We start from the raw sequence: 288,358 nt of genomic DNA, 5'->3' as shown, positions 1-288,358 counted from the left end.
TAATACAATGTCCTCTCAACCCAGTCTCCTTTAGTAACACAGTGTCCACTTAACGCAGTCTCCTATAGTAACACAGTGTCCACTCAACCCAGTCTCCTATAGTAACACAGTGTCCACTCAACCCAGTCTCCGATAGTAACACAGTGTCCACTCTACCCAGTCTCCTTAAGTAACACAGTATCCACTCAACCCAGTCTCCTTTAGTAACACAGTGTCCACTCAACCCAGTCTCCTATAGTAACACAGTGTCCACTCAACCCAGTCTCTTCTAGTAACAGTGTCATCTCAACCCAGTCTCTTCTAGTAACACAGTGTCCACTCTACTCATTCTCCAATAGTAACACAATGTCCACTCAACCCAGTCTCCTTTAGTAACACAGTGCCCACTCAACCCAGTCTCCTATAGTAACACAGTGTCCACTCAACCCAGTCTCCTTTAGTAACACAGTGCCCACCCAACCCAGTCTCCTATAGTAACACAGTGTCCACTCAACCCAGTCTCCTTTAGTAACACAGTGCCCACTCAACCCAGTCTCCTATAGTAACACAGTGACCACTCAACCCAGTCTCCGATAGTAACACAGTGACCACTCAACCCAGTCTCCTTTAGTAACACAGTGCCCACTCAACCCAGTCTCCGATAGTTACACAATGTCCTCTCAACCCATTCTCCTATAGTAACACAGTGACCACTCAACCCAGTCTCCGATAGTAACACAGTGACCACTCAAACCAGTCTCCTTTAGTAACACAGTGCCCACTCAACCCAGTCTCCTATAGTAACACAGTGCCCACTCAACCCAGTCTCCGATAGTAACACAGTGTCCACTCAACCCAGTCTCCGATAGTAACACAGTGTCCACTCAACCTAGTCTCCTATAGTAACACAGTGTCCACTCAACCCAGTCTCCGATAGTAACACAGTGTCCACTCAACCCAGTCTCCGATAGTAACACAGTGTCCACTCAACCCAGTCTCCTAGATTAACACAGTGTCCACTCAACCCAGTCTCCTCGAGTAACACAGTGTCCACTCAACCCAGTCTCCTATAGTAACACAGTGTCCACTCAACCCAGTCTCCTAGAGTAACACAGTGTCCACTCTACCCAGTCTCCTATAGTAACACAGTGTCCACTCAACCCAGTCTCCTATAGTAACACAGTGTCCACTCAACCCAGTCTCCTATAGTAACACAGTGTCCACTCAACCCAGGCTCCGATAGTAACACAGTGTCCACTCTACCCAGTCTCCTATAGTAACACAGTGCCCACTCAACCCAGTCTCCTATAGTAACACAGTGTCCACTCAACCCAGTCTCCTATAGTAACACAGTGTCCACTCAACCCAGTCTCCTATAGTAACACAGTGTCCACTCAACCCAGTCTCCGATAGTAACACAGTGTCCACTCAACCCAGTCTCCTCGAGTAACACAGTGTCCACTCAACCCAGTCTCCTATAGTAACACAGTGTCCACTCAACCCAGTCTCCTAGAGTAACACAGTGTCCACTCTACCCAGTCTCCTATAGTAACACAGTGTCCACTCAACCCAGTCTCCTATAGTAACACAGTGTCCACTCAACCCAGTCTCCTATAGTAACACAGTGTCCACTCAACCCAGTCTCCGATAGTAACACAGTGTCCACTCTACCCAGTCTCCTATAGTAACACAGTGTCCACTCAACCCAGTCTCCTATAGTAACACAGTGTCCACTCAACCCAGTCTCCGATAGTAACACCGTGTCCACTCAACCCAGTCTCCTAGAGTAACACAGTGTCCACTCTACCCAGTCTCCTATAGTAACACAGTGTCCACTCAACCCAGTCTCCTAGAGTAACACAGTGTCCACTCTACCCAGTCTCCTATAGTAACACAGTGTCCACTCAACCCAGTCTCCTAGAGTAACACAGTGTCCACTCAACCCAGTCTCCTAGAGTAACACAGTGTCCACTCAACCCAGTCTCCTATAGTAACACAGTGTCCACTCAACCCAGTCTCCTATAGTAACACAGTGTCCACTCAACCCAGTCTCCGATAGTAACACAGTGTCCACTCTACCCAGTCTCCTATAGTAACACAGTGCCCACTCAACCCAGTCTCCTATAGTAACACAGTGTCCACTCTACCCAGTCTCCTATAGTAACACAGTGCCCACTCAACCCAGTCTCCTATAGTAACACAGTGTCCACTCAACCCAGTCTCCGATAGTAACACAGTGTCCACTCTACCCAGTCTCCTATAGTAACACAGTGCCCACTCAACCCAGTCTCCTATAGTAACACAGTGTCCACTCAACCTAGTCTCCTATAGTAACACAGTGTCCACTCAACCCAGTCTCCGATAGTAACACAGTGTCCACTCAACCCAGTCTCCGATAGTAACACAGTGTCCACTCAACCCAGTCTCCTAGATTAACACAGTGTCCACTCAACCCAGTCTCCTCGAGTAACACAGTGTCCACTCAACCCAGTCTCCTATAGTAACACAGTGTCCACTCAACCCAGTCTCCTAGAGTAACACAGTGTCCACTCTACCCAGTCTCCTATAGTAACACAGTGTCCACTCAACCCAGTCTCCTATAGTAACACAGTGTCCACTCAACCCAGTCTCCGATAGTAACACAGTGTCCACTCAACCCAGTCTCCGATAGTAACACAATGTCCTCTCAACCCAGTCTCCTTAAGTAACACAGTGACCACTCAACCCAGTCTCCTATAGTAACACAGTGACCACTCAACCCAGTCTCTTCTAGTAACACAGTGTCCACTCAACCCAGTCTCCGATAGTAACACAATGTCCTCTCAACCCAGTCTCCTTAAGTAACACAGTGACCACTCAACCTAGTCTCCTATAGTAACACAGTGTCCACTCAACCCAGTCTCCGATAGTAACACAGTGTCCACTCAACCCAGTCTCCGATAGTAACACAGTGTCCACTCAACCCAGTCTCCGATAGTAACACACTGTCCACTCAACCCAGTCTCCGATAGTAACACAATGTCCTCTCAACCCAGTCTCCTTTAGTAACACAGTGTCCACTTAACGCAGTCTCCTATAGTAACACAGTGTCCACTCAACCCAGTCTCCTATAGTAACACAGTGTCCACTCAACCCAGTCTCCGATAGTAACACACTGTCCACTCAACCCAGTCTCCGATAGTAACACAATGTCCTCTCAACCCAGTCTCCTTTAGTAACACAGTGTCCACTTAACACAGTCTCCTAAGTAACACAGTGTCCACTCAACCCAGTCTCCTATAGTAACACAGTGTCCACTCAACCCAGTCTCCTTTAGTAACACAGTGTCCACTTAACGCAGTCTCCTATAGTAACACAGTGTCCACTCAACCCAGTCTCCGATAGTAACACACTGTCCTCTCAACCCAGTCTCCTTTAGTAACACAATGTCCACTCTACCCAGTCTCCTATAGTAACACAGTGTCCACTCAACCCAGTCTCCTATAGTAACACAGTGTCCACTCAACCCAGTCTCCGATAGTAACACAATGTCCACTCTACCCAGTCTCCTTTAGTAACACAATGTCCACTTAACGCAGTCTCCTATAGTAACACAGTGTCCACTCTACCCAGTCTCCTATAGTAACACAGTGTCCACGCAACCCAGTCTCCGATAGTAACACAGTGTCCACTCAACCCTGTCTCCTATAGTAACACAGTGACCGCAAATCCCTATCTACTGTAGTAACACAGTGTCCTCTCAACCCAGTCTCCTTAAGTAACACAGTATCCACTCAACCCAGTCTCCTATAGTAACACAGTGTCATCTCAACCCAGTCTCTTCTAGTAACACAGTGTCCACTCAACCCAGTCTCCGATAGTAACACAGTGTCCACTCAACCCAGTCTCTTCTAGTAACACAGTGTCCACTCTACTCGTTCTCCAATAGTAACACAGTGCCCACTCAACCCAGTCTCCGATAGTAACACAGTGTCCACTCAACCCAGTCTCTTCTAGTAACACAGTGTCCACTCTACTCGTTCTCCAATAGTAACACAGTGCCCACTCAACCCAGTCTCCGATAGTAACACAGTGTCCACTCAACCCAGTCTCTTCTAGTAACACAGTGTCCACTCTACTCGTTCTCCAATAGTAACACAGTGCCCACTCAACCCAGTCTCCGATAGTAACACAGTGTCCACTCAACCCAGTCTCCGATAGTAACACAATGTCCTCTCAACCCAGTCTCCTTAAGTAACACAGTGACCACTCAACCCAGTCTCCTATAGTAACACAGTGACCACTCAACCCAGTCTCTTCTAGTAACACAGTGTCATCTCAACCCAGTCTCTTCTAGTAACACAGTGTCCACTCTACTCATTCTCCAATAGTAACACAGTGCCCACTCAACCCAGTCTCCTATAGTAACACAGTGTCCACTCAACCCAGTCTCTTCTAGTAACACAGTGTCCACTCAACCCAGTCTCTTCTAGTAACACAGTGTCATCTCAACCCAGTCTCCTATAGTAACACAGTGTCCACTCTACTCATTCTCCAATAGTAACACAATGTCCACTCAACCCAGTCTCCGATAGTAACTCAATGTCCTCTCAACCCAGTCTCCTTAAGTAACACAGTGCCCACTCAACCCAGTCTCCTTAAGTAACACAGTGTCCTCTCAACCCAATCACCTATAGTAACACAGTGTCCACTCAACCCAGTCTCCTATAGTAACACAGTGCCCACTCAACCCAGTCTCCGATAGTAACACAGTGTCCACTCTCCCCAGTCTCCTATAGTAACACAGTGTCCACTCTACCCAGTCTCCTATAGTAACACAATGTCCTCTCAACCCAGTCTCCTTAAGTAACACAGTGTCCTCTCAACCCAGTCTCCTATAGTAACACAGTGTCCACTCAACCCAGTCTCCGATAGTAACACAGTGTCCACACTACCAAGTCTCCTGGTGACACAGTGTCCACTCAACCCAGTGTCCTGGTAACGCAGTGTCCACTCAACCAAGTCTCCCCTTGTGACAGCGTGCCCACTCAGTGCACCCTCTATTACCGATATGGGCCGCTCATATCGGGAATGCTTCACTCTCTCATTATGCTCCAAGTCTTCGCTATGTCGCGGTATCTCTGCTATGTTGTCTGATAAAGTGGATTGCATGAGGGCCCCAAACACTCCTGTGGAGCTTGGTCTGAATTCTTCATTCCTCTTTGAGAGAATCCTGGTTCGCAATCAATTCCCTAATAAACATTTGTTAATAGCTCTGAAGCTGCGATTCCATTCTGTCTAATCCAAGCCTGGTGTCCAAGCAAGCAACGTTAGTCGTCACAGTTGCCTGGCTGTGCTCAGTTATGCCTTCTGATGAGATCGTGGGAGTTGCAGGGGACGGAGGGGATTTCAGTGAGGGGTGGGGTCGGGCAACACCAGGTCAAGAGAGTCTTTCAGTGGTCCCATGCTCAGAGGTGTGACCGTCTAGTGTGCCAGTCTCCTGACTGTCAATCCATAAGCCCTGTATTTGGGCTCGGGGGCGGATGTGGCGATGGAGGCATCTCTCTGGCGACGCAATACACAGTCAAACAGCCAGTCATAATGTAGTTTTCAAGGGAATGAACTGCACCTCCCCACCACCACTCCCCTTACCCCCCCCCCGGCTAAGGCAGGGTGATACAATTGTCAGTCAGTGGGGGGCAGGGAAGGAGTTTGGGGGAGGCGGTTAATGTGGCCTTGTGCAGGAAAAGGACGAAAATTGAACTGTGAAACTCTCATATCAACATCAAGTTTTGCTTTTTTAAAAAAAAGAGAGAGAGAGAACTAGTTTCAGAATTTGTATCGAAAAAGAAAAAAGTTGATCTTTTCCCAGGACATTCTTATACAACTTTGTTTTTTGTAATTTTTTTTTTCTTCATGCAAATATCATGGGGCCAATTTGTTGATGTAAGTTGACTAATTCTGCGATATGCTATTTTCTTTTTAAAAGAACACATTTTAGGATTCTTTACTTTAAAGAGCGGGAAAAAAAATTACACCTTTAAGCCTAAGAAAACGAGATTAGCAACGAACAAATGTCTTGGTATTTTTTTTGGTAGCGGAAGTTTGATGTGTATTTTTAAACGTCTTTTTCTTAAATAAAAAAAGGAACGGCTCAGAGATTGTTGTATGCTTTAAGAATCCAACAGCGAGTAGTGTTAAAATGCGACAGAGTAATTTGAGTCTTTCTTGCTGAGCCGCTTTGATAGATGTCTTTTTTTTTCTCTCTGCTGATGTAAAATGTTTTCCACCTCTTGACACTGACTGGCTGTCCCCCTTTCTTTTTCTATCCTAGGAGGTGAACTCATATTGCCAATTATAACAGAGGATGCGTTAGAAATCCCTGCGATTGTCACTCGCTCACCTTTCATCCCCCCTCCCCCGACCTACCGTCCTTTCCTTAACGTCATTGAGACCACCGAGGAGTCACTGACCTTGACCTCTAAGGTGCGGTCGCCTTGCCTCTTAGAGCAGGACGACAACTGTGATGATGTGATGGTGGTGTCCGGGTTTGGCTCCGGCGAGGTGTTTGACTCCAGTTTCCCGCCGACGGACGACGAGGATTTTTACGTGACTTTCCCCCTGGTCACCGATAGGACCCTGTTGGGCGGGGCCGACCCCAAGATCTCAAAGTCCAGGGGATTCCGGCCGAACAGAGGGCCGGGGGGCTCGTCCGGGACGACCCCGCTCCCCGATGTCCTGATCTCTACCTCCTCCGCCTCCCCGGATATGATCCGCAAACTCCCGGCCGGCAAGCTCAACACCCGGGAGAGCCCCAGGCCCAACCCGGACCTCATCCTGCCCCCGCTGCCCACTGCCTCCGACCGCGAGCAGAAGAAGCAGGCCCGGTATCCCGCGGTAACCTCCCCCCCTGATTTCCACCATGTGCCCACAGCCAACCCGACCGGTCCTGCGGCAGGCGGCCCCCCGGGGGCGGTGGAGGTCATCCGCGAGTCCAGCAGCACGACGGGCATGGTGGTGGGCATCGTGGCGGCAGCGGCCCTTTGCATACTGATCCTCCTCTACGCCATGTACAAGTACCGCAACCGGGACGAGGGCTCGTATCAGGTGGACCAAAGCCGGAACTATATCAGCAACTCGGCGCAAACCAATGGTGCCATTGTCAAGGAGAAGCAGTCCCCGGCCGCTAAGAGTATGACCAAGAGCAAAAAGAACAAGGATAAGGAGTATTACGTCTGAAGAGGCGGTAGGGAGGGTTGGGGGGAGGGGTGGGGGTGTTTGTGAGGGGAGGGAGGGGCGAGGAGCCAAACTAACCGGAGGAGGAGCAAAAAAAAAAACCGTGCGTGTGTTTTGTTTTCGGACAAGAAAAGAGACTATTTCAAAGTCTTGGCTGGCATTTGCCAAGAAGTGATGGCGAAGGGGAATATGACCGTCCGGACTGATCCAAGTTGCCAATTTATGTCTCCTTTTACCTGACTATCTTGCCCAGGAGTTCGTGGGGAGAGGGCCTGAGTCTATTGTCTGTGCGTGTGTGTGTGCGTGTGTGCGCGCACGCATGTGCGTGCGTGTGTGTGTGTGCGTGTGTGTGCGCGCGTGCGTTTTTTCTTCATTGTTACAACCTGGTTTCCATCTCGCTTCGAGAACTCCGACGAAGAGCTAAGTGTCACGTGACAGCTTTTCCCGACTAGAGTTTCGGACTGTTCTAACTATTGATCACCCCATCCCCCTCCTCCTCCTCACTCTCTCTCTCTCTCTCTCTCTCTCTCTCTCACGCGCGGGAATCCTTACGCAATGCCGAGATGCCAAGTTGCTCGGCCTGTGGAGGCGAGGAAGCCCCAGGCGCCAAAGGGACGTCGGAATTACGTCTGAGCAAAGAGGAACAAGTGATGGCTGTTACCGATTTCGTCCCCCTCATCCGCCGCTCCTCTTGTGCCAAGGTGCTATCGTGGATTCTTTTCCGTGTGACATATGTGCTGATGTTTTTCCTTTGTTCCCCCATCCCCCCACCCCACCCCCCCCCTCCCCCCCCCTCGGGATTACAAAGAGAGATTCCAGAAACGTTCCCGGTTTGGCAAATGTAACCGGGAGGGAGGGCCGACCCCACAACCCCCATTCCCGCAACCCCCGCCCACCAAAACACACCCCACCTCTTCATCGCCATTTTTGGACCAGTCGCCGTGCCAACGCAAACTACGCACCAGCTTTCTGGGAAGCGCGGAGAAGTTTTGAGTTCGGAAAAGAGGATAAAAGGATGGGGGCTGGGTAACAGATTGAAAATAAACGAGCGTCAAAGCTTTTTGTTTCTTTGAACCTTCGGCTCAGAAGATGATTTTTTAAATTAAAAAAAAGACAACGGGTTTTCTTTGAGAGGACATCGCCCGTGTTTAACGGACATCGCAGGAAGGCAACAAAAGAGGGACAAAAAAAAATGGCGCCTTTTCAAGATGGCCGCCTTGTTGACCTCCTAGAGACAATGGCAAGAGGTCAGCACTGTGGGGGGATGAAGTGACCCATCATTGAGGATCGGTGCTGAGCGATGCTGAAAGCAGTCATTCAGAGACACTGTTAATCCCCCCACCCACCCTCCAAGCTCTCCCAATCATGTCAAGGGAGGCCCTGGGGCCCAGCGTCAACACATCCTGTGGTTTTCAGGAGCGGGAAGGAATTCTAACATTTACCGAGCGACAAATCTTGCAATTTTCCTTAAATTCTTTCCACCGAGTGTGCTGATTTGAGATAACTGTCTGGCGGGCCGAAGGGATTCAGCACTGTGTTTGACTCAGTGTATGTAACATTGTCTCACTGTATAGTTATGTTCACTTGATTCCTTTCGAGCTCTTAACCTGTTTGAATATCTATCTGCAAAGTTCAAATTCCACCCCCCCCACCCCACTCCATACCTTCCTCCCCACACCCTCTCCTGCCTCCCCATCTCCCTCCCCACTGACCCCGTGGATGGAATGTTAGGCCGGTGAGTTCCGCATTTGACCGCGATTGCTGATCCTGAATCTTTAAGTCCCGTTTTGGGATTGGGTGAGAGCAGTAGCGGAGGTGGGCGGCTGAGGTATGCAGCTTGCTCCTGACACCCGCCCCCCCCCCACCGCCTACGAGGTGTGTGGGGTGGGTGGCGAGGTGGGGGTGGGGGGGTTGGGGAAAATGGGAGGGGAGTGGGGGGGTTTGCAAAAAGCACAGAGATACCGAGACCCTCCCACCTCACTTCACAGCAGCATCGATGTGACAACCGAATAGCCAAAAATAATGAGGGGGAGGGTGGTGGGGGGGGAAATAATTCTTGTGTGTCATCGCCCTCCCGCACCTTGTGCATAGTACAGTTTGGTCGTTGGGTATTGAGCCCGTTGCCATGTTGGCTGCAGGCCAGAAGTTTGCGTCTTTTCGCCCACTTGGGCCGCAGGATTTAAAGGAGTTTCTTTTCTATCGTACACTGCCTCCCAGGTTATGAAACGATTGGTTGAGTTGTTGATAATGTGTGATACTATATATCTTCATGTACTACTCAATGTTATTGTAAAGTGTTACTAGTGACTGCCTCACAATAAGTGTAAATCTACCAGAGAGAAATACAATTGATTATATACTTGGTACAGGCTGGGACTGCTTATTTATCATCTGTTAGACTCACTATTAATTGTTTTATTTTTAATTCATTCATGGGATGTGGACGTCACTGGCTAGGCCAACATTTATTGCCCATCAATTGAATGGTTTACTTGGCCATTTTAAGAGTCAACCACATTGCTGTGCGTCTGGAGTCACATGTAGGCCAGACCAGGTAAGGACGGCAGATTTCCTTCACTACAGGACATGAGTGAATTAGATGGGGTTTTGTTTTTTTTTTACAACAATCGACAATCGTTTCCCGGCCATCATTAGGCGAGCTTTTCAATTCCAGACCCACCTGGCACTTCCCACCCGTTGGCGGTTTTGGGGCCTAGTTGTGCCTCCGAGCCCGGGGCGCGTTGCGGTGAACGTCCTGAGGCTTTGAGCTCAATCGGAGGCCGTACCCCGTGGAAAGGATGATGGGGGTGGGGGGGGGGGGGGGGAGCATGTTCAGTGATCCGGGCCTACATTCACGTGGGATGCGGCTCACCGCCTCATGTGCTTTGTTCTGAAGCCTGACTGAGGCCCGGATGGAAAAGGCTGCTGTAGATAGCAGGCAGAGCAAGACTGAAATCCCTGGTGTCAGATTTCTCCCGGGTTCGGGGAAACGAAAGGCCGTGCACCTGGCACTCAAAGACTCCGTTTCACCAGAAAGAAAGTAATAATCTTGTCGTGCAACCTTACCTTGGCAGATACCACCGAAGAAATAAAGAAAGACATTCCACTTCCGTAGGGCCTTTCACGACCTCAGGATATTCCAACGCGCTTGACAGCCAATGAAATACTTTGTTGAAGCGTAGTCACTGCTGCAATGCAGGAAGTGCGGCAGCCAGTTTGCGCACAGCAAGATCCCACATGCAGCAAAGTGATGATGACCCAGATCACTGGTTTTTCGACACTGGTCAAGGGATAAATATTAGCCTGATCACCTGGAAGAACTCTCCTGCCCTTCTTCCAGTCGCATCAGTCGTAGTTACGTCCACCAAGGAGGGCGAACAGGGCCGCTAAGCTGGCACCATCAACAATGCAGCACTCTCTCAATACTGGCACTGAGAGCGTCAGCCTGGATTATCGGCTCAGATTCCACAAACTCCTGACTCAGGAGTAATTAGGAGAGCGAAGTCGGGACACGAGAAAACACTGGCGGGCAAGATAAAGGAAAATCCCAAGGTGTTTTATAAGTCCATTAAGGGCAGGAGGATAACCAGGGAAAGAGTAGGGCCCATTAGGGACCAAAGTGGCAATCTGTGTGTGGAGCCGGAGGACAAAGGTGAGGTTTTAAATGATTACTTTTCTTCGGTGTTCACTATGGAGGTGTAAGGATCAGGGAGGGCGATTGTGATATACTTGAACATATTAGCATTGAAAGGGAGGAAGTATTAGCTGTTTTAGCGGGCTTAAAAGTGGATAAATCCCAGGCTCAGATGAGATGTATCCCAGGCTGTTATGTGAGGCAAGGGAGGAGATAGCAGGGGCTCTGACACAAATTTTCAAATCCTCTCTGGCCACAGGAGAGGTTCCAGAGGACTGGAGGACAGCGAATGTGGTACCATTATTCAAGAAGGGTAGCAGGGATAAACCAGGTAATTACAGGCCGGTGAGTCTAACAGCAGTGGTAGGGAAACTATTGGAAAAGATTCTGAGGGACAGGATTAATCTCCACTTGGAGAGGCAGGGATTAATCAGGGATAGTCAGCATGGTTTTGTCAGGGGGAGATCGTGTCTAACAAACTTCATTGAATATTTCGAGGAGGTGACTAGATGTGTAGATGAGGGTAAAGCAGTTGATGTAGTCTACATGGACTTCAGTAAGGCTTTTGATAAGGTCCCGCATGGGAGATTGGTTAAGAAGGTAAAAGCCCATGGGATCCAGGGCAATTTGGATCCAAAATTGGCTCAGTAGCAGGAGGCAGAGGGTGATGGTTGAGGGTTGTTTTTGCGAGTGGAAGCCTGTAACCAGTGGTGTACCGCAGGGATCAGTAAGTTCGCAGATGGCACGAATATTGGTAGTGTTGTAAATAGCAAGGAGGAAAGCCTCAGATTACAGGACGATATAGATGGGCTGGTAAGATGGGCAGAGCAGTGGCAAATGGAATTTAATCCTGAGAAGTGTGAGGTGATGCATTTTGGGAGGAATAACAAGGCAAGGGAATATACAATGGATGATAGGACCCGAGGAAGTACAGAAGGTCAGAGGGACCTTGATGTACTTGTCCATAGATCACTGAAGGCAGCAGCACAGGTAGATAAGGTGGTTAGGAAGGCAGATGGGATACTTGTCTTTTATTAGCCGAGGCATAGAATATAAGAGCAGGGAGGTTATGATGGAGCTGTATAAAACACTAGTTAGGCCACAGCTGGAGTATTGTGTACAGTTCTGGTCACCACACTATAGGAAGGATGTGATTGCACTGGAGAGGGTGCAGAGGAGATTCACCAGGATGTTGCCTGGGCTGGAGCATTTCAGCTATGAAGAGAGACTGGATAGGCTGGGGTTGTTTTCCTTAGAGCAGAGAAGGCTGAGGGGAGACCTGATTGAGGCATACAAAATTATGAGGGGGTATTGATAGGGTAGATAGGAAGAAACTTTTTCCCTTAGCGGAGGGGTCAATAACCAGGGGGCATAGATTTAAGGTAAGGGGGCAGGAGATTTAGAGGGGATTTGAGGAAAAATGTTTTCTCCCAGAGGGTGGTTGGAATCTGGAACGCACTGCCTGAAGGGGTGGTAGAGGCAGGAACCCTCACAACATTTAAGAAGTATTTAGATGAACACTTGAAACGCCATAGCATACAAGGCTACGGGCCGAGTGGTGGAAAATGGGATTGGAATAGATCGGTGCTTGATGGCCGGCACGGACACGATGGGCCGAAGGGCCTGTTTCTGTGCTGTATAACTCTATGAGCGTGCTACCCACTGAGCAACCGCCAACAGTGAAAAGAAAGGAGTGATTGGGGCTTTTGCCCTGGCAGATGAGAATATTCCTCGCCTACACTGTCTTCTTCCAACGTTGCATGTGGTTCCCTGGGGAAGTCACTGTGAGCCTCAGTTTTCTTTCTAACTGATAGCAAGGATGTGAGGACCCTTGAGAGGGTGCAGAGGAGATTTACCAGAATGGTTCCAGGGATGGGGGGTTTTAGTTACAAGGTTAGTTTGGAGAAGCTGGGGTTGTTCTCCCTGGAGCAAAGGAGGTTGAGGGGAGATTTGATAGAGGTGGCCAAGATTATGACAGGTTTAGATAAGGTCGACAAAGAAAAGCTGTTGATGGTACAGGGACTAGGGGACAATGAAGGTTTGGGGCCAAGAGATACTGGGGGGATGTGAGGAAGAAATCTTTTACACAGCGGGTGGAACTCGCTGCCCATGAAGGTGGTGGAAGCGGAGACGATGAATGATTTCAGAAGGAAATTGGACGGGAACTTGAGGGAAATAAACCTGCAAGGGAAGTGGGACTGACTGGATTGCTCCCTGGAGAGCTGGCAAGGACTCGATGGGCCGAATGGGCTCCTTCTGTGTCGTAAGTGACTCCAGAAACAATGTTAAAGGTAAGACATCGGTCTGATGGAACTTGGGAACTGAGAGAAGGATATCAAGTCTGTTTTTTTGGCCTTGTCAATACTGAGTCAGAATCTAGACCAACACTCCCACCAACGGAGTGCTGCACTGTCAGAGGTGCCGATCCAGACCAACACTCCCACCAACGGACTGCTGCACTGTCAGAGGTGCCGATCCAGACCAACACTCCCACCAACGGAGTGCTGCACTGTCAGAGGTGCCTTCTTTTGGATGAACTGTTAAACTGAGTCTCCGCCTGTCCCCAAGGTGCGATTGGAAGGAGGGCGGGGGAATGTTCTCCCCCGGTATTCTAACCCGTAAGCAGATTATCCTGTCCACCGCGGCCTGTGAGATCCTGGTGCGCGCAAATTGCCTGCCATGTTTCCTACCTTACAACAGTGACTGCAGTTCAAATGAAGTACTTCACTGGCTGCAAAGCACTTTGGGATGGCCTGCGCTGGCGACGGGCGCTATACAAATGCAAGTCTTTTCCCTTTCGGTTTGTTCCTGGGCGGAATGACCCTAAATGGACTCGTTGCTCTCCTCTCAGTTCCCGTGGCCCGTCAGACAGATGTCTTACCCTTCGCCTTGTTCCTGTTGCTCACCATTGGCTGTCCGTGTACCTTCGAAAGGTACACGATCTGGCTCAAGGCGGACTGGCGCAAAAGGATCCACAATGCCTTTCAGTCTTGGTCAGGTTTACAGTTATCCAGCATGCTCTCTGATTTTGGTCACGTTCCCATAGTCCTTTGCTCCATTGGTGTTACGACACAAGCAGCCCATTTCTCGGAAGGCTATCGATCCCAAATTGGTCAGGGGTACGATTAAATTGACGCCACCCTACTCCACAAATCTGCCGGCAGGGAGCAGCAAAGAGTCAGCCAAGTTGCTGTGGGACTCGAGCCACATGTGGACCCAGAGCAGGTAAGAGCAACACATTCCCGCGTTCACGTAAAACCACAGCTAGGGGTTGTCACTCTTCCACCTGTGAAAGACGATGGACCCGCAGCAAACAATCCATTTCGGTGGGGTGCCGTCTCTTGGCGCGGGGTGGGGGCGGAGGGGGTGCCGTGACGGCAAATCCTTGAGGGGCAGGTTCTGCCACAAGTGCCGCCCCGTGAAGCTGCCAAGTGACGCCGCGAGTTGTTGTTTTAGACGTTGGCGCCCGTTGCCAAGCTGCTGTAGCAACTGGTCTCCGTGGTAATGCGCACCAGTCCGCACGATGTGTCGCCATTTTCTTCTTTCGCCAGCCGGCGACTCCCAGGTGCGACAGTCAACATTTGGGGCCTTCATGTCTCGCTGGCCAAGCATCCTTGAAGTAGAGTTTTGGGTGCCCCACTGGTCATCTGGCTTTGGCTACCTCACCATACCCGTGGGTGTGCCACCGTCTTCCATCCTGAGGGCATGTCCAATCTACCGAAGTCGCCTCTATTTGATCAGTACCAATGCACCTAAGACCAGAACTCTGTTTAATGGTCTGTCCATACACAAAAAAGCCAATTATTGTCCTTGATTGTGCCCATGACACATCTCTAGCCTCCGCTTAACTCAGTGGGAGTAACAGATTTACTTCACTCTTGAATTCTGCCATGGAAGATGGAGGGCTTTCAAGTCCCATTCCAGAGACTTGGGCCGACACCCTCACTGCCAGTACCGAGGGGGTGCTGCCCTGTCACCTGGCGCCACCTTTCGGCCCCCTGTCTGTCCTCTCGCGGATTTGATAAAAGAGCAGTGGGATTCTCTCCAGTATCCTGGGAAATATTTATCCCACTACCGTCAGCACTACGGAGGGAAAAAAAAGCAAAATTTTATCCGGGTCATTATCGCGCTGCTGTCAGTGGGAGCTTGCTGTGCGCAAATTGGTTGCTGCGTTTCCTGCACGACAACAAGGATTTCATTGGCTGCAAAGCGCTTTGGGATGTCCTGAGGGGAGGTGACGGGCGCGACAGAAATGCAAGCCCCTTCCTGCTGACTTGATTGCCCACATTGTGCAGGGCCCCCTTCTCCAACTCATTGCCGGGATGTCGGACAGTCGTTTTGTTCCCGCCCCTTCGGAAGGGGTCGTCCCCCTGCTGGGGGGAGGGTGGGGGGGTGGGGGGCATCTCCAGCCTGATCGAAAGGGCCCAGACCTCGAGTGTGAACCCAATTAGCGAGCAGGTTCAGATGCCCCCCCACAAAACCCCCTCCCCACATCCCCGCAGTCAAGCCCCAACCTTGACCTCAGCCCCTCTTACTCACTCGCACACAACGCCCCTCCAGCTGGAATCAGCAGGTCGCGGGGAAGCAAACAGAAAGGTATGTTTATAATTTTCCTTTCGCAAGCCGATGATTTCTATACTTCGGGGCTCAAATCACTCTGCTCCTCCACAGTTCCCAGTTTCTTGGGGCCAAAGTGGACGGCCTCATGTTGGCACACACTGAACTGCAGCTGCCGCCAGCTTTGCCCACTCACGTAATCTATCAATGTCTCTTAGCGACGTGCAGCCCCCGTCTGCACTGTTTACTGACACATGGGGGAAGAGAGAGAGAAACACACACACACAGGCCCATGGGGGAAGAGAGAGAGAGACACACACAGGCACAGAGGGGGAAGAGAGAGAGAGACACACACACACAGGCCCATGGGGGAAGAGAGAGAGAGAGAGAGACACACACACAGACCCCAAGGGGGAAGAGAGAGAGAGGGACACACACACAGGCCCATTGGGGGAAGAGAGAGAGAGATACACACAGGCCTCAAGGGGGAGGTGTGTGTGAGAGAGACACACACACACACACACAGGCCCAAAAGGGAAAGAGAGAGAGTGACACTCACACAGAGGCCCCAAGGGGGAAGAGACAGAGAGACACACACACACAGGCCCCAAGGGGAAAGAGAGAGAGAGAGAGAGACACACACACACACACACAGGCCCCAAGGGGAAAGAGAGAGAGACACACACACACACAGGCCCAAAGGGGAACGAGAGAGAGACACACACACACAGGCCCCAAGGGGAAAGAGAGAGAGAGAGACACACACACACAGGCCCCAAGGGGAAAGACAGAGAGAGACACACACACAGGCCCCAAGGGGGAAGAGAGAGAGACACACACACAGGCCTCAAGGGGAAAGAGAGAGAGACACACACACACACACAGGCCCCAAGGGGAAAGAGAGAGAGAGAGACACACACAGACAGGCCCCAAGGGGAAAGAGAGAGAGACACACACACACACACAGGCCCCAAGGGGAAAGAGAGAGAGAGAGACACACACACACACAGGCCCCAAGGGGAAAGAGACAGAGAGACACAAACACGCAGGCCCCAAGGGGAAAGAGAGAGAGAGAGACACACACACACAGGCCCCAAGGGGAAAGAGACAGAGAGACACAAACACACAGGCCCCAAGGGGAAAGAGAGAGAGAGAGAGACACACACACACAGGCCCCAAGGGGAAAGAGACAGAGAGACACAAACACACAGGCCCCAAGGGGAAAGAGAGAGAGAGAGACACACACACACAGGCCCCAAGGGGGAAGAGCGAGAGACACACACACACACAGACCCCAAGGGGGAAGAGAAAGAGACACAAACACACACAGGCCCCAAGGGGGAAGAGAGAGAGACAGACACACACAGGCCCCAAGGGGAAAGAGAGAGAGACACACACACACACACAGGCCCCAAGGGGGAAGAGCGAGAGACACACACACACAGGCCCCAAGAGGGAAGAGAGAGAGACACACACACACAGGCCCCAAGGGGAAAGAGACAGGGAGACACACACACAGGCCCCAAGGGGAAAGAGAGTGAGAGAGAGAGAGAGACACACACACAGGGCCCAAGGGGAAAGAGAGAGAGAGACACACACAGGCGCCAAGGGGGAAGAGACAGAGACACACACACAGGCCCCAAGGGGAAAGAGAGAGAGAGACAGACAGACAAACACACAGGCCACAAGGGGAAAGAGACAGAGACACACACAGGCCCCAAGGGGAAAGAGAGAGAGAGACACACACACACAGGCCCCAAAGGGAAAGAGAGAGAGAGAGACACACACACACACACAGGCCCCAAGGGGGAAGAGAGAGACACGCACACACACAGGCCCCAAGGGGAAAGAGAGAGAGACACACACACACACAGGCCCCAAGGGGGAAGAGAGAGAGAGAGACACACACACACACAGGCCCCAAGGGGGAAGAGAGAGAGACACAAACACACAGGCCCCAAGGGGAAAGAGACAGAGAGACACAAACACACAGGCCCCAAGGGGAAAGAGAGAGAGAGACACACACACACACAGGCCCCAAGGGGAAAGAGAGAGAGACACACACACAGGCCCCAAGGGGGAAGAGAGAGAGAGACACACACACAGGCCCCAAGAGGGAAGAGAGAGAGACACACACACACAGGCCCCAAGGGGAAAGAGACAGGGAGACACACACACAGGCCCCAAGCGGAAAGAGAGTGAGAGAGAGAGAGACACACACACACAGGCCCCAAGGGGAAAGAGAGAGAGAGACACACACAGGCGCCAAGGGGGAAGAGACAGAGACACACACACAGGCCCCAAGGGGAAAGAGAGAGAGAGACAGACAGACAAACACACAGGCCCCAAGGGGAAAGAGACAGAGACACACACACAGGCCCCAAGGGGAAAGAGAGAGAGAGACACACACACACAGGCCCCAAAGGGAAAGAGAGAGACACACACACACAGGCCCCAAGGGGGAAGAGAGAGAGACACACACACACACAGGCCCCAAAGGGAAAGAGAGACACGCACACACACAGGCCCCAAGGGGAAAGAGAGAGAGACACACACACACTCACAGGCCCCAAGGGGGAAGAGAGAGAGAGACACACACACACAGGCCCCAAGGGGGGAGAGAGAGAGACACACACACAGGCCCCAAGGGGGAAGAGAGAGAGACACACACACACCGGACCATAAGGGAAAGAGAGTGAGACATACACACAGGCCCCAAGGGAAAAGAGAGAGAGACACACACATAGCTCCAAGGGGAAAGAGACAGAGACACACACACAGGCCCCAAGGGGAAAGAGAGAGAGAGACACACACACACAGGCCCCAAGGGGGAAGAGAGAGAGAGACACACACACACAGGCCCCAAAGGGAAAGAGACACACACACACACACAGGCCCCAAGGGGAAAGAGAGAGAGACACACACACAGGCCCCAAGGGGGAAGAGAGAGAGACACAAACACACAGGCCCCAAGGGGAAAGAGACAGAGAGACACACACACAGGCCCCAAGGGGAAAGAGAGAGAGAGAGACACACACACAGGCCCCAAGGGGGAAGAGACAGAGAGACACAAACACACAGGCCCCAATGGGGAAGAGAGAGAGACACACACACACAGGCCCCAAGGGGAAAGAGAGAGAGACACACACACAAACACAGGCCCCAAGGGGGAAGAGAGAGAGACACACACACACAAGCCCCAAGGGGAAAGAGACAGAGAGACACAAACACACAGGTCCCAAGGGGAAAGAGACAGAGAGACACAGACACAGGCCCCAAAGGGGAAAGAGAGAGAGACACACACACAGGCCCCAAGGGGAAAGAGAGTGAGAGAGAGAGACACACACACAGGCCCCAAGGGGAAAGAGAGAGAGAGAGAGACACACACACAGGCCCCAAGGGGGAAGAGAGAGAGACACACACACAGGCCGCAAGGGGAAAGAGACAGAGAGACACAAACACACAGGCCCCAAGGGGAAAGAGAGAGAGAGACACACACACACACAGGCCCCAAGGGGGAAGAGAGAGAGACACACACACAGGCCCCAAGGGGAAAGAGACAGAGTGACACAAACACACAGGCCCCAAGGGGAAAGAGACAGAGAGACACACACACAGGCCCCAAGGGGAAAGAGAGTGAGAGAGAGAGAGACACACACACAGGCCCCAAGGGGAAAGAGAGAGAGAGACACACACACACAGGCCCCAAGGGGGTAGAGAGAGAGACACACACACAGGCCCCAAGGGGAAAGAGAGAGAGAGAGAGAGACACAAACACACAGGCCCCAAAGGGAAAGAGAGAGAGAGACACACACACACACACAGACCCCAAGAGGGAAGAGAGAGAGAGAGACACACACACACAGGCCCCAAGGGGGAAGAGAGAGAGACACACACACAGGCCCCAAGGGGGATGAGAGAGAGACACACACCCAGGCCCCAAGGGGAAAGAGAGAGAGAGAGAGAGACACAAACACACAGGCCCCAAGGGGAAAGAGACAGAGAGACACACACACAGGCCCCAAGGGGAAAGAGAGAGAGAGAGAGACACACACACAGGCCCCAAAGGGAAAGAGAGAGAGAGAGACACACACACACAGGCCCCAAAGGGAAAGAGAGAGAGACACACAGACACACATAGCTCCAAGGGGGAAGAGAGAGAGACACACACACACACAGACCCCAAAGGGAAAGAGAGAGAGAGACACACACACACACACACAGGCCCCAAGGGGAAAGAGAGAGAGACACACACACACACAGGCCCCAAGGGGGAAGAGAGAGAGACACAAACACACAGGCCCCAAGGGGAAAGAGACAGAGAGACACACACACAGGCCCCAAGGGGAAAGAGAGAGACACACACACACACAGGCCCCAAGGGGGAAGAGAGAGAGACACAAACACACAGGCCCCAAGGGGAAAGAGACAGAGAGACACACACACACAGGCCCCAAGGGGAAAGAGAGAGAGAGAAAGACACACACACACAGGCCCCAAGGGGAAAGAGAGAGACACACACACACACACACAGGCCCCAAGGGGGAAGAGACAGAGAGACACAAACACACAGGCCCCAAGGGGAAAGAGACAGCGAGACACAAACACACAGGCCCCAAGGGGAAAGAGAGAGAGACACACACACACACACAGGCCCCAAGGGGGAAGAGCGAGAGACACACACACACACACAGGCCCCTAAGGGGGAAGAGAGAGAGACACACACAGGCCCCAAGGGGAAAGAGAGAGAGAGAGACACACACACACAGGCCCCAAGGGGGAAGAGAGAGAGAGACACACACACAGGCCCCAAGAGGAAAGAGACAGAGAGACACAAACACACAGGCCCCAAGGGGAAAGAGACAGAGAGACACACACACAGGCCCCAAGGGGAAAGAGAGTGAGAGAGAGAGACACACACACAGGCCCCAAGGGGAAGAGAGAGAGAGACACACACACAGGCCGCAAGGGGAAAGAGAGAGAGAGAGAGAGACACACACACAGGCCCCAAGGGGAAGAGAGAGAGAGAGAGAGACACACACACAGGCCCCAAGGGGAAGAGAGAGAGAGACACACACACAGGCCGCAAGGGGAAAGAGACAGAGAGACACAAACACACAGGCCCCAAGGGGAAAGAGACAGAGAGACACACACACAGGCCCCAAGGGGAAAGAGAGTGAGAGAGAGAGAGAGACACACACAGGCCCAAGGGGAAAGAGAGAGAGAGAGAGAGACACACACACAGGCCCAAGGGGAAAGAGAGAGAGAGAGAGAGACACACACACAGGCCCCAAGGGGGAAGAGAGAGAGACACACACACAGGCCCCAAGGGGGAAGAGAGAGAGACACACACACAGGCCCCAAAGGGGAAGAGAGAGAGAGAGAGACACACAAACACACAGGCCCCAAGGGGAAAGAGACAGAGAGATACACACACAGGCCCCAAGGGGAAAGAGAGAGAGAGAGAGACACACACACAGGCCCCAAAGGGAAAGAGAGAGAGAGAGACACACACACAGGCCCCAAGGGGAAAGAGCGAGAGACACACACAAACACAGGCCACAAGAGGGAAGAGAGAGAGAGAGAGACACACACACACAGGCCCCAAGGGGGAAGAGAGAGAGACACACACACAGGCCCCAAGGGGGAAGAGAGAGAGACACACACACAGGCCCCAAGGGGAAAGAGACAGAGAGACACAAACACACAGGCCGCAAGGGGAAAGAGACAGAGAGAGACACACACAGGCCCAAAGGGGAAAGAGACAGAGAGACACACACACAGGCCCCAAGGGGAAAGAGAGAGAGAGAGAGAGACACACACACACACAGGCCTCAAGGGGAAAGAGAGAGAGACACACGCACACACACAGGCCCCAAGGGGAAAGAGAGAGATACACTCACACACAGAGGCCCCAAGGGGGAAGTGAGAGAGACACAAACACACAGGCCCCAAGGGGAAAGAGACAGAGAGACACACACACACAGGCCCCAAGGGGAAAGAGAGAGAGAGAGACACACACACACAGGCCCCAAGGGGGAAGAGAGAGACACACACACACACAGGCCCCAAGGGGAAAGAGACAGAGAGACACAAACACACAGGCCCCAAGGGGAAAGAGACAGAGAGACACACACACAGGCCCCAAGGGGAAAGAGAGTGAGAGAGAGAGAGACACACACACAGGCCCCAAGGGGAAAGAGAGAGAGACACACACACACACAGGCCCCAAGGGGGAAGAGAGAGAGACACACACACAGGCCCCAAGGGAGAAGAGAGAGAGACACACACACAGGCCCCAAGGGGAAAGAGAGAGAGAGAGAGAGAGAGAGACACAAACACACAGGCCCCAAAGGGAAAGAGAGAGAGACACACACACAGGCACCAAGGGGAAAGAGCGAGAGACACACACACACACACAGGCCCCAAGGGGAAAGAGCGAGAGACACACACACACACAGGCCCCAAGAGGGAAGAGAGAGAGAGAGAGAGAGACACACACACACAGGCCCCAAGGGGAAAGAGAGAGAGACACACGCACACACACAGGCCCTAAGGGGAAAGAGAGAGATACACACACACACACAGAGGCCCCAAGGGGGAAGATAGAGAGAGAGACACACACACACAGGCCCCAAGGGAATAGAGAGAGAGACACACACATAGCTCCAAGGGGGAAGAGAGAGAGAGACACACACACACAGGCCCCAAAGGGAAAGAGAGAGAGAGACACACACACACAGGCCCCAAGAGGGAAGAGAGAGACACAGAGGCTGCAAGGGGAAAGAGAGAGAGAGAGACACACACACACACACACAGGCCCCAAGGGGAAAGAGAGAGAGACACACACACACACAGGCCCCAAGGGGGAAGAGAGAGAGAGACACAAACACACAGGCCCCAAGGGGAAAGAGACAGAGAGACACACACACAGGCCCCAAGGGGAAAGAGAGAGAGACACACACACACACAGGCCCCAAGGGGGAAGAGAGAGAGAGACACAAACACACAGGCCCCAAGGGGAAAGAGAGAGAGAGACACACACACACAGGCCCCAAGGGTAAAGAGAGAGAGAGAGACACACACACACACAGGCCCCAAGGGGGAAGAGACCGAGAGACACAAACACACAGGCCCCAAGGGGAAAGAGACAGCGTGACACAAACACACAGGCCCCAAGGGGGAAGAGAGAGAGACACACACACACAGACCCCAAGGGGAAAGAGAGAGAGAGACACACACACACAGGCCCCAAGGGGGAAGAGCGAGAGACACACACACACACACAGGCCACAAGGGGAAAGAGAGAGAGACACACACAGGCCCCAAGGGGAAAGAGAGAGAGAGAGACACACACACACAGGCCCCAAGGGGGAAGAGAGAGATACACACACACACAGGCCCATAGGGGGAAGAGAGAGAGACACACACACACACAGGCCCCAAGGGGGAAGAGAGAGAGAGACACACACACCGGACCATAAGGGAAAGAGAGTGAGACAGACACACAGGCCCCAAGGGAAAAGAGAGAGAGACACACACATAGCTCCAAGGGGGAAGAGAGAGAGACACACACACACACAGGCTCCAAAGGGAAAGAGAGAGAGAGAGAGACACACACACACAGGCCCCAAGGGGGAAGAGAGAGAGACACACAGAGGCCCCAAGGGGAAAGAGAGAGAGAGAGACACACACACAGGCCCCAAGGGGAAAGAGAGAGAGACACACACACTCACAGGCCCCAAGGGGGAAGAGAGAGAGACACAAACACACAGGCCCCAAGGGGAAAGAGACAGAGAGACACACACACAGGCCCCAAGGGGAAAGAGAGAGAGACACACACACACACAGGCCCCAAGGGGGAAGAGAGAGAGACACAAACACACAGGCACCAAGGGGAAAGAGACAGAGAGACACACACACACAGGCCCCAAGGGGAAAGAGAGAGAGACACACACACACACAGGCCCCAAGGGGAAAGAGAGAGAGACACACACACACACAGGCCCCAAGGGGAAAGAGACAGAGAGACACAAACACACAGGCCCCAAGGGGAAAGAGACAGAGAGACACAAACACACAGGCCCCAAGGGGGAAGAGAGAGAGACACACACACACAGACCCCAAGGGGAAAGAGAGAGAGAGACACACACACACACAGGCCCCAAGGGGGAAGAGCGAGAGGCACTCACACAGGCCCCAAGAGGAAAGAGACAGAGAGACACAAACACACAGGCCCCAAGGGTAAAGAGACAGAGAGACACACACACAGGCCCCAAGGGGAAAGAGAGAGAGAGAGAGAGACACACACACAGGCCCCAAGGGGAAAGAGAGAGAGAGAGAGACACACACACAGGCCCCAAGGGGGAAGAGAGAGAGACACACACACAGGCCGCAAGGGGAAAGAGACAGAGAGACACAAACACACAGGCCCCAAGGGGAAAGAGAGAGAGAGACACACACACACACAGGCCCCAAGGGGAAAGAGAGAGAGAGTGACACACACAGACACACAGGCCCCAAGGGGAAAGAGAGAGACACACACACACACAGGCCCCAAGGGGAAAGAGACAGAGAGACACAAACACACACATGCCCCAAGGGGGAAGAGAGAGAGAGAGAGACACACACACACAGGCCCCAAGGGGGAAGAGAGAGAGAGAGACACACACACAGGCCCATAGGGGGAAGAGAGAGAGAGACACACACACACAGGCCCCAAGGGGGAAGAGAGAGAGACACACAGAGGCCCCAAGGGGAAAGAGAGAGAGAGACACACACACACACACACAGGCCCCAAGGGGAAAGAGAGAGAGAGAGACACACACACACAGGCCCCAAGGGGGAAGAGAGAGAGACACACAGGCCCCAAGGGGAAAGAGACAGAGACACACACACAGGCCCCAAGGGGAAAGAGAGAGAGACACACACACACACAGGCCCCAAGGGGGAAGAGAGAGAGACACAAACACACAGGCCCCAAGGGGAAAGAGACAGAGAGACACACACACACAGGCCCCAAGGGGAAAGAGAGAGAGAGACACACACACACACACAGGCCCCAAGGGGAAAGAGAGAGAGACACACACACACACACAGGCCCCAAGGGGGAAGAGACAGAGAGACACAAACACACAGGCCCCAAGGGGAAAGAGACAGAGAGACACAAACACACAGGCCCCAAGGGGGAAGAGAGAGAGACACACACACACAGACCCCAAGGGGAAAGAGAGAGAGAGACACACACACACACACAGGCCCCAAGGGGGAAGAGCGAGAGGCACACACACACACACAGGCCCCAAGGGGGAAGAGAGAGAGACACACACAGGCCCCAAGGGGAAAGAGAGAGAGAGAGAGACACACACACAGGCCCCAAGGGGGAAGAGAGAGAGACACACACACACAGGCCCCAAGAGGAAAGAGACAGAGAGACACAAACACACAGGCCCCAAGGGGAAAGAAACAGAGAGACACACACACAGGCCCCAAGGGGAAAGAGAGTGAGAGAGAGAGACACACACAGAGGCCCCAAGGGGAAAGAGAGAGAGAGACACACACACACACAGGCCCCAAGGGGAAGAGAGAGAGAGACACACACACAGGCCCCAAGGGGGAAGAGAGAGAGACACACACACAGGCCGCAAGGGGAAAGAGACAGAGAGACACAAACACACAGGCCCCAAGGGGAAAGAGAGAGAGAGAGAGAGACACACACACAGGCCCCAAGGGGGAAGAGAGAGAGACACACACACACAGGCCCCAAGGGGAAAGAGACAGAGAGACACGAACACACAGGCCCCAAGGGGAAAGAGACAGAGAGACACACACACAGGCCCCAAGGGGAAAGAGAGAGAGAGAGAGAGAGACACACACACAGGCCCAAGGGGAAAGAGAGAGAGAGAGAGACACACACACACAGGCCCCAAGGGGGAAGAGAGAGAGACACACACACAGGCCCCAAGGGGGAAGAGAGAGTGACACACACACAGGCCCCAAAGGGAAAGAGAGAGAGAGAGACACACACAAACACACAGGCCCCAAGGGGAAAGAGACAGAGAGATACACACAGGCCCCAAGGGGAAAGAGAGAGAGAGAGACACACACACACAGGCCCCAAAGGGAAAGAGAGAGAGACACACACACACACACAGGCCCCAAGGGGAAAGAGCGAGAGACAACACACACACACAGGCCCCAAGATGGAAGAGAGAGAGAGACACACACACACACACACAGGCCCCAAGGGGGAAGAGAGAGAGACACACACACAGGCCCCAAGGGGAAAGAGACAGAGAGACACACACACAGGCCCCAAGGGGAAAGAGACAGAGAGACACACACACAGGCCCCAAGGGGAAAGAGAGAGAGAGAGAGAGACACACCCAGGCCCCAAAGGGAAAGAAAGAGAGAGAGACACACACACACAGGCCCCAAGGGGAAAGAGCGAGAGACACACACACACACAGGCCCCAAGGGGGAAGAGAGAGAGAGATACACACACCGGACCAAAAGGGAAAGAGAGTGAGACATACACACAGGCCCCAAGGGAAAAGAGAGAGAGACACACACATAGCTCCAAGGGGGAAGAGAGAGAGAGACACACACACACAGGCCCCAAAGGGAAAGAGAGAGAGAGAGAGAGAGACACACACAGGCCCCAAGGGGGAAGAGAGAGAGACACACAGAGGCCCCAAGGGGAAAGAGAGAGAGACACACACACACACACACACAGGCCCCAAGGGGAAAGAGAGAGAGAGAGACACACACACACAGGCCCCAAGGGGGAAGAGAGAGAGACACACAGGCCCCAAGGGGAAAGAGACAGAGAGACACTCACACAGGCCCCAAGGGGAAAGAGAGAGAGACACACACACACACAGGCCCCAAGGGGGAAGAGAGAGAGACACAAACACACAGGCCCCAAGGGGAAAGAGACAGAGAGACACACACACACAGGCCCCAAGGGGAAAGAGAGAGAGAGACACACACACACACACAGGCCCCAAGGGGAAAGAGAGAGAGACACACACACACACACAGGCCCCAAGGGGGAAGAGACAGAGAGACACAAACACACAGGCCCCAAGGGGAAAGAGACAGAGAGACACAAACACACAGGCCCCAAGGGGGAAGAGAGAGACACACACACACACAGACCCCAAGGGGAAAGAGAGAGAGAGACACACACACACACACAGGCCCCAAGGGGGAAGAGCGAGAGGCACACACACACACACAGGCCCCAAGGGGGAAGAGAGAGAGACACACACAGGCCCCAAGGGGAAAGAGAGAGAGAGAGAGACACACACACAGGCCCCAAGGGGGAAGAGAGAGAGACACACACACACAGGCCCCAAGAGGAAAGAGACAGAGAGACACAAACACACAGGCCCCAAGGGGAAAGAAACAGAGAGACACACACACAGGCCCCAAGGGGAAAGAGAGTGAGAGAGAGAGACACACACACAGGCCCCAAGGGGAAAGAGAGAGAGAGAGACACACACACACAGGCCCCAAGGGGAAGAGAGAGAGAGACACACACACAGGCCCCAAGGGGGAAGAGAGAGAGACACACACACAGGCCGCAAGGGGAAAGAGACAGAGAGACACAAACACACAGGCCCCAAGGGGAAAGGGAGAGAGAGAGAGACACACACACACAGGCCCCAAGGGGGAAGAGAGAGAGACACACACACACAGGCCCCAAGGGGAAAGAGACAGAGAGACACGAACACACAGGCCCCAAGGGGAAAGAGACAGAGAGACACACACACAGGCCCCAAGGGGAAAGAGAGAGAGAGAGAGAGAGACACACACACAGGCCCAAGGGGAAAGAGAGAGAGAGAGAGACACACACACACAGGCCCCAAGGGGGAAGAGAGAGAGACACACACACAGGCCCCAAGGGGGAAGAGAGAGTGACACACACACAGGCCCCAAAGGGAAAGAGAGAGAGAGAGACACACACAAACACACAGGCCCCAAGGGGAAAGAGACAGAGAGATACACACACAGGCCCCAAGGGGAAAGAGAGAGAGAGAGACACACACACACAGGCCCCAAAGGGAAAGAGAGAGAGACACACACACACACACAGGCCCCAAGGGGAAAGAGCGAGAGACAACACACACACACAGGCCCCAAGATGGAAGAGAGAGAGAGAGACACACACACACACACAGGCCCCAAGGGGGAAGAGAGAGAGACACACACACAGGCCCCAAGGGGAAAGAGACAGAGAGACACACACACAGGCCCCAAGGGGAAAGAGAGAGAGAGAGAGAGAGACACCCAGGCCCCAAAGGGAAAGAAAGAGAGAGAGACACACACACACAGGCCCCAAGGGGAAAGAGCGAGAGACACACACACACACAGGCCCCAAGAGGGAAGAGAGAGAGAGAGAGAGACACACACACACAGGCCCCAAGGGGAAAGAGAGAGAGACACACGCACACATACAGGCCCCAAGGGGAAAGAGACAGATACACTCACACACAGAGGCCCCAAGGGGGAAGTGAGAGAGACACAAACACACAGGCCCCAAGGGGAAAGAGACAGAGAGACACACACACAGGCCCCAAGGGGAAAGAGAGAGAGAGAGACACACACACACAGGCCCCAAGGGGAAAGAGAGAGACACACACACACACAGGCCCCAAGGGGAAAGAGACAGAGAGACACACACACACAGGCCCCAAGGGGAAAGAGACAGAGAGACACAAACATACAGGCCCCAAGGGGGAAGAGAGAGAGACACACACACAGGCCCCAAGGGGAAAGAGGGTGAGAGAGAGAGACACACACACAGGCCCCAAGGGGAAAGAGACAGAGAGACACACACACACACAGGCCCCAAGGGGGAAGAGAGAGAGAGAGACACACACAGGCCCCAAGGGAAAAGAGAGAGACACACACACATAGACCCCAAGGGGGAAGAGAGAGAGAGACACACACACAAACAGGCCCATGGCGCGGGGGGGGGGGGGGTGCGGTGGTGGGTGGGAGAGAGAGACACACACACACATAGGCTCATAAGGGGAAGAGAGAGAGACACACACAGGCCTCAAGGGGGAAGAGAGAGAGAGAAACACACACAGGCCCCAAGGGGGAAGAGAGAGAGGGAGGGACACACGCACACACAGGCCTAAAGGGGGAAGAGAGAGAGAGACACACACACACAGGCCTCAAGGGGGAAGAGAGAGAGTGACACACACACAGAGGCCCCAAGGGAAAAGAGCGAGAGATACACACACAGGCCCCAAGGGGGGAGAGAGAGGGAGGGACACACGCACACACAGGCCTCAAGGGGGAAGAGAGAGAGACACACACACACACAGGCCTCAAGGGGGAAGAGAGAGAGACACACACACAGACCCCAAGGGGGAAGAGAGAGAGAGACACACACACGGGCCCTAAGGGGGAAGAGAGAGAGACACACGCACATGTCCCAAGGGGAAAGAGAGAGAGACACACACACAGGCCCCCAAGGGGGAAGAGAGAGAGCGAGATACACACACAGGCCCATAAGGGAACGAGAGCGACACACACACACACACACCGGCCCAAAGGGGGAAGAGTGAGAGACACACACACACAGGCCGATAGAGGGAAGAGAGAGAGACACACATGCACACATGCCTATAGGGGGAAGAGAGAGAGACACTCACACACACAGACCCCCAAGGGGGAAGAGAGAGAGAGCGACACACACAGACCCTAAGGAGGAAGAGAGAGTGAGAGACACACACCGGCCCCAAGGGGGAAGAGGGTGAGACACACACACACACAGGCCCAAAGGGGGAAGAGAGAAAGAGAGACCCTAAGGAGGAAGCGAGAGCTAGAGACACACACAGGCCTCAAGGGGGAAGAGAGAGAGACACACACACACTCACAGGCCCCAAGGGGAAAGAGAGAGGGCGACACACACACAGGCCGATCGAGGGAAAAGAGAGAGAGACATACACACACAATCCCAGAGGGCGGAGGACGGGTGAAAGAGAGAGAGGGGCCCACCGAAATGAACAGGCAAGGGATAGAATAAAAATGGAGAAAAATGCCCTGGGAGAGAATTGGAGACCCAGGGTGTCCAGGCAGACGAGGGGGAGTTTCTGTGCGAATGATTCTTTGGAACTTCACTGAGATTGAGCAAAGGCCCTGCTGTGTCAGGGTAATAGAATATCCGGTACCACACACCATAATGTGGGTGACTGGAGTTTAATTGAATTACAATCAGCCTTTGAATTCATGTTGATATTAATGAATGCTATTCAATATTGCTATGATTGTTTGAAGGAATAACGCTGTTAATTTAAATTTAACTGGGAGTTGAATTATTAAAATAGCACATTCCTTTGAGAGCTTGTGTCATATTTTTGAGAGGCAATGCAGCACGTTACACAACAACTCATAATAGAGAGCAGAGAACGGTACAGGAAGTCCTTGGCTAAGTGGGGATCTCCCTCTCTCCCTCTTTCCCTCTCTCCGTCAGAAGGTTGTGGGTCCGTGCCCCACTCCAGAGGCTAGACCTTACAATCCCAGTGCCAGCACTGTCGGGGGGTGGGGGGGGGGGGCGCCTCTACCGGACGAGAGGCCCTCTCGGGTGGGTGTCAAAGATCCCACGGCCGCTATTGGGACAGGAGCAGGGGGGTTGGGGGAGGGGAGCAGGGAAGTTCTCCCCGGTGTCCTGGGGCCAATATTTATCCCTCAACCAACTTCACTAAAAAAAAACAGATGATCTGGTCAATTGCTATTTGTGGGATCTTGCTGTGCACCAACCAGCGGGAGGCATTCAAAAGCGAGATACTACAGGCACAGTGTAGGCATGTCCCCACAAAGACAAAGGGTGGTGCTGCCAAATCTAGAGCCCCCTGGTTATCTAGAAGCATACAGGGTAAGTTGAAACCGATAAAGAAAGCTTTTGATGATCATAAATATCTTAATACTTTAGAAAGACTAGAGGAGTATAGAAAATGCAGGGGTGAAGTAAAAAAGAAAAATTAGAAAAGCAAAGGGAGGACATGAAAAATTATTGGCAGGTAAAATCAAGGAAAACCCAAAGATGTTTTATCAGTACATTAAGAGCAAGAGGATAACTAAGGAAAGGGTAGGACCGATCAGAGATGTACAAGGGAACTTGTGCGTAGATGCAGAAGATGTAGACAGGGCTCTGAATGAGTTTTTTGTCTCTGTCTTCACAAAGGAGAGAGTTGATGTAGACATTGTAGTTAAAGAGGAGGAGTGTGAAATATCAGATAAGTATAATGAAACAGGAAGTAATAGAGTGTCTGACATCCTTGAAAGTGGATAAATCGCCAGGGCTGGATGGATTGCATCCCAGGTCATTAAAGGAAGCCAGGGAGGAAAAAGCGGATGCACTGAGGATCATCTTCAAATCCTCACTAGATACTGGAGAGGTACCAGACGATTGGAGGTCTGCGAGCGTTGTACCATTGTTTAAAAAGGGTGCGAGGGATAAACCAAATAATTATAGGCTGGTCAGTCTGACCTCAGTGGTGGATAACTTGTTAGAATCTATTCTGAGGGACAGAATAAACTGCCACTTAGAAAGGCACAGATTAATCAGGGATAGTCAGCATGGATTTGTTAAGGGAAGGTCATATCTAAGTAACTTAATTGAGTTTTTTCAGTGATACGACCCAGTGAGAAAGGGGTCTAGGGTTCCCTCTCAGCCTTCACCTGGTCTTACAGTAACAGGGTTTAATTTTAAACACACCCTGTTCTTAGCTCCCCCTTGTTCACCGCTTTCCAATTAAAAGGCAAAGAAACCAGCACAAACAGGCTTTCTTAGGTTTAAAAAAGAAAAGGTGAAGTTTATTGAACTTTAATTCAGTTAACGCCTACGGATACATGACGTGCCCATGCTAGCATGCATATGTGATACACACATGCAAATAGAGACAGAAAAGAGCAGAAGAAAAATAAAGTGGAAAGGTTTGAGGCAATATCTGGAGAGTTGTTACAGTTCTTCGAGCTCACTGTACTGTCCTTGATTTACAGTAGATCTTGCTTTTCATTGGGGCCCAGTATTCTTCTTAAACCTTGTTCGCTGTTGGAGACTTTTCTCTCTTGGGGTTCATGTGTCTTCAATGAATTCAGAGGCTTGTGAGAAAGAGATGGGAGCAGACAGAAGAGGTCTTCTCAGTCCAGGAGCAAACACACTTTCTGAGTTCAAACTGTTTGTACAATTCAAGAAAAACCCAGGTTGCCAAGCAGGTTAGTCATGTGACTAACTGGTCTGACCACATCTTGGATTGTATCCCCTTAGCAGTCTCTTACACACAATCCCTGGTGATCAAGGTCCATTGTGGGTTGAATGTGTCAGGGAATGGTCCTTTGTCCTTCCAATCATCATCTAATATGCAAATGTCTTTTCCAGCCATGGCTGATCTGTTTAACAAGTCCTTTCTTCACTCCAGTGACAGTTTGAAATCAATGTTCATGACAAAATTAATGTGCCTCATTCTTGGCAATGGGGACGTGAGGAAGTGACGGGGAGGATTGATGAGGGTAGTGCAGTGGATGTGGTCTACGTGGATTTTAGTAAGGCATTTGACAAGGTCCTACATGGCAGACTGGTCAGTAAAATGAAAGCCCATGGGATACAGGGGAATGTGACAGGTTGGATCCAGAATTGGCTCAGTGACAAGAAGGTAGTAGTCAACGGATGTTTTTGTGAATGGAAAGCTGTTTCCAGTGGCATTCTGCAGGGCTCAGTGTTGGGTCCCTTGCTGTTTGTGGTATATATTAATGATTTGGACTTAAATGTGATAGTGAAGAGGATAGCTGTAGAGTCTGGAATGATATCAATGGTTTGGTTGAGTGGGCGGGAAAGCGGCAAATGGAATTCAATCCAGAAAAGTGTGAGGTAATGCACTTGGGGAGGGCAATCAAAGTGAGGGAATACACAATAAACAGAAGGATATTGAGAGGGGTAGAAGAAGTGAGAGATCTTGGAGTGCATGTCCACAGGTCCCTGAAGGTGGCAGGACAGGTAGATAGAGTGGTGAAGAAGGCATATGGAATGCTTTCCTTTATTGGCCGAGGTATAGAATTCATAAGCAGGGATGTAAGGCTGGAACTGTATAAAATGCTGGTTCGGCCACAGTTGGAGTATTGCGTACAGTTCCGGTCACCACATTACAGGAAGGACATAATCGCTCTGGAGAGAGTGTAGAGGAGATTTACAAGAATGTCGCAGGATTCGAAAGTTGCAGCTATGAGGAAAGATTGGATAGGCGAGGGTTGTTTTCCTTAGAAGAGAGGGGGCTGAGGGGTGACTTAATAGAGGTTTACAAAATTATGAGGGGCCTAGATAGAGCAGACAGGAAGGACCTGTTTCCCCTAGCGGAGAGGTCAATTACCAGGGGGCACAGATTTAAGGTGATTGGTCGAAGGATTCAAGGGTTCCAAGGCTGACGTTGGGGGATGCGGGGAGGGTAGAGGATGAGGGGTTAACCTATCCGGTGATGATTCTCGTGATGGGTCAGGGTTTACTGTATGTCACACTGTTGCATTGACCAAGTGCAGAATAAGTTGTGATCCAAATCTCAGTTCCCCTGGGTTTGTGTCAGCCAACACGTGGTGGGAAATCACAGTCCATGGTCCAGCTCCGTATGGTCCCGGGGAATGGCGGGGGGGGGGGTCTTCCTGAACTGCCCAGCCAACACGAATTAGATGATAAACCTCGACTATCGTTCACCAGGGACTTTCACCCTCTTCGGTCTCATCTCCACCTCCTTGTTCCCAGAACGTTACTTCAGTCACCCACACCCCCACCTCCCCCCCGCTCCCCGTTCCCCAGACCAGGGATGAGAATCTGTGAAGAGATGAGCGGGAGTTGTCACAGTGGGAGAGAATCCCACTGAGAACGGAATAACCAGTCGAATGAGATACCAAAATGGCAGCAGAACACACAGTGGATTTCACCACCGGTTGCTCAGCGCTGGTCGGAGAGAGAAAGAGGCGGAGAGGTTCAGGGAGGGAATTCCAGAGCTCGGGGCCCCCCAGGCAGCTGAAGGCACGGCCGCCAATGGTGGAGCGATGGGAATCGGGGGGATGCGCAAGAGGCCGGAACTGGAGGAGCGCAGAGATCCTCGGAGGGTTGTGGGGGGGACTGGAGGAGGTGACACAGATAGGGAGGGGGCCGTGAAGGGATTTGAAAAGTGTAGGTCAACGAGCACAGTGGGTGGGGGGGCTGGGGGTGGTGATGGGTGAACGGGACTTGGTGCGAGTTAGGACACGGGGGCAGCGGAGTTTTGGATGATCTCAAGTCTGCGGGGGGGGGGTGGTGAAAGATGAGGTGGAGGCGTCCAACCCTATGTTGGAATAGTCCAGTGTGGAGTGACGAAGGCACACATAGAGGTACAGTTGCAGACACAGTTCAGTGCTCTTTGATGTAACAGCATGGTGTTGCTGCACTAGTCAGTGTGCCCTTCTAGAAACACTGGCGATACTTTGAGAGAGACGTCAAACCTTTCACTATGGAAACTAGCAGCCAAACCGAGGAGGGGACTATCAAAATATGCCTCACTATTTGCGGCTGTTGTGACAACCGAGGCAGGAGGAGTGCACTGTTAATTCAGTCCCACATCTCCACAGGTCACAACCTATCAATAAATATTCCCACTTTTTACCGAAACAGCCAATTAGATACTCCATTTTCCCCCAGAATAAAACACGCCAACCAAGTCTCTTTAATAAACGACAAAAATTATCCGTTTATTATAAACCAGGTTTCAACCAATAATGAAGTGAAACATACGCACAAATTGAAACATTAAAGCTCATTATTTATCCTAGCCCTCACACACACACACACACATACACACAACTAATGGATGATGAGCCTAGGGAAGGGAGTGTAGATAGTCTCAATCATCTCATTATCAAAAAGGAGGAGGTGTTGGGTGTCTTGCACAGCATCAAGGTAGATAAGTCCCCAGGGCCTGATGGGATCTACCCCAGAATACTGAGGGAGGAAAGGGAAGAAATTGCTGGGGCCTTGACAGAAATCTTTGCATCCTCATTGGCTACAGGTGAGGTCCCAGATGACTGGAGAATAGCCAATGTTGTACCCTTGTTTAAGAAGGGTAGCAAGGATAATCCAGGAAATTATAGGCCGGTGAGCCTTACGTCAGTGGTAGGGAAACTATTAGAGAGGATTCTTCGGGACAGGATTTACTCCCATTTGGAAACAAACAAACTTATTAGCGAGAGGCAGCTTGGTTTTGTGAAGGGGAGGTCGTGTCTCACTCATTTGATTGAGTTTTTTGAGGAAGTGACGAAGATGATTGATGAAGGAAGGGCAGTGGATGTTATCTATATGGACTTCAGTAAAGCCTTTGACAAGGTCCCTCATGGCAGACTGGTACAAAAGGTGAAGTCACACGGGATCAGAGGGGAGCTGGCAAGATGGATACAGAACTGGCTCGGTCATAGAAGACAGAGGGTAGCAGTGGAAGGGTGCTTTTCTGAATGGAGGGATGTGACTAGTGGTGTTCCGCAGGGATCAGTGCTGGGCCCTTTGCTGTTTGTAGTATATATAAATGATTTGGAGGAAAATGTAGCTGGTCTGATTAGTAAGTTTGCGGACGACACAAAGGTTGGTGGAGTTGCGGATAATGATGAGGATTGTCAGAGGATACAGCAGGATATAGATCGGTTGGAGACTTGGGTGGAGAAATGGCAGATGGAGTTTAATCCGGACAAATGTGAGGTAATGCATTTTGGAAGGTCTAATGCAGGTGGGAAGTATACAGTAAATGGCAGAACCTTTAGCAGTATTGACAGGCATGGCGAGATCTGGGCGTACAGGTCCACAGGTCACTGAAAGTGGCAACGCAGGTGGATAAGGTAGTCAAGAAGGCATACGGCATGCTTGCCTTCATCGGTCGGGGCATAGAGTATAAAAATTGGCAAGTCATGCTGCAGCTGTACAGAACTTTAGTTAGGCCACAATTAGAATATTGCGTGCAATTCTGGTCGCCACACTACCAGAAGGACGTGGAGGCTTTGGAGAGGGTACAGAAGAGGTTTACCAGGATGTTGCCTGGTCTGGAGGGCATTAGCTATGAGGAGAGGCTGGAAAAACTCGGATTGTTTTCACTGGAACGACGGAGGTGGAGGGGCGACATGATAGAGGTTTACAAAGTTATAAGCGGCATGGACAGAGTGGATAGTCAGAAGCTTTTTCCCAGGGTGGAAGAGTCAGTTACTAGGGGACATAGGTTTAAGGTGAGAGGGGCAAAATTTAGAAGGGATGTGCGAGGCAAGTTCTTTACACAGAGGGTGGTGAGTGCCTGGAACTTGTTGCCGGGGTAGGTGGTGGAAGCAGGTACGATAGCGACGTTTAAGAGGCATTTTGACAAATACATAAATAGGATGGGAATAGAGGGATACGGACCCCGGAAGTGCAGAAGGTTTTAGTTTAGGCAGACATCAAGATCGGCGCAGGCTTGGAGGGCCGAATGGCCTGTTCCTGTGCTGTACTGTTCTTTGTTTGTTCTGGTTAACCAGAAAGAAATTAAAGGGATTTTTGTTTACAGCTGTTACAAAGAAATAAAGGAATAAGAAAAACAATGGGATCTTGCGAGAACAATTCTTTCCAGGCGAGGTTGATGATCAGTTTGGGTAGGCTTTCCAAGAGATGCAACTACAGAAGGCTCCACATGGGTCTTTCAGCAGCAGTGCAGCAACAAAGGTTTCAGTTCCACACATTCAATATACAAGTTCTTCAAATGTGCAGGCTTTCTTCGAATGCAGGATTTCTTTTCAAGAGAAAGGCGAGCAGTTTTTTCTTCTGTCCAGGCCGCAACACTAACCGTCCTTTCTTTAACAGTTCAAATTGAAACCAAAACCTTTCAGAAGTGCAGTCTTATGACGTCCATAAATCTTGGCTTGTCACTTCTCTGCAAACCTCTCTCCAAAGCCCAATCAACCCCCTGCTGGGTGGGTTTTTATTTGAAACCCGATGCCTTCCAGTAACTGTTTACACTTCCAGCATCGATGAAATCCCTTTTCAGTTTTAAAATATAAGTTCTCAAACTTTAACAGAAAAAAAATGGAAACCCTGGTAACACTGTAATGGCTACAGTCAATCAGAAACCGGAGCTACGCCCTAAAATGATCAAAGGATGAAGACACGAAGCCCCAATTTATGAGCACCATTGTTCTTAATGAGTTGTAGTTGATTTTATCAAACTGGTTTCTGTCTATTCTCCTGAATTCCCTATTGGCTGGTAGCTCTATCGCTGGGGTGTTTGATCCAATGGAAGTCCCGCCATTATCCACTCAAGTGCTGAATTGGCACTAGATTCAGCGAGACTCCCACGGGAGAGGAGATGCAGGGATTCTCGGCGTTACTTTCTCCAGACGTCGAGACCCCCATCACCAGGATAAAATCCTGGCCGACGTCTCTGCTTTTCAACTCTACCCCTCGAGAAATGAGCCCCCTGCTCCTTTGTGGGAATCGGACGAGGCCATTCAGCGCCCGTCCCCCCCCCCCCCCTCCCTGGGCCTGTTCCTCCGTTCTGTGAGATAGTGGCTGATTTGTACCTCAACCCACCATCTACCCACCTTTGCTTCATCTCTCTTAATCCCCGCACCCAACAAAACATCTATCGATCTCGGGTTTGACATTTTCAATTGATCCTCCAGTCTCGACAGCCTCTGAGGGGGAGAGTTCCAGATTTCCACCACCCCCCCCCACTTTGTGTGAAGAAGTGCTTCCTGACATCACCCCTGAACGGCCCGGGCTCTACGTTTAAGGTTCTGCCCCCTTGTTCTGGAATCTCCCCACCCACCAGAGGAAATAGTTTTTCTCTATCGACCCGATCGAATCCTTTAATCATCTTAAACCCCTCGATTAGAATCACCCCCTTAATCTTCTACACTCGAGGGAATACAAGCCCAGTCTGTACAAACCTGTCCTCGTAATTTAACTCTTTCAGCCCCGGTATCATTCTGGTGAATCTGCACTGCACCCCCTCCAAGGCCCAATATCTCCTTCCTGAGGTGCGGGGCCCCTGAATGGAGTCTCTGTTTCCTGTCTCTCGTGGGATCCTCCTCTACCCAGTCTCCACCTCTCCTCAATGAAAGACCAACATATCCGATTCTTCCAACCCAATGTGAGGTCCTGATGTCATTGCGAGGTCATGTGACACCTGCCCGCCTCGTGTGATCTCAGCTTCTGTGATTCGTGGAGACCCGAGAGTGCAAGGTCATGACCCCCGCACCCCCCACCCCCCCCCGCCCGCCACATAGGCAGGTCATGTGATAATGGACGTCCCTCCATATTGATTGAGGAAGGGAGAGAGTAGAGGGAAAGGGTTTTGACCTGCCGAAAGCACTAACCAGTCTTCTCACAGCCAGTTGAATTTTCTACACTTCCACATGGGGTAACGGGAAGGGGTATAAGGAACTCACCATTTAAACAAACCCCAGCAAGGGGAAAAAGGAAGGTGAATTAAACTATCGCATGACCAACTTCCCAATACCAGCACATTCCAGAGGAGACATCCAATGCACTGAGCACATCCCAGCAGGGACCATCGGACAGACTGAGCACATCCCAGCAGGGACCACCCAACACACTGAGCACATCCCAGCAGGGACCATCAAACATACTGAGCACATCCCAGCAGGAGCCGTCAAACACACTGAGCACATCCCAGCAGAGACATCCAACACACTGAGCACATCCCAATAGGAGCCATCAAACACAGAGCACATCCCAGCAGAGACATCAAACATACTGAGCAGATCCCAGCAGGGACCACCTGACACACTGAGCACATCCCAGCAGGGACCATCAAACACACTGAGCACATCCCAGCAGAGACATCCAACACACTGAGCACATCCCAGCAGGGACCACCCGACACACTGAGCACATCCCAGCAGGAACCACCCAACACACTGAGCACATCCCAGCAGAGACATCCAACACACTGAGCACATCCCAGCAGAGTCATCAAACATACTGAGCACATCCCAGCAGGGACCACCCGACACACTGAGCACATCCCAGCAGGGACCATCTGAAAGAGGCACACCTATCCCCTCATTAGTGTTACAGCCCTATCTCTGACGCAGCCACGGCCTACCAGAGATGGCCTTTGCACCCAGCAGAGACCTCCTTCCTCATCGGAGGGCCTGAGATCCCCCCCCTCTCCCTCACCCCAGCACTGGCGTGGTCAGCTGTGTATTCTGACGTGTGTGTAACTGTTTTGCTGAGTGTCACACTGCTGAACACAGTAGCCACTACCTCCCTACCAGTTCCTCCCTCCATACTCCCCCATCCAGCTTCCTCTTCACTCTACTCATGGCTCCCCCACTCTCCAGTCTTCTCTCACTCCGTCCCTCTCCTTCCTCCTCCTCTCCTCTCAGTCGTTGTCTCCATCTCTTTCTCTTTGCTTTAAAGGCCAGCAGCAGCTCCTGCAGATGCCAGCCACTGCCAGCAGATGGTGGTGTCGCCCTTAAATTTCTGACCAACTCTCAGACTCTCTCCGGGGCAGCACAACAGTTTGAAAAGTTTCGGAAAATGTTTGCCAATTCGGGCCGATAAAATTCCACCGGCAGATTAATCCTGTGGGGAGGAGGAGGAGGAGGGAGGGGAGGGGTGGGGGGGAGTTGGGGGGGGGCGTTCGCTCTGTAAGTGCTTTCCTGGGTACGTGAAGTTCTCAAACAAGGATGCTGATTGGAACTGTGACCTTTGTGGGCATCTTGACCAGCTTCACACGATTGAGTCACAGTCACAGTCGGAGGCAAAAGCAGGCGATGGGATCAATGAGGCTGTTTCTTTCTTGAGTGATGTTGGTTGCCGCAGAAGCGCCCCTGTCGTGGCGCTGGGGAGAACTGACGTCTCTGCTGACTGTCTTCTTCCCCCTCCTGTAAATATCCCGTGTCCTAACTCACACCGACTTCATCCCCCCATCCCGCGGCCAAATCACTAAAAGCAGAGGATCTGGGCCATTATCACCTTGCTGCCTGTGGGATCTTACCTGGTGCCCTTAGCAGCAGAATAATAGGGCCCGGGCCCCGGGGGGGGGGGGCGGTCCCCGAAACAGCTGGAGATCCCCCTCTCCGCAGCCCCCCCCCTCCACCCAAACAGCTAGATCTGCACACCCCGCCCTTCACCGCCCCCCCCCCCCCCCCGCCCCCCGCAACAATAGGGACCCTGACCTCACAATGGACCTGACACTGAACACACAGTCAGGGGCGGGGTCTGACAGTGACTTGGCATGACAGAACGCCCCGTGGCACTGCTCAGAGTAGCCCGGGCCGCGCACCGAGTTTCGACCGAACCAGCATTATTCCGCCGCTTCGGGACGCAGGTGACGATGGCTCTCAGGCCCATCTCGAGGTCAGTTTCAGGGCCGGCCGTGCCTGCACGATGGAAGGGTTGTTGCATCTCTGGGGCGCCCCCTCCGCACCCAGGACGTCCCATGGCTCTCTCCAGCGGCAGAGGTTCTTTTTCTGAAGTGCCAACCACTGTCGGAATGTAGGAGACGGACCATTGGCACACAGCAAGATCCCACAAACCGCCGCGTGACAGTGACCAGACAAGCTGATTTTAGTGACGTGGATTGAGGAGAAGGACGTTCGGCCCCTTCCGTCTCCGCCGTCCAATGGGGGGATCACGGCGGAGAGTGTCTTATTGACCTGTGACCCTACCGCCCAGAGCCCCTTCGGCCCAGCAACGCTGGAGCAAGCCCCTCTCCCCCGCACCGCCACCCCCCGCAACCAACTAGCTGAGCGTTCCCATCACTCCAGAGGTGGCCTGGCCATTGTTCCAGTGAGGCTGATGGTGTACCAGTGGCCTTGCTCCCTGTGAGGCCGATGGTACACCCGTGGCATTGCTCCTGTGAAGCGGATGGTGTAACCGTGGCATTGCTCCCAGTTATTCCAATGGTACACCTGTGGCATTTCTCCCAGTGAGGCTTTATTCCGGTGGCATTGCTCCCAGTGAGGTTGATGGTGTGCCTGTGGCATTGCTCCCTGTGATTCTGATGGTAACCTGTGGCGTTGCTCCCAGTGAGGCTAATGGTGCACCTGTGGCATTGCTCCCTCTGATCCTGATGGTAGACCCATGGCATTGCTCCAAGTGAGGGTGATGGTACTCCATTGTCATTGCTCCCTGTGAGTCCGATTTTGCACCCTTGTCATTGTTCTCAATGAGGCTGATGGTGCACCCAATGCACTGCTTCCAGTGAGGTTGGTGTTGCTCCCTTGTCATTGCTCCCAGTGAGGCTGGTGGTGTACCCATGGCATTGCTCCCAATGAGGCTGATGGTGCACCCATGACATTGGTCCCTGTGATCCTGATAGCAATACCATGTGTGCACTCTCAGTGAGTCTGTTGGTGCTCCCTTGTCATTGCTCCCACTGAGTTTGATGGTTCACCCCGGCATTGCTCCCAGTGCATTTGATGGTGCACCCTTGGCGTTGCTCCGAGTTAGATGGATTGTGTTGGGCTCAGGTCTTCGGTATCTACTCATGCCCTGTAGTAACTGTAAATTCCTGTATTCCAGACGGTGGTGACAGAATCGAATGGATGATAATTGTGTTGAACTCTACCTGACGGCCCTGATCACCGCGGCCTTCGACAGCGATGAGGCCGTCCGCCAACAGATCGCGGAGTCGCTGCGCGAGCTGGTGCGGCAGCGCCCGGAGCTGGTGCTGACCTCCTGCCACACTTTCCTGAGCAGCGCCGGTGCCAGTTTGCCGGAAGGGCACCGCCTGGCCCTCCTGCGGAGCATGGCGCTGATCGTCGGCGAGACGGTGGAGGGGATCGAGCGGCCGCTGGCGCGAGAGGTCATCGCGGCGACGGCAGAGGCCATGACCACTTCGGAGGAGGCCACTTGCCCATGTCAAGAGGCAGGGAGCGAGCTGCTGGTGGCCCTGGGACGGGGTTTTGCCAATGAGGTTCTGGAGGAGATGCTGCAGAAGGTCACACTCGGCATCCCTCCTCATCCCATGGTCATCAAGACCCTAGCCGACCTCTCCATAACCAACGTGCACGGTATGGTGCCTCATCTCCCACGTGTCCTAACAGCATTGCTCCCTGCTTTTAGTCTGGTGAAGGAGAACCATAATGCTCAGGCCCTCATTTCAGCCTTTGGTCTTTTCAGTAAGAGCATCCTTGAGTACTTTGCGCCTTCGGACAAGGCCCCGGACCCGACACTAAGCAAGGAGACCTTCTCCCAGCCGATCTACACAGCCTACAAGAAGCACCACCGCCAGTGGCTGCAGGAGAAAGACGCCAAGCTCAGGGCGGCCATTTTGGAGGCGCTGGGTCACATGGTGCCGCTGCTGCCCAATGACAGGCTGGAGGAGGAGCTTCCCTCGCTGGTGCCCCAGATCCTCTCCCTGTACAGGAGGAAGCCCGACCGTCTGCCCGTCACCCAGTGCCTGCGCTCCGTGCTGGGGGCCTCCGTGGGGATGAACTCGCACAGCTTGAAGGGGCAGATGGACAAGTTGCTGGGCACCCTGCACGGCCAGCTGTGCCCGCTGGTGGCTTCGGATGACCAGCCGGCCCTGGAGAGCCGCGGGCAGGTCCTGGGCTGCTTCGGCCTGCTGGCCCAGGCTTGGCCGGAGCCGGCCGCCCAGTTCCTCCTCCGCAAGTTGGCCGGCACCAACGGGCGCGAGCGGGCAGCGGGCCTCCTGGCCCTGAGGACGCTCCTGGACACCGTTCCGTCACGGCTGGAGGGCCTGAAACACCAGATCATGGCCGCCGTGAAGGTGGCTCTTCCGGGTGACTGCAGCACGGTCAAGCAGGCCGTCCTCCAGATCGTCAGCAGCCTGGCCAACCACGGTTACCTGGAGTTGGTCGGGGGGAAGGCCCTGGTGGAGTACGTCATCCGTCTCTGCGCCATCCCGCGGGAGGAGGGGCCGGCGAGGGGGCCAGGCTCCGTCGCCAACGAGCTCCCGGCCAACGAGCTGAGGACGATGGCGGAGACCCTGGTGGAGGAGCTGGCCGCCACAGAGCGCACGGCCGACGTTCTGTGGCCCACCCTGCTGCAGCTGGTGACCCCCGGGCCTTACGACGAGGCTTTGCCGGTCGTGTGCCGGATCCTGGAGCAACTGGCCAGCAACCGGCGGCAACGCGGGACGCTCCGCCCCTTCGACGGCAGGCCCGGCCTCCCGCCGGCCCAGGCCCTCTTGGCACGCCTGCTGGCCGTGGCGTCGGCGCCCGACCGGGGGCGGGGCGGGGGCCTCCCCGCCCTGCGGCTCCTCCTGGCCCTGGGCCCCGCCATCCACCCCTCCCTCCAGAGGCCATGGGAGGAGCAGCTGCCCGGGCTGATCCGGCAGCTGCAAGCTCCCCCGGAGAGCGGGATCATTCGGGAGCGCTGGGAGGAGAGTCTGCTGCTCCTCCTGTCCGGGAGCTTGGAGGTGATCGCCGAGGAGCAATGGGCCAGGGGCCTGGCTGAGCAGCTGATGCAGCAAGTGAGCCAGTTGCCCAGCTACCCCCAGGAGAGGGGCTTCCTGTTCCAGTGCATGGGACTCGTGCTGAAGCTGGCCAAAAGGGAGGCGCAGGTGGGGCCCCAACTCCAGGAGATGCTGCAGTGCGCCCAACACCACCAGGAGCCGGAGCGGGAGGGGTTGGCCCTCGGGATCGGCCTCTGCGCCGCCACACATTTGGACGATGCCCTCTCCCAGCTGGGGGACTTTACCCGGCGCCACCTGAGCCTGGCCAGCCTCTTCGGCGCCCTGAAGGAGAGGCTGTCCAGCGAGCCGGAGAAGGTCAGGAGCGGGCTCCTCCTGTGCTACGGGCAGGTGGCACGGCAGGCACCGGCAGCGCGGGTGCTGCCCAGGGTCGACGCCGACATCCTGGGCCCGCTCCTCCTCCTCTACCGGGCCAGGCTGCCGGGGTTAAAGGGCGAAGCCAAGGGCTCGGCCGTCAAGCTGAGCCTCGCCAAGGCCGTGGCGCTGGCAGCTCAAGCCATCTTGGCCAACGCGCCAGGGCAACCCTGTGCCAGGAAGGGGGAGCTGTTGACCTGCCTGCAGGGGATCATCGGGGCCGAGCCGGCCGGCCAGCTGGTGACCCCCGTCCGACACTCCGCCATCGTGGCCTGCACTGGCCTCATTCAGCTGGCCCCGCCGTCGAGCGGAGCCCAGACTTTTCAACTACTGAGGGCCTGCGTGGACAGTGTGTTGGGCCTGCCGCCCTTGGAGGGGCAAGCGGGCACGGGAGCGCTCTGGGCGGAGCAGAGGAACCTCGGGAGGGAGACCTCGGCTGCCCTGGAGAGCCTCCTGAGGCAGGTCTTGCTGCGGGACCTCTCCCCGAGCGGGCTTCACGGGGTCTTCAAACACTTGGAATGCTGGGTCGTGTCGGGAAAGGACTACGAGCGTGAGAGAGCCCTGGAGTTGACGTTGAAGATGCTCGTCCTCTTTCTGGAGAACCTCAAGGTGCAGGCAGTGGTGACCCATTACAACCTGGAGGCTATAGTCGGCCGCCTCATCCCGCGCTGCGCCGACCCCTCGTTGGCCATCCGACAGCTGGCAGTCGAATGCTTGTACGTCCTGTTTTACGTCCAGTTGCGTTACGAGGGCTTCGCAGCGGAGGAGCGGGATGGATCGGTGGAGCATCTGAAGGTGATCAGGGAGCATCTGGATCAATCCGACGGTGACAGCCAGCTCCGCCGGTGCTGGGACATTGCCAGGGTCGTCTCGGAGCACATGTCCTGCCACCAGCTGAGGAGCCTCCTCCCCGCCCTGTGCGAGGGGCTGAGGGACGCCCAGCCCGACTGCGCCCTCGCCTCCTCGGCCGTCATCCACGCCCTCATCAGGAGCCGGGGGGAGGGGCTCGGGGACCACGTCTCGGAGCTGCTCCGGGCGCTCGGGGGCGCGCTGCGGCCGATGGGCCGCGAGCAGGTCGGGCTGGCGGTGAGGCGCAGCGTCGCCGCCCTGGCCGCGCAGAACACGGCCGCGGTGGTCACCTTCCTGCTCTCGAGCCCGGACCCTTTCGAGCAGGCCACCCGGGACGTGTGGAGGTCGCTGGCCGCGGTGGGCCCGCGGGTCTCGGAGCGCCTCTTGGCCGAGCTGAACGCCGCGACCGAGCGCTTGGAGAGGGGCGAGGCGCCCGCCGGCCCGGAGGAGACGGGACCCCGGGCTCAGAGGCCAATGGCGGCCGCCTGGGCCCTGAGCGCGATCCTGTCCGCCCCTGAGCCCGCCGCGGCCATTGGCTGTCTGTACCCGCGGCTGGTTGGCACTCTACTCGTTCTGTGCTCCTGCGCCCGCGAGCTTCCCAAGCACCGTCTTGGCAAAAGTCCATCGAAGCGGCCGAGCGTTGGCACCACTTCCCCTGAAAACTTTGACTTCCGCGACTACAGCGTGGCAACACTGAAAGTGCTGCTGACCCAGGGCGAGGGTAAAGAGATGGTGGGCTTCATGGAGGAGGCAGGAGGCTGGGAGATGATGAAGAACCCAAATACGTACCATGACGGCGTTGCTCTGCTGGCCAAAGCAATGGCAACAAATGCCAGTACTCACCTGGGCAGCGTCATTGAGTATCTTGCCGCCACGCTCAACCTCTATAAGAACCAAAGAATCGCAGTGGCCGCCTTCTTGGGCGAAATGGTAAACCATCACGTGGGCCTTGACCTGAGACGCATGAACACCCTGGTGAGCAGCTTGCTCCGATGCCTGCTCGACAGCTGCCCCACCACCCGCTTCCTCGCCATTCAGGGTTTGGGGAACGTGGCACTCGGAGATCCCGCAAAGACCCGTAGATACTCCACCAAGCTCCTGGCTGCCATTATGGCCGTGATACAGGCAGGGGGCGAGCCCCAAGACTGCATCACGCTGGAGGGCCTATCAGGCCTGTCCAAGATCTTGACCCAGTTGGAAGAGAATGACGTCAGGGACATCCTTGTCAACCTGGGTCTGGGTATCCGCCCGTTCTTTGAAAGCAGAAGCGACAGGGTGCGGGCAGCCGCCTTTGTTGTCTTCGGGGCTCTGTCCAGATTGGCGGTCGGGGAGTCGAAACCTGTCTTTGTGGAACAGGTCCACTCGGCCCTGGTCAGCTTGGTGCTGCACCTCAATGACAGCAGCACGGAGGTTGCCGAGGCCTGCAGACGTGTGTTGGCGTCGGTTGGACCATTCCTGGGTTTGGCCAAGCTGTGCGCGACATTTCAAATGGAGTTCCCGCAGGCGACCGACCAAAGCTACTTGGCCTTTCTGAGCAAGCTCACGAGAACCATTGCCTCCGATCTGCCTGACTACATCCAAACCTACCTCAGCGTCAGTGTCCAGTTCTGCAGCCACTGGTCTCCTGACATCCGGGCAAGTGCGGTCATCTTCACAGGACGTCTGCTGAAGGACGTGCCCCTGGACAATAACCAGCTTTGGCCTGATGACCACATCCACGACATCATCAGGTTCATGATACGCGACCCAGCAGCAAGTGTCCGAATGACAACGGCCAAAACTCTCAGTCTCTTCTGTTAGTTGTACTGTCAGCCCAGCAAAGATGGGGTTGGTCTCCTGCAATAAGGCCACCGTCAAACATTTCAACTCCTTGGAGAGAAGCCATTCAGTCGACCTGAAATGAACTGACGAAATAGATCATCTCTCCATTGATTAAACCATCGTTCCATTGAATTGACCAGCTCTCTATTATATAGACCATCCCTCCATTGAATTGACCATCTCTCTATTGTATAGACCATCCCTCCATTGAATTGACCATCTCTCTATTGTATAGACCATCCCTCCATTGAATTGACCAGCTCTCCATTGAATTGACCATCTCTCCATTGAATTGACCATCTCTCTATTGTATAGACCATCCCTCCATTGAATTGACCATCTCTCTATTGTATAGACCATCCCTCCATTGAATTGACCATCTCTCCATTGAATTGACCATCTCTCCATTGAATTGACCATCTCTCCATTGTATTGACCATCTCTCTATTGTATAGACCATCTCTCCATTGAATTGACCATCCCTCCATTGAATTGACCATCTCTCCATTGTATTGACCATCTCTCCATTGTATTGACCATCTCTCCATTGAATTGACCATCCCTCCATTGAATTGACCATCTCTCTATTGTATAGACCATCTCTCTATTGTATAGACCATCTCTCCATTGAATTGACCATCTCTCTATTGTATAGACCATCCCTCCATTGAATTGACCATCTCTCTATTGTATAGACCATCCCCCCTTTGAATTGACCATCTCTCCATTGAATTGACCAGCTCTCCATTGTATTGACCATCTCTCTATTGTATAGACCATCCCTCCATTGAATTGACCATCTCTCTATTGTATAGACCATCCCTCCATTGAATTGGCCATCTCTCTATTGTATAGACCATCCCTCCATTGAATTGACCATCTCTCCATTGAATTGACCATCTCTCCATTGAATTGACCATCTCTCCATTGAATTGACCATCTCTCTATTGTATAGACCATCCCTCCATTGAATTGACCATCTCTCTATTGTATAGACCATCCCTCCATTGAATTGACCATCTCTCCATTGAATTGACCATCTCTCCATTGAATTGACCAGCTCTCCATTGTATTGACCATCTCTCTATTGTATAGACCATCTCTCTATTGTATAGACCATCTCTCCATTGAATTGACCATCCCTCCATTGAATTGACCATCTCTCCATTGTATTGACCATCTCTCCATTGTATTGACCATCTCTCCATTGAATTGACCATCCCTCCATTGAATTGACCATCTCTCTATTGTATAGACCATCTCTCTATTGTATAGACCATCTCTCCATTGAATTGACCATCTCTCTATTGTATAGACCATCCCTCCATTGAATTGACCATCTCTCTATTGTATAGACCATCCCCCCTTTGAATTGACCAGCTCTCCATTGTATTGACCATCTCTCTATTGTATAGACCATCCCTCCATTGAATTGACCATCTCTCTATTGTATAGACCATCCCTCCATTGAATTGACCATCTCTCTATTGTATAGACCATCCCTCCATTGAATTGACCATCTCTCCATTGAATTGACCAGCTCTCCATTGTATTGACCATCTCTCTATTGTATAGACCATCCCTCCATTGAATTGACCATCCCTCCATTGAATTGACCATCTCTCCATTGTATTGACCATCTCTCCATTGAATTGACCATCCCTCCATTGAATTGACCATCTCTCTATTGTATAGACCATCTCTCCATTGAATTGACCATCTCTCTATTGTATAGACCATCCCTCCATTGAATTGACCATCTCTCTATTGTATAGACCATCCCCCCATTGAATTGACCATCTCTCCATTGAATTGACCAGCTCTCCATTGTATTGACCATCCCTCCATTGAATTGACCATCTCTCCATTGAATTGACCATCTCTCCATTGAATTGACCAGCTCTCCATTGTATTGACCATCTCTCTATTGTATAGACCATCTCTCTATTGTATAGACCATCTCTCCATTGAATTGACCATCCCTCCATTGAATTGACCATCTCTCCATTGTATTGACCATCTCTCCATTGTATTGACCATCTCTCCATTGAATTGACCATCCCTCCATTGAATTGACCATCTCTCTATTGTATAGACCATCTCTCCATTGAATTGACCATCTCTCTATTGTATAGACCATCCCTCCATTGAATTGACCATCTCTCTATTGTATAGACCATCCCCCCTTTGAATTGACCATCTCTCCATTGAATTGACCAGCTCTCCATTGTATTGACCATCTCTCTATTGTATAGACCATCCCTCCATTGAATTGACCATCTCTCTATTGTATAGACCATCCCTCCATTGAATTGACCATCTCTCTATTGTATAGACCATCCCTCCATTGAATTGACCATCTCTCCATTGAATTGACCAGCTCTCCATTGTATTGACCATCTCTCTATTGTATAGACCATCCCTCCATTGAATTGACCATCCCTCCATTGAATTGACCATCTCTCCATTGTATTGACCATCTCTCCATTGAATTGACCATCCCTCCATTGAATTGACCATCTCTCTATTGTATAGACCATCTCTCCATTGAATTGACCATCTCTCTATTGTATAGACCATCCCTCCATTGAATTGACCATCTCTCTATTGTATAGACCATCCCCCCATTGAATTGACCATCTCTCCATTGAATTGACCAGCTCTCCATTGTATTGACCATCTCTCTATTGTATAGACCATCTCTCCATTGATTAAACCATCGTTCCATTGAATTGACCATCTCTCTATTGTATAGACCATCCCTCCATTGAATTGACCATCTCTCTATTGTATAGACCATCCCTCCATTGAATTGACCATCTCTCTATTGTATAGACCATCCCTCCATTGAATTGACCATCTCTCCATTGAATTGACCAGCTCTCCATTGTATTGACCATCTCTCTATTGTATAGACCATCTCTCTATTGTATAGACCATCTCTCTATTGTATAGACCATCTCTCCATTGAATTGACCATCTCTCTATTGTATAGACCATCCCCCCATTGAATTGACCATCTCTCCATTGAATTGACCATCTCTCTATTGTATAGACCATCCCCCCATTGAATTGACCATCCCTCCATTGAATTGACCATCTCTCCATTGTATTGACCATCTCTCCATTGAATTGACCATCCCTCCATTGAATTGACCATCTCTCTATTGTATAGACCATCTCTCCATTGTATAGACCATCTCTCCATTGAATTGACCATCTCTCTATTGTATAGACCATCCCCCCATTGAATTGACCATCTCTCCATTGAATTGACCATCTCTCTATTGTATAGACCATCCCTCCATTGAATTGACCATCTCTCTATTGTATAGACCATCCCCCCATTGAATTGACCATCTCTCCATTGAATTGACCAGCTCTCCATTGTATTGACCATCTCTCCATTGTATTGACCATCTCTCCATTGTATAGACCATCTCTCCATTGAATTGACCATCCCTCCATTGAATTGACCATCTCTCCATTGAATTGACCATCTCTCCATTGAATTGACCATCTCTCCATTGAATTGACCATCTCTCCATTGTATCGACCAATGCTCCGCTGATGACTCTCCTGCCAGTAAAGTCTGTACCAGACCATTTTCATTTTAAAATTTGAATTTACCCCAACCTCTGAAAACCTGATAATCAGCCTCGTAGAAAACCATTGCTTTACAGTCTCCTCGTCCGAATTCAGCACAGAATGGAAAGACTTGCTAGCGTTGCACTCAGAATGTTTATGTCCTGCGTGCACATGCACACACGCTATGAACATTATGGATACTGTGGCACAGCGTGCAGTGAGAGGAGAATAAATTCTACCTTTGCCCAACTTGCCTTTGCTTCCCTTTGCTTCCAGACCATCAGGGACGAGTTCCCACGTTAATAGCTCGGGGCTCGAGATTGCAAATGGCCTCCTGCTCAGGATTCAGAGGTAAATGAAAATGCGTGAGTTTTCTCGTACTTTGCGAGGATTGGTTCCGTGAGCTCAAAACTATCAGTTTGTGGCCTGAAATTGCCATTCTTCAATTTCACATGTCCATTCAATTAATTGGCATTTGAAAGCTACTCAGTGAATGTACTGAATGTAGGGAATAGGACTGGACGGTGCCCTTAAGTAACATTGGTGTCAGGCAATGACCATTTCCGACAAACAGAGCGTCTGTTGGCATTCATTGACATTACCGTCGCTGAATCCCCCACTACCAACATCCTGAGGGGGAGTCGCCATTGACCAGAAACGGAACTGTACCAGCCACATAAATACTGAGGCTACAAGAGCAGGTTCATTTGGGAATTTGCCCTTGCTGATCTAATGAGTGGGGGGGGTCTCAGCCACTCGCAACTGATTTAGTCGTAGATTTCCAGATATTGAGGGGAACTGGTCGGGCAGATAGGGGGAAACGATTTCCGCTGGTTGGGGAGTCCGGGACGAGGGGGCAGAGTCTAAAAATGAGAGCCAGACCTTTCAGGAGTGAAATGGGGAAACGCTTCCACACACAAAGGGTGGTAGAAGTTTGGAACTCTCTTCCACAAACGGCAATCGATGCTGGATCAATTGTTAATGTTAAATCTGAGATTGGTAGATTGCTGTTAACCAGAGGCATTAAGGGATATGGGGTAAAGGTGAGTATATGGAGTTACGTCACAGATCAGCCATTTAATGGTAGGACAGGCTCAAGGGGCTGAATGGCCTCCTCCTGTTACTGTTTTGCTGTGTGACAGGGATGAAAGATAGTGGATCAGATCAGGATATATGCAAGTCCAACTCAGGTCCTCTGACAGGTCAGTCTAACCTCAAACAAGTAGATTCGCTAGACAGTGTCAGGTTAGATCTCAAACTGGTGGTGACATTTTATTGAGACATGTAAAGGAAGAAGCAAGCCCCAAGGTGCAGGATGACTAATAGGAAAGAGATTGAGGTCGATGAGGACTGAGAGAGAACGAGGCTGAACCAGGAAGGAGAGAGAGAGAGAGAGAGAGAGAGAGAGAGAGAGAGAGGCGGAGAGGTTTGGGGGAGGGAATTCCAGAGCTTAGGGCCCCAAGGGAACTTAGGGGGCGATCAGGATCAGTGGTGATGCATCACTCGGTGGAATAGCTGACGTTACTTCCAGACTTCCTGAATGATGGGCGAGGTCCTGAGCGGGCGCAGAGAATTATACCACAGCTGGGGGCATCAGCTTGAGGCGAGGGTTGGGGGATGGGGGAGGGGGGGGGGGGGGGGGAGTGGGGATGGAGAGAGCAGATCTGGATTGTTCAGTTGTTAAAAAACATTCATTTCTTAATCAGTAGACATAACATCCCAGAATCTGCTCTCATTCCGCAGAAAGAATTTATGGGCAAAGACACAAAATATACGATAAGCTTTGTTACTGTTACAAGAGATATTTGGTAAAAGGGAACGATTCAGTGCTGTTTGGTATTGTATGTTTGGTACTGGATGGCCCGAGGATATCTCATTGTCAGATATAGAGCAAGTCTCCGTCCACCGACAATGGAAGGATTCATAGGTTGGGTACAGCACGGGGTTAGACACAGAGTAAAGCTCCGTCTGTGTAGAGGGAGCTTTACTCTGTATCTAACCCCCGTACTGTACCTGCTCCGGGAGTGTTTGATGGGGGACAGTGTAGAGGGAGCTTTGCTCTGTATCTAACCCCCGTACTGTACCTGCTCCGGGAGTGTTTGATGGGGGACAGTGTAGAGGGAGCTTTGCTCTGTATCTAACCCCCGTGCTGTACCTGCCCTGGGAGTGTTTGATGGGGGACAGTGCAGAGGGAGCTTTACTCTGTATCTAACCCCCGTACTGTACCTGCTCCGGGAGTGTTTGATGGGGGACAGTGTAGAGGGAGCTTTACTCTGTATCTAACCCCAGTGCTGTACCTGTCCTGGGAGTGTTTGATGGGGGACAGTGTAGAGGGAGCTTTACTCTGTATCTAACCCCAGTGCTGTACCTGTCCTGGGAGTGTTTGATGGGGGACAGTGTAGAGGGAGCTTTACTCTGTATCTAACCCCCGTACTGTACCTGCTCCGGGAGTGTTTGACAGATGCTGACACTTGGGACACTACAAGGACAGAATTTACATGAGGAAGACTGTGAATTATAAGCAGAGCCCCTTGACGCAGGGGCTGCAGGGCGTGTCACCTGACTTGGGGGGAGGATAAAGGTTAAACATTCCGACAGTGACTTTTCTCAGAGTCTGAACAGTTTCTACAAGACGTTGAGCTGACTGATTACATTGGTGTTCAGTTCAAGGCCACCATAGTCATACAAATGAAACAATGTTTTTTAAGAACACCAAGGCCAACCAGTGTGAGGTTGCTGTTCGATGGAGCAATCTCCTGTTTCGTTCACCCGCTCGCTCTGTTCTGTGCTGATTGTCGCCTGTTCCATCAATTAGATCCTGGCTGATCTGTTTCTTCACCCCCATCTCCCCACCTTGGATCCGTAACCCTAAATCCCCTTACCCAACAAAAATCTATCCACCTCAGCCACCTTACAATTGACACCCGCCCCCCAGCCTCGACAGTAGTTGGCGGAGAGAAATGCAGATTTCCGCTCCCCTGAAAGGTTCTGCCCCCTTATTCTGGACTCACCCCCCACCAGAGGAAATAGTTTCTCTCTATCGACCCGATCGAATCCTTTAATTATCTTAAACCCCTCGATTAGAATCACCCCCTTAATCTGCTACACTCGAGGGAATACAAGCCCAGTCTGTGCAACCTGTCCTCGTAATTTAACCCTTTCAGTCCCGGGATCATTCTGGTGACTCTGCACTGCACCCCCCACCAAGGCCAATATATCCTTCCTGAGGTTCGGGGCCTAGAACTGAACACAGTTACTCCGGATGGGGTCTGACCAGAGCTTTGTATAAACTGTAACATCACTTCTACCCCTTTATATTCCAGTCCTCTTGAGATAAAGGCCAACATTCCATTAGACTTTGATATTATTTTAAGTACCCGTCCACTAGCTGTTAGTCATTTCTGGACAGAGACTCCGAAATCTCTCCGTTCCTCCGCAGTTCCTAGCTCCTCGTCATTTAGAGAATATCCTGATCAATCTTTCTCGGGACCAAAGTGGGTGGCCTTTGCTTTCCTCACATTAAACAGCATCTGCCACAGACTTGCCCACTCAGTCAAAATGTTAATGTACTTTTGCAACATTCTACTCCCAGCAACACTATGTACTGTGTGTTTTTTGGGAACAATAGCTATTATTCTGTATGTAAACCACCCCGAATCCCTCGATTAGATTCCAGTCTGTAACTCACTCCCGGGTATCTGTTATTCTGTATGTAAACCACCCCGAATCCCTCGATTAGATTCCAGTCTGTAACTCACTCCCCGGTATCTGTTATTCTATATGTAAACCACCCGAACCCCTCGATTAGATTCCAGTCTGTAACTCACTCCCCGGTATCTGTTATTCTATATGTAAACCACCAGAACCCCTCGATTAGATTCCAGTCTGTAACTCACTCCCCGGTATCTGTTATTCTATATGTAAACCACCCGAATCCCTCGATTAGATTCCAGTCTGTAACTCACTCCCGGGTATCTGTTATTCTATATATAAACCACCCGAACCCCTCGATTAGATTCCAGTCTGTAACTCACTCCCGGGTATCTGTTATTCTATATATAAACCACCCGAATCCCTCGATTAGATTCCAGTCAGTAACTCACTCCCGGGTATCTGTTATTCTATATATAAACCACCCGAACCCCTCGAATAGATTCCAGTCGGTAACTCACTCCCAGGTATCTGTTATTCTATACATAAACCACCCGAACCCCTCGATTAGATTCCAGTCGGTAACTCACTCCCAGGTATCTGTTATTCTATACATAAACCACGCTGAACCCCTCGATTAGATTCCAGCCTGTAACACACTCCCGGGTATCTGTTATTCTATATATAAACCACCCGAACCCCTCGATTAGATTCCAGCCTGTAACACACTCCCCGGTATCTGTTATTCTATATATAAAACACCCGAACCCCTCGAATAGATTCCAGCCTGTAACACAGTCCCCGGTATCTGTTATTCTATATAGAAACCCCCCGAACCCCTCGATTAGATTCCAGTCTGTAACTCACTCCCGGGTATCTGTTATTCTATATATAAACCACCCGAAACCCTCGATTAGATTCCAGTCGGTAACTCACTCCCAGGTATCTGTTATTCTATACATAAACCACACCGAACCCCTCGATTAGATTCCAGCTTGTAACTCACTCCCGGGTATCTGTTATTCTATATATAAACCACCCCGAACCCCTCGATTAAATTCCAGTCTGTAACACACTCCCCGGTATCTGTTACTCTATATATAAACCACCCGAACCCCTCGATTAGATTCCAGTCTGTAACTCACTCCCGGGTATCTGTTACTCTATATATAAACCACACTGAACCCCTCGATTAGATTCCAGCCTGTAACTCACTCCCGGGTATCTGTTACTCTATATATAAACCACCCGAACCCCTCGATTAGATTCCAGTCTGTAACTCACTCCCGGGTATCTGTTATTCTATATATAAACCACCCCGAACCCCTCGATTAGATTCCAGCCTGTAACTCACTCCCGGGTATCTGTTATTCTGAATACAAAACACTCCGAACCCCTCTATTAGATTCCAGCCTGTAACTCACTCCCGGGTATCTGTTATTCTGTATATAAACCACCCGAACCCCTCGAATAGATTCCAGTCTGTAACTCACTCCCGGGTATCTGTTATTCTATATATAAACCACCCGAACCCCTCGATTAGATTCCAGTCTGTAACTCACTCCCGGGTATCTGTTATTCTATATATAAACCCCCCGAACCCTTCGATTAGATTCCAGTCTGTAACTCACTCCCGGGTATCTGTTATTCTATATATAAACCACCCAAACCCCTCGATTAGATTCCAGTCTGTAACTCACTCCCGGGTATCTGTTATTCTATATATAAATCCCCCGAACCCCTTGATTAGATTCCAGTCTGTAACTCACTCCCGGGTTTCTGTTATTCTGTATATAAACCCCCAAACTCCTCGATTAGATTCCAGCCTGTAACTCACTCCCAGGTAACTGCTATTCTATATATAAACCACCCGAACCCCTCGATTAGATTCCAGTCTGTAACTCACTCCCGGGTATCTGTTATTCTAGAAAAACCACACCGAACCCCTCGATTAGATTCCAGCCTGTAACTCACTCCCGGGTATCTGTTATTCTATATATAAACCAACCGAACCCCTCGAATAGATTCAAGTCTGTAACTCACTCCCGGGTATCTGTTATTCTATATATAAACCACCCCGAGCCCCTCAATTAGATTCCAGTCTGTAACTCACTCCCGGGTATCTGTTATTCTATATATAACCCACCCGAAACCCTCGATTAGATTCCAGTCTGAAACTCACTCCCGGGTATCTGTTATTCTGTATATAAACCACCCGAACCCCTCGATTAGATTCCAGTCTGTAACTCACTCCCGGGTATCTGTTATTCTATATATAAACCACACCGAACCCCTCGATTAGATTCCAGTCGGTAACTCACTCCCAGGTATCTGTTATTCTATACATAAACCACACCGAACCCCTCGATTAGATTCCGGCCTGTAACTCACTCCCGGGTATCTGTTATTCTATTTATAAACCACCCCGAACCCCTCGATTAGATTCCAGTCTGTAACTCACTCCCGGGGATCTGTTATTCTATATATAAACCACCCCGAACCCCTCGATTAGATTCCAGTCTGTAACTCACTCCCAGGTATCTGTTATTCTATATATAAACACCCCGAAACCCTCGATTAGATTCCAGTCTGTAACACACTCCCCGGTATCTGTTATTCTATATATAAACCACCCGAACGCCTCGATTAGATTCCAGTCTGTAACTCACTCCCGGGTATCTATTATTCTATATATAAACCACCCAAACCCCTCGATTAGATTCCAGTCTGTAACTCACTCCCGGGGATCTGTTATTCTATATATAAACCACCCCGAACCCCTCGATTAGATTCCAGTCTGTAACACACTCCCCGGTATCTGTTATTCTATATATAAACCACACTGAACCTCTCGATTAGATTCCAGCCTGTAACTCACTCCCGGATATCTGTTACTCTATATATAAACCACCCGAACCCCTCGATTAGATTCCAGTCTGTAACTCACTCCCGGGGATCTGTTATTCTATATATAAACCACCCGAAACCCTCGATTAGATTCCAGCCTGTAACTCACTCCCGGGTATCTGTTATTCTGTATATAAACCACTCCGAACCCCTCGATTAGATTCCAGCCTGTAACTCACTCCCGGGTATCTGTTATTCTATATATAAACCACCCGAAACCCTCGATTAGATTCCAGCCTGTAACTCACTCCCGGGTATCTGTTATTCTATATATAAACCACACTGAACCCCTCGATTAGATTCCAGCCTGTAACTCACTCCCGGATATCTGTTACTCTATATATAAACCACCCGAACCCCTCGATTAGATTCCAGTCTGTAACTCACTCCCGGGGATCTGTTATTCTATATATAAACCACTCCGAACCCCTCGATTAGATTCCAGTCTGTAACTCACTCCCGGGTATCTGTTATTCTGTATATAAACCACCCGAAACCCTCGATTAGATTCCAGCCTGTAACTCACTCCCGGGTATCTGTTATTCTGTATATAAACCACTCCGAACCCCTCGATTAGATTCCAGCCTGTAACTCACTCCCGGGTATCTGTTATTCTATATATAAACCACCCGAAACCCTCGATTAGATTCCAGCCTGTAACTCACTCCCGGGTATCTGTTATTCTGTATAGAAACCACCCGAACCCCTCGAATAGATTCCAGCCTGTAACTCACTCCCGGGTATCTGTTATTCTATATATAAACCACCCGAACCCCTCGATTAGATTCCAGTCTGTAACTCACTCCCGGGTATCTGTTATTCTATATATAAAACACCCGAACCCCTCGATTAGATTCCAGTCTGTAACTCACTCCCGGGTATCTGTTATTCTATATATAAACCACCCGAACCCCTCGAATAGATTCCAGTCTGTAACTCACTCCCGGGTATCTGTTATTCTATATATAAACCACCCGAACCCCTCGAATAGATTCCAGCCTGTAACACACTCCCCGGTATCTGTTATTCTATATATAAAACACCCGAACCCCTCGAATAGATTCCAGTCTGTAACACACTCCCGGGTATCTGTTATTCTATATATAAACCACCCGAACCCCTCGATTAGATTCCAGCCTGTAACTCACTCCCGGGTATCTGTTATTCTATATATAAACCACCCGAACCCCTCGATTAGATTCCAGTCGGTAACTCACTCCCAGCTATCTGTTATTCTATACATAAACCACACCGAACCCCTCGATTAGATTCCAGCTTGTAACTCACTCCCGGGTATCTGTTATTCTATATATAAACCACCCCGAGCCCCTCGATTAGATTCCAGTCTGTAACTCACTCCCGGGGATCTGTTATTCTATATATAAACCACCCGAACCCCTCGATTAGATTCCAGTCTGTAACACACTCCCCGGTATCTGTTATTCTGTATATAAACCACCCGAACCCCTCGATTAGATTCCAGCCTGTAACTCACTCCCGGGTATCTGTTATTCTATATATAAACCACACCGAACCCCTCGATTAGATTCCAGTCTGTAACTCACTCCCAGGTATCTGTTATTCTATATATAAACCACACCGAACCCCTCGATTAGATTCCAGTCTGTAACTCACTCCCGGGTATCTGTTATTCTATATATAAACCACCCGAACCCCTCAATTAGATTCCAGTCTATAACTCACTCCCGGGTATCTGTTATTCTATATATAAACCACCCGAACCCCTCGATTAGATTCCAGTCTGTAACTCACTCCCGGGTATCTGTTATTCTATATATAAACCACCCGAACCCCTCGATTAGATTCCAGTCTGTAACTCACTCCCGGGTATCTGTTGTTCTATATATAAACCACACCAAACCACTCAATTAGATTCCAGTCTGTAACTCACTCCCGGTTATCTGTTGTTCTATACATAAACCCCCCGAACCCCTCGATTAGATTCCAGTCTGTAACTCACTCCCGGGTATCTGTTATTCTATATATAACCCACCCGAAACCCTCGATTAGATTCCAGTCCGCAACACACTCCCCGGTATCTGTTATTCTGTATAGAAACCACCCGAACCTCTCGATTAGATGCCAGTCTGTAACTCACTCCCGGGGATCTGTTATTCGAAAAATAAACCACCCCGAGCCCCTCAATTAGATTCCAGCCTGTAACACACTCCCGGGTATCCGTTATTCTATATATAAACCCCCCCGAACCCCTCGATTAGATTCCAGTCTGGAACACACTCCCGGGTATCTGTTATTCTATATATAAACCATCCCGAACCCCTCGATTAGATTCCAGTCTGTAACTCACTCCCGGGTATCTGTTATTCTATATATCAACCACCCGAACCCCTCGATTAGTTTCCAGACTGTAACTCACTCCCGGGTATCTGTTATTCTATATATAAACCATCCCGAACCCCTCGATTAGATTCCAGTCTGTAACTCACTCCCGGGTATCTGTTATTCCATATATAAACCACCCCGAACCCCTCCATTAGATTCCAGTCAGTAACTCACTCCCGGGTATCTGTTATTCCATATATAAACCACCCAAACCCCTCGATTAGATTCCAGTCTGTAACTCACTCCCGGGTATCTGTTATTCTATATATAAAACACCCCGAACCCCTTGATTAGATTCCAGTCTGTACCTCACTCCCAGGTATCTGTTATTCTATATATAAACCCACAAACCCCTCGATTAGATTCCAGCCTGTAACTCACTCCCAGGTAACTGCTATTCTATATATAAACCACCCGAACCCCTCGATTAGATTCCAGTCTGTAACTCACTCCCGGGTATCTGTTATTCTGTATATAAACCACCTGAACCCCTCGATTAGATTCCAGCCTGTAACTCACTCCCGGGTATCTGTTATTCTGTATATAAACCACCCCGAACCCCTCGATTAGATTCCAGCCTGTAACTCACTCCCGGGTATCTGTTATTCTGTATATAAACCACCCCGAACCCCTCGATTAGATTCCAGTCTGTAACTCACTCCCGGGTATCTGTTATTCTATATATAAACCCCCCGAACCCCTCGATTAGATTCCAGTCTGTAACACACTCCCCGGTATCTGTTATTCTATATATAAACCACCCGAACGCCTCGATTAGATTCCAGTCTGTAACTCACTCCCGGGTATCTATTATTCTATATATAAACCACCCAAACCCCTCGATTAGATTCCAGTCTGTAACTCACTCCCGGGGATCTGTTATTCTATATATAAACCACCCCGAACCCCTCGATTAGATTCCAGTCTGTAACACACTCCCCGGTATCTGTTATTCTATATATAAACCACACTGAACCTCTCGATTAGATTCCAGCCTGTAACTCACTCCCGGATATCTGTTACTCTATATATAAACCACCCGAACCCCTCGATTAGATTCCAGTCTGTAACTCACTCCCGGGGATCTGTTATTCTATATATAAACCACCCGAAACCCTCGATTAGATTCCAGCCTGTAACTCACTCCCGGGTATCTGTTATTCTGTATATAAACCACTCCGAACCCCTCGATTAGATTCCAGCCTGTAACTCACTCCCGGGTATCTGTTATTCTATATATAAACCACCCGAAACCCTCGATTAGATTCCAGCCTGTAACTCACTCCCGGGTATCTGTTATTCTATATATAAACCACACTGAACCCCTCGATTAGATTCCAGCCTGTAACTCACTCCCGGATATCTGTTACTCTATATATAAACCACCCGAACCCCTCGATTAGATTCCAGTCTGTAACTCACTCCCGGGGATCTGTTATTCTATATATAAACCACTCCGAACCCCTCGATTAGATTCCAGTCTGTAACTCACTCCCGGGTATCTGTTATTCTGTATATAAACCACCCGAAACCCTCGATTAGATTCCAGCCTGTAACTCACTCCCGGGTATCTGTTATTCTGTATATAAACCACTCCGAACCCCTCGATTAGATTCCAGCCTGTAACTCACTCCCGGGTATCTGTTATTCTATATATAAACCACCCGAAACCCTCGATTAGATTCCAGCCTGTAACTCACTCCCGGGTATCTGTTATTCTGTATAGAAACCACCCGAACCCCTCGAATAGATTCCAGCCTGTAACTCACTCCCGGGTATCTGTTATTCTATATATAAACCACCCGAACCCCTCGATTAGATTCCAGTCTGTAACTCACTCCCGGGTATCTGTTATTCTATATATAAAACACCCGAACCCCTCGATTAGATTCCAGTCTGTAACTCACTCCCGGGTATCTGTTATTCTATATATAAACCACCCGAACCCCTCGAATAGATTCCAGTCTGTAACTCACTCCCGGGTATCTGTTATTCTATATATAAACCACCCGAACCCCTCGAATAGATTCCAGCCTGTAACACACTCCCCGGTATCTGTTATTCTATATATAAAACACCCGAACCCCTCGAATAGATTCCAGTCTGTAACACACTCCCGGGTATCTGTTATTCTATATATAAACCACCCGAACCCCTCGATTAGATTCCAGCCTGTAACTCACTCCCGGGTATCTGTTATTCTATATATAAACCACCCGAACCCCTCGATTAGATTCCAGTCGGTAACTCACTCCCAGCTATCTGTTATTCTATACATAAACCACACCGAACCCCTCGATTAGATTCCAGCTTGTAACTCACTCCCGGGTATCTGTTATTCTATATATAAACCACCCCGAGCCCCTCGATTAGATTCCAGTCTGTAACTCACTCCCGGGGATCTGTTATTCTATATATAAACCACCCGAACCCCTCGATTAGATTCCAGTCTGTAACACACTCCCCGGTATCTGTTATTCTGTATATAAACCACCCGAACCCCTCGATTAGATTCCAGCCTGTAACTCACTCCCGGGTATCTGTTATTCTATATATAAACCACACCGAACCCCTCGATTAGATTCCAGTCTGTAACTCACTCCCAGGTATCTGTTATTCTATATATAAACCACACCGAACCCCTCGATTAGATTCCAGTCTGTAACTCACTCCCGGGTATCTGTTATTCTATATATAAACCACCCGAACCCCTCAATTAGATTCCAGTCTATAACTCACTCCCGGGTATCTGTTATTCTATATATAAACCACCCGAACCCCTCGATTAGATTCCAGTCTGTAACTCACTCCCGGGTATCTGTTATTCTATATATAAACCACCCGAACCCCTCGATTAGATTCCAGTCTGTAACTCACTCCCGGGTATCTGTTGTTCTATATATAAACCACACCAAACCACTCAATTAGATTCCAGTCTGTAACTCACTCCCGGTTATCTGTTGTTCTATACATAAACCCCCCGAACCCCTCGATTAGATTCCAGTCTGTAACTCACTCCCGGGTATCTGTTATTCTATATATAACCCACCCGAAACCCTCGATTAGATTCCAGTCCGCAACACACTCCCCGGTATCTGTTATTCTGTATAGAAACCACCCGAACCTCTCGATTAGATGCCAGTCTGTAACTCACTCCCGGGGATCTGTTATTCGAAAAATAAACCACCCCGAGCCCCTCAATTAGATTCCAGCCTGTAACACACTCCCGGGTATCCGTTATTCTATATATAAACCCCCCCGAACCCCTCGATTAGATTCCAGTCTGGAACACACTCCCGGGTATCTGTTATTCTATATATAAACCATCCCGAACCCCTCGATTAGATTCCAGTCTGTAACTCACTCCCGGGTATCTGTTATTCTATATATCAACCACCCGAACCCCTCGATTAGTTTCCAGACTGTAACTCACTCCCGGGTATCTGTTATTCTATATATAAACGATCCCGAACCCCTCGATTAGATTCCAGTCTGTAACTCACTCCCGGGTATCTGTTATTCCATATATAAACCACCCCGAACCCCTCCATTAGATTCCAGTCAGTAACTCACTCCCGGGTATCTGTTATTCCATATATAAACCACCCAAACCCCTCGATTAGATTCCAGTCTGTAACTCACTCCCGGGTATCTGTTATTCTATATATAAAACACCCCGAACCCCTTGATTAGATTCCAGTCTGTACCTCACTCCCAGGTATCTGTTATTCTATATATAAACCCACAAACCCCTCGATTAGATTCCAGCCTGTAACTCACTCCCAGGTAACTGCTATTCTATATATAAACCACCCGAACCCCTCGATTAGATTCCAGTCTGTAACTCACTCCCGGGTATCTGTTATTCTGTATATAAACCACCTGAACCCCTCGATTAGATTCCAGCCTGTAACTCACTCCCGGGTATCTGTTATTCTGTATATAAACCACCCCGAACCCCTCGATTAGATTCCAGCCTGTAACTCACTCCCGGGTATCTGTTATTCTGTATATAAACCACCCCGAACCCCTCGATTAGATTCCAGTCTGTAACTCACTCCCGGGTATCTGTTATTCTATATATAAACCCCCCGAACCCCTCGATTAGATTCCAGTCTGTAACTCACTCCCGGGTATCTGTTATTCCATATATAAACCACCCCGAACCCCTCGATTAGATTCCAGTCTGTAACTCACTCCCGGGTATCTGTTATTCTATATATAAACCACCCGAACCCCTCCATTAGATTCCAGTCAGTAACTCACTCCCGGGTATCTGTTATTCTATATATAAACCCCCCGAACCCCTCGATTAGATTCCAGTCTGTAACTCACTCCCGGGTATCTGTCATTCTATATATAAAACACCCCAATCCCTCGATTAGATTCCAGTCTGTAACACACTCCCCAGTATCTGTTATTCTGTATATAAACCACCCGAACACCTCGATTAGATTCCAGTCGGCAACTCACTCCCAAGTATCTGTTATTCTATATATAAACCACCCCGAGCCTCTCAATTAGATTCCAGCCTGTAACACACACCCGGGTATCTGTTATTCTATATATAAACCACCCGAACCCCTCGATTAGATTCCAGTCTGTAACACACTCCCCAGTATCTGTTATTCTGTATATAAACCACCCGAACACCTCGATTAGATTCCAGCCTGTAACTCACTCCAGGGTATCTGTTATTCTATATATAAACCACACCGAACCCCTCGATTAGATTCCAGCCTGTAACTCACTCCCGGGTATCTGTTATTCTATATATAAACCATCCCGAACCCCTCGATTAGATTCCAGTCTGGAACACACTCCCCGTTATCTCTTATTCTATATATAAACCCCCCGAACCCCTCGATTAGATTCCAGTCTGTAACTCACTCCCGGGTATCTGTTATTCTATATATAAACCACCCGAAACCCTCGATTAGATTCCAGTCTGTAACTCACTCCTGGGTATCTGTTATTCTATGTATAAACCACCCCGAACCCCTCGATTAGATTCCAGCCTGTAACTCACTCCCGGGTATCTGTTATTCTGTATATAAACCACCCCGAACCCCTCGATTAGATTCCAGCCTGTAACTCACTCCCGGGTATCTGTTATTCTGTATATAAACCACCTGAACCCCTCGATTAGATTCCAGCCTGTAACTCACTCCCGGGTATCTGTTATTCTGTATATAAACCACCCCGAACCCCTCGATTAGATTCCAGCCTGTAACTCACTCCCGGGTATCTGTTATTCTGTATATAAACCACCCCGAACCCCTCGATTAGATTCCAGTCTGTAACTCACTCCCGGGTATCTGTTATTCTATATATAAACCCCCCGAACCCCTCGATTAGATTCCAGTCTGTAACTCACTCCCGGGTATCTGTTATTCCATATATCAACCACCCCGAACCCCTCGATTAGATTCCAGTCTGTAACTCACTCCCGGGTATTTGTTATTCTATATATAAACCACCCGAACCCCTCCATTAGATTCCAGTCAGTAACTCACTCCCGGGTATCTGTTATTCCATATATAAACCACCCCGAACCCCTCGATTAGATTCCAGTCTGTAACTCACTCCCGGGTTTCTGTTATTCTATATATAAACCCCCATACCCCTCGATTAGATTCCAGCCTGTAACTCACTCCCAGGTAACTGCTATTCTATATATAAACCACCCGAACCCCTCGATTAGATTCCAGTCTGTAACTCACTCCCGGGTATCTGTTATTCTAGAAAAACCACCCGAAGCCCTCGATTAGATTCCAGTCTGTAACTCACTCCCGGACATCTGTTATTCTAGAAAAACCACCCGAACCCCTCGATTAGATTCCATTCTGTAACTCACTCCCGGGGATCTGTTATTCTATATATAAACCACCCGAACCCCTTGATTAGATTCCAGTCTGTACCTCACTCCCGGGTATCTGTTATTCTATATATAAAACACCCGAACCTCTCGATTAGATTCCAGTCTGTAAGTCACTCCCGGGTATCTGTTATTCTACGTATAAACCACCCGAACCCCTCGATTAGATTCCAGTCTGTAACTCACTCCCGGGAATCTGTTATTCTATATATAAACCACCCAAACCCCTCGAATAGATTCCAGTCTGTAACTCACTCTCGGTTATCAATTATTCTATATATAAACCACCCCAAACCCCGCGATTAGATTCCAGTCTGTACCTCACTCCCATGTATCTGTTATTCTATATATAAACCACCCGAAGCCCTCGATTAGATTCCAGTCTGTAACTCACTCCTGGGTATCTGTTATTTTATATATAAACCACCCCGAACCCCTCGATTAGATTCCAGTCTGTAACTCACTCCTGGGTATCTGTTATTTTATATATAAACCACCCCGAACCCCTCGATTAGATTCCAGTCTGTAACTCACTCCCGGGTATCTGTTATTCTGTATATAAACCACCCCGAACCCCTCGATTCGATTCCAGCCTGTAACTCACTCCCGGGTATCTGTTATTCTGTACATAAACCACCCGAACCCCTCGATTAGATTCCAGTCTGTAACTCACTCCCGGGTATCTGTTATTCTATATATAAACCACCCGAACCCCTCGATTCGATTCCAGTCTGTAACTCACTCCCGGGTATCTGTTATTCTATATATAAACCACTCGAACCCCTCGAATAGATTCCAGTCTGTAACTCACTCCCGGGTATCTGTTATTCTATATATAAACCACCCGAACCCCTCGATTCGATTCCAGTCTGTAACTCACTCCTGGGTATCTGTTATTCTATATATAAACCACCCGAACCCCTCGATTAGATTCCAGTCTGTAACTCACTCCCGGGTATCTGTTATTCTATATATAAATCCCCAAAACCCTTCGATTAGATTCCAGTCTGTAATTCACTCCCGGGTATCTGTTATTCTATATATAAACCACCTAAACCCCTCGATTAGATTCCAGTGTGTAACTCACTCCCGGGTATCTGTTATTCTATATATAAACCACCTAAACCCCTCGATTAGATTCCAGTGTGTAACTCACTCCCGGGTATCTGTTATTCTATATGTAAACCCCCCAAACCCCTCGATTAGATTCCAGTCTGTAACTCACTCCCGGGTATCTGTTATTCTATATATAAACCACCTAAACCCCTCGATTAGATTCCAGTGTGTAACTCACTCCCGGGTATCTGTTATTCTATATATAAATCCCCCGAACCCCTTGATTAGATTCCAGTCTGTAACTCACTCCCGGGTTTCTGTTATTCTATATATAAACCCCCAAACCCCTCGATTAGATTCCAGCCTGTAACTCACTCCCAGGTAACTGCTATTCTATATATAAACCACCCGAACCCCTCGATTAGATTCCAGTCTGGAACTCACTCCCGGGTATCTGTTATTCTAGAAAAACCACCCGAAGCCCTCGATTAGATTCCATTCTGTAACTCACTCCCGGGTATCTGTTATTCTAGAAAAACCACCCGAAGCCCTCGATTAGATTCCAGTCTGTAACACACTCCCCGTTATCTGTTATTCTATATATAAACCTCCCGAACCCCTCGATTAGATTCCAGTCTGTAACACACTCCCCGTTATCTGTTATTCTATATATAAACCACCCCGAGCCCCTCGATTAGATTCCAGCCTGTAACTCACTCCCGGGGATCTGTTATTCTATATATAAACCACCCGAAACCCTCGATTAGATTCCAGTCTGTAACTCACTCCTGGGTATCTGTTATTCTATATATAAACCACACCGAACCCCTCGATTAGATTCCAGCCTGTAACTCACTCCCGGGGATCTGTTATTCTATATATAAACCACCCGAAACCCTCGATTAGATTCCAGCCTGTAACTCACTCCCGGGGATCTGTTATTCTATATATAAACCACACCGAACCCCTCGATTAGATTCCAGCCTGTAACTCACTCCCGGGTATCTGTTATTCTGTATATAAACCACCCCGAACCCCTCGATTAGATTCCAGCCTGTAACTCACTCCCGGGTGTCTGTTATTCTGTATATAAACCACCTGAACCCCTCGATTAGATTCCAGCCTGTAACTCACTCCCGGGTATCTGTTATTCTGTATATAAACCACCCCGAACCCCTCGATTAGATTCCAGCCTGTAACTCACTCCCGGGTATCTGTTATTCTGTATATAAACCACCCCGAACCCCTCGATTAGATTCCAGTCTGTAACTCACTCCCGGGTATCTGTTATTCTATATATAAACCCCCCGAACCCCTCGATTAGATTCCAGTCTGTAACTCACTCCCGGGGATCTGTTATTCTATATATAAACCACCCGAAACCCTCGATTAGATTCCAGCCTGTAACTCACTCCCGGGGATCTGTTATTCTATATATAAACCACACCGAACCCCTCGATTAGATTCCAGCCTGTAACTCACTCCCGGGTATCTGTTATTCTGTATATAAACCACCCCGAACCCCTCGATTAGATTCCAGCCTGTAACTCACTCCCGGGTATCTGTTATTCTGTATATAAACCACCTGAACCCCTCGATTAGATTCCAGCCTGTAACTCACTCCCGGGTATCTGTTATTCTGTATATAAACCACCCCGAACCCCTCGATTAGATTCCAGCCTGTAACTCACTCCCGGGTATCTGTTATTCTGTATATAAACCACCCCGAACCCCTCGATTAGATTCCAGTCTGTAACTCACTCCCGGGTATCTGTTATTCTATATATAAACCCCCCGAACCCCTCGATTAGATTCCAGTCTGTAACTCACTCCCGGGTATCTGTTATTCCATATATAAACCACCCCGAACCCCTCGATTAGATTCCAGTCTGTAACTCACTCCCGGGTATCTGTTATTCTATATATAAACCACCCGAACCCCTCCATTAGATTCCAGTCAGTAACTCACTCCCGGGTATCTGTTATTCTATATATAAACCCCCCGAACCCCTCGATTAGATTCCAGTCTGTAACTCACTCCCGGGTATCTGTCATTCTATATATAAAACACCCCAATCCCTCGATTAGATTCCAGTCTGTAACACACTCCCCAGTATCTGTTATTCTGTATATAAACCACCCGAACACCTCGATTAGATTCCAGTCGGCAACTCACTCCCAAGTATCTGTTATTCTATATATAAACCACCCCGAGCCTCTCAATTAGATTCCAGCCTGTAACACACACCCGAGTATCTGTTATTCTATATATAAACCACCCGAACCCCTCGATTAGATTCCAGTCTGTAACACACTCCCCAGTATCTGTTATTCTGTATATAAACCACCCGAACACCTCGATTAGATTCCAGCCTGTAACTCACTCCAGGGTATCTGTTATTCTATATATAAACCACACCGAACCCCTCGATTAGATTCCAGCCTGTAACTCACTCCCGGGTATCTGTTATTCTATATATAAACCATCCCGAACCCCTCGATTAGATTCCAGTCTGGAACACACTCCCCGTTATCTCTTATTCTATATATAAACCCCCCGAACCCCTCGATTAGATTCCAGTCTGTAACTCACTCCCGGGTATCTGTTATTCTATATATAAACCACCCGAAACCCTCGATTAGATTCCAGTCTGTAACTCACTCCTGGGTATCTGTTATTCTATGTATAAACCACCCCGAACCCCTCGATTAGATTCCAGCCAGTAACTCACTCCCGGGTATCTGTTATTCTGTATATAAACCACCCCGAACCCCTCGATTAGATTCCAGCCTGTAACTCACTCCCGGGTATCTGTTATTCTGTATATAAACCACCTGAACCCCTCGATTAGATTCCAGCCTGTAACTCTCTCCCGGGTATCTGTTATTCTGTATATAAACCACCCCGAACCCCTCGATTAGATTCCAGCCTGTAACTCACTCCCGGTTATCTGTTATTCTATATATAAACCATCCCGAACCCCTCGATTAGATTCCAGTCTGCAACACACTCCCCGTTATCTGTTATTCTATATATAAACCCCCCGAACCCCTCGATTAGATTCCAGTCTGTAACTCACTCCCGGGTATCTGTTATTCTATATATAAACCATCCCGAACCCCTCGATTAGATTCCAGCCTGTAACTCACTCCCGGGTATCTGTTATTCGATATATAAACCACCCGAACCCCTCGATTAGATTCCAGTCTGTAACACACTCCCCGTTATCTGTTATTCTATATATAAACCTCCCGAACCCCTCGATTAGATTCCAGTCTGTAACACACTCCCCGTTATCTGTTATTCTATATATAAACCACCCCGAGCCCTTCGATTAGATTCCAGCCTGTAACTCACTCCCGGGGATCTGTTATTCTATATATAAACCACCCGAAACCCTCGATTAGATTCCAGTCTGTAACTCACTCCTGGGTATCTGTTATTCTATATATAAACCACACCGAACCCCTCGATTAGATTCCAGCCTGTAACTCACTCCCGGGGATCTGTTATTCTATATATAAACCACCCGAAACCCTCGATTAGATTCCAGCCTGTAACTCACTCCCGGGGATCTGTTATTCTATATATAAACCACACCGAACCCCTCGATTAGATTCCAGCCTGTAACTCACTCCCGGGTATCTGTTATTCTGTATATAAACCACCTCGAACCCCTCGAATAGATTCCAGCCTGTAACTCACTCCCGGGTATCTGTTATTCTGTATATAAACCACCTGAACCCCTCGATTAGATTCCAGCCTGTAACTCACTCCCGGGTATCTGTTATTCTGTATATAAACCACCCCGAACCCCTCGATTAGATTCCAGCCTGTAACTCACTCCCGGGTATCTGTTATTCTGTATATAAACCACCCCGAACCCCTCGATTAGATTCCAGTCTGTAACTCACTCCCGGGTATCTGTTATTCTATATATAAACCCCCCGAACCCCTCGATTAGATTCCAGTCTGTAACTCACTCCCGGGGATCTGTTATTCTATATATAAACCACCCGAAACCCTCGATTAGATTCCAGCCTGTAACTCACTCCCGGGGATCTGTTATTCTATATATAAACCACACCGAACCCCTCGATTAGATTCCAGCCTGTAACTCACTCCCGGGTATCTGTTATTCTGTATATAAACCACCCCGAACCCCTCGATTAGATTCCAGCCTGTAACTCACTCCCGGGTATCTGTTATTCTGTATATAAACCACCTGAACCCCTCGATTAGATTCCAGCCTGTAACTCACTCCCGGGTATCTGTTATTCTGTATATAAACCACCCCGAACCCCTCGATTAGATTCCAGCCTGTAACTCACTCCCGGGTATCTGTTATTCTGTATATAAACCACCCCGAACCCCTCGATTAGATTCCAGTCTGTAACTCACTCCCGGGTATCTGTTATTCTATATATAATCCCCCCGAACCTCTCGATTAGATTCCAGTCTGTAACTCACTCCCGGGTATCTGTTATTCCATATATAAACCACCCCGAACCCCTCGATTAGATTCCAGTCTGTAACTCACTCCCGGGTATCTGTTATTCTATATATAAACCACCCGAACCCCTCCATTAGATTCCAGTCAGTAACTCACTCCCGGGTATCTGTTATTCTATATATAAACCCCCCGAACCCCTCGATTAGATTCCAGTCTGTAACTCACTCCCGGGTATCTGTCATTCTATATATAAAACACCCCAATCCCTCGATTAGATTCCAGTCTGTAACACACTCCCCAGTATCTGTTATTCTGTATATAAACCACCTGAACACCTCGATTAGATTCCAGTCGGCAACTCACTCCCAAGTATCTGTTATTCTATATATAAACCACCCCGAGCCTCTCAATTAGATTCCAGCCTGTAACACACACCCGGGTATCTGTTATTCTATATATAAACCACCCGAACCCCTCGATTAGATTCCAGTCTGTAACACACTCCCCAGTATCTGTTATTCTGTATATAAACCACCCGAACACCTCGATTAGATTCCAGCCTGTAACTCACTCCAGGGTATCTGTTATTCTATATATAAACCACACCGAACCCCTCGATTAGATTCCAGCCTGTAACTCACTCCCGGGTATCTGTTATTCTATATATAAACCATCCCGAACCCCTCGATTAGATTCCAGTCTGGAACACACTCCCCGTTATCTCTTATTCTATATATAAACCCCCCGAACCCCTCGATTAGATTCCAGTCTGTAACTCACTCCCGGGTATCTGTTATTCTATATATAAACCACCCGAAACCCTCGATTAGATTCCAGTCTGTAACTCACTCCTGGGTATCTGTTATTCTATGTATAAACCACCCCGAACCCCTCGATTAGATTCCAGCCTGTAACTCACTCCCGGGTATCTGTTATTCTGTATATAAACCACCCCGAACCCCTCGATTAGATTCCAGCCTGTAACTCACTCCCGGGTATCTGTTATTCTGTATATAAACCACCTGAACCCCTCGATTAGATTCCAGCCTGTAACTCACTCCCGGGTATCTGTTATTCTGTATATAAAACACCCCGAACCCCTCGATTAGATTCCAGCCTGTAACTCACTCCCGGGTATCTGTTATTCTGTATATAAACCACCCCGAACCCCTCGATTAGATTCCAGTCTGTAACTCACTCCCGGGTATCTGTTATTCTATATATAAACCCCCCGAACCCCTCGATTAGATTCCAGTCTGTAACTCACTCCCGGGTATCTGTTATTCCATATATCAACCACCCCGAACCCCTCGATTAGATTCCAGTCTGTAACTCACTCCCGGGTATTTGTTATTCTATATATAAACCACCCGAACCCCTCCATTAGATTCCAGTCAGTAACTCACTCCCGGGTATCTGTTATTCCATATATAAACCACCCCGAACCCCTCGATTAGATTCCAGTCTGTAACTCACTCCCGGGTTTCTGTTATTCTATATATAAACCCCCATACCCCTCGATTAGATTCCAGCCTGTAACTCACTCCCAGGTAACTGCTATTCTATATATAAACCACCCGAACCCCTCGATTAGATTCCAGTCTGTAACTCACTCCCGGGTATCTGTTATTCTAGAAAAACCACCCGAAGCCCTCGATTAGATTCCAGTCTGTAACTCACTCCCGGACATCTGTTATTCTATACATAAATCACCCGAACCCCTCGATTAGATTCCATTCTGTAACTCACTCCCGGGGATCTGTTATTCTATATATAAACCACCCGAACCCCTTGATTAGATTCCAGTCTGTACCTCACTCCCGGGTATCTGTTATTCTATATATAAAACACCCGAACCTCTCGATTAGATTCCAGTCTGTAAGTCACTCCCGGGTATCTGTTATTCTACGTATAAACCACCCGAACCCCTCGATTAGATTCCAGTCTGTAACTCACTCCCGGGAATCTGTTATTCTATATATAAACCACCCAAACCCCTCGAATAGATTCCAGTCTGTAACTCACTCTCGGTTATCAATTATTCTATATATAAACCACCCCAAACCCCGCGATTAGATTCCAGTCTGTACCTCACTCCCATGTATCTGTTATTCTATATATAAACCACCCGAAGCCCTCGATTAGATTCCAGTCTGTAACTCACTCCTGGGTATCTGTTATTTTATATATAAACCACCCCGAACCCCTCGATTAGATTCCAGTCTGTAACTCACTCCTGGGTATCTGTTATTTTATATATAAACCACCCCGAACCCCTCGATTAGATTCCAGTCTGTAACTCACTCCCGGGTATCTGTTATTCTGTATATAAACCACCCCGAACCCCTCGATTAGATTCCAGCCTGTAACTCACTCCCGGGTATCTGTTATTCTGTACAAAAACCACCCGAACCCCTCGATTAGATTCCAGCCTGTAACTCACTCCCGGGTATCTGTTATTCTATATATAAACCACCCGAACCCCTCGATTCGATTCCAGTCTGTAACTCACTCCCGGGTATCTGTTATTCTATATATAAACCACTCGAACCCCTCGAATAGATTCCAGTCTGTAACTCACTCCCGGGTATCTGTTATTCTATATATAAACCACCCGAACCCCTCGATTCGATTCCAGTCTGTAACTCACTCCTGGGTATCTGTTATTCTATATATAAACCACCCGAACCCCTCGATTAGATTCCAGTCTGTAACTCACTCCCGGGTATCTGTTATTCTATATATAAATCCCCAAAACCCTTCGATTAGATTCCAGTCTGTAATTCACTCCCGGGTATCTGTTATTCTATATATAAACCACCTAAACCCCTCGATTAGATTCCAGTGTGTAACTCACTCCCGGGTATCTGTTATTCTATATATAAACCACCTAAACCCCTCGATTAGATTCCAGTGTGTAACTCACTCCCGGGTATCTGTTATTCTATATGTAAACCCCCCAAACCCCTCGATTAGATTCCAGTCTGTAACTCACTCCTGGGTATCTGTTATTCTATATATAAACCACCTAAACCCCTCGATTAGATTCCAGTGTGTAACTCACTCCCGGGTATCTGTTATTCTATATATAAATCCCCCGAACCCCTTGATTAGATTCCAGTCTGTAACTCACTCCCGGGTTTCTGTTATTCTATATATAAACCCCCAAACCCCTCGATTAGATTCCAGCCTGTAACTCACTCCCAGGTAACTGCTATTCTATATATAAACCACCCGAAGCCCTCGATTAGATTCCAGTCTGTAACTCACTCCCGGGTATCTGTTATTCTAGAAAAACCACCCGAAGCCCTCGATTAGATTCCAGTCTGTAACACACTCCCCGTTATCTGTTATTCTATATATAAACCTCCCGAACCCCTCGATTAGATTCCAGTCTGTAACACACTCCCCGTTATCTGTTATTCTATATATAAACCACCCCGAGCCCCTCGATTAGATTCCAGCCTGTAACTCACTCCCGGGGATCTGTTATTCTATATATAAACCACCCGAAACCCTCGATTAGATTCCAGTCTGTAACTCACTCCTGGGTATCTGTTATTCTATATATAAACCACACCGAACCCCTCGATTAGATTCCAGCCTGTAACTCACTCCCGGGGATCTGTTATTCTATATATAAACCACCCGAAACCCTCGATTAGATTCCAGCCTGTAACTCACTCCCGGGGATCTGTTATTCTATATATAAACCACACCGAACCCCTCGATTAGATTCCAGCCTGTAACTCACTCCCGGGTATCTGTTATTCTGTATATAAACCACCCCGAACCCCTCGATTAGATTCCAGCCTGTAACTCACTCCCGGGTATCTGTTATTCTGTATATAAACCACCTGAACCCCTCGATTAGATTCCAGCCTGTAACTCAGTCCCGGGTATCTGTTATTCTGTATATAAACCACCCCGAACCCCTCGATTAGATTCCAGCCTGTAACTCACTCCCGGGTATCTGTTATTCTGTACATAAACCACCCCGAACCCCTCGATTAGATTCCAGTCTGTAACTCACTCCCGGGTATCTGTTATTCTATATATAAACCCCCCGAACCCCTCGATTAGATTCCAGTCTGTAACTCACTCCCGGGGATCTGTTATTCTATATATAAACCACCCAAAACCCTCGATTAGATTCCAGCCTGTAACTCACTCCCGGGGATCTGTTATTCTATATATAAACCACACCGAACCCCTCGATTAGATTCCAGCCTGTAACTCACTCCCGGGTATCTGTTATTCTGTATATAAACCACCCCGAACCCCTCGATTAGATTCCAGCCTGTAACTCACTCCCGGGTATCTGTTATTCTGTATATAAACCACCCCGAACCCCTCGATTAGATTCCAGTCTGTAACTCACTCCCGGGTATCTGTTATTCTATATATAAACCCCCCGAACCCCTCGATTAGATTCCAGTCTGTAACTCACTCCCGGGTATCTGTTATTCCATATATAAACCACCCCGAACCCCTCGATTAGATTCCAGTCTGTAACTCACTCCCGGGTATCGGTTATTCTATATATAAACCACCCGAACCCCTCCATTAGATTCCAGTCAGTAACTCACTCCCGGGTATCTGTTATTCTATATATAAACCCCCCGAACCCCTCGATTAGATTCCAGTCTGTAACTCACTCCCGGGTATCTGTCATTCTATATATAAAACACCCCAATCCCTCGATTAGATTCCAGTCTGTAACACACTCCCCAGTATCTGTTATTCTGTATATAAACCACCCGAACACCTCGATTAGATTCCAGTCGGCAACTCACTCCCAAGTATCTGTTATTCTATATATAAACCACCCCGAGCCTCTCAATTAGATTCCAGCCTGTAACACACACCCGAGTATCTGTTATTCTATATATAAACCACCCGAACCCCTCGATTAGATTCCAGTCTGTAACACACTCCCCAGTATCTGTTATTCTGTATATAAACCACCCGAACACCTCGATTAGATTCCAGCCTGTAACTCACTCCAGGGTATCTGTTATTCTATATATAAACCACATCGAACCCCTCGATTAGATTCCAGCCTGTAACTCACTCCCGGGTATCTGTTATTCTATATATAAACCATCCCGAACCCCTCGATTAGATTCCAGTCTGGAACACACTCCCCGTTATCTCTTATTCTATATATAAACCCCCCGAACCCCTCGATTAGATTCCAGTCTGTAACTCACTCCCGGGTATCTGTTATTCTATATATAAACCACCCGAAACCCTCGATTAGATTCCAGTCTGTAACTCACTCCTGGGTATCTGTTATTCTATGTATAAACCACCCCGAACCCCTCGATTAGATTCCAGCCTGTAACTCACTCCCGGGTATCTGTTATTCTGTATATAAACCACCCCGAACCCCTCGATTAGATTCCAGCCTGTAACTCACTCCCGGGTATCTGTTATTCTGTATATAAACCACCTGAACCCCTCGATTAGATTCCAGCCTGTAACTCTCTCCCGGGTATCTGTTATTCTGTATATAAACCACCCCGAACCCCTCGATTAGATTCCAGCCTGTAACTCACTCCCGGGTATCTGTTATTCTGTATATAAACCACCCCGAACCCCTCGATTAGATTCCAGTCTGTAACTCACTCCCGGGTATCTGTTATTCTATATATAAACCCCCCGAACCCCTCGATTAGATTCCAGTCTGTAACTCACTCCCGGGTATCTGTTATTCCATATATCAACCACCCCGAACCCCTCGATTAGATTCCAGTCTGTAACTCACTCCCGGGTATCTGTTATTCTATATATAAACCACCCGAACCCCTCCATTAGATTCCAGTCAGTAACTCACTCCCGGGTATCTGTTATTCCATATATAAACCACCCCGAACCCCTCGATTAGATTCCAGTCTGTAACTCACTCCCGGGTTTCTGTTATTCTATATATAAACCCCCATACCCCTCGATTAGATTCCAGCCTGTAACTCACTCCCAGGTAACTGCTATTCTATATATAAACCACCCGAACCCCTCGATTAGATTCCAGTCTGTAACTCACTCCCGGGTATCTGTTATTCTAGAAAAACCACCCGAAGCCCTCGATTAGATTCCAGTCTGTAACTCACTCCCGGACATCTGTTATTCTATACATAAATCACCCGAACCCCTCGATTAGATTCCAGTCTGTAACTCACTCCCGGGGATCTGTTATTCTATATATAAACCACCCGAACCCCTTGATTAGATTCCAGTCTGTACCTCACTCCCGGGGATCTGTTATTCTATATATAAAACACCCGAACCTCTCGATTAGATTCCAGTCTGTAAGTCACTCCCGGGTATCTGTTATTCTACGTATAAACCACCCGAACCCCTCGATTAGATTCCAGTCTGTAACTCACTCCCGGGAATCTGTTATTCTATATATAAACCACCCAAACCCCTCGAATAGATTCCAGTCTGTAACTCACTCTCGGTTATCAATTATTCTATATATAAACCACCCCAAACCCCGCGATTAGATTCCAGTCTGTACCTCACTCCCATGTATCTGTTATTCTATATATAAACCACCCGAAGCCCTCGATTAGATTCCAGTCTGTAACTCACTCCTGGGTATCTGTTATTTTATATATAAACCACCCCGAACCCCTCGATTAGATTCCAGTCTGTAACTCACTCCTGGGTATCTGTTATTTTATATATAAACCACCCCGAACCCCTCGATTAGATTCCAGTCTGTAACTCACTCCCGGGTATCTGTTATTCTGTATATAAACCACCCCGAACCCCTCGATTAGATTCCAGCCTGTAACTCACTCCCGGGTATCTGTTATTCTGTACATAAACCACCCGAACCCCTCGATTCGATTCCAGTCTGTAACTCACTCCCGGGTATCTGTTATTCTATATATAAACCACCCGAACCCCTCGATTCGATTCCAGTCTGTAACTCACTCCCGGGTATCTGTTATTCTATATATAAACCACTCGAACCCCTCGAATAGATTCCAGTCTGTAACTCACTCCCGGGTATCTGTTATTCTATATATAAACCACCCGAACCCCTCGATTCGATTCCAGTCTGTAACTCACTCCTGGGTATCTGTTATTCTATATATAAACCACCCGAACCCCTCGATTAGATTCCAGTCTGTAACTCACTCCCGGGTATCTGTTATTCTATATATAAATCCCCAAAACCCTTCGATTAGATTCCAGTCTGTAATTCACTCCCGGGTATCTGTTATTCTATATATAAACCACCTAAACCCCTCGATTAGATTCCAGTGTGTAACTCACTCCCGGGTATCTGTTATTCTATATATAAACCACCTAAACCCCTCGATTAGATTCCAGTGTGTAACTCACTCCCGGGTATCTGTTATTCTATATGTAAACCCCCCAAACCCCTCGATTAGATTCCAGTCTGTAACTCACTCCCGGGTATCTGTTATTCTATATATAAACCACCTAAACCCCTCGATTAGATTCCAGTGTGTAACTCACTCCCGGGTATCTGTTATTCTATATATAAATCCCCCGAACCCCTTGATTAGATTCCAGTCTGTAACTCACTCCCGGGTTTCTGTTATTCTATATATAAACCCCCAAACCCCTCGATTAGATTCCAGCCTGTAACTCACTCCCAGGTAACTGCTATTCTATATATAAACCACCCGAACCCCTCGATTAGATTCCAGTCTGGAACTCACTCCCGGGTATCTGTTATTCTAGAAAAACCACCCAAAGCCCTCGATTAGATTCCAGTCTGTAACTCACTCCCGGGTATCTGTTATTCTAGAAAAACCACCCGAACCCCTCGATTAGATTCCAGTCTGGAACTCACTCCCGGGTGTCTGTTATTCTAGAAAAACCACCCGAAGCCCTCGATTAGATTCCAGTCTGTAACTCACTCCCGGGTATCTGTTATTCTATATATAAACCCCCAAACCCCTCGATTAGATTCCAGTCTGTAACTCACTCCCGGGTATCTGTTATTCTATATATAAACCCCCCGAACCCCTCGATTAGATTCCAGTCTGTAACTCACTCCCGGGTATCTGTTATTCCATATATAAACCACCCCGAACCCCTCGATTAGATTCCAGTCTGTAACTCACTCCCGGGTATCTGTTATTCTATATATAAACCACCCGAACCCCTCCATTAGATTCCAGTCAGTAACTCACTCCCGGGTATCTGTTATTCCATATATAAACCACCCCGAACCCCTTGATTAGATTCCAGTCTGTAACTCACTCCCGGGTTTCTGTTATTCTATATATAAACCCCCAAACCCCTCGATTAGATTCCAGCCTGTAACTCACTCCCAGGTAACTGCTATTCTATATATAAACCACCCCGAACCCCTCGATTAGATTCCAGTCTGTAACTCACTCCCGGGTATCTGTTATTCTAGAAAAACCACCCGAAGCCCTCGATTAGATTCCAGTCTGTAACTCACTCCCGGGGATCTGTTATTCTATATATAAACCACCCGAACCCCTTGATGAGATTCCAGTCTGTACCTCACTCCCGGGTATCTGTTATTCTATATATAAAACACCCGAACCTCTCGATGAGATTCCAGTCTGTAAGACACTCCCGGGTATCTGTTATTCTACATATAAACCACCCGAACCCCTCGATTAGATTCCAGTCTGTAACTCACTCCCGGGAATCTGTTATTCTATATGTAAACCACCCAAACCCCTCGAATAGATTCCAGTCTGTAACACACTCCCGGGTATCTGTTATTCTATATATAAACCACCCGAACCCCTCGATTAGATTCCAGTCTGTAACACACTCCCGGGTATCTGTTATTCTATATATAAACCACCCGAACCCGTCGATTAGATTCCAGTCAGTAACTCACTCCTGGGTATCTGTTATTTTTTATATAAACCACCCCGAACCCCTCGATTAGATTCCAGTCTGTAACTCACTCCCGGGTATCTGTTATTCTAGAAAAACCACCCGAAGCCCTCGATTAGATTCCAGTCTGTAACTCACTCCCGGGTATCTGTTATTCTAGAAAAACCACCCGAAGCCCTCGATTAGATTCCAGTCTGGAACTCACTCCCGGGTATCTGTTATTCTAGAAAAACCACCCGAAGCCCTCGATTAGATTCCAGTCTGTAACTCACTCCCGGGTATCTGTTATTCTATATATAAACCCCCAAACCCCTCGATTAGATTCCAGTCTGTAACTCACTCCCGGGTTTCTGTTATTCTATATATAAACCCCCAAACCCCTCGATTAGATTCCAGTCTGGAACTCACTCCCGGGTATCTGTTATTCTAGAAAAACCACCCGAAGCCCTCGATTAGATTCCAGTCTGTAACTCACTCCCGGGTATCTGTTATTCTATATATAAACCCCCAAACCCCTCGATTAGATTCCAGTCTGTAACTCACTCCCGGGTTTCTGTTATTCTATATATAAACCCCCAAACCCCTCGATTAGATTCCAGTCTGGAACTCACTCCCGGGTATCTGTTATTCTTTTCATAAATCCCCCGAACCCCTCGATTAGATTCCAGTCTGTAACTCACTCCCGGGTATCTGTTATTCTTTTCATAAATCCCCCGAACCCCTCGATTAGAATCCAGTCTGTAACTCACTCCCGGGTATCTTTTATTCTATATATAAAGCAACCAAACCTCTCGATTAGATTCCAGTCTGTAACGGAGTCTAATAGACTAACTGGGTTGGTTTCTGAGAGACAGCACCTCCGACAGTGCAGCACTCTCTCAGTACTGACCCTCCGACAGTGCAGCTCTCCCTTAGGACTGACCCTTTGACAGTGCAGCACTCCCTCAGTCCTGACCTTGCGACAGTGCGGCACTCCCTCAGTACTGACCCTTTGACAGTGCGGCACTCCCTAAGTACTGACCCTCCAACAGTGCAGCACTCCCTCAGTACTGACCCTCCAATAGTGCAGCACTCCCACAGAACTGACCCTCCAACTGCGCAGCACTCCCTCAGTACTGACTCTCCAACTGTGCAGCACTCCCTCAGTACTGACCCTCCGACAGTGTCACACTCCCTCAATAATGGCACTGGGAGCGTCAGCCATATTTTTTTCCTCAACTCCTTGAGAGGGATTCAAATCCAGGACCTGCAGTCCACTGAGTCATGGCGAAATCGAAAAGGGGCAGGGGACAGATCCCAGGACACATTTCCAAACCTCGGAGGGTAAGAGGAATGATTTCAGGCATCAGACTAACATTCTGCCAACATTGTCAAGACACGTCGTTTTTTTGTCAATGGTGCTGAAGAAGATATAATTGGAAATGTCTGACAAACCGCTCCGGTGTCCAAGCTAGCTGGTCTCAGACAATGCAGAGAAATGACAATCAACCTCAGTTATTTCCTGCCAACACCCCAGCAAGTGGGCCGATACACGCTCATGTCAAATAGTTGGCTGTTGCTCATTGTCAAGTCTAACGACGAAAACTGGATTCCAATTCCAGGGGAGGACGAGACTGCCGAGATCAGAGACACTGTCCAAACCGAAACTGAGAGATATCAGACACACACCCCTCACTGTAACACACTGATATACACCACACCCCTCACTGTCACACTCTGATATACACCACACTCCTCACTGTCACACTCTGATATACAACACACCCCTCACTGTTACACTCTGAGAGATCCCACACCCCTCACAGTAACACTCTGATATACCCCACGCCCCTCACAGTAACACTCTGATATACCCCACACCCCTCACTGTAACACTCTGATATACCCCACGCCCCTCACTGTTACACTCTGATATATCCCACACCCCTCAGTGTTACACTCTGATATACCCCACACCCCTCACTGTAACACTCTGATATACCCCACACCCCTCACTGTAACAGTCTGATATATCCCACACCCCTCACTGTAACACTCTGATATACCCCACACCCCTCAGTGTTACACTCTGATATACCCCACACCCCTCACTGTAACACTCTGATATATCCCACACCCCTCACTGTAACAGTCTGATATACCCCACACCCCTCAGTGTTACACTCTGATATACCCCACACCCCTCACTGTAACACTCTGATATATCCCACACCCCTCACTGTAACAGTCTGATATACCCCACACCCCTCAGTGTTACACTCTGATATACCCCACACCCCTCACTGTAACACTCTGATATATCCCACACCCCTCACTGTAACAGTCTGATATACCCCACACCCCTCAGTGTTACACTCTGATATATCCCACACCCCTCACTGTAACACTCTGATATACCCCACACCCCTCAGTGTTACACTCTGATATACCCCACACCCCTCACTGTAACACTCTGATATATCCCACACCCCTCACTGTAACAGTCTGATATACCCCACACCCCTCAGTGTTACACTCTGATATATCCCACACCCCTCACTGTAGCACTCTGATATATCCCACACGCCTCACTGTAACACTCTGATATACCCCACACCCCTCAGTGTTACACTCTGATATATCCCACAACCCTCACTGTAACACTCTGATATACCCCACACCCTTCACTGTTACACTCTGATATATCCCACACGCCTCACTGTAACACTCTGATATACCCCACACCCCTCAGTGTTACACTCTGATATATCCCACACCCCTCACTGTAACACACTGATATACCCCACACCCCTCACTGTAACACTCTGATATACCCCACACCCCTCACTGTAACACTCTGATATATCCCACACCCCTCACTGTAACACTCTGATATACACCAAACCCCTCACTGTAACACTCTGATATATCCCACACCCCTCACTGTAACACACTGATATACCCCACACCCCTCACTGTAACACTCTGATATACCCCACACCCCTCACTGTAAAACTCTGATATATCCCACACCCCTCACTGTAACACACTGATATACCCCACACCCCTCACTGTAACACTCTGATATACCCCACACCCCTCACTGTAACACTCTGATATACAACACACCCCTCACTGTTACACTCTGATATAACCCACACATCTCACTGTCACACTCTGATATACCCCACACCCCTCACTGTTACACTCTGATATACTACACACCCCTCACTGCTACACTCTGATATAACCCACACATCTCACTGTCACACTCAGATATACCCCACACCCCTCACTGTTACACTCTGATATACAACACACCCCTCACTGTTACACTCTGATATAACCCACACATCTCACTGTCACACTCTGATATACCCCACACCCCTCACTGTTACACTCTGATATACAACACACCCCTCACTGTTACACTCTGATATAACCCACACATCTCACTGTCACACTCTGATATACCCCACACCCCTCACTGTTACACTCTGATATACAACACACCCCTCACTGTTACACTCTGATATCCCCCACACCCCTCACTGTAACACTCTGATATAACCCACACCCCTCACTGAAACACTCTTATATATCCCACACCCCTCACTGTAACACACTGATATACCCCACACCCCTCACTGCATCACACTGATATACAACACACCCCTCACTGTAACACTCTGATATAACGCACACCCCTCACTGTAACACTCTGATATACCCCACAACCCTCACTGTAACACTCTGATATATCCGACACCCCTCACTGGAACACTCTGATATATCCCACACCCCTCTCTGTAACACTCTAATACATCCCAGACCCCTCACTTTAACCCTCTGAAATACCCCAGATCCCTCACTTAAACACTCTAATATATCCCACACCCCTCACTGTAACACTCTGATATATCCCACACCCTTGACTGTAAGAGTCTGATATATCCCAAACCCCTCACTGTAACACTCTGATATCTTCCAAACCCCTCACTGTAACACACTGATATATCCCACACCCCTCACTGTAACACTCTGATATATCCCACACCCCTCACTGTAACACTCTGATATCCCCCACACCCCTCACTGCAACAATCTGATATACCCCACACGCCTCACTGTAACACTCTAATATATCCCACACCCCTCACTGTAACACTCTGATATACCCCACACCCCTCACTGTAACACTCTGATATATCCCACACCCCTCACTGTAACACTCTGATATACCCCACACCCCTCAGTGTTACAGTCTGATATATCCCACACCCCTCACTGTAACACTCTGATATATCCCACACCCCTCACTGTAACACTCTGATATACCCCACACCCCTCAGTGTTACACTCTGATATATCCCACACCCCTCACTGTAACACTCTGATATACACCAAACCCCTCACTCTAACACTCTGATATACCCCACACCCCTCACTGTAACACACTGATATACACCAAACCCCTAACTGTAACACTCTGATATACCCCACACCCTTCACTGTTACACTCTGATATATCCCACACCCCTCACTGTAACACACTGATATACCCCACACCCCTCACTGTAACACTCTGATATATTCCACACCCCTCACTGTAACACACTGATATACACCAAACCCCTCACTGTAACACTCTGATATATCCCACACCCCTCACTGTAACACTCTGATATACCCCACACCCCTCACTGTAACACACTGAGAGACATCAAACCCCTCACTGTAACACACTGATATACCCCACACCCCTCACTGTAACACTCTGATATATCCCACACCCCTCACTGTAACACACTGATAAACCCCACACCCCTCACTGTAACACTTTGATATATCCCACACCCCTCACTGTAACACACTGATATACAACACACCCCTCACTGTAACACTCTGATATTCAACACACCCCTCACTGTTACACTCTGATATAACCCACACAGCTCACTGAAACACACTGATATACAACACACCCCTCACTGTTACACTCTGATATAACCCACACCCCTCACTGTAACACTCTGATATACCCCACACCCCTCACTGTATCACACTGATATACAACACACCCCTCACTGTATCACACTGATATACAACACACCCCTCACTGTAACACTCTGATATACCCCACAACCCTCACTGTAACACTCTGATAGATCCGACACCCCTCACTGGAACACTCTGATATATCCCACACCCCTCTCTGTAACACTCTAATACATCCCTGACCCCTCACTTTAACCCTCTGAAATACCCCAGATCCCTCACTTTAACACTCTAATATATCCCACACCCCTCACTGTAACACTCTGATATATCCCACACCCTTGACTGTAAGAGTCTGATATATCCCAAACCCCTCACTGTAACACTCTGATATATCCCACACCCCTCACTGTAACACTCTGATATATCCCACACCCCTCACTGTAACACTCTGATATATCCCACACCCCTCACTGTAACACTCTGATATATCCCACACCCCTCACTGCAACAATCTGATATATCCCACACCCCTCACTGTAACACTCTGATATACACCACACCCCTCACTTTAACACTCTGATATATCCCACACCCCTCAGTGTAACACTGATATATACCAAACCCCTCACTGTAAGACTCTGATATACCCCACACCCCTCACTGTAACACTTATATATCCCACACCCCTCACTGTAACACTCTGATATATCCCACAGCCCTCACTGTAACACTCTGACATATCCCACACCCCTCACTAGAACACTCTGATATATCCCACACCCCTCACTGTAACACTCTGATATATCCCACACCCCTCACTGTAACACTCTGATATATCCCACACCCCTCACTGTAACACTCTGATATACACCACACCCCTCACTGTTATACTCTGATATACAACACACCCCTCACTGTAACACTCTGATATACAACACACCCCTCACTGTCACACTCTGATATATCCCACACCCCTCACTGTCACACTCTGATATAACCCACACCGCTCACTGGAACACTCTGATATACACCACACCCCTCACTGTAACACACTGATATACAACACACCCCTCACTGTCACACTCTGATATACAACACACCCCTCACTGTAACACTCTGATATACCCCACAACCCTCAATGTAACACTCTGATATAACCCACACCCCTCACTGAAACACTCTTACATATCCCACACCCCTCACTGTAAACACTGATATACCCCACACCCCTCACTGTAAGACTCTGATATATCCCACACCCCTCACTGTAACACTCTGATATATCCCACACCCCTCAATGTAACACACTGATATACCTCACACCCCTCACTGTCACACTCTGAAATATCCCACACCCCTCACTGTCACACTCTGATATATCACACACCCCTCACAGTAACACTCTGACATATCCCAAACCCCTCACTGTAACACACTGATATACCCCACAACCCTCAATGTAACACTCTGATATAACCCACACCCCTCACTGAAACACTCTTACATATCCCACACCCCTCACTGTAACACACTGATATACCCCACACCCCTCACTGTAAGACTCTGATATATCCCACACCCCTCACTGTAACACTCTGATATATCCCACACCCCTCAATGTAACACACTGATATACCTCACACCCCTCACTGTCACACTCTGAAATATCCCACACCCCTCACTGTCACACTCTGATATATCACACACCCCTCACAGTAACACTCTGACATATCCCAAACCCCTCACTGTAACACACTGATATACCCCACACCCCTCACTGTTACACTCTGATATAACCCACACCGCACACTGTAACACTCTGACATATCCCACACCCCTCACTGTAACAAACTGATATACACCACACCCCTCTCTGTAAAACACTGATATACCCCACACCCCTCACTGTTACACTCTGATATAACCAACACCGCTCACTGCAACACTCTGACATATCCCAAACCCCTCACTGTAACACACTGATATACACCACACCCCTCACTGTAACACTCTGATATATCCCACACCCCTCACTATCACACTCTGATATATCCCACACCCCTCACTGTAACACTCTGATATCACCCACACATCTCACTGTCACACTCGGATATACCCCACACCCCTCACTGTAACACTCTGATATACAACACACCCCTCACTGTAACACTCTGATATATCCCACAAACCTCACTGTAACACACTGATATACAACATACCCCTCACTGTTACACTCTGATATAACCCACACCCCTCACTGTAACACTCTGATATAACCGACACCCCTCACTGAAACACTCTGATATACCCCACACCCCTCACTGTAACACACTGATATACCCCACACCCCGCACTGTAACACTCTGATATATCCCACACCCCTCACTGTAACACTCTGATATACCCCACACCCCTCACTGTAACACTCTGATATAAACCACACCCCTCACTTTAACACTCTGATATAAGGCACACCCCTCACTGAAACACTCTTATATATCCCACACCCCTCAGTGTAACACACTGATATACCCCACACCCCTCACTGTAACACTCTGATATATCCCACACCCCTCACTGTAACAGTCTGATATATCCTACACGACTCATTGTAACACTCTGATATATCCCACACCCCTCACTGCAAAACTCTGATATATCCCACACCCTTGACTGTAAGAGTCTGATATATCCCAAAAACGTCACTGTAACACTCTGATTTATCCCACACCCCTCAATGTAACACTCTGATATGCCCCACCCCCCTCACTGTAACACACTGATATACCCCACACCCCTCACTTTAACACTCTGATATATCCCACACCCCTCACTTTAACACTCTGATTTATCCCACACCCCTCACTGTAACACTCTGATATGCCCCACCCCCCTCACTGTAACACACTGATATACCCCACACCCCTCACTTTAACACTCTGATATATCCCACACCCCTCACTGTAACACACTGATATACCCCACACCCCTCACTTTAACACTGTGATATATCCCACACCCCTCACTGTAACACTCTGATATACACCACACCCCTCACTGTATCACACTGATATACAACACACCCCTCACTGCAACACTCTGATATAACGCACACCCCTCACTGTAACACTCTGACAAAACCCATACCCCTCCGTGTAACACTGATATATCCCACAGCCCTCACTGTAACACTCTGACATATCCCACACCCCTCAGTGTAACACTGATATATCCCAAACCCCTCACTGTAACACTCTGATATATCCCACAACCCTCACTGTAACACTCTGATATATCCCACACCCCTCACTGGAACACTCTAATATATCCCACACCCCTCACTGTAACACTCTGATATATCCCACACCCCTCACTGTAACACTCTGATGCATCCCACACCCCTCAGTGTAACACTCTGATATATCCCACACCCCTCACTGGAACACTCTGATATATCCCACACCCCTCACTGTAACACTCTGACATATCCCACACCCCTCACTGTAACACTCTGATATATCCCACACCCCTCACTGCAACAATCTGATATATCCCACACCCCTCACTGTAACACTCTGATATATCCCACACCCCTCACTGTAACACTCTGATATATCCCACACCCCTCACTGTAACACTCTGATATCCCCCACACCCCTCACTGCAACAATCTGATATATCCCACACCCCTCACTGTAACACTCTGATATACCCCACACCCCTCACTGTAACAATCTGATATACCCCACACACCTCACTGTAACTCTCTGAGAAATCCCACACCCCTCAGTGTAACACTGATATATCCCAAAACCCAAACTGTAACACTGATATATACCAAACCCCTCACTGTAAGACTCTGATATACCCCACACCCCTCACTGTAACACTTATATATCCCACACCCCTCACTGTAACACTCTGATATATCCCACAGCCCTCACTGTAACACTCTGACATATCCCACACCCCTCACTAGAACACTCTGATATATCCCACACCCCTCAATGTAACACACTGATATACCTCACACCCCTCACTGTCACACTCTGAAATATCCCACACCCCTCACTGTCAAACTCTGATATACCCCACACCCCTCACTGTTACACTCTGATATAACCCACACCGCTCACTGTAACACTCTGACATATCCCAAACCCCTCACTGTAACAAACTGATATACACCACACCCCTCTCTGCAACACACTGATATACACCACACCCCTCCCTGGAACACTCTGATATATCCCACACCCCTCACTGTAACACACTGATATACCGCACACCCCTCACTGTAACACTCTGATATATCCCACACCCCTCACTGTAACACTCTGATATATCCCACACCCCTCACTGTAACACTCTGACATATCCCACACCCCTCACTGTAACACTCTGATATACACCACACCCCTCACTGTCACACTCTGATATATCCCACACCCCTCACTGTCACACTCTGATATAAACCACACCGCTCACTGGAACACTCTGATATACACCACACCCCTCACTGTAACACACTGATATATCCCACACCCCTCACTGTCACGCTCTGATATATCCCACACCCCTCACTGTAACACTCTGAAATATCCCACACCCCTCATTGCAACACACTGATATACAACACACCCCTCACTGTCACACTCTGATATACAACACACCCCTCACTGTAACACTCTGATATATCCCACACCCCTCACTGTAACACTCTGATATATCCCACACCCCTCACTGTAACACACTGATATACCCCACACCCCTCAATGTAACACTCTGATATAACCCACACCCCTCACTGAAACACTCTTACATATCCCACACCCCTCACTGTAACACACTGATATATCACACACCCCTCACAGTAACACTCTGATAGATCCCACACCCCTCACTGTAACACTCTGATATATCCCACACCCCTCACTGTTACACTCTGATATAACCCACACCGCTCACTGTAACACTCTGACATATCCCACACCCCTATCTGCAACACACTGATATACACCACACCCCTCACTGTCACACTCTGATATAACCCACACCGCTCACTGTAACACACTGATATACACCACAACCCTCTCTGTAACACACTGATATACACCACACCCCTCACTGTAACACTCTGATATATCCCACACCCCTCACTATCACACTCTGATATATCCCACGCCCCTCACTGTAACACTCTGATATAACCCACACATCTCACTGTCACACTTGGATATACCCCACACCGCTCACTGTAACACTCTGATATACAACACACCCCTCACTGTAACACTCTGATATATCCCACACACCTCACTGTAACACACTGATATACAACACACCCCTCACTGTTACACTCTGATATAACCCACACCCCTCACTGTAACACTCTGATATAACCGACACCCCTCACTGAAACACTCTTATATATCCCACACCCCTCACTGTAACACACTGATATACCCCACACCCCGCACTGTAACACTCTGATATATCCCACACCCCTCACTGTAACAATCTGATATATCCTACACCACTCATTGTAACACTCTGATATATCCCACACCCCTCACTGTAAAACTCTGATATATCCCACACCCTTGACTGTAAGAGTCTGATATATCCCAAAAACGTCACTGTAACACTCTGATTTATCCCACACCCCTCACTGTAACACTCTGATATGCCCCACCCCCTCACTGTAACACACTGATATACCCCACACCCCTCACTTTAACACTCTGATATATCCCACACCCCTCACTGTAAAACTCTGATATATCCCACACCCCTCACTGTAACACACTGATATACCCCACAACCCTCACTTTTACACTGTGATATATCCCACACCCCTCACTGTAACACTCTGATATACCCCACAACCCTCACTGTATCACACTGATATACAACACACCCCTCACTCTAACACTCTGATATAACGCACACCCCTCACTGCAACAATCTGACATAACCCACACCCCTCACTGTAACACTCTGATATATCCCACAGCCCTCACTGTAACACTCTGACATATCCCACAACCCGAACTGTAACAATCTGATATACCCCACACCCCTCACTGTAACACTCTGATATACCCCACACCCCTCACAGTAACACTCTGATATATCCCACAACCCTCACTGTAACACTCTGATATAACCTACACCATTCATTGTAACAATCTGATATACCCCACACCCCTCACTGTAACACTGATATATCCCACACCCCTCAGTGTAACACTGATATATCCCACACCCCTCACTGTGACACTCTGATATACCCCACACCCCTCACTGTAACACACTGATATACCTCACACCCCTCACTGTCACACTCTGAAATATCCCACACCCCTCACTGTCACACTCTGATATATCCCACACCCCTCACTGTAACACTCTGATATATCCCACACCCCTCACTGTCACACACTGATATACCTCACACCCCTCACTGTCACACTCTGAAATATCCCACACCCCTCACTGTCACACTCTGATATATCCCACACCCCTCACTGTAACACTCTGATATATCCCACACCCCTCACTGTCACACACTGATATACCTCACACCACTCACTGTCACACTCTGATATACCCCACACCCCTCACTGTAACACACTGATATACCTCACACCCCTCACTGTCACACTCTGAAATATCCCACACCCCTCACTGTCACACTCTGATATATCCCACACCCCTCACTGTAACACTCTGATATATCCCACACCCCTCACTGTAACACACTGATATACCTCACACCCCTCACTGTCACACTCTGAAATATCCCACACCCCTCACTGTCACACTCTGATATATCCCACACCCCTCACTGTCACATTCTGATATACCTCACACCCCTCAGTGTCACACTCTGAAATATCCCACACCCCTCACTGTCACACTCTGATATATCCCACACCCATCACTGTCACATTCTGATATATCCCACACCCCTCACTGTCACACTCTGATATACAACACACCCCTCACTGTCACACTCTGATATATCCCACACGCCTCACTGTCACACTCTGATATAACCCACACCGCTCACTGTAACACTCTGATATACACCACACCCCTCACTGTAACACACTGATATACACCACACCCCTCACTGTAACACGCTGATATATCCCACACTACTCACTGTAACACTCTGATATATCCCACACCCCTCACTGTAACACTCTGATATATCCCACACCCCTCACTGTAACACTCTGATATCCCGCACACCCCTCACTGCAACAATCTGATATATCCCACACCCCTCACTGTAACACTCTGATATATCCCACACCCCTCACTGTAACACTCTGATATCCCCACACCCCTCACTGCAACAATCTGATATACCCTACACCCCTCACTTTAACACTCTGATATCCCCCACACCCCTCACTGCAACAATCTGATATATCCCACACCCCTCACTGTAACACTCTGATATATCCCACACCCCTCACTGTAACACTCTGATATATCCCACACCCCTCACTGTAACACTCTGATATACCCCACACCCCTCACTGTAACACTCTGATATATCCCACACCCCTCACTGTAACACTCTGATATATCCCACACCCCTCACTGTAACACTCTGATATCCCCACACCCCTCACTGCAACAATCTGATATACCCTACACCCCTCACTTTAACACTCTGATATCCCCCACACCCCTCACTGCAACAATCTGATATATCCCACACCCCTCACTGTAACACTCTGATATATCCCACACCCCTCACTGTAACACTCTGATATATCCCACACCCCTCACTGTAACACTCTGATATATCCCACACCCCTCAGTGTAACACTCTGATATATCACACACCCCTCAGTGTAACACTCTGATATCTCCCACACCCCTCACTGTAACACTGATATATCCCAAACTCCTCACTGGAAGACTCTGATATAACCCACACCCCTCAGTGTAACACTGATATATCCCAAACCCCTCACTGTAACACTCTGATATACCCCACACCCCTCACTGTAACACTCTGATCTATCCCACACCCCTCACTGTAACACTCTGATATATCCCACACCCCTCACTGTCACACTCAGATATAACACACACCCCTCACTGTAACACTCTGATATATCCCACACCCCTCACTGGAACACTCTGATATATCCCACACCCCTCACTGTCACACTCAGATATAACACACACCCCTCACTGTAACGCACTGATAAACCTCACACCCCTCACTGTCACACTCTGAAATATCCCACACCCCTCACTGTAACACTCTGATATATCCCACATCCCTCACTGTAACACACTGATATATCCCACACCCCTCACTGTCACACTCTGATATATCCCACACCCCTCACAGTAACACGCTGATGTATCCCACACCCCTCACTGTAACACTCTGATATACCCCACACCCCTCACTGTCACACTCTGAAATATCCCACACCCCTCACTGTAACACTCTGATATACCCCACACCCCTCACTGTCACACTCTGATATAACCCACACCGCTCACTGTAACACACTGATATACAACACACCCCTCACTGTTACACTCTGATATACACCACACCCCTCACTGTAACACGCTGATATACACCACACCCCTCTCTGTAACACACTGATATACACCACACCCGTCACTGCAACACTCTGATATACACCACAACCCTCACTGTAACACTCTGATATACACCACACCCCTCACTGTAACACGCTGATATATCCCACACCCCTCACTGTGACACTCTGATATAACCCACACATCTCACGGTCACACTCTGATATACCCCACACCCCTCACTGTAACATTCTGATGTACCCCACACCCCTCACTGTAACACTGATATATCCCACACCCCTCACTGCAACACTCTGATATATCCCACACCCTTCAATGTAACACTCTGATATATCCCACCTACCTCACTGTAACACTGATATTTCCCACACTCCTCACTGTAACACTGATATATCCCACACCCCTCACTGTAACAATCCGATATATCCCACAGCCCTCACAGTAACACTGATATATCCCACACCCCTCATGGTAGCACTCGGATATACCCCACACCTCTCGCTGTAACACACTGATATACCCGACACCCCTCACTGTCACACTCCGATCTCCCCCACTCCCCTAACTGGAACACTCCGATATACCCCACGCCCCTTACTGTAACACTCTGATATATCCCACACCCCTCACTGTAACACTCTGATATATCCCACACCCCTCACTGTAACATTCTGATGTACCCCACCCCCTCACTGTAACACTCTGAAATATCCCACACACCTCACTGTAACACTCTGATCTATCCCACACCCCTCACTGTAACATTCTGATGTACCCCACCCCCTCACTGTAACACTCTGATATATCCCACACACCTCACTGTAACACTCTGAAATATCCCACACCCCTCACTGTAACACTCCGAAATACACCACAACTCTCACTGTTACACTCTGATATACCCCACACCCCTCACTGTAACACTCTGAAATACCCCACCACTCTCACTGTAACACTCTGATATATCCCACATCCCTCACTGTAACACACTGATATATCCCACACCCCTCACTGTCACACTCTGATATATCCCACACCCCTCACAGTAACACGCTGATGTATCCCACACCCCTCACTGTAACACTCTGATATACCCCACACCCCTCACTGTCACACTCTGAAATATCCCACACCCCTCACTGTAACACTCTGATATACCCCACACCCCTCACTGTCACACTCTGATATAACCCACACCGCTCACTGTAACACACTGATATACAACACACCCCTCACTGTTACACTCTGATATAACCCACACCCCTCACTGTAACACACTGATATACACCACACCCCTCACTGTAACACACTGATATACACCACACCCCTCACTGTAACACACTGATATACACCACACCCCTCTCTGTAACACATTGATATACACCACACCCCTCACTGTAACACACTGATATACACCACACCCGTCACTGCAACACTCTGATATACACCACAACCCTCACTGTAACACTCTGATATACACCACACCCCTCACTGTAACACGCTGATATATCCCACACCCCTCACTGTGACACTCTGATATAACCCACACATCTCACGGTCACACTCTGATATACCCCACACCCCTCACTGTAACATTCTGATGTACCCCAACCCCTCACTGTAACACTGATATATCCCACACCCCTCACTGCAACACTCTGATATATCCCACACCCCTCAATGTAACACTCTGATATATCCCACCTACCTCACTGTAACACTGATATTTCCCACACTCCTCACTGTAACACTGATATATCCCACACCCCTCACTGTAACAATCCGATATATCCCACAGCCCTCACAGTAACACTGATATATCCCACACCCCTCATGGTAGCACTCGGATATACCCCACACCTCTCGCTGTAACACACTGATATACCCGACATCCCTCACTGTCACACTCCGATCTCCCCCACTCCCCTAACTGGAACACTCCGATATACCCCACGCCCCTTACTGTAACACTCTGATATATCCCACACCCCTCACTGTAACACTCTGATATATCCCACACCCCTCACTGTAACATTCTGATGTACCCCACCCCCTCACTGTAACACTCTGATGTACCCCACCCCCTCACTGTAACACTCTGATATATCCCACACACCTCACTGTAACACTCTGAAATATCCCACACCCCTCACTGTAACACTCTGATATACCCCACACCCCTCACTGTAACACTCTGATATATCCCAAACCCCTCACTTTTACACTCTGATATACACCACACCCCTCAATGTAACACTGTGATATATCCCACACCCCTCACTGTAGCACTCTGATATATCCCACACCCCTCACTGTAACACTCTGATATACCCCACACCCCTCACTGTAACATTCTGATATATCCCACAACCCTCACTGTAACACTCTGATATACCCCACACCCCTCGCTGTAACACTCTGATATATCCCACACCCCTCACTGTAACACTCTGATATATCCCACACCCCTCACTGTAACACTCTGATGTACCCCACACCCCTCACTGTAACACTCTGATGTACCCCACACCCCTCACTGTAACACTCTGATATCCCCCACACCCCGCACTGTAACACTCTGATATATCCCACACCCCTCACTGTATCATTCTGATATATCCCACAACCCTCACTGTAACACTCTGATATATCCCACATCCCTCACTGTAACACTCTGATATATCCCACATCCCTCACTGTTACACTCTGATGTACCCCACCCCCTCACTGTAACACTCTGATATATCCCACACCCCTCACTGTAACACTCCGAAATACCCCACAACTCTCACTGTTACACTCTGATATATCCCACACCCCTCACTGTAACATTCTGATGGACCCCACACCCCTCACTGTAACACTCTGAAATACCCCACACCCCTCACTGTAACATTCTGCTGTACCCCACACCCCTCACTGTAACACTCTGATATACCCCACACCCCTCACTGTAACATTCTGCTGTACCCCACACCCCTCACTGTAACACTCTGATATACCCCACACCCCTCACTGTAACATTCTGCTGTACCCCACACCCCTCACTGTAACACTCTGATATACCCCACACCCCTCACTGTAACACTCTGATATACCCCACACCCCTCACTGTAACTCTCTGATATATCCCTCACTCCTCACTGCAACACTCTGATATATCCCACACCCCTCACTTTTACACTCTGATATATCCCACACCGCTCAATGGAACACTCTGATATATCCCACACCCCTCACTTTTACACTCTGATATATCCCACACCGCTCAATGGAACACTCTGATATATCCCACACCGCTCAATGGAACACTCTGATATATCCTACACCCGTCACTGCAACACTGATATTTCCGAAATCCCTCATTGTCACCCACTGTGATATATCCCACACCCCTCAGTGTAACACTCTGATATTTCCCACACCCGTCACTTTAACACTCTGATATATCCCACACCCCTCACTGTCGCACTGATATCTCCCACAACCCTCATTGTAACACTGATATATCCCACACCCCTCACTGTAACACTCTGATATATCCCACACCCGTCACTTTAACACTCTGATATATCCCACACCCCTCAATGTAGCACTGATATATCCCACACCCCTCACTGTAGCACTGATATCTCCCACAACCCTCATTGTAACACTGATATATCCCACACCCGTCACTTTAACACTCTGATATATCCCACACCCCTCACTGTAGCACTGATATCTCCCACACCCCTCACTGCAGCACTGATATCTCCCACAACCCTCATTGTAACACTGATATCTCCCACAACCCTCATTGTAACACTGATATATCCCACACCCCTCACTGTAACACTCTGATATATCCCACAACCCTCAATGTAACACTGATATTTCCGAAACCCCTCAGTGTTACACTAATATATCCCACACACCTCACTGTAACATTCTGATATACCCCACACCCCTCACTGTAACACTCTGATATATCCCACACCCCTCACTGTAACACACTGATATATCCCACACCCCTCACTGTTACACTCTGATATATCCCACACCCCCTCACTGTAACACTCTGATATATCCCACACCCCTCACTGTAACACACTGATATATCCCACACCCCTCACTGTAACACACTGATATATCCCACACCCCTCACTTTCACACTGATATTTCCGAAACCCCTCACTGTAACACACTGATATATCCCACACCCCTCAAGTAACACTCTGATATACCCCACACCCCCCACTGTAACACTCTGATATATCCCACACCCCTCACTGTAGCACTCTGATATATCCCACACCCCTCACTGTAACACTCTGATATACCCCACACCCCTCACTGTAACATTCTGATATATCCCACACCCCTCACTGTAACACTCTGATATATCCCACACCCCTCACTGTAACACTCTGATATATCCCACAGCCCTCACTGTAACACTCTGATATATCCCACACCCCTCACTGAAACACTCTGATATACTCCACACCCGTCGCTGTGACACTCTGATATATCCCACACCCCTCACTGCAACACTCTGATATATCCCACAACCCTCGCTGTAACACTCTGATATATCCCACAGCCCTCACTGTAACACTCTGATATATCCCACGCCCCTCACTGTAACACTCTGATATATCCCACACCCCTCACTGTAACACTCTGATGTACCCAACACCCCTCACTGTAACACTCTGATATATCCCACACCCCTCACTGTAACACTCTGATGTACCCCACCCCCTCACTGTAACACTCTGATATATCCCACACACCTCAATGTAACACTCTGATATATCCCACACACCTCACTGTAACACACTGATATATCCCACACCCATCACTGTAACACTCCGAAATACCCCACAACTCTCACTGTTGCACTCTGATATATCCCACACCCCTCACTGTAACATTCTGATGGACCCCACACCCCTCACTGTAACACTCTGAAATACCCCACCACTCTCACTGTGACACTCTGATATATCCCACACCCCTCACTGTAACACTGATATTTCCGAAACCCCTCACTGTAACACTGATATTTCCGAAACCCCTCACTTTTACACACTTATATATCCCACACCCCTCACTGTAACACACTGATATATCCCACTCCCCTCACTGTTACACTCTGATATATCCCACACCCCCTCACTGTAACACACTGATATATCCCACACCCCTCACTGTAACACACTGATATATCCCACACCCCTCACTTTCACACTGATATTTCCGAAACCCCTCACTGTAACACACTGATATATCCCACACCCCTCACTGTAACACTGATATATCCCACAACCCTCACTGTAACACTCTGATATACACCACACCCCTCAATGTAACACTGTGATATATCCCACACCCCTCACTGTAGCACTCTGATATATCCCACACCCCTCACTGTAACACTCTGATATACCCCACACCCCTCACTGTAACATTCTGATATATCCCACAACCCTCACTGTAACACTCTGATATACCCCACTCCCCTCGCTGTAACACTCTGATATATCCCACACCCCTCACTGTAACACTCTGATATATCCCACACCCCTCACTGTAACACTCTGATGTACCCCACACCCCTCACTGTAACACTCTGATGTACCCCACACCCCTCACTGTAACACTCTGATATCCCCCACACCCCGCACTGTAACACTCTGATATATCCCACACCCCTCACTGTATCATTCTGATATATCCCACAACCCTCACTGTAACACTCTGATATATCCCACATCCCTCACTGTTACACTCTGATGTACCCCACCCCCTCACTGTAACACTCTGATATATCCCACACACCTCACTGTAACACTCTGAAATATCCCACACCCCTCACTGTAACACTCCGAAATACCCCACAACTCTCACTGTTACACTCTGATATATCCCACACCCCTCACTGTAACATTCTGATGGACCCCACACCCCTCACTGTAACACTCTGAAATACCCCACCACTCTCACTGTAACACTCTGATATATCCCACACCCCTCACTGTAACATTCTGCTGTACCCCACACCCCTCACTGTAACACTCTGATATACCCCACACCCCTCACTGTAACACTCTGATATACCCCACACCCCTCATTGTAACTCTCTGATATATCCCACACCCCTCACTTTTACACTCTGATATATCCCACACCGCTCAATGGAACACTCTGATATATCCCACACCGCTCAATGGAACACTCTGATATATCCCACACCGCTCAATGGAACACTCTGATATATCCTACACCCGTCACTGCAACACTGATATTTCCGAAATCCCTCATTGTCACCCACTGTGATATATCCCACACCCCTCAGTGTAACACTCTGATATTTCCCACACCCGTCACTTTAACACTCTGATATATCCCACACCCCTCACTGTCGCACTGATATCTCCCACAACTCTCATTGTAACACTGATATATCCCACACCCCTCACTGTAACACTCTGATATATCCCACACCCCTCAATGTAGCACTGATATAACCCACACCCCTCACTGTAGCACTGATATCTCCCACAACCCTCATTGTAACACTGATATATCCCACACCCGTCACTTTAACACTCTGATATATCCCACACCCCTCACTGTAGCACTGATATCTCCCACACCCCTCACTGCAGCACTGATATCTCCCACAACCCCCATTGTAACACTGATATCTCCCACAACCCTCATTGTAACACTGATATATCCCACACCCCTCACTGTAGCACTCTGATATATCCCACAACCCTCAATGTAACACTGATATTTCCGAAACCCCTCACTGTAACACTGATATTTCCGAAACCCCTCAGTGTTACACTAATATATCCCACACACCTCACTGTAACATTCTGATATACCCCACACCCCTCACTGTAACACTCTGATATATCCCACACCCCTCACTGTAACACACTTATATATCCCACACCCCTCACTGTTACACTCTGATATATCCCACACCCCCTCACTGTAACACACTGATATATCCCACACCCCTCACTGTAACACTCTGATATATCCCACACCCCTCACTGTAACACTCTGATATACTCCACACCCGTCGCTGTGACACTCTGATATATCCCACACCCCTCACTGTAACACTCTGATATATCCCACGCCCCTTACTGTAACACTCTGATATATCCCACACCCCTCACTGTAACACTCTGATATATCCCACACCCCTCACTGTAACACTCTGATGTACCCCACACCCCTCACTGTAACACTCTGATATACCCCACACCCCTCGCTGTAACACTCTGATATATCCCACACCCCTCGCTGTAACACTCTGATATATCCCACACCCCTCACTGTAACACTCTGATGTACCCCACACCCCTCACTGTAACACTCTGATGTACCCCACACCCCTCACTGTAACACTCTGATGTACCCCACACCCCTCACTGTAACACTCTGATATCCCCCACACCCCGCACTGTAACACTCTGATATATCCCACACCCCTCACTGTAACACTCTGATATATCCCACACCCCTCACTGTAACACTCTCATATATCCCACATCCCTCACTGTAACACTCTGATATATCCCACACCCCTCACTGTAACACTCTGATGTATCCCACACCCCTCACTGTAACACTCTGATGTACCCCACACCCCTCTCTGTAACACTCTGATATATCCCACACCCCTCACTGTAACACTCTGATATATCCCACACCCCTCACTGTAACACTCTGATATATCCCACACCCCTCACTGTAACACTCTGATATACCCACACGCCTCTCTGTAACACTCTGATATACCACACACCCCTCAATCTTACACTCTGATATACCCCACACCCCTCACTGTTACACTCTGATATACCCCACACCCCTCAATGTTACACTCTTATATATCCCACACCCCTCACTGTTACACTCTGATATACCCCACACCCCTCAATGTTACACTCTGATATTCCCCACACCCCTCAATCTTACACTCTGATATACCCCACACCCCTCACTGTTACACTCTGATATACCCCACACCCCTCACTGTTACACTCTGATATACCCCACACCCCTCAATTTTACACTCTGATATATCCCACACCCCTCACTATAACACTCTGATATACCCCTCACTGTTACACTCTGATATACCCCTCACTGTAACACTCTGATATACCCCACACCCCTCACTGTAACACTCTGATATACCCCACACCCCTCACTGTAACACTCTGATATACCCCACACACCTCACTGCAATATCCCGTCGGCTCCCCGGAGATGGATGCTCTCCCTGCGCCGTCGCACCCCAGCTCTCGACCCACAGTGGGTCCCACCACCTTTGCCATCCTCAGTCAGAATCGGCTGGTGGAGCAGGGTGAGGGAGAGGGGTGCAGTGGCAGTGCGGGTGTCATATTATAACTGCGGGTCGTTTGGTAATGGACTGGTGGTGGGGAGCAGTTTAAAGGAAAATGATGTCGAGGACTTGAGTGCCAATTGCAGGGAGGCGTTGCCCTTTTAAAAAGCTGTGCTGCAGGGGAAGCAAGTGGGACGGATGCTGTACAGAGAGAGAGAGAGAGATAGAGTTCTGGCTCAAAACACTGACAGCTTTCAAGAGAGAGAGAGAGAAAAGGAGAGGGGAATGTTTAAGACCATATCTAACCCAGGATACTGAGTTGAGGGGGTGAAATTTACAACGTGTCAGTTTCTGCCCTGGAAAAAGTTTCTCAGAAGTTTTTGAAAACATTTTTGTTACTGGATTCAAGCAACTGCAGCCTTGGAGGTAACTGTTACATTATTCCCTCACTGCAATCTGCTTGTGTTTACTCTCTGCTTTATTTACCGAGCCTTAATTATTTACAATTTATGAGCTGTTCTTCCCCTCACAGAGGGGATGAGGCGATTCAAAGTGAAACCCCCGGTATAGTTTTAAAATAAGCGGTTTGAAGACGACAAGGATGGGGAGTGTCCCACTGAAACCGCTTGGGCTAGTTTTGTTTAAAAAAAAAACACAGGTTGACTCCGCAGTGAAGGCGAGCACATCTCTGTGGGTTGGTCATTGCAGAGGGGCTGAATGGCCGGCATCATCCCAGTTGAGGAAACGGTTTGCCAGCTGCACGCGGTATCTGGCCCCCTCCTTCGCCCCATGATTCAGGCTCCCAGCGCCAGTGCTGAGGGAGCGCTGCAGTGTCAGAGGCGTCTGCCCCTCTCGGGTGGATGTAAAAGATCCCACGGCCACCCTGAGGGTGGGGGTAGGCACTATACAAATGCAAGGCTTTCTCAGAAGGGTGAAATTTAGAGTCACACTCTCATAACCCCCAGGTCACCCAGCGTGCCAGCCGAGTGCTCTCATTAAACCCCCACCCCTATCAAATCCCATTGATGTCAATTGCCAACCTGGCACCTTATCCCAAATAATTGGCACCCTCTAAATGCAAATATTCCACCCCTTTCCCCAAGGGCAGCTGTTCAACACACCAGTTAATTCACCTGCTTTCTTGTCATAAATTAACACTTGCTGCACTCTCTCTTCATCAACCCCGTTATTCCACACTTCAAAGAGCCCCCACCTCTCCCTCTCAGCTGCCGCAACCCCCACCCCCCCCACCCCCCATTGCGTGCCCACCCCCTCCCTGGACACATTTCATACAAAAGAAGGCACCTCCAGCAAGTGCAACACTCCCTCAGTACTGACCCTCCGACAGTGCAGAACTCCCTCAGTACTGACCCTCCCACAGTGCAGCGCCCCCTCAGTACTGACCCTCCGACAGTGCAGCACTCCCTCAGTACTGACCCTCTGACAGTGCGGTGCTCCCTCAGTACTGACCCTCCGACAGTGCGGCGCTCCCTCAGTACTGACTCTCTGACAGTGCAGCACTCCCTCAGTACTGACCCTCCGACAGTGCAGAACTCCCTCAGTACTGACCCTCCCACAGTGCAGCGCCCCCTCAGTACTGACCCTCCCACAGTGCAGCACTCCCTCAGTACTGACCCTCTGACAGTGCGGTGCTCCCTCAGTACTGACCCTCCGACAGTGCGGCGCTCCCTCAGTACTGACTCTCTGACAGTGCGGCGCTCCCTCAGTACTGACCCTCCAACAGTGCGGTGCTCCCTCAGTACTGGTACTGGGAGCGTCGCAAGTCTCTGGAGTGGAGCGTGAACCCACGATCTCCAAATTGAGAGAGATAGCAACTGACACTGGGCTCAAATTAGTGCAGAAAACTAAACGGGTCAGGGGGAACCATGTTGCAGGGTGCACTGTTGACAGGGAAGAAATTATTTTCAGAATTAAATGAACTCATATTTTCCCACACTGCAGGATTTATATCACAGTGGCAGGTGTTTATACCAGTGTCCCTGGGTCTCGCTCTGGTCCAGTGCCTCTCTGCACCTTTGTCCCTATGCCAAGGTCTGTACCAAACATTTCTCACCAGTTAGTCTACCTCTTAAATATATAAAACATCTGACATTGGCCTAAACTTCTCCCGTTCTAAATTCCAACGTATACATTTAGAATGGGAATATCCTATGTAAACATGTCACACTGTCATTACACCCTCCCGCCACTGGAGGCAATGGAATTGCGGGGTGCGCATGCCAGGTTGGCGGTTTGCCCGGATCCTGCGTGCCCTCCAGAGGACGGTGAGTTCCCCGTGACCTGCTGCCCTCCACACGCCAGTCTGGGATGCCCCCTCCCAGAAATTGAGTGTATTCAAGACTGAGATCGAGAGATTTTCGGACACTGAGGGAATCGAGGGCGAGGGCGGGAAAGTGGAGGTGAGGTAGAAGATCAGCCACGATCTTAATGAATGGCGGAACAGACCCGAGGGGCCACTCCCAGTTCTTGTGTTTCCCCCCCCCCCCCCCCTTGCAGACAAATAACGTGCCACGTAGGCGTTAAAGGGATGGTTTCTGGGAGCACGGTGGGCATTGGTGTAGTTGTGCGATGTACCATAGGTCCTCCGGTGCCTGGGCAACCATATCCTAGCAACAGGCAGGGCCTACCCAAGGTGGAGAGGAGAGAACTGGTGGGGGGAGGGGGGAGGGGCGAGAGAGAAGGACCGTCACGGAGATCCCACTGTTCTTAACAGCCTTAAAATGTTAGGCTCGGGCTCCGATCTTCACTGGGGGGTGGCAACTGAAGAGAAGAAATTCATTTGAGGGTTTCGGACGAGCCCAACTGCCATTGCACGACGTTGAAACTGTCCCCCATTGCGTCTGTGACAGTGCTGTTATGCGTCTCGTTTTCCTTCCCCTTTTCTCTGTTTTCTCGTTTTGAACCCTCCTTTCCGTATCTGATGATGTGATGGCACACGACCCATTGTGTAACCTTCCCCTTTTCTTTTGCTGTGTGGTTTTGTTGTTCTGTTTGGTCAGAAGCTGGGCTCAAAATAGCACAGAAGGCTAAACAGGTCTGGGGTGGTGGGGGAGGGGGGGAACCATGTTAGCAGGCGCACTGTCAGCAGGGAAGGTCTTAGAATCAGAATTCAATAAACCACAGGATTTTGTATCACAGGGTCCCTGTGTCTCGCCCTGGCCCCAGTGTGCCAGTGTCCCCTTGGCCCAGTGCCTCTATCCACCTCAGACCCCATGTCCTGTGCCCAAGTCAGTATCAAACATTTATCATCAGTTAGTCTACCTCTTCACTCATGTATCAAACATTGGCCCAAACTTCTCCCATTCTAAATTCCAATGTCCACATTTAGAATGGGAATATCCAATGTCAACATGTCACGCTGTCATTCCGCCCTCCCACCACTGGAAGCAATGTCGTGCCACCACTGGCAGGAGGGCGTAATTGTTGCTGTCGCGGGACATTGTCGGATATTCGCATCCGAAATGTGGATCGAGGAGTTTAGAATGGGAAGGTGAAAAGGAAGACGGGATGTGTGGCTTTAAGGTTGGGACTCCCCACAGCCCTGTGTCAATCCCAAATTAATCCCACTGCCTCAATCTATCCCCATAGCCCAGTATCAATCCCAAACTAATCCCACTGCCCCAGTCTCTCCCCATAGCCCTGTATCAATCCCAAACTAATCCCACTGCCCCAGTCTCTCCCCATAGCCCTGTATCAATCCCAAACTAATCCCACTGCCCCACTCCCTCCCCATAGCCCTGTATCAATCCCAAACTAATCCCACTGCCCCGCTCTCTCCCCATAGCCCTGTATCAATCTCAAACTATTCCCACTGCCCCACTCCCTCCCCATAGCCCTGTATCAATCCCAAACTAATCCCACTGCCCCAGTCTCTCCCCATAGCCCTGTATCAATCTAAAACTCACCCTGCCCTTCCAACAGTGCTGAGGGATCTTTAACATCTGTCTAACAGCACAGGTTGGGTCTTGATTTAATGTATCATCCAAAAGATGGTACCGCTGACAGTGCAGCACTCCCTCGGTACCGGCACTGGGAGCATCGGCCTATATGATGGGACTGGAGGCTCTGGAGAGGGGCTCGAATGCACAATCCTGACTCTGAGGCAAGAGGGAGAGAGATACGCACGGCTAACCATGGATAATATTCAGCCCCCCTCATGCTCCCCCACAATCCTCCCCTGCCTTCCCTCCCTCGCTCAAGGGATGCTGAGGCTGAGGGCAGCCACTGCCTCAGTTGAGGTGTGTTAACAAGGTGGAGGCCTGGGGTTGAAACCGGGGCCTAGTTTTCGGTTTTGTCTGGGTGCCACTCTGGGCGTCGCCTGAAACCGCTAGGCCGCAATGTTTTTTTTTGCAACAGGCAAAAACCTCAGTCGGTTTCCTGCTGGCACACACCAGCCCGCCCCAACTCCACTCCCCGTCCACCGTGCTCCATCTCTCTCTCTCTCTCTCTCTCCCTCTCTGAGAATGAGAAGGGCCACGCAACTCAAGCAAGGCCGTCGCTAAGGAAACGACTTCCACAACTTCAGGCTTCCTGTTCTCCTTCCTCCCCCACCCCTTCTGGCCAACCTGTTGTGCGGCCTGGTTTTCGACAAGCAAATAGAAGCTCAGTGGCTGCCTCCCCTGTACCTGACAGCTCAAGGGGAACGATTACAGGGCCCGGCAACGTACTCAACAGCCCAGGAGCTGGGGGCAAGGATGGACTAGGCCTCTTGCCATTGCTTGCTCTCTCTCGTGATGCCCTGGTAAATAATGCGATTGAGACACAAACAATCACCAGATTTAAAGCAATTGGCGGAACAATTAGAGGAGAGTTGAGGAGAAATTTTATCACCCCGAGGATCTGGAACTCACTGCCCGATATAGACATTAGAGGGCAAAACCTTCATCGCGTTTCGAAGTGCCATAGGGGGGGAGTCAGCTGGATGTCTTTTATTTGTCAGCCTACACAGACACGATGGGCCGCATGGCTGATGTCTGTGATTTCGCGATACGGGCATCGCGGAGGCACAGAAGGAGGCCATTCCGGAGCGGGCATGACCGTGGCAGGGTGCGCGTGAGAGCTTGGGGGAGCCGGCATGAGGTGGCGCGAGTGTGGGCCCCAGGGAGCGCCCTGGGGCCGATGGGAGGAGAGGGAGCGTTGGGCAGCCACGTCAGGCCTGCGGCCTGTTGAGGTTGGCGGCCAGTTCCGGGCGCGCGGAGCCCGACCGAGCAGCAGCTTAATTTGTCAGTTGCTATTTGAGTGACAGCGCGCTGGCTGCACAGGAAGTGAGTAGGACACATTCTTCCTGACAAGGCCCAAACAACAGCTGCCACTGATAGCACTGAACGATACAGGAAACAGTTCTGACAGCACTCAGGCTTCAGGCCCCGTCTCCTGTTGTGGCTTGCGGTGCAGTCCGTGATGTGTGACTGAAGGGAGCAGCTCCCTCGGCCCCATCGCACCGTGAACGAGCCATGGCAGGTGTGCCTCTTTTCTTCAGGCACCTGTTTGGCCACCTCAGCGGCCATGTTGGTGTCACTCTGAGTTCACGAGTTGGTGATTTGACCGTTGACCTCGCTTTGACCGATCTCTTCGCGCTGGTTAGAATGAGGGACGTCGGTTTCGGACGAACATGCAAATTTAGGAGCAGGAGAAGGCCGCTCGGCCCTTCCAGCCTGCTCCACCATTCAATAAGTTCATGGCTGAACTGGTTACTCCACATTTCCACCTACCCCCTGATAACCTTTCACCCCCTTGCTTATACGAGTGTATGACCGAGGAGCAGGAGTACAATGCAAGGCACATCATGTCTCATTAACCCTCCAATTTTGGGTTAGATACAGAGTAAAGCTCCCTCCATACTGTGTTATGATCGAGGTGGGAGGAGTGCACTGTTTTTCCTCGTTCCACTTCTCCACGAGTCACAACATATATTTATATTTTTTCCCACTTACTGATACGGTCCATCACAGATTCTATTTTTATCCCAGAATAAAACACACCAACCAGGTTTCTTTAATAAACAATAAAATTATCAGTTTATTATAAAACCAGTTTAAATCCATAATGAAGTAAAGCTTAAACACGCAGTTTGAAATCATTAAAGATTGGCTAGCTAACAGGAAACAGAGAGTAGGCAGAAATGGGTCATTTACTGGTTGGCAAGATGTAACGAGTGGTGTGTCACAGGGATCTGTGCTGGGGCCTCAACTTTTTATATAGCTTATATTGATGATTTGGATGAAGGGACCAAAGGTATGGTAGCTAAATTTGCTAGTGGCACAAAAGTAGGTAGGAAAGTAACTTGTGAAGAGGACATAAGGAGGCTCCAAAGGGATATAGATAGGTTGAGTGGGCAAAGATCTGACAAATGGAGTAGAATGTGGGAAAAAGAATCATATTATCTAAATGGTGAGAGATTGCAGAGCTCCGAGATGCAGAGGGATCTGGGTGTCCTAGTGTATGAATCACAAAAGGTTAGTATGCAGGTACAACACGTAATTAGGAAAGCTAATAGAATGTTATCATTTATCGCAAGGGGAATTGAATATAAAAGTAGGGAGGTTATGCTTCAGTTACACAGGGCATTGGTGAGACCACATCTGGAGTACTGTGTACAGTATTGGTCTCCTTATTTAAGGAAGGATGTAAATGCATTGGAAGCAGTTCAGAGAAAGTTTACTAGACTGATACCTGGAATGGGCGGGTTGTCTTACGAGGAAAGGTTGGACAGGTTAGGCTTGTATCCACTGGAGTTTAGAAGAGTAAGAGGCGACTTGATTGAAACATATAAGATTCTGAGGGGTCTTGACAGGGTGGATGTGGAAAGGATGTTTCCCCTTGTGGGAGAATCTAGAACTAGGAGTCACTGTTTAAAAATAAGGGGTCACCCATTTAAGACAGAGATGAGGAGAAATCTCTCTCTCTGAGGGTGGTGAGTCTTTGGAATTCTCTTCCTCAAAAGGTGGTGGAAGCAGAGTCTTTGAATATTTATAAGGCAGAGGTAGATAGATTCTTGATAAGCAAGGGGGTGAAAGGTTATCGGGGGCAGGTGGGAATGTGGAGTTGAGTTTACAATCAGATCAGCCATGATCTTGTTGAATGGCGGAGCAGGCTCGAGGGGCCGAGTGGCCTACTCCTGCTCCTAATTGGTATGTTCCCTTTTTACCTTAGCCCCTCACACTCACGCACACACCCACACATACACCGGTTAACTGGAAAAATAAAAGGGATTTTTGTTTGGAGCTCTGTTACAGGCAAAAAAAGCACTTAGGCTGCATACTTGCTCAATCTTGAAGAGAAAAAAAAAGAAGATATGGAAAGATGTCATTTGTTTTGGTTTGGCGTGCCAAATGCGTTTAGATGGCTGTCACTGGGATCTTTCTAGAATAGTGCTTTTCAGGCAGCGATGAGAATTAATTTAGCAGGATTTTCTTTAAAGACAGGAGACGCGATGAATTGACACAGTGGACTTCTCAGGGTCTTTTGGAGAGGTGCTGGAAAGCTGAGCTGGGTTGTGGTTTTCTCTCCTTCCTTGGGGATTCTCTTCTCTCCTTGGAAGTTCTCTTCAACTCCCGCAGGCTGAGCTGAGCTAGGGTTCTGTCCTTCAGGCTGATTTAAAAAAAAACTCCAACCCCTTTTTAAACATTTCATTCTCAACTCAAAACAATTCAAAAGTGAAACTGAAAACAGAAAGTCCACCTTCTGACCTGTCACTTCTCTGCACACATCTTCCCCCAATTAACAGGGTTTCTGCTCTTTTTTAACTTGAGTCCTGTGTCAACCAGTAAATGCTGTTGTCAAACAAGTCCTTTCCGTTTCCTCTTGGGAAAAAACTAATCCAACATTTCTTCAATTTGGCTATGAATCCTCAAAAAAATATATTTTGCAAAAACAAAAGCACTTTCATAACAACTGTCTCCATCAAACACTCCCAGGACAGGTACAGCACGGGGTTAGATACAGAGTAAAGCTCCCTCTACACTGTCTCCATCAAACGCTCCCAGGACAGGTACAGCACGGGGTTAGATACAGAGTAAAGCTCCCTCTACACTGTCTCCATCAAACGCTCCCAGGACAGGTACAGCACGGGGTTAGATACAGAGTAAAGCTCCCTCTACACTGTCTCCATCAAACGCTCCCAGGACAGGTACAGCACGGGGTTAGATACAGAGTAAAGCTCCCTCTGCACTGTCCCCCATCAAACACTCACAGGGCAGGTACAGCACGGGGTTAGATACAGAGTAAAGCCTCCTCTGCACTGCTTCCTCCCTCCCCATCAGCGCTGGGGTCTGTAGAGGGATAGTGGGTCAGGGCACATTGAAGATAGGAATTTGTCAGGACTGTTTTTGAACTTTGAACTCCTCAGGGGATAGATGTTTCTGTCGGGGGTCATGGGGAGAGTTGAATGGATGACGTTAGCACTGCAGCTGTGATGTGTGGGTGTGGATATATCAAGCAGGACAATGCCACTGTCGAATGAACAAGTTAATGGCCTGTTATCAGTCCATTTTGTGATGATCAGTATAATTTATTTTGCCTCTTTCCAAGTGTTTTCTGATCGGGGGAACTGCCCATTCCCTTGGCGTCTATATCATACCAGAAATGTTGGGGAACACAGGGTTTAGTGAGAGAGAGGAACTGAAGGAAATCAGTATGAGTAGAGAAATGGTTTGGGGGGAAATTGATGGGATTGAAGGCTGATAAATCCCCAGGGCCTGATGGTATGCAACCCAGAGTACTTAAGGAAGTAGCCCTAGAAATAGTAGATGCATTGGTGGTCATCTTCCAAGATTCTCTAGACTCTGGAACAGTTCCTACAGATTGGAGGGTAGCTAATGTAACCCCACTGTTTAAAAAGGGAGGTAGAGAGAAAACAGGGAATTATAGAACAGTCAGCCTGACCTCGGTAGTGGGAAACATTCTAGAGTCCATTATCAAAGATTTTATAGTAGAGCACTTAGAGAACAGTGGTAGAATCGGACAGAGTCAGCACGGATTTACGAAAGGGAAATCATGCTTGACAAATCTACTAGAATTCTTCAAGGATGTAACTAGTAGAGTTGATGAGGGGGAGCCAGTGGATGTGGTTTATTTGGACTTTCAGAAGGCTTTCAACAAAGTCCCACATAAGAGATTAGCATGTAAAATTAAAGAGCATGGGATTGGGGGTAGTGTATTGCGATGGAGAGAAAATTGGTTGGCAGACAGGAAACAAAGAGTAGGGATAAACGGATCTTTTTCCGAATGGCAGGCAGTGACTAGTGGGGTACCGCAGGGATCGGTGCTAGGACCCCAGCTATTCACAATATACATTAATGATTTAGATGAGGGAACTAAATGTAACATCTCCAAATTTGCAGATGACACAAAACTGGGTGGGAGGGTGAGTTGTGAGGAGGATGCAGAGAGGCTTCAGGGTGATTTGGACAAGTTGAGTGAGTGGGCAAATGCATAGCAGATGCAGTATAATGTGGATAAATGTGAGGTTATCCACTTTGGTAGAAAAAACAGCAAGGCAGATTATTATCTGAATGGCTATAAACTGAGAGGTGAATATGCAGCGAGACCTGGGTGTTCTCGTACACCAGTCAGTGAAGGTAAGCATGCAGGCGGTAAAAAAGGCAAATGGTATGTTGGCCTTCATAATGAGAGGATTCGAGTACAGGAGCAGGGATGTCTTGCTGCAATTATACAGGGCCTTGGTGAGGCCACACCTGGAATATTGTGTGCAGTTTTGGTCTCCTTATCTGAGGAAGGATGTTCTTGCTATAGAGGGAGTGCAGCGAAGGTTTACCAGACTGATTCCTGGGATGGTGGGACTGACGTATGAGGAGAGATTGAGTCGGTTAGGATTATATTTGCTGGAGTTCAGACGAGTGAGGGGGGATCTCATAGAAACCTATAAAATTCTAACAGGACTTGACAGGGTAGATACAGGAAGGATGTTCCCGATGGTGGGGGAGTCCAGAACCAGGGGTCATGTCTAAGGATACAGGGTAAACCTTTCAGGACTGAGATGAGGAGAAATTTCTTCACGCAGAGAGTGGTGAGCCTGTGGAATTCGCGACCACAGAAAGCAGTTGAGGCCAAAACATTGAATGTTTTCAAGAAGGAGTTAGATAGAGCTCTTGGGTCTAAAGGGATCAAAGGATATGGGGCGAAAGCGGGAACAGGTTACTGAGTTGGATGATCAGCCATGATCATAATGAATGGCGGAGCAGGCTCGAAGGGCCGAATGGCCTACTCCTGCTCCTAGTTTCGATGTTGCTACTGACTGCTCGGTTGGCTTGTTTTGGGACAGATCTGGTCACCGCCTCACGCCCCACTGAAGCTAAGTTCAGGTTCAGTCACTTTGCCTCCCCTCTCGGTCCACGATCTCCGGCCGTTCCGAAGCATTTCACAGCGGGCAACGTGGGATCGTTCTGTGCGCCAACGGCCGCCACTTTTTGCCTGCGCACCGACTCATCAAACAGGTACCTGTTGGCCTTTGGGGGTTTCTGAGACAAGGTGAGCTGTAAACTGGGTCTCTTTTCCTTTTAAAGCCTCTCTCTCTCTCTCGTTGCCGTCTGTACAGTTTGTTTCGAGGCAGGTGCTGTGGCAAAACTCTGCAGGCCTTAGTTGGAGGTCCCGAATCGGGGGACCAGCTGCTGAGGAGGGGGGATTTCCCCACCCCCGGGGTCTGAAGTTTCAGATCATTGGGCACGAGGCCGCCTGTCAGGGCCAGTTGAAACAGCTGGTGCCGTGTCTGCAGCCCGTGCGTGTAGCACTCTCTCTGCAGTGTCTCAGGACGCAGCCTGTTGTCTAGGCCTCAGTCTTTCGGGGTCAGGCTAAGTTAAAGGAATTCCTGCATCCCTGTGGCGCCTTTCACAGCCTCAGGACCTTCCCGACGTGCTTTCCAGCCAATGAAGTAATCTTTGAAGTGTCGCGAACGCAGCAGCCGATTTGCGCACAGCAGGATCCCGCAAACCGCAATGGCCAGATCAGCTGTTTTAGTGACGTTGGTTGAGGGGTAAATATTGGGCCCAGTCCACGGGGGAAAATCCCCCCTTCCCGCCCCCTGCCCCCCCACCCCCTGCGTCCCCGCTCTCTTCTTCCAATAGTGGCCGTGGGATCTTCTCCATCCACCCGTTTAACATCTCGCCCCTTTTGGCAGTGCAGCACTCCCTCAGCACCGGCGCTGGGAGCGCTGGCCTAGGATAAAAGAGCCTCAAGTCTCTGGAGCCTCACCTCGGTTACGGTGCTGGGAGGCCTCAGTCAGGCCTCGGAGAAGCTCCCCCCCCACGTCCCCCGGGTTCGGGACACATTCCTCCCTCCCCAACCACCGTATGGGAGAGAATTATGGATTTCTTTTCCCCTTCTTGCTTGGAGAGGAAAGCAAGGGCACGGCTGTGACTTTGTCGTCTGGTTTTGAGCGGCAGGTGTCAAGGGTGAGGGCGCCACATTCGAGTTTCGGCCTTCAGTTCTCAGAGCTGTCTGGGTTTCGGTAGCTCCTCTTCATGAGAGCGAAAACGCCTGCTGTGCTAGGTTCCCAAGAACGATCTCGCTGATAAGAAGTGAAGATTGCTGCTCAACTTTGAAGCCACGGCCTACACCTGGTTTCACCTCATAAGCAGGAAGTGGTTTTCATGGCAAACTGAGGGTTGGGTGTCGGAGCACGTTGTATAATATCATACCGGGTTTATTAAGCAACGTTGGAATGGTGCGACTGTCACTCGGGGCCTATACCCCTCCCACATTGCCTGTAGACCACCCCTTGCCCCCCCTCACGGGGCACTGCCGCACTGTCGGAGGCGCCACCTTGGGCTGAGGCACTCAACTGAGGTCAGGTTGACGTAAAGGATCCCGTGGACATTGTTGGACGAACAGCGAGGTGGAGGGGGGGGGGAAGCGTGGGATCTTGCTGTGTGCAAATCAGCCGCCGCCGTTTCCTCCACTGCGACAGGGTGACTGCACTTCAAGAGGCGCCTCTCCGGTAATGAAGCGCTTTTGGGAGGTCCCGAGGCGCTGTGGAAAGGCAGTTCCATTTGGGATGAGGCCTCACGAGGCCTAATACGATAATGTGAAGGAAGCCTGAAGCATTTCGCGCGCACAGTAACAAGTGGGAGTGTTTTTCTTTGTCCCTTCATCACCGCCCCCATGCCCCGCACACACACACACACACACACATACACACACACGCTGTATTTACAGAGCTAATACAGGCCCCACCAGTGTATTTACCACCAGGCCATAATTAACCCTGATCTCTACTTCCACAATACTCTGCGATCATCTGTCAGTACTGGGCTGTAATTTGTCTTTGTGGCTTGTTCCTGTTTAATGAGCGTTTACTCTTCAGTTGTCACTCAGCCCTCCGAAGCGAGGTGTCGGGGGTGGGGGGTGGGGGGGAGGTGGGTGGCGTGAATTTAACTGGCTTGCCAAGTTTCTGAGTTTTACTCAATCTCCCGTGAGGGCAGGCCCTGTTGAACAATCTCCGCCACAGAACGCGACGCGTCTTGCTAGGGGTCCTCGCGCTGGTGGGCAGCCTGCGTTTGCGTGTTTTTGTTTTCCTTTTAGCCCAGAAGCTAAGGGTGAAAGGTCAGAGGGCAGCGGGCAACCCTGAAGTTGCTTTCGATTCTGAATATTAACTTCCGTCTCTCCTCTGTGTGTATGTGTGTGTGTGTGTTCCTGCCTGGAGAGGCCTGGTCCTGTCGCGCTCACCCGCTCCTGTACGTGGAGCCTTAAATCCCAATTCCCTCCTTCTCCTGCAAAGGCCAGACTTGGCCTGATTTTCCTCGGGGATCGGGCCTGCCGGTGCTCGGGATGCTAAGTGCGGGAGTGGGTATCTGCCTGCAGGGGGATTTGCGGCCTAGCCCAATCCTGCAGCCTACACACCTCAAACGTCCAAGCGGTGCAAGATTCCAGTCGGGGACACACCCATCCCAACAACCTCTCCCCCTCACAACTCCCCTGAATCTTCCTCCCTTTGGGACTACTGAGGTGAAACTCAGTAACAGCTCCCCGAACCCCGCCAAGATGGACTGATACGAAATAGGCCGAAAATGGAGCCTGGGACTCTCTGGAACCGAGCCCTGGGAGTGGGGGGTGGGTGGGGGGGGGTTGGTGGTGGTGGTGGGGAAGGTGTGTGTCCTCGTTATAACAATAACTTGCATTTCTATAGTGCCTTTTAATGTAGCGAAACTTCCCAAGGCGCCTCACGGGAGTGTTATTAAACAAAGGTTTTGGACACCGAGTCACATCGGGAGATGTTAGGGCAAATGATCAAAAGCTCCGGTGGAAGAGGTCGGTTTTGAGGGAGCGTCTTAAAGGAGGAGAGAGAGAGAGAGAGAGAGGCGGAGAGGTTTAGGGAGGGAATTCCAGAGCTCAGGGCCCCCCAGGCAGCTGAAGGGACGGCCGCCAATGGTGGAGCGATGGGAATCGGGGGATGGACAAGAGGGCGGAAATGGAGGAGGGCGGAGATCTCGGAGGGTTGTGGGGGCTGGAGGAGGTGACAGAGATGGGGAGCGGGGGAGGAAGCGAGGAGGCAATGGAGGGATTTGAAAACAAGGATGAGAATTTTAAAATCGAGGCATTGCCGGACCTGTGCAGGTCACAGGGGGGGGTGATGGGTGAATGGGACTCGGTGCGAGTTAGGACAGAGGGGCAGCAGAATTTTGGATGAGCTGGAGTTTTTTGGAGGGTGAGAGGCCGGCCGGGAGAGTATCGAATAGTTGAGTTGGGTCTGGGGGTGTTGGGGAGGGGAGTTTGCTCCATACTCCACCCCCATCCATTGCCCTCTTTTGTTTGTGTGTCCCTGGGTTCGCTGCACCTTATCTTGAGAGAATTTGCATGAAGTCACTTATTAGATTCCAGTTTGGTTCGAACAGAGAGTGTGCCTGTGTGTCTGTCCCACTTCAGCCGGCTAGGAGTGAAATGGTCCCAATTCCCAACCTTCCCTCACTGGCTCAGAGGCCCCATCTGCGATGAGGTTGGTCTTTATGGGGAGTGGGTGCTCTCCAGTTAGCCTCAGTACCCCTGGGACAGTTTTGGGAAGAAGGTGGGGGATAATAGAGGGGTTGGAGCAAGGGGGAGGGGACAAAGCAAATGGGCTCCCGGTTGCTACCAGCTCCTGATTAGGGGACTGGGGGAGGGGGGGGGGGGTGGCGGTGGGGAGGCGGTCTCAGCATCTGGGTTGGCCACCTCTTGTAGTCGAATAGCTCGGCTGACACCCACTGCCCGGGCTGGGGAATGAGTCATTATGAGATGGGGGTTTTTGTCGGGGGGCGGGGGTTGCGCGGGAGGGCGAGGTGATGCAGGAGCTGGGACCGCGCCTCCCCCCCCCCCAACCCCCAACCCCCCCCTTCCTGCGAGCAAGACGGTGGCCTTGTGGTAAATGTCACTGGATAAGTCATCCAGAGGCCTAGGACCTGGGTTCGAATCCCACCATGGCAGCTGGCGGAGTTTAACTTCATTTAATTAGTGAAGTTAATTCATCATTAATTAATAAGTTAATGAATCGATTGATGAAAAAAAAACCGGAGTTGAAAGATGGTGTCACGAAGTTCTCACCTATTGTCGTTGAAAACCCATCTGGTGTCCTTTAGGGAAGGAAATCTGCCGTCCTTACCCGGTCTGGCCTACACGTGACTCCAGACCAACGGCGATGTGGTTGACTCTTAACTGCCCTGTGAAATGGCCGGGCAAGCCACTCAGTTGTCAAGGGGCAATTAGGGATGGGTAACAAATGCTGGCCTTGCCAGCGATGCCCGCAACCCATGAGAGAATTTTTTTTTTAAAGTCCAAAGCTTGGTCCCGGAGCCTGGTTGCTAGGGTTGGTTTGCAGCAGTTAAGTGGGACACAGTTCCCTGGTGGCGAACATGTGATTGGAAAGACTTGCTGCCTCTCAGTCTGCCCTGTTCCGAATCTCCGAGTCGAATTTCTCCATAGCAGGAGCCTGTCGATTGCTCGTGAGGCGATGTGAGCTCGCCTCGCCGTACGGTGGCTGCGTGACGCTGAGGCCTACTTCGCCAACATCCTGCCTTGTGAGTTAACCTTTCTTCAGCTCCATCACTTCCCCGGCCTGTTCCTCACCCCCCACCCACTCACCCACCCCCCCCCCACCCCGCCCCACTTTCCCGACGTCCCCTACTGCCCTGAGAGGGTGAGCCCAGGATGCAACCGTCAGGAGTCTTATCCAGAGAGCGTGTGTGCTTGTCTAACAGCTTTTGACATCCCGCTTAATCCCTGTCAGATTAAATCACTCCTCGGGCCCTCCTCCCTAGGAAATTAAAGACCTTGCCAAGTATCACATGTCTCGAAAATGCCTCACCATGTTTTATATTCAACAGAATGCTGTTGTTGTGTAGGCAACAGGGCAGCCAATTTGATGGATGAACACGTCCGCCATTTTGAAGGAGGGACGTGGCAGACATTTTGAAGGAGGGACATGGCAGCCATTTTGAAGGAGAACTATGAATGCGCGACGATTCCTTAGATCGCGAGCCTGTGACGCTCCAAACAGGCTCGCAGGCCCTCGGCTTAGCGTTTGGTCCGAAAGGCGGCACCTCCGACAGAGAGGCGCTACCTCAGTACTGCACTGGAAGGGTTGGCCTGGATTATGGGCTCAAGTGTGGTACCAGGGCTTGAACCCTTGGCCATTTGACTCAGCGGGCGAGCTCGCTACCGACTGGGCCAATAGCCCCGAGAGGATGCACAATATAGCAAGGGGTGGACCCAGAAACAAGGGGCCTGCTGGCTGACGGTTTCCTACACTCAGAGTTGTGTGTTTCTTATTGGCCTTTGTGTGTTAGTGGTGTTAATATGTGAGGGTTTATGTTGTTGAATAGTATCACCGGCAATTGATGTTTTTTGTCAGCCTGATACAAGTGGTCCGTTGTTAAAACAAGCTGTTCAAAGTGCTCATGGGAGTCTTGAAGATCCCTCTTGCCATATTTCCCTCGTTATCTTCTCATAGATTCATAGAGTTACACAGCACAGAAACAGGCCCTTCGGCCCATCGTGTCTGTGCCAGCCATCAAGCACCTAACTATTCTAATCCCATTTTCCAACACTTAGCCCGTACCGGTGTATGCGATGGCGTTTCAAGTGTTCATCTAAATACTTCTTAAATGTTGTGAGGGTTCCTGCCTCTACCACCCCTTCAGGCAGTGCGTTCCAGATTCCAACCACCCTCTGGGTGAAACATTTTTCCTCAAATGCTCTCTAAACCTCCTGCCCCTTACCTTAAATCTATGCCCCCTGGTTATTGACCCCTCCGCTCAGGGAAAAAGTTTTTTTCTATCTAACCTATCAATGCCCCCTCATAATTTTGTGCACCTCAATCAGGTCCCCCCTCAGCCTTCTGTGCTCTAAGGAAAACAACCCCAGCCTATCCAGTCTCTCTTCATAGCTGAAATGCTCCAGCCCAGGCAACATCCTGGTGAATCTCCTCTGCACCCTCTCCAGTGCAATCACATCCTTCCTATAGTATGGTGACCAGAACTGTACACAGTACTCCAGCTGTGGCCTAACTAGTGTTTGATACAGCTCTATCATAACCTCCCTAGTCTTATATTCTATGACTCGGCTAATAAAGGCAAGTATCCCATCTGCCTTCCTAACCACCTTATCTATCTGTGCTGCTGCCTTCAATGATCTATAGACAAGTACACCAAGGTCCCTCTGACCCTCTGTACTTCCTATGGTCCTACCATCCATTGTATATTCCCTTGCCTTGTTAGTCCTCCCAAAATGCATCACCTCACACTTCTCAGGATTAAATTCCATTTGCCACTGCTCCGCCCATCTTACCAGCCCAACTATATCGTCCTGTAATCTAAGGCTTTCCTCCTCACTATTTACGACACCACCAATTTTCGTGTCATCTGTGAACTTACTGATCATACCTCCTATATTCGCGCCTAAATCATTAATGTACACTACAAACAGCAAGGGTCCCAGCACCGATCCCTGCGGTACACCACTAGTCACAGGCTTCCAATCGCAAAAACAACCCTCGACCATCACCCTCTGCCTCCTGCCACTAAGCCAATTTTGAATCCAATTTGCCAAATTGCCCTGGATCCCATGGGCTCTTACCTTCTTAACCAATCTCCCATGCGGGACCTTATCAAAAGCCTTACTGAAGTCCATGTAGACTACATCGACTGCTTTACCCTCATCTACACATCTGGTCACCTCCTCGAAAAATTCAATGAAGTTTGTTAGACACGATTTCCCTCTGACAAAGCCATGCTGACTATCCCTGATTAATCCTGCCTCTCCAAGTGGAGATTAATCCTGTCCCTCAGAATCTTTTTCCAATAGTTTCCCTACCACTGCTGTTAGACTCACTGACCTGTAATTACCTGGTTTATCCCTGCTACCCTTCTTGAATAATGATACCACATTCACTGTCCTCCAGTCCTCTGGTACCTCTCCTGTGGCCAGAGAGGATTTGAAAATTTGTGTCAGAGCCCCTGCAATCTCCTCCCTTGCCTGACATAACAGCCTGGGATACATCTCATCTGGGCCTGGGGATTTATCCACTTTTAAGCCCGCTAAAATAGCTAATACTTCCTCCCTTTCAATGCTAATATGTTCAAGTATATCACAATCCCCCTCCCTGATCTCTACACCTACATCATCCTTCTCCATAGTGAACACAGAAGAAAAGTAATCATTTAAAACCTCACCTACATCCTCCGGCTCCACACACAGATTGCCACTTTGGTCCCTAATGGGCCCCACTCTTTCCCTGGTTATCCTCTTGCCCTTAATATACTTATAAAATGCCTTGGGATTTTCCTTTATCTTGCCCACCAATGTTTTTTCATGTCCCCTCTTCACTCTCCTAATTACTTTTAAGTACCCCCCTACACTTTCTATACTCCTCTAATGCCTCCGTTGTTTTCAGTGCTCTGAATCTGCCATAAGCCTCCTTTTTTTTCCTGATCCAATCCTCTATATCCCTTGACATTCAGTGTTCTCTGGACTTGTTGGTCCTACCCTTCACCTTTATGGGTACATGTTGGCCCTGAACCCTCACTATTTCCTTTTTGAATGGCTCCCACTGGTCTGATGTAGACTTTCCCACAAGTAGCTGCTCCCAGTCCACTTTGACCAGATCCTGTTTTATTACATTGAATTCGGCCTTCCCCCGATTATTTCCGGTCCATCTTTGTCCTTTTCCATAACTACCTTAAATCTTACAGAGTTATGGTCACTATCCCCGAAATGCTCCCCCACTGACACTTCTACCACTTGTCCGGCTTCATTCCCTGGGATTAGGTCCAGTACCGCCCCTTCTCTTGTAGGACTTTCTACGTACTGGCTCAAAAAGCTCTCCTGCATGCATTTTAAGAATTCCGCCCCCTTTAAGCCTTTTGCACTAAGACTATCCCAGTTGATATTGGGGATGTTGAAATCCCCTACTATTATTACTCTATTATTTTTACACCTCTCTGAGATTTGCCTACATATCTGCTCCTCTATCTCTCCCTGACTGTTTGGCGGCCTGTAGTACACTCCCAGAAAGTGATTGCCCCCTTTTTAGTTTTTAAGTTCTACCCATATGGCCTCATTTGAGGAACCTTCTAAGATGTCATCCCTTCTTACTGCAGTAATTGACTCCTTGATCAACAGTGCAATGCCACCTCCTCTTTTATCCCCTCCCCTATCATGGCTGAAGATTCTATACCCTGGAATATTGAGCTGCCAGTCCTGCCCTTCCCTCAGACATGTCTCTGTGATAGCAATAATATCATATTCCCACGTGTTAATCAACACCCTCAGTTCATCTTGCCTTACTAGTAAGACTCCACGCCAGAAAAAGAGAAAGTTTACATTTATGTAGGGCCTTTCACGACCTCAGAATGTCCCAAAGCACCTCACAGCCAATGAAATACTTTTGAAGTGTAGTCGCTGTTGTCGGAAATGCGGCAGCCAATTTGCGCACAGCAAGATCCCACAAACGGCAATGTGGCAACGACCCAGATCATCCCTTTTTAGTGATGTTGGGTTGAGGGATAAAGATTGGCCCCAGGACACCGGGGAGAACTCCCCCCATCCCCACCTCCACCCCGGGTTCTTCTTCCAATAGTGGCCGTGGGATCTTTTACATCCACCTGGGAGGGCAGACGGAGCCTCGGTTTAAAGTTTCGTCTGAAAGACAGCACCCCTGACAGTGCAGCACACCCTGAGTACTGGCACTGGGAGGGTCAGCGTAGATTTTTGTGGTCCAGTCTCTTGAGTGGGGCTTAAACCTGCAACGTCTGACTGAATTGAGAGAGGGGAGTGATATCCATGGAGACACAACTGTCATAGATTTGTTTTTTAATTCTTTGATGGGATGTGGGCGTCACTGGCTAGGCCATCCCTAATTGCCCTTGAGAAGGTGGTGGTGAGCTGACTTCTTGAACCACTGCAGTCCATGTGGGGTAGGTAGACCCACAGTGCTGTTAGGAAGGGAATTCCAGGATTTTGACCCAGCGACAGTGAAGGAACGGCCAATATCGTTCCAAGTCAGGATGATGTGTGACTTGGAGGGGAACTTGCAGGTGGTGGTGTTCCCATGCGTCTGCTGCCCTTGTCCTTCTAGGTGATAGAGGTCGCAGGTTTGGAAGGTGCTGTCGAAGGAGCCTTGGTGCATTGCTGCAGTGGATCTTGTAGATGGTACACACTGCTGCCACTGTGCGTCGGTGGTGGAGGGAGTGATTGTTTGTGGATGGGGTGCCGATCAAGCGGGCTGCTTTGTCCTGGATGGTGTCGAGCTTCTTGAGGTGTTGTTGGAGCTGCACCCATCCAGGCAAGTGGAGAGTATTCCATCACACTCCTGACTTGTGACTTGTAGATGGTGGACAGGCTTTGGGGAGTCAGGAGGTGAGTTACTCACCGCAGGATTCATAGCCTCTGACCTGCTCTTGTAGCCACAGTATTTATATGGCTGGTCCAGTTCAGTTTCTGGTCAATGGTAGCCCCTAGGATGTTGATAGTGGGGGATTCAGCGATGGTAATGCCATTGGACTTCAAGGGGGAGCTGGTTAGATTCTCCCTTGTTGAAGAGGGTCATTGCCTGGCACTTGTGTGGTGCAAATGTTTCATAAAGCCATGGTATACATCATAGATTCACCAAAGAGATGCCAGGGATGGGAAAATCTTGTTACATGGAGAAAGCTGAGATTCTGGGACTGACTCCACTGGTGCACAGAAGGCTAAGAGATAATTTAATCAAGTTTATTTTAATTCTAAATAGTCTCAACAGGGTGAAGAGGAAAAGATGGTTTCCTGTAGTTGGGGAGACAATGATCAGGGAATCAATTAAACGTTATTAATGAATGAGTGAGGAGCGGTTTGGGAGAGATTTCTTTACAAACTTGAAGGATATATTGGTTTGCATAGGGCCTGGATTGATACTGGTCTATGGGGAGAGAGTGAGGCAGTGGGATTAGTTTGAGATTGATACTGGTCTATGGGGAGAGAGTGAGGCAGTGGGATTAGTTTGAGATTGATACTGGTCTATGGGGAGAGAGTGAGGCAGTGGGATTAGTTTGAGATTGATACTGGTCTATGGGGAGAGAGTGAGGCAGTGGGATTAGTTTGAGATTGATATTGGTCTATGGGGAGAGAGTGAGGCAGTGGGATTAGTTTGGGATTGATACTGGTCTATGGGGAGAGAGTGAGGCAGTGGGATTAGTTGGTGATTGATACTGGTCTATGGGGAGAGAGTGAGGCAGTGGGATTAGTTTGGGATTGATACTGGTCTATGGGGAGAGAGTGAGGCAGTGGGATTAGTTTGAGATTGATACTGGTCTATGGGGAGAGAGTGAGGCAGTGGGATTAGATTGGGATTGATACTGGTCTATGGGGAGAGAGTGAGGCAGTGGGATTAGTTTGAGATTGATACTGGTCTATGGGGGGAGAGTGAGGCAGTGGGATTAGTTTGGGATTGATATTGGTCTATGGGGAGAGAGTGAGGCAGTGGGATTAGTTTGAGATTGATACTGGTCTATGGGGAGAGAGTGAGGCAGTGGGATTAGTTTGGGATTGATACTGGTCTATGGGGAGAGAGTGAGGCAGTGGGATTAGTTTGAGATTGATACTGGTCTATGGGGGGAGAGTGAGGCAGTGGGATTAGTTTGGGATTGATACTGGTCTATGGGGAGAGAGTGAGGCAGTGGGATTAGTTTGAGATTGATACTGGTCTATGGGGAGAGAGTGAGGCAGTGGGATTAGTTTGGGATTGATATTGGTCTATGGGGAGAGAGTGAGGCAGTGGGATTAGTTTGGGATTGATATTGGTCTATGGGGAGAGAGTGAGGCAGTGGGATTAGTTTGAGATTGATATTGGTCTATGGGGGGAGAGTGAGGCAGTGGGATTAGTTTGAGATTGATATTGGTCTATGGGGAGAGAGTGAGGCAGTGGGATTAGTTTGAGATTGATACTGGTCTATGGGGAGAGAGTGAGGCAGTGGGATTAGTTTGAGATTGATACTGGTCTATAGGGAGAGAGTGAGGCAGTGGGATTAGTTTGGGATTGATATTGGTCTATGGGGAGAGAGTGAGGCAGTGGGATTAGTTTGGGATTGATACTGGTCTATGGGGAGAGAGTGAGGCAGTGGGATTAGTTTGAGATTGATACTGGTCTATGGGGAGAGAGTGAGGCAGTGGGATTAGTTTGAGATTGATACTGGTCTATGGGGAGAGAGTGAGGCAGTGGGATTAGTTTGAGATTGATACTGGTCTATGGGGGGAGAGTGAGGCAGTGGGATTAGTTTGGGATTGATATTGGTCTATGGGGAGAGAGTGAGGCAGTGGGATTAGTTTGAGATTGATACTGGTCTATGGGGAGAGAGTGAGGCAGTGGGATTAGTTTGGGATTGATACTGGTCTATGGGGAGAGAGTGAGGCAGTGGGATTAGTTTGAGATTGATACTGGTCTATGGGGGGAGAGTGAGGCAGTGGGATTAGTTTGGGATTGATACTGGTCTATGGGGAGAGAGTGAGGCAGTGGGATTAGTTTGAGATTGATACTGGTCTATGGGGAGAGAGTGAGGCAGTGGGATTAGTTTGGGATTGATATTGGTCTATGGGGAGAGAGTGAGGCAGTGGGATTAGTTTGGGATTGATATTGGTCTATGGGGAGAGAGTGAGGCAGTGGGATTAGTTTGAGATTGATATTGGTCTATGGGGGGAGAGTGAGGCAGTGGGATTAGTTTGAGATTGATATTGGTCTATGGGGAGAGAGTGAGGCAGTGGGATTAGTTTGAGATTGATACTGGTCTATGGGGGGAGAGTGAGGCAGTGGGATTAGTTTGGGAATGATACTGGTCTATAGGGAGAGAGTGAGGCAGTGGGATTAGTTTGGGATTGATACTGGTCTATGGGGAGAGAGTGAGGCAGTGGGATTAGTTTGGGATTGATATTGGTCTATGGGGAGAGAGTGAGGCAGTGGGATTAGTTTGGGATTGATACTGGTCTATGGGGAGAGAGTGAGGCAGTGGGATTAGTTTGTGATTGATACTGGTCTATGGGGAGAGAGTGAGGCAGTGGGATTAGTTTGGGATTGATACTGGTCTATGGGGAGAGAGTGAGGCAGTGGGATTAGTTTGTGATTGATACTGGTCTATGGGGAGAGAGTGAGGCAGTGGGATTAGTTTGGGATTGATACTGGTCTATGGGGAGAGAGTGAGGCAGTGGGATTAGTTTGGGATTGATACTGGTCTATGGGGAGAGAGTGAGGCAGTGGGATTAGTTTGGGATTGATATTGGTCTATGGGGAGAGAGTGAGGCAGTGGGATTAGTTTGGGATTGATACTGGTCTATGGGGAGAGAGTGAGGCAGTGGGATTAGTTTGGGATTGATACTGGTCTATGGGGAGAGAGTGAGGCAGTGGGATTAGTTTGGGATTGATACTGGTCTATGGGGAGAGAGTGAGGCAGTGGGATTAGTTTGTGATTGATACTGGTCTATGGGGAGAGAGTGAGGCAGTGGGATTAGTTTGGGATTGATACTGGTCTATGGGGAGAGAGTGAGGCAGTGGGATTAGTTTGAGATTGATACTGGTCTATGGGGAGAGAGTGAGGCAGTGGGATTAGTTTGTGATTGATACTGGTCTATGGGGAGAGAGTGAGGCAGTGGGATTAGTTTGGGATTGATACTGGTCTATGGGGAGAGAGTGAGGCAGTGGGATTAGTTTGAGATTGATACTGGTCTATGGGGAGAGAGTGAGGCAGTGGGATTAGTTTGAGATTGATACTGGTCTATAGGGAGAGAGTGAGGCAGTGGGATTAGTTTGAGATTGATATTGGTCTCTGGGGAGAGAGTGAGGCAGTGGGATTAGTTTGGTATTGATACTGGTCTATGGGGAGAGAGTGAGGCAGTGGGATTAGTTTGGGATTGATACTGGTCTATGGGGAGAGAGTGAGGCAGTGGGATTAGTTTGAGATTGATACTGGTCTATGGGGAGAGAGTGAGGCAGTGGGATTAGTTTGGGATTGATACTGGTCTATGGGGAGAGAGTGAGGCAGTGGGATTAGTTTGGGATTGATACTGGTCTATGGGGAGAGAGTGAGGCAGTGGGATTAGTTTGTGATTGATACTGGTCTATGGGGAGAGAGTGAGGCAGTGGGATTAGTTTGGGATTGATACTGGTCTATGGGGAGAGAGTGAGGCAGTGGGATTAGTTTGAGATTGATACTGGTCTATGGGGAGAGAGTGAGGCAGTGGGATTAGTTTGGGATTGATACTGGTCTATGGGGAGAGAGTGAGGCAGTGGGATTAGTTTGGGATTGATACTGGTCTATGGGGAGAGAGTGAGGCAGTGGGATTAGTTTGGGATTGATACTGGTCTATGGGGAGAGAGTGAGGCAGTGGGATTAGTTTGGGATTGATACTGGTCTATGGGGAGAGAGTGAGGCAGTGGGATTAGTTTGGGATTGATACTGGTCTATGGGGAGAGAGTGAGGCAGTGGGATTAGTTTGTGATTGATACTGGTCTATGGGGAGAGAGTGAGGCAGTGGGATTAGTTTGTGATTGATACTGGTCTATGGGGAGAGAGTGAGGCAGTGGGATTAGTTTGAGATTGATATTGGTCTATGGGGAGAGAGTGAGGCAGTGGGATTAGTTTGAGATTGATACTGGTCTATGGGGAGAGAGTGAGGCAGTGGGATTAGTTTGTGATTGATACTGGTCTATAGGGAGAGAGTGAGGCAGTGGGATTAGTTTGAGATTGATACTGGTCTATGGGGAGAGAGTGAGGCAGTGGGATTAGTTTGAGATTGATATTGGTCTATGGGGAGAGAGTGAGGCAGTGGGATTAGTTTGGGATTGATATTGGTCTATGGGGAGAGAGTGAGGCAGTGGGATTAGTTTGTGATTGATACTGGTCTATGGGGAGAGAGTGAGGCAGTGGGATTAGTTTGTGATTGATACTGGTCTATGGGGAGAGAGTGAGGCAGTGGGATTAGTTTGTGATTGATACTGGTCTATGGGGAGAGAGTGAGGCAGTGGGATTAGTTTGGGATTGATATTGGTCTATGGGGAGAGAGTGAGGCAGTGGGATTAGTTTGTGATTGATACTGGTCTATGGGGAGAGAGTGAGGCAGTGGGATTAGTTTGTGATTGATACTGGTCTATGGGGAGAGAGTGAGGCAGTGGGATTAGTTTGGGATTGATATTGGTCTATGGGGAGAGAGTGAGGCAGTGGGATTAGTTTGTGATTGATACTGGTCTATGGGGAGAGAGTGAGGCAGTGGGATTAGTTTGAGATTGATATTGGTCTATGGGGAGAGAGTGAGGCAGTGGGATTAGTTTGAGATTGATACTGGTCTATGGGGAGAGAGTGAGGCAGTGGGATTAGTTTGAGATTGATACTGGTCTATGGGGAGAGAGTGAGGCAGTGGGATTAGTTTGAGATTGATATTGGTCTATAGGGAGAGAGTGAGGCAGTGGGATTAGTTTGAGATTGATATTGGTCTATGGGGAGAGAGTGAGGCAGTGGGATTAGTTTGGGAATGATACTGGTCTATGGGGAGAGAGTGAGGCAGTGGGATTAGTTTGGGATTGATACAGGGCTATGGGGAGAGAGTGAGGCAGTGGGATTAGTTTGAGATTGATACAGGGACATGGGGAGAGAGAGTGGGGCAGTGGGATTAGTTTGGGATTGATAAAGGGCTATGGGGAGAGAGCGGGGCGGTGGGATGAGTTTTGGATTGATAAAGGGCTATGGGGAGAGAGCGGGGCGGTGGGATTAGTTTGAGATTGATACTGGTCTATGGGGAGAGAGTGAGGCAGTGGGATTAGTTTGTGATTGATACTGGTCTATGGGGAGAGAGTGAGGCAGTGGGATTAGTTTGGGATTGATATTGGTCTATGGGGAGAGAGTGAGGCAGTGGGATTAGTTTGGGAATGATACTGGTCTATGGGGAGAGAGTGAGGCAGTGGGATTAGTTTGTGATTGATACTGGTCTAAGGGGAGAGAGTGAGGCAGTGGGATTAGTTTGGGAATGATACTGGTCTATGGGGAGAGAGTGAGGCAGTGGGATTAGTTTGTGATTGATACTGGTCTATGGGGAGAGAGTGAGGCAGTGGGATTAGTTTGAGATTGATATTGGTCTATGGGGAGAGAGTGAGGCAGTGGGATTAGTTTGAGATTGATACTGGTCTATGGGGAGAGAGTGAGGCAGTGGGATTAGTTTGAGATTGATACTGGTCTATGGGGAGAGAGTGAGGCAGTGGGATTAGTTTGGGATTGATATTGGTCTATGGGGAGAGAGTGAGGCAGTGGGATTAGTTTGAGATTGATACTGGTCTATGGGGAGAGAGTGAGGCAGTGGGATTAGTTTGAGATTGATACTGGTCTATGGGGAGAGAGTGAGGCAGTGGGATTAGTTTGGGATTGATATTGGTCTATGGGGAGAGAGTGAGGCAGTGGGATTAGTTTGAGATTGATACTGGTCTATGGGGAGAGAGTGAGGCAGTGGGATTAGTTTGAGATTGATACTGGTCTATGGGGAGAGAGTGAGGCAGTGGGATTAGTTTGAGATTGATACTGGTCTATGGGGAGAGAGTGAGGCAGTGGGATTAGTTTGGGATTGATATTGGTCTATGGGGAGAGAGTGAGGCAGTGGGATTTGTTTGGGATTGATATTGGTCTATAGGGAGAGAGTGAGGCAGTGGGATTAGTTTGTGATTGATACTGGTCTATGGGGAGAGAGTGAGGCAGTGGGATTAGTTTGGGATTGATATTGGTCTATGGGGAGAGAGTGAGGCAGTGGGATTAGTTTGAGATTGATACTGGTCTATGGGGAGAGAGTGAGGCAGTGGGATTAGTTTGAGATTGATACTGGTCTATGGGGAGAGAGTGAGGCAGTGGGATTAGTTTGGGATTGATATTGGTCTATGGGGAGAGAGTGAGGCAGTGGGATTTGTTTGGGATTGATACTGGTCTATGGGGAGAGAGTGAGGCAGTGGGATTAGTTTGAGATTGATACTGGTCTATAGGGAGAGAGTGAGGCAGTGGGATTAGTTTGGGATTGATATTGGTCTATAGGGAGAGAGTGAGGCAATGGGATTAGTTTGGGATTGATACTGGTCTATAGGGAGAGAGTGAGGCAGTGGGATTAGTTTGAGATTGATATTGGTCTATGGGGAGAGAGTGAGGCAGTGGGATTAGTTTGGGATTGATATTGGTCTATGGGGAGAGAGTGAGGCAATGGGATTAGTTTGGGATTGATACTGGTCTATAGGGAGAGAGTGAGGCAGTGGGATTAGTTTGGGATTGATACTGGTCTATAGGGAGAGAGTGAGGCAGTGGGATTAGTTTGTGATTGATACTGGTCTATGGGGAGAGAGTGAGGCAGTGGGATTAGTTTGAGATTGATATTGGTCTATAGGGAGAGAGTGAGGCAGTGGGATTAGTTTGAGATTGATACTGGTCTATGGGGAGAGAGTGAGGCAGTGGGATTAGTTTGTGATTGATACTGGTCTATAGGGAGAGAGTGAGGCAGTGGGATTAGTTTGAGATTGATATTGGTCTATAGGGAGAGAGTGAGGCAGTGGGATTAGTTTGTGATTGATACTGGTCTATGGGGAGAGAGTGAGGCAGTGGGATTAGTTTGTGATTGATACTGGTCTATGGGGAGAGAGTGAGGCAGTGGGATTAGTTTGTGATTGATACTGGTCTATGGGGAGAGAGTGAGGCAGTGGGATTAGTTTGAGATTGATACTGGTCTATGGGGAGAGAGTGAGGCAGTGGGATTAGTTTGTGATTGATACTGGTCTATGGGGAGAGAGTGAGGCAGTGGGATTAGTTTGTGATTGATACTGGTCTATGGGGAGAGAGTGAGGCAGTGGGATTAGTTTGTGATTGATACTGGTCTATGGGGAGAGAGTGAGGCAGTGGGATTAGTTTGTGATTGATACTGGTCTATGGGGAGAGAGTGAGTCAGTGGGATTAGTTTGTGATTGATACTGGTCTATGGGGAGAGAGTGAGGCAGTGGGATTAGTTTGAGATTGATACTGGTCTATGGGGAGAGAGTGAGGCAGTGGGATTAGTTTGTGATTGATACTGGTCTATGGGGAGAGAGTGAGGCAGTGGGATTAGTTTGTGATTGATACTGGTCTATGGGGAGAGAGTGAGGCAGTGGGATTAGTTTGGTATTGATACTGGTCTATGGGGAGAGAGTGAGGCAGTGGGATTAGTTTGTGATTGATACTGGTCTATGGGGAGAGAGTGAGGCAGTGGGATTAGTTTGTGATTGATACTGGTCTATGGGGAGAGAGTGAGGCAGTGGGATTAGTTTGAGATTGATATTGGTCTATAGGGAGAGAGTGAGGCAGTGGGATTAGTTTGTGATTGATACTGGTCTATGGGGAGAGAGTGAGGCAGTGGGATTAGTTTGAGATTGATATTGGTCTATAGGGAGAGAGTGAGGCAGTGGGATTAGTTTGAGATTGATACTGGTCTATGGGGAGAGAGTGAGGCAGTGGGATTAGTTTGTGATTAATACTGGTCTATGGGGAGAGAGTGAGGCAGTGGGATTAGTTTGAGATTGATATTGGTCTATAGGGAGAGAGTGAGGCAGTGGGATTAGTTTGAGATTGATATTGGTCTATAGGGAGAGAGTGAGGCAGTGGGATTAGTTTGTGATTGATACTGGTCTATGGGGAGAGAGTGAGGCAGTGGGATTAGTTTGAGATTGATATTGGTCTATAGGGAGAGAGTGAGGCAGTGGGATTAGTTTGAGATTGATATTGGTCTATGGGGAGAGAGTGAGGCAGTGGGATTAGTTTGAGATTGATACTGGTCTATAGGGAGAGAGTGAGGCAGTGGGATTAGTTTGTGATTGATACTGGTCTATGGGGAGAGAGTGAGGCAGTGGGATTAGTTTGAGATTGATATTGGTCTATGGGGAGAGAGTGAGGCAGTGGGATTAGTTTGTGATTGATATTGGTCTATGGGGAGAGAGTGAGGCAGTGGGATTAGTTTGGGATTGATACTGGTCTATGGGGAGAGAGTGAGGCAGTGGGATTAGTTTGAGATTGATATTGGTCTATGGGGAGAGAGTGAGGCAGTGGGATTAGTTTGTGATTGATATTGGTCTATGGGGAGAGAGTGAGGCAGTGGGATTAGTTTGAGATTGATACTGGTCTATAGGGAGAGAGTGAGGCAGTGGGATTAGTTTGTGATTGATATTGGTCTATGGGGAGAGAGTGAGGCAGTGGGATTAGTTTGAGATTGATACTGGTCTATGGGGAGAGAGTGAGGCAGTGGGATTAGTTTGAGATTGATACTGGTCTATGGGGAGAGAGTGAGGCAGTGGGATTAGTTTGAGATTGATACTGGTCTATGGGGAGAGAGTGAGGCAGTGGGATTAGTTTGAGATTGATACTGGTCTATGGGGAGAGAGTGGGGCAGTGGGATTAGTTTGGGATTGATACAGGGACATGGGGAGAGAGAGTGGGGCAGTGGGATTAGTTTGAGATTGATACTGGTCTATGGGGAGAGAGTGAGGCAGTGGGATTAGTTTGGGATTGATACTGGTCTATGGGGAGAGAGTGAGGCAGTGGGATTAGTTTGAGATTGATACTGGTCTATAGGGAGAGAGTGAGGCAGTGGGATTAGTTTGAGATTGATATTGGTCTATGGGGAGAGAGTGAGGCAGTGGGATTAGTTTGAGATTGATACTGGTCTATGGGGAGAGAGTGAGGCAGTGGGATTAGTTTGAGATTGATATTGGTCTATGGGGAGAGAGTGAGGCAGTGGGATTAGTTTGAGATTGATATTGGTCTATGGGGAGAGAGTGAGGCAGTGGGATTAGTTTGAGATTGATACTGGTCTATGGGGAGAGAGTGAGGCAGTGGGATTAGTTTGAGATTGATACTGGTCTATGGGGAGAGAGTGGGGCAGTGGGATTAGTTTGGGATTGATACAGGGACATGGGGAGAGAGCGGGGCAGTGGGATTAGTTTGAGATTGATACTGGTCTATGGGGAGAGAGTGAGGCAGTGGGATTAGTTTGGGATTGATACAGGGACATGGGGAGAGAGAGTGGGGCAGTGGGATTAGTTTGGGATTGATACAGGGACATGGGGAGAGAGAGTGGGGCAGTGGGATTAGTTTGAGATTGATACAGGGCTATGGGGAGAGAGTGGGGCAGTGGGATTAGTTTGAGATTGATACTGGTCTATGGGGAGAGAGTGAGGCAGTGGGATTAGTTTGAGATTGATACTGGTCTATGGGGAGAGAGTGAGGCAGTGGGATTAGTTTGGGATTGATACAGGGACATGGGGAGAGAGAGTGGGGCAGTGGGATTAGTTTGAGATTGATACAGGGCTATGGGGAGAGAGTGGGGCAGTGGGATTAGTTTGAGATTGATACTGGTCTATGGGGAGAGAGTGAGGCAGTGGGATTAGTTTGAGATTGATATTGGTCTATAGGGAGAGAGTGAGGCAGTGGGATTAGTTTGAGATTGATATTGGTCTATGGGGAGAGAGTGAGGCAGTGGGATTAGTTTGGGATTGATACAGGGACATGGGGAGAGAGAGTGGGGCAGTGGGATTAGTTTGAGATTGATACAGGGCTATGGGGAGAGAGTGGGGCAGTGGGATTAGTTTGAGATTGATACTGGTCTATGGGGAGAGAGTGAGGCAGTGGGATTAGTTTGAGATTGATATTGGTCATTGGGGAGAGAGTGAGGCAGTGGGATTAGTTTGAGATTGATACTGGTCTATGGGGAGAGAGTGGGGCAGTGGGATTAGTTTGAGATTGATACTGGTCTATGGGGAGAGAGTGAGGCAGTGGGATTAGTTTGGGATTGATACAGGGACATGGGGAGAGAGAGTGGGGCAGTGGGATTAGTTTGAGATTGATACAGGGCTATGGGGAGAGAGTGGGGCAGTGGGATTAGTTTGAGATTGATACTGGTCTATGGGGAGAGAGTGAGGCAGTGGGATTAGTTTGAGATTGATACTGGTCTATGGGGAGAGAGTGAGGCAGTGGGATTAGTTTGGGATTGATACAGGGACATGGGGAGAGAGAGTGGGGCAGTGGGATTAGTTTGAGATTGATACAGGGCTATGGGGAGAGAGTGGGGCAGTGGGATTAGTTTGAGATTGATACTGGTCTATGGGGAGAGAGTGAGGCAGTGGGATTAGTTTGTGATTGATACAGGGACATGGGGAGAGAGAGTGGGGCAGTGGGATTAGTTTGGGATTGATACAGGGACATGGGGAGAGAGAGTGGGGCAGTGGGATTAGTTTGGGATTGATACAGGGACATGGGGAGAGAGAGTGGGGCAGTGGGATTAGTTTGAGATTGATACAGGGCTATGGGGAGAGAGCGGGGCAGTGGGATTAGTTTGAGATTGATACAGGGACATGGGGAGAGAGAGTGGGGCAGTGGGATTAGTTTGGGATTGATACAGGGCTATGGGGAGAGAGTGGGGCAGTGGGATTAGTTTGGTAAGGGATGAGTTTGGGATTGATAAAGGGCTATGGGGAGAGAGCGGGGCGGTGGGATTAGTTTGGGATTGATAAAAGGCTTTGGGGAGAGAGCGGGGCAGTGGGATGAGTTTGGGATTGATAAAGGGCTATGGGGAGAGAGCGGGGCGGTGGGATTAGTTTGGGATTGATAGAGGGCTATGGGGAGAGAGTGGGACAGTGGGATAATTTTTGGATTTATACAGGGCTATGGGGAGAGAGCGGGGCAGTGGAATTAGTTTGGGAATGATACAGGGCTATGGGGAGAGAGCGGGGCGGTGGGATGAGTTTGGGATTGATACAGGGCTATGGGGAGAGAGCGGGCGGTGAGATTAGTTTGGGATTGATACAGGGCTATGGGGAGAGAGCAGGGCAGTGGGATTAGTTTGGGATTGATACAGGGCTATGGGGAGAGAGCGGGGCGGTGAGATTAGTTTGGGATTGATACAGGGCTATGGGGAGAGAGCGGGGCTATGGGGAGAGAGCGGGACAGTGGGATGAGTTTGGGATTGATACAGGGCTATGGGGAGAGAGCGGGGCAGTGGGATGAGTTTGGGATTGATACAGGGCTATGGGGAGAGAGCGGGGCTATGGGGAGAGAGCGGGCGGTGAGATTAGTTTGGGATTGATACAGGGCTATGGGGAGAGAGCGGGGCTATGGGGAGAGAGCGGGACAGTGGGATGAGTTTGGGATTGATACAGGGCTATGGGGAGAGAGCGGGGCAGTGGGATGAGTTTGGGATTGATACAGGGTTATGGGGAGAGAGCGGGGCAGTGGGATTTGTTTGGGATTGATACAGGGCTATGGGGAGAGAGCTGGCGGTGGGATTAGTTTGGGATTGATACAGGGCTATGGGGAGAGAGCAGGACAGTGGGATGAGTTTGGGATTGATACAGGGTTATGGGGAGAGAGCGGGGCAGTGGGATTTGTTTGGGATAGATACAGGGTTATGGGGAGAGCACTGCATGCGACCTGCTCTTGTTGGTTCGACTGGCGGGAAGAAACCATTGCCCAATCCCAATCCCTGGGCTGTGCAGAACTGGCGTAATTTTCTGCTGTGTGGTTGGGTGGGGGTTGGGGGTGTGCCTCCTGTTTCCGATCAGTGCCCCCCCCCCCCCTTCGCACCGCACAACACCCATGGTGTAGACTTCGGGGCAAGGTCAAATTGGCGTCGGCTGCGATTCCCTCTGTCGTTTGGTTATCGTTGCTAGGCAACAGGCAAAGCTAGGCCGTGAAGCCCTACTCCCAGTCTGGGTTCAAGGCCTTCAGCCAAGTAGAAAATGTTACAGAAAGCTGCATCGGAAGGCACCTCCTCCCCGTTTGTGTCGGGTTTTTTTTTAATGTTTTTGTCGTCTAAAATTAGAACCTCTCGCTCGGCAGGACACGAACCGCTGGAGTGAGGGAAGTCCAGCTTGGACCCCCACCGCCTCCTGGACTAGCTGCTTGACCGCTGGCTCCTGGTGCTCTGGGACTAAATGGCCGGGATGTCGGGGAAAGAGGACGAGAAGCCAGAGTTCCTGAAGACGGAGAAGTCGGCCACCATCGACGAGATGATTGAGGCCTGCATTGGTGAATTCGGTGAGCCACCAGTTTTGGCTTTCGTGCTTTCAATTGTAACCTGGGCGTGACTGTTTTTGAGAAACTACCCTTCTTCCCTCCTTCTCCTTCCCTCTTTCTCTCTCTCTCGCTCCCCCTCCCTATCTCTGTAACTTCCTCCGGCCCCCACAACCCTCCGAGATCTCTGCGTTCCTCCAATTTCAGCCTCTTGTCCATCCCCCGATTCCCACCACTCCGTCATTGGCGGCCGTGCCTTCAGTGGCCCTGGGGGGCCCTAAGCTCTGGAATTCCCTCCCTAAACCTCTCCGCCCCCCTCTCTCTCTCTTTCTCTCTCTCTCTCCTCCTTTAAGACGCTCCTTAAAACCGACCTCTTTGACCGAGCTTTTGGTCGCCTGCCCCGAATATCTCCTTTTGTGGCTCAGTGTCAAATTTTGTTTGATAACGTTCATAAAAAGCGCCTTGGGACTACGCTAAAGGCGCTATACAAATGCAGGTTGATCTTGTCGCCGAGGGGCAAAGAACCAGTTCAACAAACACGTGGCCGAACAGGGGAACAAAATAATCTGGAGAATCCTTCTCTGCACCCCTTTGGCCTGTCGCAAACTCGCCCAGGAGACCGCAGTGACCCTGACATACCCCTTCTATCTAATTGGTCCAGTCCTGCGTGTGATTTAATCCTTTAAAGAGTAACAGAGGACCGAGGGAGACAAGGACTGATTAAAAAAACAATGGAGAACTTTTATCACTTGACACTCTCTCAGTGGATTAGAGATTAAGGAGTTCTTGCAGAGTGTCAGCATTTTTAAAGGCAATTTATAGCACTTTTTACAACATTAAGCTGGTCCAAAGTGTAGTCACCGTTGGAACGTGGCAGCCGATGTGCGCACAGAAAGATCCCACAATCAGCAAAGCGGTAATGACACTGACAGGGGAAGCAAGGGGTCGGGGAGAATGGGCGGGGAATTAAAGAGGTAAAGATTTGCCGACGGAATGGGGAAAGCAGGCCTGTAGGGCCGAATGGCCTCATCTGTTTATTAAAGAGGCCGTGGACGCTCTTGGGAGAAGTCCAGGGGGAGTTCGCCCCGGTGCGGTGGGGTCAGCAGCCCTCCGCCAACCAATGCCAAACGAGGTTGGCCTGTCGTCCAGCTCACTGGGCGTACAATAAAAGGCCGCCATATTTGATGGCGCCAACAGTCACTGCAACCCCAGGGTCAAAGGGCAGCAGCCATGTGCTGTAACCTGGGATATTCCAAAGTGGGGAAAGTCGGGTATTGTTGCCTTTGACCATCTCTTCTCTTCCCTTTCCGTGCCAGATAACTGCGGGACGCTGAAGAACCAGATTCTCCCTCGCATGTTCCTCATGATGCACCAATGGTACCTGCCGTCAACAGAGCTAGTGGGAAAACTCCGCAAATTATATCCTTTTTTTAAAACCGTCACGACGGATTCCGGCCGAGGTGGCTGACCCCTGACCTTGGCCCTCCCCCCCCCTGCCCTCTGACCTCTATCTTTGGCCAACCTTCCATTTGGCAAAGTGGCCTGGGGCCTAGTGAGGAAAGGCTTCCACTCGGGCCTATTATATTTTGCTGAGCAGCCGCCGCTTCCCCACGGCCCCCGTCAGCCACCAACATGTCCCCTCTGTAAAGGACGGAGGCCCCCGGGGTCATTACAGCTGCACGGACGTGGAAACATCCAGGGAGGGGCTGAGGAACAGGGAGATGGGGTTAGGGAGACCGAGATGGAGACACACTCATCCCTCCTCCCCACCTTGCTCTCCCCCCTCCACACCTCACTCTTCAACCACCAACCCCCCCCCCCGCCCCCCCACAACCGTCTCCACATACTGCACAAATACACCCCACCCCACCCCCCCCGCACGCTCACAGACTCAGTGCAGCCACTGCAGACACACACTGACCTGTGGTTAGTCAAAGTATTTAATTAGCTCCGACAGAAACACACTGCATAAAAAAAAAAGGAGCACGAACAGGAAACTGAAACCACTGACTCACCGAAACCACACAGCAGCACCGAGCGTGAGTCGGGCCAACAGTCCGAGGGCAATGGGCTCCTCCTTCCCCGAACACTGAGGCCGGGTGTCGATCCTATACCAACAGCTCGGGCTGAGAGAGGAAGGTCAGCGTCGACACAGAGCGAAACTGGGAACTTTTCCCGTGTGTTGTGGCTTCGTAACACATTGTGTAATACAGCGAGGCTGCCGTCACTGGAAAGGGAATAACCAACCCGTTGAAGATTCCTGACAGTAGCACTGCACTTCAAATTCACCTCTGTGTTAACAGTTTGGTTGGAAGAACATGGAGAGACAATATAGAGTAAAGGGTAGAACTCTAAAGGGGGTGCAGGAGCAGAGGGACCTGGGTGTAAATGTGGATAAATCATTGAAGGTGGCAGGACAGGTTGAGAGTGCGGTTAATAAAACATACAGTATCCTGGGCTTTATTAATAGGGGCACAGAGTACAAGAGCAAGGAAGTTAAGTTAAACTTGTATAAGACACTAGTTCGGCCTCAGCTGGAGTATTGCGTCCAGTTCTGGGCACCGCACTTGAGGAAAGACGTGAGGGCGTTGGAGAGATTACAGAAAAGATTCATGAGAATGGTTCCAGGGGTGAGGAATTTCAGTTATGAAGATAGATTGGAGAAGTTAGGACTGTTTTCCTCGGAGAAGAGAAGGCTGAGAGGAGATTTGATAGATCAAGAGGGGTCTGGACAGAGTAGAGAGAGAGACAAACTGTTCCCACTCGTGAGAGGATCGAGAACGAGAGGGCACAGATTTAAAGTATTTAGTAAGAGAAGCAAAAGTGACATGAGGAAAATCTTTTTCACACAGCGAGTGGTTAAGGTCTGGAATGCGCTGCCTGAGAACGTGGTGGAGGCAGGTTCAATTGAAGCATTCAAAAGGGAATTAGACAGTTATATGAAAAGGGAGAATGTGCAGGGTTACGGGGAGAAGGCAGGGGAGTGGAACTGAGGGAATTGCTCTTTCGGAGAGCCAGTGCCAACACGATGGGCCGAACGGTCTCCTTCTGCACTGTAACGATTCTGTGACTGTTACCCATGATGCAGTGTAGAGGGAGCTTTACTCTGTATCTAACCCCCGTTATTTTTTTCTTTAAGGTGGCCTTTATACCCCAGGCCCCTTTTATATTTTTCACGTTGAGGCGGCCTTTATTCCTCAGGCCCCTTTTATATACATATTTACAGTTTTAAAAATAAATAAACAAAAATCTCAAATTAAAATGCCATTCTCGGCGTCGACAATGCACTCCAGTCCCTGCGGTGCCTGCCGGTCGCGGAAGGCCTCAAGCGTACCGGCGGACACCGCGTGCTCCTTCTCCAGGGAGACCCGGGCGCGAACGTAACCGCGGAAGAGGGGCAGGCAATCAGGGAGGACGGAACCCCCCGACGGCCCGCAACCTGGACCTGTGAATTGCCACCTTGGCCAGGCCCAGGAGCAGACCGACGAGGAGATCCTCCTCCCGGCCCAAGCCCCTCCGCACCGGGTGCCCAAAGATCAGGAGCGTGGGACTGAAATGCAGCCAGAACTTGAGGAGCAGCCCCTTCAGATACTCAAAGAGGGGCTGCAACCTCGCACACTCCGTATAAACGTGGAACACGGACTCGTCCAGGCCGCAGAAAGTACAGGCGGCCTGGGAGTCCGTGAACCTACTTAAAGGCCTATTGCATGGGACTGCTCTGTGCAGCACCCTCCACCCCAGGTCCCCGATGTAAAGGGGGAAGACTCCCGCATAGAGAGACCTCCATCGGGGTTTCCCCTCGTCGCCAGATGGCAACGCGGACCGCCAGGGCGTGTCCGGCCAGCTGACCAGGGCGAGGAAGTGGAGAGTGTGCAGGAGCAGCCCGTACAGGAAACCCCTCCGCGCCGATTGGAATGGCACGGAGGGCATTTCCGAGAGGCGGCTCGGGTTGTGCGGGACCGGCTCCCGAGGAGGGTTTCGGGGCCTGGGTCCGATGAGCAGTTCCGGCCGAGCGGGGGTCAGCTCGGCCGGGATCGCTCCGCACTCCAGAGCCCCCTCGCCACCCACAGTGAGGGGCGTCCCGGGGGTTTCAGCTACTCCTCCGCCCGCCGGACCGTCCCCGGAGTCGGCCGCCCGGACAGCCGAGGCGCTCTCCTCCGCTGGTGGGGGAGCGCCCTGACTGGAGGCGACCATGTTCCAGACTCGGAATAGATCCCGGTAAAAGACAGGCAACTCCCTCAGAGAGGCGCAGCTAACGGACTCCACCGGGAGCTGTGTGTCGTCTTGAAGGCAGTGACACTGGCGGAAAAAATACATCGCCAGCGCACACCATCTGGGAGGACGCTCGACGTACAGGTATCTCTGCAGGGTCCGAAGGCGGAGAGTCGCAGCCTGGGTGCGGACGCACACCAGCGACTGACCGCCCTCCTCAATCGGGAGACTCAGGACCGCGGCAGAGACCCAGTGTTTCCTCTTGCCCCAGAAGAAATCGACGAGTTTCTTCTGGATCTTGGTGGCAAATACAGGGGGCGGGGCCAAAGTGACCAACCAGTACCACAGCATGGAGGCCACCAGTTGGTTTATGACCAGCGTTCGGCCCCTGTAGGAAAGCACTCGGAGCAGTCCTGTCCAGCGCCCCAGCCGAGCGGTGACTTTCGCCTCCAACGCCTGCCAGTTTTCCGGCCAGGCTTCCTCAGCGGGGCTAAGGTGGACTCCCAGATAGAGGAGGTGCGTGGTGCTCCACGCAAAAGGTGTCATCTCCTCCAGCAGGGAGTCCACCCGCCACTGACCCACCAGGAGTACGGAACATTTCTCCCAATTGATCCTCGCGGAGGACGCGGCAGAAAAGGTGTGCAAGCACCAATACAAATACAGGGGCCGCCTACTGGATTTGACAGCCCCACCCAAGTCTTCCGGCCTCTTCTTCCCTCCCCCAAACAATCCAAACTTAAGAGCTCTTCAGGTGCCCTGACACCCACCTCTCCAAAACAATTGCAGCCTTCCTTGATGGTTTCTCTCCACTCTATATTCACCTCTCTCCAGTCTCCTCTCTCCAGTTGCTGCAGCACAGGTGCAGCTGCTCCCCCTGATTGCTGGCAGGAAGTGTTCCAAATTGCCCAGCCAATCCCCGTGCTGTATCTGTCCTGGGAGTGTTTGATGGGGACAGAGTGGAGGGAGCTTTACTCTGTATCTAACCCCCATGCTGTACCTGTCCTGGGAGTGTTTGATGGGGGACAGTGTAGAGGGAGTTTTACTCTGAATCTAACCCCCGTGTTGTTCCTTAATTCTGCCACATATCGTGATGCGTACAGTTCCGACTTGAAGATCCTTCAACTAAAGATATGCCAGCTGGTCAGGTAAGCCCTTTGGGTGATTGATGTCCATCACAGGGAGTGTGAGCGTGTTCCTCCAAGACTCTATGCGTCTAACTGAATATCAGAATCACAATCCCAGACAATGTCACACAGCGATGGGACAGAAGTCTGCGTCTGTGACACACACACACACACACGCATACCAATAACTGCCTGCTGCAGCCTTTGACAATGGAGGCTATTCAACTAAGGGGGGCAGCTGTCTCCCTGTTCTCGTCCCATGATGACACAGGAAGACTTTGGAACAGGGGCCTTGGGAATGACAGCAACCCCCCCCCCCCCCCACCCCCCCGTAGACCTTCTGTCCACAGCCCCCAGCACCAACGCAGTGGCACTGAGACTAATTCTGCCCGCTTCCACCCATCCCCCTCCCCCACATCGAACAGACCTGGGTTGGTGTTGTGCTGTTTGACCGTGTGTGCCAGTCCTGTAGCCAGGGCGAGGGGGGCAGGGCAGAAGCCCGCGGCTTGTGTTTATGATGTACCCTGACGGGATATCTCTTTCTCCTGCCCTCCTCCCCGCCCCCCCCCCCCCCCCCCCTCCACCACCACCCAACAACCCTGGAAGGTTCTGGATTGCGGAGTTCCCCGCCGAGTTCAACCTGGACAGTGACCTGGCTGAGCAGATCAAGGAACTGCAGGAGACTGTGAGCCGGACCGGAGACCGCAGACACAGCCAACTCGTCGACATCTCCCAGGTGTAAGCCAAAAAAAAACGGGGTCGGAGGTCGTGGTGCGGTCACTGCTCGGGGAAGGGTTGGAGGTCACTCCTGTGGGGTCACTGCTGGCGGGAGGTTTGAGGACCAACGCGGGGGGCGGGGGGGTTGGGGGTCACTGCAGGGATGTTGAGGGCCACTGCAGGGGTCAGCGCTGGGTGGGGCAGTCACGACAGGGAGAAGGTCACAGCAGGAGATGGGACTTCAAGTTGGGCATTGCAAATAGATTAAGTGGAGATTGCGAGGAATCGCAACATATATGGGTGGAGGAGTGGAAATTAGGGAGAGGGCTTGGGAGAAGGAGGTGGAAGTTGGGGAGAGGGTTTGGCAGATGGAGGTGGAAGTTGGGGAGAGGGTTTGGGAGATGGAGGTGGAAGTTGGGGAGAGGGTTTGGGAGATGGAGGTGGAAGTTGGGGAGAGGGTTTGGGAGATGGAGGTGGAAGTTGGGGAGAGGGTTTGGGAGATGGAGGTGGAAGTTGGGGAGAGGGTTTGGGAGATGGAGGTGGAAGTTGGGGAGAGGGTTTGGGAGATGGAGGTGGAAGTTGGGGAGAGGGTTTGGGAGATGGAGGTGGAAGTTGGGGAGAGGGTTTGGGAGATGGCGGTGGAAGTTGGGGAGAGGGTTTGGGAGATGGAGGTGGAAGTTGGGGAGCGGGTTTGGGAGATGGAGGTGGAAGTTGGGGAGAGGGTTTGGGAGATGGAGGTGGAAGTTGGGGAGAGGGTTTGGGAGATGGAGGTGGAAGTTGGGGAGAGGGTTTGGGAGATGGAGGTGGAAGTTGGGGAGAGGGTTTGGAGGGAACAGGATCTGAGATGTGGGTTATGTTTTGAAGAAGAGGACTGTGCCCTGTCACGTTGTCTCTAGCTCTTGGGCCTCAACCATCCTCCCAAAGCCACCATATCCCCAGCACATCCAATCCCTGTGGTTGTTCCCTTCCAGGCCTTCCTTTGAGTGGAAGAGGCAGATCACGCAACGCAACCATGTCACTCAGAAGAGGAGGAAGATGTCACTCTTGTTCGACCATCTTGGTCCACTGGAACTGGCGGAGCACTTGACCTATCTGGAATACAAATCATTCTGCCGGATTCTGGTAGGCGCCCTTCCCTTTGCCGCCTTTAATCGGATATTCTTTCCGTACAGTCGGCCTTCATCGTGCGACATGCGGAGCGGGAGGGGATTTAGTCTGTCGGTTAAACACCCTCAGGGGGAAGGCATCGTTTGTTGGTCGCCGGGTAACCATGAACACAGAAAGAGGGAGCCCGTTGTCGGTCAGTCAAAGGAAAGATTTGCATTTCTGTAGCGCCTCCCACCACCTCAGATGTCCCAAAGCGTTTCACAGTACCTCTGAAGTGCAGTCGCTGTTGCAACGTGGGGAACGCAGCAGCCAATTTGCGCACAGCAAGATCCAACAGACAGCAATGTGAAAACGGGCCATATCATTTTTCTTTCAGTGATTGGTGGCTGAGGGATAAATATCGGCCCCAGGACACAGGGGAGAACTCCTTCCCCCACTCCCCCACTCTGCTTCCAATAGCGGCCATGGGATCTTTAAAAGCCCATCGCAAACACGGCACCTCCGACAGTGCAGCGCTCCCTCAGTACTGCCCCTCCGACAGTGCAGTGCTCCCTCAGTACTGCCCCTCCGACAGTGCAGTGCTCCCTCAGTACTGCCCCTCCGACAGTGCAGTGCTCCCTCAGTACTGCCCCTCCGACAGTGCAGTGCTCCCTCAGTACTGCCCCTCCGACAGTGCAGTGCTCCCTCAGTACTGCCCCTCCGACAGTGCAGTGCTCCCTCAGTACTGCCCCTCCGACAGTGCAGCACTCCCTCAGTACTGACCCTCCGACAGTGCAACACTTTCTCAGTACTAAGCCTCTGACAGTGTAGCACTCCCTCAGTACTGACCCTCCGACAGTGCAACACTCCCTCAGTACTGACCCTCCGACAGTGCAACACTCCCTCAGTACTGACCCTCCGACAGTGCAACACTCCCTCAGTACTGCCCCTCCGACAGTGCAGTGCTCCCTCAGTACTGCCCCTCCGACAGTGCAGTGCTCCCTCAGTACTGCCCCTCCGACAGTGCAGCACTCCCTCAGTACTGACCCTCCAACAGTGCAGCACTTTCTCAGTACTAAGCCTCTGACAGTGTAGCACTCCCTCAGTACTGACCCTCCGACAGTGCAACACTCCCTCAGTACTGACCCTCCGACAGTGCAACACTCCCTCAGTACTGACCCTCCGACAGCATGGCGCTCCCTCTGTACTGACCCTCCGACAGCATGGCGCTCCCTCTGTACTGACCCTCCGACAACGTGGCGCTCCCTCTGTACTGACCCTCCGACAACGTGGCGCGCCCTCTGTACTGACCCTCCGACGACGTGGCGCGCCCTCTGTGCTGACCCTCCGACAACGTGGCGCGCCCTCTGTACTGACCCTCCGACAACGTGGCGCTCCCTCAGTACAGGCACTGGGAGTGTCAGCATGGAGGCCCACAACCTTTCGCCCGAGCTCCCCACTGTCAGAGGTGACGTCTTCTCGGTGGGTGTGGGAACGTCCTGTGTTAGTGCAAGGCGCTATGAAAACGCAAGTTTGTATTTCCTGAGCTTCCCCGTGACTTGACATTCAAACGCTGTTTCTTTTGACAAAACTGCCCACCCCTTTCTGAAATAGAATTCTATTGAGAAATGGGGCCAGCAGACTAATCTGGGAACAAGTACCATTTCATTACCGATTTCACACTGAACCATATCAGCTGAAAACACTCTCCGTCCCCACACAGAATCTGTTTCCTGTAGGGAGGAAAACAATGATGAAAAGCAAATTTGACAGTGAAATGGTTTTCTCTTCCAGTTTGGAACAGTGTTTGAAGATTGACAGACTGGAGGTCGCTGTCACTGCACTGAGAGGGCCTGACCTCTGAGTGGGGGTCAGACCTTTTCCAGAACGTCCAGCGGTCATCAAAAGTCAATTCTTGTACCTAAACGTTCAGGGTCTTCTCCCAATTTCCTACTGCGCCTCAGGGTACACGGTTGCCATGGTTTCTGCTCCATTTGGTGCTTGGCAATCCTGACCTGCCTGGGCCGCAGTCGGGCCTAGTTTCGGGGGCCCTACTTTAGGAAGGATGTCAAGGCCGTGGAGACGGTGCGGGGTTTGGTTGGTATGGGGGTGGGGGGGGGGGTGCGGAATTTGGGGAGGTGATCCCAGGGCGGAGAGGCTCTGGTCCTGAGGAGAGATTAAGGCCCTTTCTCGCTGTTTGTAGATTGAAACCTGATCACGTTATCATCAGAGTTTCCCCAGTAGTCTGGCGGTAAATGACCCCTGAAACACCTCAACACACTCGTTCTCCATTCTGTAGCCTTTTGGATTCCATCCAGGTGGCTCAGTGAAGGCTTTGGCCGTTGAGCAGATAAGAAATGGGAGTAGGGGTAGGCCCCTTCGAGCCTGCTCCACCTTTCCGCACCCTCCGGGCACTCTTAAGCGCTTTGCAGCCCATGAGACATGTTTACAACAGTCGCTACACGTCAAAAGAAAATGTAGGCGATGCGGCGGCCATTTGGTGTTCAGGGGATCCCGGGGCAGCACTTTAGGATCAGAGCCCGCTGCGTTTGAATTTCGGTTCGTGCACTCTGCCTGCCTACTCCCAGAGTTCCCCAGTTTCGGATGGCGCATCCCTGCTCAAAAAAAAAACGCGTCACAGTAGTTACACCCTCCCACCAGCGGTGGCGCTCCCCGCTCGAAAGGTGGACGTGGGAATGGGGCAAGACCGACCGGCACTGCGCGAGATATGGCGTGGACTTGGGCGCGCTGGGGAACAATTTCAAAATTTGCGGATGACGCAAAACTTGGAAGTATCATGAACTGTGAGGAGGAGAGTGTTCGACTTCAAGAGGATATAGACAGGCTGGTGGAATGGGCGGACACGTGGCAGATGCAATTTAACGCAGAGATGTGTGACGAGCGAGGAGGGGCAATATAAATTAAAGGACACAATTCCTAAAGGGGGTGCAGGAGCCAAGGGACCTGGGGGTTTAGGTGCACAAATCATTGAAGGTGTCGGGGCAGGTTGAGAAAATGGTAAATAATGCATACGGGATCCTGGGCATTATAAATGGGGGTGTAGAGTACAAAAGCAAGGAAGTTATAATAAACCTGTATAAAACACTGGTTCGGCCTCAACTGGAGTATGGTGTCCAATTCTGGGCTCCACGCTTTCGGAAGGATTTTAAGGCATTAGAGATTAGAATGTAGTATAAGGGTCTGAAAGGGTTAATCTTGGGAGAGTGTAAAGAATACCTCCCACTTTGATGATGTAAGAGATCGTGTGAGAGAGACCACAACAGATACAGCATGGCTTTGGAGGAGTCACACAGGCTTGTGTGGAGTGTAAATAGTTATATTCAAATAAAGATTAATGTTTAGTTACTACAGACTAAGAATCTCCTTGGTTAGGCTAAATAGGTTGGCAGCGTACAGAACAAACATATAATATGGTGATCAGCGGTGGGATCCTCCACCCAGAGGAAAAAGTTGGAATCAACCAGCTGAAAATGCCTGAAAAGCAGAACAAAAACCTGTCGATCTTGAAACGGTTAAGAGAAGCTCCACAGAACAAAAAGCGTGGATGCCTGCAAACCATTCCATCGATCGGATGAGTTATAGTGCCAACAGTTGAGGAATCACGGTAAAAAGCCTTTGAGGGATTTAAAGTAATTTTCTGAAGGCATCAAGTGAGAGAGAAACAATTAGGAAAAACCCAATCCTTCCCTCAGGCTGAACGCGAGGGCGAAGAGCGGAAAAGCGCGCGAACTGCCGAGAAGTGCAGGAAACCCCCGAACACAGCAGGGACACTCCATTAATGCAGCCACGCCTGAAGAAGAAAAACAAATAAACTGAAGTTCTCAAAGAAAGGGCAAAACACTAGAACAGTCTACGAAAACAGCAGGGAACTCTCAAACAGCTGTGTCAACTCCATTAAGGCAAGCTGAATAGATAAACAAAGTGAAGTGCTCAAGCAAAAGAGAAAACCCTAAATCAGCCTATTAAAGACAGGGGGCGCTCGAGAGCACCCATGGTGCTGCATTAAAGCAAGCGAGCCTGAAAAAAGAGTTTCTTCAAGGGGAATACTCTTTTTTAAAAAAAAGCCCATAAAATAAAGGAGCATAGATCAAAAATTGGGAATGCCGGAGAGTTGCAAAGGTCAGAGGGATCCAATCAGATTCAAAACTGGGTATTATGGAGAAAAAGCGTTCTCAGATACAGAATTGCATCTAAGTAGGACAGCCAGTCTGAAGCAGAGCAAGTGAATACACTGTTGTATTTGATTGGGGATATAGCAGATGATGTGATTGCCAGACAAGGTCTTAATGAGGCATCTGCCAAATTCGATGACGCTTTAAAAACTTTTGATTTCTTATTTCAACTTGCGGAACAATAAGATTTTAGAAAGAGCAAGATTCAACAGAAGGATCCAGAAACCGGATGAAACAGTCGATGCTTTTGTCAATGACCTTTTACAGACTAGCTGAAGGATATGAGTGTGGAGACCTTAAAGGTGAATTGATGAGAGATCGTATTGTTGTGGGTGATGCTGATGAATCCATTTCAGATCTTTTACAGTCGAGAAAGGACCTCACCCTGGATATAAAGCCATTCAGCTGGTGAGGCAAGCTGAGAAAAAAGAGGCGAAAAAAGATCTGAGTTCAGGCAAACTCCTGCAACTGTTCACCAGAGAGCTGAAAAAGAGGCACCAGGAATAAAAGGTACACTTGAGGGGGGTGAGAGAGCAATGTGGCGTCAAAAGTACCCACAGGCGCCAACAACGCTGAGTAAGATGCACCAAAATAAAATGTCGACTGCCTCTAAAGGAAAAGTACTTAAGAATCGAGATGTTAACAAAATTAAACAACCTCCTGCAGCACAGCAATCGAAACATTTTCTGGGCGAGATCAAGGATCGGAATCAGGCATTTTGGTCTACAGACATATGTGTCAACGGACATATCACTAATTTCAAACTTGACACAGTTTGGAGCAGGTGTAACAGTCTTATCGGACAAAGAGTCGTGGCTTTCCACACACTTTCTGTAACCAACAGAAGCTCCGTTACGTGGCCCAGGAGGGGTTGAACTGAAGTAACAGGGAAGTTTCAGGCGACATTCCAGTACAAGGAAAAGCAGATGCTAGAAACACCGAATGTTCCAAGAAATCAAAAGTTCTAGAAGTTAAACGACAAGAATCCAGGAGTCACTTTCAAGAGGAATTCCCGAAATTGTTCAGTGATCTAGGGAGACTGAGCCAGGACAGAGGGAGATCCCCCCCCCCCCGCCCCCCCAACCACCTCCGCCAATCTGAGCACTGCGGAGAGTCTAGACTCCGCCAGAGAGCCCACCCAACAGAGCGCGGACACGCACAACACAGCACATCCCACCATGCCGCTCAAAGGCTACCATAGTGAGAAAGTGAAATGGAGGAAGTTCCTGCAGGAGTTCTACACAGGCAGAGAACGCGGGAATAAACGAGTCCAACAGATTCGGCAGGAGCAGAGGCAAGGTGAAGAATGCATCTGTGTCCGCCAAAAATTGCGAGCTAGGCTGGGCCCCGACAGAGTTCCCAAGGGGAAGACGATGAAGATCTTCTTCGAACACAGGAGACAATCTACCATAGTGGATGATTTGCTGGTATATGACGAGAGTCTGGTGACTCCAGAGGCACTCCGAGTAGATATCTTGGACAAAATACACCAGGGTCATAAGTATAGAGCAGGTGCTCAGGCATCCCATGTGGTGACCCAAGGACATTGAGGGACGGATTTCGAACTGTGTGCAGTCCACAGACGGGATCGGGAGAGAACCTCTAATTTGGACCCAATTCCCAACTAGACCGCGGGAACGGTTCGCGATGGTCTGCTTCGGACGATCCCACTTTTCCAAGTGGGTCAAGATGAAACGGAAGTGCGTGACAACTGAAGCAGCCATCAGGGTTTTACAAGAGGTTTTCACAACACATGATCAGATAGTATCTGACAACGAACCACAGTTTCTGCACCGGAACCAAGCTAAGTATCCACAATCCAATAGCGAAGCTGGGCAAGCAGTCAGAACTGTTAAAGCTATCATGCAGAAAAGCCAAGATTTGCAATGAGCACTTCCAACCGACTATCATATCCATTCTGATGCGGATTGGCGCTCTCCGAAATCTTAATGGGAAGAGAACTCTGAGCACAACTTCCAATTCTTCCCAAGAAATTACTTCCAGGGTTCCAAAGCAAGGTTCATCAGAGACTTCAAGGCACAGAAAAGTCATATCGAAAGAAACAAACCCATAATTGTACCAGGAAATACCGTGCCAGGAAGCGACCAAAGTTGTCAGAAGGGCAGAAAATTGTGGGCATGAAACCAAAAACAGAGGATTAATTCTCCAGAATAGGAAAATCAACAATGACCTTATTTACTAAGAAGAAATAAAGGAATCTTCTACCTTTTAACAGCAATGATGCCAATTTAGACGTATCAGACATCGTACCAGGAACCCAGAAAGCTCCAAATACTACAAACCTCAATGAAGGCCGCCCAAGTCGAGACGCAAGAGATCAGAGGAAGAGTACCAACCTTCCGCATCTGTTGACAACAAGAGCAGGGAGAGTTGTGAAGCCTCCTGGCAAATTGAATCTATGAAGTCAGAGACTTGGGGGAGATGGGGTAGTATGTAAAGAAAAAAGTGCATATATGTAAATATATATTTGGATAAAGGCGTGGGGGGCTGATGTAGCAGAAGGGTTAATCTTGAGAGAGTATGAAGAAGATCTCCCACCATGTTGGTGTGAGAGATCATGTGTGAGAGACTTGAGAATAGATACAGTGTTTGGAGGAGTCACACAGGTTAGTGTGGAGTATAAATAGTTATACTTAGATAACGATTAATGTTTAATTACTACAGACCAAACATCTCTCTGGCTAGACTAAATAAGGCGGCAGCGAGCATACAACACAGAAAAGGTTCACGAGCAAGGTCCCAGGGATGAGGGACTTCAGTTACGGGGATGGATTGGAGAAGCTGGGACTGTTCTTATTGGAGAAGAGAAGGTTGAGTAGATTTGACAGAGCTGATCAAAATCATGAGGGGTCTGGACAGAGGGAGATGAGGTGAAAATGTTCCTATTGGTGAAAGGATCCCTTCAAAAGGGAACTGGATAATTACCTGAGGAGAAAAACTTTGCAGGGCTATGGGGACAAAGCTGGGGAGTGGGACAAAGTGAGCTACTCCTGCAGAGTGCCAGCAGGCTGAGTGGCCTCTTTCTGTGCAGCAACCATTCTATGACTTTATGATATTCGATCTCTTCTTGCGGAGGTGTTACACTCTCTCCTTTCTCCGAGCAGTTCCGGGATTACCAGAGCTTCGCAAAACATGGGTGCACCAAGGACAACCCCATCCTGGAAAGGTTCATCAGCCTCTTTAACAGCGTCTCCCAGTGGGTACAGATGATGGTTCTGAGCATGCACACGCCCCAGCAGAGGGCAGAGGTCATCACCAAGTTCGTCCACGTAGCCCAGGTACATGTCTCATCCGTGGGGCAGGGGCCAAGGTCACTGGGTCAAGCAATCAGAGGGCCATTTTACTTTCAATGACATCCAATGGGAGACTTTTCAGCTTAGGTACAGAGTAAAGCTCCCTCTACACTGTCCCCATCAAACACTCACAGGACAAGGTACAGCACGGGGGTTAGATACAGAGTAAAGCTCCCTCTACACTGTCCCCATCAAACACTCCCAGGACAGGTACAGCACGGGGGTTAGATACAGAGTAAAGCTCCCTCTACACTGTCCCCATCAAACACTCCCAGGACAAGGTACAGCACGGGGTTAGATACAGAGTAAAGCTCCCTCTACACTGTCCTCATCAAACACTCTCAGGACAAGGTACAGCACCGGGTTAGATAGAGAGTAAAGCTCCCTCTACACTGTCCCCATCAAACACTCACAGGTCAAGGTACAGCACGGGGGTTAGATACAGAGTAAAGCTCCCTCTACACTGTCCCCATCAAACACTCCCAGGACAGGTACAGCACGGGGGTTAGATACAGAGTAAAGCTCCCTCTACACTGTCCCCATCAAACACTCCCAGGACAAGTACAGCACGGGGGTTAGATACAGAGTAAAGCTCCCTCTACACTGTCCCCATCAAACACTCCCAGGACAGGTACAGCACGGGGGTTAGATACAGAGTAAAGCTCCCTCTACACTGTCCCCATCAAACACTCCCAGGACCGGTACAGCACGGGGTTAGATACAGAGTAAAGCTCCCTCTACACTGTCCCCATCAAACACTCCCAGGACAGGTACAGCACGGGGGTTAGATACAGAGTAAAGCTCCCTCTACACTGTCCCCATCAAACACTCCCAGGACAAGGCACAGCACGGGGGTTAGATACAGAGTAAAGCTCTCTCTACACTGTCCCCATCAAACACTCCCAGGACAGGTACAGCACGGGGGTTAGATACAGAGTAAAGCTCCCTCTACACTGTCCCATCAAACACTCCCAGGACAGGTACAGCACGGGGGTTAGATACAGATTAAAGCTCCCTCTACACTGTCCCCATCAAATACTCCCAGGACAGGTACAGCACGGGGTTAGATACAGAGTAAAGCTCCCTCTACACTGTCCCCATCAAACACTCCCAGGGCAGGTACAGCACGGAGTTGGCTGCTGCCTAATTGGAGGTGCTGAGTGGTTAACAAGGTCACAGCTGACTGTGGCTGTGTGCAGAGGCTGGAAGCTGTGTGACTGCTGCAAGAGGGAGAGACTGAGATTGAAAGAAAGGTTATTTCACATTGGCAACAAAGGAAGGCAGAGAACTGGAAGAACTGGAAGCTCTTCTGTGAGTTTGTTTCACATTGAAGTCTTTTTCATTGATTGTTGGGGGTGGGGGAAGAAGAGACCTGAAGACCTTGGGTGGGGCTGTATTGTTCAATAGGGAGCTCCTGTGTTTAACATCTTTGGATAGGGAGCTCCCTCCCCACCCCAACTACTAAGCCTGGGACAGCTGGAGCTGCCCAGGTGAAGAGACTTATTATCTGAACATCAAAGGAGGCGTGTGCCTTGGCAGCTTACAGCTGACCCAGGTGAAGACATCACCCCACCCCACCCTCCCAACTGGAAGACCAGCTAAATGACTTATTTTTTGTAAATACCAACAAAGACTGATTCCTCCTGGCCTTCCCCTCCCTCAGCCACTTCCCCTTTGCTATAATTCTTTAAGTGTTTGCATTTTTGATTTATTATTGTATTTACTTTTTTTTTTGCTGTCAACACACAGTGCCTGTAACTCTTCTACCCCTTGGCTTCTCAGTCCTCTCCAGTGGCGGGGCCCTCCTATGCTGCAGCAGCTGCGACAGCTGCTCCTGTGGCCCCGTCACCATTTAAAATCTTAACATCAAAGCACGGGGTGAAGAGTTACACCCATCCTAATATCACTATTGAGGCTTGTGTTAAGGCCCCTCGGCCATTGTTGCAGCCTCAAAGATGAACGGGACGGCTGTGTTCTTCCTGAAGACCGAGCGGGTGGTGTCCCTCGCCCTGAGTAAGGGGCTCACAGTTGGTGGGACTTTCCTGCCAGTGGACCCTCTGTGGGAGGCCTCTGCCCAGCGGATAATGTTGTCAAACATCCCACCCTTCATTCCTGATGAGCTCCTCCTCCCCCACCTGCACCATCTGGGGGAGGTGAGGTCAGGGATCACCCCAGTCCCGCTCGGTCTTCGGGAGCACGGCCTCCGACATTTCTACTCATTCCGCCACCAGCTATTCATGCAGCTGGCGCGGGAGGAGGTCTTGGAAGGCCACTTAAGAGTGGAGTTCCAGGGGACGGCCTACCACGTCTTCTGGACCTCGGATAGAGCGCGGTGCCACGCCTGCAAGGGGGTGGAGCATGTTCGTAAGAACTGCCCCAACCTCCCGGCCGCCAACACCACCTTGGCGGCCCAGTGTGGCGCCACCGCACCTCCTCCCACTCCCCCTAGACCTCTTACAGACATCGCTCAATCGGTTCCGGAGGCTGTGCTTTTCACGGCCTCCGGCGGGGCGGGTAGTGTCCGTCCGAGTGGCAGGAAGGCACAGGGAAAAAATAAACAACGAGAGGCGCGTCCCCTCGACACCGCGGCACAACCCGAGCCTGAGCTCAGCCCAAGTCCCGTTCCTGGGGAAGCCACCTGCCCCAGGGCTGGGCTCAGGCCCAGGGTAACTAAAAAAAAAGAGTGCGGAGGCGGAGGCCTCTGATGATATGGAGGTCTCTGAGCCTCCGCGCCCAACTGGGAAAAAGAGGAGAAGGCACCCCTCCACAGAGGTAACACAGGGCCCTGTGGAGCAGGACCCATCTGTTGGAGGGGAGCTGTCTCCTGGTTCAGATCCCTAGGTGCCCCCTACCACCACCACCTTCAAGGCAGCAAAGTCTGGGCAGGAGTTCCCTACCCCTCAGGATGGAGGGGAGGGGGAGACCCCTGTGCATGCAGCCCCTCCTGGAGGGGCAAGTTGGGCCCTGCTTGTGGTGGGGGAGCCTGGTGATGCCTCCCTTTCTGCCAATGGGTCGGGTGCCCTGAGCGGAGGGGAGGGCAAGGCCCCAATTGGTCGGCCCTCCCAGCCAAAATCCACTCCCAAACAGGATGTACCCGACCCAGTTATAACTGAGAATGCTGCCCCATCTGCTGGGTTTGTGGGCGCTGGCCGGGCAGGAGATGGCCTCCTCTCTCCGCCTCCGGTCTCAGCTCCGGCTGGATTTCCAGAGTCGGGAACTTCCGTCTTGCCTGGACTGCTCATTGGCCTGGGGACGGAGGTGGAGGAGGGTCCTGAACTGCTGGCACCCACAGGCTCCAGTTTCACAGTAGAACCCAGAAAGGACTCCTCCGCCATCGATCCTGGGGGTGGGATCGTGACGGAGGCGGGACCAGCTGGCGCGGCCGGGACGTCCGCCCCACAGTGTGTGGTGGATGTGTCGACCGCTGGCGGTGACGACCCGGAGGAGGATGGGGATTCGGTGCGGGGCACGGAGGATGATCTTGATTCCATCGCCAGTGAGGTGGTGGAGTCCCTCGTGCCTCCCACCGAATCTCCTCTCATCCCCACGTCGGAACTCCGGGATTTCCTCGCGGTTTGCAGGGGCTGCCGCAATAAAGTTCAGCTGGCCCTCGACCGTTGGTCGAATCTGGCGCTGATCATACAGTCCGTCCGTGCCGCCCTTAAGAAACCGGGCAAGCGCGCGGACGTGAAACTGGTTGAGAGGCGCCGTTTTAATGTGTTCCTCAATGGGTTGCTGGGGGAGTGGAAGGCCAGGTGCACTTCCACTCCCTCCTCACAGTGAGGTGTTTGTGACGGGTTTTAAGTACCTTTGACATGAAGATAACCATAGCCAGCCTCAACATCAACGGCAGCAGAGGGGCTCACCGCAGATTTCACAATCTCTCAGTCCTCAGGGAAGGGAGATACGCGGTGAGCTTTCTGCAGGAAACCCACACCGTTCCGGGAGACGAAGCCACCTGGCTCCTGGAGTGGCAGGGTGGGGTCTACATGAGTCACCTCACCCCTATTTCTAGCGGGGTGGCTATCTTGTTGGCCCCGACTTTTCAGCCGGAGATCTTGGGGGTCAAGGAGCTAGTGCCGGGGCCGCTTGCTCCACCTCGCCGTTCGCCTGGGTAGCGTGCCGCTCCACTTTGTGAACGTGTACGCGCCCAGGCCCGGCGCGTTGCAAGCGCGCTTCTTTGAAGAAGTGTCCGCTCTCTTGAGCTCCATCGATAGCGGCGAGTGCATCATCCTCGGAGTGGATTTCAACTGCACCCTCGAGATAGGGGATCGTTCCGGTCCCCAGCGCGGCCAAGCGTCGGTGGAGAAGTTGAGGGGACTGATCAGCTCCCTTAACTTGGTGGATGTCTGGCGGAATCTCCATCCCGACTCCAGCGCCTTCACGTGGAGGTTTGGAGGAGGAGGGTCGCGAATCGACCGCCTCTACATTTCGCAGGCGTACGTCTCCCGCGTCTCGGCGGCCTCCATGCGGCTGGTGCCGTGCTCGGACCACCACCTGGTGTGAGCGGAGTTCACTCCGCTCCGCACGCGGGCGGGGTCCGCGTACTGGCACTTTAACAACCGGCTGCTGGAAGACGAGCAATTTCGGGACTCGTTCTGTTGATTCTGGGCCGACTGGAGAAGGAAGCAGGGGGGCTTCCCCTCCTTGAGGCTTTGGTGGGATGTGGGCAAGACTCACATCCGCGTCTTCTATCAGGAGTACGCGAAGGGGTCGACCAAGAGGCGGGAGGCCGAGATCGGGCGCCTTGAGAGGGAGGTGCTCGATTTGGAGTCCCGCCTCGGTCATGCCGTCGTGGACCCGGCCCTGTGGCAGGTGTACGAAGAGAAGAAGGGCGCACTGAGGAACCTGCAGCTCATAGGGTCCTGAGGCGCGTACGTGAGGTCGCGGATCCAGATCCTGGAAGATTTGGACCGCGCCTCACCCTTCTTCTACTCGCTGGAAAAATGGCGTGGGGTCCGTAAGCAGCTCGTTCAGCTGCTGGCCGACGACGGATCCTCCATCACGGATCCGGAGGGAATGGGCCTCCTGGTCCGGACGTATTACAGTGCATTTTTCTCTCCGGATCCGTCCAGTGAGGACGCGCGCAGAGTTTTGTGGGAGGACCTGCCGCAGGTCAGCACGGAGGGCGCAGAAGGATTGGAGGCTCCGCGCACATTGGCGGAGCTGACTGGCGCCCTCCACCAGCTGTCGAGGGGCAAATCCCCAGGGCTGGATGGGTTGACCGTGGAGTTCCTCAGGGCATTCTGGGACGTCCTGGGGGATGATTACGCACGGGTCCTGGGGGAAAGCCTGGTGACCGGGGAGATGCCCCTCTCGTGGCGCAGGGCGGTCATTGTCCTGCTGCCGAAGAGGGGCGATCTCCGCCTGCTTAAAAACTGGCGTCCGGTCTCCCTCCTCAGCACGGATTATAAGATCTTTGCCCGGGCTATGTCTACCCGCCTGGGCTCCGTGCTGGCCCACATGATCCACCCCGACCAGTCCTACACGGTCCCGGGCCGGTCCATCCAGGACAACATCCACCTGGTCCGGGACCTGATCCATCTTTCCCAGAGGACTGGTCAGTCGGTCGCCTTTCTCTCCCTCGATCAGGGGAAGGCGTTCGACAGGGTGGATCACGATTACCTTTTCGGGACTCTGCGCGCTTTCCGACTCGGGCCGCATTTCATGGCCCGGGTCCTACTTTTATACGCCGCCACAGAAAGTCTAATCAAAGTTAACGGGTCCTTGACGGCGCCCCTTCGATTTGGGAGAGGAGTGCGTCAGGGATGCCCCATGTCCGGCCAATTGTATACCATCTGCGTGGAGCCCTTCCTGTGCCTGCTTCGCAGGAGGTTGACGGGATTAGCTCTGCGCGAGCCGGCCATGCGGGTCATCCTCTCGGCTTACGCCGACGACGTGCTCCTCGCAATCACAGATCCCGTTGACTTGTGGAGGATGCGCGACTGCCAGCAGACCTTTTCTGCCGCGTCCTCCGCGAGGATCAATTGGGAGAAATGTTCCGGACTCCTGGTGGGTCAGTGGCGGGTGGATTCCCTGCCGGAGGAGATGACACCTTTTGCGTGGAGCACCACGCACCTCCTCTATCTGGGAGTCCACCTTCGCTCCGCTGAGGAAGCCTGGCCGGCAAACTGGCAGGAGTTGGATGCGAAAGTCACCGCTCGGCTGGGGCGCTGGACAGGACTGCTCCGAGTGCTTTCCTACAGGGGCCGAGCGCTGGTCATAAACCAACTGGTGGCCTCCATGCTGTGGTCCCGGTTGGTCACTTTGGCCCCGCCCCCTGTATTTGCCACCAAGATCCAGAAGAAACTCGTCGATTTCTTCTGCGGCAAGAGGAAACACTGGGTCTCTGCCGCGGTCCTGAGTCTCCCGATTGAGGAGGGCGGTCAGTCGCTGGTGTGCGTCCGCACCCAGGCTGCGACTCTCCGCCTTCGGACCCTGCAGAGATACCTGTACGTCGAGCGTCCTCCCAGATGGTGTGCGCTGGCGACGTATTTTTTCCGCCAGTGTCACTGCCTTCAAGACGACATGCAGCTCCCGGTGGAGTCCATTAGCTGCGCCTCTCTGAGGGAGTTGCCTGTCTTTTACCGGGATCTATTCCGAGTCTGGAACATGGTCGCCTCCAGTCAGGTCGCTCCCCCGCCGGCGGAGGAGAACGCCTCGGCTGTCTGGGCGGCTGACTCCGGGGACGGTCCGGCGGGCGGAGGAGTAGCCGAAACCCCCGGGACGCCCCTCACTGTGGGTGGCGAGGGGGCTCGGGAGTGCGGAGCGTTCCTGTCTGAGCTGACCCCCGCTCGGCCGGAACTGCTCATCGGGCCCAGGCCCCGAAACCCTCCTCGGGAGCCGGTCCCGCACAACCCGAGCCGCCTCTCGGAAATGCACTCCGTGCCATTCCAATCGGAGCGGAAGGGTTTCCTGTACGGGCTGCTCCTGCACACTCTCCACTTCCTCGCCCTCGTCAGCCGGCCGGACACGCCCTGGCGGTCCGCGTTGCCATCTGGCGGAGAGGGGAAACCCCGATGGATGTCTCTCTACGCGGGAGTCTTCCCCCTTTACATCAGGGACCTGGGGTGGAGGGTGTTGCATAGGGCAGTCCCGTGCAATAGACTTTTAAGAGGTTCATGGACTCCCAGGCCTCCTGTACTTTCTGCGGCCTGGACGAGTCCGTGTTCCACATTTATATGGAGTGTGCGAGGTTGCAGCCCCTCTTTGAGTATTTAAAGGGGCTGCTCCTCAAGTTGTGGCTGCACTTCAGTCCCATGCTCCTGATCTTTGGGCACCCAGTGCGGAGGGGCTTGGGCCGGGAGGAGGATCTCCTCGTCGGTCTGCTCCTGGGCCTGGCCAAGGTGGCAATTCACAGGCCCAGGCTGCGGGCCGTCGGGGGGTCCGTCCTCCCCGATTGCCTGCCCCTCTTCCGCGGTTACGTTCGCGCCCGGGTGTCCCTGGAGAAGGAGCACGCGGTGTCCGCCGGTACGCTTGAGGCCTTCCGCGACCGGTGGGCACCGCAGGGACTGGAGTGCATCGTCGACGCCGAGAATGGCGTTTTAATTTGAGTTTTTTGTTTATTTCTCTGATTTTAATAAAGTTATTTTTAAAATGTCAATACGTATATAAAGGGGGCCTGAGGAATAAAGGCCCCCTGGACGTGAAAAATAAAGAAGCAGCCTGGGGTATAAAAAAAAAGAAAAAAAAAAACGGGGGTTTGATACAGATTAAAGCTCCCTCTACAAAAAAAGCAAAAACAAAACGGGGTTAGATGTCGAGTAAAGCTCTTTCTAATTTTGATGGTCTTCCTGTCATTGGGTGTTCTGTTCCTTTGCAGAGACTGCTTCAGCTCCAGAATTATAACACATTGATGGCCGTGATTGGCGGTTTGAGTCACAGTGCAATCTCCCGTCTGAAAGAGACGTATCATTACATCAGTCCAGATGTTATAAAGGTGCGAATACAATGCAACAATTCAACATCATCATCTTGAACCACGCACCGATCAAGAGACTGGGTTACTTGCAGTAAAAATCACACAACAAATAGTTGCATTTATCTAGCGCCTTTGACATAATAAAACCATCCCTCGCTGCTTCACAGGAGCGATTATCAAACAAAATCTGACTCCGAGCCACATCAGGAGATATTAGGGACAGGCGACCAAATGCTCGGTCAAAGAGGTCGGTTTTTTAAGGAGCGTCGTAAAGGAGGAGGGAGAGAGAGGCCGAGAGGTTTAGGGAGGGAATTCCAGAGCTCCCGGGCAGCTGAAGGCACGGGCGCCAATGGTGGAGCGATGGGAGTCGGGGGGGATGCGCAAGAGGGCGGAATTGGAGGAGCGCAGAGATCTCGGGCTGGAGGAGGTGACAGAGATAGGGAGGGGGGGGGTAGCGAGGTTTATCGGTTCGACCGCACGCGGTGACTCCCGTCTATGGTGACCGGATGTTTTTTCTCCCCCCCCCCGCCCGCCAGATTTCCGACAGCCTGATGGAGCTGGTGACGACATGCGGAAACTACAGCAATTACCGCAGGTGCTTTGCAGAAGGCTCAGGGTTCAAGTTCCCCATCCTGGGGGTCCACCTCAAGGACCTGCTGGCCGTGCACCTCGCCCTCCCGGACTGGGCGGAGAAGGACCGGCTCAACGTCGCGAAAATGCAGCAGCTCTACTCCATCCTCAATGAGCTGATCCAAGTCCAGGTGACCACTCCGCCCATCGAGCCCAGCATGGACCTCGTCAATCTTCTGACGGTAGGTGGGGGGGGGGGGCAGAGTTGCATTTCTATAGCGCCTTTCGCATCCTCAGGACATCCCAAAACACTTCCCAGCCAATTTTCTTTTTAGGCCTGGCCGCTGCTGTAGTGTAGGAGACGCAGCACCCAATTTGCGCACAGCAAGATCCCACAAATGGCAATGCAATAATGATCCACGTTATTTTCTTTTAGTGATGTTGGTTGAGGGATAAATATTGGCCCCAGGACACCAGGGAGAACCACCACCACCCCCACCACCCCCCTCCTTCTTCCAATAGTGGCCGTGGGATCTTTTATGCCAAGCTGAGAGGGTGGGTTTAACTGAAAGATGGCACCTCTGACAGTGCAGCACTCCCTCAGTACTGGCACTGGGAGCGTCAGCCTGGATGGCTGCACTCTGATCTCCTGGAGTGAGACTCGAACCCACAGCATTCGGACTCGGAGGCGAGTACGCTACCCACTGGGCCATCCTCCAGCAGCCAAGCCGCCCCTTCATCATCATTCTAGAACCCCGTTTCTGAATGCTTTCCCCCTCCCCCACCCCTATCACCAATCCTCTCACTTCCTGAGTGAGCAAAAGCTTCTCGTCATTCCCCACTTCAGTTTGATCCCTGTCGCTCTCCCGTGAGTTCCAGGGATCTTTTTTTCTCCCCCCCCCCCCCTCCCCCACCCCTCCCGGGCCAGCCTTCCCAAACTCCAGGCCCACAGAATCAAAACCCAATAGCCAGGGCCCTTTTCGAGAAGGCTGAGGGGTGATCTGACAAAGGTATTGAAGCTTATGAAAGGGTTCGATCGGGTAGACGCAGATGTTTCCACTTGCGGGCGAGACCAGAACTCGGGGCCATCAATTATAAGATAGTCCGTAATAAATCCAATCGGGAATTCAGGAGAAACTTCTATCCCCTGAGAGAGTGGGGAGAGTGTGGAACTCGCTAGCACAGGGAGTGCTTGAGGTGAATGGTATCTATTCTGTTCCTTTTGCCGATTATCTTAAATCTTTCTCCTCTGGTTGCGGACCCTCCCCCAGTGGAAACGGTTTCTCCTTAATAACTTTGAACTCTTCTATTGAATCCCCCGTTAACCATCTCTGCTGTAAAGAGAACACTCCCAATTCTTCCTTCAAGTAACATTCTTTGATGCCCCATCGCAGGTCTCCCTGGATCAGTTCCACACAGACGACGAGATCTACAAACTGTCGTTGTTGAGGGAACCTCGCACGTCCAAGTCTGCGGTGAGTTTGGACGAACGATTTCTCTTGTGTGCAGCCACCTGTCCGCACCCTGCGCCTGGTAAAATTGAGGAATGGTCGTGCCCATTTCGCACCTGGTAACTGGGTTCAATCTGGGTTCAAATCCCACTCCAGATACTTGAACACAAAAGAATCTAAGCTGACACTCTCGGTGCTAGTACTCAGGGAGTGCTGCAGTGTCAGAGGGGCGGGACTAAGGGAGTGCTGCAGTGTCAGAGGGGCAGGACTGAGGGAGTGCTTGCAGTGTCAGAGGGGCAGGACTGAGGGAGTGCTGCAGTGTCAGAGGGGCAGGACTGAGGGAGTGCTGCAGTGTCAGAGGGGCAGGACTGAGGGAGTGCTGCAGTGTCAGAGGGGCAGGACTGAGGGAGTGCTGCAGTGTCAGAGGGGCAGGACTGAGGGAGTGCTGCAGTGTCAGAGGGGCAGGACTGAGGGAGCACTGGTTTATATATAGAATAACAGATACCCGGGAGTGAGTTACAGACTGGAATCTAATCGAGGGGTTCGGGTGTTTTACATATAGAATAACAGATACCCGGGAGTGAGTTACAGACTGGAATCTAATCGAGGGGTTCGGGGAGTTTATATATAGAATAACAGATACCCGGGAGTGAGTTACAGACTGGAATCTAATCGAGGGGTTCGGGGAGTTTATATATAGAATAACAGATACCCGGGAGTGAGTTACAGACTGGACTCTAATCGAGGGGTTCGGGGTGATTTATATATAGAATAACAGATACCCGGGAGTGAGTTACAGACTGGAATCTAATCGAGGGGTTCGGGGAGTTTATATATAGAATAACAGATACCTGGGAGTGAGTAACAGACTGGAATCTAATCGGGGGGTTCGGGTGTTTTATATATAGAATAACAGATACCTGGGAGTGAGTAACAGACTGGAATCTAATCGAGGGGTTCGGGGAGTTTATATATAGAATAACAGATACCTGGGAGTGAGTAACAGACTGGAATCTAATCGGAGGGTTCGGGTGTTTTATATATAGAATAACAGATACCCGGGAGTGAGTTACAGACTGGACTCTAATCGAGGGGTTCGGGGTGATTTATATATAGAATAACAGATACCCGGGAGTGAGTTACAGACTGGAATCTAATCGAGGGGTTCGGGTGGTTTATATATAGAATAACAGATACCCGGGAGTGAGTTACAGACTGGAATCTAATCGAGGGGTTCGGGTGTTTTATATATAGAATAACAGATACCCGGGAGTGAGTTACAGACTGGAATCTAATCGAGGGGTTCTGGTTGTTTACAAATAGAACAACAGATACCCAGGAGTGAGGTACAGACTGGAATCTAATCGAGGGGTTCGGGTGTTTTATATACAGAATAACAGATACCCGGGAGTGAGTTACAGACTGGAATCTAATCGAGGGGTTCGGGGGTTTATATATAGAATAACAGATACCTGGGAGTGAGTAACAGACTGGAATCTAATCGGGGGGTTCGGGTGTTTTATATATAGAATAACAGATACACGGGAGTGAGTTACAGACTGGACTCTAATCGAGGGGTTCGGGGTGATTTATATATAGAATAACAGATACCCGGGAGTGAGTTACAGACTGGAATCTAATCGAGGGGTTCGGGGTGGTTTATATATAGAATAACAGATACCCGGGAGTGAGTTACAGACTGGAATCTAATCGAGGGGTTCGGGGGTTTATATATAGAATAACAGATACCCGGGAGTGAGTTACAGACTGGAATCTAATCGAGGGGCTCGGGTGGTTTATATATAGAATAACAGATACCCGGGAGTGAGTTACAGACTGGAATCTAATCGAGGGGTTCGGGGTGGTTTATATATAGAATAACAGATACCCGGGAGTGAGTTACAGACTGGAATCTAATCGAGGGGTTCGGGTGTTTTATATATAGAATAACAGATACCCGGGAGTGTGTTACAGACTGGAATCTAATCGAGGGGTTCGGGGTGGTTTATATATAGAATAACAGATACCCGTGAGTGAGTTACAGACTGGAATCTAATCGAGGGGTTCGGGGTGGTTTATATATAGAATAACAGATACCCGGGAGTGAGTAACAGACTGGAATCTAATCGAGGGGTTCGGGGTGGTTTATATATAGAATAACAGATACCCGGGAGTGAGTTACAGACTGGAATCTAATCGAGGGGTTCGGGGTGGTTTATATATAGAATAACAGATACCCGGGAGTGAGTTACAGACTGGAATCTAATCGAGGGGTTCGGGTGGTTTATATATAGAATAACAGATACCTGGGAGTGAGTTACAGACTGGAATCTAATCGAGGGGTTCGGGTGGTTTATATATAGAATAACAGATACCCGGGAGTGAGTTACTGACTGGAATCTAATCGAGGGATTGGGGTGGTTTATATATAGAATAACAGATACCCGGGAGTGAGTTACAGACTGGAATCTAATCGAGAGGTTCAGGGGGTTTATATATAGAATAACAGATACCCGGGAGTGAGTTACAGACTGGAATCTAATCGAGGGGTTCGGGTGGTTTATATATAGAATAACAGATACCCGGGAGTGAGTTACTGACTGGAATCTAATCAAGGGGTTCGGGGAGTTTATATATAGAATAACAGATACCCGGGAGTGAGTTACAGACTGGACTCTAATCGAGGGGTTCGGGGTGATTTATATATAGAATAACAGATACCCGGGAGTGAGTTACAGACTGGAATCTAATCGAGGGGTTCGGGGTGGTTTATATATAGAATAACAGATACCCGTGAGTGAGTTACAGACTGGAATCTAATCGAGGGGTTCGGGGTGGTTTATATATAGAATAACAGATACCCGGGAGTGAGTAACAGACTGGAATCTAATCGAGGGGTTCGGGGTGGTTTATATATAGAATAACAGATACCCGGGAGTGAGTTACAGACTGGAATCTAATCGAGGTGTTCGGGGTGGTTTATATATAGAATAACAGATACCCGGGAGTGAGTTACAGACTGGAATCTAATCGAGGGGTTCGGGTGGTTTATATATAGAATAACAGATACCTGGGAGTGAGTTACAGACTGGAATCTAATCGAGGGGTTCGGGTGGTTTATATATAGAATAACAGATACCCGGGAGTGAGTTACTGACTGGAATCTAATCGAGGGATTGGGGTGGTTTATATATAGAATAACAGATACCCGGGAGTGAGTTACAGACTGGAATCTAATCGAGAGGTTCAGGGGGTTTATATATAGAATAACAGATACCCGGGAGTGAGTTACAGACTGGAATCTAATCGAGGGGTTCGGGTGGTTTATATATAGAATAACAGATACCCGGGAGTGAGTTACTGACTGGAATCTAATCGAGGGATTGGGGTGGTTTATATATAGAATAACAGATACCCGGGAGTGAGTTACAGACTGGAATCTAATCGAGAGGTTCAGGGGGTTTATATATAGAATAACAGATACCCGGGAGTGAGTTACAGACTGGAATCTAATCGAGGGGTTCGGGTGGTTTATATATAGAATAACAGATCCACGGGTGTGAGTTACAGACTGGAATCTAATCGAGGGGTTCGGGGGTTTATATATAGAATAACAGATACCTGGGAGTGAGTTACAGACTGGAATCTAATCGAGAGGTTCAGGGGGTTTATATATAGAATAACAGATACCTGGGAGTGAGTTACAGACTGGAATCTAATCGAGGGGTTCGGGTGGTTTATATATAGAATAACAGATCCACGGGTGTGAGTTACAGACTGGAATCTAATCGAGGGGTTCGGGGTGGTTTATATATAGAATAACAGATACCCGGGAGTGAGTTACAGACTGGAATCTAATCGGAGGGTTCGGGTGTTTTATATATAGAATAACAGATACCCGGGAGTGAGTAACAGACTGGAATCTAATCGAGGGGTTCGGGTGGTTTATATGTAGAATAACAGATACCCGGGAGTGAGTTACAGACTGGAATCTAATCGAGGGGTTCGGGGGTTTATATATAGAATAACAGATACCCAGGAGTGAGTTACAGACTGGAATCTAATCGAGGGGTTCGGGTGGTTTATATACAGAATAACAGATACCCGGGAGTGAGTTACAGACTGGAACCTGATCGAGGGGTTCGGGTGGTTTATATATAGAATAACAGATACCCAGGAGTGAGTTACAGACTGGAATCTAATCGAGGGGTTCGGGGTGGTTTATATATAGAATAACAGATACCCGGGAGTGAGTTACAGACTGGAATCTAATCGAGGGGTTCGGGTGGTTTATATATAGAATAACAGATACCCGGGAGTGAGTTATAAGTCTTCGAAGGGGGTGCTGACTGCAACTGGATGTGTTTGGAATTGATTCTGTGTTTCTCTTGTGCAGCCCTCAAGCCCGACCCCTGCCAAGTCGCCAGTGCTCGATGAATGGGCGTCCGCTGTCAAACCGAAAACCGATCCCGAGCTGATTAACAAGCACATCCACAAGATGGTGGAGGTACGTGAGGCCCTTGAGCCTCAAGGCAGATTCCTCCCCAGCGGCGCGTCCCTGGAAATGATAACGCAGGGTGACTGTCAGAGTCGCTGGCTTAATGATGATTGGTCAGGATGATGAGCAATGGAGTCGAGCGTGGAGCAACAGTAAGATTTTGGAGAGGGTGCGGAGGAGATTTACTGGAATGATTGCAGGGGATGAGGGATGACAGTTACGTGGAGAGACTGGAGAAACTGAGATTGTTCTCCTTCGAGCAGAGAAGGCTAAGAGGAGATTTAATAGAGGTGTTTAAAAACCATGAGGGGTTTAGACAGAGTGAATAAAGAGAAACTGTTTCCAGTGGCTGAAAGGTCGATAAGCAGAGGGCACAGATCGAAGGCGATTGGTCAAAGAACCAGAGGCGACATGGGGAGAAACTTTTTTGTATCCAAGTGGTTAGGATTTGGAATTGTTTTTCTTTCTTTCATGGGATGTGAGCATCCATAAGCACCCTGGAGAAGGTGGCGCTGAGCCACCATCTTGAATACAACTGAGTGACTTGCTCGGCCTTTTCAGAGGGTAGTCAAGAGTCACATGTCGGCCAGACCGGGTAAGGTTGGCAGATTTCCTTCCCTCAAAAGGATATTAGTGAACCTAATGGGTTTTTAACCACAATCATTGGTTTGGTTCATGGCCCCCTTTCAATTCCAAATTTGTATTAATTAATTAAATTTAAACTTGACCAGCTGCCGTGGTGGGATTTGAACCCTGGATTACTGTCCCCCACGACAGTACCACTATCTCCGCGGAGGTCGTCGCTGAGCGTCGAATAGATTCAGGAGGAGGGGGCGGAGGTCAGGGATAGGTTTTTGAAGGAACGGTACGGGGTTGGGGGGGGTAGAAGGGAAGCCATTGCTGAGGATCCATTTGACCGTGTTTGGATAGGTCGGAATAGTTGGGGGGGTGGGGGGGGCAGGCTCACATGACGGATGACAGCGGAGAATTGGTCATGAAATTTGGTGTGTTTTAGCGTGTGGGAAGATCAAAGAGGAAGCGGGCACCACAATCCGACAGAATCCCAGACACAACTTCAGTTCATCACGTCACAGGCTATCGGCAAATCCTTAGAAATTTCAGGCTCCACGTCAATAGTGGGCTCTGTCTTGCTTTCTCTTGAACATTTTGAACCAGTAACACAGCCTGATTATCCCTTGCCTCAATGCTTAGACCAGATGGCAGACCGTCCCTTGTGCTGGGTTCCCTGGAAACCAGGGCTGCCTGAAGCGAGGCAGAATTTACATCCCCATCACACTTTTCACAAAGCAGGGCGGCCCAAAGCATGCAACGAAGACGGACTTTTTTTTTTTTTGAAGTGCATTCCCTGTTGTAATGTCCGAGACGCAGCAGCCAAATTGCGCACAGCAAGATCCCACAAACAGCGATGTGATAATGACCCAGATCATCTGTTTTTAGCCATGTTGGGTTGAGGGATAAATATCGGGTCTGGGACACCAGGGAGAACTCCACCCCCCCCCCCACCCCCCCACTTCTTCTTCCAATAGTGGCCGTGGGATCTTCTACATCCACCTGAGAGGGCAGACGGGGGCCTCGGTTTAATGTCTCATCCGAACGACGGCTCCCCCCCCCGACAGTGCGGCACCCCCTCAGTACCGACCCTCAGGCAGTGAAGCACTCTCAGTGTCGGCCTGGATTATGGAGCTCAAATCTCCGGAGCCGGGGGCTTGAACTCACAACTCTTGACTGGGAGGCAAGAGTGTTACCCACTCAGCCATGGTGGTACCACCCTTCTCAGTGGATGGAGCTGCCTATTTGGTGTCTAATTGTTGGCTTTGTTCTTCAGTCGGGATAATCCTGGCTCCATTTGACCGTCCCTGATGTGCGTTCTCTCTCTTTCTCTCCATCTATTTTCTCCAGTCTGTTTTTAGAAACTTTGATGTTGACCATGATGGCTACATCTCACAGAAGGAATTCAGCATCATCTCCTCCAACTTCCCCTACCTGGACAGGTTCAGCGTCTTGGACGAGAACAAGTGAGTATTGGAATGTCAGAGTCCGCCAAGATTGGAGTAAACGTTATTGTACGCTGTTCCCCGGCTTCCAACATCTTGTGGGCAAGACCAGAACCAGGGGCCATCAATATGGGATGGTCACTCATAAACCCAATGGGGAATTCAGGAGAAACGTCTTTCCCCCCCAGAGAGTGGGGAGAATGTGGAACTCACTACCATGGGGAGTGGTCGAGGTGAATTGAAGGGGAAGCTGGATAAACACATGAGGGAGAAAGGAATAGAAGGAGATGTTGATGGGGGTGAGAGGAAGAGGGGGTGGGGGAGGCTCGTGTGGAGCAGAAACACCAGCACAGAGCAGATGGGCCGAATGGCCTGTTGCTGTGCTGTCCGCTCAACTGTAATTTGAAGACCTGGAGACTCATGGAACCCAAACTGGGCGTTTGACAAAGCCCAACTTTGTTGACATCTTATTTGTTTTCATATGTGACCAGTCAGTCACCGAGGCATTTTCTCAGCACGCTCCCTTTGGCTTCGGGTGCGCCTGCCTGAACGTCCGCCATGTTGGAATCGCCAGCCTCCCGTCAAGTCGGCCAAAGTACTCGTCCCCAAACTTCTGGCATACCAGTAAAGTTGGCCCTTCTGGAGACTGCTCCGAGTCGTAGATTCTCACAGAATCATGGAACAGTTGCAGCGCTGAAGGAGGCCATTCATCCCATCATGTCTTGACAGCTCGCTGCAAGAGCAACTCACCTCGTCCCACTCCTCCCCGCCTTTTCCCCGCAGCCCTGCAAATTTTTTCTCTTCAGATAATTAGTCCAATTCCCTTTTGAAGGCCTCGATTGAACCTGCCTCCACCACATTCTCAGGAGGTGCGTTCCAGATCCGAACCACTCGCTGCCAGCAAAAAAAAATGCTTTTCCTTGTGTCACCTTTGTTCCTTTTGCCGATCGCCTTAAATCAACCCTTCTGCCAATGGGAACAGTTTCTCCCTATCTCCGTCTCCAGACCCCTCCTGATTTTGAGCACCCCGAACAAATCTCCTCTCGACTTTCTCTTCTCTCAGAACAGCCCCAGCTTCTCCAATCTATCCACGTCACTGAAGTCCCTCATCCCCGGGACCATTCCGGTGAATCTTTGCTGGACCCTCTCTGAAGCCTTCACATGCAGATTTTCATCACCTTCTCGTTGAAACAGCCAGTTGGGTCTGTATGGTGTGCTCACTGTTACCCAGATGCTCCCCACTACCCCATATGGAGGCCTGATACAAAGTCAGATTCGCGAGAAGGAAACCCTGGATCTAATATGTAATTATCCCGATTTATTTCATGAGTAAGTTGAGTCAAAATAGCAAGTCCTGCTGCTCTGATGCTCTTTTGCTGTGGAGTAGGGTTGAGAAGTGGGCAGAATGTGCTTCTCATGTCTCTATCCTACACCCAACCTGTCTTCCAGTGATGGCCAGATCAGCAGAGATGAGATGATCACGTACTTCATGCAAGCCAACTCTCTGCTCAACTGCAAAATGGGATTCATCCACAACTTCACAGAGACCACCTACCTGAAGCCCACCTTCTGCGAGCACTGCAAGAACTTTGTATGTATACCCCGCCTCTAGTCGCAGCCTGGGTTAGGCACAGAGGAGGGGGGACCTGGCTGGCATTATACAAGGGCCCCGTCTAGGCCCTGGTTTACCAACTGAGGAGGCGAGCACAGATCTGGGGGGAGGCTCAGCACCCAAAGAAAGGGCCTTGCATTTCGATAGCGCCTTTCACGAGTCCCAGAGCACTTTGGAGACGGCGCCTCCGACAGTGCAGCACTCCCTCAGATGACGGGCTCAAGCCTCTGGAGTGGGGCTCGACCACCCCCTCCCCCCCGCCCCCCCCCCTTGAGCTTGAGGCTCAGAGGCGAGTGGGCGACCCAACGGTGTTTTCCTTGTGGCCTCCCCTTAAGGCCTGGATCCCAAAGCGCCACTGGGACTGTTGGGCCTACGTTCGAGGGTCGAGTTCCTGAGCGAAACGCGGGAAGGCTGGGCGGGTCCAGCCAACGAGGGAGTGATGGGGGTAAAGCAGGATGGCCGGGGGTGAGGTGGGAGTAGGGGGGAAGGGGACAATCATTGGCAATGTGGTCACTGCTGGCCATTTTTCTGTCATGGTTGACCACTCCCGAGTCTATTTTTAAATGGGATTCGCTAACACGAGGCTGGAGTCTGTGTGTTGGAGGGTGGACGACTGAACAGTGCGCTGCGCAGACTGCCTCCAACTTCCTTGTTTGTGGCTACGTACTGACCCGACTGTCATTTCCTCTCCCACAGATCTGGGGCCTCTATAAACAAGGCTACAAGTGCCGAGGTAAGAACTCATGTCCGTTCTCAGGTATGGGGGCGGGGGGGGGGGGGGTGGGGAACGGAGGGAACTGCGAGGTGGGGATAGAATCCCAGTGGATTTCCTGGGGCTGTGCACTGGGAGAGCCCAGAACCGAACTGACGACGTCTGTCTTCTCCACAGCCTGCGGGATCAGCTGCCACAAGCAGTGCAAGAGTCTCCTGGTGATGGAGTGTCGGAAGCGCACAAAGAGCATCTGCCTGGACAGCCCCACCCCCACGCTCAGGAGGTCCTTCAGCTTTCCCGTGACGCACTCCGCCCCCGACACCTCCAAGACAGGTGAGGTGGCACGGGGGGGGGGGGGGGGGTGGGGGGGCACCTTCAGGAGCGCGACGTTCACCTGGAGGGTGGCAAGTGTGCTGCCAGAACACTGGAGCCTGGCACTGGGTTTGAAGCCCAGGGGGGAGGGAGGGAGAGGGGGAGGGGTGGGGCACGACGCGAGGGGGCCCGCATTTCTGCAGCGCCGGTCACAACCTCGGGACGTTTCTTTTCACGGCCAGTGTAGGATCGTCGCTTTGTGAGGGGCGGGAAACACGGCGGCCAAAATTGTGCACAGCAAGATCCCACAAAACAGCAATGGGATAATGAGCTGATTATCTGTTTTTCAGTGATGTTGGGTTGAGGGATGAATATTGGCCCCAGGACACCGGGGAGAACTCCCACCCTGCCCCCCCCCCCCCCCCACCCCCCGCCGTCCCTTCCTCTTCCAATTGCTACATCCACCTGAGAGGGCAGACAGGGCATGGGTTTAATGTTTCATCTGAAACGTGGCACCGCCGACAGTGCAACACTCCCTCAGTACTGGAACCGGGAGTGTCGGCCCTGGGTTATGGGCTCAGGCCTGGAGCAGAGAGGGATTGCCATGGAACCCCAGCTCACACTTTGGTGCAAGGGAGAGGGGTGGGAAATGTTTACCCAGTAAGAATGAGGGGAGCTGACTGACTGACTGATCTGACTCTCCCACAGTGTTAGAGGAAGAGGTCGAGGATCTGGAGGATGAAGTACAGGACATTCACCTCTGAACAACACTCCATGACCGGTAGGTACTCAGTTCACAACCGGAGTCAGCGAGCAGCCCCCGACCCTGACCGTAACATCAACACCAACCCACCTGTGCTCAGCTTGGGCACAAGAATTTTCACTGTGACAGCAGCTTTCACAACCTCAGAATTTTCAAAAGCATTTTACAGCCATTGAACTCTGAAGTGTATTCCCTGTCCTCCAAATGTTTGATGGGGACAGTGTAGGGGGAGCTTTATTCTCTATCAAATCCTGTTTTTTTTCCCTCAGGCCCCTTTTCAATACATTTTTAAAATAACTGTTTAAAATCGAATAAATGAACCAAAAAACTCAAATTAAAATGCCATTCTCGGCGTCGACAATGCACTCCAGTCCCTGCGGTGCCCACCGGTCGCGGAAGGCCTCAAGCGTACCGGCGGACACCGCATGCTCCTTCTCCAGGGACACCCGGGCGCGAACGTAACCGCGGAAGAGGGGCAGGCAATCTGGGAGGACGGACCCCCCGACGGCCCGCAGCCTGGACCTGTGGATTGCCACCTTGGCCAGGCCCAGGAGCAGATCGACGAGGAGATCCTCCCCCCGGCCCACGCCCCCTCCGCACCGGGTGCCCAAAGATCAGGAGCGTGGGACTGAAGTGCAGCCAGAATTTGAGGAGCAGCCCCTTCAGATACTCAAATAGGGGCTGCAACCTCGCACACTCTGTATATATGTGGAACACGGACTCGTCCAGGCCGCAGAAAGTACAGGTGGCCTGGGAGTCCGTGAACCTACTTAAAAGCCTATTGCACGGGACTGCTCTGTGCAGCACCCTCCACCCCAGGTCCCCGATGTAAAGGGGGAGGACTCCCGCGTAAAGAGACCTCCATCGGGGTTTCCCCTCGCCGCCAGATGGCAACGCGGACCGCCAAGGCGTGTCCGGCCGGCTGACGAGGGCGAGGAAGTGGAGAGTGTGCAGGAGCAGCCCGTACAGGAAACCCCTCCGCCCCGATTGGAATGGCACAGAGGGCATTTCCGAGAGGCGGCTCGGGTTGTGCGGGACCGGCTCCCGAGGAGGGTTTCGGGGCCTGGGTCCAATGAGCAGGGGGTCAGCTCGGCTGGGAGCGCTCCGCAGTCCCGAGCCCCCTCGCCACCTGGGCTTCAGCTACTCCTCCGACACCGGAGTCGGTCGCCCGGACAGCCGAGGCGCTCTCCTCCAATGGCGCCCTGACTGGAGGCGACCATGTTCCAGACTTGGAATATATCCCGGTAAAAGACAGGCAACCCCCTCAGAGAGGCGCAGCTAATGGACTCCACCGGGAGCTGCATGTCGTCTTGAAGGCAGTGACACTGGCGGAAAAAATACGTCGCCAGCGCACACCATCTGGGAGGACGCTCGACGTACAGGTACCTCTGCAGGGTCCGAAGGCGGAGAGTCGCAGCCTGGGTGAGGACGCACACCAGCGACTGACCGCCCTCCTCAATCGGGAGACTCAGGACCGCGGCAGAGACCCAGTGTTTCCTCTTGCCCCAGTAGAAATCGACGAGTTCTTTCTGGATCTTGGTGGCAAATGCAGGGGGCGGGGCCAAAGTGACCAACCGGTACCACAACATGGAGGCCACCAGTTGGTTTATGACCAGCGCTCGGCCCTGTAGGAAAGCACTCGGAGCAGTCCTGTCCAGCGCCCCAGCCGAGCGGTGTCTTTCGCCTCCAACTCTTGCCAGTTTGCCAGCCAGGCTTCCTCAGCGGGACTAAGGTGGACTCCCAGATCGAGGAGGTGCGTGGTGCTCCACGCAAAAGGCATCATCTCCTCCGGCAGGGAGTCCACCCGCCACTGACCCACCAGGAGTCCGGAACATTTCTCCCAATTGATCCTCGCGGAGGACGCGGCAGAAAAGGTCTGTTGGCAGTCGCTCATCCTCCGCAAGTCAACGGGATCTGTGATTGCGAGGAGCACGTCGTCGGTGTAAGCCGAGAGGACAACCCACATGGCCGGCTTGCGCAGAGCCAATCCCGTCAACCTCCTGCGAAGCAGGCACAGGAAGGGCTCCACGCAGATGGTATACAATTGGCCGGACATGGGGCATCCCTGACGCACTCCTCCCCCAAAGCGCAGGGGCGCCGTCAAGGACCCGTTAACATTGACTAGACACTCTGCGGCGGCGTATAAAAGTCGGACCCGGGCCACAAAATGCGGCCCGAGTCCGAAAGTGCGCAGAGTCCTGAAAAGGTAATCGTGATCCACCCTGTCGAAAGCCTTCTCCTGATCGAGCGAGAGAAAGGCGACTGACTGACCAGTCCTCTGGGAAAGATGGATCAGGTCCCGGACCAGGTGGATGTTGTCCTGGATGGACCGGCCCGGGACCGTGTAGGACTGGTCGGGGTGGATCATGTGGGCCAGCACGGAGCCCAGGCAGGTAGACATAGCCCGGGCAAAGAACTTATAATCCGTGCTGAGGAGGGAGACCGGACGCCAGTTTTTAAGCAGGCGGAGATCGCCCCTCTTCGGCAGCAGGACGATGACCGCCCTGCGCCACGAGAGGGACATCTCCCCTGGCTCCCCCACCACAAGCAGGCCTCCACTTACTCCTCCAGGAGGGGCCTCATGTACACGGGCCTCCCCCTCCCCTCCATCCTGAGGGATAGGGAGCTCCTGCCCAGACTTTGTAGCCTTGGTGGTGGCGGTAGGGGAAACCTGGGGACCCGAAACAGGAGACAGCTCCCCTCCAACAGATGGGCCCTGCACCTCAGGGCCCTGTGTTACTTCTGTGGAGGGGTGCCTTCTCCTCTTTTTCCCAGTTGGGTGTAGAGGCTCAGAGACCTCCATGTCATCAGAGGCCTCCACCTCCACACCCACATTTTGTTTAGTCACCCTGGGCCCGCGCCCAGCCCTGGGGCACGTGGGCTCCCCGAGATCGGGCCTTGGGCTGGGCTCAGACTCGGGTTGTGTCAATATGTCCAGGGGACGCGCCTCTTAATGTTTATTTTCCCTCCGCGCCTTCCTTCCACCCGGACGGGCGTTCCCCTCCCTGCCGGAGGCCGTGAAAATCACAGCCTCCGGCACCGACTGAGCGGTGTCTGTAGGAGATTTAGAGGGAGTGGGAGGAGGTGCAGCGGCGCCACACTGGGCCGCCGAGGTGGAGATGGCGGCTGGGAGGTTGGGGCAGTTCTTACGAACATGCCCCACCCCCTTGCAGACATGGCACCGTGCCCCGTCCAAGGTCCAGAAGATGTGGTAGGCCGTCCCCTGGAACTCCGCACTGAAGTGGCTCTCCAAGACCTCCTCCCGCGCCAGCTGCACAAATAGCTGGCGGCGGAAGGAGTAGACATGTCGAAGGCTGTGCTCCCGAAGACCAAGCCGGACTGGGGTGATCTCCGACCTTACCTCCCCCAGATGGTGCAGGTGGGGGAGGAGGAGCTCACTGGGAATGAAGGGTGGGACGTTGGATAGCATTATCCGCTGCGCAGTGGCCTCCAGGGGGTCCACCGGCAGGAAGGTCCCCCCCACAGTGAGCCCTTTACTCAGGGCCAGGGACACGGCCCGCTCTTGGTCTTCAAAAAGAACACAGCCTTCCCGTACATCTTTGAGGCCGCCACAATGGCCGAGGGGCCGACAACCTCGGCCATTGCCTTTACGCAGGCCTCAATAGACATGTTGGGGTGGGGATAGCTCTTCACCCCATGGCTGGATGTTAGCAATTTAAAGGGTGAAGGGGCCACGTGGGCAACCACAGAGGCTGCAGCTGCGTAGGTTGTAGAGGGCCCCGCCACCGGTGATGAAGGGCTTGCCATGGGTCTAAGTTTAGTTTAGTTTAGAGATACAGCACTGAAACAGGCCCTTCAGCCCACCGAGTCTGTGCCGACCATCAACCACCCATTTATACTAATTCTACACTAATTCCATATTCCTACCACATCCCCACCTGTCCCTATATTTCCCTACCACCGACCTACACTAGGGGCAATTTATAATGGCCAATTTACCTATCAACCTGCAAGTCTTTGGCATGTGGGAGGAAACCGGAGCACCTGGAGAAAACCCACGCAGACACAGGGAGAACTTGCAAACTCCACACAGGCAGTACCCGGAATTGAACCCGGGTCGCTGGAGCTGTGAGGCTGCGTTGCTAACCACTGAGCTAAACCCACCCCAAATTGTGGGCTTGCACACTAAATATCAGAGATTCACAGAAAATATTGAATATGTATTAAAAACAAACAACAGGTTAGTGGAGAGGCTGAGGTAATAGAGGAGAGGTAAAGACAGGCTGTAAGGGATGACTTGCTTTCTGGAGGTGGTGCTCACAGCACACTTAAAACAGTCTTTGCACTTGGTCTTCTGGTTGGGGGAGGCGTCTTCACCTGGGTCAGCTGAAGCTGCCCAGGCGCTATCTATCCCCTTCTGTCTGTTTAGCCGGGCAGCTTCAGCTGACCCAGGCTTGGCAATTGGGGTGGGGAGGGAGCTTCCCTGTGTGCTTGTGCAGCAGCACAGATTCCTGTTGAATTGGCAGCCCCACCCCTTGTTGTTCTAGCCACTTGTTCCTCCCCCAACAGTCCAAAGTAAATTACTGGTGTTCAGCACCCACCTCCAGACAAAGCTTTGTTTCCAACAAAAAAGTCTCTTTCTACTCTTTCATAGTGATTGTTGTTGAAGCTTTCCACTGCTCAGTCTAGCTCCTCTTTCCACCTCAGCAACCTCCAACTGCCACTCGCACTTTCAGCTGAGGCTCGTTGCTGCAATCAGCAGTCAACACCCCAATTAGACAGCAGCCAACCCCAGTGCTGTACCTGTCCTGGGAGTGTTTGATGGGGACAGTGTCGAGGGAGCTTTACTCTGTATCTAAACCCCGTTTTTTTTTAGTGTTTGATGGGGACAGTGTAGAGGGAGCTTTACTCTGTATCTAACCCCGTGCTGTACCTGTCCTGGGAGTGTTTTCGATCCCACTTCACATCTTCCCCCATATTTTGCAGGCTCCAATTGTGAAGAGACTGAACGGGACCATCCGACATCTCCTGCACTTGAAACGGGCTGTGACTCCGCCCCTCCCAGACTGACGCTCGCTGGGGGCGGGGCTTGGGGTGGGTGGGGACAATATCGATGAATCGAAGGCCTCAGCTGGGGGACTGGGATGGTGCCCTGCGTGGAGGAAGAGGGGATGGCAGTGGTTGTGGAGGGGGGGGGGGAAGAACTCGGAGATGCTGGCTGATCTAAATCAGCCACCGGAGCCGCCATTGTGGTCCGCCGAAGCATGGCTCCACTGTTAGTTTAGTAGACAATTCTCCTGCTCTGAGCACAGTGATGTGGGGGGCCTTGGAGAGCGTTCCTCCTTATCCCCCATTGGTCACGAATTGGCCCCAGATAATGGCAACAACTTATATGGCGCCTCTTAAACATGGTAAAAGAGGTCCCAATGTGCATCCAAGTAGTGTTATCAAACTAAAATTAACAATGAGCCACTTAAGGAGATATTAGGGACAGATAACCAAAAGCTCGGTCAAAGAGGTCGGTTTTTAAGGAGCGTCTTAAAGGAGGAGAGAGAGAGGTGGAGAGGTTTAGGGAGGGAATTCCAGAGTTTAGGGCCCCCCAGGGCAGCTGAAGGCACGGCCGCCAATGGTGGAGCGATGGGAAATCGGGGGGATGGACAAGAGGGCGGAAATGGAGGAGCGCAGAGATCTCAGAGGGTTGTGGGGGCTGGAGGAGGTGACAGAGATAGGGAGGGGGCAGGGGGGGGACGAGGAGGCAAGGATGAGAATTTTAAAATCGAGGCGTTGCCCGCCCAGGAACCAGTGTAGGTCAGGGAGCACAGTGGAGGGGGGGGGGGGGGGCGGTGATGGGTGCACGGGACTCGGTGCAAGTTAGGACACGGGCAGGAGAATTTTGGATGACCTCAAGTTTACGGAGGGTGGAATATGGGAGACCAGCCGGGGGTGCATCGGAATATTGGACCTCGAGATGAGCTTCCGACTACATATCCGTGCCGTCAATAAGACCGCCTATTCCCACCTCCGTAACTCCACCCCCCTGCCTCAGCTCATCTGCTGCTGAAACCCTCATCCATGCCTTCGTTACCTGGTAATGGCTTCGGTCTTCCCACTATTCAATTGGAGGAAATTCTAGCTCATCCAGTACTGGATGTCGGATGAGCAGTCTGATAGTTTAGCCGCAGTGCAGGAGTCGAGAGAGGTGGGGGTGAGGCAGGGATGGGCGTTGTAAAGGGTGCAGTGGGCCTTGAGATAAGGATTCAAGAGCAATGGAGGAGGAAGGTTATAGCAGGCGGGGTCCCGATCTGTGTCCGATGGCAGTCCACCCCACGATCCTTTCTAGAAGGTTCACGTGTGTGAAGCCTTCCACAGTTGAACAGCCCGCCACGACACCGCAGGAAGAGGTGCTGGCAATGGTGGAATTAGGCGGGGAGGGAGGCCGATAACATTTTCCATCCAGTTGATCTCTCTCCAAACGTGTGGCTCTTTAGGGCGCTGCATTAGAAATCAGGCCCTTATCAGACTAGGGGAAGGAGCTTGTCACCACGGAAACTGGGGAGGGGGTTTGGACAATCCCAACTTACCCATTTGTATTTATACTTTGTCATTTCCCTTAAGTTGCTAATTATATGTTTGATTGCGGGTGATTTTCCCCCCTCAATTGAATTATAGTGTAAACAAAATGGAGGCCGTTACCATGGTGACAGGCCAACAGTTCGGCTCTGGGGTGAGGGATGGTCCCTCTGGTTGTAATAAATCGCCCTGTTCAAGCCATATTTAGAGTATTGAGATGAGCCATTGGCATGGGGGTGGTCTCCATTTCCTGAGTGTTGAGTAGATTGAAAGCCTGGGGTCTTCGTATCACAATAGGCTACTTGCTCCTCGGGGGGGGGGGTGTCTTTGTTTAACCTTGGACAGCAGAAGGGAATCCAAGGATTGTCAATCGCTGGGTTTCCAATTAAACCCAGGTAACGCTTGCAGGGGGGTGCGGGAGGGACAATGTCTAAAGTCTTCCAGTTGCTCCTGGACCCGCTGTACAAGTCTGAGGTGAGGCTCGGTGTGGGGAGGAGGTCAACAGTGAGAGCCTGCGGCCTTCAGTCGCTCCCTTTAGTTAAAAGAACCAGGCATGTAGACGCAGAGATGATCCCTAGTGTGGGAGGACTTGTATCCCCCTCTGGTTCTTTTTCCAATTATCCTAAATCTGTGTCCCTCTGGTTACCCACCCTCCAGACACTGGTAATAGTTTCTCCTTATTTACTATGTCGAAACCCTTCTTGATTCTGAACGCCTCTATTAAATCTCCCCTTAACCTTCTCTGCTCTAAGGAGAACAATCCCAGCTTCTCCAGTCTCTCCACATTAACTGAAGTCCCTCATCCCTGGTCCCATTCTGGTAAATCTCCTCCGCACCCTCTCCGAGGCCTTCACACCCTTCCTAAAGTGTGTTGCCTATACAATTGGACACAATACTTCTCACCACCGCCCCCGCCCCCCGAAATTTCTCAATTGTAGCCCCTCCACTCCTTGCACCTCACTCACCCACCCACCCCTTTTTTTATAATGTCTAAAGTCTTCCCGGTGCATCTATTTTATTTGAGTTCCTGAGGCTGAAGTGTGTCAGGGGGGAGAACTCTGGGCCTGAATTGTGAGCCTGTCTTTTGTTCTGCGGGGATGAACTTTGACCTTTGAACCCGTTGCGCCGCCATCATCGTCTGCGAATAGGGACACATGTACAGTGTGAACATTTTCTTTATCTGCGGTCAGGGCGAGACTCGAGGAGTCTGGCTTTGAATATCGGCCGGAAAATTCTCTGGCCTTGGAACAGGCCTCAGGCCTCAGGCCTATTATCAGGCGAGATGCCACGATTTGAGCTGTGTTAATGAGCAAGCAAACATTTTAATAAAATATCGACAGCTTTTGATCCTCTGTGTCTCTCGTTCTTAAAAGAGATAAGAAGCTCGCCCTCTCAGCGAGCTGCAGACTGTGCACCCGCACAGCTATTGATAGCAACCCGACAGCCAAAGTGAGCTCTCTTCACCAGAGTATTGTACAGATAATCCTCAGTTTGACTCCTGGTGCGCAATGGGATTGCCTCCGGAATTCGGAGTCTCTTCAAATTGAAGACTATTTTCTGGGACCCAGGAGACAAATGACGCGGGGCTCGACAAATATAATTCTCTTCCAACACTTCCGTCTATTGATTACAACAAAAGCTTGGGAGAAAGATTTGAGAGTCAAGCGTTACCCAGTCGGCCTTCCGATTGGCCGAGGGATGTCATGGGCAATGTGTTGGCTGACCAATGGCGAGAGAGCAGGGGGGAGGGGTGGCTGGCAGCACCAGGTCATGTGATAAAACCTCCAGGGATTTGTCCAACCAGAGGCCGGCGACTCGAATAACCAATCCCGTTATTTTGCTTTGGGACGGAGTGAAGGCTGATGGATCTATCCCTGATGACGTCTGTCCTCTTTCTCATCTATAATAATACTCGGTTGTTTTCTGTCCGGCCTGTTTTTGATCGGTCAGTTTGAGGGGTGCGTCTGACGGTGGGTTCATTTGGGCGTTACCTGGCGGGCGCTCGGAGGACTGGAGTGCCTGACGCACGTGCGGCTGCCAATAGGGGTGCACGATTAATGGAGAGCGAAATGGAGTGGAAGCCAAAGGGAGCCCAACAACAAAGTTACCCTGGCTGGAAGAGATGGTTTCCGTGAGGGATGGGATGGGATTGATAGGGATGGCATGGGAGGGGTGGATGGGATGCAAGTGTTTTGTTATTAGGGTTTAACCCCCTTGCTGTTGTATTTTTCAAATAAACAGACAGAGGCCGGGTTTTCTGTTGGTTTAAAAAAACTCCAGAACATCAATTGTTTATCGATCAAGATGCCTTATCCCGAAATTGTCGCAACCGCACCCGCTCACGCATTCGCTCGCGTGCACACACGCATGCGCGAGACAGATAGAGAGGGGGGAATAGGGAAAGTGATTTTTAGTGGGCAGGAGGTCACGATAAACCTGTTGAATCCTCTTGGCAATCAGATTCTCAATTGGTGCAGGCCTGAGATGATTGTAGAGTCCTCTCGTGATTGAGTCCTCTTGCAAAATGGCGGGGGCAGTTATTTCTTTCATACAACTTATTATTTGAAATCCAATCTTCATGCTAGAAAGAAAACATTTTAGAAAAACTGTCGGGTAAATTAAAAGAATGTATCAGTGCTGATTTTATAGATGACATACCCTCCATAGTTTCTACAGAGTCTAACTCCAATAGACATTCAACTGCACAAACGTAGACTCAAGGATGGAACAGTTATAATGTTGCTACAAAACTCGAATCCTAAACAGGGACTTTGTCCTGGGACAAGATTGTGTCACGCACACCATAAGTGCGATGATACGAGTTATGAAAAATTTACTTTGTCTTTTTAAAATGAACCTTTATTTTAAAAAGTGAACAATGCTCCCAAGATGGCCACCTAAGAAAAGGGGATTGGCCCTTTGTGTATTCAAATTGTCTGACAAGAACAAAGGACAAATCTTCAAAGCTGAGAGGTGTCAATCGCGCCCCCTCCTAAGACATTCCAGAATTGAATGTCTGCTTCTGAAACAAAGGAAGTGTGAAGTAGCCACGCCCTGGGCCATTGTGCGATCGCCATGGGGAGGAGAGGAGAATGTCTCCTACTAGGTGAGAAGTAACACAACTTCACCTTAAAGAAAGACAGCCAGAGAGAGAGAGAGAAGCAAGATCCCAACTGCTTGTTTTCCAACAAGCCAGAACGCATGTGCCCCGCTGTAGAACCACCGTACATCTGCATTATACAGCAGTGAGAGCTAGAAGTGACCCATCGTCCTCAACTGAACCTTCAATCCCGAGAGGACTCTACAATCATCTCAGGCCTGCACCAATTGAGAATCTGATTGCCAAGAGGATTCAACAGGTTTATCGTGACCTCCTGCCCACTAAAAATCACTTTCCCTATTCCCCCCTCTCTATCTGTCTCGCGCATGCGTGTGTGCACGCGAGCGAATGCGTGAGCGGGTGCGGTTGCGGCAATTTCGGGATAAGGCATCTTGATCGATAAACAATTGATTTTCTGGAGTTTTTTTAAACCGACAGAAAACCCCGGCCTCTGTCTGTTTATTTGAAAAATACAACAGCAAGGGGGTTAAACCCTAATAACAAAACACTTGCAGCGGTCAGGTGGAGCGTTGAACAGTGGGAACCACCCACCTCGCACCATGTGTCTGTAACAATTGGTATGTAGGAAACTGTTTTCTCCCGATGATGAAATTATAACAGGCGGGTTTCAAGGAAATGGAGTGTTTATTCCTCGAATTAACATTGAGCCCGTCAAATGTAAACCTGCCTTTCAACTTTATATTCCGAAGCCTATTTCTGCACATGGCAATGCCGTGTCGCTGTTTTCAGAGCGAGACGTTTTGCTTCTGTTAAAGTCTTGGGTGAAAGGATAACTGGAAATCCTGTATCTAAACAATATTAAAGATATTACTATGACAGCAAACGCTTTGCAGGTCTCTGCTAGTTCTAACACATTATCCTGTTTCCTATCTACTGGTACCATCCCAGTGTTTACTGACTCCCTCGTAATCGATGCCAGAGGATATCAAACAGTGAGGATGATATGAATTGCCTGCAACAGGACAGTGAAAGGCTAGAATGGGCAGAGAGGCGGCAGATGGAATTTAATACTGACAAATGTGAGGTGATGCATTTTGGCAGAAGGGATAGGGAGAGGCAATATATGCTTAATGGCACAGTTCTAAAGAGTGTGCAGGGACAGAGGGACCTGGGGGTTGCATGTGCCTCGATCTTTGAAGGTGGCAGGACATATTGAGAGAGTGGTTAATGAAGCACGTGGGATCCAGCATTGAGTACAAAAGCAGGGAAGTTACGCTGAACCTTTATAAAGCTCTGGTTCGGCCCCAACTGGAGTATTGAGTCCAGTTTTGGTCACCGCACTTCAGAAAGGATGTGAGGGTCCTTGTGAGGCTGCAAATGAGATTTACCGGAATGGTTCCAGGGATGGGGCATTTTAGTTACAAAGTTAGGTTGGAAAAGCTCGGGTTTTTTTCTCCTTAGGAAAAAGGAGATTGAGGGGAGATTTAATAGAAGTGAAGTGGTAATAAGGTGGTGGTGTAGTAGTAATATTGTGGAAATAATAATCCTAAAAACAAACCTAATGGTATGGGTTCAAATCCCACCACAGCAGTTGGCGATATTTAAAGTCAATTAATTAACAAAAGTCTGGAATTGAAAGCTAGTCTCAATAATGGTACCATGAAACTATCACTGATTGTCATAAAAACTCATCTGGTTCACTAATGCCCTTTAAGGAAGGAAATCGGCCATCTGTAGCTGGTCTGGCCTACATGCGACTCTAGACCCACAGCTGTGCATTGCCCAGGACGCCACTCAGTTCAAGGGCAATTAGGGATGGGCAATGCCCACATACATCCCTTGAAAGAATTATATTTAAAAAAAACCACCAGCTTTTCTCTTGGTGCCCTTTACTGGGGAAGACTTGCATTTCTATAGCCCCTTTCACAACCTCAGGACATCCCAAAGTGCTTCAACGGCCAATGAAGCCCTTTTGAAGCGTTGTAATGTTGTAATGAGGGAAGCGCAGCAGCCAATTTGCACACAGCAAGATCCCACAAGCAGCAAAGTGATAAATGACCACATCGGAGAACGCCCTTCTCCTCCCACCCTGCTCTTCCTCCAATAGTGGGATCTTTTACGTGGCCTGGGGATGGTGGAGGATGCAACGGCTGTTTTCGATACCAGGTTAGCGTGAATGACTCTCCTGTCCTTCCTCCGACGAGGCGTCGCCCCCGTTTGGAGATCTGTTCACGTTTCTCCCGCTGTCGCTTACCCCTCTGAGGCAGTCCTGCGGCTCCTGACGTCCTGCTTGGGGAGGGGGGGGAGTGCGGGGGCTCACCTCAACCCAACCGACAACCCACTTCCTGCTTTTCGTAGACACGGAAACCACTTCAAGTGCGTGGCTTCGAGAGCTTTAGAGGTCCGAGGGTTCATGCGCCTGGTGACACGATGTCACAGGTCAAAGGTAACCCTGGATCGGAGACCACCTCCCCACAGTTTGAGGGGGATTATCGCTCCTGCTTAATTGCATCTCAATTCAACGTCGTGTTATACCCGGGTGGTCTTGTACAACTGAGCAATTTAATAATTGTTGCAGTAATTGCACACTAGCCCCCAGAATATGACCAACCGTGATTTTCACCACCCCCCCCACCCCCCCACCCCCAGACGGAGGCGTCACACTCCGGAATTCCCAGTGAATGGAATGACGAGGCAGAGGAAGGGTTTGATTAGTAACTACAGCAACCCTGGGAGCAGTCGCCCTGGTGCAAGGCTGTGACCTCGAGCCAAACCCTCGAGGCCAACAGATCTGAGGGAGCGGCATCCTCCCCGCGGGTCGGTATCCCCTCTGCCCCAAGCTGTTTGGACCTTAAAGGACCGGAAGAGTTCTCGCACTGATCTGGGCCAACGCTCCTCTTCCCGCTCCCCCGCAAAAGCACCAAAAGCAGAGGAGGCGCCCGCTCACCACTGTTTTGCTCCATGTGGGATCTTGCTGTGCACTGAGGCGTCCACATTTCACCACTTAACATAGGAACAGCTACTCGGCTGTTCAGCCCCTCGGGACGGTTCCGCCATTCGATTAGACCCTTGGCCATTATGTACCCCCCCCCCCACACAACCCCCCCCTTCAATAACCCTTCATACCCCCTCTACCCAGCAGAAAACAAAAATCAACCAGCCTCAGTTGACCCAGCAACAGGGAGCGACTGCCCTGCACAAGTAGGCTTCTCGTGAAGTGCGCCGGAACTATTTCGGGAGATGGGCAGAGCGATAAGCACCTTGGGATGGTAAAGGTGCTATATTAATGCACATTACGAACATACGAACGTTGTCCCTGCTGGCTTAAAGGCCCAGGGAACTGGTGGCAAAGTGGCTGGACTAAAAATTCGCACCCCCACCCTGCACCCCACCAAGGACTCAGATAGCTGCAGAGAGCCAGCTGGGGCTAAGATACAGATCAACCGTGATCTAACTGAATGGCAGAAGAGGTTTGAGGGGCTGAATGGCCTCCTCCTCTTCCTCGGATAAAAATGAGGAAGGTCTCGTCCATCCCTCTGGAAGAGAACTGGACCCCTCCCATCCACCGCCTACGCCCGAACAAGGAGACCACCCAGGTGCCGAAAGAGGCTCCAACTGTGCCGTCACCATTTTGCCCCCGGTTGTGCTATCTCCCCCTTGAAACCCGACACGGGTAAGGCCCTCCTCCCCCAGCTTCCAGTTGCCCCCTGTGATAGTCGAGCAGCCTGGGGTCCTTCGTCCCAACTCAACCCTTGTCGTCCCACCACCTTCCCCACACTAGCAGCTCACTGGGGGCCATTCTGTGCATCACTGGAGTGAACCTCCCCCCCCCCCCGCGCCCGCCCCCCCATGGCCTCCTTTCACCCCTTGGGTCATGTGAGCACCAGACCGGGGCCAAGTGGGGGCAGGTGGGGAGGTCGCATAGGCCGATAAATGAATACGCTTTGCCCCGGCTCTGCGTAACCTTGCCTTTATTAACTCTACATGCACTAGATGCTTGTCAGACGTGTCTGGGTTGGCTGAGGGGGCCTCCATGGCAACTGCCCCACTGCGAGGAGTCTGCCTCAAGTTTGCAACGTTCCGATCAAAACCGGCTGGCGTTCCGGCTCTTGCCCCTTGGGATCGGGAGGGTCAGAGGACTCGGCGGGAACAGGATAAGGGGGCTCCGAACTTCAATAATAGTCTTCGATCTCTGGTCGCCGGGCGGACTGGCTAAAAGCCCCGGTGGAGACCCAGCACCTTGGCGGCTTTGATGCGGACGCAGGGCGAGACATCATGCAGCATCATGATGATGGCGACGCACACGTTCTCGTCCGTGCTCGCCTCCACGTACTCCTTGGGCAGGTTCTGGAGCAAGAAGCCGGCCAGGATGACGGCGTTGCCCCGGATTTCGGGCAGCATGCTCTTGAAGAAGGATATGCTGTTGGTGAGGTAGAGGCTGGTCTTGTCCGGGAAATCGCTGACAATCAGTTTGGTCAGCTCGCTGATGAAGTCCCAGTAGCGCAGGTTGGCCTGCTCCAGCAGGTCGGTCTGGAAGATGGCGCAGATGTTGTCCGAGCACAGGTGAGGGCCCACCAGCTGGAGGACGGTTTTACAGGCCCGAGTTACATCAGGGCTGCTGTCGTTGAGGTGGAGGAGCAGGCTGACCAGACTGGAGTGGACATGCTCCAGAAAGACTGGCTTGGAGTTGCTGTTGCTGAAGCGGGAGAGGCTGCCAAACACGGTGAAAGCGGCCGCCCGCAGCTTCTCGTTCTCGTTCTCGAAGAAGGGCTGGATGGCCGAGATGATGCTGGGCAGAACGGGCCGCACGTCTCCCTCGTCCAGCTGGACCAGCACCTTGGACAGGCCCGCCATGGCCTCCAGGACGATGAGGTCGTTCAGCTCTGTCTTCTCATCCATCCCGCCCACCATGGCGGCCAGCAGCTTCTCCGCGTAACTCGGGATCTTCTGGGGGGCCCCGAGCGCCAGGTTGCCCAGGCCGCGGATGGAGAGCCAGTGGACGGTGGGCGACACGTCGTCCAGGCTCCGCAGCAGGCTGTTCACCAGGGTCTCGGTGACCTTCAGCTCCTGCACCACGGGGGTGGCCAGCAGCTCCCCGAAAAAGACGGCCACTGTCACCCGCTGGTGCTCGTGCATGTTGTGCAGGATGGGCACCAGGAAACGGACGGTGTCCGCCAGGTGCAAGGTGCTGTGCTGGCTCGCAGCCTTGGCCAGAAGGGCCACGCCGCGCTGGTGGTCCTCCGTGGTCTTCATCAGGTCCCACCCTCCTTCGTCCTCCATCAAGTTGACCAACTCCTCGGTCTGGCCCCGGACCAGCATCATTTTCAACACCTCCACCGACGAATCCCAGATGTTGACGTTCGGCGCGTTCTGCAGCTGGAGGGACAGCTTCTTCCTCTTAGATGTGCTCTTCCCCTGGACCTCGGCCATCTTCTCGCTGACGATGAAGCTCAGGTAGAGCAGCAGCGTGCCAAACAGTTTCGGGTAGAGGTTGACCACGGCGTCCACAGACTCTGGGTTGGATATCATCTCGTTCAGGGCGTAGATAACGGCCACAGTCTCCGACGTGCCCGTGGTGGGGGGCCTCCTGGTCAGAGCGTCTTTCCTCTCCTCGTGGGACAGGTAGTCGTTGAGCTTGCCCACCAGGTAGTCGATGGTGGTGGTGGCCAGCTTGACCTCCCGAGCCAGCGACTGCCAGATGGAGCTGGTGTACTTGTCGTAGGGGAGGGGGCGGAACAGCAGGTAGGACATGACGTTTGGCATGCACAGGGAGGTCAGGATGGAGATGAAGTGGATGACGGAGAAGCGGACCTGCTCCAGGGTGATGCTCTGCATGCGCGACTGCAGGTGGCTGAGAATCTCGGGGATGTGGTCCTTCAGGGCGTCGCCGTCCTTCCTGACCAGGGTGCTCATCACCACGGAGGTGGCGCTGGAGCAGGTGGCGTGGTAGTCGGACAGCCCCTCGAAGAGGGTGAAGAGCAGCGAGGGGAGCTGGTTCTTGGGCAGCTTGTTGGAGATGACCTTGGCGATGTCGTAGCAGATCTGGAAGAGGATGTGGCTGTCGGGGTTCTGCAGCTGCTCCTTGATGTTCCTCAGGTGCTCCACCAGGTTGTCCGTTTGGTTGATGACGCAGCCCTCGTAGCGCACCTGAATGTAGAGCAGGGTGTGCAGGCTGTCCATGGCCATGTAGCGAATGGTGAGCATAGGGTCGGCACACCGGGGCACAATGCGGCCCACCAGCACCCCCAGAGTGTGGAAGTTGCTGACGTTGACCATCTTGAACTTCTCGCGGTAGAAGCTGAGCAGGGACAGCACGGTCTCCATGGCCCGCTCGCGCTCATGGTCTTTGGTCGAGACCAGCCAATCCTGCATGTGCTTAAAGAGGAACTCCAGGCCGTCAGAGGTGAGGTTCTGGCTCAGGAGCTCCTTGAGGAGCTCGTGCAGGGCCGCGATCGTCTCGCTGTGGAGGACCTCGCGCTCCCTCAGCTTCCTGTTCTCCTTCCGCTTCTCGCTGTCCAAGGGCAGAAAGCTGAAGACGGCCTCCAGGCAGATGCGGATCAGCTCGGACGATTCCATCTCGTTGAGCCGGGGCTCCAGTTTGATGAGGTGCATGCAGGCGTTGATGGCCGACTGCCGGACCCGCGTCTTCAGGTGGGCCTTGGGCTCGCCCGCGATGAGGTCCTGCATGTAGGAGAGCACCTCCTCCCTCCGGGTGAATTTGAACGTGTGCTTGCCCTTGTTGGCATAGACGGACTTGGCGATGAGCGTCACGGCTTTAATCAAGGTCAGCTTGATCATCAGGTCCTTGGTCTCGACCTTTATGCCGAGGACCTTGGTGTTGGAGAGGTTGATGATGTGGTCAAGGATGTGGATCTCGATTCTCTGCAGAATGAGGCCCTCGGGGGCGTAGAGGGCCACGTAGCCATAGCAGAGGATCAGAGTGCTCTTCACCCGCTCCATGTCGCCATCCAACTTCTCCTTCAGGATGTTGAAAAAGCTGGCCGTCTTCTTCACAATGTCCATCTTGACAAAGTCGTCCAGCTTGGCCAGTGTGTCGTCCAGGTGGGTCATGGCACAGAAGCCGATGCCCGTGGCCAGGCCTTCTCGCTCCAGCGCCTCGTTGTGCTGGACACTGAGGAGCATCTCCTGGAGCTCATTGTTGATCACATCCTTGTTGTTGGTCTGCCCGAGCACGATGCCCACGCACTTGTAGAGGAACGCCTTCTCCTTGGGGAAGCTGTGGTAGCTGTGGATGTGCCTGGTCATCTCCTCGCTCAGTTGCCAGGTCCACTTCTCGTCGGTGATGGTCTCCAGCGTCCGAGACAGGAAGAAGAAGAGTTTGTCCTCCCACAGCTTTTGGGGCAACGCGTCCTCCTTGTTCTCGGCCAGGAACTGAACCAGTTGGGGCAGCTCCTCGTCCCACAATTTCACCACCTCGGCGTGGATGTTTGGACTAAGGACCTGCAGGAGCATTAAGGCCGCCACGCCCCGGCCCTGCCCCACGTAGGGCAGGGCGGACACGGCCAGCAGGCGCGCCAGCAAAGTGTGAGGCTTGGGAAGGCCCAGCCTCTCATTGTAGTTGAGCATGACGTCCTGGAGGCCATTCCGCCGTTTCTTGGCGCCCACGTGTTGCAGGCTCTTACAGATCATCGCCAGGGCGTTGGTGTGCTGGATGGGGGTGACAAACTCCAGTAGAAACGGCCACAGGACATCGTCCATCTTGTCCAGCGTGACGAGGAAGCCCATGATCCCCTCGCACAGCTCCTTCAGGTCCTCGTCCCGGACGCCGTCCCAGTCCTCGACCTGGAGGCGCGATGACCCTTCCTCGGGCATCAAGCCGCACTGTTGGATGAGGAAGTCCACCAGTACGAGCCCCCCTTCCAGCTGCAGGTAGCCGTGCTCCCCCATCGTGCTGATGACCTGCGCTGTCATTTTCTTGACCTTGTTGTCATTGTCCTGCAGGGACTGCTTCATGCCGCTCACAATGAGGGCCTTCTTGCTCTCCAGGGGCTTGAAGCCGCTGCTGATGATGTGGTTCAGCACCGTCAGCGTCCCGATGCGGACCTTCTCGTTGTTGCTGGCCAGTTTCTGCAGCAGGAACTTGGTGAGGCCGTCGATGGAGACGTGCGACAGGATGCTGAAGCACTGCAGCACCTCGTTGTGGTTCTTCCAGCTGAGCTCGTCCTTGTAGTCGACCGGGATGCAGATCTGGTGGTGGAGCTGAGGGAGCAGGCTGTCCATCTGCGTCTCGGGCATGTGGCTGGTGATCTCCACCGCCGTCTCCAGGATGTTGCGCAGGCACTGGGTGATGTAGAAAGGCTCGCAGCGCTTCTTGTAGAGGGCCAGGATGCCCGAGACGAAGCGGGGCAGCTCCTCCTCCATCCTGTCGGTGGGCAGCAGGTGGACCATGTAGCTCAAGGCCACGACGATGGCCGTCCGAAGCTTGCCGTCCTTGTTGCGCAGCCAGCTGCTGAACAGGATCTTGTAGGCCGCGTAGATCTCCGGGGAGAACATGTCCTTGGTCAGGCTGGGCTTGGCGGCCTTGTCGACCGTCGCGAGGTACTCCAGGATGCTCTTGCTGAAGAGGCCCATGGCCGAGGTGAACACCCACTTCATGTTGTCCTGCTTGATCAAGGGCAGCATGGGCAGCATGGTCTGCAAGGTGGTGGTGAGGTAGGGCACGATGCCGTGCACGTTGGCCACCGAGAGATTGGCCAGCGTCTGCACCACGAAGAACTGCGGGAGGATGCCCGGCTGCAGCTTCTGGAGGATGTCCTCCAGAATCTCGTCGGTGAACCTGGAGCCCAGGGCCACCAGGAGGTTGCTGGCGGCTTCCTTCCAGCTCAGGGCGGACTCGTTGGACTTGATCATCTCCTCCGAGGCCAGGTTGATGATCTTTTTGGCCAGCGGCTGGCCAATCTGGTTGATGTTGTCGCGGACGATCCGCTCCATGCACTGCAGGATGACCGTGCGGTGCCCTTGCACGAGCTGGCTGTGCTTGAGCAGGAAGTCAAAGCAGGAGCTGAGCACCTGCTCCGGGTTGTAGCAGCCCAGGTCGTAAAGCGACTGGCCAATCTGCCGGCGGACGGCCTCGTCCTTGTCAAACGCCGCGTCGGTCAGGGCAACCAAGGAGGCCTCAGCCTTGCACGACTCCAATTTGCACACCTCCATCGGACGCGGGGGTGGGGAGGGCCAAAATACCCAGCACCCTTAGCAGCAGGGAGGGGCGGGGCCGGTACAAAATGGCCACCGTCAACCAGCTACGCCGCACAAGCTAATCTTCCAGTCAACTGTCGGGCCCAGTCAGGACTGTGTTTCCCTCTCACAGTCCCACCACCCTAGAATGTTCCGGTTCGATTCACCGATGAGAAATGCCCCTTTATCTCATTCGGAAATCCCCATCCATTGTTCTCCTTTAGTTTCCCCGACCATTCCCCACCCCCCTCTGCCTTAAGTTTGCAGCTCTGGCGCAGTTTTTGCCCTGACCTTCTCTAGGAAGCCTCTAGGCCGCCCCGCCTTCTATGCTGCTCGTCCGTTTGGGTCTCCCCGAATTCTCCTGCAGGCCGTTGCCCTCAGCCGGCGGCAGTGCATAACTCTCGATTTCTCCGCACTCTCGACTCGGCCCGTCCCTCACTTCTGTACGTCGACTCGCTCTCTCCCCTGCCCCAGCACTTGTTGTGTCCCGCCCTCTCCTCTCCTCTTCCCCCCCCCACCCCCCACACACCCCCTCCCCCCCACCCCCACCCCCGGCTCTCTGTAATGACCGTCTTCATTGTGAGATCACCCCTCTGACTGTGAGCTTTGTGATGTTTGTTCAGGCCTGGCTCATCCCCCTCCAGGGAGTGAGCTGGCGAGTCATGGGCTCCACTGTGAGGTCACCGGGGCCCTGTCGGGCCTGCTGAATCCCCCAGAGGGCGGAGAGGTGGGCCCCGTCGTGCAGTCACACTGCTTCTGCCAAAATCTGGACCGAAAAGTATTTACTGAGTAGAATTGGGCCTCCGCTCTCTGGAGTTCAGAAGAATGAGAGGTGGCCGCATTGAAACGTATAAAATTCTGAGAGGGTTTGACAGGGGTAGATGCTGAGGGGCATGTTTCCCCTCCCCTGGCTGGAGTCTAGAATACGGGGGGGTCACATTCTCAGGATAAGGGGGTCGGCCACTTCGGACTGAGATGAGGAGAAGACGGTGGTGAATCTTTGGGATTCTCTACCCCAGGGAGCTGTGGATGCTCAGTCGTTGAGTACATTCAAGACTGAGATCGAGAGATTTTTGGACACTGAGGGAGTCGAGGGCGAGGGCGGGAAAGTGGAGTTAAGGTAGAAGATCAGCCCCGATCTTAATGAATGGCGGGACAGGCTCAAGGGGCCGAATGGCCGACGCCATCTCCTATTTTGTATATTCTTAGGAGTAGGCCCACAAAAGCCTTTACCACATACGGGTACCAGGGGAAGATTATGCAGACTTGGAGGTGATTTAGGACTAATCGCTGTGTATCTCACTTGCCTGCTGCTCTTCCTGTCAGCTGTGGCTCATTGGGCACAACCCACTCACCTGTGTCTCGAAAGTCAGAAGGTTGTGGGTTGGTGTCCCCATTGCAGACACTTGAGCTTCATAATCTGGGCTGACGCCCCAGTGCCAGGACTGAGGGAGCGCCGTACCATCAGAGGGGCAGCACTGAGGGAGTGCCACACTGCCGGAGGGGCGGTACTGAGAGAGCGCCACACTGTTTACAGGAGCGGTACTGAGGGAGTGCTGCACTGTCAGAGGGTCAGTACAGAGGGAGTGCTGCACTGTCAGAGGGTCAGTACAGAGGGAGTGCTGCACTGTCAAAGGGGCAGTACAGAGGGAGCGCTGCACTGTCGGAGGGTCAGTACAGAGAGAGTGCTGCACTGTCGGAGGGTCAGTACAGAGAGAGTGCTGCACTGTCGGAGGGTCAGTAGAGAGGGAGTGCTGCACTGTCGGAGGGTCAGTACAGAGGGAGTGCTGCACTGTCGGAGGGTCAGTACTGAGGGAGTGCTGCACTGTCGGAGGGTCAGTACAGAGGGAGTGCTGCACTGTCGGAGGGTCAGTACAGAGGGAGTGCTGCACTGTGAGGTGTACAAAATCATGAGAGGTATAGACAGGGTGGATAGCAAGAGGCTTTTTCCCAGAGTGGGGGATTCAATTACTAGAGGACACGAGTTCAAAGTGAAAGGGGAAAAGTTTAGGGGGGATATGCGTGGAAAGTTCTTTACGCAGAGGGTGGTGGGTGCCTGGAACGCGTTGCCAGCGGAGGTGGTAGATGCGGGCACGATGGCGTCTTTTAAGATGTATCTAGACAGATACATGAATGGGCAGGAAGAAAAGAGATACAGACCCTTAGAAAATAGGCGACATGTTTAGATAGAGGATCTGGATCGGCGCAGGCTTGGAGGGCCGAAGGGCCTGTTCCTGTGCTGTAATTTTCTTTGTTCTTTGTCGGAGGGGCAGCACTGAGAGAGTGTTGAGGTATCACTTATTGGATGAGACATTAAACTGAGGCCCCATCTACCCTCCCAGGTGGCTATAAAAGATCCCACGGCCACTATTGAAGAGCGGGGGGAGTTCTCCCAGTGTCCTGGGGCCAATATTTAATCCCTCAACCAATATGACTACAAACAGACGATCTGGGTCATTATCACATTTCTGTTTGTGGGAGCTTGCTGTGCGCACGTTAGCTGCCGCAATTCCTACATTACAACAGAGACCACACTTCAAAATAAAATACTTCATGGGCTGTAAAGCACTTTGGTACGGCCTGAGTCTGTGAAAGGCGTTATATAAACGTCTCCGAGTCGAACCCTTTCTCATGATTTTGAATACCACAACCAAGCCTTTGCTTTTCTCGAGTAAGAAGCCCCCAACTTTTGCAAGCTCATTGTGGACACAGAGCCTTTAAACTAGGCCTCAATGCAGTGAACCTCCGTCGGGCCTTCCCCGAGGCCTCTCTGGTAAAGTAGAATCGGCAAAGGAATAATTACAAACATTTTCATCAAATGTTAAATGTTTAATGGAGGTCAATAAATTTTGGAATTAAAAATAGGGTGAGATTTTATGAAGGAGCAGAGAAAGAGTTACACATTTTCCGCTGCCCTAACGTTCTTCACCGCCAGAGAAGTACTTCTGAAGTGTTGTAATGTCGGAAACGCGGCAGTCAATTTGCGCACAGCAAGATTCCACAAACGGCAATGACCAGATAATTTATTTTTTAAATAATGAGGGCTGAGGGATAAATATCGGCCCCAGGACACTGGGGAGAACTCCCCCCTGATCTTCTTCCAATAGCGGCCACTGGGTGACCTGAGAGGGCAGACGGAGAGGGGGGGGCGGCGGGGGCCCCTTCGGTTTAACGCCTCATTGGGAAGATGCTGCAGCACTCTTGTCAGTCCGCATAACCTTGTGACTCAGGCACCAGCACTGCCCAGTGAGTCACAGTTGACATGCACAGAGGGACCTCGGCCTGCAGAGCGCCAAGGCTTGAAAGAGGTCAGGCCATAAACCGCCGGCACAAGCATAACGGGCCGAATGGCCTCCTTCTGTGCCGCAAAGATTCCATAAAATGCCGATTAAAAGGTGGTACATAAACCTACAAAGAGCTGGTGAGGTAGAAAAGCTGCACAAGGCCTCATCAACAAGCATCATATTCAAGTGAAGCCATCACTTGTTAAGGATATTTCGGCAGATTGAAAAGTAACGAGAGAACGTTGGGCCTGTTGGGAAGGGCTCTGGCCTGAAAGGTCTGGGCTTCCCTGCTGCTGCGAGGCCCTGAGCTGCTCTTTGCTGGGGTGAGGGAAACAGCAGTTTCTGGTCGAACGACAGCTCCCACTTCTAACCTTCGATTGTCCCATCCTTAAGTTTTCCTCAGTCCCTCTTGGCCTCAAATGGGATTTGTGCACCTCCCTCCATGATCTCATGTCCAAAACATGACTTTCTCAAACCGCACTAGGCAACCTCTCATGGCGGTGCAGGCACGTGCAATCAGATACGTGCATGTATGGAGCAACTTTAACATAATTAAAACATCCCAAGGCACTTACTTCACAGGAGCGCTACTGAACACAATATGACACTGAGCCATGTAAGGAGATATTAGAACAGGTGATCAGAGGTCGGTTTTAAGGAGCGTCTTGACAGAGAGGTTTAGGGAGAGAACTTTAATCTACATGTAGATTGGGTGGATCAGACTGGCAAAGATAACCTGGAAAATGTGTTCATGGGACATATCCAGGACAATTTCTTAGAGCAGTATGTTCCAGAGTCAACCAGGGAGCAGACTATTCTAGACCTGGTAATGTGCAATGAGATAGGTTTAATCAATAACCTCATGGTAAAGGAGCCTCTAGGCTACAGCGATCATAACAGGTTAGAATTTCAGGTTCAGTTTGAAAGGGAGAAGTGTGGGTCTAAAACTAATGTTTTAACCCTAAATAAAAGGTAATTACAAGGGTATGAAGGTAGAGCGAGCTAAAGTTTTTTTTTTTAATTCATTCATGGGATGTGGGCGTCGCTGGCCAGGCCAGCATTTATTGCCCATCCCTAATTGCCCTTGAGAAGGTGGTGGTGAGCTGCCTTCTTGAACCACTGCAGTCCGTGTGGGGTAGGTACACCCACAGTGCTGTTCGGAAGGGAATTCCAGGATTTTGACCCAGAGACAGTGAAGGAACGGCCGATATAGTTCCAAGTCAGGATGGTGTGTGACTTGGAGGGGAACTTGCAGGTGGTGGTGTTCCCATGTATTTGCTGCCCTTGTCCTTCTAGTTGGTAGAGGTTGCGAGTTTGGAAGGTGCTGTCTAAGGAGTCTTGGTGCATTGCTGCAGTGCATCTTGTAGATGGTACACACTGCTGCCACTGTGCGTCGGTGGTGGAGTGAGTGAATGTTTGTAGATGGTGTGCCAGTCAAGCGGGCTGCTTTGTCCTGGATGGTGTCGAACTTCTTGAGTGTTGTTGGAGCTGTAGGTGGTGAGGAGGTGAGTTAGTCGCCTCAGGATTCCTCGCCTCTGACCTGCTCTTGTAGCCACGGTATTTATATGGCTACTCCAGTTCAGTTTCTGGTTAATGGTAGCCAATAGGATGTTGATAGTGGGGGATTCAGCGATGGTAATGCCGTTGAATCTCAAGAGGAGATGGTTAGATTCTCTCTTGTTGGAGATGGTCATTGCCTGGCACTTGTGTGGTGCGAATGTTACTTGCCACTTTATCAGCCCAAGCCTGGATATTGTCCAGGTCTTGCTGCATTTCTACACGGACTGCTTCAGTATCTGAGGAGTGACGAATGGTGCTGAACATTGTGCAATCATCAGCGAACATCCCCACTTCTGACCTTATGATGGAAGGTCATTGATGAAGCAGCTGAAGATGGTTGGGCCGAGGACACGACCCTGAGGAACTCCTGCAGTGATGTCCTGGAGCTCAGATGATTGACCTCCAACAACCACAACCATCTTCCTATGCGCTCGGTATGACTCCAGCCAGCAGAGGGTTTTCCCCCTGATTCCCATTGACCTCAGTTTTGCTAGGGCTCCTTGATGCCATACTCGATCAAATGCTGCCTTGATGTCAAGGGCAGTCACTCTCACCTCACCTCCTGAGTTCAGCTCTTTTGTCCAGGTTTGTACCGAGGCTGTAATGAGGTCTGGAACTGAGTGGCCCTGGCGGAACCCAAATTGAGCGTCACTGAGCAGGTTATTGCTAAGCAAGTGCCGCTTGATGGCACTGTTGATGACACCTTCCATCACTTTCCTGATGATTGAGAGTCGGCTGATGGGGCGGTAATTGGCCGGTTTGGACTTGTCCTGCTTTTTGTGTACAGGACATACCTGGGCAATTTTCCACATTGCAGGGTAGATGCCAGTGTTGTAGCTGTACTGGAACAGCTTGGCTACGAGTTCTGGAGCACAGGTCTTCAGTACTATTGCCGGAATATTGTCAGGGCTCATAGCCTTTGCAGTATTCAGTGCCTTCAGTCATTTCTTGATATCATGCAGAGTGAATCGAATTGGCTGAAGTCTGTGATGCTGGGGACTTCAGGAGAAGGCCGAGATGGATCATCAACTCGGCACTTCTGGCTGAAGATTGTTGCAAATGCTTCAGCCTTATCTTTTGCACTGATTTGCTGGGCTCCCCCATCATTGAGGATGGGGATATTTGTGGAGCCACCTCCTCCAGTTAGTTGTTTAATTGTCCACCACCATTCACGGCTGGATGTGGCAGAACTGCAGAGCTTAGATCTGATCCGTTGGTTATGGGATCGCTTAGCTCTGTCTGGCATATGCTGCTTATGCAGTTTGGCATGCAGATAGTCCTGTGTTGTAGCTTCACCAGGTTGATATATCATTTTTGAGGTATGCTTGATGCTGCTCCTGGCATGCCCTCCTGCACTCTTCATTGAACTAGGGTTGCTCTCCTGGCTTGATGGTAATGGTAGAGTGGGGGATATGCCGGGCCATGAGGTTACAGATTGTGGTTGAGTACAATTCTGCTGCTGCTAATGGCCCCACACAGGGAAATTGCTAGAATCTATTATTAAGGAGGTTATAGCAGGATACTTAGAAAATCATAATGGGATCAGACAGAGTCAACATGGTTTTGTGAAAGGGAAATTGTGTTTAACTAATTTATTAGAGTTCACAACCCTTTGAGTGATTTCTCCTCATCTCGGTCCTAAATAATCGGCCCCTTATCCGGAGACTGTGCCTCCGTGTTTTAGATTCCCTGACCAGCGGAAATAATCTTTGCGTCTACCCTATCCAGCCCCTTTAGAATCTTATATATTTCAATGAGATCACCTCTCATTCTTCTAAACTCCAGAGAGTATAGACCCAATTTACTCAGCCTCTCATCATAGGGCAACCCCCTCATTCCAGGGACAACGCCAGTGAACCTTTGTTGTACTGCCTCCAAATGAAAGTATATCCTTTCTTATATGTGGAGACCAAAACTGTACAGAGTACTCCAGATACGGTCTCACCAAAACCCTGTACAATTGCAGCAAGACTTCTTTATTCCTGTACTCCCGATCCCTTTGCAATAAAGGCCTGTCTATATCACTTTGTAGCATCTTTATGTCCTCCCCACAGCTTACCTTTCCACCGAGCTTTGCATTGTCAGCAGACTTAGATACGTTACTCTCTGTCTCTTCATCCAAGCCATTAATATAGATTGTAAATAACTGAAGCCCCAGCACTGATCCTTGCAGCACTCCACTATTTACTGCCTGCCAACTTGAAACTGCCCCATTTATGCCCACTCTTTGCTTCCTGTCCTTTAACCAATCCTCTATCCATGCTAATACATTACCCCCCAACTCCATGGGCCTTATTAACCTTTTGTGTGGCACCTTATCAAATGCCTTTTAGAAATCCAGGTATACTACATCTACTGGTTCCCCTTTATCTACCCTCCTAGTTACATCCTCAAATAACTAATAAATTTGTCAAACAGGATTTCCCTTTAGTAAAACCATGTTGACTTGTTCTAATCATGTTGTGCATTAAGACTTCCTTAATAATAGGTTCCAGCATTTTCCCAACAACTAACGTTAGGCTAACTGGCCTGTAGTTCCCCGCTTTCTCTCTCCCTCCTCTCTTGAAAAGCAGTGTAACATTTGCCAACCAGCTCATCTGTCCTAGGGAGGTTGGTTATGGGATAAATATTGGGCCCAGGACACTGGTCAGGACTCCCTCCCCCTGCTCTTCTTCCAATAGCGGCCGTGGGATCTTTTACACCCACCCAGGAGGGCGGACGGGGAGCTTTGGTTCAATATCTCACCTGAAAGACAGCACCCCAGACAGTGCAACACTCCCTCAGTACTGAGCTGGTAGTGTCAGCCTGGATTATGTCTCTGGCGTGGGACGTAACCCCACAACCTGCTAGTCAAGCCTGGAGGTAACAAAGGCAGGGATGAGGCTTTCAGCAGCAGATGAGCTCAGGCAGGGGCAGAGTCAGGCGATGGTACTGATTTGGAAGTAGGTGGTCTTGGCGATGAGGCACATTATGGGGTCAAAAGCTCATCTCAGTCAAATAAGATGCAAAGGTTCAGGTGAAGCAGGGTTAGAGGGCAGAGGGATAATTGGAGCAGATGTAATTCAGCCCCCACTCTGTCCTTATTTTTGTACCTAATTGTATTTTATTTAAATTTAAGTAGCAAAGCCAAGGGCGACTTTGGGAAGTAGAGGAATAGATCGGGCAGGGGGGGGGGGGGGGGGGGGGGCGGGGCGGGGGTGGGGGGTGGAAAACATTGGAGTTCCTCTGAGACAAAAAACCAAGCTGGTCACAGCACCACCACTGGCAGGAGGCTTTAACCGCAGTGTGACATGTTTACACAAGAGGTTTGCATTATAGATGTGGAATTTATAAAAAGGGGTTTGGTGGAGATACGTAACTTTCGATAGATAAAGGAAGTCTCACACTGTTCTCGTTAGTGGCTCGGACTGCCTCTTTCCACAAAGGCTCACGACACGTGGCGACTCTTCCCCACCCGCCCTCCAACAGCGCAGCCCTGTTAAATAACGGATGCAGGAAGGTTAGATTGTCACTTTTATTGTGGGTTTAGCAGAATGTCAACACAGCTGCACTCAACACAATATTGCACTGGGGAAAACATGCAGCTCACCCAAGATGATGGTACAGCAATAATAACAAGACAGCACTCAGGATGAGGGGGGGGGCGGGGGGAAAAGGGGAAGCTCCAGCTAAATTCCGAAGGGGTGGGCAAAGGAAATATGAGGAAAGGAAAAAATGAACAGGAGGCTGGAAATTAAGCAATTTCAAAATTTGGGATCGCTTAAAACGTCTCCCAGCTTGCCCCCGTTTGTATTTTTTTTTCTCTTCGTCCCCTTGAAGCACACCTGATGTTCGCAGGGTGTCCCAGTCTCAGACGGTGATATTTGACTGCAAACTGTGGAAGGGGGGGGGGGTGGGGAAGGGTCAGCCAAGTGCCAGAGTTGTAAGATGTGGCCGTATTGCTTGGGGGAAAAGCAAGGGGGCAAAATTCAGCCCCCACCCCCCCCCCTCCCCAAAGTAGATGGTCACCAAAGCTTTCAGCTATACCGCCTGGTGTAAAATGTACCGGTTAGTTGGGCAGGGATCAAGTGCCTTCAGAAATTGAGGGAGTGGAAAGGTCTGGGGAGGAGAGGGGTAGGAGTCACATAATTCACACCTAGGGGCCTTCCCAATTTTTGATGATTCTGTCCATCTTCCATTCCGGGATGGGGATTTCCTCTCCAGCCTTCGAGGTTGCAAGCACGAGAGGAGGTGCAGATGAAAAGACCTCGGGCAAATGCAGATTAAATTAAATCCCCACCCCCACTTCAAAACAGACGAGCGCCGCTTGTCTCAAGTAGCTTTGCGCTGACATTCAGCAGCTAAATTCAATACCTTTTTAGTGTTGCTTCCTGCAAATATTTACACTTAAAAATAAGTTATTCACACATTAAAATACACACAAGGGAAGACTTAACTCGCTGGTCCTACACCATGACCAAGGTCAAAGGTTGGAGGGGGCCACGGCAGCCATTTTGTTTCACCACAGGGCAGCAAAGCATTCTGGGAGCGAGCAGTCTCCATCCCACAATGAACTGCATTGTTCTGCATCTTAAAAACTTTGTTTTCTTCAGGGTTTAGCACTTTTAAATACCCACCTCCCCCAACTCAACAATGTAGAGAATATTCCAGAAACGAGATGCTCAACCACAAGGCACATTAATTGCGCTTAGCTTCTGCTCAAAACCTAACTGCCCCCAATTAGGGTCGATTAAAGACCACATTTCGTTTCTTGAACTGATTTACGCGGGAATAGAGGGAGATAAAAAGCACCAAGAGGGCCATTGCTCAGATCAACTCAAATCAGGCTGTTACCTGTTTGGTAGGCCTCAAGTACTTAGTTTCCAGACTATCCTTCAATTTTCTATTGGGAGGTAGGTCAGAAAGAGAGTGGGAACGGGATTGAAGGTAATTTTCAACTCAATGATAATTGGCCAAGCTCTATAAAAAAAAAGGGAAGGCAATCTGTGTACCTCCCCCCATCCCAGGTTAGTGCCTAGGCAGCCATGTTAAAAATTACCCCCAAATTTCCCATCATTAAATCATGCACACTGGTAAACATGTCAAGCAAAACAATGCTCGGGTTATGTAGAATGGAGCGACCGTGAGGTTGGGGAGGGGTCATCCGCTCCCCACAATAAGACAGGAAAGGGTCTCTTCCCCCACCGCCATCCCCGAATCCCACCATCTCGGGCCGCTAGTGGCTCCGGCGTGGCTCAGAGAAGCAGCAGTCAGCCTTCGGGAGAGCCAAGCTTACGGCCAGCACCAAGGTGGGCGATGGGGGTGTGGAGAACGTCGGGGAGGAGACGTGGAAGCGAGCGTGCAAAGGGAAGGAGAGGGACATAGAGGGAACATTAGTCCCGGGGCTCATTGGGGGGAGGGATCTTGTGTTTGCTTGGCTCCACGCCCCAGATTTGACGGGCATACTCTGCGATTGTCCTGTCGCTGGAGAACTTTCCGGAGGTGGCGATATTTTTGATGACCATCTTGGTCCACTCCCTGGAATTCTGCAAGTGACGAGACATAAAAAGACAGATTAAAAAACCTTGGAGAGGAAGCAGAGGAGATAAACTAGAATAGTTCTGCGGATGGGGGAAGACTTCCGTTAATGTGGAGAGACTGGAGAAGCTGGGATTGTTCTCCTTCAGAGCAGAGAAGGAGAAGAAGAGATTTAATAGAGGTGTTCAAAATCACGAAGGGTTTTGATAGCGTAAATAAGGAGAAACTGTTTCCCCTGACAGGAGGTTCAGTAACCAGAGGGACACAGATTTAAGATAATTGGCTGAAGAACCAGAGGGGCTGAGGAGGAGAATTTTTTTTTTAAAATATACGCAGCAAGTTGTCGTGATCTGGAACGCGCTGCCTGAAAGGGCGGTGGAAACAGGTTCGATAGTAACTTTCAAAAGGGAACTGGATAAATAATTGAAGGAGAAAGCACTGTAGGGTTATGGGGACAGAGCGCAGGGGGTGGGGGGGTGCGGCAGTTATGATGGGCTGAATGGTCTTCTTTGCTGTAGGATTTTGTGAAGCACAGGTGGATAAAAGAGGCCGCATTTTTAAACAGAGTGGGGGGGGGGGGGGGGGAGATAGCCAATCGAAATGGAGTTCACACCCTTGGGTGCCTGGTCCCTTCCAGCAAACCATCCCCGTCCTTGTGCCTCACTCTTTATACAAAGGTCCACACCCGTCAGCACCTGCATGCTATCTGAACGGAGGAGGCATCACCTATCCTCACCAGTATGGGGGCGGGTGGGGTGGACCCATAACAATGTCCTTCCTCTCTTCTTTCCTCTGGGGCTATTCGACTGCAAAGGCATCACCCACTCCCATCACTTGAACATTTTCCCCTCCACCACACCCCGACCCCCCCCCTCCCCCACCTCATTCACTTCGGGCTATTAAATCACAGGAGGCATCACCTGTCCACAATGAAAGGTGATCCTCAACAATTTCCCCCATCTTCCAATCCCTTGGGCTATTTGACCTTGAAAGGCATCAGATGCCAGCGATAAATCGAGGCACTGAACAGTCTACCCACCCTCCCACCTGCCATCCATTGGTAAATCGAGCAGCACAGTGATGAATGAGGGGGATTATGGGTACCCCTTTGTCCAGGGGAAAATATAGAGGACTTCAACCGCTGAGTGCAGAACCCAGGGATAATAGCCTGGACCTTGTGACCTGTGCAAGAGGGACAGAGAGTGAGGGACAGAGAGTGAGGGACAGAGAGTGAGGGACAGAGAGACCCCCAAGGTCATGGGGGTTGCAGTCAGCCACAATAAGCTACAGGATGAAAGAAGCAAGTGGCAGACACGTGAGAGGGTAGCGGCTGCAGACAGTATGTGGCGCACCCACACCCCACTCCTCCCCACCTCGCGACACCCTCCTCCCCCTGCAAACTAACCTTGTAGAGGGTGCTGACTCGCTCCTGGCATTTGATATAGTCCTCATAGTCGGCAAACACCTTGAATCTGAAGGAAGATGGGAGACAGGGGGCTGAGTTCAGACTTAGAGGCAATGTTAGTGACTTGAGCAGGCAGCAGCTACAGGAGACCACCTCAGTACCCTCTCGAGATGGTGCCTTCCCCTCTGCAAACCCTCCTGCCTGCCCCTGCGATGTTCCTCCTATCTACAGCACGTTGTACCCTCCTGCGCCAGTTCAACACTTGCATCTCCGTAACATTGCCCGTCTCTGCCCTGGCCTCAGCTCAGCTGCTGCTGAAACCCTCATCTGTGTGTCCTATCTCCAGACTGGACTATTCCATTGCTCTCCTGGCTGGCCTCTCACACGCTACCCTCCACAAACTCCAGCTCATCCAAAACTCTGTTGCCCAACGTGCACCACGTCCCATTCCCCCATTATCCACCGTGCTCACTCCCGGGACGGCAATGCCTCAATTTTAAAAATTATCACCCTAGTTTTCAAATCCCTCTGTAGGCACACTCCCTCCCTATCTCCGTAATCTCCTCCAGCCCCCACAACCTTCCGAGATCTCTGTGCTCTCTCCATTTCCTCCCTCTAGTCCATCCCCCGATTCCCATCGCTCCACCATTGGCGGCCGCGCCTTCAGCTGCCTGGGGGGCCCTAAGCTCTGGAATTCCCTCCCTAAACCTCTCCGCCTCTCTCTCTCTCCTCCTTTAAGACGCTGCTTAAAACCGACCTCTTTGACCGAGCTTTTGATCACATGCCCCAACATCATCTTATGTGGCTCCAGGTCAAATTCTGTCTGGTAACGTTCCCGTAAAGCGTCTTGACACATTTTACTATATTAAAAGGTGCTATATAGATGCAAGTTGTTATTGTTGATAGGGGAACAGAGGAAACAAGGTTTCAGGGAATCGGAATTGGTCCCTATCCAATGCTCACTCCCGTACCGGGTTCCCGTGCAGCCTCAAGGAGGGGGTCTCACCAATGTGTGCACCATGGAGCTACCTCCACCAAAGAACCAGGCCGAGACCACCAAGTTGGGAGGTAATAGCCTTATAGGCAGAACTTGCATTTCTACAGCGCCATTCACGATCCCGGGACGTCTCAAAGCGCTTTACAGCCAATGACGTACTTTTTGGAAGTGTCACTGTTCTAATGTGGGCAGCCAATTTGCACACAGTAAGCTCCCGCAAACAGCAATGCGATAATGACCACATCATCTGTTTTAGGTGATGTTGGTTGAGGGGTAAGTATTTGTCCCGTGACACCAGGGAGAACTCCCCACACTCCCCTCCACACACACCCCCCCGACCCCCTTCTTCTGGCCGTGCGATCTTTGATATCCACCTGAAGGCAGACTGTGCCTCGGTTGAACGTCTCATCTGAAAGACAGCAGCTCCGACAGGGCAGCACTCCCTCAGTACTGGCAGAGAATGTCAACCTGGATTTATGTGCTCAAGTGTCTGGAATGGGGTTTGAACCCCCCCCCCCCCCCCATTTACCCTCTTCTACAGACTCCTCCTGTCTACACTTGGTCCCCCCCCCCCCACCACTGAAACATCCCATTGCACACCACAGTGTGGTTACCCAACAGAGAAGCAGCAACACCCCCCCTCCCGAGGTGAACTTGCTGTGGCAGGCTGTGTGCAGAGATCAGGAGGAACGTGGGGCTCCCGTGCACCACCTCTCACCTGTCGTGATGCATGAGCATGTCGACAACTCCCTTGAAGAGGTTGGGCTCCTTCGGGCAGAAGAACCCACTGTTGATCTGATCGATGGCCAGTTTCAGCTCAGGAAGCCGATCGTAGTAGGATTTGGCGTTGTATCTGAAAATCCAGAAAACAGAGCATCCTAGTGAGGGGTCCCAGAGACACTGGGCACAGGACAGATGCCACATGCAGCAGAGAGAGACACACCCATCTCAGCATACCACCCCGCACCCAACAGACACACACAGTACTATAGAGTGCCTCACCGATCAGCCATGCATTATGTTTGCGCTGGTCAGCAACCTTTGAAACCACCACCCCCCCAGTCATATCTTACTTTCACCAATACAGTGATTATTATATTATGCTCCAAACTCAGAGTTCTTTGTCCCCCTCCAGCAACCCCACTCCCACACCCATCAAGTCTCAATGTGCCGTCTCTCACTCCAAGTCAATCCCCACCCTCCTTCTCCTCCCAGTTTAGTATCAACTCATCCTTGCTTCCATTTTCCTCCCGGAACACTAGCGGAGTTAGGAGCACTCCTTCATCTCAGGGAGCTCCTACAGGATGGGACCTTCACACCACCTTCCCCACCCCCATCCCCACCCCCAGGCAGCCCCTTACCCCTTTCTATCCATCGCGTCCACTTCGTCCACCAGCATGCCGAAGATGAAGAAGTTCTCCTCGCCAGCCTCCTCTGCCATCTCCACGTTGGCCCCGTCCATGGTTCCGATGGTCAGCGCTCCATTCAGCATGAACTTCATGTTCCCGGTGCCTGAGGCCTCGGTGCCAGCAGTGGAAATCTGCTCGGACAGGTCAGAGGCTGGGATCACTGTGGGGACAGAGAAAGAGAGACACACACACATGGGTAATGGGTCAGGACAGCATCCCACATTTTGCATAGAGCATCACCCTAATAGGGTGCACATAAACAAACATGGAGCGGAGAGAGCGAGACATGAACAGAGAGAGATACACATGTAGAGACAAACCCCGCAGAACAAGACACTTTTTCGTTTTAACCCATTCGCTCTTGGATGTGGCCATCGCTGGCCAGGCCAGCATTTATTGCCCCATTCCCAATTGCCCTCGAGAAGGTGGCAGTGAGCTGCCTTCTTGAGCCGCTGCAGTCCATGTGTAGGTACGCCCACAGTGCTGTACAGGAGGGAGTTCCTGGATTAGTGAAGGACCAATGCTCCAGAGACACGGGTTCAAATTCCAAACACTGCAACTGGTGGAATTTAAATTCAGTTAATTAAATAAATCTGGAATTAAGAGCTAGTCTCAGCAATACGAGATTGTTGTAAAAACCCATCTGGTTGACTAATGCCCTTTAGGGAAGGAAATCTGCCGTCCTTACCTAGTTTGGGCCCATATGTGACTCCAGACCCACAGCAATGTGGTTGACTCTTACATGCCCCCTCTGAAATGGCCTAGCAAGCCACTCAGTTGTATCAAACCGCGACAAAAAAAAGTCAAAGAAAAACAAAACGGGGAGAGAAACAGAAACGCACGCACAGGAATAGCGATACCCAAATGAGAGATATAGGAGTACATATTTCCTAAGTTTTAGCTGGCAATTCAACCATGGAGGGCATCACAGCCAAGCCTGCCACACGGAATGGGCCTTCTGCCTGCGCTCGCAAGCTATTCCCACATTACAACAGCGACCAGGCTGTGAAAAGTGCTTCACTGGCTGCAAAGCACTTTGGGGCGTCCAGACATTGTGAAAGGCGCTACAGAAATGCAACTCTTGCTTAACTACTCCAATTTCCGGCAGTGACAGAAGGAGGCCGAACCTTTCTCAGCCAGGGACACCCGATAATTCTCCAGGTAGATAACCTTCAGCCGATCTCCCACTACAGAGTCATTGTTCACGATGTCGCCAATCGCGGTGATGAGTCTGATGATGAGCTTGGCCATGTGGTACCCTGGGGCGGCCTGTCGGAGAGAGAGAGAGAGTGAGAGTGTGAGAGAGAGATAGAGTGAGAGAGGGGGGATTAAGAGCGGTCAGCAGCACCTGGATAGGGCCAGAAATGGAGCTAGGAGAAAATACAGCCTGCTTCAGCTCTCTCACTAGGACAATACGTCCAGCATCATTCAGGATTAGATACAGAGTAAAGCTCCCTCTACACTGTCCCCATCAAATACTCCCAGGACAGGTACAGCACAGGGGATTGGCTCCTCTGTGATTGGGAATACTGAGTGCCTCAACGAGGTGTAGCTGACAGTGCTGCAGTCAGTTGCTGGAGAGGGAGAGCTGAGGAGACACTGCAAAAACTTTTGCTGCAGAGGAGGAAAGACTTTTGGATTAAGCCTGTATTTCGAGGTGAGTGTTGAGCACCGGACTCTTGCTTTGTTTGGACTGTTGTGGGAGGTGGAAGAGGCCAGAAGAACAAGGGATGGGGGCTATACAATTCTGCAGGGAGCTGTGCAGTTGCACTAAAGTTGCAGGGAAGCTCCCTCCCCACCCCAATTGCCCAGCCTGAGTCAGCTGAAGCTGCCTGGCTAATATACAGAAGGGGATAAATAGTGCCTGGGCAGCTTCAGCTGACCCAGGTGAAGACCCGTCCCACAACCAGAAGACCAGGAGTGTTTACAGTGCTCTGAGTACCACCCTTTAAGGAGAAAAAAAAAAGCAAAGTTATCGCTTGCAGCCTGTCTTTCCCCTTTCCTGTATACCCTCAGCCTCTCCCCAAACCTCCGAGTTGGTTTCTTTGTTTGTTTGTTTGTTTGCTTGCTTGCCTGCAATTTTGGGGTGGGTTTGGCTCTTGAGCCATGGCAAGCCCATCATCACCGGTGGCAGGGCCTTCTCATACCTATGCGGCTGTAGCCTCTGTGGCCGCCCGTGTGACCCCGTCACCTTTTAAATTAATTACTTCAAACCATGGGGTAAAGAGTTATCCCCACCCCAATATGTCTATAGAGGCCTGTGTAAAGGCAATGGCCGAGGTTGTCGGCTCCTCGGCCATTGTGGCAGCCTCAAAAATGTACGGGAAGGCTGTGTTCTTCCTGAAGACCGAGCGGGCCGTCCCTGCCGGTGGACCCTCTAGGGGCCACTGCGCAGCGGTTAATGTTATCAAACGTCCTGCCCTTTATTCCCAGTGAGCTCCTCCTTCCCCACCTGCACCACATGGGGGACGTGAGGTCGGGGATCACCACAGTCCGGCTTGGTCTTCGGGAGCACAGCCTCCAACATGTCTACTCCTTCCGCCGCCAGTTATTTATGCAGCTGGCGCGGGAGGAGGACTCGGAAGGCCAGTTTGATGTGCAGTTCCAGGGGACGGCCTACCGCGTCTTCTGGACCTCGGACGGGGCGCGGTGCCATGTCTGCAAGGGGGTGGGGCATGTTCGTAAGAACTGCCCCAACCTCCCGGCCGCCAGCTCCACCTCGACGGCCAAGAGTGGTTCCACAGCACCTCCTCCCATTCCCCCGCCACATCCAATAGACACCGCTCAGTCGGTTCCGGAGGCTGTGGTTTTCACAGCCTCTGGCGGGGAGGGGAGCGTCCGTCCGAGTGGAAGGAAGACGCGGGGAAAAAAGAAACATCATGAGGCGCGTCCCCTGGACACTTTAACACAACCCAAGCCTGAGCTCAGCCCAAAGCCCATTCCCATGGAATCCACCTGTCCCAGGGCTGGGCTCAGGCCCAGGGTGACTAAAAAGGAAAAAAAGGGTGCGGAGGCGGAGGCCTCTGATGACATGCAGGTCTCTGAGTCTCCGCGTCTCCGCGCCCTAGTGCGAAAAAGAGGAGAAGGCATCCCTCCACAGAAATAACACAGGGCCCTGAGGTGCAGGGCCCATCTGTTGGAGTGGAGCGGCCTCCTGTTTCGGGTCCTCAGGTTCCCCCTACCGCCACCACCAAGGCTACAAAGTCCGGGCAGGAGCTCCCTATTCCTCAGGATGGAGGGGAGGGGAAGGCCCCAGTACATGAGGCCCCTCCTGAAGGAGTAAGTGCGGCCCTACTTGTGGTGGGGGAGCCTGGGGACGCCGCCCATTCCGCCACTGCTACTGGGTCGGGTGCCCGAAAAGAAGGGGAGTGCGACGCCCCAGAGGGTCAGCCCTCCCAGCCGGAGTCTACCACCAACCAGGAGACACCCGACCTGGTGAAAACTGAGAATGCTGCCCCATCTGCTGGGCCTGTGGGTGCTGGCGGAGCGGGAGATGGCCTCCTCTCTCGGCTCCGGCTGGATTTCCGGAGTCGGGAACTTCTGTCTCCCCTGGACCACTCATTGGCCTGGGGACGGAGGTGGAGGGGGGTCCTGAACTGCTGGCACCCACAGGCTCCAGTTTCACAGCAAAACCCAGAGAGGACTCCTCCGCCATCGATCCTGGGGGTGGGATCGTGACGGAGGCAGGACCAGCTGGCGCGACTGGGACGTCCGCCCCACAGCGTGTGGTGGATGTGTCGGCCGCTGGCGGTGACGACCCGGAGGAGGATGGGGATTCGGTGTGGGGCACGGAGGATGATCTTGATTCCATCGCCAGTGAGGTGGTGGAGTCCCTCGTGCCTCCCACCGAATCTCCTCTCATCCCCACGGCGGAACTCCGGGATTTCCTCGCGGCTTGCAGGGGTTGCCGCGATAAAGTTCAGCTGGCCCTCGGCCGTTGGTCGAATCTGGCGCTGATCATACAGTCAGTCCGTGCCACCCTGAAGAAAGCGGGCAAGTGCGCGGACGTGAAACTGGTTGAGAGGCGCCGTTTTATTGTGTTCCTCAATGGGTTGCTGGGGGAGTGGAGGGCCAGGTGCACTTCCACTCCCTCCTCACAGGGAGGTGTTGGTGAAGGGTTTTTAAGTACCTTTGACATGAAGATAACCATAGCCAGCCTCAACATCAACGGCAGCAGGGGGTCTCACCGCAGATTTCACAATCTCTCAGTCCTCAGGGAAGGGAGATACGCGGTGAGCTTTCTGCAGGAAACCCGCACCATTCCGGGAGACATAGCCACCTGGCTCCTGGAGTGGCAGGGTGGGGTCTACATGAGTCACCTCACCCCTATTTCTAGTGGGGTGGCTATCTTGTTGGCCCCGACTTTTCAGCCGGAGATCTTGGGGGTCAAGGAGCTAGTGCCGGGCCGCTTGCTCCACCTCGCCATTCGCCTGGGTGGCGTGCCGCTCCACTTTGTGAACGTGTACGCGCCCAGGCCTGGCGCGTTGAAAGCGCGCTTCTTTGAAAAAGTGTCCGCTCTCTTGAGCTCCATCGATAGCGGCGACTGCATCATCCTCGGGGGGGATTTTAACTGCACCCTCGAGGTGGGGGATCGCTCCGGTCCCCAGCGCGGCCAAGCGTCGGTGCAGAAGTTGAGGGGACTGATCAGCTCCCTTAACTTGGTGGACGTCTGGCGGAATCTCCATCCCGACTCCAGCGCCGTCACGTGGAGGTCTGGAGGAGGAGGGTCCCGAATCGACTGCCTCTACTTTTCGCAGGCGTACGTCTCCCGCGTCTCGGCAGCCTCCATGCGGCTGGTGCCGTGCTCGGACCACCACCTGGTGTGGGCGGAGTTCACTCCACTCCGCACGCGGGCGGGGTCCGCGTACTGACACTTTAACAACCGGCTGCTGGAGGACGAGCGATTACGGGACTCGTTCTGTCGATTCTGGGCCGACTGGAGAAGGAAGCAGGGGGGCTTCCCCTCCTTGAGGCTTTGGTGGGATGTGGGCAAGACTCACAACCGCGTCTTCTGTCAGGAGTATGCGAAGGGATCGACCAAGAGGCGGGAAACAGAGATCGGGCGCCTTGAGAGGGAGCTGCCCGACTTGGAGTCCCGCCTCGGTCATGCCGTCGCGGACCCGGCCCTGTGGCAGGCGTACAAAGAGAAGGGCGCGCTGAGGGACCTGCAGCTCATAGGGTCCAGAGGCGCGTACGTGAGGTCGCGGATCCAGATCCTGGAAGATTTGGACCGCGCCTCACCCTTCTTCTACTCGCTGGAAAAATGGCGGGGGGTCCGTAAGCAGCTCGTTGAGCTGCTGGCCGACGACGGATCCTCCATCACGGATCTGGAGGGAATGGGCCTCCTGGTCCGTACTTATTACAGTGCGTTGTTCTCTCCGGATCCGTCCAGCGAGGATGCGCGCAGAGTTTTGTGGGAGGACCTGCCGCAGGTCAGCCCGGAGGGCGCCGAAGGATTGGAGGCTCCGCTCACATTGGCGGAGCTGACTGGCGCCCTCCACCAGCTCTCAAGGGGCAAATCCCCAGGGCTGGATGGGTTGACCGTGGAGTTCCTCAGGGCGTTCTGGGACGTCCTGGGGGACGATTACGCGCGGGTCCTGGGGGAAAGCCTGGCGACCGGGGAGATGCCCCTCTCGTGGCGCAGGGCGGTCATCGTCCTGCTGCCGAAGAGGGGCGATCTCCGCTTGCTTAAAAACTGGCGTCCGGTCTCCCTCCTCAGCAGGGATTATAAGATCTTTGCCCGGGCTATGTCTACCCGCCTGGGCTCCGTGCTGGCCCACATGATCCACCCCGACCAGTCCTACACTGTCCCGGGCCGGTCCATCCAAGACAACATCCACCTGGTCCGGGACCTGATCCATCTTTCCCAGAGGACTGGTCAGTCGGTCGCCTTTCTCTCCCTCGATCAGGAGAAGGCATTAGACAGGGTGGATCACGGATACCTTTTCGGGACTCTGCGCGCTTTCGGACTCGGGCCGCATTTCATGGCCCGTGTCCGACTTTTATACGCCGTCGCAGAGTGTCTAGTCAAAGTTAAAAGGGTCCTTGACGGCGCCCCTTCGCTTTGGGAGAGGAGTGCGTCAGGGATGCCCCATGTCCGGCCAATTGTATACCATCTGCGTGGAGCCCTTCCTGTGCCTGCTTCACAGGAGGTTGACGGGATTGGCTCTGTGTGAGCTGGCCATGCGGGTTGTCCTCTCAGCTTACGCCGACGACGTGCTCCTCGCGGTCACAGATCCCATTGACTTGCGGAGGATGTGCAATGCCAGCTGACCTTTTCTGCCGCGTCCTCCGCGAGGATCAATTGGGAGAAATGTTCCGGACTCCTGGTGGGTCAGTGGCTGGCGGACTCCCTGCCGGAGGAGATGACACCTTTTGCGTGGAGCACCACGCACCTCCTCTATCTGGGAGTCCACCTTAGCCCCGCTGAGGAAGCCTGGCCGGCAAACTGGCAGGAGTTGGAGGCGAAAGTCACCGCTCGGCTGGGGCGCTGGACAGGACTGCTCCGAGTGCTTTCCTACAGGGGCCGAGTGCTGGTCATAAACCAACTGGTGGCCTCCATCTTGTGGAACCGGTTGGTCACTTTGGCCCCGCCCCCTGCATTTGCCAACAAGATCCAGAAGAAACTCGTCGATTTCTTCTGCGGCAAGAGGAAACACTGGGTCTCTGCCGTGGTCGTGAGTCTCCCGATTGAGGAGAGCGGCCAGTCGCTGGTGTGCGTTCGCACCCAGGCTGCGACTCTCCGCCTTCGGACCCTGCAGAGATACTTGTACGTCGAGCATCCTCCTAGATGGTGTGCGCTGGCGACGTATTTATTCCGCCAGTGTCACTGCCTTCAAGACGACACGCAGCTCCCGGTGGAGTCCGTTAGCCGTGCCTCTCTGAGGGAGTTGCCTGTCTTTTACTGGGATCTATTCAGAGTCTGGAACATGGTCGCCTCCAGTCAGAGCGCTCCCCCGCCGGCGGAGGAAAGCGTCTCGGCTGTCCGGGCGGCCGCCTCAGGGGACGGTCCGGCGGGCGGCGGAGTAGCTGAAACCCCTGGGACGCCCCTCACTGTGGGTGGCGAGGGGGCTCAGGAGTGCGGAGCGATCCCGGCCGAGCTGACCCCCGCTCGGCCGGAACTGCTCATCGGACCCAGGCCCCGAAACCCTCCTCGGGAGCTGGTCCCACACAACAAGAGCCGCCTCTCGGAAATGCCCTCCGTGCCATTCCAATCGGCGCGGAGGAGTTTCCTGTACGGGCTGCTCCTGCACACTCTCCACTTCCTCGCCCTCGTCAGCAGGCCGGACACGCCCTGGCAGTCTGCGTTGCCATCTGGCAGCGAGGGGAAACCCCGATGGAGGTCTCTCTACGCGGGAGTCTTCCCCCTTTACATCGGGGACCTGGGGTGGAGGGTGTTGCACAGAGCAGTCCCGTGCAATAGGCTTTTAAGTAGGTTCACGGACTCCCAGGCCGCCTGTACTTTCTGCGGCCTGGACGAGTCCGTGTTCCACATATATATGGAGTGTGCGAGGTTGCAGCCCCTCTTTGAGTATCTGAAGGGGCTGCTCAAGTTCTGGCTGCACTTCAGTCCCACGCTCCTGATCTTTGGGCACCCGGAGCGGAGGGGGATGGGCCGGGGAGGAGGATCTCCTCGTCGGTCTGCTCCTGGGCCTGGCCAAGGTGGCAATTCACAGGACCAGGTTGCGGGCCGTCTGGGGGTCCGTCCTCCCCGATTGCCTGCCCCTCTTCCGCGGTTACGTTCGCGCCCGGGTGTCCCTGGAGAAGGAGCATGCGGTGGCCGCTGGTACGCTTGAGGCCTTCCGCGACCGGTGGGCACTGCAGGGACTGGAGTGCATCGTCGACGCCGAGAATGGCATTTTAATTTGAGTTTTGTTTATTTCTGTTTTTAATAAAGTTATTTTAAAAATATAAGTATGTATATAAATGGGGCCTGAGGAATAAAGGCCCCATCGACACAAAAGATATAAAAAGGAAAAAAAAAAGTGGATTGGCTGGGCAATTTGTGAAGCACTTCCTACCTGCAATCAGGGGTAGCAGCTGCACCTGTGTTGCTGCAACTGCAACTGGAGTGGAGTAACTGGAGAGAGATGCATTTACTGTGGAACTGTTGCACTTTTTCAAGGACTAAGAAGACCAGCAAGTCATTTTGGTGAGGTGGGTGTTGGAGCACCAGAGAACTATTGGTTGTTTGGACTGTTGGGGGAGGGAGGAGGCACCGGAAGATCCAGGGCTGGGGCTGCCAAATTCTATAGGGAGCCCTTGTATTTGCTCTTGTGTCTATCTTCCATCCTGCACAAAAGGGGCTCCCTCCCCACCCCACAACTGACAGTATATCTTTTCTGCCACGTCCTTCGCAAGGATTACTTGGCAGAAACGTTGCAGACTCCTGGTGGGTCAGTGGCGGGTGGACTCCCTGCCAGATGAGTTGGCACCTTTTGCGTGAGCACCACGCACCTCCTCTATCTGGCAGCCAACCTCAGCCCTGCTGAGGAAGCCTGGCCGGCAAACTGGCAGGAGTTGGAGGCAAAAGTCACCACTCAGCTGGGGCGCTGGACAGGACTGCTCAGCGTGCTTTCCAACAGGGGCCGAGCACTGGTCATAAACCAACTGGTGGCCTCGATGCTATGGTACCGGTTGGTCACTTTGGCCCTGCCCCTGCACTCGCCACAAAGATCCAGAAGAAGTTCCGAAGAAGGGTCACTGACCCGAAACGCTAACTCTGCTTCTCTTTCCACAGATGCTGCCAGATCTGCTGAGTATTTCCAGCATTTCATGTTTTTATTTCAGATTTCCAGCATCCGAAGCATTTTGCTTTTATTCCAGAAGAAGCTCGTCTATTTCTTTCTGCGGCAAGTGGAAACACTGGGTCTCTGCCACGGTCCCGAGCCTCCTGATTGAGCAGGGCGACCAGTCACTGGTGTGCGTCTGCACCCAGGCTGTGATTTTCCGCCTTCGGACCCTGCAGCGATGTTGAGATCCTCCCAGATGGTGTGTGCTGGCAACGTAATTCTTCCGCCAGAGGCACTGCCTTAAAGACGATACGCAGCTCCCAGCGGAGAACATTAGCCGCACTTGAGGGAGTTGCCGGTCTTTTACTGGGACATATTCAGAGTCTGGAACCATGGTTGCCTGCAGTCAGGGCGCTCCCCCGCTAGCGGAGGAGAGCACCTCAGCCGGCTCTGGGGACGGACAGACAGGTGGAGGAGTAGCCGAAGCCCCTCACTGCAGGTGACGAGGGACCTCGGGAGTGCGGAGTACTGACAGCCAAGCTGACCCCCGGCTCGGGAGCCAGTCCCGCACAACCCGAGCTGCCTCGCAGAAATGTCCTCCATGCCATTCCAATCGGTGCGGAGGGGTTTCCTATACAGGCTGCTCCCACCCTGGCAGTCTGTGTTGCCATCTGGTGGAGAGGGGAAACCCTGGTGGACGTCTCTCTATGCGGCAGTCCTCCCCCTTTACATTGAAGACCTGAGGTGGAGGGTGCTGCACAGGGCAGTCCTGTGCAACAGACTTTTTAAGTTGGCTCACAAACTCCCAGGCTGCCTGTAACTTCTGCGGCCTGGACAAGTCCGTGTTCCATGTATATCCGGAGTGTGCGAGGTTGCAGCCCCTCTGAGTATTTGAAGGGCTGCTCCCCCAGTTCTGGCTGCACTTCGCCCCCACGCTCCTGATCTTTGGGCACCCGCTGCGGAGGGACGTGGGCTGGGAGGAGGATCTCCTTGTCTGTCTGCTCCTGGCCAAGGTGGCAATTCACAGGTCCAGACTGCGGGCCGTCGGCAGGGGGCGCATCCGTCCGCGCCCGGATATCCCTGGCGCAGGAGCATGCAGTGTCCGCCGGCACGCTTGAGGCCTTCCGCGACCGGTGGGCACCGCAGGAGCTGGAGTGCATCATCGATTCCTAGACTGGCATTTTAATTTGAGCTTTTGCTTTATTTTTCTGTTTTTAATAGTTATTTTAAAAAAGTATATAAAAGGGGGCCTGTGGAATAAAGGGAAAACAAAAAAAAAAAGGAAAACAGTGTTAGATACAGAATATAGTGAAAGGGATCACTAAACTGAGTCAATGTTAATTAGCTCCTCTGCTGCTGTTAGACATTTAGAACATGTTGAAACATTTGCACGTTCCAAACACAAAATAGGGAGAAGGACCATGCTTGGAGATGGTTCGTACCTTCCCTCCGATCATGATTGTGCGAGGGGTGAACTGCTTGTTGGGCTCCTGCTTTATGCCTGTGAAAACAACACACATTAGCGACAACTGTACTAAAAACCAACGTCCGTTTACCCCTGTTCAGTGCACCACACACACGCCTTCCAGGTGAAACAGCGATTTACTTGTACTTCTAGCAATTTGGGATTCACCGTTCTCCTCTACACTGCAGAAACCAAAACGCAGATCAGGGAAATCGCTTTGCGGAACACCTCCGTTCAGCTTGCAAGCCTGAGCCTGACCCTCCGGCTGCTTGACATTTTATTCTCCTCACCCCCTCACCGATCTCTACACTGCTCCAACAAAGCTCAACAGAAACAGCACCCTATTTTTTGATTGTTGAGTTCGGAAGGCTGTAAAGTGCCCAATCGAGTTCACCAACTTCAGATTGTAACCACTGCTCCCTTTTTTTTTTTGGACTGTAGCTGTGGATGGTGAATCTGCTGTTGCCATTTACACCTCCCCCAGACCCATCTTTCGTTCCATTCCCATCTCCTTTTGCCTCGCGCCATTGTCCCTTCTGTCATGTAATCTCTCCTCCCTTCTGCCCATCACAAACCTTCCCTTTCGTCTTTTCCTCCCCTCCCCCCTTTCCTTGCCTCCGCACTTGCAAGAAACCTGTCGAATCTCTAACTTTTTCCAGTTCTGAAACGTTAACTTTCTTTCTCTGCAGATGCTGCCAGACCTGCCGAGTGCTTCCAGCATTTTCTGTTTTTAATTTCAGATTATCCAGCATTTACAGTATTTACTTTTGCTTTTAGCGAGGCCATACCTCAGTGACTTACACACTACCTAAGGTCGGGGGAGGGGTGAGATATAAACGCTGCCCGCACTTTGTTCCAACGCGGCCCAAACCTGAATAAACCGAGGGCTGGGATAATGGTGACAGATGCTGGGACTGAGTGGACGGCACGTGTGAGATGCGCTTCCCCCCACACCACTCCAGGGTCGAATAGCCCAGCAGCTCTCACCATCCAGCCCTCCACGAGACGAAGAGTGCTCATTTGGGTGCGGGAATGTCCAGGAAGGGCAGCGACCCGTGAACCATACACGTGGGGACAAAAGTGGTGGTGGAAGAAGGGGTCAGAATTTAAATAAGTCTTCTATCTAATCTACACAGAGGGCCATCGAGGGCCAGTTATCCAGGAAGGGGAGGCAGCCTGTGAGCCCCTGCAGTCAGGACGAGGACTCACGGTTGTAGAAAGTGATGATGTGGAGGCAGTTCAGCAACTGACGTTTGTACTCATGGATGCGCTTGACCTGCACGTCAAACATGGAGTTGGGGTTAATCTTCACCTTGTACTCCTTCTCAAGGTACACCGAGAACTTCAGCTTATTCTCCTGAAACACAGTAAACAGGAGGTGATAAATGACAGGAGTTTTACAGGGCATTCACTGACCAGTGTTTCTGCTTCACACTAGCCTCCTTCCACCCCCTCTTCCCCACCCCCATCTCCCTCTGTTCCTTTCTCCCTCATGTATTTATCCAGCTTCCCCTTAAATGCATCGATACTATTCACCTCAACCACACCCTGTGGTAGCGAGTTCCACATTCTCCCCACTCTCTGGGGAAAGAGGTTTCTCCTGAATTCCCGATTGGATTTATTAGTGACTATCTTATATTGATGGCCCAGAGTTCTGGTCTCGCCCACAAGTGGAAACATCTTCTCTATGTCCACTCTTATCAAATCCTTTCATAATTTCAATCAGGTCACCCCTCAATCTTCTCTGCTAGGGAGGAGACAGCCCCGAGCATTTAAACAAAAAAATCATTCTGGGAATGTGGGCCTCACTGTCTAGGACAGCATTTATTGCCCATCTCCAATTGCCCTTGAGAAGGTGGTGGTGAGCTGCCTTCTTGAACCGCTGCAGTCCGTGTGGGGTAGGTAGACCCAGTGCTGGTAGGGAGGGAGTTCCAGGATTTTGACCCAGTGACAGTGAAGGAACGGCTATATAGTTCCAAGTCAGGATGGTGTGCGGCTTGGAGGGGAACTTTCAGGTGGTGGTGTTCCCATGCATCTGCTGCCTTTGTCCTTCTAGGTGGTAGAGGCTGCGGGTTTGGAAGTGCTGTCGAAGGAGCCTTGGTGAGTTGCTGCAGTGCATCTTGTAGATGGTACACACTGCTGCCACTGTGCGTCAGTGGTGGAGGCAGTGAATGTGGAGGGTGGTGGAAGTGGTGCAGATCAAATGTGCTGCTTTGTCCTGCATGGTGTCGAGTTTCTTGGAGCTGCACCCATCCAAGCAAGTGGAGAGTATTCCTGACTTGCAACTTGTAGATGGTGGACAGGCTTTGGGGAGTCAGGAGAATTCCCAGCCTCTGATCTGCTCTTGTAACCACAGAATTTATGTGGTTGGTCCAGTTCAGTTTCTGGTCAATGGTAACCCCTAGGATGTTGATGGTGGAGGATTCCGCGATGGTAATGCCGTTGAATGTCAAGGCGATGTGGTCAAACTCCTGTTGGAGATGGTCATTGCCTGGCACTTGTGCAGCACTGTTGCAGAATTAAAGTACCAGGTGCCTGTCCACAAGAGGGCCTGAGAGACCAGACAAACTTCAGTGGCCACTGAGCAGTATTACAGCATTTCAATCTATGCTACGGGTGAAAAAAGGTTCTACGATTAAGAGTAGTCAGCTTTCACAGCCAATCAAAATCCACTTGGAAAGAATGCCCCGGGTTATAGGATCCAGTTGTACAGAATGTCATGGGTTCAAGTCCCACTCCAGCAGATTGAGCCCACAAGCCAGGCTGACACTCCCAGCACCAGTACTGAGGAAGCACTGCACTGTTGGAGCTGCCGTCTCTCAGATGAGGTGTAAAACAGACGTCCCCGTCTGCCCTCTCAGGCGGATGTAAAAGATCCCACGGCCACTACTGGAAGAAGAGCAGGGGTGGGCGGAGATTATTCCTCAACTAACATCACACAAGAAAAAAACAATTATTTCGGTTATTTTCTCACTGCTGTTTGTGGGATCTTGCTATGCACAAATTGGCTGCCATATTTCCACTCCGACCAGAGCTGAGGTTGGGAAAGACGCTATATAAAATACTGCACATCTTTCTTCTCGTATGTACGCAAGTAGCACGTTAACAACTCGCTGAGATGCATCAGCATCGAGAGAAATTTCCCCCTCGTCAATACAAAAGGGATAGACGGGTTTGATTACCTGTTTGACTTTAGCCACGGCTCGGATGAAACCTTCATCATTAGCGAACGACAGCAGCTTCTTCAGCTGATCCAGGTCAAAGATATAATCTTCACCAATTTTCTAGGAGAGACAGAGAGGGAGGGAAAGACAGAGATTAGCTCTTAGTTCCTCTCTTTAGTAAGCAGTGGGAGGTCAGGGCCATGTGTTGACAATAGTAATACAGAAGGAGCAGGGAATTACTTACCCAGTTAGCAGCAATGTGGAGACTGCATTATAATACTGCAAGCATCAGGAGGGACAATTGTAACCCAACCCGCCTGTCGCAAAACCAACAACATTGGGGGCAATGTTGGTTTGACTCTGCTGGAGGTCAGTGGAGGGTAATATTGCCCGGGATGTAGGATTGGTATTCCGTCTGAACTTGTCAGCTGCCTACCTGGCAGGATGGGTTCAAATTATCACCTACTCTGCCAGGTAGCTGCCTTGGCTCAACGGGTAGCACTTTGGTTCACCTCAGAGTCAGAAGGTTGTGTGCTCAAGTGGATACCTCAGCGATGATGTCTGCCAGGCCAGGGTTGCACAGCACCAGCCAGCGTCGTGGGGTGATCCCATTCGTCTTGTTCTGGAACTTCTCGGGCTCGTTTTCATAGAAATCTTTGAAGCTATACAAAAAAAAAAGTGATTTTAAAATACAGAGCAAGTACTGTCACCACTGCGTACAGTCATTGAGTTGGAGGCAAACAGTCTACTTAAATATTCACTCCCCCCACCACCGACGCACAGTGGCAGCAGTGTGTACCATCTACAAGATGCACTGCAACAACTCACCAAGGCTCCTTCGACAGCACCTTCCAAACCCCCGACCTCTACCACCTAGAAGGACAAGGGCAGCAGATGCATGGCAACACCACCACCTGCAAGTTCCCCTCCAAATCACACACCATCCTGACTTGGAACTATATCGCCGTTCCTACACAGTCGCTGGGTCAAAATCCTGGAACTCCCTTCCCAACTACCTCACATGGACTGAAGCGGTTCAAGAAGGCAGCTCACCACCACCTTCTCAAGGGCAATTAGGGATGGGCAATAAATGCTGGGCCCAGCCAGCGATGCCCTCGACCTGCCAAGAATGAGGCACATTAATTTCACCACAATGACATTAAACTTCAGATTGTTGCTGGGAAGAAGAGAGGGCCTATTAGAAGGAATTGCCAGGCCCCTAGTCAGAAAGACATTTCTGGATACTAGCAGACAGTGTTGGAACAAGGGAATCAGTCCCTGCTCCCAATACACAGAATGGATGTGTCACATCAGTTACATGACTGACTGGCTGTTGCAGAGTTTTGAACTGGGGGTTTTAAAGTGCAGAAACAGTGTTTGAAGACAGAAATCTCCTAGATTGAGAACATCTCTCTCCTGTCTGCTCCCATCTCTTCCTCACTGAACTGAAACCCACTGAAGACACATGAACCCCAAGAGAGAAAAGTCTCCTACAGTGAAGAAGGTTTACGAAGAATACTGGGCCCCAATGAAAAGCAAGATCAACCTACAAAGGGACTCTGCAGTGAGCTCAAAGAATCGTAACAAACTCTCCAGATATTGCCTCAAACCGTTCCACTTATTTTTTTCTTCTGCTCTTTTCTGTCCCTATCTGCATGTGTGTATCGCATATGCATGCTAGCATGGGCGTGGCGTGTATCCGTAGATGTTAACCGATTTAGAGTTTAAGTTTTAATAAATTTCACCTTTCTTCTTTAAACTGAAGAAAGCCTGTTTGTGCTAATTTCTTTCCTTTATAACTGGAAAACGGTGAACAAGGATTCACCAAGGGGGAGCTAAAAACAGTGTGTTTAAAAATAAAACCATGTTACAGGAAGACCAAATGAAGACTGAAGGGGAACCCCAAGACCTTTTTCTCACCTGGTCGTAACACAGGGGGTGGCCCACCATGTCTTCTGGACCTCAAACAGGGCGCAGTGCCATGACTGCAAGGGGATGGGGCATGTGTGGAAGAGCTGCCCCAACCTCCGGGCTGCCAACTCCACCTCGGCGGCACCTCTCCCTACGCCTGCAACAAACTCAACTCAGTTGGTTCCGGAGGCAGTGGTTTCCACAGCCTCCAGCAGGAAGGCAGGGGCCCATCTGAGTGGTAGAGGCACGACGTAAAACAAAGGCACGTCCCTTGGACACAGAGGTACAACCTGGGCCTGAGCTCAGCCCAGATCCTGATCCCGGGGAACCTACCCACCCCATGGCTGTGCTTGAGTCCGAGACACCAGGGCTCAAGGTGGGTGTGGACGTTGGGACGGAGACCGCTATAGCCACGGAGGTCTGAGTCTCAGTGCCCCTTCCAGAATAAGAGGAGGAGGCACCTCTCTTCGGAAGAGGACCCCGAATTACGGGGTCCATCTCCTGGCGTGGGTCCTTGGGCTATCCCCGAGGCTATCCACACTATCAGGGCCTCCAGCCCTGGGCAGGAACCCTCTACCCCTTGGGGGGGGGGGTGGTGGGAGGAGGAAGGGAAGCCCCTGGAAATTTAGCAACTCCCAAAGATGGGGTCCCCACCTGTGGTGGGGGATCCTGTGGACCGACCGGGGGAAAACACTCCATCTGCCCGCTGGGTCAGGTGTCCTGGGTGGGGGAAAAGAGATCTGCGAGGGTCAACCCTCCCAACCATCTGTTACTACTGTCCAAGATGTACCCAACCTGGGCCAATTTGCACAGTGCCCCGTCTACTGGACCCATGGGCACTGGGGGGGGGGGGAGGGGGAGGGAGATGCCTCCTCTCTCCACCTCTGGAACCGGTTAGAACCAGTCCTCAAAAGGAGGACTGAGAGGAGCCATAGACCCTGCAGGTGAGATCGTGACGGAGGTGGGACCAGCTGGCGTGTCCGGGATGTCCGCTCCACAGTGTGGGTGGGTGTCAGCCGCTGGTGGTGATTCGGTATGGGGCACGGAGGATGATCTTGAATCCATCGCCAGTGAGGCGGTGGACTCGCTTGCGCCTCCTACAGAGTCTCTTCTCATCCCCACTGCAGAACTCCAGGACTTCCTGGTTGCCTGCAGGGGTTGCTGCAATTAAGTTTAGTTGGCCCTCTGCCGGTGGTCAAATCTGCCCTCAAGAATTTGTGGGGGGGGGGGGAGGAGGAGGAGAAGGGGGCAAGGGCACAGGCTTGAAACTGGTTGAGAGGCGCAGTTTCAATGCATCCTCTCTGGGTTGCTGGGAGAGTGGAAGGCCAGGTGCACTTCCACTCCCTCCTCACAGTAAAGATGTTGGCAACAGGTTTCAAAGCATTTTTGACATGAAGATAACCATAGCCAGCCTCAACATCAACGGCAGCAGGGGGTCTCTCCACAGATTTCACAATCTCAGTCCTGAGGGAATGTAGATATGCGGTGAGCTTTCTGCAGGAAACCCACACCGTTCCAGGAGATGAAGATACCTGGCTCCTGAACTGGCAGGGTGGGATCTACACGAGTCACCTCACCCCTATCTCCAGTGTGGTGGCTATCTTGTTGGCCCCAACTTTTCAGCTGGAGATCTTGGGGGTCAAGGAGCTCGTGCCAGGCTGTTTGGTCTACTTCACCGTTCACCTGAGTAGCATGCCCTCCACTTTGAGAGTGTGCACAAGCCTAGGCCCGGTGTGATGCAAGTGCGCGTCTTCAAAGAAGTGTCCACTCTCTTGGGCTCTATCGATCGTGGCGAGTGCATCGTTCTCAGGGGGGATTGTAACTGTATCCTCGAGGTGGGGAAATCGCTCCGGCCAAGCATCGATGGAGAAGTTGAAGGAAATGATCAACTTCCTTCGACTTGGACGTCTGGTGGAATCTCCATCCAAACTCCAGCGCCTTCGCCTGGAGGAGGGGGGTCCCGAATCCACTGCCTCTATATTGTCTCCTACATCTCAGCAGCCTCCATGCGGCTGGCACTGTGCTCGGACCAGCACCTGGTGTGCATGGAGCTTGGTCCGTGTACTGGCACATTAACAACCAGCTGCTGGAGGACGAGAAGGGAGCAGGGGGGCTTCCCCTCGAGGCTGTGGTGGGATGTGGGCAAGACTCACATCTGCGTCTTCTGTCAGGAGTACGCGAAGGGGTCGACCAAGAAGTGGGAAGCCGAGATAGAGCGCCTGGAGAGGGAGGTGCTCGACTTGGAGTCCCGTCTCAGTTAGCCCGTCGCGGACCCGGCCCTGTGGCAGGCATACAAAGAGAAGGGCACGCTGAGGGACCTGTAGCTCATAGGGTCCCGAGGCACGTACGTGAGGTCGAGAATTCAGATCCTGGAAGATTTGGACTGCGCCTCACCCTTCTACTCACTGGAAAAATGGCAGGGGGTCCGTAAGCAGCTCGTTGAGCTGCTGGCTGATGACGGATCCTCCATCACGGATCAGGAGAGAATGGGCCTCCTGGTCTGTACCTATTACAGTGCACTGTTCTTTCCGGATCCATCCAGCGAGGATGCTCGCAGAGTTTTATGGGAGGACCTGCCGAAGCGCAGCCCGGAGGGCGCTGACGAATTGGAGGCTCCGCTCACGTTGGCGGAGCTGACCGGCACCCTCAAACACTCGAGGGCAAATCCCCCAGGCTGGATGGGCTAACCATGAACTTCCTCAGGGCAGTCTGGGAGATCCTAGGGGGCAACTATGTGCGGGTCCTGGGGGAAGGCCTGGCGACCGGGCAGATGCCCCTCTCGTGGCGCAGGGCGGTCATCGTCCTGCTGCCGAAGAGGAGCGATCTCCGCCTGCTTAAGAACTGGCGTCCGGTCTCCCTCCTCAGAATGGATTAAAAGATCTTTGCCCAGGCTATGTCTACCCGCCTGGGCTCCGTGCTGGCCCATATGATCCACCCCGACCAGTCCTACACGGTCCCGGGCCGGTCCATCCAGGACAACATTCACCTGGTCCGGGACCTGATCCATCTTTCCCAGAGGACTGGTCAGTCGGTCGTCTTTCTCTCCCTCGATCCAGGAGAAGGCGTTCGACAGGGTGGATCATGAATACCTTTTCGGGACTCTGTGCGCTTTGGGACTCAAGCCACATTTTGTGGCCTGGGTCAGACTTTTATACACCATCAGAGTGTCTGGTCAAAGTTAGAGTCCTTGACGGCGCCCCTTCGCTTTGGGAGAGGAGATCAGGGATGCCCCATGTTCAGCCAATTGTATACCATCTGTGTGGAGCCATTCCTTCGTAGGAGGTTGACAGGATTGGCTCTGTGCAGGCCAGGCATGCAGGTCGTTCTCTCAGTTTATGCCGATGATGTGCTCCTCACAGTCACAGATCCCAATGACTTGCAGAGGATGCACGACTGCCAGCAGACCTTTTCTGCCACGTCCTCCGCAAGGGTCAATTGGGAGAAATGTTCTGGACTCCTGGTGGGTCAGTGGCGGGTGGACTCCCTAACGTAGGATTTCTCACCTTTTGCAGAGTTTTGTGGGAGGACCTGCCGAAGCACAGCCCGGAGGGCGCTGACGAATTGGAGGCTCCGCTTTTGCGTGGAGCACCAAGCACCTCCTCTATCTGGGAGTCCACCTTAGCTGAGGAAGCCTGGGGAGGCAAACTGGTAGGAGTTGGAGGTGAAAGTCACTACTCGGCTGGGGCGCTGGACAGGACTGCTCCAAGTGCTTTCCTACAGGGGCCGAGCGCTGGTCATAAACCAACTGGTGGCTTCGATGCTGTGGTTCCGGTTGGTTACTTTGGCCCCGCCCCCTGCATTCACCACCAAGATCCAGAAGAAGCTCGTCGATTTCTTCTGGGGCAAGAGGAAACACTGGGTCTCTGCCACAGTCCCAAGTCTCCCGAATGAGGAGGGCGGCCAGTCACTGGTGTGCGTCCACAACAAGGCTGCGACACTCTGCCTTCGGGCCCTTCAGAGATACCTGTACGTCGAGCGTCCTCCCAGATGGTGTGCGCTGGCAACGTATTTTTTCTGCCAGGGTCACTGCATTCAAGACGACACGCAGCTCCTAGCGGAGACCATTAGCCGCGCTTCTCTGAAGGAGTTGTCTGTCTTTTACCGGGATCTATTCAGAGTCTGGAACATGGTCGCCTCCAGTCAGGGCACTTCCCCGCCGGAGGAGGAGAGCGCCTCGGCTGTCCGGGCGGCCGACTCTGGGGACGGTCCGGCGGGCGGAGGAGTAGCCGAAACCCCCGGGACGCCCCTCACTGCGGGTGGTGAGGGGGCTCCGGAGTGCGGAGCACTCCTGGCCGAGCTGACCCCTGCCTCCCGCTTAGCTGGAACTTCTCATCGGACCCAGGCCCCGAAACCCTCCTCAGGAGCCAAACCGCACAATTCGAGCCGCCTCTCGGAAATGCCCTCCGTGCCACTCCAATCGGCGCAAAGGGGTTTCCTGTACGGGCTGCTCCTGCACATTCTCCACTTCCTCGCCCTCGTCAGCCAGCTGGACACGTCCTGGTGTTCCGTGTGACATTTCGTGGAGAGGGGAAACCCCGGTGGAGGTCTCTCTACGCGGGAGTCTTCCCCCTTTACATCGGGGACCTGAAAGGTGCTGCACAGAGCAGTTCTGTGCAATAGACTTTTAAGTAGGTTCACAGACTCCCAGGCCACCTGTGATTTATGCGGCTAGGATGAGTCCGTGTTCCACGTGTATATAGCGTGTGTGAGGTTGCAGCCCCTCTGAGTATTTGAAGGGGCTGCTCCTCAAGTTCTGGCTGCACTCAGTCCCACGCTCCTGATCTTTGGGCACCCGGTGCGGACGGGCGTGGGCCGGGAGGAGGATCTCCTCGTCCGTCTGCTCCTGGGCCTGGCCAAGGGGGCAATTCACAGGTCCAGGCTGCGGGCCGTCGGGGGGCTCCGCCCTCCCCGATTGTCTGCCCCTCTTCCGTGGTTAGGTTCGCGCCTGGGTGTCCCTGGAGAAGGAGCACGCGGTGTCCGCCGGTACACATGAGGCCTTTCGCGGCCGGTGGGCACCGCAGGGACTGGAGTGCATCGTCGACGTTGAGATGGCATTGTAATGAGTTTTTGGTTTATTTATTTGCTTTTTATAAAATTATTTTTAAAAACTGTAGATAAAGGGGGCCTGGGGAATAAAGGGCCACCTTGACATAAAATATATAAAAGGGGAAAAGGGTCTGGGTTTAAAAGCCACCTTCAAAAAAAACAAAAACGGGGTTAGATACAGGGTAAAGCTCCCTCTGCACTGTCCCCATTAAATACTCCCAGGACAGGTACACTAAAACAGTCACATTTCAAAACGTGCTTCATCAGCTTTGGGATGTCCTGAATCGCGATTCTGCTGTAAAAAAAAAAAATGCAAGTCAGGTGTCCTTGATTGACCTCATCTTCTCCCCTAGTCTTTCAAACCTTTGTGGTTCTTGGACCTTCAGCTCAGTTCAGCAGCAAGCCATGGCTCTCAAACAAAAAAAAGGTGGTAGAAGTTTGGAACTCACTTCCGCAAACAACTGACCTCGCACTAATGGTCAATTTTTGAATCGGGGAGAGATTTTTGTTCGCCAAAAGAGATTAAGGGATATGGGGCAAAGGCGAGTATATGGAGTTAGGTCAGCCGTGATCTCATTGACTGGTGGGACAGGCTCGAGGGGCTGAATGGCCACTTTCTATATTGTGTCCATTGCACCCTATTTATAAGCGAGGGGGGGACTTACACGGTCTTTTTCAGGATCTCGGAATGGATGCGGGCGACTCCGTTCACAGCGTGCGACCCAACAATGCACAAATGTGCCATGTTAATCCTCTTGACATCTCCCTCCTCAATCAGCGACATGCGACGCAGGCGGTCGTGGTCTCCTGGGTACTTCTTAGCGACATTCTGTGGAATGAGACGGGGGGGGTGGCGATCAATTAAATCAGAACCAGCCCACACCTCCAATGCCTGAAACTACCACCCCCAGTAATCCCACAGAGTTCGACACATCGATGGGCCCCAACCCCTCAGGGATGCCTGTCCCAGACGCAGCCTGCACCCCTCTTCCCCCTCCCACAAACCACGCGGTTGCAGAGCCCAGGTGGCTTGATGGAGTCGAGATACAGATGAGCTCTGATTGGTGGAGAGGCTCAAGGGGCTGAATGGCCTCCTCCGGTTCCTGCTTCCCCATGGGAAGCATGTAGGCTCCACTCTGAACCGAGTCTGAGGGCACAGATAATACAGTTTAAAGGGCAGCGGGAGGAAAACGCGATCCCAGACCAGGTCGGAGAATATCGCTCAGGCTGTTTATGCATCCCGCGCATACCCTGATACCAAGGACCGGGTTTACCTCCAGGTGCCTCCTGTTGATCTCGAAGACAATATCGAGGTGTCGCGGCAGCAGTGACTCAAAGAGGTGAACAGGCCAGCGTTCCAGGGCCTCGGGCAGCACTGTATGGTTGGTGTAGGCGCAGGTGCGGGTAGTGACAGTCCAGGCCTAGAGCAGAAGGAGAGAGAGAATGAATTTAGTTTCGCGTTGGGAACTCTGCAAGCAGGGACTCTCTCGTTCAATTTGTGCTAAGTGATGTTGAATAGGAGATAGTGACACATCTCTGTTGCCTTCAAAAGATATTACATTGCGTTTACAGGCACAGAAACAGGCCATTCAGCCCAGCTGCTCCATGCTTCACATAAGCCTCCTCCTACCCCATCACAACTGGTTGGGACAAAGAAGATTGAGCACTTGACAGCTTACGCTGGCCTTTGCTCTCGAGACGCAGCATGTTGCATCTTTGCTACCTTTCATTATGTCGGATTATGTGAGCACCGCAGGCCATCTGTACGCTTGCTGTTTATGTAGCTGCTATTTCATCCCTCCCAATCTTCATTACAAAAAAGCTCTACTCTAGATGGAGTCCATTCAACAACTGATAGTCCTTTTGCAAGCTTTCTCCCTCCTGCTGGGCAAAATGTGTTTTAACCCTACCGTAATCTAACTCAATATTGTAGAACTTTATGATGAGTGAAATCAGTAAGTTGCAGACACAATGGAGACAGGTATGAACTGTTTCCTTTTAAAATGGAGATGTCCTTATTGTCAAAATGACAATTGTACATACTGTAAAAAAAAAAAAATTTAGTCAAACTTAAGTGGCAGAGAATCTACAATTCAAGAACTGTTCCTTTGGTTTGGAAAATTGCTCATGTCACTCAGCTATTTAAAAGAAAGGGGAGAGGGGGAAAACCAGGCAGTTACAGACCCAGTTAGCTGAACATCTGTTATCGGAAAATTACTACAGCTATAATTAAGGATAAGGTGACTGAACACCTTGGAAATTTTCAGCTGATTGGATTTGTAAAGGGAAGGTCATGCCTGACGAAATCTGATAGAATTTTTTGAAGAGGTGACTGAAGTAGTGGACAGGGGAATGTCTGTGGACGTTATTAAAACGGACTTCCTGAAGGCATTTGATAAAGTCCCGCATAAGAGACTCTTTGCTCGAGTTGAAGCTCATGGAATTGAAGGCAAATTAAAGACCTGATTAGGGAAACTGGCTGAGTGACAGGAGACAGAGAGCAGGGATAATGGGCGGTTACTCTAATTGGCAGGATGTGACCAGCGGTGTCTCGCAAGGATCTGTGTTGGGACCTCAACTACTCACTGGATTTATCAACAACTTAGATGATGGGATAGAGAATCACATATCCAAATTTGTCGATGACACAAAGATAGGTGGCATTGTCAGCAGTGCAGATGGAAGAATACAATTACAAAGAGATATTGATAGATGACGTGAATAGGAAAATCTGTGGCAAATGGATTTCAATGTGGGGAAATGTGAGGTCACCCACTTTGAACCTAAAAACGATAGAACAGGGTCTTTCTAAATGTGAAAAGCAGATACAGTGAAGATCCAAAGAGACTTGTAGGGTCCAGGTATACAGATCATTAAAATGACAGGTACAGAAAATAATCAAAAAGGCTAAAGGAATGCTGGCCTTCATATCTCGAGAACTAGAATACAAGGGGATAGAAGTCATGCTTCAGCTATACAAAGTCCTGGTTAGACCACACCTGGAGTTACTGGGAGCAGTTCTGGGCACCACACCTTAGCAAGGATAGATTGGCCTTGGAGGGAGTGCAGTGTAGATTTACCAAAATGATAACTGGACTCCAAGGGTTAAATTACGAGGAAAGATTATACAAACTAGTGTTGTATTCTCTGGAATTTAGAAGGTTAAGGGGTGATTTGATCGGAGTTTTCAAGATATTAAGGGGAACTGATAGGGTCGATAGAGAGAAACGATTTCCGCTGGTTGGGGAGTCGAGGACTAGGGGGCAGAGTCTAAACATTAGAGCCAGACCTTTCAGGAGTGAAATGAGGAAACATTTCCACACACAAAGGGTGGTAGAAGTTTGGAACTCTCTTCCACAAACGGCAATCAATTGTTAATTTTAAAGTGGAGACTGATAGATTGTTGTTAACCAAAGGCATTAAGGGATACGGGGCAAACGTGGGAAATGGAGTTAAGTCACCGATCAGCCATGATCTCATTGAGTGGCAGAACAGGCTCGAGGGGCTGAATGGCCTCCTCCTGTGCCCATGTTCCAATCCCAGGGGATAGAATGGTTTCTCCGCCACTATGCACGCGAAGGTAAAGAGCTCCCTCGATTCTTTTGCAAAACCCGCTGCTACCTGGTGCTGACTTCGAAGATTTGGCAGGCAGGAGGGAAGTGAAGTGTCAGGAGCTGGGGTGGGTGGTTGGTGCCTTGGAAAGGGGACTGGGACCATTCACTAGAGTGATTCAAGTGTGGAGTCATGATGAAAAATTGGGGCTTCTCACAGGAGGCTTAGACTGGGGGTTGTGACGAAAAGAACGAAGATAGTTTGACGCAGTGTTTTCACACAGGTTATGATGTGGAGCGCAGAACCAGACAGGGATATCAAGAGGCTAGGAGGATTCAGAACTATGAAGGAGGAACGCCCCACCAAAAGGCTCAATTAAATAGTATTGTAAAAAGCAGGTAAGTTCTCCCAGTGTCCTGTACCGGCATTCCCCTCCCACTGCCACACCCCTCAGCAAATAGCACCAGCAAAAAAAAAAGATTGCTTATTCCTGCATTTGCTCCTGTTGGGATCTTGCCATGCACATAAATAGCCACATAGAGTTTGCCTACAGAGCTGTGTGACCACGCATCAAAGCGTCGCTACAGAGTGCTTTGGGACATCACAAGGATGTGAAAGGTAGTGTGCAAATGGGAGTTCCCCTTTCCCTATTGAAACGAGGTACTCAGAATTGGTAACTGCAGTTCACACCTTCTCCCAGCTCAGGTGTTCAATGTCTACAAGTATCCGCATGAGCTCGGGGATGGCCAAGGCAGGATGGGTGTCATTCAGCTGGATGGCAACCTGCAAAAAAAACAAAAAAATAAGTGAAAATGAGCACAGGTTCACAGCGAGTCAGAGAGCCGAGCCCTGAGCCCTAGAATCCAGGCTGACACTCCCGGGGCCAGTACTGAGGGAGCGCTGCACTGTCGGAGGTGCCATCTTTCGGATGAGACATTAAACCCAGGCCCCCGTCTGTCCTCTCAGGCAGATGTAAAACATCCCCATGGCCACTAGTGGAAGAGCAGGGGGTGTTCGCACCCCCTCCCCCCACCCCTCCCTTGACATTCTCTCGGCCAATTTTTATCCCTCAAACAACATCACTAAAATGATCGGCACTACTGTTTGTGGCAGCTTCCTGTGGCTCCTACATTTTAAGAAGTACTTCACTGGCAGTTAAGTGCCTTGGGACGTCCTGAGGTCATGAAAAGGTGCTATTGAAATGCAAAAAAATTACCAGCTGAACCCATTTACGTCTCACACTATGTGGCAACTGGTGCCTTGGGAGTATGGGGGAGCTGTTGCAAAATACAGCTACCCACCCAGCACTAACTTCTCCGCAATGAGAGTGTGTCAACGAGCTGCTTGGCAGCCCAGCCCACACCTCACCCAACAACCACATGTGGGACTCGACCCCCTCCAGAGTGCTGGGGAGCGGGCAGCCCACACTGTCTCTCCTTACCTTCCCACCAGAGGCAACTTTTGGGGGGGGGTTGGGGGAAGAAGAGCAGAGACACGGCACACTGGAGACAGCCACTGCCACAGAATTATGGCATGCAGCTTAAATACCGCTAGTTATTGTCAACCATGGACAGACTGTTACACCTTATCCAGCACAGGAGTGGGGAAGGCTTGCTTGAATTCCAAACTACTCTACACAAACAACAATCCATTGAGCGAGGGGTCAATGTACAGAGTAGGGGCCCTAGGGAGATGGCGAGAGTAAATAGACCTGATTCACTCAAATGCTAATTAGATTTGCTTCACAAAGTAACAATTTGGAATGCCACAGGAGCAATTTGAGACACGACGTGTAGAGGGGGACAGGAGATTTTGGAGCTAACATTCCCCAACTTCTCCATTGCTCACCTCACTGTCCACGTCTGTAGTAGACTAAATCAACAGATTGACCACTATGGAGAGTCAACAGCTCCATTATCATGGATATCTGATAGGAGAGCAGGGGGGAGGTTGGGGGGGGGAAAAAAAGTGCCCCCCACATGGCCGAGCAGCAGGGCTGCGCTTACCTTGTTAGGGAACGCGTCGAATGTGGTGCGGACAGGTTCCCGGCTGCCGAACTTGGAGGACTTGAAGCGGCGGATGATGTCTTGCAGAGTGGCAGCGACCACAAAGTACTCCTGTTTCAGGCGTAGCTCCTTCCCCTCAAAGAACTGTGAGGAGAGAGGGAATGAGAAGATAAGGGGGTAGAGCGTGAGCGTGGAAGAGAGAGGAGGGAGCGAGCAAGGAAGTGGGAGGGGAGGCTGGGGTGAGAGAGAGAGAGCGAGAGCAAGACGAGGCAGTAACAGTGAGAGGGGGGAAAAGTGAATGAGGGAGTGAGAATAGGAATGTAGTGGAATAGACAGTGAGAGAAAGGATGTGGGCAGAGAAGGAGAGGTACAGCAAGGACATGAGTGAGGGAAAGAGGCAGTGGCAGGATACTTAAACAGTGGGGTAAGAGGTGGAGAGGAAGGTACAAAGAAAGACAGAGGACGAGAAAGAGACAGGCAGAGCGCGAGTTGGGTTAGTGAGGCCAACGAGTGACGAGAAACATGACAGAAAAGAGTGTATGTGTCACAAGAGGGGACAAGGGAGAGGGAGAAAAAGGACTGAGTAAAGAGTATGTGTGAGCAGGAAAAGATCAGGGATGGAGGGAGCGTGACAGCGAGAGCGAATGAGGCAAAAGTGTGAAAAAGAAGTAGAGAAAGAACTTGAGACAGCAAGAGGTAGTCAGAGACAGAGCATGGGGTAGGGAAAGCTTCCTGCGAACTCGGGGGCTTTGGGTGGGGTCAGGGAGGATATCTATCTCTGCGACACTGCACGTATGGCCAAGGGCTTCTGACCGAGCCTGCTGAGGAGGAGTTGGGAGGGCGTTACTGCAAGCTGCCTGCAGACCAGAGTAAAGTCTGGGGAAATCTGGGCAGTGACCGTCACCAGTGTGAAGAACAATCAACAGGGTACATAATGGCTGGGGGTGGGGGGGGGGGGCGGGGGGGGGGGGTGCGGTTTAAATGCAGATGAGAATCTCCTCCACACGGTCCTGAACGCCGGTAACACATCCCCATCAGCCCTCGCAGTCTGCCGTAGCCAACCACCATACAAGTGAGCATGTCGCAGGCACCCTCTGGCTACGGCTGGTGGAAAATCGAATGGTCTGAACAGACCAGGAACTCACGTTGTCGTTGGGATAGAGAACTCGGGAGATATTCTCAGCCAGGTTCCTGTCGAGCACAGCCTGGATGTAGCCACCAACATTGACTGAAACACGAGAGAGAAAAAAAAAAATGGAGTGTGTGGAACAGCAATTTGCATTTATATATAAAATATCACAAGGTGCTTCACAAGAGCAAACAAAATTTGACACTGAGCCACAAACAAATATTAGGATAGATGGTCAAATCTTTGTTCAAGAGGGAGGTTTTCAGAATTTTCAGAGACTTCAAACGAGGAGAAAGAGGTAGAGAGACAGATACCACTGCACCCACCACCAACATCCCCCCTCCCCACCACACTGCCGATCATCGACACTGCTTGAAGGGGGAAACCATATAAATTACAGTATAGAAAGTGGCCATTCTGCCCCTCATGTCTGCACTGGTGGAATACTCTCCACTTGCCTGGATGGGTGCAGCCCCAACAACACTCAAGAAGCTCGACACCATCCAGGACAAAGCAGCCCACTTGATTGGCACCCCATCTACAAACATTCACTCCCTCTACCACCGACGTACAGTGACAGCAGTGTGTACCATCTACAAGATGCACTGCAGCAACTCGCCAAGGCTCCTTAGACAGCACCTTCCAAACCCACGACCTCTACCACCTAGAAGGACATGGGCAGCAGATGCATGGGAACACCACCACCTGCAAGTTCCCCTCCAATCACACACCATCCTGACTTGGAACTATATCGGCCGTTCCTTCACTCTCGCTGGGTCAAAATCCTGGAACTCCCTCCCCAACAGCACTGTTGGTGTCCCTACCCCACATGGACTGCAACGGTTCAAGGTGGCTCACCATAACCTTCTCAAGGGCAATTGGCATGGCCAATAAATGCTGGCCTCGCACAAGCCAAGCACGAATTTAAAAAAAAAAATCTGCCCTTGTACAACTTAAAATTCTAGCCCTTGTCCTCCCTGATCGGTTTAATTGGAAAATCGTGATCTGCTTTAACCACACCATGTGGCAGCGAGCTCCTCATTCTCACCAGTCTCTCGAGAGAAATTCCTCCTAAATGAATTCATTTGATCTGTTCTTACTGAAGTGAGCTTGTGTGTTTCATCTGCTGCTGGTGCACCATGCCACGTGCCCGAGTCTTGTAAACCAGGCAGGCCCCCGTTTCGATTGCTGCCAGCTATCTGCCCCCAGCCGAGGCATTGAAACTGTCCGCTGAAACACCCCTCCGCACCACCCCTAGTCACCTTCTGGGGACCTCATGCTGGAGAGTGGGTGCATGTGAGATGTCAGGGTGTGGACAGGTTTGGGTTCAGCTGTGATACCATTGGGGAGACCCTGTTGGGACAGTTTCTTGGCAGGATTCCCAATGTGGGAGCGATGGGGATAGGGAGGCGTGGAGCAGGCCCAAGACCCCTCCTGACTGGCAAAGATCCTTGGCATTCGGTGCTCATTAGACAGACACTACGAGATACTTACACCCCATGCAGCTAACCGACCCAATCCCCAGCTGTTAGCGAGAAGGACTTTACAGGGTCAATAGTGTTGTGACTGTGCCTATGTTGCAGCTGATGGGAAAGCCTGTCTTCGTTCTTTTCAGCAATCACCATCACTGCGGCAGGGCGGGGAATGTGGACATTAAGAGTCACATGTCGGGCCAGACCTACTCTGAGGGACATAGTGACCCAGTGGTTTCAGTTTAGTCAGGAAGCTTGCAATATTGATTTTGACATCATGCCAAAACATTTGAGCTCCGAACCTGTGGGTTACTATACCTGAACCGCTAGGCTGCCCAACCCAAGAGCAGCCCATCTCTAATCATCAGGATTTTGATCCAGTGATAGTGAAGGAACGGCGATATAGTTCCAAGTCAGGATGGTGTGTGGCTTGGAGGGGAACTTGCAGGTGGTGGTGTTCCCATGCATCTGCTGCTCTTGTCCTTCTAGGTGGTAGAGGTCACGGGTTTGGAAGGTGCTGTCGAAGGAGTCTCGGTGAGATGCTGCAGTGCATCTTGTAGATGGTACACACTGCTGTCACTGTGCGTCGGTAGTGAAGGGAGTGAATGTTTGTGGATGAGGTGCCAATCAAATGGGCTGCTTTGTCCTGGATGAGGTTGAGCTTCCGAGTGTTGTTGGAGCTGCACCCATCCAGGCAAGTGGAGAGTATTCCATTACACTCCGGACTTGTGCCTTGTAGATGGTGGACAGGCTTTGGGGAGTCACGAGTTGAGTTACTTGCCACAGGATTCCTAACCCCTGATTTTCCCTCCGAGCCACAGTATTTATATCGACGTTAGTTGCCAGGAGCTGGTTCTTTGCCCAGGGAATAGTGGGCCTCTGGAACAGGCTGCAGTCTTGTGCAGTGGATGCCGACTCGCTGAACTAATTCTGCAAGAGCTGGGTCAGACAGCACCCCTTACAAAAGGTGGGTACTGCAGGGAATTCAGGGCCAGAGTGATCTCCTGGATCAGTATCAATTAGTTATATGGGTCAGAGCAAAGTTTCCCCAGATTGTTTTTAAATCTTGTTTCTCATCTCTCCCAAGAGTGGAGGTTGGGGAGTGTATATATTATGATACATAAGTTATCAGAGTTACAGACCAGAGGGCTTGCACCTGTCCGTCAGTGGGCATACATCCAACACATTTAAAAGGGAAGCTTGTACATGAGGGAGAAGGGAACCCAGAGTGATAGGGCAACCCACCAAGAGAGCTTCAAGGGTGGCTTTCAAAAGCCTGAGCATCGCAGGATGGAGGGGAGGTAAGAGGGCTGGGTGGTTCCCACAGTCGCCAAGTCTGCAGGTTCAGAGACTGGAGGCAGACGGCTGGTGCCCTGACCGATTAGCGCCAGCTGCTTCAATGGTTGCTGCCAGGCTCAGGTGGAGGCAGGGTCAAGACTGGGCCCAGGGCTTAGGCATTCTCAGCGTTAAGCGTGCGGGAAAGGCAAACGCAAGTCAGCTGGGGCCCCTGCTTGCTGCCGGGTGGCCCCTGTTGGGATGGTCAAATATGAAGATCAAATATGCATGCGAGGACAGAAGTGGATGCAGCTGTGATGCCCTTCACAGTTGAATAGTTACCAACTAGGCTTGCCCGTAAAGATGGGTTTAGGTTACTGGAAGGTGAACAGGCCCGCCACAGCCCCAGCCCAGCGCGCGGGCGTTCCAGTTAAATAGAAAAAAGGCAACTTACAGTCTTCCAGTTTAAACTCATTGGGCGCTTTGGCAGACCACAGTCGCATGGTGTTAACAGTGTTGTTCTTGTAGCCTGGCACTGGGGTATCGTATGGTAAAGCCAGGACAACCTAAAACACACAAGAACAAGGTTACAACCCCACATACTGGAGCACAGGAAAAATCCACTCTATCACAGGTGACACACTCCCAGGGCAGGTACAGCACAGGGTGAGAAAAAAATAAACGGGGTTAGATACAGAGTAAAGCTCCCTCTACACTGTCCTCAAACACTTCCACCTCAATCTTAGAATCTCTCTCGCTCTCTCCCCTCGAGTCAGAAGGTCACAGGTTTGAGTTCCACTCCAGGTGACTCGAGCGCATGCTCCAGGCCAACATTTCGAGTGCAGTACTGAGGGAGCGCGACACTGTCAGAAGTATCATCTTTCAGATGATGCCTTAAACAGAGATCCCATCTGCCCCTCTCAGGTAAATGTACAAGGCCCCACAGCCACTCAGGGAAGAAGAGTGGGGGAGGAGTTCTCCTTTGTGTCCTGGGGCCAATATTTATCCCTCAACCAACATCACTAAAAACAGATGATGTGGTCATTTATCCGTTTCTGGGAACTTGCTGTGCATAAATTGGCTGCTGCATTTCCTAAATTTCAAGATACAAGAGTACGTCGTTGCTGTGAAGCATTTTGGGATATCATGAGGTCATGAAAGGCACTATATAAATGCAAGTTTGTTCTCCCGGACCCCGGTCTTTCTACGAATTGCTGGTTTGTACCTAGCAATCAGGGCCAGTGCTCCTTACCTGAGTGTCCAACCATTTGACGCCTTCGCGGGTGTGTTCCACTCGGCCGTAGAAGTTGACGGGGATGGTGTACTCCGGGCGTGCCTTCTCCCAGGGATTGCCAAACCTCAGCCAGTCATCAGCCTCCTCCACCTGTCAACAGGGCACCTCGTCACAGCCTAGTATTCAAAACTAGCAGCGAGACACCACCTTCCCTCGACCCACACACAATAGGGAAACCAACCCCCACACAGCGAGAGGAGACCCCCCCCCCACCACCACTGCCCACCCCCCACAGTTACACCACCCAAAACTACTATATCTTCGGACTCGCGAAGGGTTTGGGGGGAGGGCTAGGAATGCAGCTGGGGTCCCTGTTCCTGATCACTACCCACCGATGCTCTCACCTTCACTACAAAGCCTCACCCCAGAGCCTCGAGCCTGTGATCCAGGCTGACAGTCCCAGGGCCCTACCAAGGGAGTGCTGTACTGTCGGAGGGGCAGTCTCCTGGCTGAGACAGTAAACCGAGGCCCCCTCTGGCCTCTCAGATGGATGTTAAAGATCCCATGGGGCCACTATTGAAAGAAGCTGGCACCACTCCCGTTAACTGGCCATTTTCTGTTGCCAGGGTCTTGCTGGGCACAAACTGCCTGCCACGTCTGCCTACTTTACAGTAGCAACTGAACTTCAAAAGCAGTCAGGGCTTCAGGGAGTCCGGAGAGGTGCTGTATGAATGCAGGCAAGTCCTTGACCTCTAAACCCTTAGCTGTGTTTGAGCCCAGGGGGGTAAGTTAGTAATCACAGCCGAGCTCAACCCTGCCACCCACCGATGTCCACACGTGGCAGCAGTGCGGGCAGTGACAGAATCTAGGCTGAGGTTGCCAGATGACCTTCACAGCCCAGGGACACTTGGGGCCCAGCTGCCGCCGCCCATCACCCCACCAAATTCCCACACCCCACCCAGCTGAGATCTGTGATTGATCCCGAGACATTACAACACTTTATCTGCACAGGGCTTTGGTAGGGAGGTGCCAGAGGAGAGAAAGATAACTAAATCAGGCTCGGGGGAAAAAGAACACAGACAGGGTTCAGACTGCCCCTTGACCTCTGGGGCATTGCAACTCCTGGAGGGTCACACACATTGAGGGATAACGTAACTTGTGCAAGAATGGGCACAGGCCAGCAGGAGGTCTGAGCTGCTCAGACAAGCCTGGGCCAGCCTTTGATTTGGAGAGCACTGGGGCGGAGAACTGTTGATCGATGCACAGTCCCGCCCCTGGTCTGGAACGTGAGTGCAGGAAACGCTGCAGCCAGGATATTTCGCATTGCAGCAACTGGAAGTGGGGGGGGGGGGGGGGGAATGGTTTCCCTGGCAACACCACAGTTGCTAGGCTGCGAGTGCACTGCAGCTCGGAGGGCAGCAAAAAAGCTCTTTTCAGTTTGGTTCTAAAACCGTATCCTCAGCACAGTGCGAGTGGGGCTGGAGGGAGGGAGTACCACGTGATGTCAAACCTTAGAAGGGGCAGAGTTTGAGGTGCCATGTTACAGTGCATCTCAACACAGAGCTGTGCGACGGGGCACTGAACCAAGCTTAGCAGTGCTTTCACGCTCATCTTTGGCGTTAGCCCGGGTGGTTGGTGGTGGGGAGGGGGGGGCGGGTTCCTCTATAGGGAGGGAGCAGGGCAGTGGGATTAGATTGGGTGGCTTATGGTGAAACACATTAGTGCAGAATCAAGAACCTTCTTATGCAAGTGCTCCCTCCAGACACAACCCAAGCTGCAAAGACGCAGATCATATAATCCAGGCCGACACTCCCGGTGACAGTACTGCTGGAGTGCTGCACGGTCAGCGGTGCAATCTTTTAGATGAGACGCTAAACCGAGGCCCCAGTCTGCCTGCTCGGGTGGACGTAAAAGATCCCATGGCCGCTATTGGAAGAAGGGCAGATGACAGAGAAAATAAAAAACTGTTTCTGCAGAAGGGAGCATCAGATACAGTGGCTGATTAACAGAGGCGAGAGGGGGCTGGGGGAAGGGAAACAGCCTTCAACACAACCACCACCTGTCGCTTTCAGAATTACCACAACGACCTTTAGGCCCCGAAAGTTCAAACTGCTCCCATTTGGCCTTTAACGGAGTGCAACAAACATGATCAGGGAGGCAGGCGGTGGGGGGCAGGCGGGGTGGGGGGGTGGGGGAAGGGAAGCCATTTCCAGCTCTCTCTACCGTTCGGAGTATTTTGAATGAGAATAGTCGTCGGTCTTCTGCATTCCTCTGACAAGTTTCAATCATTCGGGGGGCCGACACTTTCCTCCTCCTGCTCCCTGGGCTGAAATGGAGACTCACTGCGGCGTCTCCTACTCTCGTGTGTCTGATTCACCCCAATGCACTGAGTGCCCACTCACACTGGTCTGATACACAAATCCTCCCCCCCTCTCAGGCTTGCTTCCACAGCCCACAAGCTTTGGGAAAAAAAACCTAAACTTGGCATCATCCGATTGAAACTTCTTGATTTCCCTCACGTTCTCCGCTTTCTCCCCCATGCCGTGTTGGTGCCTTGCACGCTGGGCCGAACCCAAAGGTTTCCTGATTAAAAAGGAGCCCAGATGCGTACAGACTGAAATAATCCGGAAGTTATTCACCTGCCACCCATTGGAAATCTTCTGGTTGAAGATGCCAAACTCGTACCGGATGCCATAACCATAGGCAGCCAGTCCCAGCGTTGCCATGGAGTCCAGGAAGCACGCTAGACACGAGGAAGAACTGGTCAGCCATTTCAGGGTTTGCATTGAACAAACAGCAGCTCAGCTTCAATACATCACTACAACAACACTTCAAAAACTTCATTGGCAGTGAAGCATTTTGGGCGTCCCGAGGTCGTGAAAGGTGCTATATAAACGCAAGACTTTCTTTTGGGTGGTATGGACACCAGAAGAGGCCGTGGGGGCAGTACTGCGGCTAATTTCAACCCACCGTTCAGTCTCCAGGGACACCATCTCAAATGGTGTCCAGAAGGCACATTAATGGATGCAGGATTCCTGGAGATGATAGTTACAGCACCCAGCAAAGGTGTTGGAGCTGGGAGCCTGTGTCCGTGATCTCCCCACCCACTTCACCAGCATACACAGTGATGAGATTGGGGGGGGTCTGTGATATCCCCCCTCCCCCCAATATCACAAACAGCAAAGGGACAGGGGTCTGTGCCTGCGATTCCCCTCACACACACTGGTGGGACGGGGGTCTGTGTTTGTGATTCTACACACAAAGAGTGAAGGGACAGGGGTCTGTGTCCTATTTCCCCCACAGACTAAGCTCCCCAGCGTTAATAGTGTTGCCTTGAGCAGCTGGCAAGCTTAGAAAGGAGGGGAAAAGCCCCAGTCCCAACAGTGCGATACAAATCACTCGGTTTAATGGAGGTGCGGAGATTGGGATAACCCCACCTCATCCCTGCTGGAAAAGGAGAGGGAAAACAGCCCAAATCCCAGCTTGGGCAATGGAGCCCTGGGGAGGGAGTGGGGGGGGGGGGGGGCACATGGAACAGGACTGGATGAGCTGCTACAGCTGATGGGAAGGCAGGGCATGAACACCTGCGTGAGGGGGCTACCAACGGAAATGGGGATCCCACCTGAAAAAAAAACAAAGATAATGGGGCCAAGCGGAGTTCCTCACCAGCCAGCCGGCCTAGACCCCCATTCCCAAGCCCAGCATCTTCTTCAATCTCTTCCAATTCTTCCATGTCCAGGCCGAGCTGTGGAAGAAATGCAAAGAAATGAACAGGACACCAGTCACGCAAGCCCCATCCCAACAAGAGTGACCATTCGATCAAGGAGCATAGCGTTTGGCCGGGGGTGGGGGTAGAGGGGGAGGGGAAAAAGGGCATTGGGCAGGTCCATGATTTGGGACAGGCCATAAACTGGGCCAGAATCAAAAAGGAAGGAGTAGTAGTTCACTGCAGGAGTAAAACGGCATTGGGTCTTCACAGAACAATTAACTGGCGGAGATCACTGCTGAAGGAGCCAATGTTCGTACCTCTTCTGCCTTATTAAGCATTGCATGAATGCTTTAAGCAGTTAAGAGAGTGCGTTGGAGATCTGTAATGGGAGAAGGTGCCACAACAGCTGTTCCCAATTCCTGACTAGTCAGACAGACTGCTAAATGTCACGGCCCTGTAGAATGCAGCCTGGGGACCCCACGTCTGTCCGTCTTGATATATTGCACTGAATCCGTCAAAGGGGAGGCCGAATTTGGACTGAAATTCCTGCCGCTACCCAGGTCACTCCTGTTCCCAGTGGGGACTCGGGTGAGGTGCTGGAGGTTGACAGGAGCCCCTGGACCCACACCAGGGAACTGCGACTGTCCTGGGAGTTGGGGTATAGTTTGGACTTCACTATTCCGAATCCTACAATCACTACCAGAGAGGGAGCAGGCCTTGTAAACCAGCCTGCAGCTATAATAGGGGGATTTCTAATCCCCATCCCACTAGGTGGGAACTGTACCACTCCACCTACAAATTTGCTCTCCCAATCAATCAATCAATCATCAACACTGCCTGAGGGAACAAGATAAACTGGCTGAAGAGCCACAGGGGAGATTGGAACAACTTCTTATGCAGTGAGTTGTTGTGATCTGGAACACGCTGCCTGAATGGGCAGTGGAAGCAGATTCAAAAGGGGAATTGGATAAAAATTTGGAGATGATAAAAATTTACAGGGCTATGGGGGGGAAAAAAAAGGGGAAAAGGAGGGACTAATCAGATAGCTCTTTTAGAGAACCAGCACCATCCCAATGGGCCGAATGATCAGTCTGTGCTGTACTATTCACGCCCACTTAAAATGGGGGCCAGCATTTGAAGACCATTTCCTGGGAGGAAAGGGGGGAGAACAGGTAATTGATTAAACAGTGAGGTAATCTTGAGGATCACGAGAGTGAGAGTGAACCTGCAGCGATGTCACGGAGGGGACAATAGGGGGAAGCGTATTAGTTGCTCACCTATCCCCGGGCCTCTTACCTGATAGATGGCTTCATCACAGGCGTTCTGTAGGCCCAGGTTCACCATTGTGTTCTGTAATGTGCGGCCCATGTAGAACTCCAAGGAGAGATAATAGATACGCTGCAGAGAGCAAGAGGGAGACGGAGACAGACACAGAGAAAGAACTTCAGGAATCTTGGTGAACAAATAGCAGAAAATAGTCAGCAGGGATGACAAAGGGGACGGAGTGACCTCTGGCTCAGGGGCAGTGTTTCCGTCCTCCGAGTCAGAATGATACCAGGGGTTGAAAGGGTTAAATTACGAGGACAGGTTGCACAGACTGGGCTTGTATTCCCTCGAGTGGAGAAGATTAAGGGGCAATCTAATTGAGGTGTTGGAGATGATTAAAGGATTCGATAGGGTCGATAGAGAGGAACTATTTCCTCTGGTGGGGACAGGCCAGAATAAGGGGGCAGAACCTTAAAATGAGAGCCAGGGCCATTCAGGGGTGATGTCAGGAAGCACTTCGTTACACAAAGGGGAGGGGGAATCTGGAACTCTCTCCCCCTAAAAAAGCCACTGAGGCTGGGGGTCAATTGATAGATTTGTGTGAGGTAAGGGTATTAAGGGTTACAGAATCAGTGGGTAAATGGAGCGGAGATACCAACTAAATGATCTAATTGAATGGCAGAACAGGCTTGAAGGGCTGAACGGCCTCCTCCTGTTCCTACATTGAAGGTTTGGGTTTGATTGGAGCTCCCTTCCAGTCAGCCCTGGTGAGTGGAGACCAGAGCGCTGGCTCTAAATACGTACTGCAGGGGTACCTTGGTCTGGCGGCAGGGAGTGGCCCTTCTCCAAAGAACAAAGAACAGTACAGCACAGGAACAGGCCATTCGGCTCTCCAAGCCTGCGCCGATCTTGATGCCTGCCGAAACTAAAACCTTCTGCACTTCCGGGGTCCGTATCCCTCTATTCCCATCCTATTTATGGATTTGTCAAGATGCCTCTGAAACGTCGCTATCGTACCTGCTTCCACCACCTCCCCTGGCAGCAAGTTCCAGATACTCACCACCCTCTGTGTAAAGAACTTGCCTCGCACATCCTCTTTAAACTTTGCCCCTCTCACCTTAAACCTATGTCCCCCAGTAACTGACTCTTCCACCCTGGGAAAAAGCTTCTGACTATCCACTCTGTCCATGCCACTCATAACTTTGTAAACCTCTATCATGTCGCCCCTCCACCTCCGTCGTTCCAGTGAAAACAATCCGAGTTTTTCCAGCCTCTCCTCATAGCTAATGCCCTCCAGACCAGGCAACATCCTGGTAAACCTCTTCTGTACCCTCTCCAAAGCCTCCACGTCCTTCTGGTAGTGTGGCGACCAGAATTGCACGCAATATTCTAAGTGTGGCCTAACTAAAGTTCTGCACAGCTGCAACATGACTTGCCAATTTTTATACTCTATGCCCCGACCAATGAAGGCAAGCATGCCATATGCCTTCTTGACTACCTTATCCACCTGCATTGCCACTTTCAGTGACCTGTGGACCTGTACGCCCAGATCTCTCTGCCTGTCAATACTCCTAAAGGTTCTGCCATTTACTGTATACTTCCCACCTGTATTAGACCTTCCAAAAGGCATTACCTCACATTTGTCCGGATTAAACTCCATCTGCCATTTCTCCACCCAAGTCTCCAACCAATCGATATCCTGCTGTATCCTCTGACAATCCTCATCATTATCCGCAACTCCACCAACCTTTGTGTCGTCCGCAAACTTACTAATCAGACCAGCTACATTTTCCTCCAAAATCATTTATATATACTACAAACAGCAAAGGTACAGACCTGTACTTGTGTTACACAGTGACAGACCTGTCCCCGCCAGTACTATAACCCCAGTGTTATACAGTGACAGACCTGTCTCCACCAGTACTGTACCCCAGTGTTATACAGTGACAGACCTGTCCCCACCAGTACTATAACCCCAGTGTTATGCAGTGACAGACCTGTCCCCACCAGTACTGTACCCCAGTGTTACACAGTGACAGACCTGTCCCCACCAGTACTATAACCCCAGTGTTATGCAGTGACAGACCTGTCCCCAACAGTACTATAACCCCAGTGTTATGCAGTGACAGACCTGTCCCCACCAGTACTATAACCCCAGTGTTATGCAGTGACAGACCTGTCCCCAACAGTACTATAACCCCAGTGTTATGCAGTGACAGACCTGTCCCCACCAGTACTATAACCCCAGTGTTATGCAGTGACAGACCTGTCCCCACCAGTACTATAACCCCAGTGTTATGCAGTGACAGACCTGTCCCCATCAGTACTGTACCCCAGTGTTATACAGTGACAGACCCGTCCCCACCAGTACTATAACCCCAGTGTTACACAGTGACAGACCTGTCCCCACCAGTACTGTACCCCAGTGTTACACAGTGACAGACCTGTCCCCACCAGTACTATAACCCCAGTGTTATGCAGTGACAGACCTGTCCCCACCAGTACTGTACCCCAGTGTTACACAGTGACAGACCTGTCCCCACCAGTACTATAACCCCAGTGTTATGCAGTGACAGACCTGTCCCCAACAGTACTATAACCCCAGTGTTATGCAGTGACAGACCTGTCCCCACCAGTACTATAACCCCAGTGTTATAGTGACAGACCTGTCCCCACCAGTACTATAACCCCAGTGTTATAGTGACAGACCTGTCCCCACCAGTACTATAACCCCAGTGTTACACAGTGACAGACCTGTCCCCACCAGTACTATAACCCCAGTGTTATAGTGACAGACCTGTCCCCACCAGTACTATAACCCCAGTGTTATGCAGTGACAGACCTGTCCCCACCAGTACTATAACCCCAGTGTTATGCAGTGACAGACCTGTCCCCACCAGTACTATAACCCCAGTGTTATAGTGACAGACCTGTCCCCACCAGTACTATAACCCCAGTGTTATAGTGACAGACCTGTCCCCACCAGTACTATAACCCCAGTGTTATGCAGTGACAGACCTGTCCCCACCAGTACTATAACCCCAGTGTTATAGTGACAGACCTGTCCCCACCAGTACTATAACCCCAGTGTTATGCAGTGACAGACCTGTCCCCACCAGTACTATAACCCCAGTGTTATAGTGACAGACCTGTCCCCACCAGTACTATAACCCCAGTGTTATGCAGTGACAGACCTGTCCCCACCAGTACTATAACCCCAGTGTTATAGTGACAGACCTGTCCCCACCAGTACTATAACCCCAGTGTTATAGTGACAGACCTGTCCCCACCAGTACTATAACCCCAGTGTTATAGTGACAGACCTGTCCCCACCAGTACTATAACCCCAGTGTTATGCAGTGACAGACCTGTCCCCACCAGTACTATAACCCCAGTGTTATAGTGACAGACCTGTCCCCACCAGTACTATAACCCCAGTGTTATGCAGTGACAGACCTGTCCCCACCAGTACTATAACCCCAGTATTATAGTGACAGACCTGTCCCCACCAGTACTATAACCCCAGTGTTATGCAGTGACAGACCTGTCCCCACCAGTACTATAACCCCAGTGTTATAGTGACAGACCTGTCCCCACCAGTACTATAACCCCAGTGTTATAGTGACAGACCTGTCCCCACCAGTACTATAACCCCAGTGTTATAGTGACAGACCTGTCCCCACCAGTACTGTACCCCAGTGTTACACAGTGACAGACCTGTCCCCACCAGTACTGTACCCCAGTGTTATAGTGACAGACCTGTCCCCACCAGTACTGTACCCCAGTGTTATAGTGACAGACCTGTCCCCAACAGTACTATAACCCCAGTGTTATAGTGACAGACCTGTCCCCACCAGTACTATAACCCCAGTGTTATGCAGTGACAGACCTGTCCCCACCAGTACTATAACCCCAGTGTTATAGTGACAGACCTGTCCCCACCAGTACTATAACCCCAGTGTTATGCAGTGACAGACCTGTCCCCACCAGTACTGTACCCCAGTGTTATACAGTGACAGACCCGTCCCCACCAGTACTATAACCCCAGTGTTATACAGTGACAGACCTGTCCCCACCAGTACTGTAACCCCAGTGTTATAGTGACAGACCTGTCCCCACCAGTACTATAACCCCAGTGTTATAGTGACAGACCTGTCTCCACCAGTACTGTACCCCAGTGTTATAGTGACAGACCTGTCCCCACCAGTACTATAACCCTAGTGTTATAGTGACAGACCTGTCCCCACCAGTACTGTACCCCAGTGTTATAGTGACAGACCTGTCCCCACCAGTACTGTACCCCAGTGTTATAGTGACAGACCTGTCCCCACCAGTACTGTAACCCCAGTGTTATAGTGACAGACCTGTCTCCACCAGTACTATACCCCAGTGTTATAGTGACAGACCTGTCCCCACCAGTACTGTAACCCCAGTGTTATAGTGACAGACCTGTCCCCACCAGTACTATAACCCCAGTGTTATAGTGACAGACCTGTCCCCACCAGTACTGTAACCCCAGTGTTATAGTGACAGACCTGTCCCCACCAGTACTATAACCCCAGTGTTACACAGTGACAGACCTGTCCCCACCAGTACTATAACCCCAGTGTTATAGTGACAGACCTGTCCCTGCCAGTACTGTACCCCAGTGTTATAGTGACAGACCTGTCCCCACCAGTACTGTACCCCAGTGTTATACAATGGCAGGCCTGTCCAACAGTACTGTACCCCAGTGTTATACAATGACAGACCTGTCCCACCAGTACTGTACCCCAGTGTTACACAGTGACAGACCTGTACCCACCAGTATTGGCAGAGATTTTTGTATCATCGTCAGCCACGGGTGAGGTACCGGAAGACTGGAGGATAGCTAATGTTGTGCCTTTATTTAAGAAGGGCAACAGGGATAAGCCAGGGATCTACAGGCCGGTGAGCCTTACATCAGTGGTGGGAAAGTTGTTGGAAGGGATTCTGAGACAGGATTTACATGCATCTGGAAAGGCATGGTCTGATTAGGGATAGTCAGCATGGCTTTGTGCGTGGGAAATCATGTCTCACAAATTTGATTGAGTTTTGAGGAGGTGACCAAGAAGATTGACGAGGGCAGGGTGATGGACGTTGTCTACATGGACTTTAGCAAGGCCTTTGACAAGGTCCCGCATGGTAGGCTGGTCCAGAAGGTTCAAACACATGGGATCCAGGGTGAGCTAGCAAATTGGATACAAAATTGGCTTGGTGATAGGAGGCAGAGGGTGGTAGTGGAGGGTTGTTTTTCAGATTGGAGGTCGGTGACCAGTGGTGTGCCACAGGGATCGGTGCTGGGCCCTCTGTTGTTTGTCATATATATTAATGACTTGGATATGAATGTAAGGGGCATGATTAGTAAGTTTGCAGACGACACCAAAATTGGTGGTATAGTGGACAGTGAAGAAGGTTGTCTAAGGTTACAACAGGAAATAGATCAACTGGGAAAGTGGGCAAGGGATTGGCAAATAGAATTTAACACAGATAAGTGCGAAGTGATGCATTTTGGGAAGTTAAACCAGGGCAGGACATATACAGTGAATGGCAGGGCCCTGGGGAGTGTTGTTGAGCAGAGAGACCTTGGGGTGCAAGTACATAGTTCTCTGGAAGTGGCAACACAGGTAGACAGGGTGGTGAAGGCGGCGTATGGCATGCTTGCCTTCATTGGCAGAGGCATCGAGTACAAGAGTTGGGACGTCATGTTACAGTTGTACATAACGTTGGTTAGGCCGCATTTGGAGTACTGTGTGCAGTTCTGGTCGCCACACTGGAGGAAAGATGTGATTAAGCTAGAGAGGGTGCAGAAAAGATTCACACGGATCTTGCCTGGTTTGGAGGGCTTGAGTTATAAAGAGAGACTGGATAGGCTGGGTCTGTTTACCCTAGAGCGAAGGAGGCTGAGGGGACATGATAGAGGTATATAGAATTATGAGAGGCATAGATAGGGTAGATAGCCAGAGTCTGTTTCCCATGGTCGGGGTGACTAAAACTAGAGGGCATAGATTTAAGGTGAGAGGGAGGAGGTTTAAAGGGGATCGTTTTTCACACAAAGAATAGTGGGTATCTGGAATGAGCTGTCTGAGGAGGTGGTGGAGGCAGGAACAGTAGCAACATTTAAGAAGCATCTGGACAGGTACTTGAATGAGCAAGGCATAGAGGGATATGGAATTAATGCAGGCAGGTAGGATTAGTATAGATAGGCATTATGGTCAGCATGGACGCAGTGGGCCGAAGGGCCTGTTTCTATGCTGTATGACTCTACTGTACTCCAGTTATACAGTGACAGACCTGTCCCCACCAGTCCTGTAACCCAGTGTGAAACAGTGACAGACCTGTACTCACTACAACAAGGAACGATACGAAGAAAAGAAAGAATGGAGAGGAGGAACTGAATGCTGAAGGCTATTTGCAGTGTCTTTTTCCTGGTGATGCTTGGCGCCAGGCAAGGAGGATTGTTTGTACGAGATTTAGATTAATTGAGGCTAGGCTGCATGGGGGCGAGGAGTAGCAGGCTTTATTTATCCGAGCACGGTTGCTACGGAGATTTTCCATCTGCCCCAACACTCCAATGCCTTCAGCCTTTGGCGTGATCCGATAATCCGCTCAGTCCGTGTGCCAGCAGGTGTTTTGTTTTAACTGGACTGAAGCATCTGCCTGCCGACCCATGTAGGGGCGATGCTGGTTGATTAATCATCTGGACGTAGGCATGGAGGGGGTGGGTGGGGGGCACAAGCTACAAATTTGAGAGTGTTAGCACTGTAGGTGATACGACTGCTTCAGGCAGATCTCAATGTGCTGGGAAACTGCACTCATACTGGAGAACAATGTTTACTTTGGAAAAGTGCAGTGTGGGTAGAGTGAATGCTCAGCATTTATATACCCTTCAGGGAAAAGCATTAAAGTTGGAGAAAGAAAGACCTTTTATTGCGTTATGCACTAAAGGCTGCTCAGGAATGCTGGGAAGCAATAGCCAGAATCAACAGGGTGTTAGAGAGTCATTAGGGCACAGGTGGAGGCCATTCAGCCCATCGTGTCCATGCCAGCTCTCTGTACAGCGATCCAATCAGTCTCATTCTACCACCCCACCCCCCTCGATCCCCGTAGTCCTGCAAGTTTATTTCCCTCGAGTGCCCATCCAATTTCCTTTTGAAGTCATCGATTGTCTCCACTTCCAACACCCTCGGAGGCAGCGAGTCTCAGGTCATTATCATTCGCTGTGTAAAAAAGTTCTTCCTCACATCACCCCCACCTCGTGCCCAATACCTTAAATCTAGTCCTTGTACCATCAGTTAATGGGATCAGCTTTTCTTTGTCTACCTTATCTGAACCCGTCATAATCTTGTCCAAATCAAATCTCCCCTCAATCTCCTTTGTTCCAAGGTGAACCACCCCAAATTCTCCAAACTAACCTTGTAACTAAAATCCCCCATCCCTGGAACCATTCTGGTAAATCTCCTCTGCACCCTCCCCAGGACCCTCACATCCTTCCTAAAGTGTGATGACCAGAACTGGATGCAATACGCTACAAAGCTCTGGTTAGGCCATAACTGAAAAAGGTGTTGGCCTGCATTTATAGGACAATGGATTACAAGACCAGGCATATGATTCTGTCCTTAAACACCACCTGTCAGGCCTCACTTGGAATACTGTGTCCAGCAGCTCTGGTCCCCTCACATGGTGGGTTTTAGTGGGACTCTGGAAAGAGAGCAGAGACGGGCCACCAGACCAATTCTCATCTTAGTTATCAAGATAGGCTAAAAGAGTTGGCAGTCTACACTTTAGAAAAGCATAGACTGGGGGGGGGGCAGGGGCAAGAGCTGGGGTGGTGATCGGATAGAGGTTTGGAAGACAATGATTGTGTTCCAGCTAATTAGGTTAGGGAGGACCTGGGGTCACAATTTTAATTGTATAAGGCCGAATTGAAGTTACATGTTAGGAGATAGTTCTTTGCCCAAACCTCAAGGACATAGTTGGGCAGGTGACCAAAAGCTCGGACAAAGAGGTCAGTTTTAAGCAGCATCTTAAAAGGAGGAGAGGTTTAGGGAGGGAATTCCAGAACTTCACGCCCAGGCAGCTGAAGGTGCGGCCGCCAATGGTGGAGCGATGAGAATCAGGGGATGCACAAGAGGTTAGAGGAACGCAGAGATCTTGGAGGAGGTTACAGCACTAGGGAGGGGCCGAGGCAATGGAGCGATTTGAACACGAGGATGAGAATTTTGAATCAGAGCCGTCGCTGGTTTGAGAACCAGTGTTGGTCAGCGAGCATGGAGGGGCGTGGGGATGAGGGTGATGGTGAATGGGACTTGGTGACTCTCACCCCTTCCCCACCAAATCGCTCGGTTTTAATCGATACTACTATGGTCAGTGGAGCACTGACCTTTGTCCTCCTTTGTCACTCCTGCTCTCCAAATCCCTCGTCTTAAAGGACAGAGATGGGAATCTATGTGTGGAGCCAGAGGAAATGAGCAAGGTGCTAAATGAGTACTTTGCATCAGTATTCACCAATGAGAAGGACTTGGTGGATGATGAGCCGAGGGAAGGGTGTGCAGATAGTCTCAGTCATCTCATTATCAAAAAGGAGGTGGTGTTGGGTGTCTTGCAAAGCATTAAGGTAGATAAGTCCCCAGGGCCTGATGGGATCTGCCCCAGAATACTGAGGGAGGCAAGGGAAGAAATTGCTGGGGCCTTGACAGAAATCTTTGCATCCTCATTGGCTACAGGTGAGGTCCCAGATGACTGGAGAATAGCCAATGTTGTTCCTTTGTTTAAGAAGGGTGGCAAGGATAATCCAGGAAATTATAGGCCGGTGAGCCTTACGTCAGTGGTAGGGAAACTATTAGAGAGTATTCTTCGGGACAGGATTTACTCCCATTTGGAAACAAACGAACTTATTAGTGAGAGACAGCACGGTTTTGTGAAGGGAAGGTCGTGTCTTACTAATTTGAGTGAGTTTTTTGAGGAAGTGACGAAGATGATTGATGAGGGAAGGGCGGTGGATGTCGTCTATATGGACTTTAGTAAAGCCTTTGACAAGGTCCCGCATGGCAGACTGGTACAAAAGGTGAAGTCACACGGGATCAGAGGTGAGCTGGCAAGATGGATACAGAACTGGCTCGGTCACAGAAGACAGAGGGTAACAGTGGATGGGTGTTTTTCTGAATGGAGGGATGATTTTGGAGGAAAATGTAGCTGGTCTGATTAGTAAGTTTGCGGATGACACAAAGGTTGGTGGAGTTGTGGATAATGATGAGGATTGTCAGAGGATACAGCAGGATATAGATCGGTTGGAGACTTGGGCGGAGAAATGGCAGATGGAGTTTAATCCGGACAAATGTGAGGTAATGCATTTTGGAAGGTCTAATGCAGGTGGGAGGTATACAGTAAATGGTAGAACCCTTAGGAGTATTGACAGGCAGAGAGATCTGGGCGTACAGGTCCACAGGTCACTGAAAGTGGCAACGCAGGTGGATAAGGTAGTCAAGAAGGCATACAGCATGCTTGCCTTCATCGGTCGGGGCATACAGTATAAAAATTGGCAAGTCATGTTGCAGCTGTACAGAACCTTAGTTAGGCCACACTTAGAATATTGCGTGCAATTCTGGTCGCCACACTACCAGAAGGACGTGGAGGCTTTGGAGAGGGTACAGAGGAGGTTTACCAGGATGTTGCCTGGTCTGGAGGGCATTAGCTATGAGGAGAGGCTGGAAAAACTCGGATTGTTTTCACTGGAACGACAGAGGTGGAGGGGCGACATGATAGAGGTTTACAAAGTTATGAGTGGCATGGACAGAGTGGATAGTCAGAAGCTTTCTCCCAGGGTGGAAGAGTCAGTTACTAGGGGACATAGGTTTAAGGTGCGAGCGGCAAAGTTTAGAGGGGATGTGCGAGGCAAGTTTTTTTTTTTTTTTATACACAGAGGGTGGTGAGTGCCTGGAACTTGCTGCCAGGGGAGGTGGTGGAAGCAGGTATGATAGCGACGTTTAAGAGACATCTTGACAAATATAGGAATAGGAAGGGAATAGAGGGATACGGACCCCGGAAGTGCAGAAGGTGTTAGTTTCGGCAGGCATCAAGATCGGCGCAGGCTTGGAGGGCCGAATGGCCTGTTCCTGTGCTGTACTGTTGTTTGTTCTACATACTAGTCCTTCTTCCAGCACCCTCAGCATGTAAATCAAGGCTCAATTGTACCACATCCTACTCCAAATCATTCCGTTTTGCCATCACAGAACTGGGTAATTCTACCCAGTCACCTCCATCTACAATTCTACAAGCCTTACTTGTTTATTTAAAAAAAACACACAGGGTGATCCTTCCAACTTTCATACAACCCAAGAACAGGGTCCTGCTGAAAATTACCATTGACTGGAAACTGAACTAGTCCAGCCATATAAATACCATGGCTACAAGAGGCTGGGAATTCTGCAGCAAGTCAGGAGTGTGATGGAATACTCTCCACTTGCCTGGATGGGTGCAGCTCCAACAACACTCAAGAAGCTCGACACCATCCAGGACAAAGCAGCCCGCTTGATTGGCACCCCATCTACAAACATTCTCTCCCTCCACCACCGACGCACAGTGGCAGCAGTGTGTACCATCTAGAAGATCCACTGCAGCAACGCACCAAGGCTCCTTTGACAGCACCTTCCAAACCAGCGACCTCTACCACCTAGAAGGACAAGGGCAGCAAATACATGGGAACACCACCACCTGCAAGTTCCCCTCCAAGTGACACACCATCCTGACTTGGAACTATATCGGCCGTTCCTTCACTGTCGCTGGGTCAAGATCCTGGAACTCCCTCCCTAACAGCACTGTGGGTGTACCTACCCCACACGGACTGCAGCGGTTCAAGGCAGCAGCTCACCAACCACGTTCTCAAGGGCAATGAGAGATGGGCAATAAATGCTGGCCTTCAGCAATGCTCATATCCCACGAATGAATAAAAAAAAAAATGGTCATAGCTGTAAGGAACAAGAGGAGGCCTTTCAGCCCCTCAAGCCTGTACCACCATTCAATTAGATCATGGCTGACCTGTTTCTTAACTCCATCTACCTGCCTTGGTTCTGTAACCCTTAATCCCCTCACCCAAAAGAGAGTTCCAGATTTCCACTCCCCTTTGTGTGAAGAAGTGCTTCCTGACATCATCCCTGAACGGCCCTGGCTCTACGTTTAAGGTTCTGCCCCGTTGTTCGGGACTGCCCCCACCAGAGGAAATAGTTTCTCTCTATCGACCCTATCGAATCCTTTAATCATCTTAAACCCCTCGATTAGAATCACCCCTTAAATCTTCTACACTCGAGGGAATACAAGCCCAGTCTGTACAACCTGTCCTCGTAATTTAACCCTTTCAGTCCTGGTAACATTCTGCTGAATCTGCACTGCACCCTCTCCAAGGGGAATATATCCTTCCTCAGAGCAGTGCACAGAACTGAACACGGTTACTCCAGATGGGGGGCTAACCAAGCTCTGTCCAGTCCTTCCCAGCGAGTGGGACCTCTTTCCCTACTGGGCCTTCGTCCAGTGAGTGGGAGCCACCCTCCCCACCTGTCTGATGAAAAGATAAGCACTGACTTTGCTCTCCATTTACTGGAAGGACACTCTAAAGCTGGTGCTGCTTAGACATGGAGTCGGCAGTGAATCTGATCATTCAAAGCATCCCTTGGTCCCTGCGCCTATTGTAAGGGGGCTGGCGAGGGAGGTTCTCAGGAGATAAACTGTACTGAGCTGTGAAGCAAGAGGAGAAACAAGCCTTTCAACCTTAGAATAAAAAGGAACTTGGTAGCTTGCAAACCTGCCAGCAGTTTGTTTTCTCTCGGTCTCTCTCTCTCACTAAGAGTTATCTATAAAATACTTGGTGCCTACTAGTCCCCTCTCCCTCAGAGATATCTGTACACTGACTGACATTTCTCAGGGGGATATCAGTACATTGACTGGTGTTTCTCAGTCCTCTTTCTCGAAGAGCTCTCTGAACAGTGACAGACAGATCAGGGATGCTTAACATACTGCATCAAGCGCAGGATTGGTGATCCGATTGGGGAGAAAACAGGTCACGCCTTTGAGGGAACAACAACCTGCGTCGTCCTTAACGTAAAAACAAAACCCAGATCTCGGACAGTGTCCAGAGGAGACTGCTGATAAAACCCTAACTCAGCATAAGGGAGCTGCTGCACTGACCTGTTTTTTTTTACAAGGCTGTTATGGGATAGATTTAATAGCAGTGGCATTTTAAATCGGACCCGCAGAGTTCCAGCTTACATTGTGCGGATGGACGTGGAATCAGTCAACAGGCCCTCGCCCTGGAGAGCTGCTGGTACCTTATTAGGTGCCAGCAGCCTGCTTGGGCAACAACCGAGCCTGATCGAACGAGAGCTAGCATCAGCTTGACCGCAGCAGGGCGGTGGGCCCAGTAATGCTAATTGAGGGGCTGGGTGATCCCCGGAAGCCCACTGTCCCTAGGGTGGAAAGCAGCAACGGGAGACACGTCGTTTACAGGACGACTGTTTTAGGAACGTTAGTTCTATTTAAGTTTAAATTGAAAAGCACCATTTTTTTTTTTTAAATAAAGAAAATCAACTCCAGCTCTCCGTCAGAAACTAAGTACTAGGCAGTTAAATACTTGAGTCAGTTGATCTTCAGGCAGGTTAAACATGTCTTTCGGATGAGACATTAAACGGAGGCCCTGTCTCGGGTGGATGTAAAAGATCCCACAGCCGCTACTGGAAGAGCGACTGGGAGATGGGGTCGGGGGGGTGGTTCTTCCTGGTGCCCTGGGGCCAATACTTATCCCTCAACCAACATCACTAAAAACAGATGATCTGGTCATGACCACATTGCTGTGTGTGGGATCTTGTTGTGTGCAAATTGGTTGCTGCGTTTTCTACATGACAACAGTGCACTTTAGAAGTACTGCATTGACTGCACAGCACTTTGGGCTATCCTGAGGTTGAGAAAGGGGTTATAGATGTACCAGACTTTTTGTTTTCTCGTCCCAACTTTCCTTTCCAACTCACTTCAAGACGCCATTTCTCCCACCCTCGTCCCATCCTGCACGATCTCCGATCTCAGGATTGGAGCTGCAGACCTTTTCTGAAGTGGGTTTGCCCTGGACAGGCATCGCTGCCCCACGTCCACGGTTACATCTTGGAGAGATTGATTACAGCAGAAGCCATGTCGGCACAGCTCAGGATGATCAGTCATAGGAACAGGAGGAGGCCATTCAGCCCCTCGAGCCCATTCCACCACGCAGTCAGATCAGGTCTTATTTAAAAAGAGGGATCAGCCTTGGCTCAGCAGTAGCACCCTCCTCACAAAGTCAGAGGATTGTGGTCCAAGGCCCACTCCGGAGACAACAACTTGCATTTATTCAGACACTGTGCTCTATTTGTGAGCACAAACAATGAGAGCCCAGCTCCCCAGAGCTGTGGTGTGGGCTGCCATCTCCAATGTCGAATTCAAACCTAGCTGTGAAGACTGACAGGAATGGGCAACATTCACAAACCTCATCCCCAAAAAACAACCACCGCACCAGCCCAACAAAAACGTGGGCAACTGGCTGCTCGAGGAATGTTAGAAAGTGTGGCGGGACTGGGCGTTAGGGAATGATGAGGCGTTTGTGCGTGCTGGGGGAGGTTGGGAGCGGGCTTGGCAGTGATGCCGCCCACAGCCGACCAGCGGCCAATGGAAGCAGCTCTGGTACTTGGAAAGGTTTTGATTGGGCTGGGTATGCAATACCACTGTATTGGGCCACAATCTGTGCAAGTCGCTTGCAATCCAAGCTGGACCGCCCCCTGACCCCTGACATTCAGTCTCAATCAGGGTTGCAGAGTGGGGAGGTTGAGGGGGGGGGGAAAAAGGAAAAGTAGCTCTGCTGGCACAGCTGAGTCAAGCATCCAGGGTGTAAAAATAGACTCCCTGAGAACTCAGTAAAAAGGTCAAAGGGCCAGAAGAGCAGGCTCACAGTGTATCATACAACCATTTCACTTGATACGGAGGAAGATTGGGTTTCCTCTCCCCTCCCCCTCTCACACACGTTCCCCTTCCATCCCCCGAGTAGAAGCTCTTTGAAAACCCAAAGCAGGCACTCTGCAGTCCGAGCATAAAATCCCACTTCTTTCTGGCCCGCTCACTCATGTCAGTATTAATGGAAGCACTTCCCATCAGGGAACGTCTCGCTCTCTGCCTTGGGCGCCCATTTTAAGTCCGACTGTGCCTCTTGCAGTGCCTTGCGACGTGCCGCTACACTAAAAAGACGCAAGTTGTTGTTGCTGTGCGCCCCAGGGCAGTGCCGAGGGAGCGCGTGTTGTCGGAGTTGCTGTCCTTCAGACAAGATGGGGGAAGCTCAGTTCTTCTTTGGCAGTCTGAGCGCGCATTTTAGGGCCCCCCCCCCAAAGAAACAAAATCAAGCAGGGACGTGGGCGCTGACGGGAGACACAGACAGAGACTGTAGCAAGCATGCTGGGCTTTCTCAAAGCACTAAACATCATTCTGTCCTCTTAAAATCCGCCTGAAATGTCTGCTCTGTCTCAACATCCCCTTGAATAACCTTCAGCGGAAGCAGTGGAGTGAAGGAGGAGAGGGCTGTGGCTGCTGCAGATTTCTTTTCACAGGCTGTCAGCCAAGATTGATTGCAAATTGTGTCGTGTGTTTTACTGCAAACTGGGCTGTGCTGTGCTGCAGATACCAGCAGGGAGTAAACGGATCGCAATTGCTGATCAGGTAGTGTCACCGCAGAGTCTGCTGCACAGTCAGCAGGTCGTGCCGAGACGAGAGGGAGCAGAACCTGACTGCGCAACAAAATTAAACCACCCTCTTCCTCCCATTGCGCACTTGTCCTGGCATAGGAGGAGGGGGACGTTCAGCCCCTTCAGCCTATGCTGGCATTCAATAAAGATAGTGGCTGATCTGTGCCAGATCGTCAACTGCCCACTTTCACTCCAGATCTGGCTAAAATTGATCTCCAATTTAAAAATGATTAATTGGGCTAGCATCTACTGCTTTTTGCAGGAGAGTTCTCCACATTTTTACCACCCCTTTGCAAACGGAATGGTGCCACTTTGTAAAATGCAGCTAAATACCGGACTGAAGTTGTACTGAGATCCGCGCAGTGATGTGCAGCAGGCTGTCACTAGTCAACACAATTCCCGCAACGAAAGGGCGAGGAACACATTGTTTTAGTCCTAACATGCAACTTTTCTTACACAAGGCGCTGTTAATGCCACATTCTACCATCCTATCACCCCCACGTTCCCAACTACCACCATCTCGTCCCACCAACCCCCCTTCCCATATATGGGGCCATCATATATACCAGTAGGGTTGGGTTTGAATATGGCAGGGAAGAACGTGGATGATTGAAACAACATGGAGAGGGGAATTAAACACAGGGTTACATTCGTAACACAAACACCCGTGCAAGGAAATTGGGGTTGGGAGCAGGGTTCAGAAAACTTGCAGTTTGGAACCAGCAGAACAAACTGAGCGAAACAGAGATTTGCTCACAGATCGACCAATGTTCAAATTTCCTGAAAGACTATCCCTCATTGAAACCCAGTCGGGTCACCTCTAACACTCCCCATAGGGAGAAAGGGCTACGGAAATGAGTGCTCAGCTTATTGTAAAATGAGACCTGTCCCCACCAGTACCGTACCCCAGTGTTATACACTGACAGACCTGCACCCACCAGTACTGTACCCCAGTGTTATACACTGACAGACCTGTATCCACCAGTACTGTACCCCAGTGTTATACAGACAGACCTGTACCCACCAGTACCGTACCCCAGTGTTATACAGACAGACCTGTACCCACCAGTACTGTACCCTAGTGTTATACACTGACAGACCTGTACCCACCAGTACTGTACCCTAGTGTTATACACTGACAGACCTGTCCCCACCAGTACCGTACCCCAGTGTTACACACTGACAGACCTGACCCCACCAGTACCGTACCCCAGTGTTGACAGCGCACTGACACGGAACACAAAAGTCCGAGTGTATCAGGCCTGTGTCCTCAGTACCTTGCTCTACGGCAGCGAGGCCTGGACAACGTATGCCAGCCAAGAGCGACGTCTCAATTCATTCCATCTTCGCTGCCTTCGGAGAATACTTGGCATCAGGTGGCAGGACTATATCTCCAACACAGAAGTCCTTGAAGCGGCCAACACCCCCAGCTTATACACACTACTGAGTCAGCGGCGCTTGAGATGGCTTGGCCATGTGAGCCGCATGGAAGATGGCAGGATCCCCAAAGACACATTGTACAGCGAGCTCGCCACTGGTATCAGACCCACCGGCCGTCCATGTCTCCGCTATAAAGACGTCTGCAAACGCGACATGAAATCGCGTGACATTGATCACAAGTCGTGGGAGTCAGTTGCCAGCATTCGCCAGAGCTGGCGGGCAGCCATAAAGACAGGGCTAAATTGTGGCGAGTCGAAGAGACTTAGTAGTTGGCAGGAAAAAAGACAGAGGCGAAAGGGGAGAGCCAACTGTGCAACAGCCCCGACAAACAAATTTCTCTGCAGCACCTGTGGAAGAGCCTGTCACTCCAGAATTGGCCTTTATAGCCACTCCAGGCGCTGCTTCACAAACCACTGACCACCTCCAGGCGCGTATCCATTGTCTCTCGAGATAAGGAGGCCCAAAAGAAAGACCCCAGTGTTACACACTGACAGACCTGTACCCACCAGTACTGTACCCCAGTGTTATAGTGACAGACCTGTCACAACCAGTACTATACCCCAGTGTTATACACTGACAGACCTGGACCCACCAGTACTGTATCCCAGTGTTATACAGTGACAGAAACAAGAAATGCTGGAGTCACTCAGCAGGTTTGGCAGCATCTGTGGAAAGAGAAGCAGAGTTAACGTTTCGGGTCAGTGACTCTATGTTCTTCTTCGGAACATTGAGTTCAATAATTTCAGAGCATGACAGCCCCCCATTTTACTTTCATTTTTAATTATTTTTTCTTCCTTTTTTTTTTACATTCCTTTTTACATTTTTTATAATCTTTTTTTGCATTTATTTCATTTCATCTTAGTTTGTTCAGTTTGCTTACCCACTGTTTTTTTTCCAGGTTGTTTTTCTTCAGGTTTGCACTTGCTGCTGTTCAATATTCAGTGTATTCACACCTAATCTGTACTAATGCTTTGTCTTTCAACACACCATTAACATATTGTTTGCCTTTGCTCCGTGACCTTTTGGTCAGCTATGTGGCCTGGTCCAATCTGCACCTTCTCCTTTGTTATCTCTTGCCCCACCCCCACCTCACTTGTTTATAATCTGTGACATTTCTAATATTTGTCAGTTCCGAAGAAGGGTCACTGACCCGAAACGTTAACTCTGCTTCTCTTTCCACAGATGCTGCCAGACCTGCTGAGTGGTTCCAGCATTTCTTGTTTTTGTTTCAGATTTCCAGCATCCGCAGTATTTTGCTTTTATTATACAGTGACAGACCTGTCCCCACCGGTACTGCACCCCAGTGTTATACAGTGTCAGACCTGTCCCCACCAGTACTGTATCCCAGTGTTATACAGCGACAGACCTGTCCCCACCAGTACTGTACCCACCAGTACCGTACCCCAGTGTTATACAGCGACAGACCTGTCCCCACCAGTACTATATCCCAGTGTTATACAGCGACAGACCTGTCCCCACCAGTACTGTACCCACCAGTACCGTACCCCAGTGTTATACAGCGACAGACCTGTCCCCACCAGTACTGTACCCACCAGTACCGTACCCCAGTGTTATACAGCGACAGACCTGTCCCCACCAGTACTGTACCCCAGTGTTATACAGCGACAGACCTGTCCCCACCAGTATTGTACCCCAGTGTTATACAGTACTGGTGGGTACAGGTCACTGTACCCCAGTGATACACAGTGTCAGACCTGTTCCCAGGAGTAAATGATGCCCTATTCCAGTCTTGGTGCCCTATTTTGTTGTGATCAATTGCTGAGGCACCTGGTACTGTTGTTGCAGTGCCCAATGTTGGGTCCCAGTGTCCACAGCTGGTGCTTAGATTCCAATGTCGAGTTGCGGTGCCTAGTTTCTATTGTTGACGTCCAAATGCCCAGTGGTGGTGCCGAGTTCCCAATGTCTATTGCCTAGTGTTCCTGTGTAGAGTCGCAATGCCACAGCTACCACCACCACCCCTCCCCCAAATGGCCAATGCCAGCACACCCCCAGTGTCCAGCACTGGTGTCTGAATCCCAATGCCCCACACCCATCACCAATATCTATCATGAAATGCCTCACAACCATCATCCAATTTCCCACACCCATGATCAACATCCATTACCCAGTGCCACATACCCATCACACTGGGTACAGATACCTCATGCCCTCATAACCCCATCCCCATGCCCCCTCACCTTGGGGTCTTTCTCAGTAGTAATACTGGGTACAGACCCCCCTCCCCTCCCCAGTACCCCCTCACCTTGGGGTCTTTCTCATAGTAGTGCTGGGTACAAACCCCCCCCCTCCCCAGTACCCCCTCACCTTGGGGTCTTTCTCATAGTAGTACTGCTGGGTACAGACCACTCCCCAGTGCCCCCTCACCTTGGGGTCTTTCTCATAGTAGCACTGCTGGGTACAGACCCCCCTCCACTCCCCAGTGCCCCCTCACCTTGGGGTCTTTCTCATAGTAGTAATATCGGGTACAGACCTCCCTCCCCAGTGCCCCCTCACCTTGGGGTCTTTCTCATAGTAGTAATATCAGGTACAGACCCCCCCCCTCCCCTCCCCAGTGCCCCCTCACCTTGGGGTCTTTCTCATAGTACCACTCCACTCCACTCCACTCCACTCCACTCCACTCCACTCCACTCCACTCCACTCCACTCCACTCCACTCCACTCCACTCCACTCCCCAGTGCCCCCTCACCTTGGGGTCTTTCTCATAGTAGTACTGCCTCCACTCCACTCCACTCCACTCCACTCCACTCCACTCCACTCCACTCCACTCCACTCCACTCGGGGTCTTTCTCATAGTAGTACTGCCTCCACTCCACTCCACTCCACTCCCCTCCCCAGTACCCCCTCACCTTGGGGTCTTTCTCATAGTAGTACTGCCTCCACTCCACTCCACTCCACTCCCCTCCCCAGTTCCCCCTCACCTTGGGGGTCTTTCTCATAGTAGTACTGCCTCCACTCCACTCCCCTCCCCATTGCCCCCTCACCTTGGGGTCTTTCTCATAGTAGTACTGCCTCCACTCCACTCCACTCCCCTCCCCTCCCCTCCCCAGTACCCCCTCACCTTGGGGTCTTTCTCATAGTAGTACTGCCTCCACTCCACTCCACTCCACTCCCCTCCCCAGTACCCCCTCACCTTGGGGTCTTTCTCATAGTAGTACTGCCTCCACTCCACTCCCCTCCCCTCCCCAGTGCCCCCTCACCTTGGGGTCTTTCTCATAGTAATAATATCAGGTACAGACCCCCCCCCTCCCACTCCCCAGTGCCCCCTCACCTTGGGGTCTTTCTCATAGTAATAATATCAGGTACAGACCCCCCCCCTCCCACTCCCCAGTGCCCCCTCACCTTGGGGTCTTTCTCATAGTAGTAATACCAGGCACAGACCCTCCCCCTCCCCTCCCCAGTGCCCCCTCACCTTGGGGTCTTTCTCATAGTAGTACTGCCTCCACTCCACTCCCCTCCCCAGTGCCCCCTCACCTTGGGGTCTTTCTCATAGTAGTACTGCCTCCACTCCACTCCCCTCCCCTCCCCAGTGCCCCCTCACCTTGGGGTCTTTCTCATAGTAGTAATATCGGGTACAGACCCCCCTCCCACTCCCCAGTGCCCCCTCACCTTGGGGTCTTTCTCATAGTAGTAATACCAGGTACAGACCCTCCCCCTCCCCTCCCCAGTGCCCCCTCACCTTGGGGTCTTTCTCATAGTAGTACTGCCTCCACTCCACTCCCCTCCCCAGTGCCCCCTCACCTTGGGGTCTTTCTCATAGTAGTACTGCCTCCACTCCACTCCCCTCCCCTCCCCAGTGCCCCCTCACCTTGGGGTCTTTCTCATAGTAGTAATATCGGGTACAGACCCTCCCCCTCCCCTCCCCTCCCCAGTGCCCCCTCACCTTGGGGTCTTTCTCATAGTAGTAATATCGGGTACAGACCCTCCCCCTCCCCTCCCCAGTGCCCCCTCACCTTGGGGTCTTTCTCATAGTAGTAATATCGGGTACAGACCCTCCCCCTCCCCTCCCCAGTGCCCCCTCACCTTGGGGTCTTTCTCATAGTAGTACTGCCTCCACTCCACTCCCCTCCCCTCCCCAGTGCCCCCTCACCTTGGGGTCTTTCTCATAGTAGTACTGCCTCCACTCCACTCCCCTCCCCTCCCCAGTGCCCCCTCACCTTGGGGTCTTTCTCATAGTAGTACTGCTGGGTGCGGATCCACCTGCCGACCAGGTGGTCGCGGACGGTGTGCGCAAGCGCCAGGTAGTAGTCGCGGGGCGTGGCCACATTGCGGTCCTTGACCAGGGTGAAGTGCAGGTGCCGGTTAAAATTCTTCTTCAGGTCGCTCACATTCTCCACGCCCGCCAGGCCCCGCACGCTGATCTGCTTCCTCCGCTCCACGTCCGTCTGGGGCCGCGACATGACGGTAAACGCTTTGAGAAAATTTTGTTTTTTTTTTAAACAAAAAAGAAAAACACAAAAAAAAAACTTTTGTTGTGAAAGACAAAGGGGGATTTTAAAAAAAATAAACAACAATAGCCACCGGGCCGCCGCTGTCACTTCACCGACCGTCCGACCGACCGACCGTTCGACTTCAGCCGCTCCACTCGCGCCCTCATCAATATTCAACGGCCCGGCTTATTAATATGTAGCGACCCTCATCAATATTCATAACCCCTCCCTCCTCTTTCTCTCGACCCTCCCTTGCCGGTCACGCCCCCTTCATTAATATTACATAGTAGCTCGCCCGCGGCCTGCCGGGAGTTGTCGGCGACTCCCTTCACGCTCCCCTCGCTCGCGTCCTCGGCGGACTACACTTCCCGGCGGGCGCTGCTCGGCGCATGCGTTCCCCCTCTCCCCCCCCCCCGGAGCAGCGGTTGATTGACAGGTCGGCGCGAAGTAAAGGGAGGCGCGTGCGGCGCCTCACGTCCCTGCTGCATTTAGCTCCAGCAGGGCAACTGCTAAAGGGCGAGCTATTTAAAGCTGAATGCACACTCTCGACCCACCCCCTTTCTCCAACCTCCCCCCCCCAACAACAAAATGTCAGAAGTTCAATGCCAAGACCGGGCTGAATGTAAGCCCTTTGCAAAAACACCAGCCTGCATTTTGCAAACAAAAAAAAAAATTGCAATTGAAAATCTTGCAAATATAACTAGTGCCTGTCTCTCATATTGGGGGTGCAGTAATTGAGTTGCAGAAGAGGGGAGGGTGAATAAAATGGAGAACTAGTTCAAAGGTGAAGTCCGGGTCAGTTTGCAGACTGCAATCAAAAAAGAGTGAGTTTAAATGAATGGACAACCCCCTTTCTTGTCCTCAGGAACACTTTTCAGCCACTGGTTGCAATGCAGGGAGGACAGCAATTTGTACACAGCAAGATGTCACAAACAGTAATGACCGGTTCTTCTGGTTTTAATGCAGAGTGATTTTATTTTTGATGCGGGCAGAGACTCCAGGGTTAAATTTACCCCGAGTCTCACCCACTTGACATGCACCTTCAACTGTTCCACTGGGTTGCAAGGGCTCCCTGAACGAGCAGCCCACTAATAAAGATGATGGAGATGCACGGACTGCAGATATCACATGACAGCCATGGTTAAATCACCCAGTTTATATCTGCAGCAGCTTCCAGGAGGCAAACCAGCCCAGCACTCAAAGGACCAGCCAGGAGAAAAATAGTCTGAACTTCCCTGAGTCAGTAGGACAGGGCTCGAACCACATCTTGAGCGTAGACTAAAAAAAACCTCACGAACATAGCTTGTCCACCCTTGAGGCATGGCGGGCACCTGCGTGTCACTTGCTCGCTCAAGCTTTCCAGTTTCGGTCTGCTTCCCTAGTGGGTAGAACTGCCTCTGATCTCATTATCGCTCTCAAGAGACCCCCCCCACCCCCACAGGACGGCTGTTGCAGGAAACAGGGGACCGTCTCCCCAACCTCCTCCTCCACCCCCATCCCCCCCCCGCTCCTCCACAATTGCACCCAGATACAGAACTTGCATTTTTATATTGCCTGGATTGTGGGCTGACGTCCTGGAGTGGGACTCGAACCCACACAATTCTGACCCCGGGGCAAGAGGGCTACCAACGGAGCCAGGGTTACGTCATCATCCAGGCGTCAGCCCGAATTGTAAGCATCGGCGGATTATTCAACAATAGAAGGCATCGTAGCCAAGCCCAATCTCGTCCTTCTATCCGTGGTCCGCGCACGTGGGGTTCTGAAATGGGTCATTCCTTCGCGATCAGGACTGGGAACCTAGGTCAGCCGCCTCTCCCCAAAAACACCAAATATCCAGAAACTCCTGCCCTGGCTGAGATTGGCTAGTAGCCCACACCAGGGGTGGAATCTGGGATGTTGCTGATTAGTGTGTGACTGTGCTACCTATCTCTATCTAATACAGCTAATTGCACCCTTGTCTCTATCTATCTCTAACAGAGGCATTCTCTCTCCATCTCTGTCTCTCCATCTCTCCCTCCCCCTCCATCTCTCTGTCTGTCTCTCTCTACCTCTCCATCTCTCTGTCTCTCCATCTCTGTCTCCCTCTCTCTCTCTCTGGCTCCATCTCTCTCTCAACCCCTCCATCTCTCTCTCTCTGTTTCTATGTCTCTCTCTCCCATTTCTCCCTGTCTCTGTCTCTCTCTACCCTTACATCTCTCCATTTCTCTGTCTCTCCATCTCTGTCTCCCTCTCTCTCTCTCTACTGCCATCTCTCTCTCTGCCTCCATCTCTCTCTCTCTGCCTCCATCTCTCTCTCTCTACCCCTCTATCTCTCTGTCTCTCCATCTGTCTCTGTCTCCCTCTTTCTCTGTCTGTCTCTCTCCATCTATCTCTCTCTACCCCTCCATCTCTCTGTCTCTCCATCTCTGTCTCTGTCTCCCTCCATTTCTCTCTGTCTCTCTGTCTCTCTCTCTACCCTTCCATCTCTGCCTCTTTCTGTCTCTCTCTCTACCTCCATCTCTCTCTCTCTCCATCTTTCTCCATCTCTGTCTCTCTTTCTCTGTCTCTCTTTCTCTGACTCTCTCCGTCTCTCAATGACTCTGTATCTCTCTGTCTTTCTCTCCCACTTTCTGTCTCTGTCTCTCTCTTTCTTTTTCTCTATCTCTCTCTGTGTCTCTGCTTCACTCACATCATTCTCCGGTTTCTCCCCTCTCTCCTCTCATGACCTCACCCAGCTCCCTCTGCTCCTTGACCCTATTCCCCTGACACAGACTGCAGCGTTCCACCACCAACAAACAGGAGAGGCTGACAATAATTCTGCAACTGAAGAAGAGCAGGCCTGAGGCCTTGGATCCGACTGCACAGGCTGAGCCAGGCCTGCAAGGGATTGACTCACAGCCAAACAATGACTACTGCAAACAGAGCCACTTAAGCACATAGGGGCAGGGGAGGCCATTCAGCCCCTCGAGCCTGTCCCCGCCATTCAATATCGTGGGCTGATCTGTACCTCAACTCCATTCACCCGCCCTTACTCCATAACCCTTCATACCCTTAGCTAGCAAAAATCTAACGCTGTCTGATTGACAAAGATGAACTGAGCTGAGCATCTACTGCTTTCTGAGGGAGAGAATTCCACACTTTCACTGCCCTTTGTGGGAAGAAACATTTCTTAACTTCTTATGGATCCATCTCCCCAAACACCCTGACTCAACAAAAATGGGTCAAAGACACATGGATAGCGTTAAGATACAGATCAGCCATGATCGGATAGAATGGCGGAACAGGTTCGAGGGGCTGAATGGCCTCCTCCTGTTGCTACGTTTCTGTTTCCATATAAGATGATGACAAGAAAGTAGGTACAGACACTCAACGCTTGAGTATGTAGGAAAGGACTATTGACAAGACACCGTGAATCACACCCAGGCTGATGGGATGACAGTCAATTGACCAGCGTTTTGGGAGAGTTCCCGATTCCCACTCCCCCTTTGTGTGAAGAAGTGCTTCCTGACATCACCCCTGAACGGCCCTGGCTCTACGTTTAAGGTTCTGCCCCCTTGTTCTGGACTCCCCCCCCCACCAGAGGAAATAGTTTCTCTATCGACCCGATCGAATCCTTTAATCATCTTAAACCCCTCGATTAGAATCACCCCCTTAATCTTCTACACTCGAGGGAATACAAGCCCAGTCTGTACAACCTGTCCTCGTAATTTAACCCTTTCAGCCCCGGTATCATTCTGGTGAATCTGCACTGCACCCCCTCCGAGGCCCAGTATATCCTCCCCGAGGTGCGGGGCCCAGAACTGAACACAGTATTTGGACTGCGCCAGTGGGTGCACGAGAATGCTTGATCTTTGAGGCCCAGAAACTTCTTTCTGCACGTCCCTGCTGCTGGAACTGCCTGCTGCAAACTCCCGGTTTGTGATTCATCCGGGCAACCCATTTTGACTTGGTAAAGCAAGAGCTGACGGGGTCTGTGGGATCTTCGGAACAGTTTCCTGTGTTTATTGTGCTGTATTAGCCGAGAGGTCGGAGGAATTTCCTTGACATTTCCCTCGCAACTGGAAGCTCTGAGAGAGGGAGAGCGCAAAACGCGAACGTACGGAGAGATAAAAACAGAAAGTGTGAAATTCAGACGGAATAAAGGAATTAAACAGCCGGGAAAAAAAGATCAATTTAGAGAGATCGATAGAGAGAGAGATAGAGAGAAGTGGAAGCAGATATAGAATCATATCACACAGTTCCAGAAGGAGGCCATTCGGCCCATCGTGCCTGTGCTGGCTCTTTGAAAGAGCGTTCCAATTAGTCCCACTACTCCTACCTGCTCTTTCTCCCATATCCCCGCACATTTTCCCCCTTCAAGTATTTCTCCAACTCCCCTTTTGAAAGTTACTATTGAATCTGTATCAGGCAGCGCGTTCCAGATCACAACAACTCGCTGCGTTAAAAAAAGATTCTCCTCATCTCCCCCCTCTGGTTCTTTAACCAATTATCCTCAATCTGTGTCCCCCTGGTTACCAACCCTCCTGCCACTGGAAACAGTTTCTCCTTATTTAGTCCATCAAAACCCCTCATGATTTGGAACGTCTCTATTAAATCTCCCCTTAACCTTCTCTGCTCTAAGGAGAACAATCCCAGCTTCTCCCAGTCTCTCCACATTAACTGAAGTCCCTCATCCCTGCTCCCATTCTGGTAAATCTCTTCCGCCCCCCCCCCCGCCCCCCCCACTCTTCTGCCGAGAGACTTATAGATACGCGACAGTACAGCCACAATTCAGGTCACCATCTCTGACGCCCTGAGGGTTTACAATGAAAACACTGCTCAAAAAACCCAGACCAACATCTCTCTAACTCTGAGGGTTCCGAGTGACAGCTCAGCAGGGAGGGGGGAGGGAACGGAGGTGGGGATGACCGCACAATCAGATGGCTCACTCCCCTCTGGGACATTCCTCGCCTGGCAGCAGCCAGAGATTGACCTAAAAAAAAACAGGACCCCCCCCTCTCCCCCTCCCCCTCCCATCCCCCCACCCGACAACCTCACAGTGTTGGCCGTGACCTCACACTGAGGTTGTGTGTGGGTCGGTGGTGGTGGTGGTGGGGGGGGGGTGGGTGGGGGGATGCAGCTGAGGGGCAGGGGAGGGGTAACTCTGAATGAGAAATGGGGAAAGTGATGTAAAGGAAGGAAGGGGGGGGGGGGTAAGCAATGAGTGACAATCGCCTGTGGTGAAGGAGAGACGTGCCAGGCACCCTTACTCTTTAACAGTAAAATCTGTAAGGGTGCGGGGGAGCGGGGAGTGTCGAGGGGACGGGGTAGTCTGGAGCGGATTCAGAACAAAGTGCCTCACAGATGCCACAGCGGAGGAACTGAAGAGCCATCCAGGCAGAAATAGTGATCACCTCCACCTAGGAACAGAAGAGGAACAGTCTGCACCAGCCTAGGATGTCTAGGCCGCTAGTAGGTTGTGAGGGGAGACTGCAGAGCTAAGGCATATGAGCTCAGAGAGACTGAGACTGAGACCAAGGCTGTGGTACGTCTAAACCTGTGATGGAAAGTTCTCCGAGTTGAATCTTTCGAGAAGGGGGTTGGACTTTGGCTAATTATTCCAGTCAGGTCAAAGAAGCAAGGATGAGGGAAATAAAGGGACAATACTGACCGGGTTTCGCAGGTCAGGAACTGAGGGAAGGATGGTGAGACCGAGAGCCTTGGCCGCCAAGTGAAGGGCAGTATCCCGATTCAAATACTGAGCTTAGGGCTGATGAAGGTCCGCAGGCAAGCCGGGCAGGAGGCAAAATAACACGTCGAGGGGGCCTTAGCACCGGAAAACAAAAGCTCGATGCGTGGGAAAATCTGAGGCGGTAGAGTTGAGCAGCAGCCACCGTTAAAAGGCAACCGTTTCCAAAGGCTTGACCAATGAGGCTATTTGTAGAAGGTTAGACTGAGAAGGGGCCTGGGAGTGGAAGGGGTTGGGGAAGGGCGCCGAGGGTAACATTTGTCAGAGGAAGAAGTCAAGTGGTGGATTTCATGTTGTACGGGGGAGAGTGAGATGGGGACCTGTAGTGTGGAGGATTCTCTGAAGGCCCTTCGGGACGCTGCCTTCGACCGGGATGACGGGGTCCGGCAGCAGATCATTCAGTCGTTGCGCGAGCTCGGGAGTCATCACACCGAGCTAGTGCTGATGTCGTGTCATAACTACCTGAACAAGCACAGCCAACTGGACGATGAACACCGCATCGTTATATTGCAAAGCATGGAGATGATGATCAAGGACGCTGGCAACCAAATCAGCGAACTTCTGGCCAAGAAACTCATCTCCATGGGATCCGAAGAGTTGGTCAAGTTGGATGAGGCCTTGGGTGAGGGCTCCAAAGCGGCGGTCAGTGACCTCCTCGTGGCCCTCGGTGGCAGCTTCATCGAGGAGGTCCTGGACGAGCTGCTTCCGACCTTCAAGGGCGATGCCCTCCCTGGTTCTTTTGTGGTGCGGACAGTGGCGCATCTGTCCGTCGCCAACGTGTACGGGATGACTCCGTACCTAACCACCATCTTGGAAGCCTTGATCCCCTTGTTGAACACGGCGAAGTCGGATAAGATGAAGATGGCGTTGGCCACAGCCCTGGGCTTCTTCAGCAGGAGCATCCTGAAGTACCAAGAGAAGCTGCCAGACCCTACGCTGAGGAAGGAGGCCTTCTTCCACGAGATGCACACTGCCTATGACGTGCTCTTCCATGTCTGGCTACAGGTCAAGGACACCAAGCTGAGGGTGGAGATACTGACCGCGCTGGGCGACATGGTGCACGTCATGTCGGCTGAGAAGCTGCATGAGGAACTGCCCAAGCTAATCCCGGGAATTCTGTCCTTTTACAAAAAGCCGTACGAGCCTTTTCACATCAGCCGCTGCCTGCACCAGATACTGGAGGAGGCCAGCAACACGGACGGCCCTGCCCTGGAGTCCCAAGTGGACAGCCTGTTGCACCCGCTCCATCACCAGATCTGCCTGCCAGTGGACCATGACAGCGAGCTCGGCCTGAAGAACCAAACGGAACTACTCTGCTGCTTCACCATCCTGGCACAGGCATCGACGGACACGCTCCTCAAGTTCCTCATTCACAAGCTGGCCAACAACGAGCGCACCCGGATGGGCACGCTGACCGTCATGAAGCACCTGATTGTCTCAATCCCGGCCCCGCTGGAGGGCAAGCGGCTCGCCATCCTGACCGGCATGAAGGTGCCCCTCCAGGACACCAACAACCGGACCAAGAAGGTGGTACTGGAGGTCATCGCCGCCATGGCCACCAACAATTACCTCAATCTCGAGGGAGGGAACCTGGCGGTGGAATTTGTCGTCTGCCAGTGCAGTCTGCCAGTCAGCAGGCATCCGTCTAACGCCCCGAAGCCCGGAGATACGCCTGACAGTGAGGTGAGGGCCCTGGCTGAGGCCCTCATGGGCCAGCTCGCTAAAATGGAGAAGATGGACACCGTGCTCTGGCCATTCCTTCTGGAATTTATCGTCCCCGTGCAGTACACCAACGCGTTGGCGGTGGTCTGCCGGGCCTTGGAACGTCTCGTGGCCAAGAAGCACAAGTCAGGGGTGGAATTCTTCGAGCTCAACTACGACGACAGACCCAGCCTCCCCTCGCCTCAGGCCCTGTTGGCACGCCTGTTGGTCGCGTCTTCGCTGCCCTACGAGGGGCAGCTCAGGGGCATGCCTGTGCTGAAGCTCTTGCTGGCCCTCAGCCCCACCATCCACCCGGGCCTCGAGCAGCTGTGGGCGGCGGAAGTGCCCGTGCTGGCGCGCTACGTGGCCGATAACTCTGAGGACACCATCCTCCAGCAGCACTGGGAGAAGAACCTGCTGCTGTTCCTCTTCAAAAGCGTGGAGGTGGTGGCGGACAGGCAGTGGACCTGCCGCCTGGGCGAGGAGATGACCAATCACATCAATGCCTGGCACAATGCCACCGTGCAGTACCCCAACATATCCCAGGAGAAGCAGTTCCTCTACAAGTGCTTGGGCATCGTCCTCCAGCATACCAACAGCACCGAGGTGATCAACCAGCAGCTCCAGGAGATGCTCCTCAGTGTTCAACACGGCGAGGCCTTGGAGCGGGAAGGAGTGGCCATCGGAATTGGCTTCTGCGCCATGACGCACTTTGAGAAGACTCTTTCCAGGCTGGAGGAGTTTGTCAAACTGGATGCCCTGAAGAAGACTGTCAACTTCTTCAACAGCCTGATGGAAAAGGTGGACGGCGACCTGGAGAAAATGAAAAGCACGCTGATCCTTTGCTATGGGTACGTGGCTTTGTACGCGCCTGAGGACCTCCTGCTGCCCAAGTTGGAGGCCAACATTCTGCAGCACGTGATCAACCTATCCAATACCAAGGTTCTGGGGATAAAGATTGAGAGCAAGGACCTGATGATAAAGCTGAGTCTAATCAAGGCCATCACCTTGATCTCCAAGGCCATTCTCTCCAACAAATATTGGCACGCCTTCAACTTCACCAGAAAGGGGGAGATCCTGACAAACATGCAGAGCCTCATCAAGGCCGAGTCCAGGGTCCAGCTGAAGACCCCCGTCCGTCACACCGCCATGACTGCCTGCACCTTCCTCATTAAACTGGAGCCCTCCTTGAACAAAGCCTACGTCACCGAGCTGATCAAGACCTGCCTGGATAGTGTGCTGGGCCTGCAGCCCCTCACAGCCGAGAAAGGTAAAGAGGAGAGCAGCGAGGAGAAGGAGCAGCGCAAGCTTTATGATGAGACCATGGCGGCCCTGCAGGGGCTCCTGAACGAGATCCTGCTCCACGACTTGTCCCCTGATGGGCTGCAGGCCGTGTTCAAGCACGTGGAAGGGTGGATAATCTCGACCAAGGACTACGAGCGGGAGCGAGGGATGGACATCACCTCGAAGTTGACGGCGCTGTACTTGGAGAAGATGAACGCGCGGGCGGAGGTCGAACTCAGCCACCTGGGCACCATAGTGGGCCGCCTGGTGCCCCGGTGCACTGACCCTGTGGTGCGGATACGCCACCTGGCGATGGGCAGCCTCCGCACCCTGTTTTACATCCACCTGCGCTACACCGGCCTCCCCGAGGGCGAAACTCACGAGCTGGTCGAGCACCTGAAGGCCATCGGGGTCCAGCTGGACCAGTTCGACAGCCAGGTGCTGCTCCGGGTCTGCTCCGACCTGGCCAAGGTCATCTCACGGCAGCTGCCCCAGGAGCAGATCAGCTCCCTCCTCTTTGTCCTCTTCGAAGGGCTGGACGACCATTACATCAGCTGCTCGAGCGCGGCCTCCATCGTCATGAACACCGTCATCCGCTCGTGCGGCTCCATCCTCGAGGGCCACATCTCGGAGATCCTCAAAGCCCTCTACATCCGCCTGCAGTGGATCACGGGCGAGCAGGTGAAGCTGTCCATGATCCACTTCATCTGCGTCCTGGCCTCCCAGAACACGTCGGAGGTGGTCTCCTGCCTCCTCTGCTCCCCGCTGCCCTTCGACAAGAACACCAGCGAAATCTGGCGGGCCCTGGCTGGCGAACTGACGCTGGCCACCAGCACAGTGGAGCTCCTGATGGAGGTCCTCAGCAAGCACCTGGCGCCCGGCGAGAAGGTGGGCTCCCTCTTGCACAAGAGCGGGGCGGTGTGCTCCGCCCTGGAGCCTCTGGCCATCATCTGTGCCCTGAGCGAGATGCTGTCCAACCCCGAGTGCACAGCAGCGGTGAGCAGCCTCTATCCCCAGTTATTTAGCACCTTGTTGCTGCATCTTAGCTCCAGCGTCGGAGTTGAGTTTCCCAAAGAGCTGTTCAGCGTCGGGACGACGAAGGAATGGAAGCTGTCCCTCCGGTCTAAACAGAGCACCATCGACGTCTGCAACTACTCGGTGGACACCCTGAAGGCCATGCTAACAATGGGGAAGAACGAAAACGTGGTGACTTACATGGCGGAAGGAGACGGCTGGAGCCTGGTTAAGAGCTCGGAGAGGCACCACGAGGGCGTCGCCCTGCTGGCAAGGGCCATGGCCGGGTGCGCCAAGCCCCACCTGGCAGGCATCGTTCACCAGCTGACCACCGCCCTGCCCAGCACGCCCAAGTCCCAGCGGGTCACGCTGACCGCCTTCCTGGGCGAGCTCCTCGGCCTGCCCGTGGTCTCCGAGCTGCAGCTCACGGACGTGCTGCTGGGCAGCCTGCTGAGCTGCGTGGAGGACGTGGTGCCCATCGTCCGCTTGCTGTCCATCCGGGGCCTGGGCAACGTGGTCGCGGGGGACCCCCAGAAGGTCAGCCTGTACTCCTCCAAGCTGGTGAGCGCAATGATCTCCGGGATAAGCGACGGCGAGGACCCCCGGGACCTCATCAAGCTCGAGGCGATGACCAGCCTTGCCAAGTTCCTGGAGCTGCTGCAGGAGGGCAACATGAGGAACCTGCTGGGCACCGTCATCCTGGCCACCCAGCCCTTGTTCGAGAACGAGAACGACCGCGTGCGGACGGAAGCCTTCGCCTTGTTCGGGAGCCTGTCCAAGTTCGGGGAAGGGGAGCTGAAGCAGATCTACGTGGAGCAGGTCCACGCGAGCCTGGTCAGTTTGATCCTGCACCTCAATGACGGCAACGCGGAGGTGGTCACGGCCTGTAAAGCCGCGCTGCAGTCAGCCGGCCCTCTCATCGGCTCCGACAGCCTCTCCACCTTGTTCCAGACCAAGCTTGGAGAAGGAGTCAGCGTAGAGTACTGGGAGTTCCTCAAGACTCTCTCCAAGCTCATCGTCGCTGACCTGCCCGCCAAGATCAACATCTACCTGGTGGTGGGCGTGACCTTTTTCAAGAGTTTGCTGCCCGAGATCCGGGGCAACGCGGTCATATTTACCGCCTGTCTCCTGCAGAGGCTGCCCAGGAGGTATCACCAGGTGGCCTCCAATGGCAACATCTGCGGCGACGTCGTTGCCATGTTGCAGGATCCGGTGGCCAGTGTCCGAGTGAAGGTCGCCAAGGCGCTGAGCCTCCTCCACTAGCTGGCAGAGGGGAATTGGTCAAACGGGGACCGGCGCAGGTTCGGGCCGAGCCTCTGAGTTGTCGAAACGAGAAAGCCCTGAGGACCAACGGGTCCCAGGGGTGCTCGGAGTGTGTGGGGGGTGGGGTTGGTGGGGGTGTGGTGGTGGGGAGGTCTGCTTTGGTATAATTCACAACTCTTTCCACGTGAAGATATTGAAGAAGAAAATATAGAGAGGACCCTACAAATCCTGAGGTGCAGTTGAGAAGTCAGTCAGTCTGCTTGGAAGTCAATGCCCATTGTTGGCACACGGAGGCACAATGCTTGTTGTGCGTCCAATCTAGAGTGATGCAGAACGGGGGCAAAACTGTCGTGTAGAATTAATAAAACATCCTGCAACGGTTCCTGGACGTTTACTTATTTAAGCCCATCGTTTCAGAAATAAGGGGGTTGTCCAGTGCAAAGGTGCCAGCTGTGGCTCAGGGTGGGGTATCTCTGAGAAAGCTGTAGGTTCAAACTCCACTCCAGGAACTTGAGACCGTCAGCCAGACGGATGCTCCCAGTGCCAGTACTGAGGGGGTGCTGCACTGTCGGAGGGGCAGTACCGAGGGAGTGCTGCACTGTTGGAAGTGCCATCTTAAACTGAGTTAAACCGAGGCCCAGTCTGCCCTTTCAGGTGGGTGTAAAATATCCCAGGGCCCTCTACTGGATGAAGAGCTGGGGAGCTCTCCCCGGTGTCCTGGGGCCAATATTTATCCCTCAACCCAACATCACTGAAAATGTCATCACCCCGTTGCCCTTGGCGGGATCTTGCTGTGCAGTCTTCAAGTGCCGACACACTAAGTATCCAGTGGACAGTCATTGGACAGTGACCAGGAGCAGAAATCCTGGCTGATTCTTTTCCCTCAATAGCCCAGGGATGATGAAGCAAATCACTAAGACCCCCTAATTCCATCTCCATAATATCGCCTGACTCTGCTCATCTCCTGCTGAAACCCTCATCCATGTCTTTGTTACCTCTAGACTTGACTATTCCAATGCACTCCTGGCCGGTTTACCACATTCTACCCTGCAAAAACTTGAACTCATCCAAAACTCTGCTGCCCCCGTGTCCTAACCCGCACCAAGTCTTCATCATCACCCCCCCTCCCCCCTTTGCTCGCTGACCTACATTTGGCTCCCCGGTCCGGCAACACCTCGATTTAAAAATTCTCATCCATGTTTTCAAATCCCTCCACGGCCCTCGCCCCCTCCCTATCTCTGTCACCTCCTCCAACCCTCCGAGATCTCTGTGCTCCTCCGTTTCCGCCCTCTTGTCCATCCCCCCGATTCCCATCGCTCCACCATTGGCAGCCGTGCCTTCTGCTGCCTGGGGGCCCTAAGCTCTGGAATTCTCTCCCTAAACCTCTCCGCCTCTCTCTCTCCTCCTTTAAGACACTCCTTAAAACCGACCTCTTGGACTTAAGCTTTTGGTCACCTGTCATCGGTGTCAGCACAGGACCAGGCCATTCAGCCCAACCAGTCTATGCTGGTGTTTATGCTCCACTCGAGCCTCCTCCCAAACTTCCACATCTAAATTTATCATCGTCAACACTCTATTCCTTTCTCCCTCATGTGTTTATCCAGCTTCCCCTTACATACATCGATACTATTCACCCTCAACCACTCCCTGTGGTAGCGAGTTCCACATTCTCCCCACTCTCTGGGGAAAGGAGTTTCTCCTGAATTCCCCATTGGATTTATTAGTGACTGTCTTATATTGATGGCCCCGAGTTCTGGTCTCGCCCGCAAGTGGAAAACTCACTCTGTGTCAACTCTATCAAAACCTTTCATCATTTTAAAGACCTTTATTCGGTCACCCCTCAGCCGTCTGCTTCCAAGAGAAAGGGGACCCAGCCTGTTGCTTTTTTTCCCCCAAAAATATACTTTATTCATAAAAATTTGCAAAAATACATTACAAAACAGTTCAAGTTTCACATTTTGGAAAGTACAATAGAGATCAGTTTTCTTTGATACAGAAAAACATGATGATCCTCACAACTCTTGCCATTCCATTTGAAATGCAATGTACATTGTCATTACATAGTAAAAAAACATTTTGGTGTATACAGCCCGAGGGGTTTTTCACTGGTTCCAGCCCCTCAGTTCACTATGGCGGGAGGACCTTACACTGTGGTCTTTCCCCATTGAGCCTTTGCTGCGGCTGCCCCGAGCTTTAGTGCGTACCCTCAGCACGTAGTCCTGGACCTTGGAATGTGCCAGTCTGCAGCACTCGACCGTGGACAACTCTTTGCGCTGGAAGACCAACAGGTTTCGGGGCAGACCAAAGAGCATCTTTCACCGAATTGATGTTTATCTCTGTGTGCGTCCCTGGGAACAGCCCGTGGAGCACAGACTCGTGTGTTACAGAGCTGCTCGGGACGAACCTCGGCAAAAAAACCGCTGCATCTCCTTCCACACCTGCTTTGCAAAGACACATCCCAGAAGGAGGTGGGCAACCGTCTCTTCCCCACCGCAGCCACCTCGAGGGCAACTTGCAGAGGCAGAGAGACGGATCTGACGGGGGAGAGTCCTTCTCACCACCAGCCAAACTACTTTGGCGGTCTGCTCGGGGAACCATCCGACAGGATCCACCATCTCCTTTTCCCCTAGGGCTTTGAAACCAGTCTGTTCATCCTTTCTTGATTATATATGTATACCCACGCATTTCTGGGATTATTCTTGTAAATCATCTCTGCACCCTCTCCAATGCCTCTATATCCTTTTTATAATATGGCGACCAGAACTGCACACATGACTAAGTGTGGTCGAACCAAGGTTTAATACAGGTTTAGCATAACTTCACTACTTTTCAATTCTATCTCTCTAGAAATAAAGCCGAGTCTTGGTTTGTTTTTTTGATGCTTTGCTAGGTTCTGGCACAACTTTTAGTGTATGTGTACTCCGAGATCCCCTTGTTCTTCTACCCTACCTAGACCTGCACCTTCAAAATAATAAGTGCTGATCTCACCACAGTATGGACGGGGCGGGGGAGGGCGGGAACGATGAGAGATTTAGATTTGGAACCAAGTTGAGTGGCACACTGAACAAACCAGACAGTATTCGGGAAACCCGTGCTAAAAGAGCTCTGAATAGCTCTCTGCAGCTGTCCTTCTAAGAACACCAGACCAGTCCCAAAATGCCATCTGCTGACAGCAAATTCCGCTTGCAAACTACATTCAGAATAACAAGGCCAGGATTTGGACTTGCAACATTACACAATGGGGCAACAGACTTTAGGGGGCAGTGTAAAGGGAGCTTTACTCCGGATCTAACCCCATTTTTTTTGTTGAGGGGGCCTTTATTCCCCATGCCCCCTTTATGTATATCTTTTTCAAATAATTTTATGAAAAACAGATAAATAAAACAAAATTCAAATTAAAATGCCACTCGCGGCATCAGTTATGTACTCCAGTCCCTGCGGGGCACACCGGTTGTGGAAGGCCTCACCAGCGGACACTGCATGCTCCTTCTCCAGGAACACCCGGGGGCGAACATAACCGTGGAAGAGCGGCAGGCAATCAGGGCGAACGGACCCCCCCCGGCCAGGCCCAGGAGCAGACCGACGGGGAGATCCTCCTCCCGGCCCACGCCTCTCCGCACCGGGTGCCCAAAGATCAGGAGCGTGCTGCTGAAGTGCAGCCACAATTTGAGGAGCAGCCCCTTCAAATACTCAAAGAGGGGCTGCAACCTCGCACACTCCATATACACATGGAGCACAGACTCCTCCAGGTTGCAGAAATTACAGGCAGCCTGGGAGTCCGTGAACCTACTTAAAAGTCTATTGCACGGGACTGCTCTGGGCAGCACCCTCCACCCCAAGTCCCCAATGTAAAGGGGGAGGACTCCAGCGCAGAGAGACCTCCACCGGGGTTTCCCCTCGCCGCCAGATGGCAACACAGACCGCCAGGGTGTGTCCAGCCGGCTGACGAAGTGGAGAGTGTGCAGGAGCAGCCCGTACAGGAAACCGCTCCGCGCCGATTGGAATGGCACGGAGGGCATTTACGAGAGGCGGCCCAGGTTGTGTGGGACCAGCTCCCGAGGAGGGTTTCGGGGCCTGGGTCCGATGAGCAGTTCCGGCCGAGCAGGGTTCAGCTCAGCCAGAAGCGCTCTGTGCTCCCGAGCCCCCTCGTCACCCGCAGTGAGGGGCGTCCCGGGGGCTTCGGCTACTCCTCCGCCTGTCGGTCCGCCCGGAGCCGGCCGCCCAGAAGGCCGAGGCGCTCACCTCCACCAGTGGGGGAGCGCCCTGACTGGAGGTGACCATGTTCCAGACTGAATAGATCCCGGTAAAAGATAGGCAACTCCCACGGAGAGGCGCAGCGAACGGACTCCACCGGGAGCTGCGTGTCGTCTTGAAGGCAGTGCCCCATAGGAAAAAAATACATCCTACACCATCTGGGAGGACGTTCAACGTACAGATATCTCTGCAGGGTCCGAAGGCAGAGAGGCGCAGCCTGGGTGCGGACGCACACCAGCGACTGGCCGCCCTCCTCAATCGGGAGACTCAAGACTGCAGCAGAGACCCAGTGTTTCCTCTTGCCCCAGAAGAAATTGACGAGTTTCTTCTGGATCTTGGTGGCGAATACAGGGGTCGGGGCCAAAGTGACCAACCGGTACCACAGCATGGAGGCCACCAGTTGGTTTATGACCAGCGCTCAGCCCCTGTAGGAAAGCACTCGGAGCAGTCCTGTCCAGCACCCCAGCCAAGCGGTGACTTTCGCCTTCAACTCCTGCCAGTTTGCCGGCCAGGCTTCCTCAGCGGAGCTAAGGTGGACTCCCAGATAGAGGAGGTGCGTGGTGCTCCACACAAAAGGTGTCAACTCCTCCGGCAGGGAGTTCACCCGCCACTGACCAACCAGGAGTCCGGAACATTTCTCCCAATTGATCCTCGCGGAGGACGCGGCAGAAAAGGTCTGCTGGCAGTCGCGCATCCTCCGCAAGTCAACGGGATCTGTGAACGTGAGGAGCACATCGTCGGCGTAAGCTGAGAGGACGACCCGCATGGCCGGCTCACGCAGAGCCAATCCCGCCAACCTCCTGCGAAGCGGGCGCAGGAACGGCTCCACCCAGATGGTGTACAATTCGCCGGACCTGGGCATCCCTGACGCACTCCTCTCCCAAAGTGAAGGGGCGCCGTCAAGGACCTGTTAACTTTGACCAGACACTCTGCAGCAGCGTATAAAAGTCGGACCCGGGCCACGAAATACGGCCCAAGTCCTGAAAAGTTATTCGTGATCCACCCTGTCGAACGGGAGAGAAAGGTGACCGACTGACCAGTCCTCTGGGAAAGATGGATCAGGTCCCGGACCAGGTGGATGTTGTCCTGGATGGACCGGCCCGGGACTGTGTAGTGGGTGGATCATGTGGGACAGCACGGAGCCCAGGCGGGTAGACAGAGCCCGAGCAAAGATCTTATAATCCGTGCTGAGGAGGGAGACTGGACGCCAGTTTTTAAGCAGGCGGAGATCGCCCCTCTTCGGCAGCAGGACGATGACCGCCCTGCACCACGAGAGGGGCATCTCCCCGGTCGGCAGGCTTTCCCCCAGGATCCGCGCTGAGGAACTCCACGGTCAGCCCGTCGAGCCCCGGTGATTTTCCCCTCGAGAGCTGGTGGATGGCACAGGTTAGTTCCGCCAACGTGAGCAGAGCCTCCAATCCTTCGGCACCCTCCGGGCTGACCTTCGACAGGGTCTCCCACAAAACTCTGCGCGCGACAGATCTGGAGAGAACAACGCACTGTAATAAGTACGGACCAGGAAGCCCATTCCCTCCGGATCCGTGATGGAGGATCCGTCGTCGGCCAGGAGCTCAACAAGCTGCTTACGGACCCCCCGCCATTTTTCCAGCGAATAGAAGGGGGGGGGGGGTGAGGCGCGGTCCAAATCTTCCAGGATCTGGATCCGCTACCTCACGTACGCGCCTCGGGACCCTATGAGCTGCAGGTCCCTCAGAGCGCCCTTCTTCTGTTTGTATGTCTGCCATAGGGCCGGGTCCACGACGGCATGACCGAGGCGGGACTCCAAGTCGAGCACCTCCCTCTCAAGGCGCCTGTGGGGACAGATGAAAAGTCAGCTAATCAGCGAACAAACTAACTGTGGAGTTTAGATTAGATTAGAGATACAGCACTGTAACAGGCCCTTCGGCCCACCGAGTCTGTGCCGAACATCAACCACCCATTTATACTAATCCTACACTAATCCCACATTCCTACCAAACATCCCCACCTGTCCCTATATTTCCCTACCACCTACCTATACTAGTGACAATTTATACTGGCCAATTTACCTATCAACCTGCAAGTCTTTTGGCTTGTGGGAGGAAACCGGAGCACCCGGAGAAAACCCACGCAGACACAGGGAGAACTTGCAAACTCCACACAGGCAGTACCCGGAATTGAACCCGGGTTGTGGAGCCAATTTATAAAAAATAACAAGCAGAAGCTAACAGGACAGCTGCAGATAGCTTAATAGTAGCCTATTGTTTAATAATCAGCCGAACAGTTCAAGGAGGGGGGAAATGTGAAACTACTGAAATAAAATGCAAGAATAAATTGCTGGGACGAATGAACCAATCATGCACTGATAATAGAAGTCTGCAAAACACTCAGAAACAAGAGGGGGAGGGGGGGTTACTAGTTTTGTTTGAATAACTATAAGAAAGGCTTGCTGTAGTGAGCACGTTCTTTTGTTTTGCGTTTTGTTCCTTTTGTATCCTTGCAATGTAACAACCATATACTGCAATTTTTTTTTTTTATTTCCAAAATATACTTTATTCATAAAAATCTGTAAAAATTACATTGCCAAACAGTTTCCAAACAGCACGAAAAAATACAAACATTGCAAAAGAGATCAGTTTCTTTCAATAATGTCATGAGTTTCTTCCCAACCCTTCCGTTTCACAATTGTCATGTCAATTACAGTTTTACATTTACAGCAATTGAGAATATTAACGATACAGTTCGAGGGGTTTCCCATGGTTCCAGCCCCTCAGTCCAGCTTGGTGGGGGAACCTTACACTGTGGTCTTTCCCCATTGAGCCTTTGCTGCGGCTGCCCCAAGCTTTAGTGCGTCCCTCAGCACGTAGTCCTGGACCTTGGAATGTGCCAGTCTGCAACCTTCGGTGGTGGACAACTCTTTGCGCTGGAAGACCAGCAAGTTTCGGGCAGACCAAAGGGCGTCTTTCACCGAATTGATAGTCCTCCAGCAGCAGTTGATGTTTGTCTCGGTGTGCGTCCCTGGGAACAGCCCGTAGAGCACAGACTCCTGTGTTACAGAGCTGCTTGGGATGAACCTTGACAAAAACCACTGCATCTCTTTCCACACCTGCTTTGCAAAGGCACATTCCAGGAGGAGGTGGGCGACCGTCTCTTCCCCACCACAGCCAACGCGGGGGCACTGTGCGGACGGGGCGAGACTTCGGGTGTGCATGAAGGATCTGACGGGGAGGGCCCTTCTCACCACCAGCCAAGCTTCATAAAGTTTCTAAAAGTTACAGTCAGATTTCGTCTCTCTTTGGAACTGATGGGATCCAACAGCGCCCTATCTTGGCTTCCCACCTCTTGGTCGACCCCTTCGCGTACTCCTGACAGAAGACACGGATGTGAGTCTTGCCCACATCCCACCACAGCCTCATGGAGGGGAAGCCCCCTTGCTTCCTTCTCCAGTCAGCCCAGAATCAACGGAACAAGTCCCGGAATCGCTCGTCCTCCAGCAGCCGGTTGTTAAAGTGCCAGTACGCGGACCTCGCCCGCGTGCGGAGCGGAGTGAACTCCGTCCACACCAGGTGGTGGTCCGAGCACGGCACCAGCCGCATGGAGGCCGCCGAGACGCGGGAGACGTACGCCTGCGAGATGTAGAGGCAGTTGATTCGGGACCCTCCTCCTCCAGACCTCCACGTGAAGTCGGGATGGAGATTCCACCAGAAGTCCACCACGTTGAGGGAGTGGATCAGTCCCCTCAACTTCTCCACTGACGTTTGACTGCGCTGGGGACCGGAGCGATTCCCCCCAGCTCGAGGGTACAGTTAAAACCCGCCCCGCCCCCCCCCCCCCCCCCCCACCGAGGATGATGCACTCGCTGCTATCAATAAAGCTCAAGTGGAGTGGCACACAACCCAGGCGAACGGCGAGGTGGAGCAAGCGGCCCGTCACGAGCTCCTTGACCCCCAAGATCTCTGGCTGAAAAGTCGGGGCCAACAAGATGGCCACCCCACTAGAAATAGGGGTGAGGTGGCTTCGTCTCCCGGAATGGTGTGGGTTTCCCTGAGGACTGAGAGATTGTGAAATCTGCAGTGAGACCCCCTGCTGCCGTTGATGTTGAGGCTGGCTATGGTTATCTTCATGTCAAAGGTACTTAAAAACTGTCACCAACACCTCACTGTGAGGAGGGAGCGGAAATGCACCTGGCCTTCCACACCCCCCCAACAACCCATTGCGGAATGCTTTAAACCAGCAGCTCTCAACCAGTTTCACGCCCGCACCCTTCCCCTCTTGTTGAGGGCGGCACGGACGGCCCGGATGATCAGCACCAGATCCGACCAACTGCCAAGGGCGAGCTGAACTTCATTGCAACAACCCCCGCATCCCCCGAGGAAATCCCGGAGTTCCGCCGTGAGGATGAGAGGAGACTCGGTGGGAGGCACGAGGGACTCCACCACCTCACTGGCGATAGAGATCGTCCTCTGTGCCCCACACCGAGTCCCCGTCCTCCTCCGGGTAACAGCGACCGACACACCCACCACACACTGTAGGGCAGGTGTCCCGGCCTCGCAGCTGATCGCCAGGATCGATGGCGGAGGAGTCCTCTCTGGGTTCTCCTGTGGAACTGGAGCCTATGGGCGCCAGTGGTTCAGGACTCCCCTCCACCTCCGTTCCTAGGCCAATGAGTGGTCCAGGGGAGACAGAAGTTCCCAACTCCGGAAATCCAGCCAGAGTTGAGACCGGAGGTGGAGAGAGAGGAGGCCATCTCCTGCCCCGCCAGCACCCACAGGCCCAGCAGACGGGGCAGCATTTTCAACTATAACTGGGTCGGGTACATCCTGTTTGGGAATGGCTTTTGGCAGGGAGGGCCGACCCTTTGGGGCCTCGCCCTCCCCTCCATTCAAGACACCCGATCCAATGGAAGAATGGGAGGCAATCCCAGGCTCCCCCACCACAAGCAGAGCTCCACTTACTCCCCCAGGAGGAGGCTACATGTGCATAGGTCGCCCCCTTCCCTCCATCCTGAGGGGTAGGGAGCTCCTGCCCAAGCTTTACAGTCTTAATGGTGGTGCTGGCAGGGGGAACCTGGGGACCCGAACCAGGAGACTCTCCCCTTCAGCAGCACAAGGCCCTGAGTTACCTCCGTGGAAGGGTTCCTTCTCCTCTTTTTCCCACTAGGGCGCGGAGGCTCAGAGACCTCCATGTCATCAGGGGACTCTGCCTCCGCACCCTCCTTTTGCCGGGTCACCCTGGGCCTGAGCCCAGCCCAGCCCAGGGGCAGGCCTTGGGCTGAGCTCAGGCTCGGGTTGTGCCATGGTGTCCAGAGGATGTGCTTCTCGGTGTTTAATTTTCCTCCGCGCCTTCCTTCCACTCGGACGGGCACTTCCCCCACCCCACTGGAGGCTGTGAAAACCACAGCTTCCGGAACCAACTTAACGGTGTCTTTTGGAAGTGTAGGGGGAGTGGGAGGAGGTGCAGTGGTGCCACCTGGGCTGCCGAGGTGGATTTGGCAGCCGCAGGTTGGGGCAGTTCTTCCGAACATGCCCCACCCCCTTGCAGACATGGCATCGCGCCCCGTCCGAGGTCCAGTAGACGTGGTAGGCTGTCCCCTGGAACTCCACACTGAAGTGGCCATCCGTGACCTCCTCCCATGCCAGCTGCATAAATAACTGGCGGCGGAAGGAGTAGACATGTCGGAGGCTGTTTTCCTGAAGACCGAGCGGGACTGGGGTGATCCCCGACCTCACCTTCCCCAGATGGTGCAGGTGGGAGAGGAAGAGCTCACTGACAACATTATCCGCTGTGCGGTGGCCACCAGAGGGTCCTCCAATAGGAAGGTCCCACCCCCCCACACAGTGAGCCCCTTACTCAGGGCCAGGGACACTGCCCGCTCGGTCTTCAGGAAGAACACAGCCTTCCCGTACATCTTTGAGGCTACCACAATGGTCGAGGGGCTGACAACCTCGGCCATTGCCGTTACACTAGCCTCAGTGGGGTAGGGATAGCTCTTTACCCCATGGCTAGATGTAATTAATTTAAAGGGTGACAGGGTCACATGGGCGGCCACAGAGGCTACAGCCGCATAGGTATGAGAGGGCCCCACCACCGGTGATGATGGGCTTGCCATGAGTTCAAGAGCCAAGCCCACCCCGAGTTGCAGGCTTGCAAAAAAAACAACAAACAAAAGTTTGCAAGAAATAATGTCTAAACAACGGCACAGTGGCGCAGTGGTTAGCACCGCAGCCTCACAGCTCCAGGGACCCGGGTTCGATTCCGGGTACTGCCTGTGTGGAGTTTGCAAGTTCTCCCCGTGTCTGCGTGGGTTTTCTCTGGGTGCTCCGGTTTCCTCCCACAAGCCAAAAGACTTGCAGGTTGATAGGTAAATTGGCCATTATAAATTGTCACTAGTATAGGTAGGGAAATATAGGGACAGGTGGGGATGTTTGGTAGGAATATGGGATTAGTGTAGGATTAGTATAAATGGGTGGTTGATGTTCGGCACAGACTCGGTGGGCCGAAGGGCCTGTTTCAGTGCTGTATCTCTAATCTAATCTAAACTGGTAGGTTTGGGGAGAGGCTGAGTGTATACAGGAAAGGGGAAAGACAGGCTGTTAGCGATGACTTTGCTTTAAGTGTGGTACACAGAGCACTCTAAACAGTCCTCAGTAATACTCCCAGTCTTCTGGTTTTGGGAGGGGGTCTTCACCTGGCTCAGCCGAAAGCTGCCCAGGCACCAGCTAGATCCTTCTGTCTCTATAACCAGGCAGCTTCAGCTGACCCAGGCTGGGCAATTGGGGTGGGGAGGGAGCTTCCTTGTGTATTCAGTGCAATTGCACAGCTCCCTGTAGAATTGTACAGCCCCGCCCCCCTCGTTGTCCCAGCCTCTTCCACCTCCCACAACAGTCCAAATCAAACAAGGTCTAGTGCTTGACCACCCACCTCAAAATACAGCCTTATTCCAAAAGACTCTTCCTCCTCCACAGCAAATGTTGTCTAAAAAGTCTTGCGGTTCTCTTCTCAGCTCTCCCTCCCCAGTAGCACCTCCAGCAACTGACTGCAGCACTTTCAGCTGCACCTCGTTGATGCACTCAGCATTCCCAATCAGAAAGCAGCCAATGCCGTTTTTCTTTTCCTTTTTTCTTTCGTAGAGGGACTTTTACTTTATATATCACCTGCACTACAACCGCCCTGGACATGTTTGATGGGGGCAGTGAGCTTTACTCTGTGTCGAACCCGTTTTCTTTTTATCCCGTGCTGTACCAGCTCTAGATGGGGACAGTATAGAGGGAGCATTACTCTGTATCTATTCGTGATCCACCCGGTCGAACGCCTTCTCCTGATCGAGGGAGAGAAAGGCGACCGATTGACCAGTCCTCTGGGAAAGATGGATCAGGTCCCGGACCAGGTAGATGTTGTCCTGGATGGACCGGCCCGGGACCGTGTAGGACTGGTCGGGGTGGATCATGTGGGCCAGCACGGAGCCCAGGCGGGTAGACATAGCCCGGGCAAAGATCTTATAATCCCTGCTGAGGAGGGAGACCGGACGCCAGTTTTTAAGCAGGAGGAGATCGCCCCTCTTCGGCAGCAGGACGATGACCGCCCTGCGCCACGAGAGGGGCATCTCCCCGGTCGCCAGGCTTTCCCCCAGGACCCGCGTGTAATCGTCCCCCAGGACGTCCCAGAATGCCCTGAGGAACTCCACGGTCAACCCATCCAGCCCTGGGGATTTGCCCCTCGAGAGCTGGTGGAGGGCACCGGTCAGCTCCGCCAACGTGAGCGGAGCCTCCAATCCTTCGGCGCCCTCCGGGCTGACCTGCGGCAGGTCGTCCCACAAAACTCTGCGCGCATCCTCGCTGGACGGATCCGGAGAGAACAACGCACTGTAATAAGTACGGACCAGGAGGCCCATTCCCTCCGGATCCGTGATGGAGGATCCGTCATCGGCCAGCAGCTCGATGAGCTGCTTACGGACCCCCCGCCATTTTCCCAGCGAGTAGAAGGGTGAGGCGCGGTCCAAATCTTCCAGGATCTGGATCCGCGACCTCACGTACGCGCCTCGGGACCCTATGAGCTGCAGGTCCCTCAGCGCGCCTTTCTTCTCTTTGTATGCCTGCCACAGGGCCGGGTCCGCGACGGCATGACTGAGGTGGGACTCCAAGTCGAGCACCTCGCTCTCAAGGCGCCCGATCTCGGCCTCCCGCCTCTTGGTCGACCCCTTCGCGTACTCCTGACAGAAGACGCGGATGTGAGTCTTGCCCACATCCCACCATAGCCTCAAGGATGGGAAGCCCCCCTGCTTCCTTCTCCAGTCGGCCCAGAATCGACAGAACGAGTCCCGAAATCACTCGTCCTCCAGCAGCCGGTTGTTAAAGTGCCAGTACGCGGACCCCGCCCGCGTGCGGAGCGGAGTGAACTCAGCCCACACCAGGCGGTGGTCCGAGCACGGCACCAGCAGCATGGAGACCGCCGAGAGGCGGGAGACGTACGCCTGCGAAAAGTACAGGCGGTCGATTCGTGACCCTCCTCCTCCAGACCTCCACGTGAAGGCGCTGGAGTCGGGATGGAGATTCCGCCAGACGTCAACCAAGTTAAGGGAGCTGATCAGTCCCCTCAACTTCTCCACCGACGGTTGACCGCGCTGGGGACCGGAACGATCCCCCACCTCGAGTGTGCAGTTAAAATCCCCCCCGAGGATGATGCACTCGCCGCTATCGATGGAGCTCAAGAGAGCGGACACTTCTTCAAAGAAGCGCGCTTGCAACGCGCCGGGCCTGGGCGCGTACACGTTCACAAAGTGGAGCGGCACGCTACCCAGGCGAACGGCGAGATGGAGCAAGCGGCCCCGCACTAGCTCCTTGACCCCCAAGATCTCCGGCTGAAAAGTCGGGGCCAACAAGATAGCCACCCCACTAGAAATAGGGGTGAGGTGACTCATGTGGACCCCACCCTGCCACTCCAGGAGCCAGGTGGCTTCGTCTCCCGGAACGGTGTGGGTTTCCTGCAGAAAGCTCACCGCGTATCTCCCTTCCCTAAGGACTAAGGAGAGATTGTGAAATCTGCGGTGAGCCCCTCTGCTGCCGTTGATGTTGAGGCTGGCTATGGTTATCTTCATGTCAACGGTACTTAAAACCCATCTCCAACACCTCACTGTGAGGAGGGAGTGGAAGTGCACCTGGCCTTCCACTCCCCCAGCAACCCATTGAGGAACACATTAAAACGGCGCCTCTCAACCTGTTTCACGCCCACGCGCTTGCCCGCTTTCTTCAGGACGGCACGGACGGAGTGGATGATCAGCGCCAGATTCGACCAACAGCCGAGGGCCAGCTGAACATTATTGCGGCAACCCCTGCAAACTGCGAGGAAATCCCGGAGTTCCGACGTGGGGATAAGAGGAGATTCGGTGGGAGGCACGAGGGACTCCACCACCTCACTGGCGATGGAATCAAGATCATCCTCCGTGCCCCACACCGAATTCCCATCCTCCTCCGGGTCGTCACCGCCAGCGGCCGACACATCCACCGCACACTGTGGGGCGGACGTCCCGGCCGCGCCAGCTGGTCCCGCCTCCGTCACGATCCCACCCCCAGGATCGATGGCGGAGGAGTGTTCTCTGGGTTCTCCTGTGAAACTGGAGCCTGTGGGCGCCAGCAGTTCAGGACCCCACTCCACCTCCGTCCCTAGGCCAATGAGTGGTCCAGGGGAGACAGACGTTCCCGACTCCGGACATCCAGCCGGAGCAGAGACCGGAGGCGGAGAGAGGAGGCCATCTCCCGCTCCGCCAACACCCACAGGCCCAGAAGATGGGGCAGCATTCTCAGTTATAACCGGGTCGGGTGTCTCCTGGTTGGTGGTGGACTGCGGCTGACCCTCTGGGGCCTCGTCCTCCCCTTCACTCAGGGCACCCGACCCAGTAGCAGTGGCAGAATGGGCTGCGTCCCCAGGCTCCCCCACCACAAGCCGGGTCCCACTTACTCCTTCGGAGGGGCCTCAAGTACTGGGGCCTTCCCCTCCCCTCCATCCTGAGGAATAGGGTGCTCCTGCCTGGACTTTGTAGCCTTGGTGGTGGCAGTAGGGGAAACCTGGGGACCCGAAACAGAAGACAGCTCCCCTCCAACAGATGGGCCCTGCGCCTCAGGGCCCCTTGTTACCTCTGTGGAGGGGTGCCTTCTCCTCTTTTTCCCACTGGGGCGCAGAGGCTGAGACCTCCATGTCATCAGAGGCCTCCGCACCCTCCTTTTTAGTCACCCTGGGCCTGAGCCCAGCCCTGGGACAGGTGAATTCCGTGAGAACGGGCTTTGGGCTGAGCTTAGGCTCGGGTTGATTCAACGTGTCCAGGGGACGCGCCTCTTGATGTTTCTTTTGCCTCCGCGTCTTCCTTCCACTCGGATGGGCACTCCCCTCCCCGCTGGAGGCTGTGAAAACCACAGCCTCCGGAACCGACTGAGCGGTGTCTGTTGGATGTGTGGGGCGAGTGGGAGGACCCTGGGCTGCCGAGGTGGAGCTGGCGGCCGGGAGGTTGGGGCAGTTCTTACGAACATGCCCCACCCCCTTGCAGACGTGGCACCGCGCCCCATCCGAGGTCCAAAAGACGCGGTAGGCCGTCCCCTGGAACTCCACATTAAATTGGCCCTCCGTGTCCTCCTCCCGCGCCAGCTACATAAATAACTGACGGCGGAAGGAGTAGGCATGTTGGAGGCTGTGCTCCCGAAGACCAAGCCGGACTGGGGTGATCCCCGACCTCACCTCCCCCATGTGATGCAGGTGGGGAAGGAGGAGCTCACTGGGAATAAAGGGCAGGACGTTTGATAACATTATCCGCTGCGCAGTGGCCCCTAGAGGGTCCACCGGCAGGAAAGTCGCACCCACAGTGAGCCCTTTATTCAGGGCCAGGGACACGGCCCGCTCGGTCTTCAGGAAGAACACAGCCTTCCCGTACATTTTTGAGGCTGCCACAATGGCCGAGGGGCCGACAACCTCGGCCATTGCGTTTACACAGGCCTCTATAGACATATTGGAGTGGGGATAGCTCTTTACCCCATGGCTCGAAGTAATTAATTTAAAAGGTGACGGGGTCACACGGGCGGCCACAGAGGCTAAAGCCGCATAGGTATGAGAAGGCCCCGCCACCGGTGATGATGGGCTTGCCATGCTCAAGAGCCAAACCCGCCCCCAAAATTGCAGGCAAGCAAACAAACAAACAAAGAAACCAACTAGGAGGTTTGGGGAGAGGCTGAGGGTATACAGGAAAGGGGAAAGACAGGCTGCAAGCGATGACTTGGCTTTTTTTTCTCCTTAAAGGGTGGTACTCAGAGCACTGTAAACACCTCTGGTCTTCCAGTCTTCTGGTTGTGGGAGGGGTCTTCACCTGGGTCAGCCGAAAGCTGCCCAGGCTCTAGTTCGATCCTTATGTCTCTATAGCCAGGCAGCTTCAGCTGACTCAGGCTGGGCAATTGGGGTGGGGAGGGAGCTTCCCTGCAACTTTAGTGCAACTGCACAGCTCCCTGCAGAATTGTATAGCCCCCACCCCTTGTTCTTCTGGCCTCTTCCACCTCCCACAACAATCCAAATGAAATAAGAATCTGGTGCTCAACACCCACCTCAAAATACAGCTTTATTCCAAATTCTTTCCTCTGCAGCAAAAGTTGTTGAAAGGTTTTTGCAGATCCCTCCTCAGCTCTCCCCCTCCAGCAGCACCTCCAGCAACTGACTGCAGCACCTCGTTGAGGCACTCAGCACTCAGGCTTCCCAATCAGAGAACAGCCAACCCCCGTTTTTTTTTCTGTACCTGTTCTGGGAGTGTTTGATGGGACAGTGTAGAGGGAGCTTTACTCTGTATCTAACCCCCATTCTGTACTCCACGTGATATCAAGAAATGACTGAAGGCACTGGATACTGCAAAGGCTATGGGCCCTGACAATAACCCAGCAATAGTGCTGAAGACTTGTGCTCCAGAACAAGCCACGTCCCTAACCAAGCTGTTCCAGTACAGCTACAACACTGGCATCTACCCAGCAATGCATAAAATTGCCCAAGTATGTGCTGTACACAAAAAGCAGGACAAATACAACCCGGCCAATTACTGCCCCATCAGCCTACTCCCAATCATCAGTAAAGTGACAGAAGATGTCATCGACAGTGCTATCAAGTGGCACTTACTCAGCAATAACCTGCTCAGTGACGCTCAGCTTGTGTTCTGCCAGAGCCACTTCACTTCTGACCTCATTACAGCCTTGGTTCAAAGATGGGCAACAGAGCTGAACCCAAGAGGTGAGATGAGAGTGACTGCCCTCGATATCAAGGCAGGATTTGACCGAGTATGACATCAAGGAGCCCTAGCCAAACTGAAGTCAATGGGAATCAGGGACAAAACTCTCCACTAGTTGGAGTCATACCTAGCACAAAGGAAGATGGTTGTGGTTGTTGGAGGTCAATCATCTCAGTCCCAGGACATCATTGCAGGAGTTCCTCAGGGTTGTGTCCTAGACACAACCATCTTCAGCTGCTTCATCAATGACCTTCCCTCCATCATAAGCTCAGACATGAGGATGTTTGTTGGTGATTGTATGATGTTCAGCACCGTTGACGACTCCTCAGATAATGAAGCAGTTTGTGTCTGTATGCAGCAAGACCTGGACAATATTCAGGCTTGGGCTGATAAACGGCAAGTAACATTTGCATCACACAAGTGCCAGGCAATGACCATCTCCAATGGGAGAGAATGTAACTATCTCCCCTTGACATTCAATAGGATTACCATCGCTGAATCTCCCACTATCAATATCCTGGGGGTTACCGTTGACCAGAAACTGAACTGGAGCAGCCATATAAATACCGTGGCTACAAGAGCAGGTCAGAGGCTCGGAATCCTGCGGCGAGTAACTCACCTCCTGACTCCCCAATGCCTGTCCACCATCTTCAAGCCACAAGTCAGGAGTGTGATGGAATACTCTCCACTTGCCTGGATGGGTACAGCTCCGACAACACTCGAGAAGCTCGACACCATCCAGGACAAAGCAGCCCACTTCATCAGCTCCGTCCACCCCTTAAACATTCACTCCCTCCGCCACTGATGCACAGTGGCAGCAGTGTGTACCATCTACAAGATGCACTGCAGCAACGCACCAATGCTCCTTGGACAGCACCTTCCAAACCTGTGACCTCTACCAACTAGAAGGACAAGGGCAGCAGATGCATGGGAACACCACCTGCAAGTTCCCCTCCCAGCCACACACCATCCTGACTTGGAACTATATCGTCCGTTCCTTCACTGTCGCTGGGTCAAAATCCTGGAACTCCCTCCCCAACAGCACTGCGGGTGTACCTACCCCACATGGACTGCAGCGGTTCAAGAGGGCAGCTCACCAACCACCTTCTCAAGGGCAATTAGGGATGGGTCACAAATGCTGGTCTTGCCAGCGACGTCCACATCCCATGGAACCAATAAGAAATAAAATCTGCTGGCAAGTGGGGGGCTGCTGACAGACCTGCCACGGCAGCTGTTTCTGATGCCTACCCCATCTCTGACTGTGCGTGTGGCAGTCGGGCGAGGACACGATCAGGCTCAGCTGTGAAGCCGTCGTGGCTGAATAACCATGAAGTGACCATGATATTTGGCCACAGGGTGCATTGCCCTGGCTTCACCACTCCCTCTTTCCAATCTCTGGCTCTGAGCCCAGTCGTAGCCTCCTCTTCTGGTAGCCCAAGTCAAGGCCTTCCGCTCTTGGGTCCTTCTGTCAAATTAAAAGGAGCAGTGGCAGGAATCACAGGCGAACTGTCCGCATTGAACTCTACTGGTTAACCTCTCTCCATCGCTCTTCAGTCACTTTCTGCTCTCACTCCACCTGAGCTTCAATAATCTGGTAAGACCCAATCTGGAGTAACTGTGTTCAGTTCTGTGTACTTCAACCTGGGAAAGACATATAGACCTTGCAGGGGGTGCAGTGCAGGATACTGGGGCTAAAAGGGTTAAATTACCAGGACAGGTTGCACAGACAGGGCCTGTATTCCCTCGAGTGTAGAAGATTAAGGGGTGATCTAATCGAGGGGTTTAAAATGTGTCACAAAAACCCCCGCCTGCCAAGAATGAGGCATATTAATTTCGTCACATGAACGTTAATTTTAAACTCTTGCTGGAGTGAAGAAATTACTTGTTTAAAGAGATCACCGGACACTTGGCTGGAGAAAATTTGCATACTAAGAGACAGTGCTTGGAGAGGCAAAAGAACTGCTCACTGATTTAATTAACACAATTAACAGAGATTGGTCTGGGCAATGGTGATCCATATCTTGTAAGAGGCAGCACTACACCTCCTTCACCCCCCCCCCCACCCACCGAGAACTTTGAAATACACAAAGCGCAGGAGCGGTTGCTCCCAAATAAGGGATTAGTCACACGACTAACCTGCTGGCCAACTTGCAGTTCGAATTGTGCTCACAGGACGGTTTGAAGAGAGACTGCAGATTGCAACTGAACCTGGAACAAGAGAGCCTCTCTCCTGGCTGGCTCTCTCTCACTTTCTCACAAACCTCCGGACCCAAAGAAGTTGCTTAAACCTCAAGAGAGAGAAGACTCCTACGTCGAAACAAGTTAAAACGTGCACTGGGCCCCAATGAACAGCCAGACTTGCTGGCAACCAAAGACTCCACATCCAACTCAAAGGACTGTAAATACACCCAGTTAATGCCTCAAGCTTTTCCCCTTTATTCATTCTACTTTTTCTGTCTACCTGCGTGTGTGTTTATCGCGTACGCATGCTAGCGTGGTCGTGTCGCGTATTCATAGTCATTAACTGAGTTAGAGTTTAAGATGAATAAACTTCTACCTTTCTTGTTTAAATCTAAGAAAAACTGTCTGATTTGATTTCTTTGCCTTGCAATTGGAAAGCAGTGAACGAAGATTCACTGAGGGGGGAGCTAAAAGAAAAAGTGTTTTTAAAATTAAACCCTGTTACGGTTAAACCAAGCAAAGGCTGAGAGGGAACCCCTAGACCCCTTTCTCACCTGGTCGTAACAAACGATTAAAGGATTCGATAGGGTCGATAGAGAGAAACTATTTCCTCTGGTGGTGGGGGGAGAGTCCAGAACAAGGGGGCAGAACCTTAAACGTAGAGCCAGGGCCGTTCAGGGGTGATGTCAGGAAGCGCTTCTTCACACAAAGGGGAGTGAAAATCTGCCACTCTCTCCCCCCCAGAAAACTGTTAAGGCTGGGGGTCAATTGTAAATTTCAAACGTGACAGTGATAGTTTTTTGTTAGGCAATGGAATTAAGGGTTACAGAACCAAGGCGGGTAGGTGAAGATACAGATCAGCCGTGATCTAACTGAATGTTGGATTGGATTTGAGGGGCTGAATGGCCTCTTCCTGTTCCTATGTGCCGAACAGCACCCAACATATTTCCTTCCTCCCTTGTTGGAATCATGACCCATCCCCAACTCCTACCTCATTGTTTCCTGTACAGCCTCTCACCTCCCTCAGTCTTCCAATTCTTCCTATGTTTCTGGAGGCTTTTAAACCCCAGGTTTGATGTTTTCTAAACAGTACGACAGTGACTACACTGTAAAAGTACTCAACTGGCTGTAAAATGCTTTGGGACATTCTGGGTTTTTTTTTAAAACCGGCACTATAGAATTGCAAGGTTTTTTTTTGAAGCATTGCTTCATCATTTACCTAATCCCTTCTACTCTTTTTAACCTTTGTACCTGCGCTAAGGACCTTGCCTCTTGCTCAGCATGGCTCAATGGGCATCTCTCTCTCAGCTCTGAGTGAATGTCATGGGTTCGGGCCCCCACTCCAAAGACTTGAGCACATAATCTCGACAGATAGACCCAGTGCAGTAGCGACGGAGTGCTGCACTGTCTGAGGTGCCATCTTTTGGTTGAGATGTTAAACCGAGGCCCTGTCTGCCCTCTCCGGTGTTTGTAAAAGATCCCATTGCCACTACTGGGAGAAGAATATTGGATGGGATAAACAGCGAGGGAGGAGATATTATTTAGGGGGTT

The 288,358-nt window shown here is 51.4% G+C and overlaps 4 protein-coding genes and 2 pseudogenes across 10 annotated transcripts in view; 4 read left to right on the top strand and 2 right to left on the bottom strand.

The window, feature by feature from the left end:
* LOC137355989 (neurexin-2-like) overlaps window positions 1-9,558 on the top strand; it is a 1,490,911-nt gene extending 1,481,353 nt beyond the window's left edge. Inside the window, exon 22 of the mRNA XM_068021690.1 lies at window positions 6,293-9,558. Coding sequence (XP_067877791.1) covers window positions 6,293-7,197 — 905 coding nt within the window. The 3' untranslated portion in view covers window positions 7,198-9,558. The remainder of the gene's footprint in view (window positions 1-6,292) is intronic.
* Window positions 9,559-40,956: 31,398 nt separating this feature from the next.
* On the top strand, window positions 40,957-45,855 carry LOC137355988 (maestro heat-like repeat-containing protein family member 1). The gene has a single exon (XM_068021689.1). The coding sequence runs from the start codon at window positions 40,957-40,959 to the stop codon at window positions 45,853-45,855; it is 4,899 nt and encodes a 1,632-aa protein (XP_067877790.1).
* A 54,926-nt stretch (window positions 45,856-100,781) lies between these two features.
* LOC137355935 (RAS guanyl-releasing protein 2-like) lies at window positions 100,782-175,482 on the top strand. 7 transcript variants are annotated; one of them, XM_068021611.1, is made up of 18 exons: window positions 100,782-101,014; window positions 110,892-111,063; window positions 132,931-133,128; window positions 134,421-134,528; window positions 138,404-138,461; window positions 139,047-139,178; window positions 140,129-140,279; window positions 147,562-147,735; window positions 155,573-155,689; window positions 156,208-156,483; window positions 157,636-157,716; window positions 162,089-162,199; window positions 164,111-164,226; window positions 165,655-165,796; window positions 166,514-166,550; window positions 166,707-166,862; window positions 167,550-167,622; window positions 172,552-175,482. In XM_068021611.1, exons 3-17 carry the CDS (start codon window positions 133,026-133,028, stop codon window positions 167,603-167,605), a joined length of 1,818 nt encoding a protein of 605 aa, XP_067877712.1. In that variant the 5' UTR covers window positions 100,782-101,014; window positions 110,892-111,063; window positions 132,931-133,025; the 3' UTR covers window positions 167,606-167,622; window positions 172,552-175,482. The 7 variants fall into 7 exon arrangements, with proteins under 7 accessions (XP_067877712.1, XP_067877711.1, XP_067877709.1 ...); XM_068021610.1 differs by having other exon boundaries at window positions 110,892-111,097; XM_068021608.1 differs by lacking the exon at window positions 110,892-111,063.
* Window positions 175,483-181,408: 5,926 nt separating this feature from the next.
* Window positions 181,409-186,367, bottom strand: LOC137355886 (maestro heat-like repeat-containing protein family member 1 pseudogene; annotated as a pseudogene).
* A 10,140-nt stretch (window positions 186,368-196,507) lies between these two features.
* On the bottom strand, window positions 196,508-257,353 carry LOC137355930 (glycogen phosphorylase, muscle form). The gene is made up of 20 exons (XM_068021600.1): window positions 256,905-257,353; window positions 236,555-236,656; window positions 235,216-235,294; window positions 234,189-234,292; window positions 231,568-231,699; window positions 230,770-230,881; window positions 227,585-227,667; window positions 226,440-226,583; window positions 225,124-225,216; window positions 222,156-222,302; window positions 221,547-221,710; window positions 214,472-214,586; window positions 213,943-214,044; window positions 211,970-212,117; window positions 210,738-210,796; window positions 201,691-201,832; window positions 200,516-200,723; window positions 199,873-200,007; window positions 198,158-198,224; window positions 196,508-196,760 (listed from the first exon to the last, which is right to left on the bottom strand). The coding sequence occupies exons 1-20, from the start codon at window positions 257,145-257,147 to the stop codon at window positions 196,608-196,610; spliced, it is 2,532 nt and encodes an 843-aa protein (XP_067877701.1). The 5' UTR covers window positions 257,148-257,353; the 3' UTR covers window positions 196,508-196,607.
* A 5,843-nt stretch (window positions 257,354-263,196) lies between these two features.
* LOC137355987 (maestro heat-like repeat-containing protein family member 1 pseudogene) lies at window positions 263,197-268,146 on the top strand (annotated as a pseudogene).
* The last annotated feature ends 20,212 nt before the right edge of the window (window positions 268,147-288,358 follow it).

Source organism: Heterodontus francisci, chromosome 44, assembly GCF_036365525.1.
Source record: "Heterodontus francisci isolate sHetFra1 chromosome 44, sHetFra1.hap1, whole genome shotgun sequence".
Lineage (NCBI taxonomy): Eukaryota > Metazoa > Chordata > Chondrichthyes > Heterodontiformes > Heterodontidae > Heterodontus > Heterodontus francisci.
Note: the sequence above shows the minus strand (reverse complement) of the source record. Positions and strands in the feature narration are given on the sequence as shown.

Coding starts and splice junctions, on each gene's coding strand:
- LOC137355988 (XM_068021689.1), top strand. CDS start 40,957: ATGGATGATAATTGTGTTGAACTCTACCTGACGGCCCTGATCACCGCG.
- LOC137355935 (XM_068021608.1), top strand. CDS start 133,026: ATGGCCGGGATGTCGGGGAAAGAGGACGAGAAGCCAGAGTTCCTGAAG. Junction 139,179..140,128: donor CTCGTCGACATCTCCCAGGT/GTAAGCCAAAAA, acceptor GTTCCCTTCCAG/GCCTTCCTTTGAGTGGAAGA. Junction 162,200..164,110: donor ACATCCACAAGATGGTGGAG/GTACGTGAGGCC, acceptor TATTTTCTCCAG/TCTGTTTTTAGAAACTTTGA.
- LOC137355930 (XM_068021600.1), bottom strand. CDS start 257,147: ATGTCGCGGCCCCAGACGGACGTGGAGCGGAGGAAGCAGATCAGCGTG. Junction 221,711..222,155: donor TCAACAGGAGGCACCTGGAG/GTAAACCCGGTC, acceptor CTCATTCCACAG/AATGTCGCTAAGAAGTACCC. Junction 210,797..211,969: donor CATCATCACTTTCTACAACC/GTGAGTCCTCGT, acceptor TTGTTTTCACAG/GCATAAAGCAGGAGCCCAAC.